General features: G+C 43.8%; 1 protein-coding gene across 2 annotated transcripts; it reads right to left on the bottom strand.

The window, feature by feature from the left end:
• Positions 1 to 23,265: 23,265 nt before the first annotated feature.
• On the bottom strand, positions 23,266 to 187,091 carry ARAF (A-Raf proto-oncogene, serine/threonine kinase). 2 transcript variants are annotated; one of them, XM_069209648.1, is made up of 16 exons: positions 186,970 to 187,091; positions 144,811 to 145,039; positions 108,289 to 108,395; positions 106,745 to 106,847; positions 104,262 to 104,419; positions 103,742 to 103,822; positions 100,733 to 100,868; positions 97,777 to 97,804; positions 97,567 to 97,691; positions 97,217 to 97,419; positions 69,610 to 69,786; positions 58,508 to 58,554; positions 55,490 to 55,608; positions 48,763 to 48,894; positions 39,275 to 39,409; positions 23,266 to 26,018 (listed from the first exon to the last, which is right to left on the bottom strand). In XM_069209648.1, exons 2-16 carry the CDS (start codon positions 145,030 to 145,032, stop codon positions 25,878 to 25,880), a joined length of 1,914 nt encoding a protein of 637 aa, XP_069065749.1. In that variant the 5' UTR covers positions 145,033 to 145,039; positions 186,970 to 187,091; the 3' UTR covers positions 23,266 to 25,877. The 2 variants fall into 2 exon arrangements, with proteins under 2 accessions (XP_069065749.1, XP_069065748.1); XM_069209647.1 differs by having other exon boundaries at positions 97,567 to 97,688; positions 186,970 to 187,075.
• Between the last annotated feature and the right edge of the window lie 56,702 nt (positions 187,092 to 243,793).

The following is a 243,793-nucleotide window of genomic DNA, read 5'->3' as shown; positions in this document are numbered from 1 at the left end:
CACGTTATTACCAGTTGTTTTTCGTTCCATCTCCTTCACACATTGCTCTGACTGTTCAACCACCTTTGCAATTTCTATAGCATCTTGTAGCGAAGGATTTTTAGCGGCCCAGTCTCTCTTGCATCCTCTTATTTTTGCACTGAATTATCAGCTGGTCACGTATCATTTCATCCCTCATATTCCCAAATTGACATTTTAATGAAAATTCTCGTAGTCTCGTTACAAGTTGATCAATAGTTTCTTAACTCCTCTGCGGTTGGGTATAACATTTATATCTACACATCACTACATTCTTGTCCTTCACAAAATGCTTCTCCAATCGTGTTTTAGCTTCCATGTATACGTCAGTCAGTGGCTGACCATCCTCACCCAACTCTGTAGGTAACTATTTAAATATGTGTTGGCCTTCCTTGCCTAACGTATTCAATAGTAATGCTTTCTTCCTCGCTGATCGAAACTCTCTTCCATCTAGAGCTTTAATATAATTTAAAAAAATATCCAACCACCCCTCCCATTCGATCTGTGGAGTTCCTGGTTTCACACAGAAGATCAAGCTGTTTGACGCTCACTCACACGATTAGTAATCTTATAACAACTGTCGATTTGTGTGATCAAGCAGGACTTGCCTGAGAGATGTGCACCCCAATCTTAACTTGTGCAATCACGTCACCTGTATTCTTCGCTCCTCCTTCGTTCTCAACACTGACTGTGTCGATGCTTGCGTCTGGGGCCAGAGCTCGTCGCTAGTGTTTCGAACAGAAGACACTCCTCGCTGGTTAAATGATGAAAAGCCATGTTTATTGAAAGTACACGTCGACGCAGTCAGTGCTCCCACTCCAGCCACCAGCCAATGGCCTGCTGATTGGGGAGAGAGAGAACGCTCACAGCATCTTGGAATGCTAAGCACGGCTCCGCATTCCACATTACAATTCTACATTATAAAACATTGCATGCATTATGGAAAATATACAAGAGAGCAGTGTGTCTTGTGAGAAGAAATATCAAGAAAAGGAGTGGATTGAGCTTCATAATGCTTATGGCAATAACAAACTTTGGAAATGTTGGAAGTTTGTTAAAAAAAAAAGAAGCTGAAGGGATGTATCTAGTAGGAATCAATAACATTTTTTTTTTTTTAAATAGGAAGAACATATTACCATCACCGCCTCCTCTACCAGTTTAAAAACCCCTGTGGTATCCCCAGTCTTTGTTTTGATACTGATTGCGATTTACTTGCCATAAAATAAGTCATCCTAGGGAGCTATTTAGACATTGCACTGGCCATGTGATCTTCCATCTGCTTATTTTAAGTTGGACCCTGGCTTTTGAGCTGGCACTGTCAACTCTTTTTCCCTTTACTCTTTGCAGAACACTATGATTTCAAATTCTTCGGTACTTTACTTATGAAGGGTTCCTTTACTAACCAGAAAAGTTTAACTGCCCTTTTGGACAATTTAGACAGAATTTGTGGAATACATTGGATAAGTGGATTTTAAGTAAGACTTTGATTTCATTCAACCAGACCGGTTTTCAAGCAAAGAGAGGGACCTCTTAATATTTTGATCTAGTCCGTATTAACTGAATAAGTCTTTCATCAGAAAGTAGCTTTCTACTCTAGTTTTGTCGATTATAGCTCTGATCTCGACAGAGTTAAATGAGGGCTTCTGTGGTCAGCCTAGGGCATCCCTGTAAAATCGTTATGAGCCATACAATTCTTCTATTGAAATATCTGTTTAGAGTTGAAGTTGGATTCCAGGTCATATGTATCCCAAAACATTGTAGCAGCTAACTGATTTAAACAGTATTGTGTACTGACCATTATTATTTAATCTTTTTATTGTTGTTTTCAAATTGTTTTTAAAAGTCACCATTTCACATTCACCTAAATTAGCCTTACAATCCATCTTATCAATACAGTACACTCAAGATATTGTACTGTTAAGTAAAACTGGCCAAGCACTCCAAAAAACGCCTTACTGCCTGGGTTGCGTATTGCAGTATCAACAAAATGACAGTCAATTTATGTAAAACAAAGGTGATTGTTAGAAAGGGGGTTCCTGGGGTTGGGTAGGCACATCAGCCAGGGAGGGACCACCACTCTAGTCAGGGCAACAGAGCTACACTCCCAAGATAACCCTTGCTCACCCCCTTGGTAGCTTGGCACAAGCAGTCAGGCCTATCCCAGAGGCAATGTGTTAGGTGGTTGCACAATACACACAACACCAGTGATACACTGAATACATCACAAAGGAAACGCTCAACAAGTTCTATAAAAATAAACTGTATTGCACATAAATCACTAGACCAAACACAACATGTATCAGTAATACCCTGCTACACAAGCAGTTGGCAGAACATCACACATATTACTAGTACTTTGCGAAAGCAGGCAGTAATCAGGTGAACACATAGGTTACTACTATTCTGCAACACAAGCAGTAGTCCGGCATTCATTATAATAAGAACGCACATGTTATAGTGAACACATCACCATGAATGCACATAAAAGAGAAACATTCCGAAATGGCAGATTATTATTCCCAAAATAAAGGCACATATCATGGAAACATGTCCATAAGGCACCATCCGTAGCCAAACCCCCACTGTATCCCAGACCGGTCCGTCAGATTGGCACATTACCCCCACATTGCAGCACAACCTATACCCTAAGTCAGGCTTGAGGAGGACAGTGAAAACACTGAGGGTACAACGGGAACACAGGGGAGGAAATATTGGTCACATCGCACAGTAATCACGGCAAAGGCTGGTCATAAGAAGGCGATCGTGCGCCTGCGTGCCTTTTAATCAGTTTACTGTAGTAACACCTACATCCACCAAGCCTGGTGCAGGAGCTCCTGCGCTCCTACCCCAGTGAATGCGGTGAAGCCAAAATAGCACTGGCGGGATCGGGAACCTCCATCGAGGTTCGCCACCCTGTCCTCCAGTACCCACACAGGTATGACAAGGCTCGCGGTGGCACACCCGGTTGCCACACAAGTGGGGAGACCTCTTTGGGTCCCCTGCGTAGGACAGCACTGCAGATAGCCACCCACCTCCATGCGGGACAGCTATCAGTAGCGGCTGCTCCTTTTCCAGCCACCCACGTCACAAGAGCCCATCTAGTGCACCTCAGGGATTCCGGGTCTGCTCCCTTTCTCTTCGTCAGCCCAGTACAGGGAAACCTCCTGGCGTCTTCGATGGAGCCTCCTGGCTGAAGTCTGTGGGTGACCTCGCCAGGGAGGGGGAAGGCGGGGGGAAATACCTCTGTGGAGGATGAGCAACTGCTTCCTCCTCCTTGCATCCCTCCCCAGGTCTTGGCTGCGGCCACAACATGGAGCAAAGCCTCCGTTGGACTTTACGCCAGCAGTTGTAGATCAGGTCATTCATCCTACCCCCACAGAGGAGTGCAAATCCTTAACCATTTGGCAAAACTTTGACCCCATCTCTGACGATGCTCTCCTTAAATGCATCCTCGATACAAAGCCCTCTAACCATTCTCTTGACCCCATCCCTAGTGCCATTGCCATTGACTTCTATACTAATTCTCTTTCCTACTGGACCACTCTGGTCAACCTCTCCCTCAGTCAAGGCTCCCTTCCTGTGTCCTTCAAAACTGGGCAGGTCACCCCTCTGCTAAAAAAACCCACTGCTGATGCGAACGACCTCAACAACTACCGTCCCATCACTAACCTACCCTTTCTTGCGAAAATCACAGAAAAATGTGTAGCGAAACAACTCTCTCGCCATATCAAGGAAAATGATCTTCTTGACAATTTCCAGTCTGGCTTCATTCAAAACTGCAGCACTGAAACAGCCCTGCTGCTAGTGATTGATGACGCGCTGCGGATACTCGATTCAGGGGAGTCTTGTCTTCTAATTCTTCTTGACCTTTCTGCAGCCTTTGACACTGTCAATCACAACACTCTCCTTAACACTCTTCAACAGAGAATGGGCATGGAGGGCACTGTGCTAAAATGGTTTGCCTCCTTCCTCTCTGATAGATCCCAAATGATCAAAATAGCGAACAGTCTTTCAGCTCCTGTAGCAGTCAGTCAAGGTGTTCCTCAAGGCTCCATACTTGCACCCACACTGTTCAATCTCTATTTAGAACCATTGGGAAATCTGCTGAGTAAATCCGGGATCCACTATCATCTATATGCGGATGACACTCAGATTTACCTTAAGGTGGCCTCCAATCACGATCTCTCCTTCCTTAGCTCTACTCTCGCCTCCATTCATAACTGGATGGTAACTCATCAACTGATCCTGAATCCCTCCAAAACAGAATTCCTCCTCCTTTCCTCCTCCCTTTCTCATCCCCCAGTGCAAACATGGATGGATCAGATCAATCTAATGAACAATAAGCCCATCATTGTCGAGAGCGCAAAATCCCTTGGTGTCATTCTCGACAAAAAACTTAATCTACTCTCCCACATTAACTCCATTGCAAAGTCTGCTCGACACCAACTGCGCCTTCTTTGGGGGATTCGTCGCTTCTTCCCGGAGCACGACCTTAAAACCCTGGTCCAAGCGCTGGTTCTCTCCAGATTGGACTACTGCAACTCTCTTCTTACTGGCCTTCCCAAATCCCACCTTTCCCCCCTGAAGTCTATTCTCCATTCGGCAGCTCGTTTCATATATGGGGCCAAAAGAAGCGACCACATCACACCCATTTTATCCACCCTCCGTTGGCTTCCCATAGAGGCAAGATCTATCTACAAAACTGCATGTATCACCCACAAAGCCTTGCACTCCTCCTCCCCTCGCTACCTGGTGAATAAACTGAAACTCTCTGGAGGCTCCAGACCATCACGTAATGCAGAAAAGTTATTGCTTGAACCTCCCATTTTCAAGAAGGAAAGATTGATGGCCCAATCCTTTTCAGGCAACGCGGTGAGAATCTGGAACTCACTTCCGCCTCAGCTTCGGACCACCACCTCTTCCCAGGCCTTCAAAGCTGACCTCAAAGCTCTCCTCCTTCAAAGACACTTCCAAAGTTAATTCAAGCCCTCTGTTTTCAGAAGGAAGTCCTTCCATTATAGGATATTCTGTTCTCCATGCCTATAGAAGTGCCTTCCCAGGGTGTTTTTGTGTTTTGAGTGTCTGCCATGTAGTGCAGTATTTTACCTCTACCTGTATCTTGTACTCGTTTGTAACATGCACAAGGCACCTTTCCTTTTCAACGTATCATTTGCTACCTCTTATATCTTGCTTGCTTTTGATACATGCACAACGGCCACCACTGCCTCATGTAACGTAACTATTGTTTTAGTGTTTTGAGTGTCTACCATTGATTGCAACTTTTTTACCTCTATTCGTACTTTATTTGCTCTTGTAACCTGCACACGTCACTTTTTCCTCTCATAACGTATCGTTTGCTACCTCGTTTATTTTTTGCTCTTGATACGTGCACAATTATCACGATTGCCTCTTGTAATGTAACGCTTGTTTTTGTAACAGGCTCACCTGTAATTCTTCTCCTCTTGTATCTTTACTTTGCCTATTGTGAAGCGCTCTGACACCTTCGGGTAAAGTCCGCGCTATATAAAAACGCATTAAATAAAATAAAATAAAGTCCAGGGTCTCTCCAGGGACCTCATCGGGTCCTCCCCTCCTGATGGTGAAAGCACGAGGCAGCCTCCCACATCCGCACGGGCCGCTGCTGGCCTCGGAACTCTATCCTCTGGACTTGCGGTGCCCGCAGGGGGAGGCGTCTCCCCCCCCCCCAATCTCCTGAGGTGGGATCGGTGCAGCACTGCTCACACAAAGCAACCCGCATGTCCTCTCGTTTCCCGGGCCTGGTGGTGAATGCCCTTCAGAGTAGGGGCCTGCCTGCGTCCCCCTGGGCACCACAGAGCACGCACCTCGTCTGCGCTGGCAAATAATTAAAAATACAAAGCGCTCTCCTCGTGCTGCCACAGGAGAACATGAAGCACTCTTTACACGCTGAAGTAATAAAACGGGGGAAGAAGGGCACACCACCCATCCCCTGGAGAGAAATGGGAAAGTAGAGCAAGCAGAGGGCCAGTACATCAGGGTCCGTGGGGCAAAGCAACAGTCCTCCTTGTGACCAAGCAAGCCGCAGGTCATTGCCACAGCAGTTCAGGTCTGATGGCTGTTCCTCATAGCAGCATAACAGTATCCTCTGGTAGGTCCATGCAGTATCTAAAAATTGGGGACAACCCCCTGTACTTCTACTCATTCTTCTCAGCTTCCACAAAGGTGGGGAGGGGTGTTCCAATCAGCACTAACCGACTCCAGGAATGTCCCATTCCCCACCAGCACTGGCTGCAGACATCAGTAGGGGTTAGACAAGCCCTTTGCGTGAGGGCGAGACACAGCCTACATAAATGTAAGTGCAAGTGTGAAATGTCCCTCCTTTGTTTGCTGAGTTCTTTCCCTGGCAAGTTCACTAAGTGAACATTTTTGATGGCCATCACACTTCCTCCTGTTACGGTGTGCCATGACCCCATCCTCCAGGTTCGGTTTGCCTTTCATCCCAGCAGCAATCCTTTCTAGACATTCGCGCAAGGAGCCAATAACTCTTACGCTCATGGTGGCCGCAGCACTTTAAAATTGACTTGCTTCTGTCAACTGTTTTGCTTTTCATTTCCAATTTATGTGGCAAGAAAAGTCCAGTTAGGAATTTACAACCTAATAGCTCTAACTGGAGCAAACGTGAGACCCATTGCATGCAAATTCTTGTTTTCAGTGTTGGTGACTCCAATTGGTAAACAGACATCCATTTCTTTACATTCTCAGAAGCCGAATTAAAAGCTTTTATAATTGCAAACCTGCAAGGCATTGGACAGTAAAGTGTAGATTATAACTTTATATTTTAGTAGCTCTTGTAATTTTGAGGGCAACTAAGGCAATTTATTTTTGATTTTATTAAGGTCTGGGTGGTCAGGATTTGTAGTGTTAAAACTGCATTAATATCATATATGTTAAGATTGTTGTGGAAAGCATGGGTTACTCACATTTGTTTGCAGTTGACATTTGATTGTTTTTATTAACCATCCAGTAAACTTTATAACAATGATACAATTTGATGCATTTGAGATTTAGGTGCAGTTTAACTGCCCTCCAATATGCTTGTAAATTAAATAATTCCTACTGACCTGCAAATATAAGTTGCATGCTGTCCTCATTCCATTAATATGTTCAGATGACCATCTGTACAACGTTTCTCATTTTTAAACAGTTCATTTTCCAGTGACCTACTGTGTCCTGGGGCATTTTGTAATTTTTAGTCCTGACCATCTACTAATTAAAAATGCCCTCCACCATACAATGAAATTTGAAGTGCAGGTTGCTACATCTTGATTAATGCAATTCTCATTTAATTTACACGACTGGCATGATCTGGCTGAGTCTTCCAATACTAAACATATAGTAATAGAGACCTTTCACAAAGGTTAAGAAGGTCATTCACATTGAAGTTACACATACAATCTTTATTCATCATGTAACTTTTACTCACATAGGTTATTGTTTTTGCACTGCAACAATCATGGCTCACAAGCCACAGTACCCATCAAAGCCGACCAGATGCCTGGGGGTAATGAATATTTCACTTCTAGAAATGTCAATAGATTAAAATATACTTCTAACATTGACTTGCAATGCACCCTTCCTGTAGCTGCCCCATTCATGAATTAACTATATGTGCAAGCAGCTTCAGCCATACTTTGAGGAGAGCGGTGAGACAGGGGGGCTTGGGTGGTGAGTCTTTCGATAAGGGAGGAGGTCTACTCAACATTATCAATGTAATGCATATATTTTAAGCACTGTGGCCCATGGGCATGTAGAAGTCTTTACCACCACACTCTCACTGTTGTTTCAGCATGCAGTGTTCATTTCATGTCAAAGTAGTATAGGCATTTCTTCTTATAGTAGTACATCTCATAAATATGTAAGCTCTGCCTCTATTTGTATTATCTTGGGTGTAGGGGTTTTACTCCCTCTTATCCCCGTTTGAATTTGTGAACCATCCTGGATAAGATGGAGTTATTTTAGCCTCAGGAAAGGCCATGCTCGATATTGCAGCCGCCCCCCCCCCCCCACACACACACACTCACACACAAAACTATGCCCTGCAGTACTGTGCCATTGCTTTTTCTTAGCACCAGGTAGAGCACTATCAAGTCTCTTCTTCCCTGTCACCCTACACAATTTCAGGTAAGATGGAGACAGGGGCCCTATTCATAACCTGCCTTGTGTAGTATATTTAGCAATACTACGCACGTTATACAAAAGGCTATTCACAAACCTACAGGCAGAGGCCTCTGCCTTTCCCTCTCTTGTATTTTATGTGCAGAGATCTACCTACATATATGTTTTGTGCAAAATGTGGGCGGGACAATTGGAGTAGCTAATGAGGAGTACTTACTACTTAACATAATTTTAATGTAATTATCATATTATTTTAATTTGTTTAAAGTAATTACATTTTTACTTCAAAATAAAGTTAATAGTGCTGTTCCATTTTTTTCTATTTTGGTCTAAATGTAGAATAAAAATATAAAATTAATTTACATTATTTAACAAAAATATTTTGCACTTTTTTTTTTAAATGTGTAAGCAACTTTTTAAAGTTTACGTTACCATAGGGAAATTTACGCCCTGATGGTAGGTTTCTCCTCACACCAGGAATATGCTGGGCTTCTCCGCGAGGACAGTCTCTCCCCAGCACGTCCAAGCTCACTCCTTTCCTCTATTTGCAAATAGGCAGGCGTCTAGGCTCTTTACACAGACCCTCAGCTCATCCAGCAAAAAGGGGTGACAACCTGTCATTGGTGACACAGCAGCTCTTGGAGTACTCCAAGGAGCACTCACTTCCTTGGTCAAGAAGAACGTAGGACTGGAACCAAGAGGATGGTTTGGATTCAACTTATATAAACAATTTTAGACAGAGTGTGGATTCACTGTCTAAACTTTTACAACCAACTACGAAGTACTCAGTGTATTCGTGTTAACATGCGACATGTATGTGGTTTATAGTTGCTTCTGACATTCAAAACAATCGTACCCATTACCCTTTTTACTGTTCCTTTCCAAAGTGCTGGACACTGTATTGCATATTTACTGATCGACAATGATTGCAGAAAAATGTTGTGTATTGTTGATTATGGCCTTTATACCAGAAATAAATATGTTAATGGTCAAACCTGCAAAGCTATCTGTTATTGTTAAAGTTTTATAGCTACAAGACCAGCATCACTGTAATTGAAAAAATAAGCTTTAAACGTTACTGTGCAACTGACTAATGATTGGTTTATTGCAATTACATAGAAGCAAGAAATCCTTAACTTTTAACATGTAACAATGTTAGGTCCCTAGTTGGTCCCTCTGTATTCCACTGAAAGCTGTTTATTAGATATATATATAAAAAAATTCAGTAGAAGTTAGGCCACTCTGATGGCACAAACCGGAGTCATGCTTATACTCCAAACATCACAAGCAGACCTCGTGAGGGTCTAGAATGGACATCTGTCCACTGCTGGAGTGACTGCTTAAACTGACTTTTCGGTGGTGACACCCTGCCTAACAATGCAAGATATTTTTACTGAAAAAATACTCCCTGTATATCAATTCCACATCTGTGTCAAAGAGCACAGAAAAAAGAGAACTATTGCCAGAGCATTGGTGTGGTGCTCTATGGGTCAGGTGGTATCTTGTCCAGGGTGATGCCATGTGCCGAGACAGAGCTGAATGCCGCACACCGGTGAAGGAGACTTATTGTAAAACTTCCAGATCTAGTTTGGGACTAGGGATGTTCGAAAGGAGAGGAATATGCAGTTAGAAGTATCCATTAGAAAAGTTTTTTTCCCCAGCAATGAATCTCCTGCGCAGCCAGGTGGCAGAACTTTATTCAGCCTCTGGACGTGACGTCATTGAAGAACACAAGAAGTCTGAGTGCGAGACAGCAGAGGTTGGCAAAAGTATTTAAGGACGACAGCAGATGTGGGCAAACGGGGCACTTCTGGAAAAAGCTGTAGCAACTGCCATGACCCTGATGCAATAAGAACGAAGGCCCTCCGGAAGGTCTTTTTTTTTTTATAACTTTTTTTTTGTAAAACATCATTAAACATCAACATCATAAATACACACAAACAGGTTGTTTTAATTACATTATGCCAGGGCATAGCAGATCTTGATGCAAAGTATGGCCCAAACAAATAGTGCATTTTTTCACCACCCTGTTCTTTTTGTACCTCCAACGAAGTAGACAAAGAGCTGATCTGTCCTATTGCATGCAGCCCGGGTACTATGACAGCCCATTCCGTGTATCCATTCAATGCACCATCTCCTCCTCTTTTGGATGCAAAGGAGGGAATAAAGAGATGGAAGGGTGTCAGACATCCTATATGAGCTGGAGAAACCACCTTGGGTAAGTAGGGTCAGGTACAAAGCACTAAAGGGCCCATTTATCAAAGAAAGGGCAGGAATGCGCGGTATCCAACACTGCACAGCACATTCTGTCTTTTCCCAGCGATGGTGCACAATGTGCTGCCTAGTGCCAATGCAGGCGCTTTTGCATCATGGTGCAAGGGTGCCTGTGTTTTAAGCAGGCTGTTTTGTGCAGGAAGAGGCACCTTTCTGCATAAAAATCTCGAGGCATTTTCCTCTGTCTATGTGCTGTATAATGCAGCACACAGAGAAAAAAGATAAACGAGGAGGAAAAAAAAAAAAAAAAACTATTCCGCCCTCAAAACCCCTTACCAGGGGAGGTGACGCAGTTTTGGTTCATTCCCTAGTCTACCACTTATGGTAAATCTGGGAATGCGTAAAATTCCATGGGTGCTGTGTGGAAACAGCCACGCACCACCTATGAAATGGCTCCCTGGGGCAAAGTTACGCAATGCTGCGATTTGTGCAGTTCCATTACTCAGGATTTTTAAAGCCACTCAGGGCCAAGCAAGGTCTAAGGGTTGCACGCTTTTGCACCCCGTTGCATGGTGCAAAGGTGACACAACCCTTGTATAAATCTACCCTAAATTATCAAGATGCAAAACAGTGAGGAGTGGACAAACTGAGAGGGCTTGAAGTTGTTCAGCCCCCATAGCAGAGACAACTACCACTAACAAAACTGTTTTTAGTGTAGTCGGACCACACTGTAGCGCTAAATGGCGAAAAGGTGAAATAAAAGGGAACACAAAATTGATTTTTTAGGAGGGTGATCTAAGGAAAAACCCTATATATTCTCTATCCAGTTTAATAGACCTCATTCAAAATACTGACGCCTGATGCCTACTCCTTTATGCTATTGGTTTAATCTACCTTTTTTGCACTTGAGCACTGCACCATATCACCATGCACTTTCTGCAGCACTGGTGATCTAAGTATATTTTGCCGACTCTGAACCAGTTACTATATAAAAACACTGTTTACAATTAAATAAAAAATAAGATTTTGATCACTACATCCATTATTGATATTAGAAAGACACCTTAATATGGCTACTGAGGTTGATTTATATTCCTCCATTTTTCTATTTCTAAAATAACCCAAGATAAACCTCTTAAATTTCTTTGCTCATGCCCAGTGATGTTCGGTAGCCCCTTTGTAGTTATACAGTTGGCTTAACGGCATTTTGTAAGTCCAAGTAGATGCTGGCATCAGTATTGTAAGGTGGCATGCTGTTTGGAGCATGTCATGCAAGTCACATCTAATTTCCTCCACTATTCCCCTTTCATACACCGCGTGACTTTATATCTAACTGAATTGTGTGACTCCTAAATGTGACGTTTCCTATCCAGCAACTACATACTGACACAACTATTACATGCACTGTATTACATCTGTTACTCTGTACTACTACAAAAAGGTCATTTAAAAATAAACATTATCCTCTGAGAAACTGATTTTCTTCATTCGAGTATCGTTTCAATGATATTTCTGATCGGGTAATAGAGAGGCAAAGTGATGGTGGGAGAAGCTTCTCCGATTTTTTTAGTAGAATTTTATTTTTCTCATGTCACCTGTACACTTTTAATATACATATATATAGTTATTTCATTTCTAATAGAACTCTTCAACATAAAACTGACATCATTTTGAAGATATAGAATGGGGGTAAAAGAAAAAACTGTCCTTTTTTACAAACATTTCAGATTAAATTTGAAAGTAGTGCAATAGAGTACCACCATGTTTCTATACTTTTATAACATGAACTGCTGTGTTTACTTTTAAAATATTTTTTCTGTAAATTATTTTTAGCTCATGATCCTCTGAAAGCAGGTGCCAAGGGAGTCTGCTCTGTGCTATCTCAAATAGCCGTGTGGTTCAATGTGAGCATTTAATAAAGTATTGCCAGTAGAAACAGTATTAATGTAGTCAGTTGGGATCAAAGCTCTAACTTCAGTGACATCACAGAATAGACATCATGTGCTTGGATTATTCTCCTTAACTTTGCCCCCTACAGCACTCCACATCAACACCCTATGCCTTTCCCATTAGGCTGGGAGTCTCCTACGCATTAACACACCAGCATCAAGTCAGATTTAATAAAGGAGCCCATGTAACTCATTAAAGCATCTAAGTGCAACCTATTACTGGAAGGTGATGAAGTTTGACGCCCAAAAGCCATCTTCTATTTTATAGCTGTGATACTGCTTCTGTCTGACCAATGGATGAGGACCAATTGTGTGACAAACTATGACGATCTCAAAAATGGGGAATGCTAGCACTAGGGTCATATTTATGAGCAGTTTGCACCATGCTTGCACCACACAACATAGTAACTGTGTGGTGCAGACCACCGAGTCATATTTACGAAGCCAGGCAAAGCCACTTTGCATGGCTGTGAAGGGCTTCAAAAATATGGAGTCAGGCAAGGCAGTACAAATTGTGCGTTACCTTACTCTGCGCCAAGGAGGTGTTTCATGGGCATTGAATGGGTGCTCACACGAAACTCCATGGTTTTTTACGCATTTCCAGATTCACCAAACCTGGGAGTGTGATAACAAGATACGCCTCCCAAGAAGGAGAAATATTTTGATTTCTCGTTACTTCCTCTTTTTATGTGATCTGCATTCTGCAGCACACACAGATAGAGGAATATGCCTCTAAAGAGTGCCCCTTCCTGCACAAAAACAATCATGCATGCAACTTTGGCCCCGTTGCACCTTGGTGCAAGGGTGCCTGAAAGGGTGCGAGGCAGCCCACTGTGTGACAGCGCAGGGGGAAAGGACAAAAATGTACCGTATGCCTTAAATACAGCGCATTTCTGCCCTTCCCAGTGCAGCACAGAAGGTGACTTGCTGCACCGCACCATTTCCCCATAAATATGGGCCTAGATCTTTTATACACTCTCAAAATTTGACCAGATTAAGCAACAAACAAAACCGAGTGGAGTATATAGTGGGGTTGTTCTGCTTGAAAAAAATAAAAAGGTCCTTCAGAGGAGCTTGACCCACTTGTGATTCAGCTATGGGACAGTGGTGAAGGATAGAATGGGCAGGGGCACATTGGCATGTGATGCTGCTGCTGCTGCTGCTGCTGCTGCTGCTCCTCTCCTCGCCGTGTGAATGGCCACTTGTTAGGGTAATGGTGTGTTTGGTCTATTGTATCATGCTTGATGCGGTTCCGCAGGCGACACCGTTGCAAAAGAAGATGGACTTTGAGAATGGATTTTTATCATTCACAGTTTTGAAAACTGTTATAAGTACAGTTAAAATGCAATTATAAAATGAAAAAGGTACATATTTCACCAACATGTTTAAAAAACAAAATCAATTTTCCATGATAAAAAAACTGATGTTGCATTTTTTTGCATTAGTTTGATTGGCTGCACCATAAGATGTCTTAATATAATATTAATGTCTTGTTCCTTAGTAGGCAGAGGAGTGCTGTAAGTCTGCCTCTGGTCAGGTAACAGATAATGGTAAAACCTACCTTCTTTTTACCATCAGAGGCTGAGGTGTCCTTTAACCTTGATGATAACCTGGGATGAAATTTGAATGATTTGTGTGCACATTCTCAAACAGAGCCAAGTAATATCGTTGTACAGCTGACTGACTTGTTACTTCTTCCGGAAACTAGCTCCGGAGTCCAACATATTGATGGAAAATCATAGCAAAAACGTTCTAACCGTATAAGCAAAACACTCCTCTGTGGGAATGCTGTTCTGTACCAATTTGGGAAGCATGGGCATTTTCGCTCTCCTCTTTGGCAAGAACACATCTGGCCTTGTTTACTGTTTCAGTGTTTATTTGAATGACCTTCTAAATGAGCTGACAATCCTCATGTGGACACAAACGGTAGTTTGCACCAAATCATTAAGGAATTAACTACACCCCCCCCCAGTTTTTTCTCCACACAAGTTTCACCAGGTAAAATCGGCAGAACTAAAGTTGGGAAAATCCACAACATTGTCAGATCTGCATCTCGGAGCAGAAGGAAACAGGTGGAAATACGGTCTCTCCTGTTACTTGAAGGCGTAGAACTCAGAATGATGCAGTCATACAGCACTCCGCAAATATTCTACCCTAATGAGAGCCCAAATACATTGTGGATGCTTTGACCTGATTTTTTTTGTCATTTTCATCGTCAGAGAATACAATGTCTACAAAAGGGGAAGCAACACCTGAAACGCCACTGGCGAATAAGGCTTTGCCTATCGCTGTATTGATTATAACTCTCAGGATCAGTTGTCTGTTGGGGACAGTGGTGGGATTTTTTGGGCGTCGACAGCGAACCCTTGATTTGCTGCAGTGTGCGATAACTCAAGTGTGAGCATGGTTCTTTGCTTGAATACTGTACTTTACCAGTCAGTCATCCAGCTATGGAAAAGCATAAATGTTGTTGTGAAGATGTGCTCACACTACTTCCAGTCATTTGGTAAACACTGTGGGGATGTTGTGATCCTGAATGGTAGAATTTAGGTATGGCCATGAGCTGGGTTGCTGTGGATCTGGAAGTAGACGACCTTGACAGTCGGGACCACCTTGAAGTCCCCGACGAAGTGCAGTTGAATACCATCTTGCAGATTACTCATTCTGAAGTGCTCTGGCATGATAAAATTGATTCAGCAGTTGTAGTTTGAACATCTGCCACAAAGTCCTGACTTCAGGATGAGTAAGTACAGGGAATAGAAAAATAGAGAAAATGAAGGAATACCTACACTTCTTTTTGTTGCAGCCGTGGGGGGGTCTAGGCTGATATTGTGCCTGCGTGGTGAATTATTTGGAGGTGTGTGTGAAATTCCAGCCAGCATCCATTGGTGACTAGGGAAAGCACCCACTGGTTTCTGGCTTTTCCTTAGTTATTTCCATGGCATGAACCTCTTGAGTATGAACTGGTGGTTACAAGAAAGAACTGCTGTGACTGGGTTAGTACAGCTCCAACAGACTTCACAAAGTACTTGATGAACTCCTCTATCTCCTCCCACTGGTATCTATCATAACTGGAAACCAGGCCGACAGAGCTGATGTGCCATGGAGTGCCAGCTACCACTGCTGCTTGCATACCCGTGGCATCAACTTTCTTGCTCTCCTTATTGGCCTGAAACAATGTTCTTTTACGAGACAAATGTGTATCGGAGCCTAGCAGAACGTGCCCACAAATAGAATTGCTTTTGCAGGGCCACCTTGTATTTCTTTGCTATCTGAGGCGGGACAATACATGTTTTCACTGAAGAACACAGAATTAAAAAATCCCTCTTTCCATTACATCAATTTGAAATTATTGGCCTTCAATAGGATGCCAGCCACTTGCAGTAGGGCTTTACGCTGGCTTTGAGGTCTATCTCGACTCTGAGATGGGCTGAGTGGACTTTTTTTTTTGCCAACGAATATGTGGATTCAAGAGGATTCTCTGGTGCCTCAGGTGTCTTTTGGGGTCAGGTGCCTCGGAAACAGGGCGTGGTGCAGACAATAGAGGCAGCTCAGGCTAAAAGGTATGTCCCTCTCATATGGCCCTCACATTAACACTGCTTGCCCAGGAAGTGAGGCTCAGAACCCCTGAGGGAAGATCCTGTATGTGAGAGGCATGCAAAACGCTGGGGGTCATATTTACAAGACCCTTGCACTGGCAGTGCATCACTTTTTTTGACTCTCTGGCACAGTGCAGACCCTTATCTACGAGGCCACACAAAACTACGTGTGCGGCTATCCATGGCCTCATATATATATGGTGGAAGTCAACGCAGCACAAGTCGCTGCGTTACCTTACACTGTGTTAGGGGGGTGTTCCATAGGCATTGAGGTGGGTTTGCCCAAGCAACACCCATGGATTTGGCACATTCCCAGATTTACAAGGCAATGTATGGGAATGCGTTAAAATCTTATGCCTCATCAGGACTGGCGCCACAAGAAATATCTCCTCGCTTTTTCCTACATGCACACATAGAAAGAGGAAACCGTCTCCATGGATTGTTTTTATGCAGGAAGGTGCCCCTTCCTGTACAAGAACAATCCTGCATGGAACCCTGGCACTCTTGCACCATGCTGCAGGGGTGACTGTGTTGGCGCTAGGCAGCAAACTGTGTGCCAGTGCAGGGGGAAAGGACAGAAATGCACCGTACCTTGTAAATACACTACATTTCTGCCCTTTCAAATTGGTGTAGGGCAGCGCAGCATAACTACTTGCAGCGCTGCTTTACGCCAATTCATTGTAAATATACCCACTAAGTGTTGTCTTTATCCTAGGAGTAGGTTTCATCAGGTGCACTGGAGAAGACTAGTCTCCAAAGTTAGAGTTGTCAGAGGGCACACATTCTGGACTCTGCTGCCCATGGGTGCCCAGACTACCAGAGGCCCTAGCCCTTTCTCAATGCCTAGCCAGGATCGTGGCTCAGGTAGTCTGTGTGCTACATCCAATAATGCACCCACCGTATATTACTTAAATGCCTGATGGTCTTCTTGCAGTGAAAATGTTTACAAGCCAATCAGACTTCTGTGTTGTGGCCCCAAAACAGGTGACAATCGTACGATGCTCTAGTAAAGCAGTAAACAGGTTGCACGAAGGCCTCTCAACTGGAAGTTGTTTTCAGATTGTTGAAATTCTCATAGTTCTCAGCTTCTACATAATGACATTTTTCTAAGATAGATCAGAAGCTTATCGTGGGGGGGGGGAGGGAATAACAATCTGAGGTGGTTTTTATGTCCTAGTGCATTGTGTGTTTCAGGTAGAGGTATCAAGAATGATGCCTTATCACCAAAACCTACTGTTCGAAGAAAAACAACGTGCACCCAACACTAAACAGCACAGCATGTAATCTACAGCAGCACATGCTGCCAATTTAACTTTATACGCTGCCTTTTCTTGTACACATGAGCTTGGCATATCAATCAGACACGTAGTGTAATCATGAACACTGGGCAATGAAGGGATGAAGATGCTACAATAGCATTTGAAGGGGTAGAGGAGTTATTTGAGGAGGGATCTTGAATAAGGTATTTTCGAAAGATATTATGCTCCAACTTCTGACCAGTCCAAATCATCCTCAAACCCCCTGGTTACAGGAGAGTTGATCACGTAGAAACAGTTCCTGGTAATGTAGGGTGCTGCCTGTTTCTATAATCATATTTGAAAAACAAAATAAAACTGAATAGAAAGGGAATATTTTCCAGACCACTACACTGAATGTTTGGGTGCAACTTTTCGATAGATTAATGAGCTGTATACATCTATATAATATTATGTACACAATTAATGGTTGTTCAGAAAATTTGGCATGAATGAGGCCCTTTAGGATATATGTTGGATAGCCCTGTGTTAGGGAATTCTCAAAGTAACAATAAGGCAAACAAAATACCTATTTCTAGAACATCAGATTACAAACATTTTGTGGAACAGAACCTTTTCCTCTGCCCTGGGCACGAATACAACTAGAATCATCAGTTTAAGCAACAGTGTAGTCAATCTCACAACAATGACTCAGAGTTTCAAACCATCTTAAATAATGTCATCAACAGTAAGACAGATCTTTCTAGGTTTACTTGGAGGGGCAACCCACAAAATAACCCTAGTGCAACAGTAGCACCAACAATATACTGATCTCACTAAAAGAAAGTGTCCTGCTTGCCTTCTCGCAAAAAAAATAAAAAAGGCAAGGAAGCTGTAGTAAACAAATATGGCATCTCTTGCAATGACTGATCAAGATACAACTCTGAGAATACTTCCACCATGAACTGAAAACAACCAGACTCTGTAAATTGGGCTTCTCTCACTAGAGCAGGTTTTGCAACAGCTTTGAGCGTGTATTACACAGCTGTAGAAGTACATTGAAAGATGTGTTTAAATAGGAGTGCACTACACAGACAAGGAGCACAAAGCTTATACTCCACCTTATTAAACAAAATGGTTACTAACCTATCAGTATAGTTTTGCAGCTCAAATAATTTTCTGGATTCACATGCGGTGCATTATTCCAGCATTGGTGGTTAGGTCCGTCCACCGTGATGTCAGATGTGCACCCCGGAAACCCTTGTGCTTGGTTTCCATCTTTAGATTATTTTGTATTCACCTTTGTGACCTTTTTTGTTCATGTCCTTTTGCAGCTTGCATCTTGCATCTTAAATAACCCTCACTACCAGGGGTGGTAGGATGGTTGCTTGTAAATCCAGAAATGTTTTCAATCTGCAAACTATACCTGCAGGTAAATAGCATGAATTGTTTTTGGATTGAATGCTGTGCACTGATGTTGTAGCAGTGTCCTTCCTTATTTTTAAAGGGTACAATTAAATTAGCTTGTGTCTGCAAATAGATGCTTTAGTACACTTTGACCCATGTGTGCTTTCATGTGAACTAGGATGTCCACACATAGCTTTGTGAATGTGTGTATAGAAGACCAAACAGCTGCCACATATATTGTTGTTATATACATTTGTTAAGAAATATAGTGGCTCTTTTTTTCCATGTTGAGTGACCTTTAGGTTTCATTCTAACACAATGCCAGTCTTTGCATAACATATTTGAATTGTTTGGACTATCTATCGTGCAATAGTGGCTTTTGTCACTTGTGAGCCCAAGTATGCTTCTGAAAACAAGAGACAAAGAATTGGCTGCTTTTCTGATTTCTTTTGTGCTCACAAGAAAATACATGACTGTCCTATGGATGTCCAGAGTATGAAGGGCCTTTTCTGATTGTCTCTTTCTTTACTGTGAATCCCCCCAGCACTTGGATGATCTGATTCATATGAACGTCTGATGAGATTTTTGGTGGGAAATGTGGGTTAGTTTGCAGGGACATTCTGTCCTTGTCAATTTCCAAGTATGGTTCTTGTGTGGTTAGTGCTTGCAGTTCATTTAGCTTGCATAGTGATGTAATAGCAATTAGGAATGCAGTTTAAAGATTCAGGAAGTTTGGTTCTGCTTTACATAGTGGTGCAAAAGGTTCCTTCATTATTTGTGTGATCACCAGATTAAGGTTCCACATAAGTGCTGGTACAGATTTGGGTGGAACTATTCTCTTTGCTCCTTCCAGGAATCTTTTGATGACTGATGTGCTGAAAAAGCATCTATGTGTCCTCTTGTCTAGGCAACTACGGCTTATAAGATGAGTTTGAGTGAAATGCAAGTTAATTTCTCGTCTAGCAGATTTGGTAGGTACCAGTGTTATGGGTGCCCAGGTGTGAAGTTTTGGCATTTTGCAATTTCTGGCTTTGCAAACAGATCAACCTCTGGTGCTCCTCATTCTTGGAACACCCTTACCAACACCAGTTGCATTAACGTTTGTGAGAGACGGTTGCTTCTCTGCTTAGCCTGTCTGCCTCTACGCTTTATACATTTAGAAGGTGTAATGTCATCAATGTTATCTGTTTTTTCAAATGACTGGGTCTGGTTTTGACAAGTAAATGACCTAATCCTTCTTGCTTGTTGAAGTAAAACACTGTGGTTGGGTTTTCCGTTTGTATTTGTAATATCCTTCCTCCAAATGTGTTTCTGGAAGGCAATTTGAGGCTAAGAAGGCTGTTGTGTTAATTTGCTGATTTGCTTTCTTTGGTGTCCACAAACCAATGATGTGGGTCGCCACGCTGTGTGGATTTCATGTGTCGTAATGGTCATTGCTGGAGCTGGTTTAGAAATGGCCGGTCTACGGCTTATTATTCAAGTTCCACCACACCATTTCCTCCTGCACCCTCTCAATGACTAGTTCTTTCCAACTCCCCATTGCAACAATTCTTAGACTGATCTCATATGTAACCTGACATACGGGATCAGGGGAGGCAGGAGGCCAACATTCCCATCACTTTCACACCGTCCTCACTGTCGGAACTTCAGGAGGAGCTTGCTCCATAATATCAGCATCCTCAAGGTTGTGGGGAATGTTTTGTCTCCACTGCATAGAGGCTCGCTCCTAGAAAGATCTTTTTGCTCTCTGGTGTTGGTGAGGAATTTTGCAGATTTACAGAGAAGCCTAGTTTGTGCATGATTGTTTCTATGATCCTTTGTCACTTAGTGGACCATCTCACTTTTATTAGCCTATCAACTCTGTAAGCGTGCACATGTATCCCTGATCTTTTTACGTGCACTGCTACAGCAGCAAAATATTTTAAAAACACCCTAGTTGCGGACTTTACACCAAATGGGAGTACCTTGAATTGACAGAGTATCTGGTGCAAACAAAGTGGAGAAATGGTTTGTGCTTATTATTCATGTGCACATGCAGGCAGGCATCCCTGTGGTCTATCGTCTCCGTGGAATCCTTTTCCCGCAGCCACAGGATAACCTCTTGAAGCGTAGCCACCTTCAATTTTAGTGTTTATATGAACTGCTTAGAAGATGAAGTTCAAACTAGATCTCATTGTCATGTTCAGTTCTGGTAACAGGAAATCTACCAGGTTGATTGCCTGACTGATATCTGACTTTGGAACCCATTCTACTGCTTTTTTTGCAGGAGTTCCTCCAGCTCCCGCAGTAGATGCAGTCGCTCTTGAATTAGCCTTTTTCTTCCCTTTTGCGCTTTTAGGAAATTTTAAGAGCTCAATGCAGTAGCCGTGCTGGATGATGATCAGTACCCATAAGTCAGAGGTGATATTACCACCACCCCTGGAGGAAAATCCCTATTCTGATCCTCAGTGGTGGGGCTGGGCTTGTAGAAAGTCACTTGCTCGAGAGTCCTCTCCCTCAGTGAGGCTAGCTCCCTCCACTTGCTCTGCCTTGAAAGGGCTATTGCGGAGTTGTGGTGAACTGCCACTGCTGTGATGTTTGTTGCTGTGGCCCTGTTTGCTGGTATGATTTGGAGTTGATCTTTGAAAACCTCCCCTTACAGATGGACTCCTTGTTGACATCAAAGAAAATACAAATTTTGCTGTGTCATTTTCTTGTTTTATCTGTTGGAGTGTCTTGTTGAAAGCTGAGGCAAACAGATGGTCTACAGTGAACGTTGTGCTGATAATGTTCACCAGCTCTTCATGGTTAAAGCCTGAGATCTGTAACCAGGTGTTCCTTCTAAGGGCCATACCAGTGCACATGTGCATACCTGTGTATCTGAGGGGAGTAGGGCTGATTTAAGTCATGCATTGGTAATTATTATCTTTCCTTATAACAAGAGGTTGCCCTTTTTTGATATTGTTCAGGGAGATTAATCATCAACTCTACAATTTCCTCCCACTGCTGGTGTATGTAGTGGTTTAGAAGAACATTTGATTTTGCAATTCTCCATTCCATGTCAGCCTCACATCCCTGTTCATAGTGAGGTACTAACTTCTCTGTGAATCGAAGAGGGTTTCTAGTTATAAAAAAAAAAAAAGTTAAAAAAAAAAGTTAAAAGAAAAAAAAGTAAAAAAATAAGTACAAAAAAACAAGCTTGTGATTTCAGATGTTCTAGTTGGCTAGTTCGGTGTTGTGGTCCTGCCATTGTTATTCAGTGCTTTCCAAGTCCTGAAAGAGCCTCTGCTTATGCATGCCCTCCTCTCCAAAGAATACCTCTTGCTCTTCTTCCTGAGGTTCAGGAGTGGTGGAGCCTGTACTCCCCACCTCTTCTTTTTTTACCCAGGTGGCTTGGAAGAGATCCAAAATTCCCTGGTCAATGTGTTGAAGTATTCCTTTTTTCTGGCAGATCACTGCCATTCAGCTTTGAAGCATCTCTTCTTTTTTTTGACCTAGAGCATCCTTTGTTCGGCATCGAGGACGGGCAGTGACTTTCTCTTCGGGGTCAGATTGTCCAACTTTGCTTCCTTTCCCTGCCCTCCATCCTGATTGCTTATCTTCCAAAGGACATCCTCCACTAATGTCCTTTTGTCAGGACCTGGGTATCTTTTTGCTTTGACTTTTCTTCACTCGTCGATGGTTTCAGCGTCAAGGGTGTCCTTTGGGACTTCAAGTCTCAATGCTTCAGTTCAGCCCCACTGTTTTGTTGCACATTTTTTTGTGTTCTCCACCTTTCATCTTTTTTTTTTGCAGTGGTTGTTCCTTTTCAATCTCAACATCCACCTCGAAGTCAGATCCTTCTCCTTGTGTCAACTCTGTATCCTTGACAATAGCATTATTGTTGCTTGCCAAACCAAGATCTCTCAGGGAAAGGTATTCTTTCTTCTGTGACAGCATTGGGGCTTTTACCTGGTTCTATGTGTCTTTGGTTGAAATTGCAAACACACCTCACAGCCTTCGGTGCTGCCATCCCAAAACAAGCAGATTATAGAGCAAATTTATGGTCGTACTTGGGACAGAACCGAAAGAGTGTCTTCTACATCTTCCTCAAACATTCTGATCCCACAGGTGTTCATTCTTCGACTGTGTAATCGATTACTCATGCAGCACACCTACTTTTATTCGATGTTCTTCAGTGCTTCTTCAATGCCTTCCATGGTTATTCCTCTATGGTTGCATTTGGACTGTTTCGCCAATGTTAGGCTCAATAATCCATCAAATTTTCACAACAGTTTTTTCAGAATCTGTGATATCTGCTTCCAGCCCCAAAGATGGACAAAAGAATCTGAAAACGGTGACCACACGCTTCTGGGGCACACACCTGATGTCACAGGGGAGGAATATACTACCAAATGGGGACCAATGACGTCCAAAAAACAAAAATAGAATAAGGACAAAACGGAAAGTATTCCGGACACAACTAGATGGCAGAATAACGCACAACATGTGAATCCAGAAAAGATTAATTATGCAGAAAAAAAATGTGTACACTTAAAGAATAAAACTTTGACTTTTTTTTGCTTGTGACATTTTCTCTTTCGGGCACCTGCTTTAAAGGTATTTGTTGGGGGGCAAACAATTGTGGAAGCAGCAATGCACAGAACCATCAGGGAGCACATATGCACACTAGGAAAATGCAAGAGAAATACAATACACTTTCAATTTGAATTTGTACTTACTTGAGACGTGATCAACAGTATTAAGCTCAGTGAGATTTGAAACAGGTACGTTAATAATACATACAGACACTTGATTGCAATCGGAGGATCAAAGAATTGTTAGTAAGTACAGAAAGCAAAATCTATATAGATCAAGGAGACTATGATTGCGTCTGTATGCCAAGAGGATGGAGACAGTGATGAAAACTTAAAATATGCAAAGACGTTCAAAGTTGAAAATTCATTAAAAAATTAAAAGGAACCAAACAATACCAATCCCAAATGCACCTGACTTATGTAGTTTCCAATATTCACCTGGACAGCACAATCACGTTTATCCTTTGTAGAGTTTGCACTTTTCTTCTCCCTATTACTTCTTTCTGTTCTGCTGAAAACCCATTAAATAAAACCATTTACATCCTTTATGCAACAACAAACATCTTTTAAGACAGTGTAAAAATCTCCAAGAGGGTTATATCTTTACATCTCTGGAGGAATGCACATTTTCTTCCAAATTTCCTCCATTTTGCCACAAGATAGAAGTCCACTTCGACATTACCCCGGCATCTCAGTTTCATACAATAATGTGACAAGGCCCTGTGACTTTTTTGTAACATTACTAAATGTAGAAGTTGTAAGTGGATTATATATCGTGACATAAAATGAGTGAAACAAAACTTCCAATCGGACCGGAGACCATATTTTGGAGGCCCCAGCAAGATCGGGCCAGTTGTTCAGGTACAGGCATCTTCTGGAAGGCCCCAACGGAGGTGTAAGGCCACTTCAGATGGCTTATAGGGACTACTCGTGTCACTCCTGGAAACTTCTGCAAGCATTACAACTCAAAAAGCTCAGAGTGTTCAGGAGAGCAGGACTTGAATTTTCCAAAAGGTCACTGCAAATTTGGAGCCCAGATCTGGAGTCTTCACGTGTTCTAAAAGGCCACAAGTACTAAGATCAGTTCCGAAGGCTTGCATGTTTCCGAAGGCCACACACAATTATGAGGCTTATTTTGGAGGCAAGAATGAGCTTCAAGGCCAGTTATGCAAGATTGATGTCTACATGAAGCCAAGTAAGCATGAGGCTTAAATGTTCCAAGTCCAGTTCTGAAGGTCCGGATTTTCCCTGAAACTCACAAGAAGCTCTAAAACGTCCTGCAGACAGGTTTGCTAAGGATGATCAAAACAAACCACAAGCTCAGTCCAAGCTGCCTGATGTTTCTGAATGCCATAATGAAAAACCTGAGATCCGGTTTCGTGATGCTTGATGTTTAAGTGGTGCCAATGCAACCAGTTCATGTCTAGATGCCTGGATTGTTCTAATTCACTCACAGATGATTTAAGGTTCTGCTCTTGAGACTGTGCACTCTGGATCGAAATGTTTCGCAAGGCAAATTCTTTAAGCTTATCGTGTTTAGGTTAACGGCCACTATACATTGAGCCTGGCTCGTGAGGAACGGGGTTTTAGATGCCTTAATAAGTTCTGAGGTAAGCTACGAAGGCCCAGTAAATGTTGATGACATTCCCATAGCCTGGGGTAGATCTCAAGACATTGTTAAATGGCAGTGCCCTGCCGAGTTTCAACATGATGCTTAAGCCACTTTTGGAGACCTGCTTTCGTCTTGCTCTTTCTGTCCCAAGTAAATTAGCTCAAACTGCTTATTTAATGTGAGATACAAGGCGAGAGAAAGAAAGTATGCAAGAGAGAAACACAAGAGCAATAAAAAAAGAGGGTGAAAGAGAGATGAGAGAAAAGGAAAGATGAAGGTAGAGTTACAAAGACAGAGAAAAGGGAAGTCAGACGCGAAAGTCCAGGTAGAAAATTGAAATGAAAAGGCAACCTTCAAAAATAATTTACACTACCCACAAAAATGAGCAAACTACTCAACCTCATGTATGAGACCAGCTCCACATACCTCACATAAAAATGCAAATGTAGAATAAGATGCCGAGAGTCTGGCAGACTTTCTTCACCTTATGTTTCTTGTTACAGATTTGCTCTATAGACCTACTGAAGTCTTTGCTGCAAGTAAGGAACGTCTTGAGCACAAGCAAGGAAAAAAGACCCGTGATGTTGCACAATATTGGGACAAGAGAGTATCAGCATCCTCTCTTGATCCGCTGACATTCAATAGCAGTTTCAAACAAGAGGGAAGAGTGCCAATGGGTATCCATTACAAAACAGACGAGTTTGCTTTTGACTGTAGGCAGCCCATTTTAAAAGTCCATTGTTTCCCTTTTTTCCACTCCAGAGGATGGCACAAAAGAAAGCAGCAAGCAAAAAAGGCATCCTCATCAGCAGCAGACCAGGCTGCCAACTGCAATTAAGCCCTGTTGACAACAGATGATGTTATCAATATTCTAGAGCAATGGCGAACAGCTCCATGGCTGGAGAGGTCCCCAGCCTAGAGTCCCTGAACCAAGGAGTGGAAAGCAGCAGGAAAAAGTAAAACGAAAAACACCATCCTGCACCCCAAAAACACTTCTGATTCCAGTTCCCAAGTCCCATCTGACATTCGTCCACCACTACCCATCCCCAGGTTCCTCCTCCAAACAGGGGTTGAGGGCCTATCCCTGAGGTCGCTTCTCTGGCTTGGCAGCCAGTGCTTGGACAAACACCAGGTCACTGAGGTACGAGGCGCAGAGTGTTGACCAAGAAGGGGTTCAGGTCTTCAGGGTTGACTGCTCGGTGTAGAGAAGGCTCAGACGCACTGCGCTCCAGCTTTGGCAGGGCACGCTGAAGTATTTCGATGGACACGAGGATCTGGAAAGGAAACAAAGTAAAAAAAAAATAGGGTCAAGATGTAAAAAGAGTGAGTGAGTGAAGGGACAAGTGAAATATACAGCACATCTTCCTCATGGGACAGAAGATATGCGGGGGCGGCAGAGAGTGGAGTAGATGAGCAAGTTGTGCCAGACAGACTCGCAACGTCACAACTAGATGAAAAGTATGGCATGACACCAGCAGATTCTAGTGTTGAGGGGAGCAGTTCACAGCACTGTTGAGAAGATGGGTTGTGGGATGGTGACGACAGCCAATGTACCATTCTGTGACCCAAGTGATCTCTTACTTATTTTAGTAACTACATTAACACAGACACAAAGGTGGCTGCAGCAGTTTACATAGAGTAGAACAAGAATAGAGTAGCAGAAGCATATGGAGACTGAACCTTAAAATAATATATCGGAGCCTTTCTGTAACTTCGGACCAAATATACTAAGACACGTCAGAAAAAGTGGTCGGAAACTGGGTGCCAAATTTTTGTGACCCATCTCCGATTTTGGATGCGACTGATATATGCAAAGTTTGCACAAAGAAAATCTCGTCACTTGAGTTGCAGAACAACCTAACTAGTGAACATTAGAAAGGCATATCACTATTGAATTCCCAACCTCCTGCGATTGTCTATAAACGGAGGAATTGTGGCACGCAAGGAAAAGCAGCAGACCACCCATCCTGTGTTTGCATTCCACGCAGGATTTTTTAAATTTTTTATTTAAAAAAATGTAATTAAAAAAACACCCTTTAAAGGACCCAGGCACAGGTGATCACTGTGCCTCCCGACCATCACCTCCACATTTATATGCTGCAGACACAACTCTTCTTTGTGAATCAGTTGTGATGGGGGGAGCCTCTCTCAGTCCCTCCTAACTGCAATTCAGAATGGATTGGGAAACACATTCTGCTAGTGTGTGGAAAAAGCCCTTTTGCAAATGCAAACCCTGTGATTTTGCAAATCACAAGCTTATCCGCCAGAAAAGTATATATCTGGCTCTTAATGGCAGCTACAAAGGAGTTGGATGAGAGGGGATTACATCTGAGGAGCAACAGTAGTGAAGAACAGAGCCAGAAGTTGGTAGATAGGTGAATTTTAATCAGGTGAGTTTGCAGGCATTTCCTGAAGGATATGAAATTCTGGAAAAGTATTATGGATTCATATAACTGGTTCCACAGTCTGGGACTAGATAAGAGACAGCCTAGTTTAATGTCTTTCATATATTTGATTTTGCAATTTCTAGTAAAGAGGATGAATTTCCTTCCGTCATTCTTCCTCTCCAGAGGTTTTCAAATTATCCTTTAGGTAGGGAAAACATTGGAAGTGCAGAGGTTTCTAGGCCGTAAAGGCTATTTTCAAGTTGATTCATGCCTCTGACAGTAGCCAGTGGAGATATTTACAATAGGTTTGATGTGCTGTGATTTTTTTTCTACTATGTGGAGGGTGGCTTCTAAAGGCACTACTGTGATTTTGATAGGCCACATAACATGCATTCCCTCTATACACATGGAAAAGTATCACAGGCTTTTCAGCTGCCCTGGAAGATGTATGGCAATACAACACATGCCTTTTCCACAAAGCATTCACTGTGCATGTTGAGTATAATTCTATACATCTGTTTGTGGCATGTAGTGCTGCTGATTCACATGCTATGCATAGCTCTTCTGACATCTAGTGTTGGCCTCGGAGTGTTACAATTAGTTTTTCTATGAAGAAGTCTTTTTCGGAGTCACGGGATCGAGTGACTCCTCCTCTCGGTTTCAGTGCGCATGGGCATAGAGTCCATTGTTAGATTGTTTTCCCGCAAAGGGTAAAGGAAGGAGTGATAGAGTATAGGAATACAAAGATGTCTATGCAAATATAAATGTATATACATATGTACAAATGTAAAACTTAAACGACTACAGGCTTCCGGGGAGGAGGGAGGGTGCATGTGAACCTGCAGCACTACATGCCACGAACAGATGTACACCGGGTAAGTGACATTTTCCGTTCGATGGCATGTGTAGCTGCAGATAAACATGCTATGCATAGACTAGAAAGCAGTTAGTGCTCCCAAAAAGTGGTGCTAGCCTGTAGGAGTTGAAGTTGTTTGAAATAATGTCCTGGAGACAGCTTGGCTACAGTGGCTTGTTGCTGTGAGAAAACATCAACACAGTAGTGTTTTGTAAATGTATGGGGAGGGAGTTGACTATGTGGCTGCTTTACATATCTCAACCATTGGTATGATCCCTAAAAATGCCATTGACGCACCCTTCTTTCTTGTAGAATGTGCTTTAGGAGTGATCAGAAGGTGTCTTTTTGCTTTTATGTAGCATGTTTGTATGCATCTAACAATCCATCTTGCTAAACCTTGTTTTGATATAGGATTGCCTTTATGTGGTTTTTGGAAAGCCACAAAAAGTTGTTTTGTTTTTCTAAAATCTTTAGTTCTATCTATATAGTACATAAGAGCTCTTTTGAGATCTAGGGTATGAAGAGCACTTTCTGCCACAGAGTCTGGCTGTGGAAAGAAGACTGGCAATTCCACTGTTTGGTGGATGTGAAAGGAGATACTACTTTTGGTAGAAATTTTGGATTTGTTCTAAGGACAACTTTATGTTTGTGTACTTGGAAAAAAGGTTCCTCAAGAGTGAACATTTGTACCTCACGAACTCTTCTTAAATAATAATAGCTACAAGGAAGGAGACTTTCCATGTTAGAAATTGTATTTGACAAGAATGCATGGGTTCAAAAGGTGGTCCCATGAGTCTGGTAAGTACTATATTTAAATTCCACGATGGAACAGGTGGTGTTCTAGGTGGAATAATGCGTCTTAATCCTTCCACGAAAGCTTTAATCACAGGAACTCTGAATAGAGAAGTGTGCTGAATATTCTGTAAGTATGCAGATTTTGCAGTTAGGTGTATTTTGATGGATGAAAAAGCCAAATCTGATTTCTGCAAATGAAGTAAATCGCATACAATATGTTGTATAGATGCTGTAAGTGGATCGATGTTTTTAGATTGGCAATAGAAAACAAATCTTTTCAACTTGTTTGCGTAGCACTGTCTAGTAGTAGGTTTACATGCTTGTTTAATTAATTCCATACATTTCTGGTGGAAGCTTTAGATAACCAAAGGGCGGAGTTGACCGTGTGCCTGTGACCATTGTTGTGAGAGGCACTGTTGTAAGGGCCTCATGTTTTGTTGTGCATGTGGGACTATAGCTATGCAAGATGCCATCATTCCTAGAATCTTTATGATAAATCTCACAGTGTATTATTGATTTGGCTGTATGAGTGGTATGAGATTTTGGATCCTTTGTATATTTGGATAAAGTAGGGCTTGTTGAGTATTTAGGATAGCACCTAGGTAAGGTTATACCTGTGCTAGTTGATGGTGTGACTTTTGGTAATTCAGAGTAAACCCTAGGGTGTGCAAGGTTTCTATCACGTATGAGTGTGTTGTTGGCATTGTGTAAAATTGCTTGATTTTATTAGCCAATCGTCTAGATATGGAAAGACATGGGTGTGTGGTCTTCTTAAGGAGGCTGCTACTACTGCTAGACACTTTGTGAACACTCTTGGAGCTGTTGTTATGCCAAATGGCAACACCTTGAACTGGTAGTGTTTTCCTGAGATGACAAACCTGAGGTATTTTCTGTGAGCTGGATGGATGGGTATGTGGAAATACTCATCTTTGAGGTCTAAAGCAGTCACGTAATCTTGTTTTCGTAGTATTGGAATAACATCTTGCAGTTACCATGTGAAAATGTTCTGACAGGATGTATAGGTTGAGGGGCCTTAGGTCCAAGATGGGCCTGAGGGTGACGTCTTTTTTGGGAATGAGGAAGTATAGTGAGTATACTCCTGTTCCTGGTTGAGAATGTGGAACCAATTCTATTGCTTGTTTTAATAGTAGAGCTTGTACATCTTGTTGTAACAGATCGGTGTGTTCTGGGGACAACTTGTGATATCGTGGTGGAATGTTTGGAGGGGTGGAGATTAATTCTAGGATGTAGCCATTGCGGATAATTGATAATACCCAATTGTCTGTGGTGATATTTTGCCAATGAGAGTGGAATTACTGTAGTCTTCCCCCACAGGAGATGTGTGGAGTGGAAGGGAGGGAAGGAAGTCACTGTTTAGGTTGTGTTGTGGTCTGCTTAGAGGTTTGGAATTTACCTCTGTTCCTGAAATATCGTCCTCTATAGGATCCTCTAAACCCACCTCGTTGATATTGGGTTTGTTGTCCTTGCTTTGTTTGGAAGGTGAAAGCATCTGAGGATTGTCGCTTAAAACCTCCCCTAAACTGTGGTCTGCGAAAGGAGCCTCTATATGGGGTGGTGTATAAAGCGCCCATTGCTTTTGCAGTATCTGAGTCCTTCCTCGGTTTCTCAATAGTGGGCCAAAAAGGTGCTTCTTGTCAAAAGGCATATTAAGTACTGCCTGTTGAATTTCTGGTTTAAAACCAGTGAAGCCTAGCCATGCATGTCTTCTAATTGTGATGGCAGTAGTTCCACTCCTTGCAGCTGTATCAGCAGCATCGAGGGAAGATCTTATTTGATTATTGCTGATAGCTTGTCCCTCTTCCACCACTTGTTGGGCTCTTTTTTTATGCTCCTTTGGGAGATGCTATATAAGATCTTGCATTTCATCCCAATGGGCCCGGTCATACCTGGCTAGAAGTGCCTGAGAATTTGCAATTCTCCACTGATTTGCTGCTTGTGTGGCAACTCTTTTCCCAGCTGCATCACATTTTGTACTCTCCTTATCAGGAGGCGATGAGTCTCCTGATGACCTGCTGTTTGCCCTTTTCCTTGCCGCACTGACTACTACTGAGTCTGGAGGGACCTGATGAGTGATGTAATCTGGGGCAGGCTTATACTTTTTATCAATTCTAGGGGTGATGATCTAGCTTTGACAGGTTCATTGTCTGCATGTTAAACCATTCCTGGTAACGTTGAGAGACACTGGTATCTGGAAGGAGTAGAAGACAGAGTATTAAATAAAAAGTCTTCTTCTAATGGCTCAGAATGCATGGCTACTCCATAAGCTGCTGCCCTAGATATTACTAGGGTGTATGCAGTGGTGTCTTCTGGAGAAGGTTTTGATGGATAAGTGTCTGGGTCGTTTGTCCAGGATGGGATCAGGGTCATAGAGGTCCCAGGGGTCTGCTGTATGTCCATGTGAGTATAAATAATTTGTTGGAGAAGGCAGTGATGTTTAATGGATCACCCTGTGAATGAGGGGGAGAGGATGCCGGAGGTGGGGGAGGTGGTGTTCGAGGTGGAGGAGAAGACGGTGTAGAGTAGAAGGATGCAAAACACTGGTGGCCTTGTCCATCTTCCTTTTCTTAGTCTCCATCGGCAGAACAATGGCCTCTCCGAAGGAAAGTTAGCGTTTGGATTGAGGTGGTGCGGAAACCAGTCTTAGCCAGAATTCACCCAGTGTGAGGCTGGATTTGGATTTGAATCTGATGGGCAACAAACTTCTCCTGCATCTTGTGGAGAATTCCATTGGAGTACCAGAGTCATATCTTGGTGCTGATTTTGAAATCTGAGTCAAGATGGATTTATGTTTCGGTGCCAAAGTGGTCAGTGTCAAAGGTGGAGCTGGTCGGCTGGGCTCTGAAGTGGTCAGCTTTGGGGGATGTCTCTGTGCCGAGCCCCAGGACGGGCCATCCAAATTGGATTTTCAGTGCCTTCCAAGGTTGTTTGGCAGTGGTAGCTTGGGAGCCTTATGTTCGGTAGGACCAGAATATTTTTTAGGTGGCAGGAAAATGGATATCAGTACTCACGGTTCGCTGACCTAGTGGAAGATGCTGAATCTCAAGGTTGATTTTTAATTCAGAGTCAGAGCCCTCGACGGAAAAAGCATCTTCCTCGGCCACAGAGGCCTCGTTGATTTCCTCCTCCTCCTTTTGTTTGACATTCTGGTGATTGAAGATGTTGGGAGTGTCGTCGACCTCTTTCTGCTGCATCTCCCTGTGACGTGCCCTTTTGCCTCGTAGAGTCTTTTTAGAACAAAATGATTGGCAGGCTTTGCAGTCCTCTTTTCATGGTCTGAAGACAAACAGATGAAGGTCGAGCCATGGGTACTTCAAGTGGGACCTCAGGCAGAAACAGAAAGTTGTCCATTCCATCAGCAGGGCAATCTCTGGGGAAGCCAAAAGGGATAGAAAGATGTGCCCAAAAGGGCTTTGAGTGCATCGATTCGACAGGCAACAGTTTTTTTTTATTTGAATCGCAAAGGTGGGAACGCGTTAAATAGCAATACCGACGAGCGTAAGGAAGGATCTCAAAGAAAGTCTGGAACGGTCTTGCCCTGGAGCATGATGATACACATCTGAACCCGCTGGCAGAAAGAAAACAATCTACCATTGGAGTCAACGCCATGTGCATTATCACCAAGAGGAGGAGTCATTCTACTTTGTGACTCGAAAGACTTCTTTGAAGAAAATAACTTGCACACTTCCAGACACAACATTAGAAGGCAGGAGTATGCAAAGCACGTGTATGTACAGTAACACATGCCATCAAGCATATATATATATATATATATATATATATATATACTTATTACTTACCATGTGTGCTAAAGGCATCTAAATGGTAAAGACAAGCGTGGCACAGGATGCTTTTTGTCCTGAAATTCAAAGACATATTCCTAGATGTTACTTAAGACTACGAGTTGCCAGGATGCTGCTTTCGATAGCTCTGCACATGTTCACTCCAATTGATATCTGCATCGCCTACAAATCTCAGAGTTTTGGCAGATTGTACAAGTGATGGTAAGGCCAAAAAGGCCACTGGTGGAGAGCACTCGTTGGAAATCAGGAGTAGAAATTCCATCATGATCGAATGCAGAATTAGAAAGAAAGCATTTATTCAGGATATTTGTTTCTCTGGAAAGTTTCTGAAGGCTTATATGAAGGAAGTGTTGGAAATGTTGAGGTAGTCAGTGTACTGATTAAAGGTGTGAAAAGAGTGTACTGTCTTGTGGTATGCCACATTTACAGGGAGAGAGGAAGATCGTTGGTAGTTCAGTTTCACAAAGTATGTTCTTATTGCATATGTAATTATTGGTGTCAAACTCACCTGATGCTTCGTACAGGACCACAAGGCAGGTGTCTCCTTTACAAATTATGCTAAGTGCATAGTTGATTTCATGAACTATTTCAGTACTGAATTTCAGCCCGAATCTGGACTTCGATTGGTTCAGTAGGTTGTTGGTGTATAGGGGATCAGTTGACTGTATAGCAACTGCTTCTTCATTGTTCTTCCTTATGAATATCGTTTAGTGACTTGTACGATGCCCTGGAGGTAGTTTAGGTTGGTGTGTGTGGTTTTTTGGGATGTTTTCATGCAGGAAGCAATGGTAATTTAGCGGTCATTGAAGCACTTCTTAATGCTCATTTCTCACACATTTGGGCTTGTGGATCACGCTATTCTTTCTCTTCTCGGTATCTTGCTATCTTTTTCATATTCAGTCAGTGAATGCCCTAGGGAGTACCTCGTTAGTAATGACTATCCTGGAATAAAGCTGAAATCACGGGGTCAATGGCTGTTACTCGAGTAGCTGTTTGCCTTGGAACATGGTTTCAGTTGAAACCGGCCAAATTCATACCCCTACTTATTAACAGGTCTTAACATAGGTATATGAAGGTTTTACCTAATGAGCAGCGGTGTAATTTTGCTGGTTTGAATTAAATCCATGTTTGAAGGCTGACCTCTACTCAGGCATCAGCTTAAGTAGGATGCATTGGTAGTCAGGTCCCTCAGACGTGAAATTCCAGTCACAGCCAGCAGTTTGGGAAAGCTATTATGATTTCTCAGAAGACTTCCTTTGCATGTTGGGTGTCAACAGATTGACAAAGGGAACCTTTGAGTTGTAATGCTTAACCAAATCCTTAATCAATTTTATTATCAAATTATGGAGGATATTATCAATAAGATTGTTTTAAAGCATGACTAAGGGAAATAATCTCCCTCATTATATGCTAGGCTCAGGGCATATGTTGTGATTCAGTTTAATGAAAGTGACAGGGACAAGAAAAGTAGGGTTTTATCACTTCTGGCTCCGGATGGTGACATCAGGCCTAGATGATCTGCATATTGCAGAAACAGAGAGATACATTGCCCTTAGATCAACCCCTTATTTATGGTTTCTCCATGAGAGAAGCACAAACTCACCCAGCTTACGATCTAGGCAATCCGAGGATGCCCTGTATTTGAGCACAAATGGTTTTGCTTATGTCCATTAAAGTGTGCTCTGCTTCGCATACTTATGGCCCTCCAACCCATTCTTAGAAAGATGACGCACCAAGGGGACGAAGGAGGACAATTGTATCTACCACAAATGAACATAAAATCTTTCATACATGTGAAAGTTCCCACTCCACACGCGGAGGCATAATTTCAACTTGCTCCATCCTAACACAATCATCCAGGATCACTGCAAATGGAGACCTAGCAGGGAAAGATAAACCTTTGAGACTTCTGATGTTGGGCCACCAGAAGCTTTGTCTCTCACTTCTGAATAGTTTTCAGATTAATAGTGTGGCAGCGTATTAAAGGTGCGGCAGTTGAAACAGTTCCTGTTCTGGCTCCAGACACCACAGACAAACCAGATGGGGGTCCGTCGCAGACATTCGTGCAACAGGCTCCATAGGGTTTAAAACTCCCTGGCTTTTTAGGGGACATCCCTAGCACACCGTGAGCAGGATGCTTAAAAGAAATTGATCAAAAATCTTGAAAAAGTGGTAAAAAATTGACTGGGGTAGCACTTACAGATCTGCGCTGTTGGCACAGTAAGAAAGGAACTGAAATGAGAGCACTGGGGTGTCACCTATATAGGCACCACACACTGAACAACGGCCGTCAATGTGGAGCTGTTCAATGGCACCCAACTGCGGGCAGGGGTACTGCTCAAGATTTTCCAGATCCAGTCTGACACCTGGGGGATATTGTGAGGTAAGCAATATGCAGCTAAGTCTCTATCAGATACACAAATTACAATTTCACCATATCATCCTGCAATGTCAGGTAAGGCTTTACTGAAGCTTTGCTACTTTCAACTTGCTGATATGAGACATGTTTACCGCTGTGTTTCATTAATCCTTTATGTGCCCCACATGCGCAGCTGAAAACACATTAGTCTAGTAGTAGTGATTCAAAAACCAGTAGAAATTAAACCACTAACCCCATGAAACAGGTAAAACCTATACTGCCTATCCTAGTAAGTAAGAATTTTAGCACACCTTGCGGGTCACAGTTTGAACCCAGGAAGGCAGACTCAGCATTTCAGAAAGGCAAACTCAGCATTGTTGCAGCACATGCCTTAAGAATGGAAGTTGTGCACAATTCAATATTTATTGCTTTAAAATGCACTCCCCTTTTTCATATATATAAATTCCTCATCCCAAACTAGATGGATTGTCACAGTGACAGTTGACTCTGCAGCTGCACCTGTATATTTTCTGCTTTCCCCAGAGCTGAACACAGACCTGGTACAGAGCTATCTTTTTAAATATTTCTTCCAGGCCCATGTGTGTATGAATTGATGTGGCCCAAATAAAGAGCTGTTTGGATGATGGAAGGGATGCTGACAAAGGTATTGGCTCAATTCACTCAATCACTGATTTCTGCCTGGTCGAGATCAACAGTAGCGCAAGACTGTCACTGCCTATAGGGTCCTCCAATTCAAGGGATTTCCAAGGAGGGATCAGCTCTAACGTTGAGAGCTTGATTCACTCTCCAGATTCTTCAATACTTGGGATCTCCCTGGACATTTCACCACTAAGCACAAGAGAGGAATCCAGTCTCAAAGTACATTCAACACTGGAGATCATAATGGGGACGCTGCCTCTGGGAAGAATCCAATTTCTACATCCTCTCTGTTGTAATAGCGACTGAGTACCGTCTCCGCCAAACACAAAGTCTGCCCGCCGGATTCTGGGGTGTGAGGACTCATAGCATGTCCACGACGTAGTCTACCTTGGCTCCATCACTAACTGTTGGACTTAGCCCTTTCCGCAAGGCAATCCCCAGAACTTTAGCTTTAAATCCCCTAATTTTTACTGAATTTATTTTGCTGGCCTTAGGACTCTGTGCACTTTACCTGTGCTAACAAGTGCTAAAATGCTTGGACTCATCTTAAAACATGTTAGATTGGATTATACCCAATTGATATATTTAATTTACTTTTAAGTTCCTTGTAAAGTAGCAAAATGAGTCTAGGGCCTGTGAATTAAATATTACTAGTAGGTCTGCAGCAATGATGTTTCACCCACTTAAGTAGCTCTTTAAACACGTCTCAGGTGTGCCATTAAAAAGCCTTTGTGTTCAAATTAAGTTGTCATTTTGATCTGGCTATGTAAACTTTTGCCAGGCCCAAACCTTCCTTTTTAGTACATGTAAGTCACCCCCAGGGTAAGCCCTGGACAGCATAGAGGGCAGGGTGCAACATATATAAAAAGCAGGACTTGTAATTTGAAGTTTTACATGTACAGGAGCTCTGCTGTGTTAGGCCCAAGAGTCTGGGGCTCAGTTCCCTCAAGGGCTGACAAGACTTCTTCCTGAGGAAAGGGGACCCGAGTTTGTGGCTGATCAGAAGCTGCCAGACTTCCTGCCTTTTCTCTTGGGGGGCTGGAACATTATTCCAGGCTCCAGCACCTCTATTTCACCCTGGGCTTTCCGTTGTGCTCTTGTTTTTACACACACCCAGTCAGGTATACCAAGCATCTCTGCATTGGTCCTTCTTTCGACACCAGCCGAAGCTGAGCACTCCAAATCATTTCCTAGCAGACAGGCTACAGGAATTGCAGAGAATACCACCACCTTCCATTGTCCAGTAACCCCTCCCCATTCTAAGGACACCATTGCCATGGGATGGACTTAGCTTGGTTGTCAGCTTTGATTACTGTGAAGGACTCCCCAGTCAGATACTATTCTGGGGATATCCTTTTTTCAGTCGTTATGGATACACTTGCACCTGTATACCTCAGTGCTTCAACTCTGATCCCATTTATATGAGGCTGTTGACTGTATTTCTCCAGGTTACTGGGCCAGCCAGCCAAGGCAGCTACAGCCACCGCACCCTCAGAGTTTAAAGTTCCTTCTGTGTGCTCTGACATGTTCAAGGACACACCTGGGATCCCATCTGGAGACTTATCATTGCAGCAGGAGCTGCAAGAGCACTAGGGGATCATCTTTGGGACACACAGGGTCTCCAGTTTGGTGCCCATTGGCTTTGCAATTAAAGCAACAAGGCTTATTTGGATCCCAATTCGTACCCTGGTACCCACCCTTGGTCTGTGTCTTGCCTGCCTTGGGGCCCACCCTCCTGAACAGGATTTTGGGGCCTTTAGAAGACTCTTTGTTTTTTATCCTTGACTGGCCACCATCTTTCCCTTGGGGGGCTTAGCAACCCCTTTCCTTTGGTCAGCCCCACCATGAGTTGTCTTGGATACTCTAGTCTTGACCCAGTGGTCTCCCTTCTTTCTCAATTCTTGAGGAGAACCTGGACCTAGGTCACCAGGTACTGATGCATTGTTTCCGAAACACAGTTACTTAAAATATGCTCTTTAATGTTATTACATTATAAAGACTATCATAGTCTTGCACCTGTGTCCCTTTTAACCAGCCACCTAGTGTCTTGACTGAGAAGTCAACAAAATCTACCCAGGATTTCCTCATTAAGTGTCTGGAGCCTATCCCGCTCTTTCCTGAAAACAGCTTCCAGATTGAAGAACCCCTATAATTTTGGCTGAGTTTCCTCATTTTACAAACCCTCTCGAAGGCTGTAAACCACTTGGTAAAATAATCACCTTCTGTATAATTGGGGATAATACCTTTGGAGCTCATAGGGTCAAAATCTTCTTCTGTCTCCCTATTTAAAATTCCGCTGCCACCAGAGATGGGTCCTAGGTACATCTCATCTCTTTCTTTTTCTATAGCTAAGAGAGTGTAGCCTCTAATTCTATCCTCTAAGCTAATTTCTGCAGATCAGCATGTCACTGTCTACCTCATTTGGGGTACTGTCAGACGTGCTCCCAGGAGTGTTACTGTCAGTAGGGGATGTTGATGGAATCATCCTCCTCCTCAACATCTGGCAGTCTGCATGAGGTAGTTGAGGGGTCCCTGAGGGTGGCACAATACATGCTGCAGCCCTTGGGGATCCTCTTTGGTACCTATGTCTAGCTACATGGGGTACCATTTACTAGGGACCTACAGGGGTGCCAAAGATTTTGTTAATTGGGGAACAATTGTACAGTTTTAGGGAAAGAGATCTGGCACTGGGGACCTGGTTGGCAGGAACACAGTGCACCTTGTCAAAATTGCATCGAATACCAGGCAAAAAGTAGGGGTTATCTTGTCAAAAAGGGGCACTTTCCTACAAGGAGACAATGGTATCAAAGAGGAATCCACTCAGTATTTACATGCACTCCTCTGAACATACTCAGACAATTTGTGTAATTTATTAGGTACTTCATTCCTTAAACGTAACAAATGCTAAACCTAAAGAGGTCAACATCACACATTGATGAACAGAATAAAACACCATGTCTGAAATCAAAAAGCAGTCATCTGATCTAAGAAGCAAAACTTGTCAAGGGTTCTTGTAAAGTGCAAAACTATGTTTACTGTGTGCTACCAACAACTTTGCAGTTTGTGATTCTTTAAATAGCAGGTGTTACGTATTACAAAACCAATGTTTCAACTTTGGAAGGATTAAACTGTGAGTGGGCCCGTCTTATTTGCAAACCTCTTATTTGCAAACTACTAATAGATCTTGGAAGTGAGTGCATCACAAGTTAAAAAAATCATTCTACACGAGATTCCACATGATATTTTTTATCTGGGGTGAGGTTGGCAGAACATTTTGCTATCCTATTCTATCTTGTATTTTTAATTTCTTAAAAAGGTTATCTTTTTGCCATTTTTTGCTACAAATAACATAATACTGGCTAATGTTTCAAAGCATCAATGATTCATAAGCAATGCCTTTTAACTATGATGGCATACAGCTTTACTGCAACGTGTATCTAAGACCAGGAGTGGAACTCACTGCCACTGCTCCTCTATCCTGAACCATCACACCTTTGGACTATGGACCCCAAACAGACTATAATGCGATGGAAATAGTTTCAGTTGTGCACACCAACGCGGTCAGTGAAAGACAATTCTGAAACAGCTTAATTACGCTACGACTGCTCTCTCCACAACTTGGATGGCAAGGCGCTACACTATTTGTACTGACCTGTGGAAAGAGTGGCCGCTCCTCTCTCTTGAACTTAAGGCAGTTCACCAGTAGTCTCTTCATTGCCTTGGGGCAGTTGTTTGATACCTTTGTAAGGTCTGGTGTCAGGTACCCACGCCCCACCATGAATATGATCTGCAGGACAGAAGAGTTAAGATTGTAAACATTACACGATCAGCAAAGCCGCCTTTCAACTTACACAGAAATCTAATGTAAACAAGGTTGATGAATATATAAAAAAAATTAACATATTTATTACTTAATTATTAAATGTTATATAATTAAATTGTTTAAAATTAAGGCTCCCCGTTTTCCGTTTTTACAGTTTTTTTTATAGATAAATACAGACACAAAATGATTTATTTTCCTGTTTGTATTTATTTTTAAATTTAGTTAAAAACTGAAATTTGTTTGTTGTTTTGAGTGATTCTAAATGCTATCAGTCATGACTACCAGGCCAATAGCTGTGCAGACTGATTGGTAAGAAGTCTGCACAAGGTTGATACTAAAATGTGCATGTTTTCGTATAAGTGCAGTGATTTATCATTTATAGGTGTTCATTTCATTGAAATCTGGCAGGCATCCAAGTGCAGCTTTATCAGTTAAAGAAATGTATGTGTAAACATGCTAGTTTCAGCTTTATTATTTCACAACTTCCAAAGTAAATATAGATAAATACTGCTAACATAGACAAAAAATAAGTATTCAAAAATGCAAATGGAAATGTAAAAAAGTATATATATATATATATATATATATATATATATATATATATATCATAAAACCGGGAGCCTTATTTGTAATTAAATGAGAAATATGTACTATTTTTACATATTTAAATTTAATTATTTAATATAGTTACGCATATATAAATATACATTAATGTTTAAAAATAGATAGCAACAGTACATATTTAATAAAAAATTACCATTCAATATTTTAGCATTAAATAATAAAGATTCTTCTAATTTCTAATAGATACCAAAGCAATACCTCCCACAAGGTGGGAGAATAAAAAGGAAGTCACACAGAGCTGAACGAGCAAAATGGCCTTCTCTACGGTCTTGATAATTGAGACAGTAATGCTCAGTGAAGAACACACCTTCACGTAGCGGCTTGGCTGATGACCAGCACTAGAACACACCTAGCCAACACCATAGTGGCAGCTTTGCCTCAGGTGAAATGAACAAATTTTTGAACATGTTTGGACTGAAGCTTTGCCATCTGCCTGAGTCTTATATGTTTTCTAGGTGCCAAAATGTTCAAGGAGTAATACCCATAGTATCTCTTTCTCTCTAAGACACCTTTGGCTATCAGCGACAGAACTTCCTGATGAAATCATGATCTGTGGAAGTTGAAACAAAAACAGGTAGTACATGAGGGGGAAAAGATGTAAAAGAGAGTAACTGCACTGGCTACCCTGCAGCACCAACTGGATTGAGGTAACTGCAGACCAGACGAGCATGTAAAAAACGAATTCGGCTCCCTACTGGCCGAGCATGACCATGAGAGGGGATATCACAGATGCCTGGCAGCAGGGAGAGGAGTGCTGTCCTTGCTAGTAACCATGACAACTGACACCAACAGTCGAGACAAAGACTATCCTCTGCAATTTTGGGGTTGGTGGAACTGAGGATTGGGATGTGGAGCTGAAGATAGAGTAGTAAGCCAACAGACAGGGCTGTAGCAAAGCTATCTTTGAAGTATTCCAGTGCAGAATCAAAAAGCATGAAGTCATGACATGGCATGTCCGTAAGCAGTGCATGTATATCACTGAAAAATCAAATGGTACACATCCAGACAGAACACCTGACTACCACTCCTGCGTATATGATGAGCTCTGCACAGTTTCTTCTATCCAGACCAGCTCTCAATACATACTTAGCAGCAAGACATTGCTGGCCATGTCCCACCAGCAAACGTATAAAACCCCAGGTGGCAAACAGCATTCAGGGACCTCAAAGCCAAACTTGCAGATGAGAAGATCCACTTCCATGAAACATCTAGGTTCTTCAACTCCCTATCTGACAGAGCAGTGCAGAATTCATTGTGGTTGACCTTGCTAGTAGAAGCCTAAACCGCCAAGCTCTCAGGAGTTGTGCACTGGTTGAGAAAGGTATTGTCACCAAGGGTACGCGTAGCACATAACCACAGTGCAAATTACTGAAGAAGCCAAGCATAGCTAGGACGAAGTCACTTTAATGTCTATTGTCAAGGCTTCATTAAAAAGCTGCAAGATCTAAATAAATATGCTTGCCTTGGTTTCCACTGTGGGTAGCTGAAGTTTCAACACTTCACCAGCTCCGGGGACTACTACTGTAAAAGAAGCACTCTCCTCTGTAGGGGGCCGCCCCATTGGAGAGTACAACTCTGAGGGAAGTATCTAAGCCACTTGCGTTCTGAAAATCTAAATAAAGCTCAGCATCAGCTTAGCGATAAGTGGAGTAAATTATCCACCTTCTCGTTATCACTGTTGACGTCAAGAGGAATGCTTTGGATGCCCTGTCCAGTGTCTGAAACGGATCCAAAATTGGTTTCCAATCTTCGGTAGTACCGGTAGAGTGTAAATACCAGGGAATTCTCCAAGTCAGAGGTTGCACCTTGGCTATCTCATAAACGCTCAGTTAGATCAAGAGAATAAGTCACTGGAGCCCAGGAGACAGCCAGTGTGCCCTTTGGCACATGTGTGAAGGATTGGACCAGTACAGGCTGGGAGCCGGCCGAGGGCCCAATGAAGCCAGTCATCGCTGAGGCTGGCCACACCCGCTTGGGGCCACTGTGGTTCCATAGGGCCTGAAACCATTCCAACGTCCAGAGGGCAACAGCATTGTCCAGAAACGTTGCAGCATGGTCTACTTGATGTACTCTACTTGCTGCAGGGGGTTCACAATAGCCACACTTTGAAGAGATGTTTTACCGCTTAAGGCGGTTGTGCGGTGGGGTCCTGCAAGAGCTTTCATTTTGTTTTGTTTCTCCTTTATTTCAGATACGGGGTCTAATGGTTTGCCTTGACACTTGGGGAAGCCAGCTCTCAAGTAATTCTTCTTGCACTGAGCCTATCCTCTCCATGACCACGTGGAGGTCTTATTAAGTGCCACTTGCACAATATCAGTGTTAGATCTGAGCTCATCTGCTATCACCTCAATGCCTAGACAATGAGCGTGGTTTATCTTTGTGAGGCAGCCTCCAGACCACGCGTAGGGTTTTGTTCTTTAAGGCCCCCAAGCCTCACTGCCCTTCCCTGAACTGTGTAAATACAGTCTGGGTACAACACATTATCCGATTCCTCATACTGCTCATGTAGGACCTGTGATGGTAACCTCCATATGAGACAAAACAAGGAAACGGGGGAGGTAATTACAGTGCCTCATGGACTCTATGTAGCAATGCACCCGCAGGTTGAGTATTGTTAAGCTTTAAACAGTGCATAATTTGCTAGTGTTTGGTACCAGCACTTATTTGTAAACACCGGCACTTGTTTATTAGCGTCAACCACATGGTGGCGCTCTCAACATTTAAAGAAAACCACAAATATTTGCCAATTCAATTTATTAAGAAAAACATGAATCTATCATTTTCAGGTCATCCCTGCAACTTAGGGTGACATGCACTATGTCACACTTCTTTAGGTGTGATGGGTAACAGATAGCATTCTGCACCAGGGGCAAAAGCGCTGGATGTTGTTGGCTGCAGTAAAATACCTTGGGTCTTGACACTTTTATCTGTGTCATCTTAAGGATTTTTGGTGCCCCAGGCAATAAATATTTTGAGTGTCCCTGTTCAGAACAACTTTGAATTTCAATATCCATTTTCCGATAATTCAAGCCCCATGATACCAAACAGTACTGAATACTATGTCAAAGGGTCATATCGAGAATTAGATAGAATCAAGCTAGAGAAAAAAAATAAGTTTTACAGGGGCCCTTTGAAAGATGGGGGCCCTGGGCAACTGCCCTCTTTGCGCATGCCTTAAATCATCTGACTTATATGTTTACACCTAAGCACTGGAGCTCAGCCATAAAGGTAATATTGACAGCAAAGTGGAGGCTACATCCGAAGCATATCAAAACCCCAGAGAGAGGGTGGTTTGTGCTTTTAAGAATGTTCAGTTCTGATGAAGCCATCGGGACATGACTATGCCACGTAGTCCCACTGATCTTTTACAACTCATTCATCTTATACAACTTACCCACTAACACCTAATCATCTCTTTCAACTTTATATGCTACAAATACTCGATGACACCTCGATCATGATGGACTTCAAAAATAGATGCCTGATACAAGCAACAATCTCGTACTGGCTCCAACAACCATCAACTGATTGAGTGAAAACCACCTTACACAGACATCCTGATATGTTCATCAAAAACAAATCCAACTAATGGTCTTAGGAAATTGATTAATGCAACACCACATAGCATGGTCAAAAACTTGCGAATGGTCGCTAACATATTTCTTAACAGCGCCAGCAGAAGCAGTGGTCAATTTCTCTCTTCACATGTTGAGACCTCTAAGAACGTTCTTCCCTTTCATTGATCCCCGCAAAACGTACATGAAACCAATGCTCTACAGAATAGAATATGCTAACTTTGCACACATCTATAGATTCCAAAGGACTGACAACTAAGTTGCAAGATCCCACCTACACTTAACACAAGATCAACATATTTTAGCAATTTACAAAATAAATATGGATGTCCTTCGAAGCTTTATTTCGTCTCTATCTGGGTCATCCATGGCATAGGATCTCACAACTAGCAAAAAAGAATCCAAACAGACACACCCAGAAGGAGTCTGCTATCCACATCAGAAGTGCAAAATTATTTCCCAAATAACCAGAAACTACGCATGTAAGGATCCTCATATTTGGCACAATCAGATGAACTTCGGAACTCAGTACTGATAGACATTAGGAATCCAGGTGAAAAACTGGCCTTCAGAAAAGACACCTGGTTAACGTTACTGCAACTATTGCACAGCAATAGGTATCTTTTACTGCCAAGGGCACACAGAATTAGAATGCTGCCAGATGGCGACCCTTGGGAAATAAAGGCTCACAGTGGTCTTGAAACCCTCAATATAAAATATAAACATATATAGTACTTTTCAACACATAAACATTGTTTAATAATACTGAAAACATCTGTTATAAATGTATGGGTTTATGACTTCTACATCGTTATTCAGATTTCCACTGACAGTTTTGTTGTAAGCAGAACAGGAATGTCTGCCTATTTTTGGAACATTAACTAAATGTTGTTAAAAGTTAATCTATCACCCATATTCACTGACTGTGTGATGTGATGTTTACTCAGTACTGCACACTGAAGCACAAAACAGTACCATGCAATTAAGTGAAAAGGTCAATTATTCAAGTGAATGACTTTTTTAATAAGTTAAATCCTTCATTTGGAACTTAGTCAATAGAAAGGAATCTTTTCAACACGAATTGTAAAAAGTAATTTCAAATGTTTATTAATAGACATGTAATAATAATAATACATAGTTCTCGCAGTTCTTTCAATCGTAGCCAATTTAGTTGTCATGTGCTGGTGACAGAATGCTCAGGTACTCTGCTTTCATCTCAGTCATTCATATGGGATGTAGGGCACAAGTGATTTGGTAATGGGATAAGCCAAGAATTGTATATGAAACTTCAGCTTAATGAGATTTAAGTGCTTCCTCGTAAAAACAAAAGTGCCGCCTGCTATGAGGTAGAGCTACACAAGTTCTATTCTGACCTCTGTTTGGAGTGACAATCCATTAAAACTAAGGAGTACAGAAAGGCCTACCTTACTTCTATTACAAGCCAGAATGATCCAGTGCTAGTCTACAAATGGGCACATTAAACACTAAATTATTCAAAGGCAGCATCCACACCACATGTACCATGCCAATCCTTACACATTGAATTATTTCACCACAACTTTGATTAACAAATTCCCTAGTCAGAACCTCCCATGTGGCATCTAAATGGTTATCAATTTCTTACAAAGGTCTTGCTTTCTTTAATGAGCTACCTATTTCTTTGGTATACTTCACATTCAGCACCAAAAGGAAAGCCAAGAAAGGGTTAAAACTATTGCTTCCTCTCATAGAGCTTAAAATATCAATGCTTGCTACAAAGGTGAATCAAAGAATTAAGAACATCACAATCCTTTTAATCTTCCCATGGTTTCTGTATTTGACCCAACTAAATAATATATATCTCTATTACCGACAACCTCATCTCCTTGAGAGAGACCTCTTTCCCTGCACAGACACTTAAAATCTAGCTATAAAAGGTCCTCCTTAAGTATCCCAAATTGACAAAAGTCCCTACAACCAGAACCCAAAGGAAATTGAAATGCACAGAGGGTAGTACCTACTCAATTGTGCGTTTAAACTCATGATCTCAGCAGCACCAGATTTATTTGCAAATACTGATGTATTTTTTTTCATCAGCCTGATGCACACCGACCAAGAATATACAGCTGTGCAAACATTAAACAGGTTAAGTGTCTTGTGTACCTTCGGATCCAAATGAGGTGTCTGTAAGCATTCTCTCTGCATCACTGTTCCTTAGGCGCTGGTATGCCTAAGTAAAATATCAGTGTATAGCACCCCCAAGTAGTTAGGAGTCTCAACAAGACACCAGACACGCCTGAACTAAACACTCTCACTATCACGACCTGTTCAATAATCAAATCGGCATGGTAACCAGGAGTACTGCAAAGATACATCGGTGGTATAAGTATCCTATAGAACAAATAATATGGAGAAAGCAAATAATGGCAAGATATTTAATAGAGACAAATTAATCTGATAATCTTAACTATACTGGTGATGAAGACGACCATCAGCTAACCAGTATGAAGACAATGTCACAGAAGGATTTCAGACAGTAGCATAGAAGATCAAACTTCTGGCTTGATGAAGTACCTCAAGTTATCGGATTCTTTTGATCTTCAGCAAGCTCATAGAGGGGTAAAATCAGTTTTTGTTGCTGCCTTGTAAGAAGTCTGATTTACGCAACACAAAGGTGATGTTGAGGTTGGGTACTATTATACCTTTCCTGTGTGATATACTGTCCACCATGGGAATCTCTCTAAACTCCCTGAGTCAGACGTAATTATGGGCACTGAACTCTAAGGGATTTGCTCTTTGTTTCTAGTCATAGTCAAGCCTTTTCTCTCCACCCGTTCTTCGCATCCTTATCCTATAATAATAACCTGTGGGATCTTTTGGGGCTCTGAAATCCATCCTGCATTATTCAATTTGCAGGTCCAGCTTCTGGCTCTCATCGTCTGCATCTCTGAGTTTCAATGACATGTTGACAATACCCAGTTTCTACTCTGTCTGGATCACTGGCATCACTACATTTCTAAACAATGTCTTTAAAATTCATGCTTTTAATATAGACAAGTTCTTAATGTGGGATGTATGCAGGGCTAGAATCCCTCATTCAAGGCTGCTTGATTAGAGTAGGTAAGCACAAATTCCAGCTCTTTGAGCTAGAGTTAGACCTTTGACATTCATGCATAAATTCTGGCTATGTAGTCCTCTAGATCATTGTTGTGCCAAGGAAAGACTTTCACTTAGGGAAATCTCATCAGCAAACTGATGAAAGAAGAAGTTCCTGTCAGCCTCTGGAACTCCATAGTGCTCCTCATTGACAAAAGAAAGGAGGTTCTTCTCTGGAAAAAGTCACTTTAGAAAGGGGCTCAGTGTTTCATATAGGCTGTGAACCACTGCAGGACAGTTCAGATGAAATATATTCTTGACAGTAATGAGCAGTACACACTGAATCATCTCTTAACACTGCACATAGCCTAAGGGTCACATGGACCTAATTCCTGCTGCGGAACGTGACTTGGGTCCAATCAACAAGGTTATAGAAGGTGGCATAGACCAAGTCCTGAGATAAGTGTTTGCACATGCCTCAAACTCTCACCCAGAAAATCTACGCAATCTTTTTGTACACACAATTATTTCTTCTGTAACACGAATCCTGCCATGAGCTGAATGTCCTAAAGTTTCAGACGATGTTGTTCTGAAATTGAGTAGCTTCCATCTGCAACAACCCCAAGTGTGTGTGTTTTGGTAGTAAATATGACTCCTAAAAGTGATGTAAGCAACGCATATGAAACTTAGGCTTGAAATTTATTTTACAAAAATGTACAATTTGCGCTTCTATCTTTAGGTGAATTTCATTAATGTAATTTCTTTTTAGTTTTAATAAAGTTGATGATCTTATGTTCGGATTCCGAAATAATTTTGTAAAATTGGATTATATTAATTGCCTATTGGTAAACAGAAAATCATTTTACCAGTGACTAAAGATTTATTTTGGAAGTTACTTGTCCCCTCTAGCCAGGTGCTACTAGTGGGCTCTTGATTCTAATTAAAGAGTAAACTTGGAGTGGCAGCTCTGCACTGGTACTCCAGAACAGCACATTTGCGTTTTGCTAACCCTTGATGCAATACTCTGGTTTCCAAAGACCATTTTGGAAAAGGTAGGTATCCACCCTCACTTAGAACAAGTAAACTTTCCAGAGTAAGAAATACAAGTTTGAGTTTTTCCTGCTCCAACTCTTCATCAATCATTAAGTTGGTAGTATGTGATTTTTGTTTCTGTGAAACAGAATATCTGCATGTATTGTGTAGTTCTGGCTCTAAGCTAAGAGGGATTACATGTATAAAGCTCAGACCAATGCCCCCTGTGTAAGAGGGAGTTTTGAAAGGAATCAGCTCCAAGAACTTGGGAGAATATAGTGTGTGGATTTGGAGCTCCTGGCAAGTGACAGATATTGGGGAATAAAGTTATTTTGAGAAAGCCAAGCTTATCAAACTACTCAGTAATGGGCAAACACCTTAGGAGTTAGTAACACTAGGTCAAATCAATATCATTACCAGGAAGAATGCCAATGTCATGCCAACAGTGAACTTGAATGAAGACTTGATCCACAAAATAGTCAACTGCATTCATATATGAGGGGAATAAAAAAGACTTTGTACATACAAGACAATTTAAAAATGCATGCATTTAAGGCACCGTAGTAGGATCCACAAATCAATGACTACTGGCTCAGTGGGCCCAGCTGAGTTCACATGACCTGACAGAGAGAGATTAGAATAATAGAGAAGAGAGAAAGAGAAAGTGGGTGAGAAGAGTGGATTAAGTAGAGTAGTGGGGAAGTGAAGAAGGAGAGATGAAAGAGAGAAAAATTGTGATGGCGAGCAAAAGAATGAAATATATAGAGGGACTTAAACCCAGCTACACTTTAAACCAGTGATATTCATGTGTAATCCCAGAGCACTGTAACAGAGTCTTCATTCAGAGGGATTACGGAGCAACTCATGTTTTAGATCATAATTACTTGGTAGTGAGGTATTCAGATGGCATTTCAAAACTTACAATCCTTCAGGCACAAGAACCTAATAATAATAAGAGTGAAGATACATTACTGCCACAAGAAGATCTCTGTAGCACTCTTCTGCTCCTACCTGGTCTCTGTTGTTAATGCTGGAGTAAGGCAGGGTCCCCGTCATGAGCTCGTAGAGAACCACTCCATAGGCATAGCAGTCAGACTGAAAGCTGTAAGGATTACTGTCTTGCATTCTTATCACCTCAGGCGCCTAGAGAGGAAAGTAGGAAACAGGCATAATCAAATCAAGATGGAGGTTTGAAGGAAAAACATTAATCAACAATATAGGCTCAGAGATGATCCCATAAAAATTACTTTCCAATCCAGTACATCTAATTTCATACCTCATCGCTACCCATAATCTGGGTTTGTACTAGACATCTTGCATTGTCATTTATTTAATAAGGGCATAGAGTTTTCCAAAGCAAAGTAGTCGTTCTTCACTGGTCTGAGGTCCCAGCAGTGGAACCTCTTTCTCTGCAGGCAAAGGACGGAAATCATTATCTATTAACATTTAATGTACCAACTATTCGTACACAAACTCAGCAGTGTCCATGTTCTGAGGTATTCTTGTAAATGCTAATGATTAGTAGCAGAGTATCAGTGCACTCAATGGGTATATAAAATGTATCGGCTGAGGACAGTTCATGTAGGATGTGCTACCCTGTCAGACTACTTCCATATCAGACATCCTGAACATCCAATAGGTATTACAGACACTATACCATAATGAGCGACACAAGGTGCTCAACCCAGGAAGGTATGCTAATTCACTTATTTCCATTCATCAACTTGTGGATCAAAAATACTCAATTTAGCTCCTCATTAAATACAAAACTTAAAAAATGTTTCTATGATGACAATTTTAAATGAACGCTATCCAAAGATTCAGTTAATGCTCCAATGCATTTTGGTGCACCTTTCGTCATGGAACAGAATTATACAGGTTAAAAAAGAATGTGGAAAGAACAATGTTGGTTAAGAAATATATCAAACACAAATACAAGGTGGCGGGAGGAATGCTTGCACACACTCCTACATTTTCAAAATGCAAAGTGGGAGACTAAAATTGGTGGAACTTATTTCCTCTGCCCAGTGAGCTGGGCTTGAGTGCATGGCTATGTGCATACATACAAGTCCTCTATATATGAACTTAAATCTCATGGCAAGGCAGCGCAGCCTTGACAGAATTTGAAAAACACATTTATTTTGTTCTCACATATTGACTACTGAGAACTTTACCCAGTACACCCTGACAAACGCCACTAAAGTAATTAATGCGATCACAATATCAAGAATACAACCTAATGTTGCTTATCAACAAAAGGGTGTACACTTACCAGACCTTAAATCCCGGATTCTTCATCTTCTTAACAATTTGAGTTTTCAGCTCAAGACTTGAAAGAAGAGCAACCTTGGACCAGCTTTGTAAGTAAGTAGGGAAATCCACCAGCATCAGCTATGCTTACTGGCATTTAAGGCCAACTAGTTCCCTGCTATCCAAGTCTAGCTCACTTCCATCCTTTTGCTTAATTGCTCACAATACCTGTATATCACATTCTTCAGGGTACACTCTAGTGTCCAGAAAAACAGAGTATTGTACTTCTCCGTTATCCTTTCCAAGAGTATGTTTCACTTTATTCTCTTCTGAGTGGCCTGAAGAAAGCCCTTTCTTTTGACTGCTTCTGATAGGTACAATATAGGTTCTGAATACAGAGGAGGACCACAGAACAAAAACAGATTTGCACCAAATTAACTTCTCTTGTATTTGCTGTGACACTCACCCTTGTTTATTATCATAATGTTGTCTGGGGGTCTCTCTGCAATAATGATGTGGAAAAGTAATGGTGCAAAAATGGCTGGAAACACCAATCTTCACCACAGAAGATATGGCATTTTTGCTGCTTTGGTTGACAATCACACAAAGAGTTGGCTTCTGAATAAGGCATGTTGCACAGGCCACACTTTGGAAAAGAAACCTCGGGAGGCCTTCTGAAAGCCACATCACTCTGCCCCTGCTAGATACAAACAGTTTATGGGATCATATCTTCATTTTCAAAGCTTCTCCCTTTGGAACACACTTCTTCTACCTCTTCCTCTTGTGGTGGACTTTGAAACGCCTAAAAGCCCACCCCATCTGGCAAACATTTGGCTCATCGTAACTACAGTTATCTTATTTGCTAACTCCAACTGTCTGCTGTCTCTTCTGTTCTTGTCCTATCAGTGCTCTGAAGCATTCTCTGGGTGCCCCACTAATTAAAAAAAAACAATAAATAAATAAATGAAAAACTATACACTGTTAATCATGATATGTTTTCGCTATATGCTTGCAATGCCTGGCTGGGCTTGGACACTTCTCATCACATATAGCGTTTTCTTGTTCAGTTGGTCTTTGACCCACTTATTCAATAATGACTGCCTTGGCATTAAGAACAAATTTTAATTCAGTCATTGTAGGATTATTAAGAGAGTAAACTGTAATTTGCTCTAGTTACTGATCAATGGGCTGAAGTAGGTAACTGGCATTGCCCCCAACAGCCCTGAATTTATTTAATGTTATCATATGCCTATTCTGAACAGTTTGTCTAAGAGATGCCTCATCTGCAAGTGACAGACACAAGCTTTATCTGAAAATGCACACCTCTTATCAGGAAAGTGAATAAGGCCCTGACTGGCAGTGATAATCCAAGGTCACATGGCCAGAGAAGGAAAGTTTGTTAAGGGATATGAGTAGGACAGAAGGAAAATAGATATTTTAAAGGGCATTGGAGGCAACACCTCACTAAAGGTTCATCACTGCATCTCTTGAATGGCATGAATTATTAACTCCGTTTTAGTGGAAATATGTAGGAGTCATCTGTCAGTGCTCCAATATTTATGGGTGTGTTTGAATAAATGCGTGAGACACTGACTTTTGTAGATCTGCTGTGCAAAAAACAAATACAAAGCACATATTTCATCCCCCTCCTTTGATACAGGATGTTTGGATTTGTACATAAACATGGAACCTTAAGAACAAGTTACTTACCTTTGGTAATACTCTTTCTGGCGGATACCCTATCTAATTGCATATTTCTAGATCATGTGATTATCCCCAGGTGCGAGACTGGATATGGAAAATTCAAAACAGTGCTCATGTGCACCATAAGTGGTGCTGCGTGGCTCCGTAGAACGGCTCAGGATAAAGTCCTGCAGGACAGAGTAAGCAAAATGTGCATCTATACAGACCAGTATGTTGGAGCAGTAGTGCTGAGTGAAAGTGTACACTGATGCACGCGTAGTTCATTGCCATATATCTAGGACAGACATTTCCCACGCCAACCCAGCGGTAGCAAATTTGGCTCTAGAGTGAGCCTTCAGGCCATTTGGAGGTTTCTTCTCAGCTAAGGTTTCACAGGTCTGAATGCAGAGAATGATCGATAAAGATATGGTATGTTTCTGGACTGCGTTGCCCTTCTTTACTCCAGAGAATCCCACAAAGAGATGATTGTCCACGCAATATTGCTTGGCACAATCAGTGTAAAATCTGAGTGCTCTCTTGGGGTCCAAATGATGGTGCCTCTCTTCCGAGGTAGAAGGCGGAGCAAAGAATGTTGGAAGAGTGATGGCTTGTCTGATATGAAATGGCATCACCACCTGTAGAAAGAATGCCACTCGAGCCCTGAGCACCAGTTCGATAAAAAAAAAAAAAAAGGCAGTATAAGGAGGCTGGACTGGCAGGACTGGACATTTTAAAGAGACTTTGTGGTTGGTGCCTGAGGGCAGAAGATTGAGAGGAGCTCTGCTCCTGATGGCCAGGCCTCTGTATGCCGGACTCAAAAGGGCTGGGAAACCTGTTGAGCAGATAGAGGATGCTTGCATTCTTCATACGCCAGTCCCCAGCCAAATACCCTAAAAGGGGTAAATTACTGCAGAGATTGCCAGTGTCGAGCTGAAGGATGCAGATAATGTACACCTTGGCCTAGCTTCTCGAAATAGTTCTAGGGCACACTGCACTTCACCAAATAGGCAAAACCTGTCAAAAGGAATGTCCAATAAAGACGTATAGATGTCCCAGAATCAGCCTGTGGTCGTCAACCATGAGTGGCATCTAAGCACCATGCAAGCTTCCATAACCATCCTTACACAATCTGTGGTGTCAAAGCCCGAGCGGATGACGTATCTGGTCACTTCTTGAATTGGCAGTGCCGAAGAAGCCTGCAGGTCTTCTGGGACTACAAGTAAGATCTCAAAATGTCCCAAAGTGCACATGTTTAACATTCAAGAAGGCAGCTCACATTAACTGACCTTAAGGCCAGGCTGAAGAGAATATACCGGTGTTGGGTAAGTAGCCAAGCCTACTGGCCTCCTGTAACTCCATGCACCAGTTCTCTTCGTAACAAGGTGGAGCAAATTTGTCCCCGTCTTCACCACTGTAATTTCCATAAGGCTGGCTCTAATTAGAGTCTGAGACAAAAAGCTGGAGTAATGGGTGTGCACGGCAGCACAGCAGTGCAATAATGTCTATGTCCAATGGGTTCTACATAGTTTGAAGCACAGTAAGATCTGGACATGGCCATGGCCGAGCTACAACCAGCTTGGAGTCAGACAACACAATAGGCTGCAGGTTACCGTCCATTGCTGGTGGTATCCTGATGCTTAACTTGAAGAGGCCTCAGATATTATGGATCATTATAAATTGGACACCACCCCCTGAATCAGCTCCAGATGGACTTGGTTAGCTCGTTAAAAAACTTCCAGCACTTCTCATTGAGTAAGTTGCTGCTTGTACGAATGCCCACTTCTACCCATTCTGTCCAGATTAAATGACTTTGGCAAGTTTGGGACAGGATCAACTGTGCAATCTTACACAAATGATACACAGTGCACAAGCACATATAAGTTCCTAGTTTAAGTACGTTATGGAACATACATTTTCCCCCAAAGTGTTCTCAGATGCAGAAGTTATGACTACTACAGGGTTGCATCCAGTTACAGAAACAACTGCTGCCAGTCTAAGTGAAAGGAAGGGCAACACCGGGAGAAACCAAATAGCGTGAAATACCAGCTCCCTGGAAAGAAGGGGCAGATGCATTATGAGACAGGCTAATGGGGACAACAGTGTAACTGGGTCTTGCCAATGATCGGAATACCATGTAATGTGTATTAATCTACTGCAAGAAAGCAAGGAGGATTAACAAGAGGTTCTCGCAGGGATTAGAGAATCTCTAGTAATCAACATGCTCCAAGCATCAAAGGAATAGTTAATCTGTAAGACAAATTGCCTCTGATGGCTCAAACTGCACAATAGCTACTGCTTCCTGCACAAAAGATCACTCAACTTGCTGGGACTGCCCCATTAGGGTCTTCACATGAGAGGTCTACTCCTACAGGGATGCAGGAAACAGGCATAGAAAAACAGGGTCTGAGTGAAAAAGCATAACTTGAGGGGCAAGGAGCTGAACTTTAGTGATGCTCAAGGTCCTTGGCCGCTCCTATCTCAATTAGGGCTGTTCGGGATCAATACTAGAACAGAAAGCTAGCCATTTTTTGGTTCTCATTGTAGAGGTTGGTGGCCACTCCTCAAAGTGTGCATGGAGGACAAGTGGGCATACAGCGGTCCTCTGTCAGAAGACAAAACGTATGGCGCTAGCTGACCCCACTTTAGAGAACATTAACCAAGTCAGGACCAACCTCAGAGGCACTGGTCTAGGCAGAAAATAGCCTACGCCTCAGGCAGTTGTTATCCAAAAAGAGAGAGCAGGCTCTGGAACTGTGGTGCCTCTGGGGCCAATTGGGATACTCAAACCAGTTTAAGCAGGAGGGGGCAAGTCAGTGCGGCATCCCAGGCTTTTCTAAAACCAAGGCAAGGCGGCAAAGAGTTGCTATGGCCATCCAATTATTATATCGTCACCCAGGGATCAGTGTGGGAAGAGGTGGGCAGCACAGCAGTTATTCTAAATAGGGTCCTGCTAGAGATCAGCCTGACTTCCCAAGACTAACTGTAGCTTCATAACAAGGAAACAAAGCTGTGTGCTTATCAATATATCATTTAGAACCAGGCCCATTCTGAAAAGAGGTATTTGCTGGTTTAATACAGTAATACATCTAGAACCAGGCATGGTGTGGAGGAGGTCCAATTCCTGATATTTAATCAACATTCAGGACTAGGTAGGAGAGGGCATGGTGTCTTACAACTCCTTTAATAGAGAGTTGTAAGCAACAAAGCAACTTGGTCAGTGGTTCTTAACCGGGGGTCCGAGAACCCGTTGGGATACGCGAGGCCTACTCAGGGGGTCTGCAACTGTGTTACAAATTTAAATTATATTAAAATTATTAAGTTAAAATTATAAAAGTATATACAAATAACGAAGCAAAGTTAAAAAGTTTGAAAACTTTATTATTTGATTGTGAATTAAAATGTTCAATATTTGAGCATTTATTTGGTGTATACTCCTTTTTGTATTATTGTGTATTGTTTTTTGGTTCAAATCATACAAATTGCTTAGGCAGGGCGTCCCCGGCTTCTAATAAGGAATCAGTGGGGGTCCCCAGGTTTCGGTAATGGTTCAGTGGGGATACACAAAAGTCAAAAGGTTAAGTATCGCTGAACTAGGCGATTCCAAATGGTATGTTGCACAATGATACTTCTTGAGCAGAACCATGACACTGACAGTAGTATGAATGGCCAGAAAAGTGCATTCAGTAAAGAGGGAATTATCCTCAACAGAGCAAAGCCATTTATACACTAACAAGAATGTCTGTATTGTGCTAGCAGCCAGTAAGCTCTGCTAGTTACTAACATTTACATCTTTTCCTAAACTCACCATCCAGAGGATTGATCCACTAGGCTGTTCCACCTGCTGAGACCCACTCCACCGTGTTTTCACTGTGGCTAGACCAAAGTCACCAATCTTCACCGTTAGGCCTTCATGCAGGAAGATATCTGCTTGAGAGTGAAGGATCGTGAAAAAAACAGGACACAGCAACAATAAAGTAGGAGATGACTTTAGACGCCAGACGTGACAATATTCTTTAGCAGTCACAAACCCTCCAACTGGCAAAATCTAAGGTTATGCAACTTCTTAAAAATGATTTGGCACATTCTAAACCCATGTAAAGAGTCAATAAGGTTGTACCGGTTCCTAAAATTGGCTTAGAAATGTGTACCGAATCGCAGGAAGAGGCATATTGTGGGTGTCCCTTCCAAACTGCAATAGAAAAATATTTGGTTTGTGACAACAACAAAAAAAACAAAAAAAGTTTGCAAACCACTGATTAGTTACCGACTTCCAAGTTGGGCTGGCAACTGATTATTAAAGAGTAATGAGCTCCTTTAGCATCACTTCCCCTTTGATGAAGGAGTGGCCGATCCGGGGGAAGTAGGCAGGAGTCTAGGGGATTCTTTTTCACTGATGTTTTTTTTTTTTTCTTTTTTTTAAGCAACCTGAATTCCTTTAAGGGAAGGGGCTGCGTTTAAACAATTTCTTTAAAAAAAAAGGAAAAAAAGCTTTCAATTCTGAAAAGCAATCACAGAGATGCATGCCATCATCTTTGAGACTAGCTCTGGGTAGAGATTTGAAAATTGAATCTCGCCAGATTACTATTCATTAGAGAGGTCAATCTTTGACCAACTACGATTTCTTATTTTGCAAACTGTCCTAATAAGTACAAAGGTCGGTTTGCCTAAAAAGCTCGCAACAGCTTCTTGCAATCAGGTATTTAGAAGTACTTCTGGCCCTTGATCTTCAACTAAAACGGCTCAAAAAGCCCAAACATAAATTTGCTCTGCTGTCTTACGATTAAAATGTATACTAAGAATAATGAAGAATACAGGTGATTCATCTTGCAAAAGAATTTGTAGAACACTTATCTTTAGTACATTTGCAATGACGTCAGGCTACAGTGAAACGTCTGTGAGTATGGGCACTTGATAGTTAACTCTAAAAACCTTCAAACTACAGTAGACTATGTTCTAAGTGTGTATTGCATCTGTTATCTCTTAAGGAACACTGCAATGCTAGACACCGGTGCCAAACATTACTTAACATTCAGCCTTTTGGGTATCATAATAGTTTTCAGTATTTGTAAAAAATCTTGACGGGCCTGTTAAGTGCAACTAAATTTGAGACTAGTAGAACAACAGATATGGCACTCACATGCACCAAATCTAGGATATTATCGACATCCAATCATGTAGCAGGAGGTTTGTGGCCAAAACAAGCTAGGAAAATTCAGACTTCATCAATCTCAGCAGCAGCTGTGCTTTAATGAATGTAAATTGCTACTTTACAGAAAGAGGGAGAATCTCTGCAGTGTGACCATCAAAGGACGGCAGACATAAGCCACCCACTGTGCAGCTCTTTGCCAAGGCCTGGTACTGGATTCACAGGGAGTTGGTGCAGAAGTCCTAGCAAGTGAGGGGGGGACATGAAGCACGACTCAGGGAGAGTGGCCTTCTAATACCGAAGGAGGAGGAACTGATCAGGTGGGTGAAAGGGGGTGCAGTGGGAACAAGAGGAACAACTTCAGTGTAAACCAAGATAGGACAAGTATGCCAAATGTGCCAGGCATATTAGGGACAAAACTGCCATAAGATAGTTTGACCCCTCATTGATTTTGGCCACTTAACGAGTATATAATGGAACCCGAGCCTCAACTCCCACCTGGTTCCCTAGATGCCACAGGAAAGGAATTGGAGACTCTGCAGAGTCGAGGACAAGGGCCACCATCTGAAAAAGAAAGGCAAGCAGTACATCCAAATTATGAAAGAATCCGTGTCACACTAATCGTGCAAGACTGACACAGAAGAAAGCGAACAGGAGAAAGAATCCGAGTGTGTGCGAGACTGTGAAAGAAAAACAGAGTGAGGAAAGGAGAGAAAATGCGAGGGAAACGACATGTGAAAGAAAAAAAAAATAAAAAAAAAAAGAGACCCTCGGGAAAGAATTTTGTTGTTTCATGATATTTACATGGAAACTCTGAGTATGAGCAGAGTGTTTCAGGAACCGAGGAAGCCATTGTCACATCCTGGGGTAAAGGCATCTGTGTGGTACCTCACAAAGCTAAACACCCCGCAGAGAGAGAAGCCACTGTCTGAGTTGGAAAACAAGATTCATTACTCAACCAGAATTGTTACTTTGGTGGGGGGGAAAAGGTCTATTGGACAAGCAGATGTGGGAGTGCTACATTTCAAGACAAGTTTGGAGGGTGGTGATGTCTTCTAGGATATCATTCAGAAAAGTATAGTTCTTACAACGACTAGTTTCGTATAGTAGCAATAAAAAAAAAAAATATTAGAGGAGGAATGTTTCTCTCACACTCAAACAATATTCATTTGACTGAAATAGTGATATAACATTTTTTTTTTTTTTTTAAACAGAATTATACCTAATGCAAACATTGAGCAAGTGATTGAAATGGTAATTGCTTACGTTTGTGAAGAACTGCATATAAAAATAGTACTAGTAACATAAAAGATAGTCACCAAAAACAAATAGAAATAGAGCCTTAGAAACAGAGCTTTATTGTGATGTTGGTCCAGTGCAGCGTGATCTTCAAAGGCTGGCCTCCAAGAGTATGAAACCATCATCATCACAAAAGGAGAAATCACAGGCCTCTGGAGGCAACATAGCTAGCCTACATAGAGTTGCTTACACATTCACATTTGCGCTGCAAACATAATCAAAATCTGTCTAGCAATCCAAGCAAATTAGCCACATCTCCCAACCACGGCCTTTTATAGCAGTGACACACACACATTAAACAATGTACAGAAGTGAAGGGACACACCCCTTCCCTGCGCTCCTCATCGGAACTTAATAAGCGACATCAGCAAAGGATACTATTGGATTTCAGGTCCCGATGGATTATGTTCTTGGCGTGAAGATAACTGAGGACGAGAATGATACGCAATTACGTAATCATGGTCAAGAGCAGCATCCTTACATTTTTTGCTGGATTGTGTCATGACTGAACCACATCACAACACTTAATAAGTAGAGGGTTTGTACTAACAAAGCATAGGAAGAACATATTGCCTGGATGAATTTTCATGGGTTGGCTGCAGAGTACAAAGAAAGGTGTTTCAGCACCAGGGGAGAAAGGGCACAGACAAAAGGGATATTAGACTCACTGTAAACAGAAAAAAGTATTAGCTATGTGTACTCCTAGCTCCCACTCATACCAATCTCTGGAGCATAAAGGAGAAGTCATGGCGGCCTGTACATCAAGGTGCTCTCCCACATCAGCAGTGGGGACAGACAAGCTGCTGAGAACAGAGCAGCTGGGGGCTCTCTGGTTCCTGGTAGAATCCCTGCTGCTGTGCCTACCTAGCAGAGGAGCCGCCTTCCCAGTGTGCAGCCAACACTAGAGGACAAGGAAGACCTGCACATGCTGCAAATGAGTTCGGCTCTGTACGAAGATCCCAGAATCGGCTGAGACTCCAATGAGCCACGTGATTCGTACCCCCAAGCCTGTCCTCTACTTTTTGTGGTTCCAGTATTCGACCATACACCCCCCTTCCCTCCCCCCCAACTGTTTCCTAAACACCGGCATTGTTTTAGCCGCAAATGTACACTTAGATTCCGGACTCTGACCCATTTCTCCAGTTATCACAGCTCCGGAGAAACTGTAGTTTGAGTCCCAAGTTGTGTTAGGGCCATTAACCTATTACCAAGGTTTCAATGGGTACCAGTTTAGTCCCGTGGAGGTGTCCCGACCTTCCAACCAAGGAAAGGTTGGACAGGAAACAGCCCGCCTTGAACTACGAGCAAATAAAAGTCATCACCCCAGCTGAAACACTGCTGCCTCTGTTGCTACTAAAATAGCCTGCACAGACTGGGAAATCACTTGGGTAAGTAGCTGCTCCCAGGAGAGCTGTGTTCTACTGGACACACACTACTTTACTTCTGATTGCCCACTGACAAGGAGATGGCAACTCATAAAATTCACATATAGTTAATTCTTTTTTTAAAAACTTTTAGTTGAGTGTCAGTCTTGTTATTTTGCTTGTCAAAAAATGTTTTGAACATGTTACTTACCCTGTAAGCATCTGTTTGTGGCATGTAGTGCTGTAGAGTTACATGCTCTACATACTTCTGCTATATGGTTTTGGGTCTGGATGTGTGCAAGTTGTTTTTCTTCTAAGTAAGTCTTTTGAGTCACGAGGTAGAGTGACTCCTCCTCCTCCTCAGTGATACTGCGCATGGACATCAACTCCATTGTTAAATGATTTTCCCGCACGTGTGTGAGAATGCAGTGTAGAGTAAGTGTAAGTAATGAGATGTCCATGTTAGAAACAGTAGAAAACTAACAGTCACAGGGGTCCTGGGAGGAAGGTGGGAGCCTGTTGAAGGAGTGGAATGACATCCAGTAAAGTGATCATGTGAAAGTACTCGGATGGGAGGTATTCGTTTAGTGGCCTTAGATCTAGGACTGGCCATAAAGAACCATCCTTTTTGGGTATGAGGAAGTATAGGGAGAACACTCCTAAACCTTGATGTTGAAGAGGGACGGTTTCGATAGCTCCTTTGAGTAGGAGGGCTTGGACTTTCTGTTTGAGTAATGTTTGATGTTCTAGTGAGAGCAGATGAGCGAGACATGCAATGTTGGGAGGTGAGGTAATGAGCTCCAGACAATAACCATTTTGGATAATATCCAGTACCCACTGATCTGTAATGTTAATTGTCAGCCAGGTGGGTCGAAAATCAAGTAAGCGACCCCCATGAGGTGTTAGATGATCGTGGGGAAGTACAAGGAAGTCACTGCTTAGTGGTAAAAAGCACATTTGCTTCTATCCTTAGCACTGTTGCCCCGGTAGGAGCCTCTGTAGTAGGTTTTGGAGGGGAAGTATCGACTGTGGCTACACTGGTAGGATGTGGAGGCTTCTGGAGTAGTGGTCTTGGAACTGCCACGACAGCTGAAATGGTGAAAGGAGCCCCAAAGGGCAGGTGTTTGGAGGACCCCCCAAGGACTTAGCAAAATATATATTTTTATTTTTTCAAGGGCCTCATCAACTTGGGGTCCAAAGAGATGTTCTTTATCAAAGGGTGCATTCAAGATGCTTTGTTGCACATCAGGCTTGTAGCCTGAAATACATGGCTAAGCATATCGTTGAAGCAGGATACTGTTGTTGATGGTCCTTGCTCAAATATCTGCAGAATGAATGGCACAATGTATTAATGTATTTGATATTAGTTTGACTGCAACAAGTTCTTGTCCCCTTTTTTGTGCTCATCTGGGAGATGCTGGAGAAGCTCCTATATTACATCCCAGTGAGCATAGTGAGCATGGTTGCATTTGGCAAGCAAACCCACTGAATTGGCAATACGCAATTGGTTTGCAGCTTGGGCTGCAACGCTTTTCCCCGCCGCGTCAATGCGCTTACTTTCTTTGTCGGGTGGTGGGGCTTCACCCGATAATTGTGAATTGGCCCTTTTTCGCACACTGGTAATTACCAGTAAGTCTGTTGGTACCTACCCTCTAATATATACGGAGTCTGAAGTAGAGGGTTTATTTTCTTGTCAACCCTGGGCATGGGTATTCTAGCCCTAACTGGGTCTTTGAAGATGTCATCTGTGTGTCGTAGCATCCCGTTGAGCATTGGCAGATATTGTTTGCCACCCCTGTGCAGAATCAGCGTTTTGAAAAGGAAATTACCTTCTAGAGGTTCGCTATGAAGCTGGTCGCCATGGAAAGTAGCAGTTCTATCTATGACTTCCTGATATGTGGTGAAATCATCAAGTGGTGATAAGCATGCAGGGTATAGATTTCTACCCGTGCCCCTGTAGGATCGACATCATAAGAATCCTGGGAGTCAGTGTTTGGTGGTATATGAAAATAGCCATTCCCAGGATCAGCGAGACCTGTACAGTCACCGGGGGATACTTGAGGGGAGGTATCTATGGGGTCTGCAACAGACTGAGTTGCAGCTGGAAAGTGGAAGAAGAGGTGGCAGTAGAAGTGGTGGAAGTGGCAAAGTACTGGCGTCTTTGTCCATTTTCTCCTGTTTTGCTGGAGCAGGGGCATCCAAAGCCTCTTGAAATGATAATTGTCTTTTGGAAGGTGGTGGTAGTGCAGGGGGAGGCTTAGCTGGAATATGTCCAGTATTTAGCTTGATCTTTATTTTTTGCTGCTGAGAGTCCAATTTCTCCTGTAGTTTCTGGAAAATAGGCACCACTGGTTTGTCAATAGCCTTTTTGGATGTCGACCTTGAAGGTTTCGGATCACAGCCGGGGATGTCGTCGGTCAGGTCAGCACCAACGGGTGGGTAGATGCTGAGGTTATTGCCGCAGAAGTTTTTGGCTTCGGGTGGTATTTCGGCACCAAGCCAGAGGGCAGGACATCTAAACATGTCTCTCTGTTTGACTACAGTCTACAGGCAGAGGTGGTCCAATGGCCTCTTGTTCCGGAGGCGTTAGTTTTTTTAAATGTTCAACCCGAGGCTGAGGGGCAGAGGTTACGGTACTCACTGCACGAGTCTCCAGAGTGACTCAGTGATTTTGAACTCTCAAGTCTGGGTCAGATTCTCAACTGGCCTTGACAGAGAACGCCTTTTCTTCCACTACTGAAGCCTGTGAATGTTTTTCCTCATTTACATCTTGAAGTTTGCAGAGGTCAGAAGTGTCCTTGATGGTCTTCTGCTGCATTTCAAGTCGGCATGCCCGACGATCTCCAAGAGTCTTCCCTAAAAGGAAAAAGGGACAGCAACAGGCCTCTCAATCCACCTCCCTGTGGTCCGGCGACAAACAGGTTACACACCTGATGGGAGTCGGTTCATGGATATTTGGTGTGACAATGCAAGCAGAAATGGAAAGGCATCCATTCCATTACAAGGAGGACTTTCTAAGGGAACCCTGCTGGAGACTGAGCATGAAGGCCCTGAAGGATGAGGCCCTGTGGGGACCGCAACAGAAGCACCTCAACTCCACAACGGATTATACCTTGGTCGCAAATGGAAGAAACATAATCAAAAACAATATGGACAGTGGTGGGTTAGAAAGCAAAGAGTGATCCGACAACGGTGTCAACCAGGAGTGCAAGCCCACATGCCCGAGCCCGACGGCAGAGAGAAAACAATGTAACAATGGAGTCAATGCCCATGCGCAGTATTACCGGCAGGGAGAAGTCACTCTACCTCGTGACTTGAAAGACTTTCTTTGAAAAAAAATAACTTGCACACATTTGGCCCGAACACTAGATGGCAGGAGTATGCAGAGCATGTGTTTCTACGCCACACATACCTCGAACATAACTCAGAAAAACCGATTGAGTTGTCGAGTTTGTGCCAAGAGCCAGACACACTAAATCAGAGAGTGAATAGCCTTTCGTGTGCCTGCCACTTCCATTTGAGTCACTCAATTGTTTTTACAAAATAAATAAAAGCTGACGATTGATGAAGGTTTATAAGAGCATCTGAACATTGCCTCTTTGAATAACATTGGCAAACAGGCTCACTTTTACATAAACATTGAGAAGTTGGTGTGTGAACTTAAAAAGAAAATGAGATGCAGGCAAGCCTGGCTTTGAGATGCTAGAACCTTTCGGCCTTGGACGCTAGAAACTCTGGCTTTGGGATGCTAGGACCTCTGGCTTTGGGATGCTAGAACCTCTGGCTTTGGGATACACAAATGTTGGGCTTTGGGATGCACACATGTCTGAGTTGCAAGCATGTCTGTCTTTGGAATGCTGGGACCTCTGGCTTTGGGAAGCTGTGATCTCTGATTTTGGGATGCTGGAAACTCTGCGATGCTGGGGCCTCTGGCTGTGGATTGCACGCATGTCTGGTTTTGGGATTCTGGGACCTCTGGCTTTCAGTCGCATGCTTGTCTGGCTTTGGGACGCTGGGACCTCTGTCTCTCGGATGCTGGGACCTCTGGCTTTCGGATGCTAGGACCTCTGGCTTTCGGATGCTAGGACCTCTGGCTTATAATAAAGATTGTAATTTATGTATACCAATTCTTCTTTAAAGCAGGGTTTGGTGCTCCATTGCCATAGCACAAGCAGAGACAAAAAAAAGATGCAAAAAATAACTTGCATTTTACTAGTCATCTTTGCTACCTAATGGCCCTTTAAACACCTACAAAAGGACATAGAAAATGGCTGAAATAAGGTACAGAAAAAATATTATTTCTATTTTTGGCAAAAAAAAATAAGTTTTTTGTGAGGATAGCTAGTATTTCTAGAACATACTTACAAATGTGCAAAATAATTGTGCAGTGTTTTTTGCTGTCAAATCAGAATTAATAAAGCACAGGAAATGGTAAAAGAAGTTTAGTTATTCATTGAAATCTTTATATCATCAGTTCTGATTGAATATGAGATCTCTGCCTACAAACTTTTAGTCTGCATGCCTTTACCGTACAGACTTTACTCTCCATGCTTTTATTCCATAGTTTAGTTTACAATACTGATAACTACTTTTACAATGCTTTTTAAAATCTTAATAGTTTTGTGTACATATTTGGTGGAGGGAGGAGGGGTTGTCCCCCAAACACTCCCTTTTTTCTTTTGGGGGAGGGGAGGTGAGATTGCCCCCAACCCACTGTTTTATAGTGTTTTTATTTCTGGGGGAGGGAGGATGGGGAGAATAAAACCGTCACCAACCACTTTAAAAAACATTTATTAAAAATAAAAATAAATACTAACCTCTCTGTCCCTCTACCCACACCTAATCCTAAGCAGCGCCCTTTCCCCTTTAGCTCAACACACTCTTAACCCTAAAATCACCCTTACCCTCCTTTATCTCTACCCGCACTTTAACCCTAAAATCACTCCTACCCCCTTTAGCACTACCCACTCCCTGACCCTAAAATCACTTACCGTTTTACCTCTACCTACCCCTTAACCTGAAAATAATCCTTTATTTCGTTTACCCCCCTTTATCCCTACAAACCCATAAAATTAAGTTAACCCCTACCCCCTATTTACCTCCACCCACCCCTTAACCCTAAAATCGCCTCCTCCCCCTTCACTTCTACCCACCCCTTAACCCTAAAATCAATCTTATCTCTTTTAGATCTACTCACCCCATAACCCTAAAACACCATTACAATCCTTTACCAATACCACCCCATATCCTAAAATAATCCCAAGTGTAATAATACACATATGGCCATGTGTGACCACTGTAAAGACAGCAAAGCAGGCAAGCCATCATCCTCTCAAAGGATAAACCCTGTGCCTCACCTACCCTCGCAAACCAGCTCATGCACCTGCCTCAATGCTCTCAATCACTGTGCTTCATTCAAACCACATAGTGCTCAATGCTGGCCTACAGAAACTTCTTGGTGGCTTCTCTGGGAAGCCTACCTTACTCCCTCTTAGTTCCCATTTCTTCTCACTGGAGTGCCTGGAAGCCCAGAGCGTTGTCTAGGTTCCCCTGAAGGTTAAGTCACCACTAATGAATGAAGGATAGACATGAACATTTTATACCGGTCACTCCCGAGTCACTCTAGGTTTATAAACACTACGGAGTCACAAGCTTGTCTGAGACCAGCTCTTTTAGCATAAGTGACTTCAAAGTATATGTTTTTGGTAAGTATGCGACCTGTGGAACCTAGGAAGGATTCTTAACTACAAATAACTTTAGACTCCTCACTTTATAAGATTGGACAGAAGACTGTTTAAAAGCTGTGACTAACAGCACCTGATGAATTGAATCTGGTCAGGAAGAACTTGGTAACTGAAATAAACTCTGCTTTTTAGGCAGTTAAATGCAATGAAGCAATTTTGCCACAAAGGTATGCACTAAATTTCTGAGACTCGCAGTTTATGTCATTGACTTTTAACATATTGTTTGTTTCAGCTCCACAGTACAAGAAATAGAAATAAGAGGGTGTGATGAACAAGTTATTTACATTCCGTAATGCTCTTTTGAGATGATAGTTTATGTAACTGCAGGTTCCTCATGTTGTGAATATCCGCAAGTGCCAGAGTGAATAAGAAAAACTCAAAATGTAGTGCTCCTGTGCACCATTAGGTGGCGCAGTGCGACTGGGCACGGACTTCATTCTGCTCCAGAAAACATACTTTTGCCAAACCTTTCAACATGTTTGGACTCTCCCTCAGGAGGAGAATCAGAAAGGCGATAGGGTGGACTATCGTGATGGACACTGCACCATCAAACTCTCTGGACTTGGATGGTGGGCTAAGAATTTAGGGTCACCTACAGATGATCTATGGCAATGGGTGACTTGTCAAGTGTCTGAAGGGCCACCTGATGCCTGCCCAGGCTCCGAGCCAGTAAGCACATTTGTTTTGACCTCCATAGTAGGGTGTTGGAGGTCAAGGACAGCAGCCCTCCTTATAACAGTAATGAAGCACACACTTCTTCTGTCCATTGTTCGTTCACGATGGGTGGTGGTGGTGTGGGGGGGGGGGGAGAAGGTATGGGAGTACCAACTCAGTATAGGGTGAAGTACCCAAACCCACTGTCCATATACCAACTGTTTTCATCATAAGGTGGGACAAACCTTTCCACAACCCACCGGTTATAGTCTCCATAAGATGGCTCTGCTCCAAGTCAGAGCCAAATAGTTGGTGCAGTATCGGTGTGCGACTGCGCGACAATGCAATGGCGGCTTAACATGAGGGACTGAGTATTGGCTGAGCAACATCAGGATCCGGGTGTGGGCTACATCTCTGTTCACATTTGGCTCAGGGTTAAACAATCATTTGTGGCTCCTCCTCTGGCACCAGTGGTGTCTGCCGGCATCGACGTTCAAGGTACTAGCACATACTTCAGTGCCGGACTCCATGTCAGAACTGGCGCTGGTATGGAACCCAAAGTGGGTTCACAGGGGGCAGAAATGCCTCAGAGGATGGATCCGCTGGCAGTAACCTGACTGCAGGCTCCTGCAGACCATTGGGGCGTGAAGGCAAGACAGAGGGAACCATAAGCTTGCCAAAGATGTGCATCATGACAACTCAAGCGGATTCAACCAGATGAGATGTCACATTAGCTCCACAGTTGTAGCCCCAGCCAGTAATTAAACATTAATAGGTGTAAACAAAAAGGTGTGAAATGCCTACAAAAAAAGCAAAGAATAGGCTGACCTGAATGGGTAGAGAAAACTCCTCAGCATATGCAGGGTCTGGGTTGTCCTTGACAGGTCTGTTGAGCAACAAGAGATTAAGTGATTTGTCCAGAATCGTAGGATGTTGAGACCTCATAGGGACTTAAATCAAGGTCCACAGTTCCAAGGTCGGCAGCTTTAACATTAAGCCACATCTCCTCTCGTTAACCTGCCATCATGGTTTGATCGCTCATTGTTTTCTTAAGCTGTTGAACGTGCTGTACTGACCAAACCCTGTAATTAACTGAAGAGCAGACTAGGTTTTCACTTTGGTTTAGACTTGTTCCTTTCTCACACGCCAGATCCAATGAGTCGGAATAGGGTTAGTGGGATCATCACTTCTGAGTCTGTCCTGTAAAGTTCCATCAACAGTCATCTTCTTTGTGTCTGCACTTCAAAATGACATGTGGACACTGGCACTGCCTCTAAAGAAGTAATCGGCAAGCCTCAAGATGTACCCTGACTGCACTCAAACCCGCTAACAACTAAAAAAAAGCAGCTGAATGAGGTCATCATCGCAACCTGCCTGAACTCTGTATTTGTATGGCTGCAAGAGTTTTCTTCGACTTAAAAGAAGAAAAGCAGACATCTTACTATAACTGGAAGAGAACAGTCTACAACTCGCTGCGGGTATCGATCTCTAGGTCAGTGCAGTGACCAAGAGCATCAATGTGGAGCTTTCACTAAGCCGAGGATCCTTCCACTGCTGCATAGCGACCACAGGGGAGTTAACCAGAGTCCTTTTGATGATACACATAGACTTTTATAGCACCGCCTACACTGTGCTCGCAGAAAGCTGATCGAAAGACCCAACAGAATCAAGATGCCAAGACGAACTCAACCTGTGGTGGTGCAACCACTTAAAACCCACCAGGAAAGCACTTTACTGGCTCTAATAGAAGCAAGAATACAGGTCAAAGTTAATTTGTGGCATGCACAAGGATTACCATGGCAGAGTTCCAGGGTCCCTGTAGCAACTGGACATCTAATACATACCCAACAGCAAACTGCACAACCTTACAGCTTTATGTGGCTTGATACTGAATAAAGATGTCAAGGAATCCCGGGACCCCAACAGTGGAACTCCCATGACCCAGGAACAGAGTTGAACCAAACTAAATACTTTTCAAGGCAGGCCTCAGAAGTGATCTGTTCTAGCACGCTTTAAACTTATATCCACACATTGTGCTGCACAAAATATGGGAATGCAACCTTCCCTTCACTGACAGCACTAGACTGAGTTTGGACCTCTTGGGTATTCCACCTAAAACACTGAAGTAACAAGAAGGACGCATGCAGCGACCTGTTAAAACCTAAATAAATAAGACGATTCTATTTAGAAAATCTTAAAGCATCCTAGTATGACAGAAAATAATTTGGAAGGCTTTCCTAAACATTTCCTGTTTCTCGGAACCGTTGAGGGACAGTAAAATCTTTTATGCCTTTATTCGCTCTTTGCAGAGATTGGTGAAGTAGTTGATTTGAGAATTAAAATCCAGACTGTATTTAAATACACTCTATGTCATCAAATATATTATTAAAACACGACAAGAGGTATTTAATCTTTAAATAAACTGAGATAGGTGCCATCCTAAAATTTGTTTGTTTTTTTAACCTCATTTTATACTTTTGTCTATTATGGACTTCTTTCTCTGCTGTTTACCATCTATGACTAACATTCTGAACTGTCTGAAGTGGCCTACAAATAAAATTCATTACATAAACAATTCATATAAATTTGAACATAAAAGGACGATGGATGGATCGTTTTGCATATGACTGGGTCCAAACTGGGATGACGCGGTGACCAAACCAACAATGGATTAAACCCAGATCTGTGACTGAGGGTGAGTGTTGAACAGTTTCAACACTTCGTCCATCATTTTATTTTGTGATGTTGCCTTGTGCGCCCTTAGTGGCCAGGGAGGACCCAGCCTGGCAGCTCGGGCTGGACTGTTCCTATTTGGAACAGAGTCAAGACTGATTTGCTTATGGCTGGGTCCAAACCAGGGTGACGTGGAGAGCAAAATAACGATGGATTAAACCCAGATCTGTGACTGGGGGCGAGTGAAAAGTTTTAGCACTCAGTCCATCATTTTATTTTGTGGTGTTGCCATACACATTTGAAAACAACATTTTGCATGATAACTTTATTTGTCATAGACACAGAACAGTGATATGTTTTAATGAAGAATTGTTAGAGAAAAAAAGGAATAAGTACATAAAAACCTGATGAGCTGATTACTCGGGGGCAGGGTGAGAATGTTCTCTGCACAAAAACGTCTATTATTAAGGTGGGGAAGTGAGAGCTGCAATTGTTTCAAATACACCTTTTCATAAGGAGGAAAGTGAAAGTGTGCTGTGAATTTTTAAGGAGGTTTGATACAGGAAGGGGATGAAGAATACTTTACATGAATATTTTATTAAGCATGATGATCAGGGGAAGAATTGCCATTGCATACAAGGCACAATGGTTAGAAGGAGGTCATGCGACATGCTTTACTGTAAGGTGAGAATAGGTAGAGACACATCTGTGCCCAAAATGGGACACTGGACAAAGGCATGAAGAATAACACTGTGAACTCAATATTGTAAAACAGACAGTGTGAAGGAAGTGGGCAACCTTCCCCAGGGAAACCTTTCTTTAGAATCAAGCACAGAGTTAAGAGTTTGAACAACACAGAGTTGGGCAGGAAATTCAGAATCCTCCAACTGATCATGTAAGGTGAATATGGGAAGGAGGCCTCATTGGCTGCTGCCATTTGCTGTCTCACTGCTGGAACTTCTCAGAGCGGCTGATACACAGCAGGTAGGTTTTAGGTTGGTTATACAAACATAAAGGCACAAGATATAAAAAGGCTGCTACTTACTCCATTCCCTGAGCTGTTTGCCGCGCAACGTCGATGAGTTGAAACATGTCAAAGCGTGTCTCATTCACATGTAGGTGGTGGTACAGGCTGCTTCCTTCACACCACTGTGTGATGATGGCAAAGTTGGGCTTTGTCATAAAGCCCATGAAAAGCAGGATGTTCACATGACGCGTCTTCCTGCCAGAAAGCAAGAAAAGAAAAGTAACTCATACAGGAAATAAAATGACAGTATGTTTGTCAGGCTAAATCCAAGGAGTCCATGGAAAACAAAAGTGGCTGTTCTGCTGCATCTACTTAAAGAAAGAGAGAAGATGACAGAAAGATGAACAAGACTAATTCTTAGCAAGTGATCCAGACAGAACAAGTAACTCACCTTGATATCTTCCTTATTACGTCACTGGCATGTTTAGCACATAGCACATAATGCAAGTACATGTTCTCTGTCCCCCACAGCATGTTCTTACACTTTGGCTTTCTCTTCCCTCCATGGGACGTTAATACACTCAAACAGCAGGGATTCCAAGTGGCTTGTATGAAAGAACAGACACCTGGACCAAATCTTGCAAACATTACCATGTTGAGTAAAATGTTCTTACTCTTGTCCTTATCCCTATGATCCACTGTTTGTCAAGAGTGTAGCACGATTTTCAAGCACATGAAACTATGAAAGGCTGGCAGTAAAAAGAGGTTATATTATCTTAAGCATGGTTTAGTCTAACTGAGCACTTGATTTTGAGCATGCTGTCACACTTTAAAACCCAAGTAGCAGAATATGTAGAGCCTACAGAAACTGCAGAGCATAGTTAAGGTGACCGCTTAGCAACCAGGGTAAGCTTTTGGGAGGCATGTGGTGCAAACCTCATTAAAAACTAATGGAGCACTGAGAATATACCTACTCAGTGAGCCTCATTCTCAGCCTGAAACAACCTCACTAAGTCAGTCCTGGATAGAAGATCCTACTTGGCCCCTGCTACTAATGAGCCAAGTTCTAAACACTGTTTCGGACATTACGTCAAGCATTTTGCAAAGCAGTTGCTCCCGATGAGACAAGCAAAGCAACTTCCAAGATAACCCATTTCTCTGCATGTCAACATACAAACATTGTGGAATAAAAACCTCTGGTACAAGGTCCTTCTTATGAAATCCCTTCCACTGCATCTACGCTAGCAAATACTCCCACAAGACGAAGTAGAGAGGAAGAATTTAATCTACAAACATATTCACTGTGGACATCAACAAAAAAAAAATACACATCTGAATGCTAATTGGAAAGACCGAAATCTGTTACATAAAATCCTCATTTGATCAAAAGTGTAAAGATGTGTAAAGTTACTTCAGTGTGGAATAAAGTAAAATGGGAAAGTTTCTTGTTTGAGCTACAAAGACTAACATTTACTTTTAACAGTTTCCTAGCTTGTTTGAGTTTTAAGTAGATTAAACTTGCAGAGTAGTTGTTGACTGGAAGACAGGACTGGACCCTAAGAGGAAAAAAGGTTTTCCTGTGACAAGCTAAATAGCAGCACATCATTTTCAGAAAACATGTTTCAACATCCGCAAAAGTAAATGTTAATGTCAGGAACAGAATTCAAACCAATTTCAGAAGGGCTGTTATCCGAGCTGGCAAAAAAACAAACTTTTTTTCCATTACATTCCTCAGTGTTATACATTTTCCTTGAGGTTTCAAAATAGTTTTGCCAGAAGGTGCAGAATCTATTAAATCAGGTTTTGGAACCAAGGTCAACCAGTTTAGGTGAAAAAGCCTGATCTTGAAGCCTTTAAAATGTGTACTCTGCAAGTTAAGGGAAGGTAAGAGTGCTTCAAGATATTACTTAAAATCAAGGGCACTGAAGTACAAGTATTAGTGGGAGGTTTTTCATCCATAGAACGTAAACCTCACAACCTCTTTGGAAAACTTTTCTCTGGCAGCCGGACTGACCCCCAGGATGCTTAGAGCCTCAAGAAACCCCAGATGCTTACTGCCTCTCTGCTCTAGTTCGATGCAAATGGTCCTGTTATTAGTACATTTGGGAGGGGGCGGAGAGTAGAAAAGTCAACTCTACTGCAGCATCCTCAAATCTTTTGAGTGACATCCCCAATTCTGTGTTGACGGTCCACAATAAGGGGAAGTGACGCATTTACAGTCCGGGATGTTAGTTAGAATAGCACCTGCCTCCACAGGCGTGTCCTTTGGTAGACACTGAACTGCTAGTGCTACCTTTGGCCTCATCAGTCATGAAGGCAGAACCTGGAGCAAAAAATGAACATGGATCTGAAAGCTCTATTCAGTTTTTATAGTATACTTACTTTCTATAGTTTCAGATCCAAACAAAGGAATGAGGAATCTTGGACAAGTGTGAATTATGTATAGCTCAAAAATTCCAAAATAGAGTACATTATTTTTTGGGACACAAAGGAGAACTAAATCATTGTTTCCTATTTCTACCATTTTCAATCAACATCTCTTGCAACCGTCCCCAAGACATGGAAAGGCACAGCAGGAAGATCCTTCTCCTACCATGCAGCCAGGACTTGCAACACGCTACCTCTCAAACTCAGAGAGACCGCATCACTGAAGCACTTCAGGAGGGACCTCAAGACCTGGATCTCTGATTGAGTAGCAGGCCCGCAAACAGCGCCTTGAGACCCTACGGGTGATTAGACGCACATTAGAAATTATCGATTGAACAATATTTGGTAGGTCAGAAGGTAAAAAGACCTATGTCTCACCTTTGAAGACAATCTTTTGCTGCATGCCCAGGTCTGCATGGTGGTAAGGAACTGTTATATTGAACAGCAAATGCTCTACCCTTTAATGACACTACTAACGCTGGAGCGCAGGGTCTCGGCTGTAAAGGAGGCAGTCAATTCTAGAAATTATTTGTACAATGCCTTTTATGCAGGTTTTACAGCTTATTAAATTGATGTGTCAAACAAAAAAACAAACAAAGGAATCTTCAATAGCTTCCCATTAAGCAGAGAATTTATTTCAAAACGAGATGCCTTATGCAGAACTATCTCCACAAGATGCCCCCTTTCTAATCAAACTTAGATTTTTCCAGTCTTGGCCCAACCTTCTCAACCTCCTGGAATTCCCTTACCTTCACTCTACAACAGTGCTTAAGGCTTAGATAGTTTAAAAATAAAAATAAAATAATAATTCAAAAAAAACATTGAAAGTGCATTCTAGATAAGTGAGAAGAGAATGGGAGCATAATTAAACGTAATTTTTTAATGTTCCATTACCCCCTCAGATGCAAACAGCAGTGTAGAGAGGGGGATGTTGGGTAGAAGAAGGACCCCCGATAATGTAACCAAAGGGCAAAGAGTATTAGATGCCACGTCTGCTATCACTGCCATTTTGGTGTGTTGAAGTCCAGGCTTATCGGTATGAATAAGCAAAACTAGGTCAGCTAGTAAATTAATTATTAAATCCATTTTGTCCAGATATGGCACCGTTATTAATGAACAGCTAGAACTTCCTTTAGTAGACCATTCCTTGCACATCTAAAGCAGCACCTCTATTACCCTGGATGTACTATCTTTCAAACATAAGGTGAACGCAGTAACAAAAGTTGCCCACAACTACCTGTATTTGCCTTCAGTAGCTTTCGCATTGAGCATATGGGGCTTCTTAATAAATACAGTGCTCAACTCCCATTTGTGACATTGACAATCTTTTTGTTTAATCATCTCTATGCTGGTTAGCAAACTATAGCTGGCCCAGAAAAAGACATTCAACTAAACGTCTCATGAAATAAGCCTACAGTCTCATCCTCTAGTAGGAAAAACTGAGCTGGCTTACAGGAGCCCGGCAAACACAGAGAGACAGCAAGCACTTGGATATGCAAGCCCAGAATATTTTGCTAAAATGTTCCCTACTAGAGTCCACAACTGAAGTCTGTGGTCTGGCCTGGATTCCAAATTTACACTAATGAAACATTTCAAATCTCACAAGAGAAGCAAAGCCTCAAGAAGCCTATAGCTGAACCCCTGGAACTTCCAACCAGTCAGAAGGAGGGAAACAAAGGGAACAGAGTAATAAACGATGGTCCTACAATTTAGAGTGTCCTTTGCATTCTCGGAGTCTGGAAAAAGTGACCATAATCAAAAGCATGAGAAAAAACACGTACCAGCTCACCTTCTGCTACCCGGTTACTAAATCTTGGACTTCAAAAGTGGGAGACGGACCCCAACGTGCGCTATCAATAGTTTTTAACTATGCTACCCTAACTGTAAGGCTCGACGTTACAAGTAAACCCTGGATGACTACCTCCCAAACCAAGGGTCTGATTTAGAGTGTGGCAGACCGGGTTACTCCATCACAAATGTGACAAATATCTTGCAGGCAATATTAAAAGCGCATTATATCCAATGGGACTTGTAATACGGCAGACGGGAAATTCGTCACGTTTGTTACGGAGTAACCCATCCACCGAACTCCAAATCAGGCACTAAGTCCGACAGCAGCCACATTACTCTATACAGTACATTACTCTGTGAAAGGAAGCAGCATCCAGGAGTAAAATGCTGTGTTAAAACTGGAGGCTAAAGAAATAACTGCCCACTCTTTCTAGGCTCTCAGGAAAATTACCAACATTGTGCCTCTGGTTTAACATGGAAAAAGGTGGAGGTTGAATACTGCTTTCCCCAGGCAGTGGACGTGTACGGCCTGCATTTCTATGTCTGGAGGCTGAAGACTGATTTATGGATTCAGACATTTGTAGATATCGTAGTTACCCAAAAATGGGCATCCAAGCAATAAGCAGACAAAAGCAGTAGGAAAGCAAGTATATTAATAGAGGGGATTAACTTAAAATATATGGGTTTTGTGAAGTTTTCTGAAACTACTTAGGGCAGTGGTAGAGCATGGCTGGGAGATAAGGGGCAAATTGTTAGATGCTCTGAAAGTTAACAGAATGACCTACTGTTTTGCCTCGCTTTCAAAATGTGAGGAATGTGAAGACAATTAAGAGTGCCTTAAACAAATGTTTGTTAATGGAAGCCAAGGCTTACAGTGTGGATGTGTGTGGGGGGAAAGGCAGGGGTGGGGAAAGTCTTGGGTTGTGGGTGGCCTTAAGGATGAGACACAGCAGAATTTATAGATGCTCAAAGTAAAGACGAGCACCTGCATTTTGAATAATCTGAAGGCGATTGAGAAGATAGTAAGGTAGGCAGAGGAATACAAAGTTGGAGTACTCCAGTGTGGATGCCACAGTGGCCAAGACCGGGCCTCCCAACCGTACCTTTGCCAATCGGGCAATGAGAATGGAATGGGATAGTGTCAAAAGCAGCAGAAAGATACAGTAGGAGGGCAGCGTCGTAACCAGCATGTAGTTGCATGTGGATTCCATTAAGCGATATAAAAAAGGACTGTCTTATCTCTGAGAGAAGGGGAAAACCTGACTGCCGAGCATATAAACAATGAGAGGACTCAAAATATGCAGAAAGATTAGAGTTAGCTAAGGATTAAAAGATCTTAAATGAGGCAGAAAGAACGGAAATAGGTCTGTAATGAGTTAACATACTAGAATCTGCTATGCACTTCTTTTAAAAGAGGCATGACTAGGGCTTTCAACCAACGTTTAGAAATGCACCTTCATTCAGCTGACCGGGATCAAACAAGCAAACCAAAAGATAGGGAGATAGTTTTACGGTGTCCTCCACAGTAGGAGAGAAGTTGATGAATTGCGTTTTAGCAGAGGAGCAAGCTAGAGTAAAGGGTATAAGGGCACACAATGGTTTAGGATTTTTGACAACATGAGCAATTTTGACTTTTTAAAAAAAATTGAAAGATTGTTGCATAGAGTTTGAGAGGACAGACATATTGACGTGCCGATGTCTGAGAATGGTAAACTGTTAAAATTATTGAATTTAGTTCGTTTTATTAGTGGCCTGTTGGATGCAGTTACCATAATAGTTAATTTACCAACATCAGATAATCTTTTATAGTCCCACAGAGCCCTATATAACGAAATAGTTACTTATCATTAGTAGGTTCACAGCTTTAAGAACTTTCTAGACTCACATGCTGTGCATTATTCTGCCATCTAGTGGTTGGGTTCGGAAATATACTTGTTTCTGTTTTACCTTTTTTTTGTGAGCATTGTCGACCACCATTTGTTGGTAAGTCCATCACTTGTATGACATCAGACGGCGCCAAAAGTTCAAGTGTGTGATTGCTATCTTCAGATTCTTTTTTCTTTTCCTCTGTTCTTTTCACCATCCATTTTTTATATTGTTCTTCCCACCTCTTTGCTTCATCTCCCATTTCTGGTGAATCTAGAAAATTCTGCAAGCTGCAAAACTACAACTACTGGTAAGTAACCATTTCGTGTTGCGCCCTTCTTCCTGGTTAAGTTCGCTCTGGGGCGCACAGGTAATGTCTTTCTCGCTCTGGTGTGCAAGTTTGTTTATTCTCCACTATCCATTGTGCAATAGTTTCCTTGGTCACTGGTGATCCCTTGCTTGCTCTGGCAAAGGACAAATATTTGTTTTTACTTAAAAAAACCTTCTGTTTTCTGTAGGTAGTATATTAGTGCCCTCCACATGTCCAGTGTATGAAGAGCTCTTTCGGCCTGTCTTTGGCTCTTGAAAGAAATCTGGTAGTTGTATGCTTTGGTTTACGTGGAACTGTGTTACTACATTTGGTAGGAACTTTGGATTTGTTTCTAGGACCACCTTGTACTTGTGGATTTGCAGGTGTGGCTCCTGTATTGCCAGTCCTTGTAGCTCGCTGACTCTGTGCAGGGATGTGATTGCTATTAGAAAGATTGATTTCAGGGTTAGAATTTAAATCAGTGCTGTGCATAGGTTCAAAACGCTCTGCTATCAATTGTGTTTGTACGGTGTTTAGGTTCCCCAATGGAGTTGGTATCATTCTTAGCAGTGCAGCTCTCTAAGAACCCTCAAATAATCTTTTCACCAGTGGAAGTGGGAAGAGACTGCATTTTGATGTACCTTTAGCGATGCGTAGGTTATCCCACAGTCTAATGCAAATTTCCCTGACCAGTTCATTGAGAGGGCATTCCCTTGCGATTGGTGGTGTGGGAAACTGAAAAAAAAGACTTGGCATTTTTTGGGCTTGCAAAGAGATCTATGTTTGGTGTGAGCTAAATATTCAAACTGATTTCCAGTAACTCCTGTTTCATCTCCCATTCATGGGAGGTGCTGTCCTGCTTGCTTAGTCTGTCTGCCTTCGTGTTTTGTTTCCCTGGTAGGTGAACAGCCTGTAGTGTGATTTGTCTTTGAATTGTCCTCCATATCTCCTGAGCTAGTTTGGACAGAGTAAAGGACCATGTTCCCCCCTGCTTGCTGAGGTAGAACATGGTTGCTGTGTTCTCAGTTTGGATTAGTACATACTGCTTGTAATCATCCACTGCAGATCCATTCCTGAATGGTGCCCATATGCAATCTTGCATGCAGTATGAGTAGTATACATGATGTCATCATGCCCATCAGCTTCATGACAGTCCTTACTGTCAGAGACTGACCCCTCTGGTAAAGGCAAATGTGTTCTGTAATTGCCTCAGCTCTCTGGACTGGATATGCTTGTGTTGTCCTTGAGTTTATGGTTGCAAAAAATAACATTTTCAGATGTTCTGGTTGTGCTTTATTGTGAATCCAAGGTGTTGCATTGTTGCAATCAGTACTTGCATGTCCTTATGGAATTTTTCTTTTGATTGTGATTTTACTAGCTAATCGTTTAGGTACAGGTAGACATGGATTCCTGGTCTTCTTAGTTGGGCTGCTACTGCTGCTAGACACTCTGAATACTCTTGGTGCCGATTTAATTCCAAAGGGCAACATCCTGAACGGGTACTTCACCATCTAGAATGAATTTGAGTTACTTTTTGTGTCTTTGGTTCCTAGGTACGTGCAGGTAGGCATCCTGTGGATCTAAGTCGGCCATATAATCGCATTGCAGTCTTGTCAAGTGTTGAGTTTGTGTGAACTGGTTTAGAAATCGGCGGTCTAGAGTTGGTCTTAGTGTTAAGGGCCTGATTTAGATCTTGGTTGGAGGGATTATTCAGTCAAAAATGTGATGGTATCCCGTCCGCCATATTACGATCCCATTCTACCCTATGGGGATCGTAATACAGCAGACGGGATATCTTTCACATTTGTGACACAGTATTTCCCTCCGCCAAGATCTAAATCAGGCGCTGAGTCTTAGGCAGCAGAAAGTATGTGTAGTAGAGCCTACTGCCTGCTTCCCATGGGGGAACCTTTTCTATGGCCCTCTTTTGAAAGAGCTCTTTGACCTCCTTTCTGAGTGATTTCCTGTCCCTTGAAGCTTTTTGTCTTTGGGGTATGTATGAAGGTGTCTTGATAAGTTCTTTACGAGATCCATCACGTATTTTGTTTAAAATCCAGTTGTCTGATGTAATTGTCCTCCACTCCTTTTGGAATCCCCTATCCACATGGGGAGGACTGGGTGATGAACGAGTCACTTGCCTGTTGATCCTCCCCCTCTGGGAGGTTGGCCACTTCCTCTTGTTTTTGCCCCTCCAAAAGGACTGCCTCGCCGCTGTTGCCATTGATGACGTTTCATTTGTTGCGAGTTTTGGTGCATGATGCCTTTGAAGCTGCTGCACTGGTGTGAATGCTGCGCTGCCTGTGGGCCTTCTATTCGCGCCCCTCCTCTCCTGAAGGATCCTCCAATCTGGACTGCCCCCATGGCCTTTGCAGTGTCACTGTCCTTTATCTGTTGTAGGGTATCATCTATGCATGCCCAAATAGAGTGTCGCTTGTAAAGGACATGTTGATAATTGAGGCTGTACCTCTGTTTTGAATCCTAATACCCTGAGCCAGGAACGTCTCCTGCGTGTTGTCCCAGTACACATCTGCCTACTGGCTGTCTCCTGTGTCCAGGGCAGAATTAAGACAGGTTTTGGCAATATTTTTGCCTTACTGGATCACTGTCTTAGCCATTGCAATACTCCTCCTCAGGCAGGTTCTGCATTAGGACCTCTATCTCGTCCCATTGCTGGTGTCCGTAGCAGTTAAGAAGCGTGTTGGAGTTCGCTATCCTCCACTGTGTGGCTGCTTCTCTCTCTCCATTTTCCTTCCCACCAAGTCAAGCCTCTAGCTTTCTCTCTCTAGTGGAGGCACTGTTCATGTAGGGGCATTGTTTCTTTTCCTTATGGTGGAAACAATTATTGAATCTGCAGGGACGTTGCTCTTAATATATTTGGTGTCCAGAGTGGAATGTTTGTATTTTTACTCCACTAAAGGCATTATAATTCTTCCAGTGTCCGGTTCAAGAAAGGCCGCTTTTCCCTGGTCGAGGATGCTAGAGTGCATCAGTAGGTAGAGATTCGCCTTTTGTAAAGGCATCAATGTCTCCAGTAGGAAGCATGCTTCCTCCTTCTCCTCTTCTACCTGCACCCCACAGGTGTCTACAGCCCTTTCAATGAGGCTGTTGTAAAAGGATGGATCATAGGGTGGTGAGGTCCTCAAGGGATAGCTGTCTACCCCTTCTTCTGAAGACTCAGCATCACATTATTGCTTTGTGTCCTCAAACTGACTTTGTTTGTCGAACACTGCCACTTCTTCGACTTCCTCAAGCTCGTAGAACTCCTCCTGTTCCTTTTTAATCCTGGCCCTCCATAAAAAATGTTGTCCAGAGATTATAATTTTTGATTTGTATTTTTGGATCATTAGCTTGGGCAGACACTGCTGATCCAGGCCAATTTTTCTGGACATCATTTTTAACAAGAATTTGCAATGCAATAGGTCTTGCATTTGCCTGAGTTAGAGCTATTGTTATTGTAAATTCATAACTGGACTTTTCTTGCCACATAAATTGGTCAACCCGGCCTCAAAATTTCATCTTTTCCTGGCACATAATTCCAGTAGCCCTGCAAATAACTAAAGTACTTGCATTTACCTTCTTCCTCTATCTGCAGCAAAAATGAAAATATTGCCATTTAGCATCCTAATTTAAATCTGCCATGATAATTGCAATAGTATACCACATTCACCACCCCACTATCAACGTTGCTGGCTGGCTAACACAATTCCTCAAAAAAGACACAAGACAGCCACAGAGGAATAATAAACTAGAAGGGTCACCCAAAAATATCAAAAGTGTTCAAACAGTCATGGTGTAATAAGAATGTTAGGAAGTAAGTTGGCCTGAATTATGGACATAATAGTGATAAGGAGAGATTAAAACATATACAATTATCATATAAACCTTTATCAGAAAAAAACTTTTGGCATTAGACTGTAATGCTCAAAATAGCCCCTAGAGGGCACCATAATATTATGGGGCAAGTTCTGTGCCACAAATATTTTAGTATGCTGACATGACTGTAATGCTTAGAACAACTCCTAGAGAACAACAATATGAAAATAACATTTGTAAGAAACATGGTCATGTAACTATATAGTTAGCCACTAGAGGGAATAACCACACAAAAAGAAAATGGTAATAAATAATGCAATTTAACCATATATATTTAGCCCCTAGAGGGCATAGTGCATTACATATATTCAGAAGTAGCAGGCCTACAGCGATGATATTACAAAGAAGGGCCTTAAAACACAAACTATTTCCAGCTGTAAAACAAACGTTCCAGCCATGAGATAGTTTAAACAGACACTGAATGGTGGGAAGGGTTAATCTTTTTGGGTTCCCCACTAACTCTAGTGGGGGACCAAAGATGAGCCAGACAAAAAGAGCACGTTCTCATGCATGTTTTGGCGGTGGTTCCATTGTCTTAGGACCACCACAGGCTGAGTTATGAGCAAAAATGTTTTGTAAAAGTAATGCCCTGCAAAGCATTATGGGTTGAGTTTTCCCAAGGGCAATTAATATTGTAGTATTAGCTCTCCTGCTGAGCTAGGAGAGCTGCTTTCGCTTTGAGGATTTCTGTTTTACATAAAGCATTCACCAATTTCAAGGGGAGAGCCATAGGAAATTACTGATCAAGTAACTGAACAATGTGACCAGCACTCCAATACCACCTTGGAATTCGCACTGTTGTGCCTGTTCACGCTGTGAGCACCATGGCCGCCATGCAGCCCTAAAGGGAGAGAAAAAAGAAATAGTTTGCCCAGGCTGAAGTATATCAGCAATCGTGCAATAATCCATGTAAAAGGGGCAGTCTGCATGGCGTGACAAAAACAGCCTCAAGGCGGGACAAAAACAGCCTCATGGCAGGACAAACGTAAAGCAATTACCAATTACATCAAGTGATTTTTGAAAGGCAAGCCCATGAACAAGTGAAAGTGATAGGCGTGAGGTGGGTGTGGTTAAAAGCCCACAATTCTTACAAATGGTCAAAGTGCTTGCGCTCAACTTAAAAATGGTGGATGTGTTGCAGTGATGATGTAATATTTCAGGAACCATGAGACCTATATACTTCATCTTGGCGTCATAACAGGTTTTGGGGGCCAAGAGGTCTTATAGAGACAGAAAATAACTCCTCAGAGCAACCCTTCCGCCATTTTCCAAAATGGCGGCTACAATAGAGGAAGAAGAGACATATATAGAATTTAAAGAAATAATGGTTTTTAATCCTTTTATGTGTACACCAAACAATGTTTACGATTTTAATATGAAAAAAATTATGTTTAACACTCCTCTTTTAGACACATTTTCATAGTTCACTTTATTAAGTTCAGTGGGCAGAGGCTTTGGAAATTTCGTAGGTTTTAGCACCCATCAATATCTTCCAAACCAAATTCACATGGATCTTTCACTACATATGCATGATCCAAAACATTTACACATCTTCTCAAGAAGTATAACATTCTTTTAATATGCCCACATACAGAATATGATGTCGGTTGAAGGTCACTTAGCAGGGCTGACCTCTTGAACTCACTGTAACGAATATCGTCAATTGTGTGACAGTCAGAACTCGTTTTCCACAAACGCGCAAGGTATTATTCTACGTCTTTAAAGTCACATTCTTCTTCTGTCACAGCAAATGCTTTTAGAAACTTCACAGGTTCATCAGTTAAAGCTCCAAGCTTTGTTTCAATGTTGCTCATAGTGTCATCCCCGTAAGAAAATGTGCCTTGATAAGAACACTGGGCATCTCTGGGTCACGTTGCTTGTACAGAATATGAAGCAGGATTAAGTGTATTTTCTCACTTGTTCTATAACATATCCATAACACGGACAATCCTTGACTTATGAACACTGCTACATATCTAAGTAGCACAATAATAACATCTGTTTCATCTGACAGTACAATGACTCAATTGGAACCATTTCGAACAGCCCACTCAACATGTGGCACAACACGAAGGTCAACTTCTTCCAGTTTGCTGTTAAGTTCTTGAACAATACAGCCCGTAGCCTTTGAATATCGCTCTGGAGGCATAAACTACTCAATGACAATCATTCCACTTGCAATAACTGGAAATTCAGTGTTCACTGAAGCAAAGCAATGTTTTGGCGAGTTAACATCTCCAAGTTCATCTTGTTCAATGTTGATGACCAGAATTTATCAAGTTACACAGGTATGGGTGTCGAATTTTTTATGCAGGCAAGGTCAATTTTTCAACTTGTAGACATTCGTCTGATTCTCTCACAGTTCAAGATAACTGTCAAAGATAATGTACAGTTCTTGCAAAGTGCACACTGACTTTGATATCTGCAGAACAGTCTGAACAACCTCTCCGAAGTTTTGCATGGATGAAACCATGACCATTTGCAACTGTCACATATAGTCAACAACAACCTGAGATTGGACAGGTTTGGGTGGAGAACCGTCCACTTCTGCTGCAACAGAAGATCTTTCCGAAGGGGCAGTCTGAGTGGAAGATCGGTGGCAATGCTCAATAGCTCTGGATACCACACTCTCTGTGCCCAGTCCGGAGCCACCAAGATGACTTGGGCCCGGTTGCTCCTGATCTTCTTGAGAACTCTGGGCAGAAGTGGTATAGGTGGAAAGACGTAAAGGAGGCTAGAGTTCCACTCAAGACTAAAAGGGTCTCCGAGCGAGTGCCGCCTTGAAACTCCAACATGCAAAACAGCTGACATTGTGCATTCTCTGCGGAGGCGAACAGATCTAACCAAGGCTCTCCCCACTGCTGAAAGACCTTGCGCCACCACATGAAGGTGACGCTATTCGTGATCGGCTATGCATCAACAGCTGAGTTTGTCTGCTCTGGTGTTCAGGGAGCAAGCCATGTCCAGAGGCGTAGCGCCTCCTGACAAAGGGTCCAGGACCCTACTCCACCCTGTTTTTTTGCAGTACCACATGGTGGTAGTGTTGTCCGTGAACACTTGCACTACTTTCCCTTTGAGAGAGAGAAGGAATGCTTTCAAGGCCGAAGCTCCAGAAGACTGATATGGAGCCCAGACTCCGCCGGAGACCAGAGGCCTCTGATCTCCACCTCTCCCAAGTCACACGTCTGCCACTATGGATAGATTTGGTTGGGGAAGGGAAAATGATCTGCCGTTGACCGAATGTGGATTTGAAAGCCACCACGGCAGGCCTTTCGCAGTCTCTTCCGAGATGTGGACCATGTCGCAAAGATTTCCCCGATGCTGCGCCCACTGGAACTTCAAGTCCCACTGCAGAACCCGCATATGCCACCTGGCACGTGTCACTAGCAGGATACAGGAGGATACAGGAGGCCACGAGGCAGTCTAAACGAAACCCAAGATAGAGGCTGAAAGATCGGAATCATAGCCTGAATGTCCTGGACTCACTTTTCAGGAGGATAGGCCCGAAACGGCACTGTGTCCAGAGCGGCTCTGATGAAAGGAAGCATCTGAGAGGGAGTCAGGTGTGACTTCAGCACGTTGATAAGTGAACTCAAGTGTGTGTAGGAGGTTCGCAGTAGTCTGATCATGGAAGACTACTTTCTAGGGGGAGTTCGCCTTCAACAGACAGTCGTCGAGGTAGGGGAAGACTGAAGGCCCCAACCTGTGCAGATGACCTGCAACCACGCCATCACTTTTGTGAACACTGGTAAGGCCGAAGGGAAGCACAGTAAATTGAAAGTGCTTGTGACCTACCACGAATCGTAGGTAACGTCTGTGGGCAGGCAGGATGGGAATATGGAAATAATCATCTTGCAAGTCTAACGCTACCATCCAGTCTTCTGGGTCCAAAGCAGACAGGACTTTTGACTTTCTCATTCCTGAGGAAGAGATTGATGTCCCGGAGGTCTAGGATAGGATGTAAGCCCTTGTCTTTTTTGGACACCAGAAAGTAGCGGGAATAACAACCACGACCTACTTCTTGCGCAGGGACCCTCTCTATGGCTCCCCTGGCCGAGAGAGCTGCAACTTCCTGGCGGAGAAGTGCCAAATGATCCTCCAGTATACGGCTGACTGATGGAGGCATTGGGGCAGATTTGAAGGGGAGGGAGTAGCCCCTTCGAACGATCTGCAAAACCCACCTCTCTGTAGTGATGGATTACCAGTGGGGCAGGTGATGGTAAATCCTGCCGCCAACTTGACCAGAGTGAGGGGACTGACTAGGAGGGTTTGGAGGCCGAATCAGGGGCAGGGGTGGACTGGGCAGACCTCTGGTTCCCTGTCCCACGACCACATGGGATTCCGCGTCCCCAGCCAAGCAGCGGCTGAACATCGTGGGTGGCACAGAGGCTGGGAAAGGGACACGACAGGGAGCCCCTTCTGTGGCCACGAAATGGGTGAAAGGCGGACTGTTGGGGATGAAGGGCAGTGGAAAGGCCGAGGGACCGAGCCGTAGCCCGGGAGTCCTTGAACCGCTCCATAGCAGAGTCCCCCTTGTCTCCAAAGAGACGGGAGCCATCAAAGGGCATGTCCATAAGAGTCTGATGGACATCCCCTGAGAAACCAGATGTACGTAACAAGGTGTGGTCCATCAAGGCCACAGTCGTTGCAACTGATGTACCTAGAGAGTCTGTTGTGTCCAGCCCACATCTGATAGTGAACTTTGCCATGTCTCTCCCATCGGTGACAGCTTGGGAGACAATAGCATGGGCCTCCTCTGGTATCTGCTGCAGAACTTGCGCGACCGTATCCCACAGAGAGTGGGTATAGCGGCACAAAAGGCAAGCAGTGTACACTGACTGCAGCTTGAGACTGGAGAAAGAAAACATCTTCTTACCAAATTGTTCCAGCCTTTTTGATTCCCTATCCGGAGGTGTGGAAGGGAATGCTCCAGAGGATGAGGATGCCTGGATGACAAGGCTCGCAGGCACTGGGTGTTGGGACAGAAATTTAGGGTCATTTAGGGCGGGTCGATGGAGGCATGCAATAGCCCTGTTCACAGGAGCCCCTGTGTTGGGTTTGGACCAAGTACCCAAAAGGACATTAGTGAGGGCTTCATTGAATAGAAGAAGAGGCTCAGATGTGGAAGACCCTGGTTGAAGCACCTCCATGAGTAGACTGGACCGGACCTGAACAGTAAGCAGCTCAAGGCTGAGGACGGACCTCAGCCGTCCTACTGACCACCATGGAATAAGTTGCTCTCTGCCGTACCTACGGTAGGAGGAGACAGCATACCAGCGTCTGGAGAGGTATCCAGGCCACTGGTCTCATCCAACTCATGTGCCCCCGTCCAAGTTAGGGTCATCCTGGTATTCCATAAGGGTCCAGGGACCCCCCCAATCCTTCACAGAATTTTAACCCCTTAAGAATAAGGGTCAGAATCCAACCTGGGGTGAATAGGCCCCATCGAAGGAGGCGGAGTTGGCTGACGCCGGTCTGACTCCAAGTTGTCAGGGATCACGACTGGGTCGACGTCGATGGTGGGCACCACTGAAGTCGGGAGCGTTGACAATCGAACCAGCACCGGAGAAGGTCTCAATGGTATGACCGGCGCGGATCCGAGAGCAGATCCGGAGGGGACTTCCATGACCGGAGCCACCCGTGTGGAACCTGAAGGCCCCTCTGACTGAACCCCTTGGGCCCGAAGGTGCGTAGCAGGGTCGGACTGCCCAAAAATCAGGCACATGGCCTCATAAAATGCCTTTTATTGGACATGGGTTGCCCCGGTTCCCAGAAACTCAGGGCGGTGTGGAGCAGACCCAGAAGCAAACTCTGAAGATGGAGGCCTCGAGCATTGACGCTCCTGAGGCGTCGCATCAGCTGAGTGACTGGGCAAAGTCAAAGGATGACGGGATCTCTGACTTCTTCTTCTTCTTACCATGACCCGAAGATTTAGAGGAAGATGAGTGGTGGTGGCTCCGCGACCGGTCTCGAGACCTTCCCCTCGAGCTAGACCGCGATGTACGCGGAGTCAAGCGCTAGGCTGCCATAAGCTTGAGGGGCAGCTCCCTCAAAGCCTTCAGGTGCATGGTCTGGCACTCAGAGCATGACTCGGGGTCGTGGTGGCAGTCCAGGCACCACAAACAGACCCGATGCGGATCCATCCCTGACATCATGCAGTGACAGTCCTCGCACGGTTTGAAGCCGGTCTTCGGGGTCATCCCTCGATACACCATAAACCTACAAAAAGTTGATATAAGAGTCAAAGTCGGTCAAAAATTGACCAAGGGTAGCTCTCTCCGGATCAGCGCGTGTGCGGAAAGAAAAGAACTGATGTCACTGCGCGGAAGAGGCGCCTATGTACTACTCCCGACGTCATCACGGCAACTACGATGCCAACGACGCCCGCAAAGTCGACCGACGCCACCTACCAACGCACAAGGGTATTGCTCAAAGAAAAAATCTCTAGATCCAGTCTGCACGTGGGGGAAAATTCCAAGGTAAGGAATCTGCAACTAGAAGTCTCTATCAGATATAGATGGCATGGGCAGTCATCATGTGTAGCCGAGTTTTCTTTTTGTGGTGATGTAATTCATAAAACATGAATTGGAAAAGACATAAGCCTTTCGGTTCATGGGATTGTCTTCCACTTCTTCGCTTATATCTTAAAAGCAATCATCAATGTTGTCTGCTTCTGTTCCGAACTGAAGAACTTTATTTTTTAAGTTTTGCTTTGCTGATGTTAAACAATTATGTAAAAAATGATGTAAATGTTAAGACAACATCAGGCATTCTTGCTGACTCAGAGGTAAATCAAGGGCCTAGGATTGTTTCCTGTGACCCGGGGATTACCGGGGTCTCCATGCTTGAATGCTCACCCTCAAAGTCTGTAGATGGTCTTGGTGGGATGTAAAACTCCCTCAAGGGGTTGTCAAACTCCTTTCTCTGAACTAGGGCTGCCCTTTCGACCTCAAGTCTAGTTTCTTTCACTCGAACCTGAGCATTCTTTGTCGCCATCGAGCATTTACTGTATTCTCTTTTTTGACGTCGAGGGCTCTCACAGCCAGAGACCTTTGCCTTTCTTTTTGTTCCCTCTCGAGAAGATGTTTGTGTCAAAGGTCTTTTCAACGATTGGCCCATCAGTATCCTTTGGTCGAGCCCCGTGTGGCTCTTTCCTGCTTGTGCTGGTCTTCGGGTGCTTAGATGTCAAGGTCACCTTGGAGTACTGAGGTCTGACGACTTAATGACTTAATGTCTGTGCCTTCCGGCAGTTTGGTTACCTATAGCAGAGTCCTTCGTCACCTTCCTTGAGGATTACCTTTGGTCAGCTGGTTCAACCTCCTCGACATTCTCCTCATCGCTGATGGACAAGCTGAGGTGTTTAAGAGATCCCTGCATCTTCTCAGTGCTCGCAAATAGTGTAGTGTTCCAGTCACTGTTGAAGTTGTATCTTGAGTGTCTTTGGTACAAACGTGGTGCAGGCCTCACAGTCCTTGTGGTCTTTTGGCAAACAAAGGTGGCTTTGTGGGGACCTCTTTTTGACAATCTGTGGTGGCAGTTTGGGCAGAACTTTAAAGGGGTATTTTCTATGACCTTCATCTGCGTCCAAACTCTCTGGCCACGTGATTCTTACCAGCGGGGTGCCCTGTCGGGAATGAGAAGGCTCCCCTTCTCTGCTCTTTCAATCTTCTTGTGGTCTTCAGAGTTTTTGGATGATTTTCAGACTTCTAGTCTCTTCTCTCCAAGATTCTTCGGAGCTCCTCAGCAATGCTTACAGACCCAAAAGCGGGGAAAAAAAGAATCTGAAAATGGCAAGCACGCACAGGAATTTCTGGAGTGCTGTCTGCAGTCACACAAGGGATGAGTCCCCCCCAAAAAAAGAGAAAACAGAAACAAGGATGTTTATGGACCCAAACACTAGAAGGAGGAATAATGCACAGCATGTGAATCCAGAAAAGGATTCATGCTGCAAAACATTATGATGTTGCTAGAATGGTAGTACAGGTGCCATTTCCTGTCAATTTGTTTTCAGTGCTGTGTGCCATTTGAGGTCAACATATTTGCAGTGCTGTTTAGCCTCATTTAATGAGGACATGAAACAAGAAGTTTATGGGTGTGCACCATGCTGCATAATGGAGTTAATAGCTATGGAGCAGTCCAAAGGGCTTACAAATTCATTCATCAAGAGCAGTAACACTATAATTAAGATCTACAGTGAAAATGGACCATGACACATAAAGTGGCTCAGTGACCTTACCAGCTGACAAACATGACCAGATTATCCCACAAAGATAAGCAGTAGAGACCACAGGAGGAGTGACATGAGTCTAGTTAAGAGAAAAATATAGCTGTGTAGTCAGACTGTGTCTGGCTTGTCTTTGTGCTTAAATATTTTTGCCGGTGAAGGGCCAGTATCCAAACTTTCTTTAAATGACAGTTTCCTGTTGGTTATAGGAGGAGGACAAGCAATAATTTTCCCCGTATCCTTTTGGATCTGTATTTTCCTCTGCTTATGGTATATGACCTCAAGAATGGGCCTAATGTCTATTAACTCTTCTGAGTATGGAACCTGTTTACTTCCCACAAATGGATGCTCCGAAAGCTTGGTAATAGACTGCTTTAAATGGGCCAAAAATGTGGTTTGTGAAGTAGAGATGAAAGGTTTTTTCAGCTCCAAAGAGGAGCTTGGCTGTTTTGGCTCTGAGGTGGTATGTAGCCGTTTCGGTTCCAACGTGCAAGCTTCCATCTTACGACCCAATCCCAAAACAGGCGTGGCAGTCTGTTCGACGGTTTTGATGCCGAACCAGAGAGTCGGTCGACGACATGTAGCTTTGGGGTCCTACCATGGCCGGCAAGCAGTGGTGGACCCAAGGCCTTTTGTGACTTTTTAAACTGTTTTTGGTGATGGGAAGGGGCTGGTGTACTCATGTACTGCACCGCAGGAATAACTTTGCTTTGAGTCTTTGATGGAGACTGTAGTTTGCACCTGTTCCTCGCCGAAAATGTCAGGGGTTTGATCTGTCAACTTCAATGCCATCTCTAGCCGTCTTGCTCTTCGATCCCGTAAAGTCTTTTTAGATCGGAAGGATTGGCACGCCTCGTAGGTTTCTTCCTTATGATCTGGAGAGAGGCAGAGGTTACACGCAGAGTGTTGGTCAGTGCAGGGGAACTTGGCGTGGCACTGAGAGCAGAATCGAAATGGAGTCCGATCCATGAGAATATGACGGAGTAGGCCCGAGAGGGCCCGAAAAGGGCATTTAATTGATCCTGACGCTACAATCGGATCGAGTGTAGTCAGAAACCACGTTCGAAAACAATACCAATGTTGAAGGAAAAGACAGAGAAGTTCAGATAGTACCGGAGTGAGAGGGAGCACGTCCGAACCTGACAGCGGAAAGAAAACAGTGTAACAAAGGACTCAATGCCCATGCGCTCTATCATCGAGATGAGTCACTGGATCTTGTGACTCGAAAAAGCTTCTTCGAACAAAAAATACTTGTAACACTCCGAGCCCAACACTAGATGGCGGACTATGCAAAGAATGTGTATCTGCAGCTACACATGCCATCAAACATACAGATTTAGTAGGGAGCACATACGCGAGGATATTTTCAATTCATCATCACATTTATTACCAAGAAACCAAAAGATACACATATTAGCAACAGAAACACTATTTCCTTAGAAGTGGATTTCCCAGTTCTTTCTATGAGGAGTGAGGATCCATAGAAGTCTCTATTTCAATGCCAGATCCTACATAAACATTCTTTGGAAATATGGGAGCTTTTGAAGTCTTGCATCCCTGATATCGATTTTATCACTGAAACTTGCCTTCACTCTGATGCCTTCCCTGATGTGTCCATTGCCATTTCGGATCACTATAAAGGGATTAAGACAATTAAATGGGACAGAGAAGGCAGGGCTGGTGGCGGAGTAGCAATTATTTTTCCCAATATCCTAAGTGTTTCTATTATTGGTTCCCAGCTTTCCAAACAGTTAGAGATGCTGCTGTTCAATTAGAGTCCCCCATGCATAACACATGGACAGGGTTTGATTTATCGTCCTCCCGGTTCGAAGAAAGATTTCAGTTTATTGTTGTCAGATTTGCTTTCCTCCTACATTATTTTTTTTAAATATATTTTTATTAAGATTAGTAAACGGATACACACCAGAACAAAACGTTCCCAACTGTAAGAGGCTTGTATTCAAGTGTACATTCACAAATAACTGTTTCCCCTGTATTTGTCCCAGGTTCGGCTGATACAGTGGCTGTACGGTACCTAGCATTTCCTGACCCCATGCAACCTCATCTCGTTGATAGCCTCTCGTGCTCCTATGTCTTGCTATATTCATCCTCTCCTGCATCCTCATCCTGTCATATCTCTTGAGGATATCTATGGACTCCATATTTTGTGAAATTTACATGGACAACCAATTCCTAGATACACCAACTTCTCTGTCCTCATACACCAGTCCATACCTTGGTCCCACTCCTGCCGGTCAGCACCCCTGCGCTACCATCAGGGCCATATTGCTGAATAGCAAGGCATAGTGATCTGGTGCCTTCACTGAAAACTATAGGTGTTTAGTATCAAACACCTCGTCTTCATTAATCTACACGGATGCCAGTATTGGATTTATTATGACAGGCACCTAGAGGACACCTTAATGGTGTCCCTTGAACCCTATTAGTCCTCTAGTGTGCTGGCTGGTATCGACTAGCCTGCCACCATAGACATGTTTCTGACCCCCTGGAGGTGAGAGCCCGCGCTCTCCAAGGCCAGAAACAATGCCTGCTATGGAGGATGGTGTTATCACCTCCTCCAGCAGGATGGCTAGTGAATCTGCATGTCAAGATCAGGACTTCAAAGACCCTGCTGCCTTTGATATGCGACCCCGGTTTCCACCAGACCTGGGAGATGCCACATCCTACCCTAAGGCCCATTTGGCACCAGGACAGGAGGGAAATTAGGGAGTAAGCATGTTGCACCACCAGGTTAGTCACACCCCTAAGGTGGGTTTGCCAGATTTGCTCCATGAAGAAACAGTTCCACCATCTTGTTTTTGGTGGAATTAGGAGTTCTAGGATAGTGTTAATGCCAGTCCCACATGGGGGGTATAGTCACTCCAAGGGTAAGTAGCCCATTGGCTACTACTGTACACTCCCCTTAACACAGCATTTAGGTGGCCCCCCACACCAGAAGAAAAGATTTGACTGACTGAAGAAAGAAGAGGACAAAGAACAGTGAGAACTGCAGACTGGTGGTGGACTTTAGTCACCAAATCCAGCCTCCCTATCTGTACCGGTCCCGACAATCGTGACACCCTGACTCATCCTGCAGCTATGCATCCTCCAAAAGCCCTGGAGGGCCTCCGGCACTTCACCAAGCCATCAGCATCTCTCTTAGAGTGGAGGAGCCAACTGCAACGTCCAGCTCACCGTTCTGCTGAGCACCGGATCCACCGACAACAGCTGCCCATGTGGAGATCACAGTGCTCCAGGAGGATAGATCTATGTCCCCACCAAGTGAGAAAACATTAAGACCCACCGGAGCCGTCATGTGCCAATGCCCGGGGTACCAGACCTCTTGCAGCAACCAAAGCTTGTTTGAGCTGAATCCTGACTCCAACGCTGCAAAGACTGACCAGCTGTAGAGGGTAGTCAGCAAAGCAGAGGCCAGCACCGAGAGTGGCCCACCTGTTCTGTATTGTCCCCCTCCTGCAGGCCTAACCAAAAACCTTGGGTGCCTTTGACCCAGCAACACCTGCTGAAAAAAACCTGCTGCACCCGAGCTCCCCACCCCGGGTCTGACAACCAATGGTGCTCCTCTGCTCACTGGACCCCTACCAACTGAGCCTCCCACTGGGAGCTCCCAGACTTATCCCCAAGTCCACCTCTGCAGCCTTTTTCCAGGTGCTCCCCCCCTTCGCCAACCATACAGTGCGAAAGGCACCCAACCCATCCAGCACCTCTGCAATCAAACTCCCCAGGGTAAAACTGAACTGCTGGTGTTTTCTGTGACCTTGCCCCCCCCAGCACACTATGACCTAAAGGGGACCCCCAAGATACATTTTACTGCATACAGGTAGTTGCAGGAGTAAGTCATTATTGAGTAAAAGTGCATTGGTGTATTTTACTTACCCCACTGTGAATTATAACTCTGGAACAGTACTTACCTACTTTGAACATTATCTGGTGTTGATACATAATATAAAAGCATTGTATTTTTCTAAAGTTGGTCCTGAGGTTCTTATTGAGTGTGTCTCATTTATTGACTCTGTGTTCAACAAATGCTTAGCACCACCCTCTTTTAAGCCTAAACTGCTCGCTCCACACTACCACAAAAGAGAGCATTTAGGGTTATTCCTTAAAACCTCTATCTACCATAAGGGTCACCTGAACTATCTGCCTAGTGTACCCCTACATTAGTACACTCAATAGATAACCGGCTTCCTACAATGAAGAGCTGGTTGTGAAACCGGATCTCTTTGGGGCGGTCGATATAATAGCCTATCACACTCCTGTGGTCAATTGTGTGTAACAACTTCTTCTCTTTGATTTAATGGGTGTGGCAGGTAAAAGGTTTGAAGGATAATGGATTGCCCCAGATTGAAATGGGTCACCACCTTGCAGAGGAAAGATGCTTTAGTTAGGAGGATAGACACAAAATGCCTACAACTCACTGGCATGTCTCGCTGAAGTAAAGGCAACCAGAGAACCATTCTGAAGAGCATATAAAAGCAACCAGTAGTTGCAGAGGGGCTCAAGCAGTATCACCCAAAAAAGAAAAAAAAAAAAAAAAAAAAAAATTCCCGAAAAAAGCCACCTAATTCAGATCCCATTGGGGCACGACAAAAACTTTGGAAGAAACATATTGATTGGTCCCTTCTGGATTCTAATCACTGGAGGTGACTTAATGAGGGGTGGCTGATTTGGGAGGAACAGAAACAAGGACAACGCTGCAATGTACCCCTTGACGACTCTCACCATTCAACCCTGCTGTGCCAGCAGTAGCACAAACTGGAGGATCTCACGGACAATCCTTCAAGGGATCTACATGCTGTTCAGCATACCAAGTGACAAATATATTCTATGTCCTGGAATGGACCGATTTCCTTGAGAGGGGACAAGCAGAAAGGATTGTGTCAGCCACCTATGGTGGCAGCTGGAAAGAGCTCAGGCGTCGCTGCAGAATCTACAGACTTAAAGGTGTAGGCTCTTAAGGTTGGAGTGCAGAACCTGCATCTCCGACAGGAAGGAGTCTGCCATGCTAGTCACCATGCACGCCCCATCAAAAGGTAGTGGCAGAAGTGAATCTGTGTGTGGACCGTCAGGGCACAAACATGTTTTGTCCTCACATACACATTAGCAACCCTTGTTTGTTGTGCTGCAGGCACCATACCGAATTCATGCATACAGCCATAGCACACTGTCACTGTTTGCCACTGTAGTAGGGGACATAGGGAGAGCTGCAGGAGGTCTGCACACCACAGCCTTCTCTGATATTCTCAAGTGATGAGAATGACTTGACCCAGGCTTGGTGGATCTTTATCAGAACCTGGGGAATCCGGATATGGAGAAAATGTGTAGTGAGGTGGAAAATGTAACTTAAACTACTATGTGCCCCCATGGCTCCTGGCAACGGTTACTGAAGGACACAGAACATTTGGCAATGGGCATTGTAGAGAGCAACAAAGAGGTTCACCTGAAGCATCCCCCTAAGATTTAACTCTGGATGGAGAACCTGCACAAGGTCAGCAAGATTACACTAAATGGGGTTGACAGCCCTGGTGTAAGGAGAGCCAGCTGGATGGTTGGTAACTATGCACATTCCAGGCTGATGAAGGCAGGTCCAGAGTCTCCATGCTTCCATATACAGAAGATGAGACCACAGTTCTTTCTGTTTGTTGTCTGTCAATATCTGGATGGATGGCTGTGAAGGGAGGGAAAGGAGGAATGCCTTGTGCATCAGTCAAATTGCCCTCAGTTGGAGCAGGTTGATGTGAAGCAACTGCTCCTCCGGAGACCAAAAGTGTCTTGTCTGCAGTTGCCCCCGATGAGCCCACCAGCCAAGGGTTTATGTATCTGTCACTACAGTGGTCACGGCTGGAAGGGAATAGAATGACATTCTTTGAATCAGGTTCTCCTCTGTCCACTGCAGTGTCCTTGGTGATCCAAATAGTGTCCACCAAATCACCCACATACGAGAATCGCAGCATATGGAGGAACATCTAGCGAGCCCTCATTGGCCAAAGTGCATACATGCATGTGCTTGACCTAGACGATACAGACAGCAGCAGACTAGCAGGAGTAAAACCGTTGGGAGTAGAACTCAAATTCTAGTCTAAACATCAGAAATAGCTCTTCAATGTCATAGAACCTCTTTGGAGGAGGGAAGGCTCTGAGCTATGTCGTATTCAACATTGCCCTGATGAACTGGATGGGGCCGACAGGCGGCTAGGTAAGACTTTTGCACGCTGACGGAATATCACAAATCAAACAGCAGGGATACTGTTGCCTGCAAGTCCTGTGACACCAACAGTGGTGAATCAGCCTTGATCAGACAGTTGTAGAGATACAGGAATTCAGGGATCCCTGAACCCCTGAGATGGACATCAACGAGTACCATCAGTTTTATAAAGACTCGAGATGACTAGGTCAACGGAAGGACAGCACACTGGGTGTGTGTAGACCCTACTCACTACTAGCGCATGTACTTCCAGGGTAACTGTAGGATCGGAATGTGGATACACATGTCCTTCAAATTGAGGGACCCAACCCACTCTGAGCCTGGGACAGCGTTTTGAACTTCTCCTTGCACAAGTAAAGGATCAGAAGGCTTTGGTCTAGGTCGGAATAAAATCACTGTCCTTCTTGGGAACCAGGAAGTATCAAGGGTAGCACTGTTGCTCCATATCCTGCTCAGGCACCAGCTTCACAACTCATTTTGAAGTTAAGCTGCCACCTCCACATGTAGTATCCACATATGGTTCTCCGACAGAAGGGACAGTTGGGGTTGAAAATTAGGAGTGGGGCAGGGCTACAGGAAGGGTAGAATGTACTTCAATTCTACAATTTAACAGATGCAGTGGTCTAGTAGTATGGCTCCTGAATTCTGCGACACCAGTCCTCCAATAGGCCTCACATATAAGGGAGGTGGCGGTGGGGAGGAGGAGGATGGCTGAGTCTGGCGGCTCATTCCCTTGCCTCTACCCCTACACTGATGTATTCAAAGATTCTATTGTTGTTCGGTGGTCTGTGCAGGCCGGTGCAGCCTGATCTGGAACACCTTAGAGAAGCCCCAAAACCTCAAACTGGCAGAAGTTCTTCGCGGGGGATTGAAGCCACAAGACCCATTGTGATTGCCTTCCCCGCCCTAAAGTGCTTGAAGGCTGCATCTGCCGTGACTCCAAACAGAGTAGCCTGGACATCCACAAGGAAACTGTAGACCGCAGCTAGGTGCGATAGTGAAGGGATCATAGCCCTGGCCATAGAATATAATGTGGCAAGACCCACTTTCACATCATAACCATTGTAGATGACTTGGCAAAATGATACTTTTAAAAGAAGTTTGGGAACATTCTTTGCCGCCATATTCCACACGGCTTTGGAACAGAAGGTAAGAATGCAGGTGGTGATGAGTGAACGCAATGCTAAGCTTCTCCCTGAGAATACTTTCTTACCCACCACTTTCACTTTTTTTGGCAGGTGGGTAGGAAAGGGCACCGGACTGAGTTTTGTAGAGGAAGAAGGTAAGACCGAGCAGCACATGATGGAATAAAAGAAAAGATGGGTCCTCCGATGCTGGCCTATAACATCTAGTGCCACTGTTCTGTTCAACGCCAAGGCTGTGGTTAATTTCCCCATGCATCCTTCCGCTGCCTTCTTAAAGATCACATGGAAGCAGGTCTATCAATATCTAGTAATGAATCTAGCCCACTAGCATTCTAAAATTCTAGATAGTAGTGGCTGAGTCAAGAGGTTGTGAGTGGTGGAAAGGGTAGGGTCATGTTGTTATCTGTGACCTGATGCTCTTCAAAAAAGCAGGGGATCTGAGTCTGTAACAAATATTTATTGCATGGTGTGCTAGTAACATTGATAGGCATTGGCACAATCATCCTTACATTTCTCCTCCTCTATTCATTCCTGAGCCTCCCTCCTGGACAGAAGTGCCTTGACTATGGACAGCAGAAAATTGTGAGGAGGCGTAGGTGGTGGTGGGAGTGACACTGGGGGTCAGTCTCTAGATCAGCAAAGGAGCAAGAAGATCCAGCAAAGGTCATGGCAATGATGCACAACTGGATGGTGCCAAGGAACATCCCAATAAAATAAAAGGGACACAGGAGGAGGAAGAATTTTCACCAGTTCTGTCTAAGGCGAAGATGGAGTGAGGAATAGAGGAGCATGGTGGTGACTTATGCTTCAACCACAATTGCCTCATTGATTCTGCTGTTGCCCATAGAGGTGCCCAACAATGAGGAGCTGCTGCATCGCCACAGAAGCCACAACTACTGAAAAGGAGCATTTTTTTAAACAGCCTCAGAGACTGCATCTGAAGAAGATAAATGCACACATACATCAGCCTGGAGGCAATGGATTCTGGAAAGCCAGCCAAGAGCACTGTTCAAACTCAGCAGTCCAGGGATGCACAATAAACAGTCCTCTCTCACAGACAGTTTAGTCTGGGGGTGATAATTTACAGACTGCCCTGGCCCATATGGGGGGCAGAGGGGGAGAGAAAAAGGAGCGAGAGGGAGCGAGAGAAACGGGGAGAGTGAGAGAAAGGGAGAGAAGGAGAGAAAGAGAGAGGGACCGACTTCAAAGGGAGAACACAACCCTGTACCTGAACCAACTTTGGCATAGTGTGTACTGTCTTGTTTTACTGTATGAGTAAAATACTTTCTTTTAACTACACAATAAGCACTGGGCTGGGGACTGTGCGTGTTGGTTTATGGTTGAATTCTGAGCTCTTGCCCCTTACACAACCTCTCTGAAAAGGCATTAGCGGCTTACCATTGCTGTGCAGGGAGTCAAGTGTAGAAAAGGTGAACGTGTCCCAGGTATGGAGCTTTAGTACCAAGGACCCCAGGACACTAATGGCAAATAACCTCAACTTCCAGAGTTGAGCCCAGTAGGCCCGATCTTAATTCTGCCCCCTTCATGGGGTCTGACACTCATGCTTCTCTTTTTGCTGCTTGGCTGGAATGGCTGTCACTTTCGCTTCCAGAAAGGGCTTTCCTGGCGTTTAAAAGAATTGGTGTGGGAGGAACAGAGAATAAGGTTTGAGAGTTATGTAAGATTTTTGGTTGACAGTAAAGCTTTTTTAAAGGGAATCAATGAGACTCATAATACACACTTGTAAATGGACATAGGTATACGCTGATGGTCAAGGGCTGGACTGTGTGGTGGTTCATTCTGAAAGTCAGTCCCAGAATTACCTCAAAACTTGCATCTCATTTTTGAAGGCTTGGATCTGCTCTGCTGTGGGATTGGTGACCTTCAGAATCTTCACTGCCACGTCCCCATGCCACTTTCCTTTGAAGACTGTGCCAAAGGAGCCAGTGCCGATTCTCTTTTTCACTTCAACTTCATTGCTATTCACCTCCCAGTAGTAACCTGAATCCCGATATCCAAGTGGTTTCTGTGTGGGGGGTTGCAGACAAAAATTAACTTGACAAACTGATCCCAATAACACAGGGTGAAATAGCAGGCATGTGCACAGGCTCACATGTGTATCTGACACTCTTGCGCAAAACAATGTGCTTAGAGTGTTGAACACCACACTTACCACTTTTTTGTCGGCTGAGGAAGAAGGTTTGCGATCCGAAGGAGATTTGGGATGTGGTGACTTCCTCCCGGGGGAGACTACGTTAGAGCTGCCCGGGGACACTCTTGGCGCACTGTCACCTTCTGCTATTGGAAAGATAGACAAAATTCTAATCAACTAGTGTGGCAGAGAGAGAATGACCTGCTAGTAGAGGAAGAAGGGTCTACTTACGGGAAGCTGCTTGGGCACTCAATGCCAGCTGCAAAAGAGAGCAAATCGTACAGGAGTTAGCTCAATAAACAACAAGGGTACAGTTTTCACCAATGTTTATGTCGTAGACTAATAAAATATCACTGTGCAGTTCCTACTAGGCTATACTTTGCACAAAAAGAAACTGTAACCATTTGAAATACCTTTTAAAATGGTGGTAATAAGGTCAATGCACCCTAAAAAAACTGGACAAGAATTGAAAACTTAGTTAATTATACAGAAGTAGAGTCCTTAGTTAATGTGATCTGTCTGGGCATTCATAATTGACAGGATTACAGAGATGCTGATTCTTATTGCCTTTTTAACTGCAAACTAAGGCAGCAATATCAGAGTGCTTTACAAAAAGCTTAGAAGAGATTCAAGCATGCAACATGAAATACCACCAAGAAGGGTTGGGGGTAAATCAACCTTGGGAAACAAAGACAAACGTACTGAGTTTACTTCTTGGAAATAATAGTCTCAAAAGATGCACTAGGGCCATCCACTTTAACATCAGGAAGCTCTGTTTAAATTTAGCAGAGTTCCAGGGTCTCGGCAATTGTCCGGCGAATGCTTGATTTTCATGTTTTCGGTATCGTTTATCTTGGGGATATCAAAAAAGAGGGAGGTATTGCCCCTGCCAAAGAGAGAGTATTTCACAATCATCGAGCTAACCTGGAGGTTATGACAGCAGGTCCAATACAACCATACTATATGCGCTACAGTTAATAATGAATTACATTTTAGCTTCCAGCAGGAGCCAAGATACATTTAACAATAACGGAGTTGATGGCATTCTCTATAAGATTGGAGCTGCTTCAGGCACAATCCATTTCATTGTAGCTAGGTACGTTTCAGGTACACCAGTCTGAATCGTGTTGCCTTCTTTGAATGTCACGAGCAGTGTGCCAGCTATGGGTAGAATACAAGTTACAGTATTCCTATCTCAACATAGCTGGACCTACCCATGATTTGGATATTAATAGAATTCCTGGGCAGGTGCAAGAGAAGGGAGGATCATTCATATTTAAGAGGAAGCCTCACATACACAATAGTGTCATGCTTCATCATTGACAACCTCTCCCCACCCTAGTAGGACAATGCCAGCAGAGTCATGGCTATAGTTATATAGTCTTTGTCTCAATGTGACAGAGTTAAAATGATCCTTGCTAGGCCTCTTTGAAAGGATGAGCTGTAGTGCATTTGTGTGGGACTCGCAAAGGTCAGGCTAAAGCAAGATCTACAGGTCTGATGCACCTTCAACACAGAGGTGTCGACTGGAGTTATTTCATCTGCAAACTAATGGAATTCATAGCTCGTAGTAGTTAAAGGTAGCCATTTTAGATTAATCTAGAGGAAGCCTAAAGTGTTTGGTTGGAAGCAGGAAGGGTTGAAAATAGAGGGTACACAATTTGAAGACATTAATTTTAGGCAAACAGACAAAGGAAGATGGGAGGTTTTCCAAACGACATTGTAACAAAAGCTGTTCAATCGCAGGTGTATAAAAGGAACAAGCACTGGAAGCAATATATAAATACGGCAGAGAAGCTGTGACACCAAAGTGTTCAGATCAATTCTGCAGGCATCAATAAAGCTACATCCAACCCACTGCAATTTGCAAGCTATGAATGCCTGTGTAGTGTGGCTAATTATTTTAAATAGGTGTGGTTGATAACTCACCATAGATGCCTGTTCATAGAGAAATAACTGGTTTCTCTTGAAAGGCATCTCATGCACTTACAAAACACAGAGTCCTGGGTAGAAATATGAAAGCCTCAACAAAAGAAAAGAATAAAAAGCAAGGCCAAGCTTTCAAAATCAATTGTATATCATTTATACTTGTCAGTTGATTAGATGCCTTCTGCTTTCTGATATCACAATCCAAGTTTCCAGACTGCCCGGGTGCTCAAAATGTCCAAAATGGGGTCTTCACAACTTCCAGTTCTAGCGCGTTTTCCTTTCTTCTTATACGCGTTACAAAATGATTTTGCAACTGTGTGTACCAGAGTCAATTTACATTTCTGATACTCATTTGGGGTCAATAGAAACTCATGAAACGCAGCTGCTTTAGACTGTGGTCATGGGGCATACCAATAACATGGCAACAGTACAAAGCCTTTAGTGCAAGTGGCTCAATTTAGGATCAATCAGACTCCCTGGGACTGAAACTGAAAGTTATTAATGGGACTCTTATATTTATAATTACAGTGGATTGGGCCTCTGTTCGGATATTAAATAGATATGTGTCATAAATGCACACCTCAGACATCAGATACAAAGTGTAAGGTGTGAGTAACATAAACTACACATTTTGAGGGAGCAACTTTCATGCAAAGCTCATGGCAAATGACATTAGGTAGGAGATCTCAGAGTCGTTTTAGGCCAAGCAGTTTTAGTGAAACTTTTTAAAATCAAGTTAGCCCCCAAGAAAGATGTTTTTTACAATGACAAAGGAGTGGGAAAGCATACTGATCAGAAATATTAGTTACGTGTCAACAATAATACTCTAGTTCTCTTACAATCAGAGTGTCACAATGAAGGAAAGTATTCAGAGTTCATGAACTAAAACAGACTTCTCACTAGAACAGATATAGAAAAGAAAATGCATTCCTTTATCTATTTAATTCACCAGCATATGGAAAGCATTTACTCAAAGATGATGATTTACACTTAAAATCTACCCAGGCCTATGTATGTCTTCCTGTTTTAGTACTTTTCATAACAGCACAAAATCTACTTACTGTTGGAAGGAGGGGATGTTCATCTAGAAGCTAAGACATTTTCTACTATCACCCTGAATTTAAACTATTATTGCTGATTAACGACCAAGCTATACATTCCAAGAAAGTTATTAAAGCGTTTAATGACAGCTTCAAGCAGACAGGAGAGGGTGGATTTCTTCAAACCAAGATGAGCGCATGAGACACATTATATTTACCTCTATCATGCTATTATCCACTGGTGTTGTAGTGCTAATCATATGCACATTGGGGGTGGAGGTGGAGCGGTGTCGCTGCAGGGGTTGGCCCTCACTGGGAAAGGTGAAAGCAGCTGCGTTCCTATGCAAGCGGGGACTGAAAAGCAAAAGGAGAGAAGTCGGTGAGCAGGTAGCAGCGCTGCCACCAAAGTCCAGATCACAGAATACAACCAAATGATGCTTCTGTCAAAGGTATACGATGAAGCACCATGAAGCTTTTAATCGTCCTGGTCATTTAATTGTATGTTATTGACATGGGTTGGACTGCATATTATTCTAAATAGTTTGCCAATACTACACATCACATTTTGTCTCAGCAAAAAATGTACACTGTCACCATGCATCTGTGCCTGTAGTAAGGATGCTGCAATACTGGGCTTGCCCTCTCAAAGTTGGCACCAGTGACTGTGCATGAATGCAAATGCCACCACTGGCAGAAGGTAGACAGATGAAGATCTGTTTTACAAGATGCAATCGAAGAATTGTATTCATATATATTTAGAGCAGGCTCAGGCTGACATATTTCGTAGTTCTAGCTTTAGCAACAATATATATATATATATATAAGAAAGGTGATGACATAAAACACAACTGACTTTCTGAAAACAGGGTGAGTAAGTATATTCAAAGTTACCAGATGCAAGACAGTAGTTTAAATATTGATTCACACAAACACCAGCCATGGTAAAAGTAACAGCCGACAAATTCAGAAGTCCACAGTGGTAGATACACATTATTAATGTAGGTATGCTGTTGTGGAAATATTACCACAAAGAGGATCATCAATGGAGTCAGATCTATGAGAAAGGATGGAGGTGGCAGAATGGGGAGACCTACTGTTAAAGCTGCGATATTTCTGGAAAGCTGCAACCTAATCAGCTTTTCCTGACAGTGCTTTCGACCTATATGATCAGATGTAACTGTAAAAATGAGTAAGTATTACTTTATTTGTTTCAATTCATTAATAAAATGTTACAAAGATGATATGGCACATAATATACAGGTAAAAAACCTGTCACTCTTAAAAGATTATGGGCAATATATTATGGATCATAAAATATATAATTATCACTATGACACATGGTCAATAAAATGCAATTCATATATGTAGTGTAGCTTGTCGGCCAAACTCGGGCTCTATCAGATGGAACTTGTGCTTGTGGATCTTTCCAGCAGCCAACAGGAAGCACAAAGTCAGTAAAGAGCAGAGTGCTGATGGTAAATCATAGTCTGTGCTTGTGGCTGCCGACAAGGGGCACAGGGATACTAAAGGACAAAAGTGTTGGCAGTGTCAAACAAGATCATAAGTAACCAACGGGACCTAACATACAGGACCTCTGCGTGTGACACTTACAGCCAGCGGGCAGGGAGGGAAGAGTCACAAAGGTGCAAAGTGCCATTTGTAGAAGCGTAGAATGTGCTTTTGGGTCTTACAGGCTGCCAGCAGGGGGCACAGGGCCACTAAAGTGCAAAGTGCTACTTGTAAAAACATGGTTGTTACTTTATGTTTGCTTACACAGGCAAAGTCCTAGGTTCAACTATTACTTTACTGAGTAGTAAAGCCCTTCAGGTTTGCACCATATGCTAAAGTGTAAGGTGCTGACTGTTCCTCAGAATGTGAATTTGCTGGGTCCCCCTGGGCACACAGAGTTGCGAAGTGCCAGTTGTAGAAGCGTAGACTGTGCTTTTGCGTTTTACAGACAGCTAGCAGAGGGCACTGGGCCACTAAATTACAATGGGCTAGTTGTCGCAACATGTTAACTTTAAAAAAAAAAAAAATGATATTCGGTTGATGGACAAGATCTCGGTTTCAATTATGATATGGATGCGTAATAAGCCCTTCTGGTTTGAACCATATGCTGAAGTGTAAGGTGCTGATAGTGTTTATAATGTCAGTTTGCTGAGACCAACTGGATTCAAAGGTGTATTAGCTGGGCTGTTGACGTTTATCCGTGCCCAAGTGATTCAGCAGCTTTTGAGGCAAGTCAATAAATTGGGCAAATCTTGCCAGCTTAGCTGTGAACGTGTTGCAGTAAATGAAAGCAGATATCTATATGGCAGTGTAATATAACATCTGATCATGTATCACTCTGAAAATGCCTGCATTTTTTGACCAGAGGTTGCTTTCAGTCTTAGCTTGAACTAAAACTCTACCAATCACAAGTTAGATATTACCGTGACAGTGATAAATCCGAGCAATGATACGAAACCTGATGAGACATTGCCAGGACAGTGTTTTACAATATCTGAGTAGGCTAGAGAGACTGAGTAATGTAAATAATATGCATTTTCATTACTGTGTGTAGTGATGAACCTGAGCTGATGCTTCTCCTTTGCAAGGACTGTGAAGCAATATTTTGCTCCCCAGCTTCTAACAAATAGAATATTTCTCACATACTGAAACAGTTAAGTAGCCAATCTATGTCATCCTGAAAAGTTAAACTTCATTTATAGGCATACTGTTTTTCCAAAAACAAAAATCTCTTTTTGGCATTGTGGCAAAATTGAGCTTTTTCTTGCTTCAGATTGTGGAAGCAGATTGTGAAACTGATCTGCAATTTTTTGGATCCACAGGTTAAGACTGTAAATAGTGGTCTGAATTTCAGAAGTGCTATGGGATTCCATTAACTACCAAGATCAGATAGCAGCCCTAACAAAAAAAAAAAATCCTCTGACCACATCTTTATATACCCTTTGGGGAAAAAAAGGCTTACAAGCTAGGGAACAAAAAAAAAAGAATAGTATCTGCAAAAAGCACTTCTAGAAGTCAGATTTCACCATTTTAGCAGTGAGATCTACACTGTATGGGAGACCAATATAAAAAAGGCAGATTTTACTTGTCTTCTGTCTTGGCCGGGAATAAAAATCAGCTTCCATGGCAAGTCAAAAATCTTTGATTCAAACTCTACACCTGGCCATACTTTTTTTCATAAGGAAAATCTGTATTTCCCCCTGTTCGCCATTACTCACCTATCAGGCTGTGGGGTGTAGGGCCCAGAAAGCGGGTGGTCTGGAAAACCTGAAATTTCTGTGACAGCAGAGGAGTAGGATCTGAAATGCAGGAAATAAAAATATTGTGGTTATGACCTGTGTAAGTATATCAGAAGTTATCAATTTCAAAGGAGGGTGTGTAAGTATTTTATGAGCAGCGTGATATACAGTGCTAGTGTGTGGCTAAAATATATTCTAGGGACAAGGCTGGAAACACTCACTTTTCTACATAAATATAAAAATGATAAATTCCACAGTGGTTGAGGTGAAAATCCTCTAGAAAGTATGGTTAGTTAGTGACCTACATGCTCAAACTGCAGACCTAACTAAGCATCACTGCATAATGTTTTTCTGCTAGGTCTGCTTCAAAGACAGTATGGTCTTCAATAAACTGCACTCCTGGGAAAGGAAACTATTTACGATGAAGGGACTCTGGCATAGGAGAAGATTTTGGGCAATGTCATATGTATGCAAGGGAGGCTGTGGGTGTCTAACTCACGGCGGTTTGTGTAGCTTGGTTGTGTCTACACAGGCAGTCGGCACCTTGCTGCTGCAGTGCTGGTGGAATTTGTAGCCGCAGGTCTGGCAACGAAAGCCGTGAAAGAGGAACTTGAGGCAGAAATCGCAGAAGGCCATGTTGAAGTATGTTTTGCGCACCTGTAGAGGGTTGAGAAAGAGGCACAATGTAGAGTGAAGTGAGGGGATTCACGAGGACAAAAGAGAAGCTGTAGTGGAAAATTTAAGACTACTGTAAAAAAGACATGTAGACTAATTTTGATGGATGGAAATCACATGAAAGACAAAGGGCATCAATTAGCGGTTGGCAGGCTGGTAGATAAGCCACTGGGCTAACAAGGAACCCATCCGACCTGATCTGAATATGACTGAATATATATATATATTGTTTTCAGTAAAAAAAAAAAAAAAAAAAAAAAAAAAGGTTACAGGGATGTTATAGTTAGGTTTAGATTTTACGCATCCGAAACCATAGTAATTCAGCAGATATAGATATCTCAAGTAACCATAACTCGTGCCCTAAGGTAACTAAAACTTGTGCCCCACCATGCACGGTTTTCTCATCAATAATTTAACAACAAATTATGCAGTGATATTATCAATGATGTCAGAGAAGATGTCATGTGTGATGTAATATGTAGGGTAATCAGCAGTGCATGGTGACGGCATAAGTTACTTCAAATAACTACAACGATAACTGCTGAATTTTTTGGTTTTGTGTTTGTAAAAACCTGAACCTAACTATAATGTCCCTGCAAACTTTGATTTTTTTTTTTGTGAATTCCTATTTTTTAAAATTCTATTTCCTTAATATCAATGTCACTGTAATCTTTGTTTTTTCAGTGAATTTCTACGGATTTTTGACGCTATGTCCTAACTATAAAGGCCCTGTAACCTTTGTTTTTTTTCCATGAATATCTATGGTTTTTAAAAACGTAAAGTAATAATTACCATTTGTTAATCCAACCCCCCTTCACGCACGGCTGGCCAATGACCTCCATGCAGCCAACCACATGTTGTGCAAAGCTTTGGCTGTGCGCGGAGAGTGGGGTGGTCACAGGTCCTGGCCAACCCCATGCTGTGGGTGTGTGAGTGAGTGAGTGAGTGAGTGAGTGAGAGAGAGAGAGAGAGAGAGAGAGAGTGTGCGTGCACACGTGTGTAAAAGAGAGTGATTGTGTGGTCTGTGCGTGGTTGTGTGGGTGTATAAGTGTGTGTGTGTGAGTGAGTGTGAATGGGTGCGTGAGTGGCTGTTTCGATCTTTGAGTGGGTGTTTTTGTAGGTCTGTGAGTGAACAGAAAAGCAATGTCTCTGAAAAACTGGGAGCTTTCTCACAGCACATTGGGGACCACCCATTCTTTGGTTGCTGTCTTTAAACTGTAGAAATGTAATCAATCCTTTTGAGTCACAGCAATTGTGGGCCCTGTGGTGGAAGGTTCACAGGTCAAGGATTTCCCATGGCAGATACAGCCGAGCCTCTGCTCTCAAAATGAAGCTGCTTCCCCACATTGAGATTCGGAAATTGGGAATCCTACCAATTTTTGGTGAGAATATGGTCACCGCCATATTCTAAATGTCTCCCTGCATCTTTGCGGAACAGCATGACATTGCGTCGAGTATAGTCTAATCTAGTTCTTAGGTAAGAATGTGCACTTTCTAAAGGATTCGCTTTCATTGTTTTAGTAGTGTGTTGTATGGTTTCTTTTTTGCCTGTAGCTATGTTTAATATTCTTAACATTAAAAACGATTTTCTATTTCAGATCAACATTCACTTGGAGAACTATGATTTCTACAGGTACCTTTCCTGAGACGCCAAATGTTTCCATGTATGGCAAGGTGGGACATGAAACGTTCTAATCCTAACAATGTAACGCTACAAAAAGTAACAGTCACTGGCATACATGAAATAAAAGTTACAGAAATGAGAGAAGTTAGAAATAGCCATCCATTAATCTGGATGTAACTAGCATGGTCTTTTATTAGAGTCTGAGTGAATCATCCACAATCAGTTTTGTCATGATAAAACAGACAAAGAGAGGTCCCCGAACATTCCACTAGAAAGACTGTTAATTGGAAGACTTGTCATATCCTTGATGTCATGATGCTGTAGGGCCATGCAGACAGCAAAGGGCAGTATAGGAAACGCTTAGCGTCAAAAAACAGGTGCTGCATAATATAGCATTTGGGCAAGGTTAACATTCATTCAGCCCTGTCATGGTACAAAACCTGCACAGAGTAGTGGTGGAAAGGATGAGAAAGGGATTATAGCAGATGATTAAATACCTGAAGAAAATGTATCACATGTAAGAGACTTTCATTTCTTCCACTCAGCTATGTAGTTGTGTACAGACAGAATTTAGCTTTAAGCTATAAAATGAGGAAAGAGTTACTGGGGATAAATTGACAAGCTAACAACAGTGATGACTTAGACTATGTTTCACCAATAATCTGAGACTGCCTGGGACTTACAAAGTTGTGCATTGAAAGTGGTACATCGTCCAACACCTCCACAAGAAGCTCCTCCCCTGCAAGTGGGCTGATGTCCGTCTCCCAATCCGTTAGAGCCTTGCGCCTACAAAAGAGATCAGAAGTGAAAATGACTGTGAAACAATAGTGGAAACTACTGGGACACGATTTAAAAAATATCCACCAGCCCGACTAGATGTACTATAGAGTACTGCAGGACTGGTATCCAAACTGAGATATACCAACGCACCCTCAGCCCTGACCTTCTCTGCACTTACAAAACAGTACTGAGAAAAGAAAAGTGAGCACGGCTAACACACACAATCCATGACAAGATTTTCAAAGACAGAGGGTCACATTTACTGTTGCATGGATTTGCAACGTCCTAATTGCAACTTTTTGCAACACGCAATTAGGAAGTCGCAAAATGAGATATACAACAGAGTCTGAGACACTATTTGTGATTCCCAAATGTGTTGCAAGGGATCTGCCTAATTAATATTCATGAGGTAGGAGGCAATTTGCGACCCATTGGGAATGGCCGGCACTCGCAGAGATGGTGGCCTGTTGGGATCAGCAGACAAGCATGCATGTGACTGCTTTTTAATAAAGTTTTTTTTTTTTTTTTTTTTTTTTTTTTTAAGGCAGCCCAATTTCTTTAAAGGAGAACGAGATGCATTTCAAACAAAATGATAACCTTTTGTTTTTATTTTTAACAGTAGGCAGTGGTCCTTGGGGCCACTGCCTGCTCTGAAACAATGTTGGCACCCCCATCGAAAAAGAGGGTCCCTTAGGGACCTCTTCCTGTTTGCGAATGTCTTACCACCAATTTGAAATTGGTAGTAATCTGCGAATGTTTTGTGACTACATTCCGGTCGCAAAACATTCATACATGGATCTGTGAGTTGCTATGAGGAAGAGATGCGGTTTACACGCCCCTTCCTAATACCGGATCAGAAACTGTATTTTGCGAGCCAGTAATAAGTTACTGACTTGCAAAATAGGGTTAGTACATGTCAGAAGGCCATTTAGCGGTTGCAAATGACCCAATTCACCGTTTGCAACTGCTAAATCCTTTCGTACATGTGGCCCCGGGACCCACACAGAACTCTACCAATGGACATCAATCGATATTTCAAGTCTCCTTTTGTTCAAAAAGCAAAACCCAGATATAGAATGCTTATGTATGTGAATTTTGACACGCAGGAACCTCTGATATTCTAAGTTAGGATCCGACTCATCTTTCAGAATTTCTGATATTGTGGTACTTTTATTCCACACATAGCTTAGGAAACACATCTAATTGATGAACTGATTCTTACTTGTATGATAGCTATAAACAATGTTTCCAGAAAAGGTGAATTTGTACCATCAGAAGCCATTCCCCTTCCAGGACTAAGGATAAGACCAAGGTGTGAATGTGTCTAGTGTGACCGATACATATATATATACACACAAGACACAGCTGCCCCTCTTTGTGACAGCGACTGATAAAACCGCTGTGCTTTGCAAGTCTTTTCCTTTAGCGGCCAAGTTGGACTACTCACCCTTCAATGAGCCTGTAGACCGCACAGCAACCCTGGTTCAATCCTCTGACCTTCAGTGCCTTGTCCAGCGCCTCGTAAACACTCATCCCTGGTCGGACGATATTCACCTGGTATAAAACAGAGAACAGGAGTTAGAACGTACTCGTAATTGCACTTGGCAACAATGATTAACAACGATGAAAATGGGAAAGAGCAGCAAATCCAGCTTCGCAGATAAGGGTCCTAAGGAACCTACAGTCCCTGCGAAAGAAGACCAAATTAAACAGGAAAACAGGTTCAACATATAAACTAGGACAAAATAAATGAATTGAATACATTAACTAGACAGACAAACATACAGGGAAGGAGATTAACTAAGGAAAACAGTGAAACACACAGAATAGAATTGTGCAAAGTGCTCTTAGATAAAGGACAATTTTAGACAGATACCAACAGTCACAGTAACTCTAGTGTCCAGGGACAGATGATTGAAACCGACAGGCAAAGGCTCACCAAAAACAAGGAAACAAGAAGCTTTGGACACAGCGCTAGAGCGCTTTACATTCTGCCACTGTACCCATACACACCAGTGTTAAAACTTTTATTTGGAAAACACCAACATCACTCATGGGATGTTAAAAGTTTGCCTCATCGACTACCTTCTTACCTTTCTTCAAGGGAATACAAACTAAAATCCTTAATGCAGGCTACAACATACTTGAATATAATGCCCAGATGCTTAAAACCATGAAAAGGGTAGAATAAACACTTATATACAGACTATGCGTAATGCACATATTAAACTGATTGGGAAACAGTGCTCTAAATGCTGCCAAGTCCTACTTACTGACTAAGAAAACCCTGAAGTTACCCTCTTATGAATGGCCATCATCCATGTGCCCCTACCTTCACTCAAAGAGGCTACTGCCAAGCTGGGAGTCCTGTGTGGTTCTAGGACCGCTCAATGCAGGAGATTCCCCTTCACAAGCCCTGAGCCAGTGAGTTTCACCCAGTGAGCTTTCCCTTGCAGTTCTTTTCCTCCTCCTTATGCCGCCTACCTTTTTCTATTTGCCTCGCTTCCGCCAGAACTATTCTGGTATTGGCAGTTTCATCAGTGGGGTAATTGGGAATGGTCATGAACCAGAAAGGAGGATGTAATAAGCTTCTGTGGTCTCCAATGTCTTTGGATGTGTTTTTATTTATTTTTTACAAGGGGGTGGATAATGTGGGACCCTGTGCTCCCGTTCCTTTCTAGGTCTTGTTGTACCCAAGACCTTTTTTTGTTTTTGATAAAAATATATATACTGTACATACTCACATACAGGGGTGTTTTAAGCCTTTCCACTCCATCCATTAACCCACTGTAGAATCACTCACATTTTGATTGCACTCACCACAGCATACATCAATGGACACAACACGCAGACCACACAGCTATTCTCTCACTGCCAGGTTGGGTAATGCAGCAAAACAATTCAGACAGACACAGTAGAGAAGAGTGTAGGAGTCTTTCAAATTTGTACATACATTATATGGGGGTATATGAGAGTGTTTGAATGTTTTCACTCACACAGTCGAAGCAAAGAACTTACAGTACAACCTTACAATTTGCCAGTTATATAGACTATAATCAGTCTCTTCATGTGTTCTGGCAAAAGCTTAACCCTTCGTCCCTTATTGCTCAGCAAACGAAAGGGGTGAGGTAGGGACCAAAATAAAATGTTGACGTGTGGCAGACATTGCCGTCTTTGTCTGTCTAACCTTTGCTACTGTTTTGTGTGTGCAGCACCTGAAGGCCCAGGCTTGTCACCCAAATCTCTACTAGGCCCTGCCTACTAGGGTTCTTGGCAAGATTTCCCCTGGGCTCAAGTAGGAGTTCTCTGCCTTCTCCAACTACGAGAAGTCTACTGGGCCGCAGCAGAAGACGGCACTGGGAAGATGCCAGTGTCCAGACTTCATCATTACAAGTAATTGGCAACAGGGAGAGAGAAAGAGAGACACAATGGGCATGGTCTGACCACCACTGCCATATGACCACATTATAAGGTGTGGTTATAAATGAAAATAGGAATTGAAAAAAACAAATGGGTCCGACTTTGTCAATCATGGAATGTGTTTTTATTCATTTGTTTATTTTTTGAAAATGAACACAATATGGAAAGACAGCAATAGGGCATGCCGATCGGCTTTGCTGATTGTAAAGAAATGGCTCCCAGTTGCAGTTACCCCCCACTTTTTGCCTGATACTGATGCTGACTTGACTGAGAAGTGTGCTGGGACCCTGCTAACCAGGCCCCAGCACCAGTGTTCTTTCACCTAAAAGGTACCATTATATCCACAATTGGCACAACCCTGGCACCCAGGTAAGTCCCTTGTAACTGGTACCCCTGGTACCAAGGGCCCAGATGCCAGGGAAGGTCTCTAAGGGCTGCAGCATGTCTTATGCCACCCTAGGGACCCCTCACTCAGCACAGATACACTGCTTGCCAGCTTGTGTGTGCTGGTGGGGAGAAAATGACTAAATCGACATGGAACTCCCCTCAGGGTGCCATGCCAACCTCCCACTGCCTGTGGCATAGGTAAGTCACCCCTCTAGTAGGCCTTACAGCCCTAAGGCAGGGTGCACTATACCACAGGTGAGGGCATAGGTGCATGAGCACTATGCCCCTACGGTGTCTAAGCAAAACCTTAAACATTGTAAGTGCAGGGTAGCCATAAGAGTATATGGGCTGGGTGTCTGTCAAAAACGAACTCCACAGCTCCATAATGGCTACACTGAATACTGGGAAGTTTGGTATCAAACTTCTCAGAATAATAAACCCACACTGATGCCAGTGTTGGATTTATTAAAAAATGCACACAGAGTGCATCTTAGAGATGCACCCTGTATTTTAACCAATTGTTCAGTGCAGGACTGACTGGTCTGTGCCAGCCTGCTGCTGAGAGACGAGTTTCTGACCCCATGCGGCGAGAGCCTTTGTGCTCTCTGAGGACAGAAACAAAGCCTGCTCTGGGTGGAGGTGCTTCACACCTCCCTCCTGCAGGAACTGTAACACCTAGCAGTGAGCTTCAAAGGCTCAAGCTTCGTGTTACAATGCCCCAGGGCACTCCAGCTAGTGGAGATGCCCGCCCCCTGGACACAGCCCCCACTTTTGGCAGCAAGTCCAGGAGAGATAATGAGAAAAACAAGGAGGAGTCACTGGCCAGTCAGGACAGCCCCTAAGGTGTCCTGAGCTGAGGTGACTCTGACTTTTAGAAATCCTCCATCTTGTAGAAAGAGGATTCCCCCAATAGGAATAGGGATGTGCCCCCCTCCCCTCAGGGAGGAGGCACAAAGAGGGTGTACCCACCCTCAAGGACAGTAGCCATTGGCTACTGCCCTGCCAGACCTAAACACACCCCTAAATTCAGTATTTAAGGGCTCCCCAGAACCTAGGAAATCAGATTCCTGCAACTTAAAGAAGAAGAGGACTGCTGAGCTGAAAAACCCTGCAGAGAAGAAGAAGACACCAACTGCTTTGGCCCCAGCCCTACCGGCCTGTCTCCCTCCTTCAGAAGAAAACTGCTCCAGCGACGCTTTCCCTGGGACCAGCGACCTCTGAATCCTCAGAGGACTGCCCTGCTTCCAAAAGACCAAGAAACTCCCGAGAACAGCGGCCCTGTTCAACAAAGACTGCAACTTTGTTTCCAGAGGAGCAGATTTAAAGACCCCTGCAATCCCCGCAAGAAGCGTGAGACTTGCAACACTGCACCCGGCGACCCCGACTCAACTGGTGGAGAACCAACACTTCAGGGAGGACCCTCCGGCGACTCCGAGACTGTGAGTAACCAAAGTTGTCCCCCCTGAGCCCCCACAGCGACGCCTGCAGAGGGAATCCCGAGGCTCCCCCTGACCGCGACTGTCTGACTCTAAAATCCCGACGGCTGGAAAAGACCCTGCACCCGCAGCCCCCAGCACCTGAAGGATCGGAACTCCAGTGCAGGAGTGACCCCCAGGAGGCCCTCTCCCTTGCCCAGGTGGTGGCTACCCCGAGGTGCCCCCCCCTTGCCTGTCTGTATCGCTGAAGAGACCCCTTGGTCTCTCATTGACTCCTATTGAAAACCAGACGCGTGTTTGCACACTGCACCCGGCCGCCCCAGTGCCGCGGAGGGTGTACTTTTTGTGTGAGCTTGTGTCCCCCCCCCCCCCCCCGGTGCCCTACAAAACCCCCCTGGTCTGCCCTCCAAAGACGCGGGTACTTACCTGCTGGCAGACTGGAACCGGGGCACCCCCTTCTCCATTGAAGCCTATGTGTTTTGGGCACCACTTTGAACTCTGCATCTGACCGGCCCTGAGCTGCTGGTGTGGTGACTTTGGGGTGGCTCTGAACCCCCAACGGTGGGCTACCTTGGACCCCAATTTGAACCCCGTAGGTGGTTTACTTACCTGCAAGAACTAACAATAACTTACCTCCCCTAGGAACTGTGAAAATTGCACTGTGTCCACTTTTGAAATAGCTATATGTGTTTTATGTAAAAAGTATATATGCTATTGTGATTATTCAAAGTTCCTAAAGTACTTACCTGCAATACCTTTCAAATGAGATATTACATGTAGAATTTGAACCTGTGGTTCTTAAAATAAACTAAGAAAATATATTTTTCAATACAAAAACCTATTGGCCTTGAATTGTCTCAGAGTGTGTGTTCCTCATTTATTGCCTGTGTGTATGTACAACAAATGCTTAACACTACTCCTTTGAAAAGCCTACTGCTCGACAACACTACCACAAAATAGAGCATTAGTATTATCTCTTTTTGCCACTATCTTACCTCTAAGGGGAACCCTTGGACTCTGTGCATACTATTCCTTACTTTGAAATAGTGCATACAGAGCCAACTTCCTACATTGGTGGATCAGCGGTGGGTTACAAGACTTTGCATTTGCTGGACTACTCAGCCAATACCTGATCACACGACAAATTCCAAAAATTGTCATTAGAAATTGATTTTTGCAATTTGAACTATTTTTCTAAATTCTTAAACGTCCTGCTAGGGCCTTGTGTTAGTCCCTGTTTAGCATTTCTTTTAGAGTTTAAAAGTTTTGTGAAAGTTTGAATTAGATTCTAGAACTAGTTTTAGATTCTTAAAAAGTATTCCAACTTTTAGAAGCATAGGGCCAGATGTAGGAAACAGTTTGCGACTCGCAAACGGCAAAAATGGCCGTTTGCGAGTCGCAAACCGGAGTTTCCTATGCAGAAATGCATTTTGCGAGTCGGAACCGACTCGCAAAATGCATTTCCGACTCGCAAATAGGAAGGGGTGTTCCCTTCCTATTTGCGAGTCTGAGTGGTATGCAATACCATTTGCGACCGCGTACGCAGTCGCAAATCGTATCGCAGTTACCATCCACTTCAAGTGGATGGTAACCCACTCGCAAATTGGAAGGGGTCCCCATGGGACCCCTTCCACTTTGTGAATGGACCCAAAAATATTTTTTCAGGGAAAAAATACCGAAACTAAAGGTTTCGTTTTTTTTTTTAAGTGCAGCTCGTTTTCCTTTGAGGAAAACGGGCTACACTTAAAAAAAAAAAAAAACTGCTTTATTGAAAGCAGTCACGAACATGGAGGTCTGCTGACTACAGCAGGCCTCCATGTTTGCGAGTGCCTATACTCGCTATGGGGCCGCAATTTGCGACCCACCTCTTGAATATTCATGAGGTGGGTCATTGCGACCCCATAGCGAGTCGCAGTCGGTGTCTGAGACACCGTACTGCATTGCAAATTGAGACTTGCAATTTGCGAGTCGGATGGACTCGCAAATTGCAAGTCGCAATTTGCAATATTGCTACATCTGGCCCATAATGTCTAGTGCAGAGATGAATGTGGAGGAACTCGACCTCACACCTTACCTCCATCTTAAGATGAGGGAGCTAAGGTCACTCTGCAAAATAAAGAAAATTACAATGGGCTCCAGACCTTCCAAACTACAGCTCCAGGAGCTTTTGGCAGACTTTGAAAAAGCCAACCCCTCTGAGGATGGCAACACAGAGGATGAAGATAGTGACTTGGAGGAGAATTCCCCCCCTCCAGTCCTACTTAGGGAGAACAGGGCCACTCAAGCCCTGTCTCCAAATATACTAGTCAGAGATGCTGTTTCCCTCACAGGAGGGACCAGCACCTCTGAAATCACTGAGGATAACTCCAGTGAAGAGGACATCCAGTTAGCCAGGATGGCCAAAAGATTGGCTTTGGAAAAACAGATCCTAGCCATAGAAAAGGAAAGACAAGAGATGGGCCTAGGTCCCATCAATGGTGGCAGCAACATAAATAGGGTCAGAGATTCTCCTGACATGTTGAAAATCCCTAAAGGGATTGTAACTAAATATGAAGATGGTGATGACATCACCAAATGGTTCACAGCTTTTGAGAGGGCTTGTGTAACCAGAAAAGTAAACAGATCTCACTGGGGTGCTCTCCTTTGGGAAATGTTCACAGGAAAGTGTAGGGACAGACTCCTCACACTCTCTGGAAAAGATGCAGAATCTTATGACCTCATGAAGGGTACCCTGATTGAGGGCTTTGGATTCTCCACTGAGGAGTATAGAATTAGATTCAGGGGGGCTCAAAAATCCTCGAGCCAGACCTGGGTTGATTTTGTAGACTACTCAGTGAAAACACTGGATGGTTGGGTAACTGGAAATGAAGTGCATGACTATGTTGGGCTTTATAATTTGTTTATGAAAGAACACATTTTAAGTAACTGCTTCAATGAAAAGTTGGATCAGTATCTGGTAGACCTAGGTCCAATTTCTCCCCAAGAATTGGGAAAGAAGGCAGACCACTGGGTCAAGACTAGGGTAACCAAAACTTCCACTGTGGGTGACCAAAAGAAAGGGGTTACAAAGCCTCCCCAGGAGAAAGTGGGTGACACTAGAAACAAAGAAAAAGAGTCCTCTGTAGGCCCCCAAAAACCAGAACAGGTGAGTGGGCCCCAAGACACAACCCAAAACAAAGGTGGGTACCAGGGTAAGAACTGGGATGCCACTAAGGCATGGTGCCATAACTGTAGACAGACAGGGCACCACACCAAGGAAACTTCCTGTCCCAAAAACAAACCCCCTAGCAAAATCCCAGGGGTAACCAGTGTAGCCATTGGGGATGACTCCTCAGATGAGGAGGTCTTCATAGCCTTCAACTGGAAAAGGGGCCCAACAGGTGAGTTGGAAATTCCAGAGGGAAGTAGACACTTCCACCACCTACTGGTGAATGGAATCCCAGCCACTGCCCTGAGAGACACTTGTGCCAGTCACACTATTGTGCATGACAGGCTGGTGTTCTCAAACCAGTACATCCCAGGTGAGACTGCCAGAGTAAGAGTTAGCCCAGACAGGGTCACTGATAGGCCTGTGGCTTTTGTGCCCATAGAAGCGGGTGGGACATTTAGCTGGAGAAGGGTGGTAGTCAGTACAGACCTCCCCCTTGATTGTCTCCTTGGAAATGACTACCCAGAGGTTAGTCAGAGCCCAAGAGAGGAACTGGTCCAGTGCCAGTCCTCTCCCAAGGATTCTGGAGGTGCTACCCCTGCAGTAACTGCAAGTAGGCCCCAGAAGAAAAACAAAAGAAAACAGAGTAGGAAAGGTGGACAACCTTTAGCCAAGGTTCCAGCAAGCCAGGGAGATTCTGCTCCAGTAGGGGAGAACTCCAAAAGTGGCTCTGATAAAGTCCCACCTGACCCACAAGAAGTCCTGGCTAGTCAGGCAACTGTTAAACCTGAGTGGGTGGCTCCTCAGCTAACAGAAGAAAGAGTGGAAGAAGGGTGTTTACTACAAGATGTGGTAACCCCCCACTCTAATACAGCAGACAGGCACCCTGAACCCAAAGAAGCCTGTAACTTAGCCCCTTCCCTTGTAGGTAAAGAGCTAAAGGTGTGGTTATGAGCACTGACAGCTGTCAGTGGCCTCTGCTGGGTGTTAGCCTTTATGGCTGCACTATCCTTGGCATGGTGGTCTGAACCCTTGCCAAATAGCAAGTTAGGCCCCCTGACCCTGTTGGTCATGGTGGGGTTACTCCAACTCTGGGTAACCTCTTTGGGTAAGGTAGGGGTGACCCTGGCTAAGATAAGATTAGCAGAGGTGGATACCTCTAACCCCAAAATAGAGAGAATGGGTGAAGACCCTAAAAGCACAGACAAGAGGCAGTTCAGATTAGGTCCTATTACTGTGGAAGTGAGTCAGTTCCCCAGAGGGAATGACCTGAACAGGAGGATGTAAGGCAGAGTAGGCCCTGCAACAAACCAGCCTATTTCCTCTACTCTTCCTCGCCTGACAGACTAGTAAGACTCTCCCAGCTTTGGCAGAGTCTCCTGGCCTGTGGGCTGGGGGGGCTTGTTTAAACAAATGGCTCCCTGTTGCAGTTACCCCCCACTTTTTGCCTGATACTGATGCTGACTTGACTGAGAAGTGTGCTGGGACCCTGCTAACCAGGCCCCAGCACCAGTGTTCTTTCACCTAAAATGTACCATTATCTCCACAATTGGCACAACCCTGGCACCCAGGTAAGTCCCTTGAAACTGGTACCGCTGGTACCAAGGGCCCTGATGCCAGGGGAGGTCTCCAAGGGCTGCAGCATGTCTTATTCCTCCCTAGGGACCCCTCACTCAGCACAGACACACTGCTTGCCAGCTTGTGTGTGCTGGTGGGGAGAAAATGACTAAATCGACATGGCACTCCCCTCAGGGTGCCATGCCAACCTCCCACTGCCTGTGGCATAGGTAAGTCACCCCTCTAGTAGGCCTTACAGCCCTAAGGCAGGGTGCACTATACCACAGGTGAGGGCATAGGTGCATGAGCACTATGCCCCTACAGTGTCTAAGCAAAACCTTAAACATTGTAAGTGCAGGGTAGCCATAAGAGTATATGGGCTGGGTGTCTGTCAAAAACGAACTCCACAGCTCCATAATGGCTACACTGAATACTGGGAAGTTTGGTATCAAACTTCTCAGAATAATAAACCCACACTGATACCAGTGTTGGATTTATTAAAAAAATGCACACAGAGTGCATCTTAGAGATGCACCCTGTATTTTACCCAATTGTTCAGTGCAGGACTGACTGGTCTGTGCCAGCCTGCTGCTGAGAGACGAGTTTCTGACCCCATGCGGTGAGAGCCTTTGTGCTCTCTGAGGACAGAAACAAAGCCTGCTCTGGGTGGAGGTGCTTCACACCTCCCCCCTGCAGGAACTGTAACACCTAGCAGTGAGCTTCAAAGGCTCAAGCTTCGTGTTACAATGCCCCAGGGCACTCCAGCTAGTGGATATGCCCGCCCCCTGGACACAGCCCCCACTTTTGGCGGCAAGTCCAGGAGAGATAATGAGAAAAACAAGGAGGAGTCACTGGCCAGTCAGGACAGCCCCTAAGGTGTCCTGAGCTGAGGTGACTCTGACTTTTAGAAATCCTCCATCTTGTAGAAAGAGGATTCCCCCAATAGGAATAGGGATGTGCCCCCCTCCCCTCAGGGAGGAGGCACAAAGAGGGTGTACTCACCCTCAAGGACAGTAGCCATTGGCTACTGCCCTCTCAGACCTAAACACACCCCTAAATTCAGTATTTAGGGGCTCCCCAGAACCTAGGACATCAGATTCCTGCAACTTAAAGAAGAAGAGGACTGCTGAGCTGAAAAACCCTGCAGAGAAGAAGAAGACACCAACTGCTTTGGCCCCAGCCCTACCGGCCTGTCTCCCTCCTTCAGAAGAAAACTGCTCCAGCAACGCTTTCTCTGGGACCAGCGACCTCTGAATCCTCAGAGGATTGCCCTGCTTCCAAAAGACCAAGAAACTCCAGAGAACAGCGGCCCCCCGGCCAGATGTGGGGGGTGCAGGGAAAGGGCTGGGAGCATTGGAAGAGCTGGTGATGGGCATTTAAAAAAAGACACAGAAAGATGACATTAGGGTTGTGGAGCGCGAGGGAAGCAACGGACAAGCTTTGGAGGGGCATACGGGGTGGCGTGGATGTGAGAAGGAATGCTCATAAGCAAGAGAGAACAAGAAAACTGAAAGTCATTCCTTGATGTGAAGTGTGGAAGGATACCAGTCATCCAGTCGTAACAACTGTAAAGAAACTATGGTTCGAAGGAAATAACTAGAACAAGACACAAGGAAACACTGCAAAAGAAGCAAGCTAATGCTGGAAAGAAAGCAAGAACACCACTCAATGGTGGGCAATGGGCTGACCCAAAGCAGACTGGAAGAAGTAGTATTGTACACAATAGGTTTTAGACAACAGAGAGCTAAAAACTGTAAGTATGCCCTAAAAAGGAACTTTTGATCAGCACTTTAATTCTAAAAGTCAAATCCCATAATAAACCTTAATAACATTGTCAAAACTAGAGCTTAAATTGATATGAAAAAGTAATCATGTACATCATTCATTGATGCGGCCTGAGTGATTGCCAATGGCCGAGATTAATTCAAGCATTCCATTCATCACCTTCTTGTTTGTGTATTTCTATAAGTTACATTTTCAATGCAAAGTGCATTGTTAGGAAAATAAATATTTATTCTAACGTGTTTTTGTTTTGCAGTATATTGACTCCTTAGAATAGGTTTTACAATGCGTGTATAAAGCAAAAGAAAACGTGCAATGTCGGACAGTGTAACTTTTTGTTGACACGGTTCTGTGTTTACAATCTTTACTTTCACTCATTGATGAGGATTCATAGGTAGATGCTTGCAACAAAGATGGGCCCACGAGGGTGAGGAGTGCACAATAATGCTCTGAAATTGTAAAAGTATCTTTTAACAATGCTGAAAAAAATGCTGTGTAAAGCATCCATTTAACTTTGTATTTATTTACGGAGCTTATTATCCTGAGAAATAAGTCAGCACTGTGCGTTATGGGAAATACTTGAAAGTTAATACATCTTTTCTGTGACATACGGTCTTTGAAACCACTTGTGAACATTCAATAAAAAAGCTTAACAATGTAAAATAAACATAAAAATATAAATAAATATATACATACAGGGCAGTACCACGTACATCAACTCCAAACTGACATCTTACAATGTTTTTATTTTCAACTTTTGAGTGCATTTCAAGCAGATATGTTACTTGAAATACCCAATAGAATTAGGAAAATACTGTAAAGGTCTCATGGAGAATGGTTCCAGGTATATTTGTTGGGGGAATTGTGCATTGTTGTGGGATGCTAAATGTCCCAAAAAGCAAAACAAAAAACCCCTCGGGCTGCAAGGTAAGATATTCCATGGCAGCTCAAGATTTCACCTAAAACATAACATCTCAGACAAGATACATCGTCCATAATGAGGATGTAGTGTGGAGGCCATGAATGTCCTGTCCCATGCAAAGAAGGGGTGAAATAGATGGTGCATAGCCCTCTGGAATACAGAAGTCGAAGATAACCCAAAGACCTTCATTTTGCCCCTGCAGTATTACGATATAATAAACATGCATGGCGATGATACAGTGTCAGCAGGTTAATGGTGGAGAAAATAGTGGGACCCTTGAGGATCTATAGTATCTCACCATAGTTGGGCAATGGATCAGGCCTCGAAAAATTATAAAAATGTTACTAGACCTACAGGTCGAGTAACTTGAATAATCTACTCGACCTAACTGTAATGTACTTGACCCATAAACAGGTCACAAATTGTAAGATCCTAGGAAATCAGTTTACATACTTGACCTATAAATGGGTCTCAAATTGTGCGATCCTAGGTAATTAGTTTACAGAGTCGCCTTTATCTTCATTCTCACAAACAAGTGCACCTTCAAATATGTGAGCTCAGCATTTTTTGTGCACAAAAAAACTCTTACCAAATAGACAAAATGTTTGCTCCATGTATAATAAGAACCTATCCTACATATATAGGTAACAAATGATCCATGACTTGCCTCTTAGTTTACTAATGGCACTGCCATCAAGGCAGTACATTTTCAAGAAATTTCCAAAAACATTCCCCCCCCAAAAAAAAAAATTGGGTTTCAGAAAACATATTTATCTTTTGTACATCAATAAGTAAAGAGTTCTGATAATCCTTTTAAATAATTTCTTTCATCACACAAGTACAAAAAAAATGGGGTTTCACAACAACTGAAATATTTTGAAATGTTTCTACAGTTGACTTACTGTGAAATTAAAGACTATGGCCCTCATTACGAGGCTTGCGGTCATGAGACCGCCAGCCTTGCCGTGGGAGTCCTTCCGCTGCAGATCCGGCGATAAGGACTGCAACATTAGGAGTTGTAAGGCTTGGCTAATGCCAAGCCTCCACAACCCTGCCTGGCATGCCGGCGCGGTCGCACCGCTGCGGCCAGCGGGGAGCACCTCCAACCCGACAGCAGGCCTCAGACTGCCATAAGGATTACGAGGTTACACACTGCCAGGTTTTCCATGGTGGTCACCCCACCACGCAAACCCTGGCAGTCATGCACCCAGCTACAGGAATTTTCATTCCTGTTGCCGGCACACACAAACACATGTACCCACCCGTCCACACATCCCCCCCACCTGTCCACACACTCAAACCCCTCAACCCCTTCATGCTTGCATGCATTGAAATCGGCACATGCATACATGCACTTAGACACCCCCACTCACTCGCATTCATCTACACAGACACCCCCACAGACGTGCACATACACGCACACATTCACTAGCAGACACGCACGCACACATTCAACACCTCCTCCACTCTTTGCCAACACTCAGACAGACCCCCCCCTTTCGGATGCCCAGTTACTTTCTCAGTCGAGGGGGACGCCTGGGAGGGTATGGTTCCTGGCAGTATTACAGCTTGTAATACGGCAGGCAGAGTCCTGCTGACGAGGGAACCGCCTCTGCAGCGCCGACCTCCAGCACGACTGTTGGCTGCTTTCAGTCTCAATAATGGTGAAAAGCAGCCAGCACTTGAAATATGGAGGTCTGCTGACCGCCAGCACTGGTGGTCGTCTGGAGGGTTGGGCTTTGGCGGTCAGCGAAATTGACCGCCAAAGTCCAAATGAGGGCCTATATGGTGTCAGGTTTTTCCTAATAAACAACATTTAAATACATTTTTACAGCAGGTCAGAGAAGTTCACCTTACCAAACCATGGAACTCTGCAGAGAGAAGGGAAATTAACTTTAAGACAAACTGACTTTTGACCTCCGTCTCTCAACACAGAGCAAATGTGACAACATAACAAGATTTAAAGGGGTCTTTATTGCTCATTTACTTTTTGACTGAACAGAACACCTGTTCATTGTCAACTCGCTAGAAGGGGAGATGAGGTCCTAAAAATAGCTCGACCTGATAAAAAATGAGTCGCCATAGCAAGTGGCTGAGTACATTTTTCGAGGCCTGTGGATGCAAAGCCATCCAAACTTTGTTCAGATCGCATTAGTCCATACACATTCTTAATATTTTCACTGTTTTTTAAAGCTCATACCACTGGCACTAATAATCGGATGACTTAACTCACTATGTGATTCCTTTGCTACATAATCTGCGTAATTCTTGGAGTATTTCTCATATCAATTACTTGGATTACCCACCCAAAACTCTGATACCTTGCAAAGCTATTTTAATACAGCATGCTACCTTAATAGCTTTAGCCCACATTTACATCATTTGCCAAAACTAGCTTTTCCTTTACTTTTTTATTGCTTGTTTTTGAACAAGCTGGTACTTAGTAACACTGAAACAATCCTATGTGGATGCAAATGTTACAAGAGCAGCTATGCAACTATCGAATGGCTTACCCACATACTATCCCTACCTTAATTAGCTATGTCTTACTACAAATCCATTTATGTTTCTTCCATAACTGTTTCTGATTGCTATAGAACCATCTCATATTCAGTGGCTGTAAATGCTTTTACACACGTCTGACTTCAGCTTCAGAGCAACCTCTTAACATTAACATGGCTAACTTCCTCTTGACTGTGAAAATGTATTTTTCATCCTCCTCCAAACAGGCCTAAAAATTTGCCCTTGATAGATGCATATATTTATTGAATAAAATCATAATCAAAAATGCGTACAACAATCACAGCATAAGAATGCCCGTGACCAACATTCTGCCTTCAACTAAGAGGCTATAGGAATTTTCATAAAAACTAAGGCCCTCATAATAACCCTGGCAGCCGGTGACCGCCAGGGCTATAGTGGCGTTCATACCGCCAACAGGCTGGCAGTACTGGACACCAAATTTGGACCGTGGCAGTACCGCCGCGTTAACACCGCCGGGACTGGCGGTATACCGCCATGGCGGTCATAATCCACCAGGGCAGCGCTGCCCTGTGGATTTCGACTCCCCTTACCGCCAGCCTGTCCATGGCGGACAGGCTGGCGGTAAGGGGACTCTGGGTGCCCTGCACTGCCCATGCACTTGGCATGGGCAGTGCAAGCGCCCCTAGGCATTGCCCGAATTTCGGGCAGTGAAATGCGCAACAGGTGCTACTGCACCCGATGTACATCAGTATTGCCGCCAGCTCTATTACGAGCTGGCAGCAATGTTGATGTGAGTTTTCCGCTGTGCCAGGGGACGGTAACACTGTTACCCAGCGGAAAAGTCGAAATAGGGAGCCAGACATACCGCCAGCAATGGCGGTATCCTGACGCCCGCAGCCTCGGCGGCCTTCTGGGAAGACCGCCGAGGTTGTAATGAGGGCCTAAATTTGGTGCAAGCAACTGACAAAATCCTAGTGGCTGTACATTGGACACATGAAGAACAATTCATGCAAAACTAAGCTGCATCAGTGTCCTTTGCCATATACTGAAAAGAGCAGTCAGAATAAAATTATTTCCTCCTACAGGACTAAGCACACACAAGGAATGTGTGAATAAGTTTCTTATTTTAAGTCACACAGTCTACAACAACAGAGTTTAATTTGGATAGGACTGTGTCTAAACTCTGCAATAGAAACCAAACAAAACCTTAGTCTTAAGATCATATATGTAGCCAAATCAGAAAATAGTTCAGAGAGCTAACTTTCACTGTTCAACATCAAATATGAATGAAGCGCATAGTTAGAGCGCTTTATACAAGAAAACCGCTCTACTTCACTTCCCCGAATGCACAACCTAATTCTTAACTATTGTCTTTCTAAACAAATTAAATGATACGCCCTGGGACCAAACATATTTTAATTAATGTAAATGAGAAATAGTTTTATTAACTTTGGCCCTATGGCTATCTTTCCTAACTCTGTACTCAACATCCACCAGCTAGATTTCATCCAAAATAAATAATCGGAGAGAGCCAAGGTTTGATGTTCTACAATAAACTGAACACCTATTTACTGTGTATAGCCTCAGCTGTGCATGTCAAGAGAAATTATGTAGACAAAAAAAGTTTCCTCTATGCTTGAAATTTAACCTTAATTTGGCACCATGAATTGATCCTAAACAGACCACTACTCCATATGAAAGGGCACCAATTTGCTTAGATGTCATCAACTATAGCAATGGTTCCATCCAGGAACCAGGACACTTCCTAACTGGGCAAACAACATGAAAATTTGAAAATGAAAGTATGGAATCCATTGTTATACAACCAAACTCTTTTAATTACTTTGACATTATCTTTTTGCCTGAGCAAGAGTTAGTTCTGCACCTCCCTAGTATCCCTATCATGGTTTTTGAACGATTAACCAGCAATAACTTTCTCTGTTGTCATCTGATTTTGTTAGTGACTTAGAAAAACCAGCCCTGAGCTGATGAAATATAACCAGGTAATCAGCATATTTAATAAGTGTTAGAAATGGGGTCTTTGGTTGGCAATCAGGTTACCCCCTGTCCAAACAAGGACCCTCACTCTAGTCAGGGTAAAAGAGAATCACCCTCAGCTAACCCCTGCTTACCCCCTTGGTAGATAGGCTCGAGCAGTAGGCATAACTTCAGAGTGCTAGGTGTAAAGTATTTGTACCAACACACACAGTAGCTCAATGAAAACACTACAAAATGACAAAACCCAGGTTTAGAAAAATAGAAAATATTTAGCTCAACAAAACAAGACCAAAACGACAAAAATACACAAGTCAAGTTATCACTAAAAAATTAAAAAGAGTCTTCATGGAATTTTAAACACAACGCTAACGCTGTTAGCATGAAAATGTACCTTTGGTGTGTCAAACATAACCCCGGACGGGCAAGTGTGCATCAAAAAGGGCTTTCGATGCGTCTATTTCACTCAAGAGCAAGACCTTGCGTCGTTTCCCTTTAGTCGTTTCTTCTCTCCGCAAGACAGCGATGCGTCGATCCAGTCAGCACTCTCGGGTCCGGGCAGGCTTTGCGTTGTTTTGACACGCCCAGCAGTGTTTGCGTCAGAAATTCAGCCGCACGATGGTCTGAAAAACACGCAGCGCGGGTTGAGATCTCACCAGCCTCCGTCAGCGATGCTGCACGTCGTTTCCCCAGCTTCGGGTGTCGATCTTCCAGTCGCATTGCAGGTGAGCGTTGATTTTCAGCCGCGAAGCCAGATGCACATCCCAGGAACTGGATGAGCACCACGTGGCAGAATAGGAGCCTCTCCAGCGACTCCAGGTGCTGGCAGAGAGAAGTCTTTGCCGTCCCTGAGACTTCAAACAGGAGGCAAGCTCTAAATCAAGCCCTTCACAAGAAGGAAGGCAACACAAAGTCCAGTCTTTGTCCTCTAGCACAGGCAGAAGCAGCAACTGCAGGATAGCTCCACAAAGCACAGTCAGAGGCAGGGCAGGGCAGCTCTTCTTCCTCAGCTCTTCAGCTCTTCTCCAGGCAGAGGTTCCTCTTGGTTTACAGAAGTGTTCTAAAGTCTGTGGTTTTGGGTGTCCTTCTTATACCCATTTTTCCCTTTGAAGTAGGCCTACTTCAAAGGAAAGTCTCTCTTGATTATGAAATCCTTCCTTGCCCAGGCCAGGCCCCATACGCACACCAGGGGGTTGGAGACTGCATTGTGTGACGGCAGGCACAACCCTTTCAGGTGTGAGTGACCACTCCTCCCCTCCCTCCTAGCACAGATGCTTCATCCGGAAATAAAGACTGCACCCCAGCTCCCTTTGTGCCACTGTCTAGTGAGAGGTGCAACCAGCCTGACTGTCAAACTGACCCAGACAGGGAATCCACAAACCGGCAGAGACACAGAAATGGTTTAAGCAAGAAAATGCTCACTTTCTAAAAGTGGTATTTTCAAACACACAATCTTAAAATCAACTTTACTAAAAGATGTATTTTTAAATTGTAAGCTCAGAGACCCAAACTCCACATGTCTATCCGTTCCCAAAGGGAATCTACACTGAATCATATTTAATGGTAGCCCCCATGTTAACCTATGAGAGGGACAGGCCTTACAACAGTGAAAAACGAATTTAGCAGTATTTCACTGTCAGGACATATAAAGCACATTACTATATGTCCTACCTTAACCATACACTGCATCCTGCTCTTGGGGCCTACCTTAGGGGTGTCTTACAGGTAAGAAAAGGGAAGGTTTAGGCCTGGCAAGTGGGTACACCTGCCAAGTCGAATTTACAGCGGCAGGTCTGAGACCGGATTACACAGCTACTTTTGTGGGTGGCACAACCAGGGCTGCAGGCCCACTGGAAGCATTTGATTTACAGGCCCTGGCACCTCTAGTGCACTTTACTAGGGACTTACTAGTAAATCAAATATGCCAATCATGGAGGAACCAATTACATACACATTTTGTATAGGAGCACTTGCACTTTAGCACTGCTTTGCAGTGGTACAGTGCCCAGAGTAACAAAAACAGCAAAAGCAGAGTCCAGCACACATCAACAACCTGGGAAACAGAGGCAAAATGTTACGGGAGACCATGCCAAGGATGAAAAGTCTAACAATAAGTATGTATAAGCACTACCCAACATGGGGGTATGGAGGCAATGCAAAAGCTTGACAAAGGTGTACTGAGATCACCAGTTTATAAACAAAATATAAGTACAGTTAAAAAAACATTCCTAGTTTAGTCCCTTATTGCTGTTTATTTTCTCCAAAAGAAATGAGGAGTGGCCCAGTTTCACTCGTATTCAGGTGTCTGACCAGTAGCTGGATGGTTTTCAACAGCTGGTCCGCTCTTGTCTAGCTGGCGAGTTTATTCCACAGGAAGGCTACAGTAAAGGCAACAAAACATTGTGATCCCACCGGTCTGTTAAAACAGCAGCAGTTAAAATGTCATCAAGTGCACTACACTTATCCACGAATCCTTCAGGATAAAGGGGAAACAAAGCAAAATAACCTGCACAAGCACCTGATTGCCAAGTAACAGCAGGCTCACATTCAATTTGATTAAATTCTATGGATATTTTGTTTTAATATGTTATCCCTTAAAAAGCATCAGTCAAGTGCAGTAAAAGTAATATGCTCCCTCACGATAAATGTTCAGGAATGAGTACAATTCTGACCAATCTGTTTTTGTTGAAAAGGAAGGTATTTTATCAAGCAAACTCTCATGAAGCTTCTAATGTTGGGGTTTTAAACAGAAAAAAAACCCTGTCCTTCAAATGTTAGCACTGGAGATAGCCAGAAATGCCTAATGTAAGGACTGTCATCAGTTTTCCTGTTTAAATTATTCACCCCTTTGGAAGAAACAACAATGGGCTCAGTGTCATTACCTTTCCATGCATGTTAGCAGGTCTTTGTTACATTATGTGGTACTGACAGAAGATAATGATGAGCAAGGGGTCTCTAGACCGGGACTAAACAGCCATTCGTAAACTCTTTCCCACTGTTGCTTAACTGAACTGTGGAAATAGGACAACATTGAGTCACTATTTTTTCCTGTCCCTTAGTATAGCTGCTCATATCCACGTCAATATCATCCACAATGTGTTCTTCTATGACATGCCTAACCATATTGAAAGCATTGCACAGGAGACTGCAGGCCCAGATTCACTAATGGCACACATCAGATTTGATTGCTTATATTGCTTTCAAAGAAAAAGTATCCTCCTTGTTGATTGACTTGATAATATGTACTAAAGGAGATTGGAAAAAAATAGGAAAGTGCTTTTTATCCTTTTTCTCTGGGTTAACTGGATAAAATGCACTTTGTGCAAACAATGTTTTCTTTTTAACCTTAATTTTTTTTCTAGGTGATTTTTCATCTGTCTAGACAACATTGGTTTAAAAACCCTTTCAATAATATTACTTTAAGGGAAAGAAACACGACCTCCTTATTAGTTTCAGCTTGTACTTTGCACAATGAATTGGTTAAGTGGTATTTCCCAACAGTTTGACTGGGTGGACAAGGATATTACACTTCTCCTATAGGTCAGTCCACATGTGTCCACCCAAGCCCGCCTTACATCAAGTTTACAATCAGAGTTTAAAGCATTGGGTGAAGTTGTAGCAGGGAGGAAAACATTCACAACTTCTCTCAAATGAGTTTAGAAGAAGAGGATCCAGGTTGGCGGGCTTTAAAACTGTTATTCAACATCAACTGGAAGGATCCCACCATAGCATCCGAGGCTGCGACAAAAGCTGCTAGAGAGTGCAGCATGTCCAACTGCAGTTCACACTTCACGACCACCTATTCTAGGACTCAACAGTCGCATCAAATGAAGGAACAGCAGTATCACAGCACGATTATTATAGGGGTGACTCACTACTGATCATGGTTACAGCTTTAGACTCTGAAGAATTGCTCATATTCACTGTGGGGGCTGATTTGTCTATTTTTACTAATAACAAATCTGTGCTGACTATCTTTTAGTGCGTCTGTTAATAAAATATTAGAAGAGAATTAAGTTATTACACTACCTTTACAATATGGAGTTTTTTTTTTATTTATTTTTTAGAAGAGCCTATATGGTACTAGTGAAGTTGGATAATCATTATGGATTTAGCCAAAACAGCTTCAGTGTTTGTTGCAACAGTTAGGAACCTTTGAAGGATCTTTAGTAACTAGACCAATTACTCTTCCTTGACTTTCATTAAAAGAGGCATCAATGGGAATATCACTTATCTGTGTGGAGGCAGTAACTGGCGGGTCAAAATAAAAAAGAAACACATAAATTAAAAATAAAAAAATAAAAACTTTGCAACCAATTGGTCTTCCAACTTGTCACATCATTTAACTAGTTGGCGTCCTCCTCCCATAGCCCCTTACTTGTTCCAATGTGTCGACAACCAAATAGGGACACTGATCTGCCACACCTGCAGATTTATCATTGGGAATGAAAACTAAAGTAACAATAGAAATTACAAGTGGGAAACTGTCTTCCAGGCAAAATGAGCAGTCCCTGGCCTTCTTTCATGACAGCAATGCACTAGGCTGTCTTCATGGTCAATACCATCAATGTGTAGTTTTCGTATTAGAATAGTCTTGAAATCAGATTGGGGAGTCTGTCCTGTGCACCTCTCGTTCTGATGGTTCGCTGCTCCGGACGGTTCAAACTCCTCACTGCTGCAGGTGCGGATACAGTGTCCACAGTTTAAAACAAATGTGGACCTAATCTCTTTCTATCGCTTCCATTCTAACATATGTTGTCGTGGCCTTGCAAAAATGTTGGAACAGCTGCCATAACACTCAGGGCTGTTCTTGTGGTAAGCACCTTCACTTAGATCTGGCTTCTCCAACGAGTAGCTCGTAAGCTAATGGGAGCTCTACAGCTAGCCAGAAGTAGGTTTGCTGTGAACATCCCAACCTACTAAATTGGAATTTTTTTACTCGATTGAATTATTAATATTTATACAAGCCACAATTGTATATTCAAGACGAAAATCTGTGTGTTTTCAGAACTCATAAAGTACTGTTTGGAGGCAACATGGTTGAATTTCCCAAAAATATTTAAAGCTGATTTATGAGTGATAAATCATGTTGGGAGACGTATTACTAATATTATTACTTTCATGCCAGGGGCACTGCAGTTGTAATTGGCATGTATTACCCACGTAGATGCATTCAAAATTGGCAAAGCCTTTTTTTGTTACAATACTGCTGGCAACCCTTCATGATGCACGGAGATGATCACTGCAGGTAATCTTGCATATGATGACCACTAATGTGATCCTGTCTGACGTGGTCACTGTTACAAAAACAATAATATTAGTAGCTTGCAATTATTTTAATTGGCCATAAGTAGCACTTATTACACTAAAGGTTTGGGACCCTTGACCTAGATTTTAAGGTCATGCACCAAAAAACATAGGAATAATTAACTGTAAAAAACATATACATGTTTCGATGGCTGTCAAATAACTGTTGATTTAACAACCACACTTTATATACAACACCCAACAGGTGATGAGTTAATCTGAGAAGGGCTCAAACATGCCACAGTTACCTGCAACACAGTGACACAGACCTCATTTCTATTATGATCATTGCACTTCTTTGTGCCCTACGAACCTTGTATTCAGGGTAACCGACAAGCGTGTGTGTGTGTGTATATATATATATATATAGGCGCGTAACAAACCGGCGTGGCTGGCGGCAACAAAATGCTTCTAAAAATTTCTTCCAACAGTGGACGCGCACACAGTAAATGTTCGATCAGAATTATACTTTATTCAGTGAGAAAAGAGTGCCAGTCACCACCATGAATAGTTAGGACCGGGTTCTATAGGAAACTGATAAACTGATGTTTTGGTTTGCGCACAACATTGCCAGGGTTTCACAAATCGGATTGAAACTTTAAAAAAATTCTTCCACCTCAACTTCCTGGAAGGTTTTGTGTTGCTTCATTAAGTGAGAGCTGTTAAAAAGCGAGGAGTGGCAAAAGAGGAACTGGGGAGTTGCTCTGAACCTTGTTCCTTTTTTGGACCCCTATTCACCAAAATAGATCCCCATCACCAGTGAACTGAACATGTATGCTAGGAGAGTTAAAAGGAGTCTGGTGGCCCAAGCAATAAAACTAGTGAGGAGGGTAACTACAGGCTAATTGCCATCCTTAGTACCAGGAATCATGATCTACCATTTTCCTTCTGTAAAGTCTTTAAGTAAACATTCTACATAACCCTAAATACAGGAGATTCTCGGAAAGACCAGAAATCTTGTGTGGAGAGATCAGTCAGATGAGCATCACCCACAGAGGTTTTGCCATTTATCAGTCAGAACCTTCAACATGTAGTAACCCAATTTTCAATACACTGGAAGACTGTAAATGAGCTGCTACCACTGTTGGGATTTGGTCAACATTCTTGGCACAGTTTTTAAGCCCCGAGAAAAAAAAATGAACTTTTAGTGGAAGCACAGCAATATAAAGCAAAATATAAAGCAAAGTAATCAATTGTGATGCATGGAGATACATAAAAGGGGTCTTGAAAATAACTTGAACATTAAATCCTCTTGATTGAGGAATGGGGTGATGGCATGTATATTTAGTATCTTCAACGTCATTCAGAAAACATTCATTATTAGTGACTGAGGGTTTTTAAATCTAAGTTAGGTCTCCTTTTGTCACAGTCCTTCTAAAGAAGTCAAGGATGCAAAGTTTGTTTAACCATTTATGAATTAAACGGCCATACAAATGGGAGCAGCAGCCATGAAGAGGCATTCACTAACTGCCGTCCCCACGGGTTAAATGCAGAGGTAAAACCAAGGAAGTTCTTGAGCACACATCATGAATGCAATGTGGGAGAAAGAACATTCAAGTAAAACACATTATACTTCTTCCTTCTTACAAAATAATGGAAGAATATCAACACCAGCAAGTAAGCAAATGTAAAAAATAAAATAAACTACAAGTATGCAAACACTGATAGAAACAGTACAGTGTGATGGAACCAATGAATGCAGAATAAAAGGAAGTCAGATTAATCTAATATATGATCAATTGGGATACCCAAATCTACCAGAAGCATAATAGTCAACCCATACCTCATTCATGTATATGTACTTGTCACATGTCCACCCCGTCATTAATTGACACAACTTATGCTCCCTGAATCACTTACTCTTCTCCCATACTAGTGGGCTCATGACCCAAAGATATACACAAACAAGCCTTACAATGCCTATTCTTCTTTGGTATAACACCATTTCGACCTTCATTTCAGACCTATTCATAGGGATTCTTCCTACTTCTTCCAAACACATTTTCTGGCAATTTCCACACACAATTAAAATTCTACCACTTGAGCTCCCTCCTTGGTCTGGTTGATAGGATTCTTAATCCTGACCCATTCTCTGGCTTTTAACCTAATGAAACAACTTTACGACTAAAAGCATGGTACTTATTTGTACATGCCCTGGCTTTTACGAATAATTTTCCTATCTTGTCACTATCATTTCTACACAGCATAGGAACTGTTAAAATATTTGTGTGAAGCAAAAACCCATCCAGGACATAGACCACTTGCTGCCAGACAACTTCTAAGCAAGACAAATGGGGTTTAATTAGTTACAGAATGTGGTATAGCCCTATGAGTGCAAGTTAAGGACGGCCGAACATTGATGACTTTACAAATGGATGCCCCCAGCCAATGGGTGCGAACTTTGATAGTTTGATTAACTCCCTCTAGTCCGTTAGCTTTAGGATGGTACAAATTGCCCACTCTTTTGCTCAGTCTCGCTGCTCTAAGAAAGCTGGTCCCTTCACCAAGTACAGTGCACAATTTTTTTGTTAATGATAACCTTCCTGGAGAAAACATCTTTCAAGAAACCTCAGAACAAATTTAGTTCTAGTATCCTGAACAAACCACAACTCAAGCTACTTAAAATAATAGTCAGCACTACAATATACCATTATTCTAGTTTGAAATTGAAAAAAGGCCTTATGAAGACAATTCCTAATGTATTCCATGACCAGCGTAACTACTGGTTGAAGAGGTGCATCATGGGTACACATGGACCTGGCAGCCACACATCATACTACACAGACCTTCATTAGAATGTCAACATCAACATCCAAGCCCAGCCACCAAAACAACAGTCTCAACTGCTTTTTGTGAGCATTCTACCAATGAGCCAGTCACAAGCAAGAATGACCAACTGCTGCCTAATCTTTGCCGATACAACCAATTTGTCACTCCTGAACAACAAACTTTCATCTCATAACTAATCTTTGAGTTTCCAAAATAACTACATTTCCTTCTGCAACATGTGCCCTCATGGCCAAGCCCAAGTGAACATACTTCATGTCCTCACCTGAACCTCGAACATATTACACTGAGCTTGGTTCAATCTTTCACATCTACACTAGAGATAATGTAGTCATCAAGCTCACCCTGCAATTCCACATCTTCACTAGACTCAATTGGCAAATATTATGGGCATTCAGTACAGACATTCTTCTGCAATCAATGTGACAAATGCCAAACTGACATTCATTGATGAGAGCAGCTAACCACATCAACTAAGCCATATATTCGCCTACACGCTCCCACCCCCTCACCCCCAATAAAATCTTACAGGCTGATTTTTCTGCATTGTGAATCTATTTGCCTTATGAACTGTTTCAATGGTTTCATAGTCCAGTGTCTCTTTTTCTGTCAGTGAAAAATGAAGCTCATCCAGTTCCTACGTTTATGTCACAAACGAACGAGTTACTTACCTTCGGTAGCGACTTTTCTGGTGGATACATTAGCTACCTGTGGATTCCTCACCTAATGAATACTCCCATGGCGCCAGCATTCGACGGAAATCTTCTTACTAGTCTCTGCACGTCGACGAGGACGTCACTCTAGCCCACGCGACGCCGTCTGACGTCATACAGGCAATAAGAGGTCCTCGACGACGTGCGGACGTCAGTACCAATCATTTTTTACGTGCATGAGAACAACCAGGCAATGCAATGAAAGAGCAAGGCAACATCCCATTATATTGTAAAAATACACAACATTGCATGAATAACTGTAAATCTTTTATATATATATATATATATTACTCTCTCTTTTTAAAATATATACACACATCAAGTATATACACAAAGATATATACATATATACATATATATAAATATATTATATACAACATCTATTGCACCCTCAAAGACCAAGAGGAGCGCACTCAAGGATTACTTGGTAAGACCAGAAAGGCAACGGGGAGGCGGGTGGGACCGTGAGGAATCCACAGGTAGCTAATGTATCCACCAGAAAAGTCGCTACCGAAGGTAAGTAACTCGTTCTTCTGATGGATACAACTACCTGTGGATTCCTCACCTAATGAATAGAGTCCCAAATCAGTACCACGCCCGGCGGTGGGTGCCTAAATGGTCAAACCAAGAAATCCTGCAGCACTGACCGTGCAAAATGGCCGTCTCTTCTAACCTCAGAATCCAAACAGTAATGTTTTGCAAAAGTGTGAAGGGACGACCAAGTTGCGGCCTTGCAGATGTTGCCCACAGGAACACCCCTGGCCAAGGCCGAAGTGGCCGACTTAGCTCTGGTGGAATGAGCTCTAATGCCGTCAGGAGGATCCTTCTTTGCCAAAGAGTAACAGATTTTAATGCAAAGAACAACCCACCTGGATAGTGTTCTCTTGTGGACTGCCTTTCCTCTCCTCTTGCCCACGTATCCAATAAACAGCTGATCCTCCAGCCTGAAATCCTTTGTTCTATCAATAAAGAAGCTCAACGCTCTCTTTGGGTCCAGACGGTGCAGTCTTTCTTCCTCTTTGGAAGGATGAGGCGGAGGATAGAACGTGGACAAAGTAATTGCCTGAGCCAAATGGAAGGGTGAAACAACCTTCGGGAGGAAAGCAGCCTTAGTCCTCAACACCACCTTATCCCCATAAAAAGTTGTATAAGGGGGCTTTACTGATAAGGCCTGCAACTCACTCACTCTCCTTGCTGATGTTATAGCTACCAGGAAGACTGTTTTTAAAACCAAATACCTTAAGGGGCAAGAATGCATAGGTTCAAAAGGGGACCCCATAAGAAAAGTCAGGACCAAGGACAAATCCCATTGCGGCATAACGAATGGCTTTGGAGGATATTTATTTAGAAGACCTTTCAGGAATCTGATAACAATAGGGGATTTAAATAAAGATGGTTGGTCTGGAAGACATATGAAGGCTGACAAGGCCGATAAATAACCCTTAATGGTAGCCACTGCACAACCTTTCTGCGCTAGAGACAGAGCAAAAGACAAAACGTCCGATAGATGAGCATGCAAAGGATCAATCTGCCTCTCTCCACACCACGCAACAAATTTAGACCATCTATTAGCGTAGATAGATTTAGTGGAGTGTCGCCTGGCCGCTAATATAACATCCACTACCTCAGGCGGGAGAGAGAAGGAACTCAGGTTGCCCCGTTCAATCTCCAGGCATGTAGGTGCAGACTCTGGAGGTTGGGGTGTAGAACCTGCCCCTGCGACTGCGAGAGGAGGTCTGCCCTGAAAGGAAGACGGAGCGGAGGGCACATTGAGAGTTGGAGAAGGTCGGAGTACCATACCCTCCTTGGCCAATCCGGAGCTATTAGGATGACTAGAGCCCGGTCCTGGCGAATCTTCCTCAATACTCGAGGAATCAAGGGTATGGGAGGAAACGCGTAAAGCAACTGGCCGCACCAGGTTATTTGAAACGCGTCCCCCAACGCTCCCTGCATCGGATACTGGAGGCTGCAGAATAACGGACAATGCGCGTTCTCTCGAGTGGCAAACAGATCTACCCGAGGAAACCCCCACCTCTGGAAGATTAAACGGACTTGATCTGGATGGAGACGCCACTCGTGGTCTGCCGAGAATTGACGACTGAGACTGTCCGCACGCACGTTCAAGACTCCGGCCAGATGGTTTGCTATCAAGCAAATCTGATGGTCCTTTGCCCAGGACCATAGTCGAAGAGCTTCTCTGCAGAGAAGGTACGACCCCACTCCTCCCTGCTTGTTTATGTACCACATCGTGGTAGTATTGTCCGTTAGGACCTGTACCGACTGACCACGAAGGGAAGGGAGGAAGGCCTTGAGAGCCAGACGTACAGCCCGTAACTCTAACAGATTGATGTGAAACATCTGTTCCTCTGGAGACCAAAGACCTTTGATCTCCAGATCCCCCAGATGAGCTCCCCACCCTAGAGTGGAAGCATCCGTTATGACTGTGGCCACTGGTGGCGACTGCTGGAACGGCTTTCCTTGTGAAAGATTGTTGCTTGCAATCCACCACTTCAAATCCACAGCAGCATCTCTGGAGATCTTGACAGTACTCTCTAGATCCCCTTTGTGTTGAGACCACTGCCTTCGGAGGCACCACTGAAGAGCCCTCATGTGCCAGCGAGCATGCGTGACCAACAGAATGCAGGAGGCAAACAGACCGAGCAGACGAAGGACCTTGAGGACTGGAACTACCGCTCCATTTCGAAACATTGGAACCAAATCCTGAATATCTTGAATCCGCTGAGGCGGAGGAAAGGCCCGACCCAATGTTGTATCCAGTACTGCCCCTATGAACAGGAGGCGCTGAGAGGGCTCTAGGTGAGATTTGGGCTCGTTCACCGAAAAACCCAGATCGAACAACAACTGGGTTGTTGACTGCAGATGATGCGACACAAGCTCCGGGGACTTGGCTTTGATCAACCAGTCGTCCAAGTAAGGGAATACTGCTATCCCCTTCCTTCTGAGTTCTGCCGCAACCACCGACATCACCCTCGTGAAGACTCGAGGTGCTGAAGTAAGACCAAACGGAAGGACCGCAAACGGATAGTGTTGCGATCCCACCACAAACCGGAGATACTTCCTGTGTGACTTGAGTATCGGGATATGAAAATAAGCATCCTGCAAGTCGACAGACACCATCCAGTCTTCCTTGTTCAACGCCAAAAGCACCTGTGCTAGGGTCAGCATCTTGAATTTTTCCTGCTTGAGGAACCAATTCAAGATCCTCAGGTCCAGAATTGGTCTCAAACGACCATCCTTCTTGGGAATCAGGAAATACCTTGAGTAACATCCTCGACCCCTTTCCTGCTCTGGGACCAACTCCACCGCGCCCTTGGAAAGGAGGGCTTGTACCTCCTGTTCTAGCAACAGGAGGTGTTCTTCTGAACAATAAGAAGGGCGGGGCGGGATGAGGGGCAGGAACTCTCGAAAGGGAAGGGTGTAGCCTTTTCCCACAATACTGAGAACCCAAGTGTCCGTTGTAACAGTCTTCCATTTGGTGAGAAAATGCTGTAATCTTCCCCCTACAGGAGAGGAGTGAGTGGGAAATGGTGGAAGCCTAAGGCTGCTTCCCCTGCTGCACCCCGCCAGAGGATGAGGAAGAGGCAGAGTGCTGCTGAGAGGCTCCTCTGGTGCGGACCCTACCTCTCCCCCTGAAAGATCTATAGGGATGGGAAGAGGCAGGTTGCTGATATCTTCCCCGAAAGGAAGAGGAGGAAGAGCCACGCCCAAATCCACGAAACCTCCTGAAAAATCTGGAAGAGGCCGTGGAAGAAGGAGCTTGGAGCCCTAACGACTTAGCCGTGGCCCTGCTTTCCTTAAAACGTTCCAAGGCCGAATCAGCCTTGGCTCCAAACAGTTTGTCCCCATCAAACGGGAGATCCAACAATGTGGACTGTACATCTGCAGAAAAGCCCGAGTTACGGAGCCAGGCCTGTCTCCTTGCCACCACAGTTGTGCCCATTGCTCTGGCTACCGAGTCGGTGGTATCCAGTCCCGTCTGGATAATCTGGGTCGCAGCAGCCTGGGCATTTGAGACAAGATCCAAAAGACCCTGGGGAAGCTCTGTAAACGATGAGGAAATGTCATACATCAGAGCATGAATATACCTCCCAGGATACAGGTTGCATTGGTGGCTTTTAACGCCAGACTGCAGGGCGAAAAAATCTTCTTCGACTGCGCCTCTAGCTTCTTTGAATCTCTGTCCCCAGGCACCGTCGGGAAAGAACCAGGCGCTGACTTGGATGAACAGGAGGCCTGCACCACCAAGCTCTCCGGCGTAGGGTGCCTAGATAGAAACCCAGGGTCAGTCGGAGCCGCCCGATACCTCCTGGCCACGGCTCTGTGAACTGCTGGGGAAGATGCCGGCCTCTTCCACACCTCTATCACCGGATCCAGCAGAGCGTCATTAAATGGCAACAGAGGCTCCGCCGCAGCTGAGGCCGGATGTAGCACCTCTGTTAAAAGGTTTTGTTTAGCCTCCACCACCGGCAAAGGCAGGTCCAAAAAACTAGCTGCCTTCCGTACCACTGCATGAAAGGAAGCAGCCTCCTCAGTATATTCCCCCGGGGACGAAAGATCCCACTCAAGGGAAGTGTCCAGCCCACTGGCCGACTCCAGTCCACGCAGCCCATCACCCGAGTCCTCTAGCTCTCCTTCCTCCAGGGCTCGTTGGTACTCCTGCTCTTCTAATACACGGAGAGCACGTCTCCTGGAATGAAGTCGCTGTTCAATACGCGGAGTCGACAATGCCTCCGCCGAAGTCGAAGATCGGCGCCGATCTTCAGAAGCCACCGACGCCGCGTCCGGCGCCACAGGTAACTTCGGCGCCGACAAAAGAGCAGCTGAAGCAGATGGACCCACCGGAGTCACAGGCCGAAATCCCGACTTCGACGTTGACGGGATGGAAATCCCCTGGGCCAATCCTTCTGAAGCCACCGGAGCGGCCACCGGCGCCGACACTGGCGCCGAGCCCACGTTCCCAAAAGGGAGAAAGGGCATAAAGGGTGCCGGCCGAAGAGGCGCAGGATCACCCAAAGAAAAGGCCAAAGGCCCAGCCGGAGCACCCCCTGGAGCCATCTGTTGGAAGATGGCATACATCGCATTCAAGAATGCGGAACTATCGGCTCCAGGGGTGGGAAAAGCCGGATACTGAGGTGCCTGTCTCGGAGGCGACCCCGACGCCGGCCTCGGCGTCTGCGCCGGAGAAAACACCTAAGGCTCCAATACCTCAATCACCGACGCCTGTCCAGGTGAAGTTGGAGACGCCGGAGAGGGCAACGGCGTCGAAGGATGCGGCGTAACCGTGGGACTGATCTCCCATGTCCTTCGGCGCCGATCCGAAGACCTGGAACGAGTCTCCTTCGACTGACGCCGAGATTCTCTACGGCGCCGGGAGTCTCGATGACGCCGATGTCTTGGAGAAGAAGACTTCTTGTGATGCTTCTCCTTCGATTTAGCCATAAACAGCTTCGCCTCACGTTCCTTGAGGGCCTTTGGATTCATGTGCTGGCATGAATCACAAGTCGAGACGTCGTGGTCGGAGCTCAAACACCAAAGGCAATCGGAATGAGGATCCGTCACCGACATCTTGCCTCCACACTCACGACAAGGCTTAAATCCAGACTTTCTCTGCGACATTATTACCACAGCGAAAGACTACGCAGCAAAAATACACTGTAACCAAAAAAGTAACAGTTGCTCCCTCGAAGATAACCGTTTCGAATGCACGGAAAAAAGGGAACTGACATCCGCACGTCGTCGAGGACCTCTTATTGCCTGTATGACGTCAGACGGCGTCGCGTGGGCTAGAGTGACGTCCTCGTCGACGTGCAGAGACTAGTAAGAAGATTTCCGTCGAATGCTGGCGCCATGGGAGTATTCATTAGGTGAGGAATCCACAGGTAGTTGTATCCATCAGAAATGATGGTACATTCCTCTTGATCACCATATTGGCTTAACATTGTTCTAATACTGTACTCACTGATGTCTGCTGTGATGGTACAATTCAAACTGTAATTTAATGCTTTAGCTGAGAGAATTTAATTTTTGACAATATCAAAACATCTTTGACAGGAATCGTCCCACACAAATAGTGTGTTTTTAACGATCTGTGCAATTGTTCAGTTTTGCCTGTAAAATTCTTTAAAACCTTGGAATAATATTAACATAATGGCATAAAAACATGAGCAAGGGGCCCTCCTAGCATGCTCAATTTGCCATTTGTGGGGGTCCTGCAGAGAACATTCGTGTTGGTGGTCCACAGATTTCAGGTTTCACTGCCTGGGGTCCCAGCTGCCACGGACTCGCTCCTACACCTCTTCTGGAAGTAGCGCAGACCTGGGCTTACTCAGTAGAGTAAGCTCAGGGGCCCGGTGGGGAATGAATTCAAAACTCTGGGAGCCATGATACTACTCTGAACTATGCTGGTGGTTGTTCTTCCCTGACATGAGGACTGCATCCTAAAAGACACTCTCAGGGATGACACGCAGATGGGTGGCTGGAAGCTTCATTACAACAGTCGGCCTGCCCCCTGGGGTCTGTGTTGGCAGTGGACCCTTCTCCCCTGTGTTGCACCTACATCATTATCGACCTTTACAGAACCTGGGCCCAAGAGGCTAACCACCCACACAGCTAATATCAGTGCGGGACACCCGCCTGGGGGCAGGATGAAAGGATTACCCTGGGCTAGGCTTGCCTGGCAACGTCTTGAATTACAACATGTTGCGCCGCAAACTCGTCAAGGACAATCTGGTAACCTCCCTCTGGAGTAAAACCCCACTAGTAGACATGGGGTAAGCAGATAACACTCTAGCAGTCGTGTCTGGAGGCTAAGCAACAATGGCACATTTGCAGGATTATATGGATCACTTCCTTCAGGACATCTGTCCCGAAATAGGAAACATTAGGACACCCTCTCACACGATATTCCCAAGACCTACAGGAGCCTCGTCCAGCAGGAAACATCTTATAAGCTGATGTCCCAGCGATATTACACTCTGGTACACCTCACCACCATATACCCTACCGCATCTCCCCTCTGTTAGGGTTGTGGAGCGGCACCTGGGGACTTCTGCCTTATTTGGTGATCCTTAACACACTTATCGCCATTTCCTGGAAGGAAATTCCGGGACACATCAAGGGCACAGTGGGGTACCTGCTCCCTGCCTCCTACATCATAGCTATAATAAGCATTTGACCCCTCAGTTTAAGAGCAATGACATACATTAACTGGAATTTCATCAGCCATATGCTGAGTGCTGAACGGCAGTAGTAGCATTGGCCTTGAAAAAGGTGATAACGCCTCCCGTTGCCGAGTAGTTCACATGTCTTTGGGCCGTGGTGGCGATGGAGCCGCTTTCCCACACCTTGGCCCAACCGGACACTGAGTTCCTGTGCACAGGGCACCCATTAGTTCACTATCTGAATTGCCTGGAGTTCATCTGCTTTAACCCTCCAAAGCATAGAACGCTGACGCTCTTAAATAAACTGCTGCCTCCCACACCGACTCCCCGCCCCCCATGGTCAGCAGGGACCCCTCACACACTGCTGCACAGTGCTATCCATGTTCTGGAGCTCACTGAGTAGTATTTTGACCTGAACGTAATCTACATTGTTGTTTCCATGTTTTTACTGGTTTGCAGCACGTCCTACTGCAGGGGATTACCTTGCATGGCTTCTTTACGCCTCTTTTGCCTATTACTGTGAGGCGTTATTTGTGCCATATTTTGCCTAACTGCTGTGCAGTGCCTTGCTTAATGTCCTATTGCGATATTTCACTGAAGATATGTTGTATAATGCTTTGATATAAACTTTAAATAAAAAAATGACAATCATTAAAAATACATGAGCTGTTGCCTGTTGATAATGCATCAATTTGTCTGCACTAAGCTGGGCTTGGCTAAGACTTCTTTTGTCTTAAGCACTCATTGTCTTTTTTGCCAAACTTAAATTTTTCTATTTTCAAAGTTGAAGCAATTCGACTAAACACACTCAAACTCTTTCTAATGACTTATGTTCTAATTCATTATCAGTAAACGGAAGGATATCATCTTGAAAGGCTACAATTATTTTGATCCGTTAACAAATTATGCATGAATCTTCAAAATATGGACAAAGTCGAGGCAAGGCCAATAGGGCACCCTTCAAAATCTGAATGCAACTTCTGGTGAATTGAGCTCTCTAAAATTTCCCCTAGCTTAATTTGGTAATACGTCTCATATTTTCTTAAGTTAGAGCAACTGGCATTGTAAATTCATAACTGGCCTTCTCTTGCCACATAAACTGGTCAATCCTACCCTATAATTTCATCTTTTGCTGCCATATAATTCCTGTGGCCCTGCATATAATTAAAGCACTTCCATTTACCTTCTTCCTTTACCTGAAGCAAAAAATGAAAATGTTGCTATTTAGCATCCTAATTTAAATCTGCCATGCTAATTCCAATAGAATACCACTTTCACCAGCCCCCCATCAGAGTTGCTGGCAGGCTAACACAAGTCCCAAAAAAAGACACAAGACAGCCACAGAGGAGAATTAAACTAAAATGATCACCCACACATTATCAAAAGTGTTCAAACAGTCATATTGTAACAAGGATGTTAAGCTGGCCTGAATCATGGTCAGAATTGTAATAAGGAAAGATTATTAAAACATACAATTATAGCATAAACCTGTATTAGAAATAAACTTTTAACGTTAGACTGCAATGCTCAAAACACTATAACAAAAATATCATTTGTAAGAAACATGTTGTTAAGTCCCAAAGGGCATAACCCCATGAACAAAACAGGGGAAAGTAATGCAGTGTAACCATATATACAGCCCCTAGAGGACACAGTGCATTACACATTCTCAAGGCTAGCAGTTGTTACCTCGCGAGTGATGCCATTTAAAATCTTCCTGTAGATATGAGTGCTGGCACAACTTAGCATGTGTCATGCTAACAGAATGGACGCACCACTGCTTCAGTCGTGTGCTCAGACAGTTCAACAGAGTGTGCCTAGAATGAGCCAGTAAGAACCTACACCGCACCAAGGCACTCCACGAGAATGAAAGCTGTGCTAAACAAATATCCCAAAAATACATAATTTAGCAATAACATTTCTTAAGATACTAGAGCAGAAAGGCAGCTCTGTTGCGGTGATGAATATCAGCAGCAAAGGTTGGCTCAACTTAGTGGCAATAGGAAAGGATGAAAGCATCAGTCAGACCCTTCCTTTGAGGTTTCAAGCTGAGCTCTGCCACCTGTGCATTAACCCAGCTAATATGTGTTGCCAGCTTCAGATGAAATGAAGTTTCAGGCAGCCCACATAGTGATCCAGCACCTGAGATTCAGTGTCCATTAACCCATTGATCTATGGGACAGGCATGAGAAAGATGAGAGGCGGAGGCTGACGACCATGCATTTCCCTGCCAGCAATCCGATCACAAAACAGAAAGAGATAACTCCGCAATAAGAACTCAACCCACCAGCTATATGAATGGATGTTTATTTGTGGCAAAAAAATCACTTTCTGAAATCTGCCTCTGGTGAATGTCATGTTCTCCCTTGTACAAGCTTACTACCTCCTGCCATGTGCGGACATATTTGACATTGCAGTTTTTATCCTAAGAGGGCACAAAGAGCGGCAAGGGTTATCTATAGCACCGCTTCGGAGGATCCCCTGCACAAATTGCCACTTTCGCACTGGTGATGATCCGGCGGAAAGTTTGCTGATCTCTACTCAAGTGTCAGGGCACACAAACAGCAGCTGGTACACACAACCGTCCCTCGCAGGGTGCGGACACTGCGGCCAGCCCCACTCAGGAGATATCACCTCAGCACTGAGCACGTCCGCTGGTAAGAACTCTGTGTATCTGCCGGAAAAGTTGTGTTTTCACAGGCACGTGATGGCCCCCACTTGTGATCATTTAATGAAAACACCAATGGTGAGACTTCGCTAGCGAGCCAATGACGGTCTTGATGGATATACCAATTAAAACAAGTAATTAAGTAAACAAATCGATCCTCTGCCCTTGCACTGGGATCACAGGCAGGCACACTCGGTAAAGAAAATTCAAGCCAAGGAAGTGCGGGAGTCAGGCAGCTGAGAGATGCCGCAGACAGCCCACAAAGATCAAATGTGACCAAGACAACAGCCTGATTTACAGCCTTGTTTACAGCTAAGCTAAACTCCGAGCAAGAATGCTCTGCAAATGAAAAGGGAAGCTTCCCTGGACACGAGCAGGAAACAAAGTAAAAAGAAAAAAAGAAACAAAAAAAAAGTCCCCTACATACCAGATAAACAGGACAAACAGTAATTATACAGTAGTTGATCCCTGCTCCCACACAGCAGAAAGAGGGACAAAGAGGCACAACTGACCACTAGCAAGCAAGGATTTTTAAATGGCACTTAAATAAATGAAATAGTTGGAAGCCCACAGAAGAAACATACTTAAAAGTATGCAAGAGGCTGTACGCTTATGCTCGACCTGAAAATGTCAAAATTACTAGAACCATTTAAAGAGGTAGCCACAAGCAAGTTCCCCATAATCTCTCTGGCGGGGGCAAATGTTTTGCCTTTTTCTTCTTGCGTTGGTGTGTTTTATTTGTCAAATGAAAATGAAACATTTTAAACAAAGAAGCAGTTACAAACATTTTCTCTGGGGTTTCTGGTTCCGAACCAAAAACAAAATGGTTATCTGCGCAAAGGTAAACAATTTCACCAAAGACATCCAAGACTTAAAATTCTCTGATCTCACCAACACGTGAAGCAGAACCAAATGTTTCTCTCAAATACCTTACCCACACAATCCTCTTAAAGCCTTCTTTGAAAGGGCTTGCAGCAGGATCATGACAACATAAATATAGAAAAAAGCAAATAATATGCACAGTTAAAAAGTAGGAGGTCCTAAAAGATAAACCCCAGGCCAATAGGCAACCTGGAAACTGAGCAAGCTAAACAACATGTACTCCGATAGCTACTTAAGTTTAAATTTACAAATCCAACAGAAAAGCCCAACTTCTCTAAAAAGGTAAAACAAAGGAAAGGTGGGTAGGTAAGACAAGGAAGAAAGTCTCATGAAAGCTTCGTAATGATAAATAACATTATTACATGTGCTAAATACCATTACACTAGGGTGGGGTGTCGTAAATGCCTCCTATTCTAAGATTTCAACTAGAAAATGAGGCACAACATGCTCCGAATTCCACAGGTTGCATTTTTTTCTGAGCCTTTTCTCCGTCAATAAAGTTTAGCAAGTTTAGCCTGCTGGAATCTAACAGTGGAATACTACGAGGCTGTCAGGATTACGGCACAACTTGCAATTCTCATCCCTGTGCAAACTCTTGCTTACAATTGGAACTTGTTTTCAATTGGAACTTAGCTCTTATAACAAGGGTCAAAGTCCTAGTTAGATAGGGGAACATCAGCTTTTCGCCACTGACTGGGCCTGACAATTGGTACAACTCTAAATCCCTGTATTTACAACACCTGTCTCTGAGCAATCTTGCTTGCAAAAGCTTTTAATGTGCAGATAGCCAATCTTACTCAACAGATCGCTAGATCTCCTTTGCACGGATACAAGTATGTCATCTCTGAATGATTTGGAGTGTTTCCAGAAATCTACCCTTTACTCACTTACACAGGTCAATTTAGCCCTCACCTACATAGTTTCCTTGAAACTGTTCAAACCACTGCAGATTTTTGCACACGACATCGAATAGAACACAGAATTATTGCACCCAAATGTACTAAATTTGCCACTTTTTGACTGTTCATGTATGTATGTTGAGTATGAATAATACACTGTGTCAGAGATGTGGCGAGGTTAGCCCAGTGTAACCTTCAAAAGAAAATAATAAGTTATGATCTTCAGGGATCTGCATGAAAATTCTAAGACAAGCTTAGAGCCTTTCCCTTTTTAAACGTAGCATAGAAATCACAGCTTATAATAAAGCCATAGCCTCCAAAGGCGAATCTGGTTCCCCAAACTTGATCTTGACTTGCAGGTGGGATGTACCCACTCTATATCCTGAACTCTCCTCACTCACCACAGTGCGCTGCTGATTCGGTAGGTAGACCTTGATGGTGCCCCCTGACTTGGGCACATCCTCTGGGGAGGCACGATGCGGGCGCGGAGTTGGGGTTGGAGTAGGAAGCTCCATAATGGGTGCAGAGAGCATCACCACACTGCCCTTACCGAGTTCACATGTAAGGGGGGAAGGGCTAAATCCATTGGAGAGAAAGCCTGAGGAATCATGGGAGCGCTTCATTGGCGGCCTAGGAGAAGTGGAGAGAGAGGAAGAAATTATTAAAAAGTCATCAAAGCAAAACTTTTTCTTAACGCTATGTGTCAAAGATTAATATCTGAAAGGTAGCAATCACCCTTCAACCTCTTTCCCTGGAAAACACCAAGACACATCGTTCGAGTAGAAAAGTCCGAAGTGTGACTAAGATCACACATAACTCACAGGAACAGAGCATGGACAGCAGAACTAATCCTCTGGTTCCACACCTCAAGCATGTTTATGAGCACAATCATCTCAGTTACCCACATCTTACAGACTGAAATAAGAGACCTCTAGAACATGCTAAGCACATCATACAGGATAAGAAATTACTACACAGCTATCGTTCATGCTATAGACAAATTGCAAGCTCAGGCCTCAGGCAGGAGGATATCTACCTGCAGGAAATATACATCTCACACAATCAGTTATTTAAGAGCAGAGCTGTCCGTTCACAAGGTTATGGCGACTTGAGTGGATTAAAGCTTCGCGGCTTGAACCAGCAAGGATACACAGGTTCGAAATGTATATACATAGTAGAACAAATACACTGCTAGTTACACAGGCTTTAGTGCTACTAATCCAGACCTGTGAGAGTTAAGGGTTAACCCCAGGCTACACTGATCGACGTGCACTGCTAGGGTTACTCTGATTGTACAGGGTGTCACAGATTAGAAATTGAATGGTGGCAAGTGCTCTGAAGCAGCCTCGGGAAGACCCGCAAAGCACAAGCAGTGAATAAACACCAGAGCTAGCAGACAGACTATTCTGATAAGTGAACTGTATCTTAAGAGGGCCACAGCTTTCATAAAGCTTAGACCACAAAATAGCGTTCTCAGCAGTCCCTCAGCCCCGGAAAACCCTCATCGAGCTCTTGTTTCATCTGCTTCTCTCCCTGCCCTCTGTGATATTGATTTGCTATTAGTAAGTCAGGGACACTTACAGGGTTCTATTTTTGGCTGCTTAGCCGTTTATCTATCGTTCATCCCAATGATGCTCCGAGACAGGCATGATTATTCTGAAAAACCGACATGCTTTTTCGGTATGTTAAGGTTACAGAAAATAGAGTGCAAAATGGTACTTTGAGGTTACAACAAACAATGCAAGAAGGCATCTTTACTAGACACTGGGGTAATGCAGTTTGCTTTCGTGGGTCTGCGGGATCTGTAGATTGAATGTATGGATGGTAAAAGCATTTGTATACAGCACTTCATACTTCAGTTTTGCCATTTGTTTTGAACTGTTACCATCAGGCGTTGAATTATTACTAACACAGCAGTACTCCTTTTTATCACCTAATGAAAGGTGAAAGGGTGAAGTGCTATGCTCAGAACACCAACCAGCGTTGCGCTGGTTTCACAAAGATTCATGCCATGAGTACTTAACTCAAGGAGAGAATTGTGGCTTGCACGGATAACAGTGTCCACTATTTCATATGCTACAAATGAGTGAATGGGTTTGATTTTTTGTTGAATGTAGAAATCGTAAATAAAAAAATCATGCAAATATGTCATTGTAGGTTAACAGAAGACAAGCTCAGAAAACTTGCCCAAATGTCATATGGTTCAAGAAGCACCTTCTCGCTAGAAGATCTAGCTAGCCTTTTGGACCCCCTGCCTCATTGATTGCATCCAACCGTCTCTCAGAAAGGCCCAAATCCTTGCCCAAAACAGTCAGTTACCTGGTCCTAGATTGTCTTTTTCTGAGATGCATAGTTGCTAAAGACAACTAAAGACTGCAGGAGCTGCCAAGCCTAGTCATTTCTTTAGCGTTATACCAGTTCCTTGTCGTCATTTGCTTGAGCTTTCAGACAGTGGTACCAACATTTTTTCTTACTGTACAACATCTTCAGATTTAGATGTGCAGGTAATTTACAATTCTTATACTTATGCAATACAATTGTTAAACACAAAGCAGCCAACCAGATAATATACATATGTATGGTTACCCCGAAAAGATGCATAGCGTAAGACCATGCAAATATACACTACAAAAGAAATGCTTTAAAGATGATCACACATATATGGCATCTCACTAATAATGCAAAACATCACGTTGATCAATCTTGGGGTTATTGAAGATAGAATTAGAGGATATGGCATCTGGTGGAGTCAGGGGAGCCACTAAACAGAGCGGACAGATTTGTAAGACAGAAGGATCTACGACATATGGAGTAACATTAGTCAGGCACCGAGGAGGAGAAGTAGACCGGAGGACACAAATTTACAGGGGAGATAAACACCACACTATGCACTAGAATGCTTGCATCAACAGAAAATGGATGGCGAACTGTGCAGACACTCATGGCAGATGATCAGGACCTTAGATGGACTCTGCACCTACACAGACCAGGTGGGATGCTCCGATTCCCGACCCTACAAGCCTTTTTCCTTCTCCAAAGCATTATCACTATGAGTTACAGAACACTCTTACAACAAGCACATTATCATTAGGATATACAGAGCACTCTTACAAGAACAGAAAAGCCTCTCAGCGGATGTTGCCCAAAGGTAAGAGTGATAGGGTCATTATGCTTTTTATTAGAAAGGATGATTGGTCTAGGATTGTGATACTAGCCCTTTGAAAGCCAGAAAGTCAAAATAAACATGTATATATCATCCTCTAGTCTTCATGTATCAATGTTGCTACTGCGGGTCTCTCCCAGCCATCAAGTGGCAATGGATTTCCAGAAAGGAGACAGTTGTACTTCAGCTCCCATCTCCTCTAACCCTCTCCGAAAACTGCCAACCCTAGTCGGAGGCTAATAGTGTTAAAGCTAATTCAAGACTTCATAGCGAAAATAGAGCAAGAAACTGTCTGAAAGCAGAAGACAATTTTTAACGAGGGTCAGGGGCCTCGATACTGCAGCCAGCTTCACTGTGCTACATGCAAAGAGAAACGAAAATGCTTTCGTACCCAGAAGTGGCAAGATCTTTTCTTGGAGGTGTGAAGAAGGGTGAAACATGAAAGTAAGCAGTGATAAATTATTAGCGCTGCAGTGACGAGGAGAATGATATATTTCTTTGTATGGTATGAAGGAACTATCAGAAGGCTGGGCCGGACTCCAAGCTAGTTGTAATCAAAGAGCTAATGACATCTAAGCCAAACACATTTTTGGTTTGTTTTCCTCCCCAAATCACCTTTGAAATTCAAGCTTTAGCTCCTTAGTGTGCGGGGGCAGTAAAAGGGAAACAAGCAATATAATTGAAGAGAAAATACAAAGAGAAGTAAAAATACTAATTTGTATTTGTCTGCGTCTAGAGATAATATTCTATGGAATAACTGTTGACCTTGTTTTACTTCCCTCTGCCTGTGCCTTGTTCAATGCTAAACAAGCAATTAAAGAAATAGGATGGCACGTGACAGACATGTGAAAGTTACAAGACTTCTTGCTCACACAACACCTAAGTCCCACTGGGAACACCCTCTCAGCACAACTCTTCCCTTGACCACCAGTGCTTCAACGCCCTAATCACCACCACAAACAGCACCTCTAAAAACACCTCTGCTGGAAAGGTTTTTCATCTCTGAATAAGAAAAATGCACCTTCTACTAAATCAAGAGCCTACCTGCTTCTTCAAGGGGAGGGGTGGCCAGATGCCAAAATTCTTGTGGCAGCAGAGACAGACGAGACGGTCAACAAGTACCAAACGTGCCGAGTAGGAGACTGAGACTGTAGAGCGCTTCACGCGGTTTTCCCACTACCTATCTTGGGAAGAGCAGACAGGGAGGGAGGAAGAGATCCGCGCACAACACGCAGCATGCATGAAGGAGGGGTTAGCACACAAAATGGAGGCCAGGTTTTTTTTTTTTCTTTAAAATGTTAAACTGTTTTTGAGCACTGCTGGGAAGACAGATGGCAATTCCTCTTCCAGCAGAGCTCCTGTGAAAAATCCTCTAATTAATTTACAAACTGTTCCATCTCCGCGAGAGGCAGCATGTATTGATGCAAGAGGAAAATGTGTCCTTACAGGCTCTCGGAAATGAAGGTGAACTATGCTATTTCATTGAGAGACCATGAGATGCTGATCTGGATTAGTTTAATGGCAGGAAAAAAATGCTTTAACTGGAGGAGTATTAGCTTTGTGTTATTATTGGAAAGTCGACAGGGATTTGACGGTGCTGGATGGGAATTTCCAGTCTTGAAAATCAGTATTCCTATCTTTGGCTGGTAAAGATTTACTCAACACACACTTCCAGAGGCTCCACATCTATCTCACTAAGACAGTAACTTCAAATTTTCCAAAGTGTCACTTTCCTAAATCCCTAAAATCCCCTTCTATAAAATTAGCCATTGCCAGTGCCCAGATGGACAGCTGCATGCCAAACTGTAATCTGCCCTATCTGGCCAAATCTATCTATGGTGCTCTACTAGCCCACTTGGTTGCAATTATAATAAAATGTCTTCAGTGTGTCTCTTCCTTCTATATCCACAAAGGCCAAGAGAGGGCCTAGAGGAGAAGCCTTTTTCATTTCCCAATGAACTTAACGACTACATTTCAGTTTATTAAACTGAGTGTGGATCATTTAAAACGGACCATGTGCTTCCCAGATAAACACCTGTGCTCCATCTGCCTAAAAAGGGCCTCAGGTCTGTGAGCCACTTTACGACCAAAGCAGTTGACACACTTAAACCCTCACACACAGTACACCCTTAGTGTCTACCTTCATATAGCAATATCATTCAACTTCAACAGCCTGTTTTCAAGTAACAGCACCCCCATAACAATGGAGATAGGCAGCTGCTGCCTGTCTTTCAAGAGGTCCGAGAGTCAGGGAGAACAAAAGAAGCGTTCACTTAGTGAAAGGTGTTGCATCCACTCCTATGCCTTAAACTTAGCAACATTAGCAGAGCAGCGAAAGCGTGAAAGTCGAAGTGGTGGCGAGCAATGTATGTTTGTGGAAGTAGCCTCGCCTACGACACATAGATCCACCTAACCCAGACAATCCAGACCAGTGTGAAATGCTCTGGGGGTTTCCCCGGTTACTCCCATAGCAGAACTGGTTAGGGAAAGAGCTCTGAGGGCTTCCCCAGTTACGTCCATAGAATGACTGATGAGGGCAAGAGCTGCAGGCACAACTCATGCAGGCAGCTCAAAAAAACACGCAGGAAATCCAGACACTGCTGCATGGCCTAGTAGAGACTTACCACGAAGGAGGTGAGCAGATCCAGGGAAGCGGACATCTGGGGAAGGGGCAGAGACCCCAGCTCTGGGGGAAAAAACTAGCACCTTGGCAGCTATAGAGTAAAGAAGAATACAGGAGAAGGTCTTTCGTTTGCTTTCTGATTTACGTAAGTTAGAAGAAGAGGTTTGTTTCGGAGAGTGGGCAAGAGTACTTAAGCAACCACCTTGGGAGGAAAACTTGACAACCTAGGAAAATAAGTTGAACTCCCCGTTTTCCTCTTTGGTCCCCAAATGTGGTGGGTATTTTAAAAAGGAGGCTAAAAGAATAAGCTACAGATGGAATTAAATAACAGGAGTTGTAGGCCTATCCAGCTTCATTTTAGAATATTTATTTTCACCTGCAACACTGCTGTTATTCCTCAATTGCTTTTGGCACTTGAAGGTTTGATAAAGTCTGGTAAGTGTATTTTTTTATTTGTTTTTATTTTTTTAAAGGTAAACCTGTTTTTAGGTTCAGTTTACAACACAAAAAACTCTTGTTGAAAATAGAGAAGTGCATCCCCGGACCATACTCACCCATTCACCCCACGCCCCATTCTACTTTGTCTAGTCACATTCAAGAGGATCGACTAGCATTCCCCGCTCAATACTACAAACGCATACCTGATTGAAAAATATCTTTAATCCACATGTTAGTCAAGTGCCACCTGCCAATTACTGGCGAGATGCATGCTTCGGATTAAGTTTCCATCAGTGTTGCATAGAAAAAAGAGAAGAATTTGATGAATTTAGGTGATGGCTTAGTGAGATAAAACAAAGAAAGCTTTCCACTGCACCATTTGTAATGGTGGTATCCTCAGTTGATGTTATAGATCTTCCAGAGTTGCTTTGTTTCCAAAATCAAGTAGTGATGAGTTTCTGAAAAGGTGATCCTTATCACCTTAACAACAAAAGTATCTCACAAGTCTACCACTCTGTACACACCATTTTTACCTACCGAACTGTACCTAGATAAATGAGAAGGTATGGTAGCACTATTTTACTTTTAGATTGATTAAGGGTAGGTGTGCAGTGTTGGCAACCAGTTTAAATCAAATTCCCCTCAGCAAATGATCTGATTTTTAAGATCTTAACCCACAATGTACTTCACTCGCTAATTCCATTCAGTGGTCTTGCTTCTGCACTAGGTGCCGACCAAAGCTCTCTTTATTGGTGGCAGAACGTGTTTCACATGAAATGGGGGTTGAACAACAATAAGCCGTTCTTTTAGTACTTATTTTTGAATGCAACTCTTGCAGCTACATTACTGTGGTTGCAAAGGACGGCAAACATATGGTGGTAAACACTATTCAATGGCACTTACTTTATCGACCTCAGAAGGATAGATCAGTATTCCTGAAGGGCAGCAAAGCAGAGGATTGCAAGGTGCACACAAGGTGTACCACTACCAGATGCAGGGAGATAGTCTAAATCATTAGAAAATTGTGATGTGTTTTGAAACTTAATCACTTATTTGCAGGCAATATGGCTATTATGAACTATTGCATTATATAACGGATAATAATTACTGTTTGTAAAGAAATGGCTCCCTGTTGCAGTTACCCCCCACTTTTTGCCTGATACTGATGCTGACTTGACTGAGAAGTGTGCTGGGACCCTGCTAACCAGGCCCCAGCACCAGTGTTCTTTCACCTAAAATGTACCATTGATCCCACAATTGGCACACCCTGGCATCCAGATAAGTCCCTTGTAACTGGTACCTCTGGTACCAAGGGCCCTGATGCCAGGGAAGGTCTCTAAGGGCTGCAGCATGTATTATGCCACCCTAGAGACCCCTCACTCAGCACAGACCCACTGCTTACCAGCTTGTGTGTGCTAGTGAGAACAAAATGAGTAAGTCGACATGGCACTCCCCTCAGGGTGCCATGCCAGCCTCTCACTGCCTATGCAGTATAGGTAAGACACCCCTCTAGCAGGCCTTACAGCCCTAAGGCAGGGTGCACTATACCATAGGTGAGGGTACCAGTGCATGAGCACTGTGCCCCTACAGTGTCTAAGCAAAACCTTAGACATTGTAAGTGCAGGGTAGCCATAAGAGTATATGGTCTGGGAGTCTGTTTTACACGAACTCCACAGCACCATAATGGCTACACTGAAAACTGGGAAGTTTGGTATCAAACTTCTCAGCACAATAAATGCACACTGATGCCAGTGTACATTTTATTGCAAAATACACCCCAGAGGGCACCTTAGAGGTGCCCCCTGAAACTTAACCGACTGTCTGTGTAGGCTGACTAGTTCCAGCAGCCTGCCACACTAGAGACATGTTGCTGGCCCCATGGGGAGAGTGCCTTTGTCACTCTGAGGCCAGTAACAAAGCCTGCACTGGGTGGAGATGCTAACACCTCCCCCAGGCAGGAGCTGTAACACCTGGCGGTGAGCTTCAAAGGCTCACCCCTTTGTCACAGCACCGCAGGACACTCCAGCTAGTGGAGTTGCCCGCCCCCTCCGGCCCCGGCCCCCACTTTTGGCGGAAAGGCCGGAGAAAATAATGAGAATAACAAGGAGGAGTCACTGGCCAGTCAGGACAGCCCCTAAGGTGTCCTGAGCTGAGGTGACTAACTTTTAGAAATCCTCCATCTTGCAGATGGAGGATTCCCCCAATAGGGTTAGGATTGTGACCCCCTCCCCTTGGGAGGAGGCACAAAGAGGGTGTACCCACCCTCAGGGCTAGTAGCCATTGGCTACTAACCCCCCAGACCTAAACACGCCCTTAAATTTAGTATTTAAGGGCTACCCTGAACCCTAGAAAATTAGATTCCTGCAACAACAAGAAGAAGGACTGCTAGCTGAAAACCCCTGCAGAGGAAGACCAGAAGACAACAACTGCCTTGGCTCCAGAAACTCACCGGCCTGTCTCCTGCCTTCCAAAGAACTCTGCTCCAGCGACGCCTTGCAAAGGGACCAGCGACCTCTGAATCCTCTGAGGACTGCCCTGCTTCGACGACGACAAGAAACTCCCGAGGACAGCGGACCTGCTCCAAAAAGACTGCAACTTTATCCAAAGGAGCAGCTTTAAAGAACCCTGCAATCTCCCCGCAAGAAGCGTGAGACTTGCAACACTGCACCCTGCGACCCCGACTCGGCTGGTGGAGAACCAACACCTCAGGGAGGACCCCCGGACTACTCTACGACTGTGAGTACCAAAACCTGTCCCCCCTGAGCCCCCACAGCGCCGCCTGCAGAGGGAATCCCGAGGCTTCCCCTGACCGCGACTCTCTGAAACCTAAGTCCCGACGCCTGGAAAAGACCCTGCACCCGCAGCCCCCAGGACCTGAAGGACCGGACTTTCACTGCAGAAGTGACCCCCAGGAGTCCCTCTCCCTTGCCCAAGTGGAGGTTTCCCAGAGGAAGCCCCCCCTTGCCTGCCTGCAGCGCTGAAGAGATCCCTTGATCTCTCATTGACTTCCATTGCGAACCCGACGCTTGTTCTAACACTGCACCCGGCCGCCCCCGCGCCGCTGAGGGTGAAATTTCTGTGTGGGCTTGTGTCCCCCCCGGTGCCCTACAAAACCCCCCTGGTCTGCCCTCCGAAGACGCGGGTACTTACCTGCTGGCAGACTGGAACCGGGGCACCCCCTTCTCTCCATTGAAGCCTATGCGTTTTGGGCACCACTTTGAACTCTGCACCTGACCGGCCCTGAGCTGCTGGTGTGGTAACTTTGGGGTTGCTCTGAACCCCCAACGGTGGGCTACCTTGGACCAAGAACTGAACCCTGTAAGTGTCTTACTTACCTGGTAAAGCTAACAAAAACTTACCTCCCCCAGGAACTGTGAAAATTGCACTGTGTCCACTTTTAAAATAGCTATTTGTGAATAACTTGAAAAGTATACATGCAATTGAAATAATTCAAAGTTCCTAATGTACTTACCTGCAATACCTTTCAAACAAGATATTACATGTTAAATTTGAACCTGTGGTTCTTAAAATAAACTAAGAAAATATATTTTTCTATACAAAACCTATTGGCTGGATTTGTCTCTGAGTGTGTGTACCTCATTTATTGTCTATGTGTATGTACAACAAATGCTTAACACTACTCCTTGGATAAGCCTACTGCTCGACCACACTACCACAAAATAGAGCATTAGTATTATCTCTTTTTACCACTATTTTACCTCTAAGGGGAACCCTTGGACTCTGTGCATGCTATTCCTTACTTTGAAATAGCACATACAGAGCCAACTTCCTACACTGTTGGACTACAATTTCTATATTTTTGTAGACAGATTACCTAACAAAAATGGCCAAGAGGTGCTGGAAACTGGCTAGGAAAGTGATGCCTCAGATAGTGGAGCAGAGTGGGAAATCCCTGTGGAAAGGAGCCGGACCGCAGAAGCATCACTAGTTCGTGTACAATACCAGGATTCACGAGGAACAGTACTGCATTAAAGAGTAAGCTCCCTCCTTGGAACGCTCATTTTAATGGGTATACAACAAGCAGCACACCATTCCAATGTTCGTATTGTGATACATAACTGCATGGAAGACTGCAAGGGCAACAATACACCCAGAATGTCCCTTCAGTGCTGGGATCACAAAGAAACTTGCACGAGTGACGATCTAGGGGTCAAGCATTTTTACAGATGAGTAGTAAGGATACACGATAAGCTGCATGCTCCTCCGATGCTGGGATCACAAAGAAGCACTTGCACAGGAGACCGACATAGGATACATGAAGAGCAGGACGCCCCTCCGATGCACTTGCACAGGAGACCGACATAGGATACATGAGGAGCAGGGCGCTCCTCCGATGCTGGGATCACCAAGAAGCACTTGCACAGGAGACCGACATAGGATACATGAAGAGCAGGACGCTCCTCCTGTGCTGGGATCACAAAGAAGCACTTGCACAGGAGACCGACATAGGATACATGAAGAGCAGGACGCTCCTCCTGTGCTGGGATCACAAAGAAGCACTTGCACAGGAGACCGACATAGGATACATGAAGAGCATGACGCCCCTCCTGATGACCGACATAGGATAAATGAAGAGCAGGACGCTCCTCCTGTGCTGGGATCACAAAGAAGCAGTTGCACAGGAGACCGACATAGGATACATGAAGAGCAGGACGCCCCCCCTGTGCTGGGATCACAAAGATGCACTTGCACAGGAGACCGACATAGAGAAGCACTTGCATAGGAGACCATGTAGGGGGGTACATGACAAGCTGCACGCCCCTATATTGGATCATTAAATTAATTTTATTTTACTATACGCTAGACCAGGGATGTTCGTTGTTTGCTCCGGGGATTTCAGTATGCTACCAGACTGAGTGAATGATTTCCATTTAGATTAATTTTATGTAGATTTGAATGTGTATACGGAGACAATGTGGGATTAACCTGGCTCTCGTGAACCCATCTGGGACACAAGTATACAACACTCTCATGGGAAGCCTTAATAATAACAGTCTGTGACTGAAGCCCGCAATCACATTTGGGCTACAAACTGAAAGCAAACTGTATATCAACTAAATACTCTGTGTGCAGAGTTTGGAATTTGCTGGCTTTGCAATGTGATGCAGATTCGTTTTTTGCACTCCTTAGAATGGGGGATAATGCACAAACAGCAGAAGTGTGATAAGCCCACTATATTCGCCCCAAGGTTGAACATACCAAAAACCAGCCTGGCAGATCCCACTGGAATGTGCAATTAATGCCTGATATGTGCAAGTAAAGAGGAGTTTGCACCTCGATTGAATTGCCTCAGCATGGCCTAGATCGCATGTGGGACGCAAAATGCACACCTTGGAATGAGGAATAACTCACAAACTTGGCATCAGTACTATATGCCCAATAGATCTGCACCAGTTTTTACCAGTCGAAGATCGGCCAGGCAAAGATCCACGAGATATGAGCACCCAGCTTATACTGTCAGAAGCAAACATGAGTTTGCTCCCAACCAGAATTAGCTCAGCAACTGGGATTTGGTCCAAGAAGTAGAGCTGCTTGAGGGAGTTTACGAACGCTGTGATTTAATCTCTTTGTAAATTTTGTATTTAGCTTCTCCCCAGTCCACCAGGAGAACCCAATACTATTTATGTCCCAAAATACTTAACATGATTAATTTAACAATGGACACCGATGCAACATTAATTAGCAAGCTCATACTGACAACGTACACTCTTTTCCCAAAGGGCAATGCACCACTGTAAGAAGGAAGCATGATTATCCAATTGACATTTAATTAGATGCTCAAACGTGGTGACAGACTTGCTGCCAATCTGCCAACAAAAACCAGAGTCAGAGACAATCGCAGTAACAAGACCCCCTCGACTCACGTCTCTATTTAATTAAATTATTAAACCATACAAAGGAGTGAGAGAGATATTGACTGGACAACAAGACAATTTAAAAACGCGTATTTTTGTAGTTTTTACATGCCTATGCCAGACATGCCACTCCACTAGGGCAGAAAGAAGCCTTGACCAGCTTTTGGTTCAATGATGAGAGCTACATGTGCTCAGTAACAGCTGTGCCCTAGGAAGGAGACATGTACCGCTTAAGCAAAACGGCAATCTGCAGGCAGAAAATAATGGATAAATATAGCCACACCGTGAAACAGGTCCCCTAAGTAAACTAAAATGACTTAGTAGTACATATAGGGCCTGATTACAACTTTGGGGGAGGTGTTAATCCGTCCCAAAAGTGACGGTAAAGTGACGGATATACCACCAGCCGTATTACGAGTTCCATAGGATATAATGGACTCGTAATACGGCTGGTGGCATGTCCGTCACTTTACCGTCACTTTTGGGACGGATTAACACCTCCTCGAAAGTTGTAATAAGGCCCAGAGTGACTTCAGCTTTGGAGATGTTAAATCCCCGCTGAGTGTTTAGATGACGATCCAATGAGAAGAACTCCTGCTTTCATGATCACAACAAAGCTTGTAATCTAAAAAGGGCAATCCATACAGCAGTATGAAGTTGGCTGCCCCCAATAGACAGGTCTGTCTCAAGTAAGTGCCTGCAGCAGGCAGGCAGACATGTTAAAGCAGAAGGGAATACAGAATGCAAAGTGAAGCAGGGTGCAGAGAACAGAAAGTTAGCTAACAGTAACAGTGATTTCAAGCAGCAATCACAAGCAAGGGGCCACAGTGGGCAGGTACATCTACTAGAGTGACAGCCAATCCCAACAGAGTAGGCTGCCCAAAGCAAATCTCAGGTTACCTTTTTCAGGGGTGTGAAATTTAATAAAATATCTTCTCGTTCAGGGGACAGGTTGCTTCTTAAATCTACTTGTCCTATAAAAAAAAATCTACTTGTCCCTTTGCTGCCATGTAGTGTGGCAACAAATGTCAGCAATCTCATTATGTAAGAGGTCTGATAATGGCCTCTCTGGTTATGCATGGTTACTACTATAATAGGGCTTAAATACTTGCATTTTAAATAATCCCTACTGCAGCAATTTCCTTACTTTGCCACCTTTCAGCAGATCTACATACTGGGGCTTGAGGAAGCAGTTATCAATAGTTCCAGGGCTGGAATGTCTTTGAGTCTGCAAACCTACTAACTTGCATGTTTTAAGGATTTTCACCAGCTCTTCACTAATCTTTTCCAGTAATGAGAAAGGTTGGAAATGTACTCCTGACAACGGCAGAAGTAGAAGTTCTTCCAGGGTTGGGAAAAAAGTAGTTGGAGGGAAAGTGGACTTGTAAACACTCAATAGATTTTCACATGAGCAAATCTACACATGCAAATTTGCTCGGGCTAAAATACAGTTCACCAATATTTTCTAGGCATCCGACTTTCTGGTCTACTTCTGTAAGTTCTTGTAAATTAATGAAAGCCTCTAATTCAAAGACATATACCATGGGTGCACTTTTGCGGCTTTCTTTAAGAACTGGGTCCCTAGTTAGGTCTGGCATTAACAGAGGATTTTGTTTTTGTTAAACTTCTATTCTCTCGCTAGCTATCGGCTGGCTTTACCATGAGTGATTGCATTCTGCTCGTCCACAAGGAGCATATTGGCACATAAAGTAGTTTCCATCAGTGGCAGGAACTACTGTGGCGATCAGTGGTGTAACGAAACTGGAGAGGCCCCTGCAGTGAACATGGAGCCCCCCCCCCCCCCCCCCAACATACTCACTCAGGGCAGGTGCTGTGCTGATGGGGCCTCCTGGAGGGAGGCTGTGGGCCCTTTTGTTACACCACTGGTGGCAATGTGTGCTTTTTTTAGACCCATTTTTTTTTCTTTTTGCCAGTGTTTGTTACAATGGTAAGGGCCTGGCATATCTGACAACAATAACGTATTACAAAAGCTGTGTCAAAACAAGACACACACTGACGAAACCAAATGACTCAGAAAAAAAAAAAAAAAAGTCTGATTGGTTGGCTTTGCCAGTGCTTGTTTATTTTAATGCTTCCCATAATCTTGTTGAAAATGGTTATGCTGATTCTCCATTAGGAATATTTTTTGGAACTATTAGCATTCATCAACACATTTTACCAAATGACGCTTCAAAGCAACAACTCCTACATTTCTTAGTAGCGGAACATTTTTTTTCCTACTTGCATTTTTTTCTGAACAATTTATTTTGAAAGCAAAGAATCATCACTCTCGCTTACAACCTTCTGCAAACATTTGCATCAGATTAGAGTACATTCTGGGAGCATTATACTTAGCCTCATATTGTTTAACTTTTCAAACGTGTGTACATTGTTTTTTTTGTTTTTTATATATACTGGAACCACAGTCAGTAGTGCAGTGTGACCTTAAAACATTTATTTACAAAGCTCACCCTAATAATGTGGACTTTTCAATAATGAACCATAAATACAAGTTCGAACAGTATTCACACATGGACACTCATATTCTCAACAGCAGACAGACCCCTTCTCTGTTAAGTGGCAGCCAAAGAGTTTGTGCTGCAGGGGGCTTGGCCTACTTGTCCAAAGGACAAAACAAACATGAAAACCTGTTGCCCTTGACACCAAACAATATGTCCCGGGTCAATAGGAATTTCACATCCCTGAGAAACATGTAATTTCAAATGCAATCTATGGTAGGCAGACCACAACAAACATACGGAATCCTAAGAGGGAGGAAATCCAAACTCCAACCTAAAGTTGTGTGCTTACAACAGGTGGAAGAATCTCTCAAATGGAGAGGTTATTGAGAAACAATCTTGATCTGAAATAGAGTTCTAAATTCAGCGCTAGTCAAGCATCACCGGGAAAGTTAAAGCAATTAAGCAGAAGGATTCAGGTCATATACAAACCTACAGTAGGTACAGACCGAGAATATGATGATCTCTCCCAAAACTAGTTAAACTGCAAAGTGTTTGTCTACCAACTGCCATACCATTAACACAGGACATTGAACAACATGGTTGCAACATGTGTATCAGCAGGCCGGTAAGCAACATGGCTTTCAACAATTTGCAGCTGTGCCTGGGTGTGTGGTTGTATTTGTGTATATGTGTGAATGTTTGTGTGTGCACGCCTGTGGTGGTAGATGTGTGTGTCTGAGTGTGCAATGGTTGTGTGTGTCTGTGTGTGTGTGTCTGTCTGTCTGTCTGTGTGCGCGCTGGTGGACGTGTGCATCAGAGAATATCAAATTTCTTGAATTAAAAACAGAGTCTCCACTGGAGTATCACTAGAGAAATCCTGGAGGAAGGTTAAAGCAACAGACACCAGGAAATAATAAAATCTGAGAATTTGGCCATTCTGTCATAGACATGAGGAGAAAGTTGGCATTGATTAGGCCAGGTTTCAAATTGGAGTTCATTACATGGAATAGCTGATATTTCAGGACGACATTCAAACCACCAGCAGATTGCTCAGTCATTATTCAACACTGACGTAACAATGTCTAAATATTGAGAGAATTTTATGTGTAGTTAGGTGGAGCATAGTAAACTACAAGATTGTTCACAGGGATTCATCTACAAATAAAACTCACAACTCATCTCTAAAATAAGAAGCAGAATAAAGGCAAGATTTGGCCACAACAAAGCTGAGGGAAGGAGGGATGGCCTTTACCCTTCCAGGCCTAGTACACTGGTTCTGCCATTCAGAAAGGATCCCGAGTTTCATCAAATAAATCAAACAAAGAAAAAAATGCATGTTAAGTTTATTGATTTTACAGGTTACTGTGGTCTGTGGATTCATTTTAGAGTAATGCAAAGTAAACAGACTTTAGGGGCACAATGAGTGAATGGCTCAATTTCAATAGGGATTTAAATCATTTAGATTTAGGGTCACTGTGTCCTAGTAACTGATGCTACAATATCTGTATAAATTTGAGGAAGATGTATGGCAATTAGCAAGGGGCATTGGAAACTGGATTAGTTTCAGGCAGCTAAGAAGTAAATTAAGCCAGTTTGCAAGATGAGGTATGTTTGGATCACATCCAGAGACATATGGTGCAAACAGATTAATTTCAGAGGGAAATGTGTTAAGAAGATCCATTTATAGGAAAGCAAAACAAAATTGAAAAATACTATTGCACAGCAAATAAGGTCCAGATCCATCACTCTTTCTCTTTGGGGAAGAAAATGGTAGTGTATCTTTTTTGGGGAGCTGAGGTAACTCAAGATATTTTGCTGAATTGTGATTAACAAAGCTTTTTAGAAGGTTTTGGTATAATTGGACCAATTTCAGTAGAATAGTAACTAGACTGATATCAGGGTGGTACGGCAATTATAGTAAAGCAATTTTGAGGTACTCATGGGCCGTTGTGATGTAACTAGATCCCTTCCAGGAAGATGTGAAGAAATGGCATCCATTGGGGCGAAAAAAACAAAAGGTTGAGGGTAATTGCAGTAAATTCGGGAGAGATGTAGCAAGTGTAATCTGGATAAATAGATGGATTTCAGGGGGAGTACAAGATAAACTCCATCCTTTCTTTCCAAGCAGAACCAGGAGCTATATATGTTAAATTGAGAAATATAGTGTTTTGATACACCTCAGGAAGATCAGTCACACACATTCATAATAATAATACTGACAAAAGAAGGAAAAATGGAATAGGGCTGAACTGATGCACTTCCTGAAGATAGGGGGAGGGGGTTTAAAATTCAGTATGTACAGAGACAAAGAAGATTATTTCAGACTGATTTGGCAAACATAGCAAATTCAAAGAGATTATGCACCACAAGATATTCAACAGGAATGGCTAATGTATTTGACAGGCTGGTTTTTTATCAGTTTAAGCTTGCTGCAAATAAAGTAGGCTTATTGCACACATGTGCTGCTTGAGCGTTATCCCCCATTCTGAGGGCACTGGCTAATTTAATCAACTTCCAGGGAATGTATAGGTACCTATCCGCATGGCACAGCATAAATTGATGAATTTCAAAGGGAGGCTTTAGTGGGTGGGAGGCGGGGGGACCTGGATCAACCTTAACAACTGAGGATTCTCAAAAGACTCCTTGAACTAACACATCTGAGGAAAGAAACTCGATATGGGAACATCCCTTAAACACAACAACCTATGAAACTAAGCTGTTGCATAGCGAACCGACCGACTGGGCTAAGTTTTGTGCTGCAATTAGATCTAATTATCAAGAATTGAAGAAACTGACATTACTGAGCAGGTCTGCAGCGTGCACCAGAAGACAAATGAATGACCAAAGATCAACCCTTACCACATCAAAAACTATTTGTATGGATTTCTCAGTGTGGAATAACAACTAAATTGCAGTGTTTAAAGAACTACATTCATCAATCCTCACCCAGGTAACTACTTGGAACTACTTCTGTCTACATTCGGTGGTTTAGCAACATTCCTACAGGTGTGGTCAGAAGCTGTGCAAGGCCTGATTAGCTGGGCGGGTTTTTACTTAAATACTTTGCATTACAGTGTGCTGTGGTTGTCTTACTAGAGGTTCCTTTTATGACTTGGGTTACTTGGCTTATAGCCAAGAATTAAACTTTGTTGGCTAGATAAACTCCTCTACCCAGATACAAATTGGTATCTGCAGTTTACATTATTTCAATACCATTAAACACACTCCTGTAGGGGGATTCTAAAACACAACACATATTTACCATTTTTGCAAATGTATTCAATCCAGCTAAGGTTCATTTTCTTTTTCTATTCAGCAGGCATGTGTAAAGCTCTTCTATTTCTGGCAGATTGTGGGATTAGCTTCTTTGGACCTTTGTATTGATGATTTAATACAACAATGTTGCATTCCACCCACATACTACCATATACAGCTATGTGCTTCTTCTCATCAGCGGCATCAATTCCAAAGTCTTAGTATACTCGCTGGTCATGTGAAATAGGCTGGCATGACACTTTGGAGGAAGTTACGTGCCCTATCAGGGGAGCAGGATGACAACAGAAATCCTATAGGGTAATAGTTCATGTATTATACTAAAAACACTTCAAGAAAGCAACCAAGTGTTGGCAAAGCCAATAGGTCTAACTTTAACATACTACAGCATAGACACACATCTCACCCCATACTCAGACTTCCCTGCCTAGGCACATCCCTCTTGCAACAATCATGCAGCTATATCCTTGCACTTACACAAGTTCATCACTCACCCTTCATTCACAATGGAACACCTGTCAGCTTGCACTCACAAGGGTATACTACCCTAAACTCGCACGGGCACAACACTCCCCGTGCACTCACACAGACACACCACTAGCACAGGTGCAACTCTCATCTTGCCTACATACAAGGACACACCACTCACTCTGCATACACACTAGAATGCCACTTAACCTGAATGAACAGAGATACATTTTCCATTCACTCAGACCGGTATAGATAGGTCATCAAAATATTGGGAATGGTGGACGTTTTCATATTAAAAGCCTCGCCTGATAAGCACATGCCTTGGAGAGCTATCACCATTTGTCCTGCCAGTGCCCTAGCCATGCCCAATATCTGAATCACTATAATACAGGTGTGTGGCTCTGAACCGAGGCAGCAACTAGAAGGGCCTGCTGTAAAGCGGTCACTTGTGAATGGATCTAACCGTCACCCGACTGACTACTACAGGAATGATGTTGGCTAAAATAAGTTAGGGACCATTGTTGCTGCCGCTGGTAGAGATTACAGGAGTCTTGTGGAGCAGAAGGAGGGGCTGAATTCTTGTAGCGCTGTAAGGCGCTTGACTGTTGCCCACAGCGCAGGACCATCGTTGCTGCTGCTTGTGGGGAATGTAAGTACCAATAGTCTTGACGAGCAGGAGGCAGGGCCACATTCATGTCGCGCTTTATAGCACTTGAAAATTGCCAGCAGCGAGGGACGCGTCCAGGCGCATGCCTGGGCAAAGATCGGGCCCATCTTCGCTCATCATTGCCTGGAAGACACTGGGCTGGGCCACTCCTTTTTTCGTCGATCCTTGCAACTTTTGCGGCTCTAGGATGGCTAAGAGAAAAATCATAAGTTGTTCTGCACCTGTAGCCTCGGTCACCGTCATTGATTCTTTTTTGGAGCGAGCAGTAGGGGTGATTACAAAATAAATTGCTTTGATGGAAAGAAGAGTATCGACTGAAGAAACTGGTTTGTCTGCTTGCATTCAACATGATGCAGTGATGGGGTCTTGCGATCCACCAACAATGGTGCCACATGTTCGCCTACTCAGCTGGTAAAATCCAATAGTGTCTGTGTGGATCGTAATTACATTTTTTCAGCCCAATTAAACCCCTATTAAGAAGAAAAAAGGGGGCACTGTGAAGAGGAGGGAGACAGGGAGCTCTCAAGCGGGGCACTGGGGCCAATGAGATTCATTCTAAAACACTCAGATGACTGGATTGGCTGCTATGCGACTTGGACTGAAAGTAGGTACATATGTTATCCGTTGAAAGATCACTAAATGACACCAGGCCGAGTTTAAAGAGAGTTTGCTTTGTAAGTTTCAGACATGTGACCACATTAACCAGCACACACAGATGTACAAACTACTCTTCGGAGTGGTTCCTGTTAGGTGAAGGGCAATCCCTCAGTGAATATTAACGCATCAGGATTTATGCTTTTCCCCTTGTACAGAGCGGAGTAATTATTAAATGAGGAAATCCAGCTACCAGTCAAGTAGAGTACAATACATGCACTCTTTTGGGGGAAGCACATCAATTCTGCCAAATCAAATGCGGCATCTTGGGTATACACCATCTAGCAGAGCCACTGCCCCCTTTTATGGGGCATCTTGAAGCTCTTTTTCTTTTGATCACTTGAAGTAAGAAAACAAATGTGCTGTCAAGCCAGACCTAAAAAGGCTAGTAAGTTAGACCCTTCTTAACTGTTTCACATATAAAAGGTCACGTCAGAGGCATGAGCAATTTCAGTAGGAGGAATTTCAAATTACTGTGTCTGTGAGAAGTAAAAGAAGCACAAAATTAGAAAACATTGAAATTGGGCTTAAAAGTACCACTGGAATCATTCAGGCATTATCAGAGCGGTTATTATCATAAATAGCTCTAATATAATCAGAACTCTGACATATTTTTACACCTATTACACGGAACCCCATGAAAAGGGTCTTTTCTGGTACAAGGCAAGTAGATTTCTGAAGCATCAAGCTGGTTGGCAAACCGACATTTTATAAAAGTTCCAAAACCCTGAGTAGGAAAAAGTACTAAGGTCCATGCCAGGATGTGATGGGGTTTGTACCGAAAACGTACAAACAATACCAGATTTCCAGTATTTCAGTATCAAATAATTTTGTTTTAGTATACAGCAATGTAAAAGAACGCTGGAATCGAAAGCTGGGAGTGCTGCAGCTCTTTTTAGATTGGAGAAGGTCCAAATAAAAAATAAAAAGTTACAATATTTAGAGAGCAGTAACTCTGGGTTACATTTGGACATTTTCTTACTGGAAATAGCGAAGTGGAAACATTTTAGTAGCACATTTTGTTTGTTCTAACAGTCGTAACATTAGGAACATGTAGACGAGTGAACAACTATGGGAGTGGTTAACACTGAAGCAAACTAATTGGTTGTGGTGTGGACTACCTTCATCGACTATCTAGTCATCTTGGGCAAAGAGAGATATGTCTAAACGTCTATTTATGCTTAATTAGACTTATAGGCATACCATACATCTTTGCAATTTAGGAGGGCTGCGGTCATAGTCGTTTGGCTCCTTCTACCAAGTCATGACATTTGAATTACTCAATTACTGAACAGAGGGAGGGTAAAGATTTCTACTGTTATCAGGTATGTTTTTCTACATTTACACTGAGTAACTACTTCCCATCGGGTGTTACATCACAGGTAAGTACTAATGCTTAACAACAAATATATGTTATCATATATAAATGTTTCCACTGAAAATAAACCTGAGTAAAAAAGTGAGTTATGGTTTTGGGTCACATGCCCCAAATTACTGAAATTGGCCAGTGAAAGTAGCAATGACCACAACACACACCATACCTATTATCACCCGCCATGGTGCCATGTTGTTCTCTCGGTTGCGCTTTTGTTTGTTTTTCAACTATGAAAAACTAGTCATTTCAGAAAGGCAGGAGGCACAAAGTTTGGAGTTTATTTTGTGAGCTGCTAATCATAATGATCAAACTTCGGTGCTTTTACAGGTGTGATTGAGAACGATAACTTCGTAATTATCAACCCATTGTGGCAAAGGCCCTGATCTCAACCAGCCTTGGCTACCCAACTCACAATGTGAAGAACTTTGGCAGTAGGGCCCCGGCACCGTGCCCAACCCGTCGTGGCAGTGCGCCCCCACTGCAGGCAACCTACCATGTACCCCTTCTATTCCGTGCCTAGACTTTGGAGAGACCATGGGCCCAACTGCCTTCAGCTGTGCACGGGGAGGGGTTGCAGGGTTTGGCTGACTTTTTAATAGGCTTAATTTGCTAGCTCCCAACTTTCAAGCACGTTCATTGAATAGCATCGAAGGTATTAGCAAATGAAACTCTAATTATGTGCCAATCCATCAAGCAGTGCAAAAGGTATTAGTAAACCAACATTTTTTTTAACTCTCTTACCCCTAACTTTGCCAAAGTTTGGATTTTCATGAAACCACATATAGCTTCACTGGGCATCACCTGCTACTTGTTGACACAGATGGATTAAACAGCATCAATTAATTTTATAGGCTCACTTCTTTAAATATGCCCTACCTTAATGGATTGGCACAAAACATCAGAAAACTAACCCTCCCAAGCTTCTGCCAAATTTAGTGAAGATTAAAAACACAGTACCAAACGTATTAGCAAATGAACACTGCTGGCCATTTTTTAACAAGGTCCCCCTTTATGGATATATGCAAGTTTGAAAATACTAATAGTAACGTGAACGTACTTAATGTCTGCCAAATTTTTATTCCTCAAATGATGCACAAGTTATAAACACATTCACAAACGGCAATTCAAATAACAAAAATAAAAAAAGTGCTAACGCTTTGAAACTCACCCGAGCATTTTTTTTTTTTTAACACAATACCTCAAAAACTACTGAACAGATTTAAAACGAATAAAAAAGGTATGCTTTTTAAACAAAGTTGACTTTTTAATGTAAAGGTTGGTATAAATCCCTTCAGCTGTTTTTGCACAGTCTTTCGTCAAAATCCCCAAAGGAAACTAAAATGGGAAACGAGACACCTGTCTAACCCTCTTAACATTTTTTCCCGTGGGTGATCTTTACAGAACTTGTCATGATGAAACTTAGCTGACAACGGTAATTCAAATAAATTGTGTCATTTTCTCTGTATCTGCCTAGCCCTAAAAATAGACTGAATTACTTTTTAAAGACCGTACTGCTAAGACTGGGTGTGAGAACTTGAAAAGAAGCCAATGAAATATGTTTAACGGCAGTGACTGGTGTCTATTGTCAGGCTTCGTAAAGTTTTTGTTGGCAGCTTAAAACAAATTCTTGGCAGTATCAGCTTACCGTGATCGTTTGACATGTGCAGGGTTACCCTCAATCTGCCACTTTGCCTTATTGTCTTGAGAATAATATGCGTTTTATTAAACATTAATTTTAACTGACATTATATTTTGAGTTTTATCGTTCTCCTATTCTTTTTTTGATAAAGAATTTTTTATTGATTTTGCAGAGAAATAAGACGATAATACATACACTTAACAAGGCGCCAACGGGCACCTAAACAGTGGTCAAACCCATTGTCCCAGGCAACACATTGTAAATGAAAGTTATACGCCGCCTTGTTAAAATAATCCTGTGGATGCCCCACACCAATTAGGGGGAGGGGGGTTCACACCGGCCCTCTCCGATGTAGTGCCGTTCGATATTGTAGGAAGGGTACATGCTGTGGCCTCCCACTTCCCCCATACTTTGTTATATTTGTTCGGGCATCCTCTGGCCTCATATACAAGTTTTTCACGTTGCGCACACCAATCCACCCCTCGCCTCCATTTAGTCAATGCCGGTGCACCCCTGGCCTTCCAGTCAGCCATTATATCCCTCTTGGCCACCAGGCATGCCACCCCTAGGAAGGTTCGATCCGATCTTCTCAAACCTACGTCTCACATGATCCCCAGCAGGAGAGGCAGTGGCGCCACCCCTATATCATCCTGTAAGACTCCGGAGACTTCCTGCAAGACCGCCCTCCAGTAGGTCGCTATGACCGGGCATGCCCATACCATGTGGACGAAGTCAGCTGCGGGATTCATACATCGGGGGCAATGAGCTGTGGACCCGAGGCACGCTCTATGTAATTTGGTGGGAGTAAGATAAGCTGCGTGGAGGTAGTAGGTCTGTATTAATCGGAAGCGAGTTGCCATTGTTAAGGTACGTGGGGCCATCAGTGCCTCGTCCCAGTCCACCTCCTCCATAGGACCCACCAATCCCTCCCACCTCTGGCGGAGCCCCTCCAGGGAACAAGAAGTGCTGGTAACCAAGGTGCAGTATATCTGGGAAACACCTCCCTTGCCCAGGTTCCCCATCAGTGCCCTTGCCTCCATAGGGCTATATTCAGGTATGTTATCCCCTGCTTGAACGTGTACTAGTAGGGCGTGGCGGAGCTGGAGATATTTATGGAATTGTGTCTTGTTTAGTGAAAAGAGTTTCTGGAGGTCCTCAAAGGATCGCATGTGTGACCCGCCCCAAACGTCGCCCAGTGTGGAAATACCTATATTGTCCCATTTCTGAAATCCTTCCAGGCCAGCTACCTCCGTTAAGTGTTAACCGTGCCATAACTGGGTCTGCTGGGTGAGGCGTCCCCACCAACTCAACACCTTCTGGGCCGCCCGCCATCTCAGTAAAATCACCTTGGTCACATCTGGGATATCCCGGGAGATCGGGCCCCCGTACAGAGCATCAAAGATCAGCGGGTAGCTCAGCGTTTGGAGTTCCAGTCGGTATGACGGGTCTGTCCATCCACCCCCCACCCAGTCATTAATCACGAGTAGGTGCATCGCGAGGTGATAATAATGGATATTGGACATGCCCAATCCCCCATCGTAGACATCTCTCTGGCAGGTTTTGAGCGCCAGTCGTGGACGGGCGCCGTTCCATATGAATTGGCGCGCTAACGAGTCCATCTCCCTGAACCATCTCATGGGGATAGGATGCGGAAAATTTTGTAGTAGGTAAAGGAGTCTGGGGAGGATCATCATCTTATAGAGTGCTATTCTTCCGAGCAAGTTGAGGGGAAGAGTCCTCCAGCGCTGGAGGTCATTCTTGATTTTTCTAGTTAGTAGTGTAATGTTGAGTTCCCATGTTAACTCAGGGAGTAGCGAAACATGTATTCCCAAGTTTTTAAAACAGTTTCTTCACACTGGGATGTTTTGTTGCCAGTCCACACAGTCTCTGGAGCGATGGAGGGGGACCAATAGAGACTTGCTGGGGGTTAGAATCAGTCCTGAGGCCTCCGCGAAGAGGCCGAGAATTTGTAGAATGCGAGGACCGCTCTTGGCCGGGTTAGAAATGTACAATAGGACATCGTCCGCATATAGCGCCACACGGTGGGGACCCAGAATATCGGCGCATTTGCTGTATAGTTCTGCCGGGAATCCATCTGGCCCTGGGGTCTTGCCTGATGTCAGACTGGCAATCGCATTAGCGATTTCTGCGAGGCTAATAGCTTCGTATAACCTATTCCTTGTTGCCAGGGAAACTCTGGAAAGAGTTATATTGTTTAGAAGGGGGGGGGACTCCCTTTCGATGGTGGGCCGGGGGTGCTCTGCATATAAGCGAGCGTAGTAGGAGGCAAAGCTTTTTGCGATTTCGATGGGTGTTTTAGAAAGAGAACCAGAGTCCTCCATAAGTTCAGGTATGACTCTATTAGCTAGAGGGCGGGTGGCCAGCCAATGTAGAAGCTTCCCATTTTTGTCCCCCCAACCATACACTCGGGCGGCTGAGGCCCTCCAAATATGTTTTGCTGATTCTAGCACTAAGTGCTTAATTTCGTCTCTAACCATAGTGAGCTGCCTCAGGTTAGAGGCCGACGCTGAGGTCGCTTGTTGGCGCTCCAGGCTTAATGCCCTGGCCTCCAACTCAGACACCCATGAGTTTCGAGCACGTTCACGCGAACGAAGGAGATATTTGGCATGTCCTCTGAGAGTGACTTTACAGGCGGCCCATACTGTGCCTGGAGATCGGACCGATCCCAGGTTAAGTTTGAAATATTGAGCGAGATGGTCCCTGACCCCCAGGAGTATAATCGTTGTCTTGTAGGTACCATGCGTTCAGGCACCACACCGGGCGTCTGGCGGGGTCCGCTCCGCCCAGCCGGATACTCACCGGTGCGTGGTCCGAGACCCCATGAGGCAGTATCTCCGCTCCCGTGACGCTGGCGATGTCTAGAGCAGGCATAAATATGATTCTTGAGTGCGTCAGATGGGCGGCCGATGTGTGTGTGTGTATTGACGCTCCCTGGGATGCCAAGTTCTCCACACCTCACATAGGCTGAGGCTCCCAGCCCAGCCGCTAAGACTCAAAGCCCGGTTGGATCTACTAGCGGTAATATCGCCGGATACATCCAGACTGGGTGTCGAGAACGGCGTTAAAGTCCCCTCCCAACAGGGTGGTTCCCTGAGGGAGTCCCGCTGATACCCGGCGGAGCGAGAGTAAGAAGGCATCAAGTCCCGCTGGGGGGGGGGGGAGGGGGGGGGGAGGCATATGCACATACAAGGTTTAGCGGTGACCCATGAAGTAACCCCGTGACTGCTACAAATCTGCCCTGTGGGTCGGATTGCGGTGCTGTAATCACCATAGGTAATGAACGGTGGAGTAGAATAGCCACCCCTCTAGAGCCTCTGGAGAAGCCCGCGTGATAAACACTGTCATATCCCCCTCGCGCGAGCATGGGGCACCTAGACCCAAGGAGGTGGGTTTCTTGTAGTAGGACCACTGAGGGGGAATATCTGCGGAGAGTATTGAATACTGCGGATCTCTTGATCTTGTCTAACAGGCCATTTACATTCCATGAGATGATCGGAGTCAGTGAGGGCCAGGCGTGGGTGTTATATATTGTTGAGTGTCTGCCTGTGGACCTAGGGACGACTGTTTCAAGCGTAACAATGAAATATTAAGGCAACAAAGAAAACTTATCAACACATTACTATCTAAACCCAATTCAAACTCCTCACCCCCAACCGCCCCCCTCCCCATACTCCCACCAAGGAAGCATCTGTCGCCCAAATACCCAACCAGAACAGAACAGCCAGAAGGACTGTTGTTGGAGTGGAGTGGTGGACCCCTCCCTTTAGTCGGATCGTTTGCAATTAACAGTCAGAAGTCAAGCCATACGTGGCAGACATTAAAGAGGTACTGAACCACCAGTGGTGCCTCCTCCAGGGCCCGCAGGTGCGAACCGGGTGGCCCCGGCCACCCCTGCGCACCCCGATGGGGGCCATATACGTCTCATATCAGCCAAGCACCGGGGTCTGGCTCAGGCGGTTGTCATCTGCAGCTTGAGCCGAGTCCCGAACCTCTGGGGATTCGATGGGGGCCCCCTCCATTTGTGAACCAGAGTCTCGAGCCGCCTCACCGCTCGTAAGAATGTCTGAGTCTTTTCACCTCCCCTTTCGAGATCTAGTACGCCTCCGGCTCCTCTGGGGGTCCCCTCCGGGCTCCGACGCCCCTCTCCCCCCCCCCCCTCGGTCAGCCAGTCCCACGCCTCCTCCGGGGATTCAAAGAAATACGCTTTTCCAGCCATAAGGACTTTGAGCCGTGCAGGAAAGAGGAGCATGTATGAGAGTTGCATCGCTCTAAGTTTTTGTTTGACATGCTCATATGACCGGCGACAGGTCTGGACTTCACAGGTATAGTCTGGGAATATTAAGATCTTATGGTTCTCCCATTGAAGATCTTCAGAGCGTCTAGCTTCCTTAAGGATATTGTCGCAATCTTTGAAATTAAAGATGCGTGCAATCATCGGGCGCTTTGGGCCGCCCGGTGGGGGGCGCGGAGCAAGGGCCCTGTGGGCACGTTCAACCGCGAACCAGGGTGAAAGAGATTGATATGGCATCCAGAGGTCTTGATCCACCGCTCCAAAAATTCAGAAGCCTTGTCTTCCTTTACGCCTTCCGGGAATCCGATAAAGCGCAGGTTGTTGCTGCGTCTTGATCGATTTTCTGCGTCTTCCGCACGGCGGTGCAACTCACTGGTTTGAGTCTGCAACTGGGCCACTTTGGTTCTAAGGTCGGTTAATTCGTCTTCAGTCTGGGAGACCCAGCTTTCCACCTCAGTGATTCGGCTCACTGGGTTTCTGAGGTCTTGCCTAATAAGGCCCATGTCCTCTCGCACTTACCCGATTTTGGTCTCCACGGCTGACTGCGATGATTGGATTGCCTGGAGGATGGCCCTCACTCCATCCAGCGCCGGGCCCCCATTAGCCGCGTCTCGCTCTCCCCGTGGGCCCACCGGCGTCGTGAACTGGTCGATCTTTTGCTGGGAGGCCGGAGGTTGTTTGTTCGCTTTGTCTCTCCCCATCTCATCTCAGGGAGTTGGGGTCGGTTTATGTTGTCTCTTGTGGTAATTCAGTCTGAGCTTCAGCACTTGCAGCGCTCTCGCACTACCGGAGATTCAATGGGGGCATCCCAAAGGAGGTCCACTGGTGGGGCTCTGTCATTATAGACGGATTTGTGCGGTCTTAATTCTTTATTTGGAGCCCGATAGCCGCAGGTCCGCCCCACCCCTCGGCCGGGCCGCGCTGTCAAGCGGAGAGGGGAAGCCCCAGAAAGTCACTCGGTTCTGTGTAGGACCCCGTCGGACACCACCAGGTCAGGACCGTCAGGAGGCCACAAAGTCAGGAGCCTCCTGCGGACACATCCATGCTCCCCCACAACCGGTCCCATGCGGGGGGTGGGTGGGTGGGGGGGGGGTCAGCAAATCAGCTCTCTCCCGTCGCACCCCCAGCGCGGGGGGGGAGAAGGAGGAAAGGGCCCCCCCGCCGGCACTCCACTGGTTTGGGGAACCAACTCCTCACACCCCCGGGGCCCGGTGTTTCCCCGACAGGTCCACACTCACCCCGGCCAGGCCACTGGTCTCCACAGCTGAAGTCGGCAGGTTCGCACTGTCCGTGCTGCAGCTCCACGTTTTGATGGGAGCCCGGGGAAGCCCCTCTCCACCAGTCTGATTCGCGGCCGGCTCCAAGCCGCTGCGGTAATCAATGGTTGGCCCCACCGGGCTGGGGACCCGGGGGGCAGCCCGAGGCACAAGGCTCTCCTTTCACTTTCTCCTTTGAGGTTTTTCCTTTTAATTTCCGTTTCCCTTCCCCTCTCTTCCCCTCCTCCCCTGGGGGGGGTGTTTCTCCTTTTTGTGTGTGCCGCGGCCCGCGTCAGGGCCGCGCCGCAGCTCCCAGCGGGTCGGGTTGTCTCTTCGGGGGTCTCTGGCATGCCGCCCGCCCCGACCAGGGCGCCGAAGTTCAGCGGTCGCAGGCGCGCGTCCTCCACGCAGCAGCCTCGACGCTTCGAATTGATCTGAGGAGTCCTCTCCTCAGCGCGGTCCGCGGCCTGCCTCTCCCTCCCGGTCCAGCCGCCGCAGTCCTCCGCACCACACGGAGGCGGTCCGGGTTGCCAGGGGCTCCCCTGCACGAGTCGATGTTGCGCCGCTCCCCCAGTCCACGGGGGTCCGCGCTTCGGAGCACGGCTCCGGATCCTTTCACAGCGTCCCCGATCCGAGACGGCCACCCCAGGGGGTCAGTGGCTCAGCCTCAGCCCCGCCGAGGCGGTTCAATCTCGGCCGCCATTTTAATCCTCAGGCCGATCGGGTCGCAGCGTGCACCTGAGGCTTATTCTCCACCACCTCTCGTCATAGCAGGTTCCCCAAGGATCAGGGAACTCGCGGGGACAGTTGGTGGGACGCAACCAAGTCGACAGACAGCAGTATCATCGGGCGGATGACGGAGGGGTCCAGAGCAATCTCAGAGTGCGACCGCCATCTTGACGCCCGAAGCCACGCCTCCCGTTCTCCTAATCTTAATGATATGTATTACTGTTTTACTTTTTTATTGAATTCATATTATTGTCTTTCGTATTGTAAAGGTTTTACACAAAATCACTGTTATGACAAACTAGCTGACCTAGTTAGTAGAAATGCAAGTTTTGTTCAAATAAGGCAAAGGGTTAAAAAGTTATAAGTAAATAAAAATATGGTGTTTCAATGGAAGGTTGGTTGAACCACAAATACTGCTACATTCACAGCCATCTCTTTCACACTGGTTTCTGTTACATGTATGTACTCTCATCTGTAAGATTATTAAACAACTTGTGATTGCATCTGTCTCATTAAGGGCATGAGTACTGCATTTGGTATGGAAAGTATGTTTAACATTTCTTAATTAAAAAACAAGATTATACTCATGCCAAAAAATAATTCTGCAATCATAGTCCTCTACATCACAGTGTTAAAGTTTGTATGGTAAATACTTATCGGCCATATCTAGGGTGGTACTCCCAATGTAGTGGCTCTCAATTAAGAGAATGCAATGCATAGACCCCTGATGTTACCTGTGATGTAGTGACATATGACCTCACAGAGTGGCTTGTGTGTGACTAGGTGATTATCGTTAGCAGATGTTAGGTTCTAGGATGGTGTCTAGTGGGAAGGGATGTCAGAGAGGTACTTGGGACACTGCCATTTACTGCTTTGTTCATACCTGTGATTACCTTGTGTTTGCCCATGTTTCTGAAAAACTTCTGATGACATGATAAGTTAGGAGTATACTCATGAAAACTGTACAGAATCTAAAAGCATAGTTTAGCGCTTCTCAAGTGGGGAACTACACAGATACACTGCTGTTGTAGTCCAGTCCACTAAGTATAAGACAGTTGACAAGGTTTTTTTTTTATAGCTGTATCGAACAGGATGGGTCCTGCTTCAACACCCTCAAGAAAGATCTTCTAAAAAAAAAAATCTGCAAATTGCTCCTGCTCACCATATGTAGAACCGTTACCCAGGCTCTTATTACCAGCAAAATGCATTAAGGCAACAAAACACACCAAGCTGGTATCACCATTCAGCTCACCAGGAGGTTCCAGATCGTCCAAAGCACAGCAGCGTCTTCCCACTTGTACTATGCCAATGTCCTTTATCTATCGTCTTCAATTGTGCAGTGATGAGAGCACATATCCGAGTTCCTTGTCAAAGTTCACTAGCAGCAGGTTGGAAAAAATAATACTTTTTAAAAGCGTATGCCTTTCTCATTGTGCATACTATCATTCTGGAATGGTCAACTTTCAAGGAAAGTTTACCAAGCACTGCCCCTAACGCCACATTGACACAGGATCATGTGCTTTTAATGGGTCTTGGTATTAAGAAAGGGACCCGGGTTCACTGCTTCTGCTATTTAGCTACTTGATAATGGAATCTGCAATGGCTTAGACTCTGCATGATTCCCAATCATCTTTCTTTCAGAAAACAGTTTCTGTGACAGTTGGTGGTTCCTAGTGGGAAATCCGGATTACGTATAATGGGAGTGAGTGATGAAGAATACGTAATGGAGCTTTTCTTGTGTGTGATGTAATGCTAGTATTCCAGTTTAATTGGTGTCATGGGCAGCAAGTGCTGCCCCTTTAAGTGGGCCCTCCAGTGAGGCCAAAGCTGGACATGTAGTGGTATTTGAGAAACATGTTGCATTACTTGTACCCAACCCTTGCTGCCTGGACTGTCTGCAAAACTATATTGTTGGGAGATCAATAAAAAGAAAACAATCAATGAAAAGAAAACAAAAGTCTAAAAGAAAAGTAAAAGCAAAAAAACAAAATGCCTAAAAGCAAAAATATGGTTTTGGTCTCAGAAAGCACATATTGCCATGGTAGCCCCTGCCACTGAAGGTAACTTGCAGCAGAAGTGTTCCTTTTAGAAGTAGCACAATGTGATCACTCACAGTGAAGTTAACCAGTGGGTGAAGTAATCCGACCCCATGGACCATGTCCGTAGTAAAAATGGACAAAACTATACCATGTGGATTTAATCGCTTACACTAGTGTTCTCACACCAGGGACATTTTAAAATGTGGGAAGCTGTGAGAGAATGTAGAATACTAGCATAAAAAATACAGGATATTTAGCTTCCTTGCATCTTATCAAGTGGCTAAGTAAACATGAAGACCAATCAAATGTATTTTCTATTTCATAAATAGGTCCATATAAGGTCTGTACTGTGAAGAAATACAAGTATAACTGACCAATACTTGAAATATGTAGTTTGTTCCAATACAACTAGATCAGTTTTTGGCACTATCTCTCACATGGGAAAAGAATTAACAGCATGCCATCTGGTAATAAGAAAAGGTGTATCATCTTTCTTGCAAGTTAACTTTCTGTTCTATTTGTTAAACTTCCACTTGCTTTAGAAAACAGTGACTGGTTGTCACCCCTAACATCTACCATACCAAGAAATTCCTGAGTATATAGGAGGAAATATAATATTGCAGTCAACTTTATGAATCTTTGCTTGAAAGTCAAGGATTCCAAACATTTTATATAGAGTTGCCCTATGTTTTACTAGGGATGTGAAGGTCTTATAGAATATTTATTTTGGGAATGCATCTTGGTAAGCAGAAGAAACTAAAAAGCTCACATCTGAGGATTCTAGGCTTTTGTTTTAACTGATTTTTATAGATAAATACAGACATAAAAGGCATTTATTTTCCTGTGTTCATTTCTAAATATGGATAAAAGTGGAAATTAGGTTACTTATTGAGTGATTTTAAATGTTGACAGTCATGACTGCCAGGCCAAGAACTTTGTAGATCGGAGAGAAGGGAGTTAAAAAACTAAAAGGAGTCCTAATGTGGCATAAAAAGCTGTAGACATGCACAAGGCTAACACTAAAATAGGTGTGTTTTCATACCCAGGTACTGATGTATCATCTAGGCAATGAATACTTAAAGTACGGCCCGGGGACCGCATGACCTCCCCCCTCACCTTTACATGCAGCCCCCTAGGCAACAGGAGCAATGGGCTGCCGTTTACTCGACTCCGCTCTAACCATGAAAAGATATTAAATAGAGAGGCAATCATTTATTTCAAATTTAACTGGTGTTAAAGAAAGGAAGTAACAAGGGAGTACTGAGCTTCACTTTAGAAACATTCATTTTTAAAGACATCTTGCAGTCGCTGCAAAATTCAAAAAGTGTACTTAGTTAACATGCAGAACCTTTTTACCCAAGTACAATTTATTACATCAGGGCACTGAGAAGTATTTATTTAAAACTGATAATTTTCAAACATGAATTTAAAAATATTAATTCTTCCTCCTACCCTAACAAATACGCCAATAGTAAATTAAATAGGCAAGTCGGTTATTACATGCACTTTTTGGGTGACCTGGGTTCCTCTTATACATGAACAACATTATTGTTTATTAAATCAAAACACAGGAGCATGTTTCATACAGCGCACATGTTGAACTTAGTATTTCGAGGTCCTCATATGTGATAATGAAGTAAAAGGAGGGAAAGTGAAATTAAACAATTGCCTAGGATCACACAATTTGGAAAAGTGGGGAAGCCAGAATTAATCCCAGATTGTCTGGTTTCCCATTGTTCAATTCAGCCACTAGGTGCATATGCTTCGCTTCCCCTACCTTAACTTTAGTCCTCCCAACCCCCTTGTCCGACCAACAACCTGCTGGCATCGATGCCGCCCTCAGGCACAACACAGACCAAACTTCTTCGCCCCGGGGAAAATGTTTGGAAGTACCCATGAGCCAGGGGTATTCATCTCATTGAACCCTACTACGCATTAAAGCATAAGTGCACATTTATTTGTCCAAAAACGGTAAAAAATATTAGTGTCTGATTATTTTTTTATTGCAAAAACCTAAATAAATATGGATAAATATATAAAATTGTTAAAAATAAATAAGAATAAATACAGAGGATAATGTCAGAAGAGTGAATACCATAAAGCTGGTAGCCCTAGTTATATCAAACACTGATTACCATTGAAAAAGATGTAATTATCAAATTACTGATCTTGATTTAGAAGCGTTGAATCTGAAGTGGGGCTGTAGTCAATACTGAGTGTCATATTGAAATCACAGAGTAGGCAGATTTGAGGTATTGGTACCAGTGAGCCACGAACAATGGCAATTCTAAATGGTGACTTTCAACTAAAGGAAAGGTTAAAGTTAACACACTGACATTGAGAAATAACATATTTAGAACAGGAAGAAGTTTTCAAAGCAATTTTAAAATTAGCATCCCCCTGCTTTTATCCATGGACTATTTCTTCTTCATAAAGACACAGAAATAAACAAACACAGATGGTGCTAAAACCAGGAACTGACTGCTAGCTCTCCTAGGTCACAGGCCCACACAATTTCTAGAGGTTCCAATGGAAACTGTCACCGGCAAAGTAATTTACTCATCAGCAAATGTGGCACTCTATTACAAGTGAATCACATCTTCGTTAAACAAATACTGCAGTCATTGCTAGTACACAACCCCTCTCAATGAAACAAGTAAAGCAGTCATGAAAAACGAACTCCTCTCTAATCTCCGATCAACCAAAACATGTTGGCTACATAAGGACAAAGCAAGGGTGACACCAAATTGTGTCATCGTCAAATGTTTTCTAAGGAAACAATGCAATGAACCCTTGACTTTCTTGTGCACTTCCTTCAATGATAAATAGACTTGGTAAAACGCACTGTTCAAATCAATCTGGTACACAACTGACTAGTCAGACAAACTAAATTGTTTTATGCCCCACCAGGGCCTATGAACTGCAGAATATTTCCTGTGGGTCGAGAGGATCAGATGGGGTTTCAAGAGGACTACACATTCAGTAATAGCAAGGCTAGGTGAGAACACAGATTAAGGCATCAGAGGATGAAGAACTGGGCATGGCTGTCAGTGGCAATGAAACAAGCAAACAGTGGCTTATGCAACTGAACCTTCCATCTATTCGATATAAGTGTGGTTTGTTGGATAATGATGTAAATTGTGGGAATTTTAGCAAATCATTTCACGTTGCTTTACATTCAGAAAAAAATGGGCACCTCCAACTTGTGTTGACTTTCTTCAGGTTGTGCCCTAAAGATAAAGGGGGTCATTCCGACCCCGGCGGGCGGTGGGCGCCGCCCGCCGGGCGGAAACCGCCCAAACACCGCCTCGCGGTCAAATGACCGCGGGGAGCATTTTGACTTTCCCGCTGGGCCGGCGGGCGATCTTCAAAAGATCGCCCGCCGGCCCAGCGGGAAAGCCCCAGCAAAGATGAAGCCGGCTCCGAATGGAGCCGGCGGATTTGCTGGGGTGCGACGGGTGCAGTTGCACCCGTCGCGATTTTCAGTGTCTGCTATGCAGACACTGAAAATCTTGTTGGGCCCCTGTTAGGGGGCCCCACGACACCCGTTCCCGCCAGCCTGGTTCTGGCAGTGAAAACCGCCAGAACCAGGCTGGCGGGAAGGGGGTCGGAATCCCCATGGCGGCGCTGCATGCAGCGCCGCCATGGAGGATTCCCTGTGGCAGGGGAAAACCGGCGGGAAACCGCCAGTTCCCCTTTTCTGACCGCGGCTTTACCGCCGCGGTCAGAATGCCCCGGAAGCACCGCCAGCCTGTTGGCGGTGCTTCCTCTGCCCTCTGCCCTGGCGGTGAGACACCGCCAGGGTCAGAATGAGGGCCAAAGTGTCTGTGGATATCAGCACAGAGATTGTTTGTTCAATCAAAGAACGGGATGACTCTTTCTACCTGTTTTGTTTGTTTGTGTTAGGAGCTAAGGGCGACTGAATTAAATTACAACTGCCTTGTATAATTATGAATTTGCCTCCAACAGTGCTAACTGGTGTAAATGATACATGGCATAAATGAAAGTGCAACTGGGGGCAGACCTAGACTGTAATATTCAAGATCCTGATTTCGGTGGACTAAGCTGAACCATTAAGTATGTGCAACCTTCCATTGGTCCTTGAGAAACACTATTAGAAAGCGCATAATGTAAGAACTAAGTGGAATAGTTTAGCAGCTTCGAAGAGTTGGGCTTTTTACTGAAAAACCATACTCATTGTAAATTAAAATAACTGAAACAAAAGCAATATGCAAAGGATAATAGCTTATTTTTTATTAAGATAATAAACATCTCCAAATGGTTCTCCAATTCAACATACATGCTAGTGTACTTATGAATTAGATACTGCCATACTGTATGGACATTTCAAATCGATCAAGGAACATGCTCTGAGAAGTATCATGATGAGAATGGGCATTATTTGTATTGAATACTATAAATTTAGGTAGTTCTGTATGAATATTTAGCTGGGTATCAAATTCCCAGGACAATGTAGTAGTATTTAATGAAGTACTGCCTTGAGAACCCTTAGAAGGGATAAGGATACAATTATCAGGGATAACTACGGTTTGGTAATATCTAAACTGTATGAGTCAGTAGCCCGACTGATTTCCCTCTCTCAGTATATGGAGGGTACAGTAACCTTGATTTAGATAATTGCGTTTTCTGAGCTTCAGTATCTGATTTTTAGAACCTAATTCCACTGACCCTTTTTTTTTTTAAACCTTGATAACCCTGCTGACTAGAAAGATATGGGTGAAGAGACAACCCAGGAAGCGGAAGGACTGAATGATGTCATACAGCAGGAGGAGTTTTAGTCCCCAACATGGAGCAATACGTTTGGGGTAGCACAAGCGCAATTTGTACACCACTGGTTAAGTGCAGTGCACCTAAGCCCCTGCCTGATGTTACAGTTGGGAAGTAATCAGGATCCCTTTACCCGCTGGCCATAGTGTAGGGTTGTCCTGTCACCACGCTTACAGCTCAGGTGAACATAGTGGTGTGCATTGTGTGATCATGGAATCATCTTACCACAGGCTCTAATAACCTGTATTTGTTTCAAATTCTACTGGCAGACAATCCAATCCCTGTTTCCAGGGGGCTTCACAACACAATCCAGACTAAAAAGTGGGGAATGTACATCCAGATGGTCCTATCCTAACATCTTCCCTTGACACATGAAACCTTCTGGCTAGTTTCTTCTACCTCAGACTCGGACGTACACATCACAATGGTTACCCCTCTTTCTGAGGGAGGCAGGGAACACTTATGCTGATAATTCCAGCCCTGCCATACCATCGCACTCTCGCTCATATCCACTGTAGGACGGCTGATCCAAGTTGACGGGAGCACAGACTGCCAAGTGCCAATAGTAAGCAGAGTTAGTCATGTGGGGCAAGGACTATTGTGATACTCCAAACTAGAGACATTCCCTTCAATGGCAAACAGATAAACATATTGCTGCATCTCATACCTGCACAAGATATATTATACTGCTATTAGGTTGAACTTTTTGGCAGACAGGTACACATGGATTGTGCTTGTTGTCAACTACCGGAGATTGATTTCACACAGCTGTCCAGGAAATGTTCTTTGCTGCTACAGTAGTATCTGTAGGTTTCTAATATTGTCTGATACACAACTGACAAACCCATGACTGTCTCCAAAAGTAGCTTCTCTTGGTTTTATAAAGGATTTCCACGTCTCCACGTGTCGGTTTTCAGTTCTGGCACTGCTGCTAGAAAAGAAACTAGTGACTATATGTTAAGGAAAAAGTACAGTGCCCATGATGAAGGACTGGAATAAAGAACTAGTGTATTGTAACGTCATGGTTGATATAAATAATATTGTTACTTACACATATCAACCAGAGATAAATTTACTGAAAGGGGGATGTGACAGAACGAGAATATTACCTCACAGATTTCACCTATATGGTGCCATCAGTGGTACTTGATATTGATAACTAGACAGGGCGTACATTAGTCCAGGAATGCCAACTCATGTAAGAGCAGAAGTTAGTAGATTTTAAACGAGAACAGGGTGAGCGATCCATGGATACAGAGAGTAACACTGACAATGCTTCTATAGTTGTATTTCGCTTTCTTCTTGATAGCCGTTTCATGTGTTTAATAACATATACTGCAGTCTGATTATGTACTGTGGACCAGGAATTTGAAGACTGTTGCGTCAGAAAGCAAACTTGTAAGTGTAGTACATGATACTGCTAACCAATGACCTAGTGAAAGAAAACTTAAATAAAGTTAAAAATGAAAGTTCTGACACACAGGTCAGTTATAGTGATGGTGGAAAACGTTGTCCTTGTATGTAGCAGACTTTTTAGCCCAAAGGCCTTTACACTGGGAGGAGTTATTCTTCTATAAATGACATTAGTGCACTTACTCGTAGGTGATACAGCTAAAGCCAATAAGATAAAGAAAGCCATACAACAACAATTCTGAAATGTTCTCAAGTAGATGGAGAAAACAATGCAGTGAAAAAAAAAAATGAGAAAGCATAACCTCTTCCATAATTAGAAAAAATACGGAAGAGTCAGTAAGTTAGTTGCCTTCAAACGTTACCAAGGGTGTGGTGTGAATTGAGAAAAAGCTGTAAGAATTCTTCTGCCGCTTGTGTTCTTGACACCATGAGTACAATTATTTCCTCTGGAGTGACATGAAAAATAGTTTGCGTCTGTACAAACCGAATTGCTCTTGGCGCTTCCGCAATTTTGAAAGTCTATCTAGAAACATCAGCTATTAATATTTAGTACTGGTTATCTAATATTTGTGAATCTTTTAAAACTAAGAGCATGGTGGGTTGAAATGGGTCCATTATTCCTTGTGCGACTACTATATAGTGATAACTGGCATGAACTTTGAAAAGATTATATAAAAGTCTTAAGCAGACAATTTGCAAAATTTAAAAGGAATCCAAAATAAATTGTAAAACATCTTTTTGCTTACAGAGATATATTTTGGTACCCCTGTTCATATACAAAGCATGTATGCCACTAGGAATGATATATTCCATCCCGTTTAAGAAGAAGAATGGTCAGTGTGCTTCTAACTTAAGTGGATGACAAGTACCTTTGGACTTCCAGAGGGATTCAAAGAAGCTCATGGAAAGGGTACTCCTGAACAAATTGGCTACCCACCTGCAATAAACCCCACAAGTACATGTCAGTTATTGAAAGACAGGACTCGGCACTGAGGTGCGTCATAGTGATTTTAGTGTTCAGGGGTGGGTAGAGGTAAAGGAAGGAAAGGGTGATTTTAGGGTTCAGTGGTGCGTAGAGGTAAAGGAAAGTAAGAGTGATAGTAGGTTATAAGGGTGTAAAGAGGCAAAAGGAGGCAAGGGTAATTTTAGGGTGTAAACGCCAGTAGAGATGAAAGGAGGTAAGGGTGGAACATAAATCTTTGTAAAACACTGTGTGTTTGATGATGAAATAATCATCTAAATTCCATATGAGGTAACAATCAAATAAATAACTGTGCACCAGTGTAAATGTTAATTCAGAAAAACACATGCTGTATGACAACAGTCCTAAACGAAGGGAACATGTTTACAGCTTCCTCATCAATAAAAGCGACAGGCAGTCAAAATGTTTGTTTAGGAAACTAGTCATGTGTGGCAAAGTTTCAATATTGCTAGCTGTTTGCATTCAGGTCTTAGAAATACCGTGAAGTGCGAACACAGGCTACACGGAAGAACACTAATCAAGAAATCATTCAGTGCTTGGTCCATGCACCAGTGAAGAAAAACACAGGAAGACAGAGTGAAGCTGACATGTGCTGACACATGCTGACAATGAAAATGAAAAAAATAAGAGTGATAATAAAGTAACCAATAATGGGTGGGCTAAAAGAGTTGATTTTTATTTATTTAAAATACGCAACACCTCATGCGCTGCCTCGGGCGAGACCTGAAATTTATGGTTCTGTCACATTAACAGAGATGTTATGGGTGGCAAGGAAGGCAGCTATAAGAGGAGAATTAATGGTAGATGCAGACAAAATTAAAAGAAGTCTGGAAAAGCCAACAGGTCCCACCTTCAGGGACTACTAGCATTGCCCATGGTTTTTACAATGATGCTGTGCAGCCTGGCTAAAGTTTATATATATCTTAAGTAAAATAAGGAAAGAAAGAAGAATGAGAAATAAAGAAAGCTGAATAAAAAAAATAGAACACACATAGAAAGAAGGCAAATGAAAGACAAAAATAAAGGGAAAAAAGAGAAGGAAAGAGAAAGCAAGAATAAAAGAAAAAAGAGAAACTACAAAGAAAAGAAAAGAGAAGAGAAAGAAAAAGAAAAAAGAAAGAAATGGAGGGAAGGAAAAAAAGAATATAAGGAAAGAAAAAAGGAAAGAGAAAGAAGGAAAGCATGAAAGAAGCAAATAAGGAACTAAGAAAGAAGGAAAGAAAGAAAGGTGAGGAAGAAAAATGTAATCACAGGATAATAATACAGAAAAGTTTCAAGTGGAAACAATTGTATATGCTGTGAAACAGCAACATTCAGAAAAGCAAAACATTCCAAAAGGAATTTAATACAGCATTGTCAGGAGATGGGATCTGATAAAGATCAGTAGAGTTGTGTTGTCACATCAGACTCGAAACACAAAGGTAACATTGAAGTAGCTATAAAGTGAAAACAAAAACACTTGCACTGAAGGGAACTGGCTTGGGTGAGGATGTGCTCCTTGTGAGAACGCATAGTGCAGTCACTCAAAGTGAAATTAAACAGTGGCTGAAGTAGGCTGGCTCCCTGCCCCCTATATATGCTGCAGTGGGTGTTGGCAAAATGTGAATGACAATACCAGACCAAAGGATAGAGAGGTTTATTTACGAGGCTGCAAATGAAGAGTGACACTAAAGCCAAAATTTGGTAAGCAATGGGCAGGCTCTAAGCCCTTAAATGTAAACAATAGTGCCTTGCAAGCGGGAATACATGCACTGTCGCAGGCTCGACCTAAAAACTAGTGTTTGAAAAGCAAGCAGTGATGCCAATCAATTAATGGTATGGAAAAGGACAATTCTTCACGGAGAGTGACAAACACCAGATTGACAACCTGGGACACGAATACGAAGCAGGCCAGTAACAGAATAGCCAACCAATGGAAAACAGAAGGTGGGCTCCAAGACACTATTTTCTTGTAAAGTCACAAGATGTTTTGCAACAGACTAAACCCAAAGAAGCACAACACGGAAGTAAAATGCTTAAAAGTGTTGACATGACAACTTAAGCAGGACAATAATAACTACAGTATAAAAGATGCACATAGATCCCTACTCAAAAATAAATACGACTTGAATACTGTTTATACCACACAAGTTTAAATGGCCTTATTTCGACTGAATCAAACACACAATACGAAGGGAGACCAGATGAGCAAATTGCTAGCCTTACAGGTGTAAAAAGGTGGATCACATATAATAATTCCTGCAACTGTATATAACAGACATGCTACTGACAAATCCAACTGATATAACAAACACGTTTATCACTTTCTATAAATACTTATACCTATTCTCCATTCCCAACACATATGAGAAAGACATATTTATGCAAAAACATAGATCTCACAAGTCTCTCAAATGAACATCGTGTATCATTAGTTGAAGAAATCACAGAAGAAGAGATAGTTAAAACAATATGACAATAAACAAAGCACCAGAGGAAGGTGGATTGGTCGAGTTTTGTAAAATTACCAGGAAACTAATATCACTGTTGCGGTACAAATGTTTAAGGAAATAACAGCATGACCATATCTGAGGAGAAATCAATAGACTGTAGATATTTCTTATCCCAAAATCAAGCATGCCAATATCAGACCCATCTCTCTCATCAATTCAGACAAAGATATTAACGAAAATCTTGGCTAATAAAATAAACAAGGGTATTGTGTTTTTAGTATATCCACTGCAAGTTGGATCTGTCCCAATGCGATAGTCTACTAACCACTTAAGATTAATATCATGCCATCTGTCGCAGGAGAAAGACAATACAGATACATATTTGTGTCTCTGCTAACGCCGGAAATGCATTTGACATTGTTGAATGGCTCCTGTGTGTTTTGCATCATGGAAGGATGGAATTGGGTGCCGCCTTTCTTAGGAAGTCAAATGGTTCTACAATTGCTCAAAAGCCTCCATAAGGGACCATAAGGGACCATGAACTCTAGGAATGGTCTGCTGTGAAAAATGAAGATAAGGTAAAATACAAATCATAAAAATGAACACAATGCCTCCACTAAACTATCTCTTTGATACGCTTCCTTCCAAATTGTCATGCAATAGTAAATATAAATTCATTTTGTGGAGCAGAATCGACAGACTCAAACTGTTCAAATTTCATGTGGTCATTTCAAGAGCATGGGGGCTATGTGCTCCCCATCTAGTAACACATCAGCTAGACAACTAGTTCATACGATGTATATGTTCAAGTCACAGAAAAACTCAGAGTTGGGTGGAATTGGTAAGACATTCAGAATTCCCAAGAAAGATCAATGATATATTATACAAAACACCTACAGACTAGCCCACATGGTAATGCACGTTTTCCTTCGAAGTGTCCCTATGTTGTTGAAAACCAATAACTCACTTTTTAGTGGGTTTCTACAAAATACAAGGTATTCGATTAAGCCACTGTATATACAAACAAATGTGTTCTCCCACATGGTGTGCTAAGTAAATCATGAATTTGAGTACTGTTTTTTTTCTTTCTTTTTAATAGAGGGTTATTGGTCGAGCGTAGCACTCACTTCAACGGAGTTTCTTGTTGCAGACATTCGTGTGGCTTGTGGAAATATTTTCCTGAACTTGAGCAGATGGGCCCCAGTAAGTAAATGGGATAGTAGATGTTGCAAAGTAATGCTACTCGAGTACTAAAATGTTTTGGTGACCCCATTTATTGTACATTATGTTGGTGTTGTGGAAGAGAAACTGAGAGTTATCTCTCAAGCTTCGAGGAAGGGGCATGTTTGTGAAAATGCGGGGCCACTGCCATAGACGTTTTCATTCATCACACAAGTGGGTTTTAAAGTAACTATATTCTACATAAACAGCTATTGAAGTTGATGTAATCCGTTGGTAATGTGGTCAATAGTTTTCAAGTTCATAAGAATTCTAAGAAGCGGAACATTTCTAATGGGAAACGTAAAACCGCTTGCATCAAAACTGGACTGGGAGAGCTCCTAAAGCGAGTTCAATTCTCATGTGTACAGTAAAAATACAGAGTTAAGCTTTTGCTTGAAACAAAGTTTCACAATTCTAAAGAAACAAGCCTACAAACCACAAACTCCGTACAATGAGGAAACTTCAAAAGTCTAAACGTATCCTATGTCAAAACTCAGTGACCCAGCTATATTATGAGAAACCTTGAGCCCTGTGCAGTTTTGCTGTTAACTTCTTGCACGAAAACATCAAAAAAGTGTTACAAATTAGTAAAGTGTCACATAGAGGGACATATGAGATGCTAAAACTTTGGCAAATATTGAAGCTTCCACGCCAATCAGATACACAGAAAGTGCAAAATGCATACATGTAAATCCACGCACACAAGCATACAAAAACAAGAGGGTGGTTCCCAGACATTGGTCTTACCTGCCGCCTCCCCGTAATTGATCTTAAAAAAATCAACTACCTCTGCTTTCCTCCGTCTCTAAACCTGACTTCAATACATGAAGGGCACTAACCGACTTCAATAAGTGAAGGCAGGGAGAAGCAATCGGAAAGCTAAGTTACAAAGATTGGCATGTCCAGGAACGGGACAAGGAGGGGCTTACAGGCCGGCCTTCTCGATACAGCCTCTCATTGGTGAAACAATAATCAGTAGCCCGGAAAAGACAGCCCACCTGCCCCGGAAGAAACCGCCCCTGCTTCATCCCCGGAACAGACTATCCTCGTCTATCCGGATGCGAAGGCCCTATCGTCCCGGAAGTCACGGGCCAGCCGCACATGGGCCGGTGGAGCTGTCATGGATATGCTGCAGTATCGCAGGCGCTTGGGTGACTGTTAGCCCAGTGCCGCAAATTGACTACCAAAGTATAGAACGAGCGAGCAGCGGGGAGGAACTGGCGGATGAACTCCGTTGAACTCTGGCAACTGTGCATGGGCGGGGTCATCTAACTAGTCTTACTCTTGTGGAGAGTGACACCTAGTTCTTCGAGTTTACCTTCTTGAGAAATACTGCCAAAGAACGTAGATGTGGCTTGCACTTGCAGGTTTGCCTAGAGCAATGAACAATCATGCTGCAGTGAAACATTTTTCTTCTGGCTGCAGTGCATTAATAAAATGAATAATTTAGTCCGAGACGTTTCTCAATACCTTGAAATTTAAAAATGGTCCTCATGCATTGCAGTTCAGGCTTCACCAGAACGTCAAACAGCCAATAGATGAGCTATAAGCAGTGCTTGTGAGAAAGTAGCCTCTTTCTAGCATGGATACTCCCATTCTATAGCAGGACCGGAGGCGAGGATTATGCAGATCTTTCTTCACTTTTTATTAAATAGCAAGTTCAAAGTTAAACACAAAATGAACAAAAAAAACTGTGAGTCCGCCGCCATGGTAACCAGTATCCAATGAAGTTCCTTCCTTAACGTCGGTATAAATATCCCCAAATGCGTCACACATCCTCTTTCTTCACTGCTCCGAACGTCAGATAAGTGCCTTTCTGCCTCCGGTTACATTCTCTCACAGTGTTTCTGTTGCTTGGCGCGTTGCTGCATTTGAATTGTCTTGTGTGGCAACGAGCGTGTTTCAGCTCAGAACGGGCGTTCCGCTCGAGCGCTCTCGTTATTTTTCTAAACACACGTCGGGCCCGACAGAGGGCGCGCGTTGTGTTTTTTCAAAGCGCGTTTGAGCGCTCGTATGTTTAACCACTCGGCGCTCGTTTGTAATGTTACATTAATGTTATTTTAAGTGTCTTTTCAGTTTTTCAGTCACAGTATTGTGGTTTTTGCGTTCCCTACCCCGTGACACCTAATTTTGTTACGAATTATCCCCAAGGGGAAGAATTTTCTTGGCTTTCATTAAATACCTGCGTGACAGAGGGGGTAGGGAATTACCCTTTATATATATATTTTATAGGGTGTACTCTCTGTCGCTCTGTTGTGTCCTCAGCATGCAATCCTCTCAGGAACATGAGCCTTTTACCAACTTGTCCCCGGGTGAGGGTCCCTCTCACCGTACCCTTCCTCCTGGGGTGGACGCTTTGTTCTCGCAAGCGATTTCTCACGCCTTGGCCCTTCTTAGGGATACAGTAGCTAAACTAACGGAACAGGTCTCCAATGTTTGGTGTGACGGGAGCGGAGGGTGATACCTCTACCCTTTCGGCTCCCAGGAAAATGCGCAAGCGCGACGCGGGGCACCTGGAGGATAGCGAATTTTTATCAAACTCCAAGAGTGCGCGCGCGCATAAGCGCTTACCCTCCCGGGAGGGTCGGTTGCCCGGGGTAATGGGTGACATGCTTCACCACCTATGGAACCCTGATTTGGGGTCACCTAAAGGCATCATGGGAGGTTCAGACGAGGACTCCTCATCTTTGGATGATGACTCAGGTCGCCCTTGGCGTCCTTGTGCTACCCTACCGGATCCTTCTGACCAGGGGGATTCTGACTCCGATATGTTTGAACCGGAGGGTATCTACCATCCGCGTTCCTCGGAGTGGCGTCCAGACCACAAGGTGGCTGAATATGTCGCCAGTAAAATTAGACAACCTCTGGACAAAGAGGTGCATGCTCGTTTACGGGCGGAGTGCCCACGCCCGTCTTTATCAGATAAGGTCGCTTTCACACCTGATATAGACCCTAAAATGTGTACTTTTTTTGCCAAATACACCAAAGATCCCAAGAAGGGGATCGATCGATCCTGGAGGGCATGCCAGGATAAACTTCTCGATGTGTTGGGACCCCTCACACAGATAATTCAATTGGCGGAACGTGCCAAGCAAGCAAACACTCCCCTTCAGACAGACATTGTAGCAGGTTGGGCCCAGAGAGCTGTCTGTCTCCTGGGCAACGCGAACTGTGCCATTTCTGCAGAAAGGCGCAGGTCTTTATTAATAAAAATAGATCTCAAACTAGGGGAGCTGTCTAACTCGGAGGCAGGGGCTGTTGCCCAAGGCAATTTATTTGGTGACCCTTTTGTAAAGGAGTTGGGTAAATTCCTGGCTACTTTTTCGGCTCTCGATAAAGCCCAATCATCCATCAAAAAGATTTTCCCCAATAAGGTTTTTGGCGGGGCCGGACGAGGCAGGGGTCGCTCTTCTGACCGTCACTACCAGCAAGGCCCCGGTTCCCTCTGAAACAACGGTTGGAGAGATGGCAGACAGGGAACTTTCTTCCCCAAAAGAGGCAGGGGGAAAGGCAGGACTTCCAGGAATGCACGAGGAGCATCTAATGCCCCAGGAGGTCCTTCTGGTAAGGCTTATCCCTTTTTCCCCTCAAAATTTCGGAGGGAGGTTGCGTTTTTTCAGGACCAATTGGAGGCGCATCACCTCCGACGCATGGGTTCTACAAACAGTTTCAGGGTTTCAGATAGAATTCTGGGGTACCCCGCTTCAAGAAAATCTGCCACCGCCAATAGTGTTTTCGGCAGCAGACTACGAGCTCATAGACTTGGAAGTTCAGGCTCTTCTTCACAAAGGCGCCATATCCTTCACATCCCTTCATCCCACAGGTTTCGTAAGCAACATCTTCTTGGTGGAAAAGAAGGACAAGGGTTTTCGGCCTGTTATCAATCTTCGTGCATTCAACGAATGGGTTGTTTACAGGCATTTCAAAATGGAGGGTATTCATATGCTCCGCGACCTCCTCTTACAAGGGGACTGGATGGTTCGTCTGGATCTCAAGGACGCATACCTCACCGTCCCTATTTTTCGTCCCCATCGCAGATTCCTGCAATTCATATGGGACGACCAGGTATTCGAATTCACCACTCTCCCCTTCGGTCTCTCGTCGGCACTATGGTGCTTCACCAAACTCCTCAAACCTGTAGTGGAAGCACTGAGATTGCAAGGCATACGCCTCATCATTTACCTGGACGACATCCTTTTAATGGATCAATCCAGGTCTCAACTGTTATCCAATTTGAACACAACTATTGCTCTTTTCCAGGATCTGGGGTTCGTGATCAACCAACAGAAGTCGGAGCTTAATCCGACCCAATCGTTAATCTTCCTCGGTTTTCTCATAGATTCCCGATCGGCATCCCTCAGTCTTCCGACGACGAAGATATCCAAGATAAAGAAGGAACTGAGAAAAGTCCTTCGGCGCGACAAGATTTCACTACGTCAGTTAGCCAGAGTGGTCGGCCTGCTTTCCTCCTCAATTCAGGCCATCTTTCCAGGTCCCCTACATTACAGAGCCCTGCAGCGCCTGAAGGCTTTTCACCTTCGACGAGGGGTGACGTATTTCAAACTGATCTCCCTGTCTCAGGAGGCAAGGATGGAATTACTTTGTTGGCTGGACTACATGGAAGCATGGAATGGCAGGGCCATTTTCGGAGCCGCACCAGATCTGGTGATAGAGTCAGACGACAGTCGCCAGGGATGGGGGGCTCGATGCGGGGACATCTCGTTTGGGGGACGCTGGACACCGCAGGAGCTCACCATGCATATCAATTGTCTGGAACTCCTGGCGGGATCGTTTGCGATCAAGTCTCTAACGAGAGACAAAGTCTCTTGTGTAGTGCTACTACGGATGGACAATGTGTCGGCGGTACAATACATAAATCGTTTAGGGGGGACGCGATCGAGGGCCTTAGTGGAACTAGCAAAGGATTTTTGGCATTTTTGCCTCCAACACCAAATCTCGGTCACAGCAGAGTATCTTCCGGGAGCCCAGAATATCTGGGCGGACTGGAATTCCCGGTTTCTCAAGGATTCCAGCGATTGGCAACTACATCGATCGATTTTTCAGGCGATCATGGCTCGTTGAGGTCCCTGCTCAGTGGACCTTTTTGCGTCCAGATGGAATGCTCATCTTCCCCTATACTTCAGCTGGCGCCCGGATCCGGGAGCTGCGGCAGTGGATGCGTTTCTCCAGCACTGGGGGATGCTTCAAGGGTACGCTTTTCCCCCGTTCCTTCTTATCCTGAGGGTCGTAGCACAGGTTCGCCGTCAAGAGGCGACTGTTATTCTGATAACCCCCTGGTGGAGGTCTCAGGCGTGGTTCCCGACTCTGCTGGAACTCTCTTGCGAGTGTCCTCTTCGTCTCCCGGTCTTTCCCTCGATGCTCCGGGACCCGTCGGGATTTTATCACCCCCTGGTCCTTCAGGGTCATCTTTCTCTCATGGCTTGGAAGATTTCAGGCATCATTGGCAAGACGGCCGACTTTCGCAGGAAGCTAAAAAGTTCATTGCACAGGCCTGGGCCCCGGGTACATGCAAGCGATATAGATCAGCGTGGAATAGATGGTCTCGTTGGTGTGTGGGCAAACACTGCGATCCCATGGGGGCCAGTATTACCGACATCATCAATTTCCTTGCAGAATTAGCGGAATCCGGTCTGGCTTATTGTACGATCAATTCTTTTCGTTCAGCCATCTCCGCGGGTCACCCCCCTCTGAACAACCATCCGATCGGCGAACATGCAGTATGTGTGAGGGTGCCCTTGCACAAGCAGGGCCAGTTCCCCGGACTTCGTGAGTGCGGGGATACCATTACATGCATGCAGTACATATATGTCAATACATATATGTAGCTTCACAATGGTAACTCTGACTATGGCCATGTGAGGTGTCTAAGACCATGGAATTGTCCCCCCATTCCAAATCTGGTATTGGGGGGCCAGTCCCATGCGTCCTGGGGGCTCCACCATGGACCCCCAGTACTGTCAAACCAGTTCTCTGGAGTTTCCACTGCAGCCCCAGCTGCTGCTACCTCACAGACAGGTTTCTGTCGTCCTGGGGACTGAGCAGGTGAATCTCAGGAAGGCAGAAAAATGCATTTCCTTTGTGAGGAGGGTGTTACCCCCCTCTCCCTTTGGAAATAGGTGTTACAGGCTTGGGAGGGGTAGCCTCCCAGAGCCTCTGGAAATGCTTTGAAGGGCACAGATTGTGCCCTCCTTGCATAAGCCAGTCTACATCGGTTCAGGGACCCCCAGTCCCTGCTCTGGCATGAAACTGGACAAAGGAAAGGGGAGTGACCACTCCCCTGTCCATCACCACCCCCCAGGGGTGGTGCCCTGGGTTTCTCCATCGTGTTCCTGGCGTTAGCCATCTTGGATTCCAAGGTGTGGTGACACTCTGGAGACCTCTGAGTGGCCAGTGCCAGCAGGTGATGTCAGAGACCCTGCCTGATAGGTGCATGCCTGAGTAGGTAGCCAGTCCCCCTCTCTTTGCTTTTTAGGGTCTCTCCTCTGGATGTTTCCTTAGATTCAGCTTGCAAGTCTCCTCCAGGAATCCTCTGCATCCTCTGCTTCAGCTTCTTACCGTCAGATCAACCGCAGTCTGCTCCAGGAACCACTATAACTACAACAAAGTATCCCAGACTACTCTTGTGAACTGTAACTTCAGCTCCAGCCAGCATTTGCAACAGTTTCCAAGGGGTGCACACTGAGGACTGCCTTTCTTCATCCTGCACCAGAAAAACCGAAGGAATCTCCTGTGGAGTGACGGAGTCACTTCCCTGCTTTTGCAGGCACTCTTCTGCAACAACAACCGGTACTCTGGGACTCCTCTACTGATGACGAGAGTGCTCCCTGGAACATAGGTGGTGGACCAACGTGACCCAGACTGTCCTAAGGTCCAGCTGTCCATATTTGGTGGGGGTAAGAGCTTTCCTCCCTGTGCTGCAACAGTATGCCTGTACACTGCCTCTTTTCCAGCTCCTTGGGCTTCTGTGCACTTCCTCTAAGAATCATTCGTGCACAGCGTAGACCAAGTCCCCAGCACTCCATCCTGCGACGCACAACTCGCTGAGGTCCTGGCAGCTCCCTTTTGATGCAAACCGTGTACTTGCGTGAACCAAGGCTTGTTAGTGGAATCCAGCAATGCGAACAGCCTGCATCCAACAACTCGACTTGGGACATCTCCTGCACCACACAGGAACCCGCAGCCATCTTCTTTGGTGCTCTTCTGTACTCTTCTTCTTACCGGAGAATCCCCTTTTGCACCATCTTCTAAGTTGGCAGGGGCTGCTGTCCGTCCTGGACTCTTCTTCGACTTCTGGACTTGGTCTTCTCTCTCCACAGGTCTTCAGGTCCAGAAATCCACCGTTTGTTGATTGCAGTCTTGCTTGGTTCTTGCAGAATCTCTTAGCACGACTTGTAGTGTGTCCTGAAGAAACTTGCAGTACCTTACTCCTACTTTCCTAGGCTCTGGGGTGAGGTACCTTACTTACCTTTGGTGTTTTCTTACACTCCCAGCGCCCCTCTACACACTACACTTGCCTAGGGGGGAATTCGTGATTCACATTCCACTATTTTAGTATATGGTTTGTGTTGCCCCTAGACACATTGCATTCTATTGTATTTTCTACTGTTTGCACTATTCTATGACTGTTTACTTACCTGATTTTGGTTACTTAGTATATATTTTGTATAATACTTATCTCCAGAAGGAGTATTGCCGCTAAAATATTTTTGGCCTTGTGTCACTAAAATAAAGTACCTTTATTTTTGGTAAAACTGAGTATTGTTTTTTATTGTGTATAAGTACTGTGTAACTATAGTGGTATTGCAGGAGCTTTGCATGTCTCCTAGTTTGGCCTAAGCTACTCTGCTACAGCTACCTCTAGACAGCTTAAGCTGCTAGAACACTGCCTAAATTTCACTAATGAGGGATAACTGGACCTGGTATAAAGCTGGCCTGGTTTGTACCCACTACAAACCAGGCCAGCCTCCTACAGTGCTTTACATGGAAATGCAGAAGTCCAGGTACTCACTCTTTAGAGTACCTGTTTGTTCCTTAGAAGTGCCAGAACTTCCCCATTAAATGTATTATAGCAGAGCTGAAAAGATGCAGGTACTCACCTTTTCAAATTGAAGAAGTGCAGGTACTCATTACCGGAGAGTACCTGCCCATTTAAAGCACTGGCTAAAAGCGAGGAATAACCAGTTTAGCTGAGGCAGAGGACACAATTTTATTTATTTTACTTTAAAAGTTTAATGTAATGCAAACATGATCCATGGGTATCGTAGTGCTGTACATAATGAAAACAAGCAAACAGTGAAAATAAATTTGGTACTGGTTATAACAGCAGGTAATTGCAATTGTATTTATATAGCACTTACTACCCCTGACGAGGTGTCGGAGCGCTTTTGTATTTATATAACGCTTAGTACCCCTGACGAGGTGTTGAAGTGGTTTTTGGCAAGTGGCACGCTACTCCGGAATCCAAGAAGAATTAGTACAGGGGAATATCAGTATAGTGTTAGCATTTGTATGAGTTAATTTGAGCAGTGGGTATGTGGGTTTGTTAGTTGGATTGACTAGAGTAATGGAGGGATAGAGGAGGGAAGAATCCAGAAGTGTTAATTGGAAGTTTATAGTACTAGGATGAGGCTTGGGATGAGTAAGGGAGAGATGGCGGAGGGAAGAGTCTGTGGAAGGGGGTTAGGGAGATCATAGTTGCAGAAGGGGTTTTGGATGAGTCAAAGGTGAGATAAATGAGGACGAATTTAGTAGGGTTGTTTGGGAGATCATAGTAATTATTCATAGTAATTAACTGACGTTTGTGGTGAGCTAGATGTGGTAGAGGAGGGAAGAGCTTGGCCAGGGTTATTTTGGAGATCAAAGTAGTAGAATGGGTTTGGGATGAGTCAGATTGGGTATGGAGGCTAGATTGATAAAGTCATAGGGTGATGGGGAGACAGAGTAAAGCTTACAAGAGAGTAAAATGTATATTATTATTTAAAAAAAAATAATTATTTATTGTAGAATTTTAAATATAGATTCAATTGTATTTCTTTTTTCTCTAGTACAGTAGGACTAGAGTAATACATAAATAGATATGTAAATACCTACTAAAGGAATATATGTATAAGGAATATAATAATTGGTAAAATAACACAAGAAGTAAAGTTGTGTTGCTGAAACACAGACTTTTAAGTTTTGTAATATTTGATGTTAATAAATATGTCTACTTTTATAACATTCATTTATCTTCAATCAATTTTTCAATAGCAAAATACTTGCTGTTAAATAGTTAAGCTAACATTTGCTCATTGTGATATAAAAAAGAAAGCAGGGATTCATAAGTATATAACAACTTATCTAGGAGCTATGCAATGAGCTACGAACATGTATGGCACAAAATAAAAAACACCTATATATATACAAACACACACATCTATCTACCTATCAATCTATATATATATATATACACATGCACGTACACGCTTACACATACATATATATATATCTATATATATATATATATATATATATAGATATATATATATAACCATGAGTAAATACACATTTGTTAAACAGGCTTAAAGAGTATGTGTATAATTTATCATGAAATAGTAACTATACATATTTTCTAAAGAACTATACATAGCTACAATATACATATAAACAGATTATAAACATTTATCAACACCGGCATATGCAGTCTATTGCATTTTGAATATGGTGGTTATGAAGGAAAGAGCCAGCTCTTGAGTAGTCTTCTGAAGGCAAGATAGTTATCTGTGGATCTTGGGGGTAATGAATTCCATAGTTTGGCTGCTTGAACAGCGAAGGATGTACCACCTGTTGTGTTTTTCTTGTATGGTGGTGTTTTAAGGCTGGGTGCCAATCTTGGGCAGAGGTTTCTTTGTTAAATGTATTTGGTTATTTTGTTTCTGACGAAAAGTGGTCCTGTTCCATGTACTGTATAGCTTTGTGGGTGATACAAAGCAGTTTGAAGGTGGATCTTCTGGTAACCGACAACCAGGCAGGGGGGGTGTGGGCTTGTGGTTTTACATGTAATAGTAACCTGGCAGCTGAGTTCTGAATATGTGGTAGTTTTTTCATAATAGATAAAGATGATCCATGGTAGAGGCCTTTGAAATAATCTAGTTTAGATAGTACAAGAGAGATAGTAGCCTGCACCTTGTGTGGAAATCCGAGGTGGGGGAAGATGCGTTGCAGAGTCTTAAAGGTGATGAAGCCTGATCATGCTAATTTGTCCACTTGGGCATTCATTGTTAACTTGGAGTCCTTGATAATTCCAAGGTTTTTAACTTCCTTGGATACTTGAGGAGATGGTCCCAGATCGTTAGGCCAGGCACAGAGTGGGTCATCATTTTTCCAGTCGCCACATGTGAGTGATTTGGAAGCATTCAGTTTAAAATGGCTCCAAGTCATCCATTGATCAACGGCTCTGAGGCAACTGAAGATTTGTGAGTTTTCAGTGTCTTTTGGGCATTCCAATGTAAGTAGTAATTGTGTGTCATCTGCAAAGTTGTAGCATGTGAGTTGAAAATCATTGATCAATTCTGGTAATGACATCAGGAAGATATTGAAAGGCATAGGTGAGATGATTGTTCCTTTGGGGACCCCTGGTTTATTGAGGTAGGGTTTAGACGAGAAGGGGGAGAATAGATAATATTAATTCTGTTGTGAAGGTAGGATGTAATCCAGTGTAGAGCAGTCCCTTCTATGCCGGCTATGTGGAGTCTTTGAATTAGAGTGTCATGGTCAACAGCATCAAATGATCTGAGAGGTCCAAGAGAAGTAGTGCAGCAACTCCATTGCGGTCGACTGTGTTTTTAAGATTATCCCAGATTGCTATGAATGCTGATTCAGTGCCTTTTCCTGGGCGGAATCCAATTTGGTAGTCTGAAAGTATGGAGTTGTCTTCAATGAATTGTGACATCTCGGTGTATGCTGCTTTTTCTATCAGTTCGCCCAGGAAAGGTCCATTTGTAATTGTCTGTAGTTGTTGGGGTCATGAGGGGACAGGTTTGTTTTCTTTAATAACTGACATATGGATGCCTTTTTCTGGTCTTCAGGAAACGTTCCTGTAGTTAGGGAGTTATTGATGATACTTCTTACAAGTGTGGCAGCAGACATAGATGAAATAATGTTTTTGAAGATGTGTGGTGGACAAGGGTCAGAAGGACAGCCAGAAGGCATGCTTGTTTTGACAAAATCCATAAATTCACCTTGTGATATTTGTTTGAAGGAGTGCAGAGGCTGGGTTGGTTTACTCCTGGAGGGGATTTTAGGAAACGGGTTGGTGTTGATGGTTTGCTTCTGTTTTAAATAGGAGTCCAATGCGTCTGCCTTGGTTGTGTAATGACCTGCCAATTTGTTTGTGAAATGTTGAGTAGTGGGATGACTTCCTTCCATGCATTTAGGTTTTCGAAATTCATTGAGAATTTTATAAAATTCTTTAGTTGCAGATTTAGCATTTAGAATTCTCTCTGAGTAGTGCCTTTTATTTTAGCTTTTTTGATGGATGATTTGTATATTCTGTTAAGTTTGTGTAGGTGATGTTTGTCTTGAATGTTGTTTGTTTTGTGCAAGGTCCTTTGCAGCCTTCCGATTTGTTGCTTTATCTTGTTAAGTTCTGTGCTTCTCCAAGGTGTTGGTTTTCTTTTGTCCTGTTTAGTTTTTCTGAGTGGTATTAGGATATTGAAAGCTTCCTGTAGCCACTCATAAAGTTTTGGAACAGAATTAATTGGGTCTAGATCTCTGTTGGCTGTTAGTTGCATTTCTAAGTGTTCAAAATTGAGTTTCCTCCTTGGTCGATAGATGTATGCATGTAAGGTGCTATGGGGTGTGTTGATTTGTGGTGTTTTATGTTGGAATGTTACCAAATGGTGGTCTGACCATGTGATTGGCGTTATGCTTTGAACAGTAACTAGTTCGGGGTTTGCAAAAATGACATCTATGATGTGTCCAGCGATGTTTGTGGGTAGGTGTACAATCTGATGTAGGTTCAATGTGACTAGGCCAGTGGTAATAGTTTTTGGATGGGGTATCTTCGGTTTGTCAAACCAAATGTTTAGGTCCCCAAGTTTGAGATTGTATCTAGAAAAGTGTCTGGAAATGTTGAATTTGTTAGGTGGAGGTCTGTAAAGGAGGAGAAAGTTACAGGAGGAAAGCTCATAGTCTATTATCGTCTGCTGTCTGGACATGATCTTGGACTACCAGTTGTCATGTGAGTTGGCATAGATCTGTAAAGGAAATTATCCAAATGATCTAGGTCCTTTGGCATGGGAGGAGTGTCAAGTGATCCATCACAGGTGGCATGTGGAAAGAGATAAGGTTCCACTAAGGTGCAAGACCTTTTGTGGTCTGAGTTGGATGCTGTGAACTCGATTTCATAAGCTTCCACAAATAAGGGGGCAGTTCAGGAAAAAATAAAAGGTTTGGGTAACCAGATTTGTAATACCAAAAATGGGATGGATGTGGTACTAAGGTAGCCAACGTTTCTGAGTTTTGCAGGTTCGTTCTGCAACCGGATCTCAGACTCCACTACCTCTTTAGAGGCAGTGCAGGACAGCCATTGTCCTGCATTTTGGTTCCCCACCATTTTTAACCCTCTCAGAGGGCAACCACTTTTCACTCTTTCAGCTGTTTATGAGGTTTGAAAGAGATACCTTCTGGTGGCCAGGAAGGAGGAGCAGCAGCAGAGGAGTGCCTTGCACAATACTGGTTTGGGAGCACATTTATTGAGATGCAAATCCAGAGACCTGTTGATAAACAGTCATCAATGAGTGCCATGATTGTGGCTTGTCCTGGGAGTATGACATTGATGTGCATTTCTTGCATTAAGCCTGTTTCAACAAGACAATGTATTGCCATATTAGTGGACAGTTTGCATGGAGAGAATGATTTGTTCCAGATAAAACGATGAGGTAGTAGACCAGAAAATGCAGCACACTGCTACTTGCTGCAAAAGCTATACATTTATTACCATATTGTGTTTTAGTTATATACTATAATAATACCTTGCATGTCCCCCGTCCCACAGGTAAATACCCAGTGCATTTTGACCGACATGCTAACAGCTTTTATAGTGATTCTAAATACTCCTAATCTTTCCAAAACAGGAGCAGAGGAATATGTTCAGAAATTGACTGCACAAAAACACACAGTTTAGACCAATTGTTGGGAGTGGAGGCAGAATTAATAACTATGTCCTCTACTACTGTGTTTCTAACTAGTCTAGTAGACAGAAACTGCAGTGGCGATAATTCAGATGTCGAGGCTAATTGGCTGCCCTTCCCACTGAAATGTCACTATGTTGTGGGCCCTGCCTTGTTTAGAATACAGTATTTATTTCCATCATATTTAACTTAAGTGATAAAGCTGTAATTAGATTCCATGATATCCTACGTCCATTGCTGAAACATACCCACTGGACCAGGTCCTGTGAAAGTAGGTAGATTCTGGGCAATATTCATGGCATATAATTATAATTTACCATTGTTGTTTCCAAACTTAAAAGTGTCTCATTCTATTTGGACACCACATGTGTTCATTTTCTAAAGTTGTCTCTGAAAAGTTGCAATTGTGAAAAGTTTTTGTTTAGTCCAAGAAGTGGTAAAGAAATGAGAATTTAAATAGAATATGATTAAAAATTACAGTTTATAATCTAATTTTCTGGCCAAATTTGTGCACGTGACTCATAGCCCTCTGTGCCCCAACAAACATCATCTAGTGTCTCTGTGTGTGGATTGTGTTTCCACATATGAGTAAAGTATTCTACAAAGTGATAATGTAAAGTTGCCCTTCCCCCACTGCCCTTATGACAGTAAAAGAGACATAGGACAGCAGTTTTCAAGCAGCTGTGGGGTATATAATGCCTTAATTGACAGCACTCACCAACATAGAAAAGAGATCACTGCAAGGCAGTAAAAGTACCAAGATTGGTACAGTTATGGGAAACGCTCAGCAAAAATGAAGTGCAATGTTGACACTTGGCATTCATGTCACTTACGTACTTGCGATGGATGCTGCAGCCTAATCCTGCAGAGTTACACAGTAAAACTCATCTCCGTCGTGCTTAGTCGACCCTCCTTGAATAGTGGGACATGTGGTCAAGTTACAGGGATTTGCTTGGGCAGATATTGAAAAAAAGGACTGTCAAAGCACACCCTTGATGCTCAGCTACCTTATTAAAAATACTTTTTAACACTCAGTAGTGCCTTCTTTCTGCAAACCTGAATGAGATTACAGTTTCTGCATTAACAAAAGAACAGAGTGTAGGAAGCTGGCTCTCTACGTGATATACCAAAATGAGATATATCATGCAGAGTCCAGCGAAGCAGAGAGGAGTGTTAGGCAACTGCAAATACACACAGAGTTAATAAATGAGACACACAACTCAATAAGGGAATCCACAACAATTTACAAATATAACAAGTATCTTTATATATGTTTAGACACCAGAATCAATATGATCCGGTAAGTACGTTTTCCAAGAAAAATCTTTACAGTTTAGAAAAGCCGACACTCAGTACAGTTCTGGAAAGCTGCAATGTTATCCTACAGAGGAAAAACAAATATGGCAAACAGGTATAGAACAGCAATTTATGGGACTAATCTCCTGGACTTAGGGTAAGTATTGGGAAAGGGTCTGGACCTCACCAGCAGGTCATACTGGATGGCACTAGGCTGGCCAGGTGCAGAGGTGTAGTATGGCGTCGGGTGCTAATTTTTAATAGTTGGGGAAGGGTCTGGTTGAAACGAGGCTGCATATCTGGACAGGGAGTTAGTCGAAGGGAACCAACAGGTGGGTTCAAGTCTTCAGATGCTTTGGGGATGGAGGGGCACCTTTAGTCCTCTTCTCCATGGGCCAGGGTGCAGAGGTGTCCTGAGGTGTCTGGCTTTCTCTACCCTGAGCACTCATGGTTGAGGGGGCCTTCAGGGCAGAGGCTGCAGGCGGCGTTGGTGAGTCCACAATGGGCAAATCCAAGGTGGGCTTGGTCTCTGGAGCGCTGGGGGACCTCGTTGGCCCACTTCAGCTCATACTAAGTAGCACGGGTGCAGTGGTGCTTTCCAGTGTCAGGTTTTTGCGCTCTGAGTCCTCTCAGGTCTCCTGGGATGTCTACAAGATGCAGGGAAGCAGCTCCAATGCTCCACGGTAGTCATTGGGTCTTTGTTAAAGGCAGGCATCCCTCCCAGGCATTTGGAGGCACAGTAGCTTGCAGGATAAGTTGACTTTGGCGCAAATCAGCAGGAACAGCAGACAGGCTGTGCTCGGGCTTTGCTTTTACAGCTCTTGAGTTTCCTTCTTAGTAGGTCAGCAGGAAACTAATGTCCTGGTGCCAGGGGCTCCCCTAAACACTGCATTTAGGGGCATTAGGGGAGTGTAGAGTAGTAGCCGATAGGCTACTTATCCCTGGGGTCACTATGTCCCCTTTATGACCACTTCCCGTGGGAGGTGGACATAACCCTGTCCAAGAGTTCCTACTTCTGCCAACACCAAGATGATTCCTGAATGTGGTGTTCACATCAGGTAGGTCAATTTAAGGGTGAATACTGAATTTCCTGCCTGTCCAGGTGCCAAATGGGTCCTGGGGCAGATGAGGGGTCGGTATCCCTCCTGTGAGTGAAGCCAGATCTGCATACCAAGGGCAGTGGGCTTCTTTAAATCCCCCTGCCTTAGAATGCAGATTCACATTTCATGCTGTTTGGTGGGGTATGTAAACACCTCTCCCACCCAGAGCAGGCATTGTTTCTGGCTGTCTGAGAGCAAAGGCCCCTCGTCCTTGGGGGTCATAAGCGCATCTGGTGGTGGCATCTAGTGGTCATTCAGCACAAGAGTGGATGGTATGTTTTCAGGGGGGCATCTCTAAGGTGTCTTCTGGGAGCATTTATTTATAATTCCATCACTGGTGTGAGAGTGTGAATTTTCTAATATGTTTATTAATGATTTTTATACTAAAATGTGTAATGAATTAAAGTGCAAAACGAGTGACTTTTGAAAACGTTCGCTTTTCGGTTCTTAGCTGAGCGAAATTCTTACTAAAAGCTATGGGTATTTTTCATGATTCAAAAGCTTACATAAAAGTGTTTTTGAAGTTTTTGTCAATGTGTTCATTGCTACCCCTAGTGGGTTGCTGCGTTATGTCTTACAAGGTCATGTTTTAACCAAGCATTGCATAAGGTGAAATGTCCTATTGTTTGGGAATGTTACTAATATCTGGTCTTTCCTCGAGGATGGAAGTGAATCGAAACAGTAAAAGTTTCTTCCTGAGACCAGAGATTTGAGAGGCGGTGAAACAATGGAGCTACAGACAAGACGGAAGAGGAAATGTTATTCTTGAAGAAAATGTTATAGTTAGCGTAGATTTGCTGTGTTTTAGGTCATCAATTTAGTTGTTGATTGGCTGAAGTGAAACCACCCCATAGATTGACCAATCATAAGCTTATTAAGATTTAGTATAACAACTTGGGTAGAATTTCTTTAGAGAGAAGTTTTTGGAGTTGGAGTTGTAGAGCTTGGAGAGCAGACTTGAGCAGATGAAATTCGTATTGGCTGTATGGGTTAGCTGTCGTTGGACCGTAACTGATGGTGTCCCCTGGCTGAAGCAAGCTACTTGCTGTTTCTACTTTTATTACTGGTAATGTACGTCATTGTAATGTGATATGTGTCTCTTTTGCTTTCTAGGTACCAGCTGCACCTTATGACTTGATTGCTGCATATTAATAATATAGTTTTTATTATTAACTGAGTTAAAGAGTTTTTCTACATTTGTGTTACTAAATTCTTTTCACATGAAGCCCAAAGTGTTGATGCTAATTTGTGGTTAGCGAGAGAACTTGTTTTGAAATGCTCAGGACATATTTTGAAATCATTTGATGCTGCACTAATGTATACTCTGCCATTATTACCGATAATTATTACTATTACTAATAAGTGTGATTCTTTTGGAGATAATTTGGAGATAATTTGTGTAATTGTCTTGATCAGATTGAGATATATATGACACTTTAACCAACTGCTATTGACCTTATAAGCTTATCATTTTTGTTTGAGAGTTATTTTCGTGACATTAGCATTGTTAAAATGGGGAAATAAATCTATGAATTCTTCTTTATAAGCTGGTGTGGTTATTTATTTAAGTTTGATATATTGATTGTTATTAACCTTTGTTGATACTCAGGATGTTCATTGATGGCATCCCCTCAAACCTATTTGCTTCGATCCATCGTCCTCTAGTGCAGAATCCACAATTCACTGTAGAAACTAACTAGGATTCCTAGGCGCGTTATCACTGGCATCAGTGAGGGTTTATTAATACAAGATATTTGATACCAAACGTCCCTATTTTCAGTGAAGCCATCAAGTAGCTAGGGAACACATAATGACCAGTGTCCAGCAGATGTACTTTAAATGGCTTCCCTGTTCACTCACTATGTCTAAGAGGTGAAAAAGACATAGCGGGAGCATAGCTACTCCTTCAGATATGTCCTCATATTTAGTATAATGCACCCTGCCTTAGGACTGTAAGGTCTGCCGTAGGTGTGACTTACATATATTGCATGTACTGTGAGGGGACATGACACTATTAGCTGCACCAAGACACGAAGCCTGGAATGGCAGTCTGCGTGTGCTATGTGAGGGGTCCCTTAGGAAGGCCCAACACATGCTGCAGTCCTTGGAGACCCTCTTTTGTACCCAGGCCCTAGGTACCAGGGGTACCATTTACTAGGTGTTTACAGGGAGACCAAAGGTATTGGCATTTGGGGAACAATTGCACAGTTGATAGGGAAAGAGATCTGACACTGGGGTCCTGGTTAGGAGGAACACAGTTTACTTTCAGTGAAAATTACATCAATTACCAGGCAAACAAAAGTGGCGACCGTGACAAAATGGGGGACTTTCCGACACAGAGGGCACAGATTTTTCTAGACCCAGATGTTTTTATTTTTTTTAGAAAATATAGTTGCAAACACATTTCTTGGACACAGACTACTATTTGTCTATGAAATCACCCACAATAACTAGGAAAAAGGGCTAAACTAAAGGGGAACAAAACACTATTTATCAGCGTACTATTTTTAAAGGGCTGAAATATTAATAACCCAAATAATGATCTGTTGGCAGTAAAGACAGACTTAGTTGACTGTTCTTTAAGTGGTATGAAAGAGGTGAGTGCCTCTATGAGGGATGTGCCTATGAATCCTTTCCAAGAGGTGGGGCCTATATAATTAAGGGTGTGTCTTAAAGCGTGAGGTAAAACCCTGTGCATCACTGCGTGACCCCTGGCCAGTATTTGGGTGCCTCTCTAAGTTTTCTGTTACTGTATCCAGATATATCATGCAACAACAAACATATGCCTAAGTATGCTGTCCATTTAGGGCCCAGGGTGCACCTGGCCCGGATCTTTAGGCATTACATTATTACTCCTATATTGCGCTTCCCCGCTGCTTCTTGGATGTTTATTATGTGTGGTTGTGACCCCTTAGGCACTCACCCTCAACTCCCGTTATTTGCTGTATTTTTTGTAGGCGTTTGTGTGAGACTTGGGTGTGGCTTGTGGCCCATGGGCTTTGGGGCTGGGTTGTCGCTGCTTTCGGGGTAGATCAGCATTGCTCAACAATGTGTGTAGCACTTACTGGATTTTTCAGTGCCTGGAAGTGAAATAACTCCTGCCTTGCAGGCCGCAGCAAGCCTCAGGATCTTGCGCGATCACAGGAACCCAAGGTCTGGTGATACAGCTGTCACTGGTGATGCGGCGTATTTTGAGCGCACCTGCCAGCTTCCTCTGCTCTGTTGGCCTCATTCTGCCGAGACACAGAGGCCCAACGGAGTACCACGGTGGCCACGCCTGCATTTTCTACTCAAGGGTAATGTTCCGAATATGTTTTTGTCTTCATGTTTGGTTCTCCTGACTTCTCCTCAGCTTCAGGTGGGTGCACTGTACTACATACTTGGCAACTCCACAGAGAAGGTCTCTGCGGTACCCTTACCTTGGATTTCTTCGGTTTCTCCTAGATCAAGTCTACTTGTTTCTATTGTTCTTGATAAGATCATTTCCTCAATACTTTTGTTGTAGAAGGAGTTAGAGAGTCATTATCTCTCTACCTTCCTTGAGACTTCCTGTTGCAGTGCTACACTCTTGCATGGATAATAGGAGTCTTTGGGGATTTACAAGTATTCCTACGCTTTTAGTATGAGTAAAGGATAAACAAATTTATAGCTTTCGCGTCAAGAATTTTCAATTCTATAAAGGACACGGAGGCGAGGATTATGCTTATCTCTCTCTTTACTGACAAAATACAGACGCCAATAAAATTTAACAGTCTTAAAAAACTTCATTTCCCATGAAACCCTGTAGTTCAGATATCACCAATCATATGCAACCTCACTGTATATTAGACACCAACAACGTAGTCCTTCCTCTTTCTTTGCAATAAGTTTGAACAGTACTTGACTCCTTGGAACTGGAAATTTGAAACATCACTCTGGACAACCTCCGAAACTTCCTAACAGGAACCCGCTGTCGACCGGATAAACTTCCGACAGGAAACTAACAGACTCTTAGAATCCATGCTTAACTGGAGCCTCAATCTCCAACAACAATTAGGTTCCCTTGTTCTCTGCACCTAGGAAAGATAAATATGCCATAATAATGTTCCCAGAGAAAATCATTCAAATAAAAAACAAATGGGAGAACATGTCAACCTTAATAACATTGCTTTAATAAACTTTGTTATAAAAAAATCAACCTATATAACATATTCTCTAATGGGTGGGATAATCCTCGCCTCCGTGTCCTTAATAGAATTGAAAATTCTTGACGCGTAAGCTAGAATTTTTTTTATTCTATGTCAGGACCAGAGGCTTCGGATTATGCTAGTTCAAAGCTGATTTACAACAGTTGTCACTACATCAACAATTGGTTTATGATAATATATCTTAAATGTAGAATCCGATGACCAATCTGCTGCTCTTATAATATCCTCCAAACAAGAACCAACAGAGAACAATTTAGAAGCCATCGCTCCTCTGACTGAATGTGCGCCAGATATAGAAATATCTATACCAGCTTCCTGAAGGATCCAACAAACCCAACGTGCTAGAGTTGCAACAGAAACAGGACCAAAAGGCTTTTGCACCAATATCAACAATTGTCCCTGAAAATCTCTACATAATTCTCTAGTACATTCCTCATAAGCCTTCAAACATTTCACAATACTTAATTTTTGATGATGAGGAAAAGCTGGATATGAAACACATTTGGAAGATGACTTTATTCGGGTGGAAATAGTAAAAGAAACTCCGGAAGGAGTAATTACTCTACCTGCCAAATCCAGTGCCCGTACATCCGACACTCTGCGACAGGACAAAAGACACAATAAAATAGTTAACTTCGCCGAAAGCTGTTCATTGCAAGGCCATGATTTCAAAAACTTTAACACAATATCCACATCCCAAAGGGAAGTATGTTTAGGCTGAGGGGGTTTGATCATGCGGATACCCCTCAATAATTTACAGACCAAAGGGTGTTCCCATCTATATGGGGATGACCTGCTGAAATTGCTGACCTGAAATTGTTAATGGTTCTATAAGCTAGGCCTTGAGCTGCTAGACTCGAAAGAAAATTAACAATCATTACAATGGAGGACACCAAGGGATCGATACTTTGTTCACTACACCAACACAACCACCGTTTCCAAGCAAACTGATATCGTTTGTGAGTGGAAGGAGCCCAAGATTGGGACAAGGAAAACAATGCATTGTCCGAAACTCCCGGCATTTGCCAACGTCTCCGGAAATTCTCCACGCCATGAGGGATAACTGTCCCCCCCATATCAATGGATGCAGAGCCCCCACTGGGTTCAATAGCAGATGAGGGTCAGGCGGAATTGCAATCGGACAAGCGCATGACATGGACATGCGGAAACCAAGGCTGAGCTTTCCAAATTGGAGTCACTAACATTAGTTCTGCTCTCTGTCTCCTCGCCTGAGAGAGTACTCTCTGAATCATGATGAAGGGGGGAAAGGCATAGAGCATCTCCGACTCCCAAGACTGAAGAAATGCATCCGTCCCTGATGCTAAGGGATCTGGTCTCCAGCTGAAGAAGTGACATAGGTGGGCATTGAGTCTTGAGGCAAAAAGGTCCGTCTTGCAAGGACCCCAAAGCGAGTTCAATTTGTTGAAAATCTGAGGATCCAGCTTCCAATCGCTGCCATCCCTGAGGAATCAAGAATTCCAATCTTCAATCTGATTGGCTCACCCCGAAATATACTCTGCCTTTACTGATATGTGATGGCGAAGGCAAAACTGCCAAAAGTCTTTCACTATCTCCACTAACACTCGAGATCTGGTTCCCCCCAGGTGGTTGATATAATGAACCGCTGAAACATTGTCCATCCGAAGAAGGATACAACATTTCGCTTGCTGAGGAGATAGGGAGCGAATCGCAAAAGCTCCCGCCAACAATTCCAGACAGTTGATGTGAAGAGATAACTCCTCTTGGGACCAACGGCCCCCTGTCTGAACTGAGCCACAACGAGCTGCCCAGCCCCAACGGCTGGCATCCGATTCTATGATGACTTCCGGACTCGAGGTAAAGATGGCCCTGCCGTTCCAGGCGTCAATGTGAGCCAGCCACCAATTGATCTCCGCCCGGGCTTCGTCTGACAGAACAATCTGTTCTGCATACGATAAGCCTATGTGAAGATGAAGAATCTTCAGGCATTGTAAAGCTCGATAATGGAGGGGCCCTGGTAAAATCGCCTGGATCGAAGAAGCTAACAGACCCAGTAAACAAGCAAGGGTCTTCAATTATATAGTCTGCGAGGCAAGGGCTCTCCTCAACTCTTTCTTGATGGCCCGTCGCTTCGATAGAGGTAACAGCAATTGGGCTTTGATGGAATCCACCTGAAAACCTACGAATTCTATGACTTTGGAAGGGGTCAAAACCGATTTGTCTAGGTTGATCAGGAAACCCAGATCCTGTAAAAGCTGAATCGTCCATGAAAGATGAAGAAGGATTGCTTCTTCGGATTGTGCCATGATCAAAATTTTGTCTAGATAGAAGATGAGGCGTACTCCCCTTTCCCTGAGGAGTTGTACTGCTGGCCTTAATAGTTTGGTGAAACACCAGGGAGCGGAGGAAAGTCCAAAAGGAAGGACGGCGAACTCGTACCACATCCCTCTCCAACAGAACTGGAGAAAACGGCGATGAGGTGTGAAAATGGGAACTGTAAGGTAAGCGTCTTTGAGTTCTAACTGCACTAGGAAATCGCCTTATAACAGAAGGTCCCTCAATAGATGGATGCCCTCCATCTTGAAATGGCGGTAAACGACCCAGGAGTTGAATTCTTTTAGATTGAGCACCAACCTTGACCCGCCCCCTTTCCTCTGCACCAGAAAAATCAAGCTTACCAAACCTGTCTGATGGGGGTCGGTACGAAAAATAGTGCGCTTCTGCAGAAGACGTGCTATTTCTTCGTCCATGAAAGAACTTTCTGTCTGGGAAAAAAGGGTTGGGTGTGGTAGCGACACCTGACGAGGAGTGGAATAAAACTCTATCTTGTATCCTTTGACTGTCTGGAGAACCCAAGGATCTTGTGACACACGTTCCCAGGCTATAACATGATCTTTCAACCTCCCTCCTAGAAAAACCTCTGAAAATTGAATGATTCTTACCTGTGGAACCGCCTTCTGAGGAGGAGAGACCGCCTCTGTTATGGTAGCCACGTCCACTACCTTTGCGGGCTCTAGATGGATAGAATCCTGATCGGGAATAATAGCCTTGACCTTGCTGGTGGTATGATCCGGAGCCCTGATGGAATCCTCGGCCTGACGCACGGCCCCTGTAGCGCCCGACCCTGACAAAAAGGCCTCTGTTGAACATTTTCTTCATAGAAGACTGGGCTTTGTCTAAAGAGGAGAAGGTGGCAACATATTTTCCTAAATCCTTCACAAATTTGTCGCCGAACAACAAACCATTTGCGGAAGGACCTGCGTCATTGGGGGCTAGTTCCGCCAATTTGGGGTCAAGTCTCATCAAGAATGAACGTCTACGTTCTGTGGACATGGCACAGTTTGCGTTACCTAAGAGGCACATGGCCCGTTGAGCCCACTCCAGAACCGTCAGAGGTTCCAAAGAAGATTCAGGGGGTCATTCTAACCCTGGCGGTAAAAACCGCCAGGGCGAATGACCGCGGTAGCACCGCCAACAGGCTGGCGGTGCACCGCTGGGCATTCAGCCGCGGCCAGAAACGGAAAGTCGGCGGTGTACCGCCGACTTTCCGCTGCCCTTGAGAATCCTCCATGGCGGCGGAGCGCGCGCCATCCTGTTCCTGGCGGGTCTCCCGCCAGGAACAGGATGGCGGTAGGGGGTGCCGCAGGGCCCCTGGGGGCCCCTGCAGTGCCCATGCCAATGGCATGGGCACAGCAGGGGCCCCCGTAAGAGGGCCCCAAAAAGAATTTCAGTGTCTGCCTAGCAGACACTGAAATTCGCGACGGGTGCTACTGCACCCGTCGCACTCCAGCAACTCCGCCGGCTCCATTCGGAGCCGGCTTCATCGTTGCTGGGTCTTTCCCGCTGTGCTGGCGGGCGGCCTTTTGGCGGTCGCCCGCCAGCACAGCAGGAAAGCCAGAATGGCCGCTGCAGTCTTGTGACCGGGGTGCGGTCATTTGGCGGTAACCGCATGGCGGGCGGCGGTTAGAATCACCGCCTCAGTCTCTTTAGCCTGCACTGCCAGCTCCAGAATCTTTGTGATAGGCCCTGAAATGTCTAGCAACCTGTCCTGGCAGCACTTCCAAGATCTATCAAGCTCTTTCTTAGGGTCCTTGGCAAATTTTTTCATAAACGTCGCCATGTTCGGATCCAAATCCGGGGTCTCTGCTACCCAGCTAGGTAGTGAGGGACCGGGGCATTCGGAACGCAACGTGTTGCGAACCTCGCGGTCAAAACCCTTCCTTTTGCGTGATGCGATTACCCTGCTCGTCGGGAATCCCAGCCGAGTGAGGAGAACGCATGAATATAGAAAGAGGACTTGTCCTCCTGTCGCTATAGTGGTCTAGGAGTCAGAGAGACTCCAAAGCTGAAGCACGAGGCCCCGCCCCCCTGCCGCCTAGAAGACGGAATCTCCGAATAGAGAGTAAAAGGGGGCCAATATGAAAACGCGATCGGCGATTGAAAGAACGTGGCCAGCGCACAGCACTGTGACGCGTGTGAGCCCGCTCCCGCTCAACATTGTGAATTACAAAGGATTTCACAATATAGCTTTTGAACACCATACGGAAAAAACCTAGAGGGTGACTTATCTGTGGCTGCAGCAGCAAAGAAAGGAAGGACTACGTTGTTGGTGTCTAATAGACAGTGAGGTTGCATATGATTGGTGATATCTGAACTACAGGGTTTCATGGGAAATTAAGTTTTTTGCGATTGTTAAAGTTTATTGGCTGCTATATTTTGTCAGTAAAGAGAGAGATAAGCATAATCCGAAGCCTGCGGTCCTGACATAGAATTACTGTTACCCTTTCTGTGAGCAATGGCGAGTGAAAGCGTTAGGCACCCTTGATTTTGTTTGTGTATTGTTGTGGCATTCCGCGTGTCTTACCTTGTTTTCTGTGTTTGTGTTTTCAACAGTACTTGATGACAATGGGTGTCCTTGCCCAGTGTCAAGGAATCATAACACCAACCTAGGAACGTTTGGCCTCCCATCAGTGTGACAGCAGAGATGTCTGCATACATCTACCTTCTTTTTATTCCCCCCTTTTTCCCCCAAGGGCTATTCATCCCACACTCCATGCTCCCTTGAGATTTGGGGGCTCAGCGTGTGGGTGAGAATAAGAGCTGTCTTCGTTTCTGTAGTTTCTGGCTATCTAGTGGGCGGAGTCTTGACACAGACTGAGGAGGAATGGACATTGCCTGTGGCTGACACAGCGTCCCACGCGAAGGTGATTTACAAACTGAACGATCTGATGGATGTGTCAACCAGTTGTGGGTGCCTTTTTGATTTAAGATGCTCTGTAATTTCAGACTTCTTGATGAGGAACTCTACTTACTCTTTTCCTAATCCCCGGCCATGGCACCTCTTATCTTGTCTGAACGCTCTATGGCGCTTGACTCACTGGACATATTCTGGACGTGGTCCTTTCAGAGCCAAGTGGCCATGGAATGCTGAGCCCGCGGTAGGTAGTTTGCTGTTTAGGTTCCCCGTACCTAAAGAATGCTCAATTAATATCTGTTTACTGTCCAACTACTTGGATCCTGTTGCTTCCTGTTCTATGAGCAAAGTCTGATTTTGGTTTGTAGTGTCTTGTATTACAGTAGTCTCAGGGAATTGAGTTATAGTGCACCGAGACAAGAATAAAATACTGAGTTGGATCAGGTTTCAATCCCCAAGTGGACTATCTGTATGTGACTAGATCATTTTATTAAATGAGCTCACTTACATGCAAATGTGGATTTCAATGTCTACAGCTGATAGTTGAATTGCAACTTATTATTGTCTACTGAAAAATTCAATCAATAGTATAAATCAGTGTCTTAAATAATGGCAAAGAACTCCCCCACCTAAGTAACCCCTTCTGCTTGTCAATTGCAGGATCATAATGGAAAAGGGGTGAGTGCAATAGGTGGCTGCTCCCTCAACATAGGTTCACCTGTACGGTAGTATCTGCAGGTCTGTCAGATACTGGCTAGGAGGCTGGCACCTGCAGACACACCCAGAGCTGCTCGTCTGAGTCATCATGCAGGTGCCAGCATGAAACGTCACTGTCTTCTAGGGAATCCTTATGCACCCAGGAAAGAGTGTGTAGTTGATGAAGATGTGGCGTGATTGAGACGCTTGAAGTGCGCTTGGGGAGAGACAGGCATACAAAGGCACTTGAACAATGTTTACGTTAGAAAAGCAGTCAAAATAATAAACAAGAAGTAAAAAATCTAAGAAAATTAATAAGTATACATAGACCAGAAATTCTTCAGGACTCCTGCAAGTGTGTCAAGTTCTAAAATGCTCATGTTTTGCAAAATATAGAATAAGCATTAATCTATTAGAATGAAAATATCAGTATTTTGTTGAGACCTAGTCTGCTATTGCTTAATTTCTCTTGCCCTGAGCTATGTAAGGTTGCTGAAGCACCTTCTGTCCCCCTGGTTCAAGCGCTGCAGGGTGCGGGTGGTGCTGCAGCCCACTCCCCGTGATCTGGTGGGGGTCCTTTTTAAAAGCTTCTTTCTTTTACTATCAGCAGTGTTTTTAAATACAGTTTTAAAAATGTTCTCAAATTTTCTTAATTGTGAATCTCTGCTGGGAGCAGAGAGCTCCACAAACTGGTGTAAAGTTACTATCAGCAAATTTGCCCTTTTAAAGTTATCCTTAGGAGTCGCTGCGTCCTCATTTGAGATAGCATCTAGGTTAAGACTGTGCTCATGTACTCCAACATCTTAATAAAGTCACCTATTTAGCAATAGGAGTTGCTAGTGCATCGGTGGATCTCACCTCCAGATAAACAATTCTCGGAGAACCCACCTCACCCGCTAACCCTTTTAGAGACTAGTGAAAACACACACCTGTGCAATTAGCTGCCCTAATATTTTTCCCTTGGTAATCTTGGAGTCCTGACACTACTGTCAAGCACACCCACTCTGAAAATTGGTCCAGTACCACTAGAATGTGCACACATCCAATGGCCCTGCATCTAGATAATGCAAAATTATGCAATAACGCAGTGAAAACACCACAAATATACATCACAATCAAATGGGGCTGGACAAGGGCACCCGTCAGTCTGAGAAAATGATAGAGATTTACCTGCAGGAGCTCAAGGCGTGGAAAGAGACGCTGTTAATTCGGAACTAAACACTGAAGCCTATCCAGAAAATAAAGGAGACACAGCAAATGCTGGCAACTTGTCTGCTATGTCCTCCCAAGCTTTGAACACTGGCCTCTCAAGGAGAGCGAAGTAAAGGCTAAAAAAGCAAGCTAGGAAACAGATGCCAAAGTAGAAAGGCCATAAGATACAAAGGAAACAAGGCACCCGAAGCCCATGAAGGCATCAGTCCAGTTAAGTTCTTCCCAATTTTCTTACCTCGGATAACTCAAAGAGCCAGTTTCTAGAACATGCATCAGTGTTACTACAAGCTTTCTCAAGTGGGACAGTGGCAGCTGAACTTACCAGGCAAGCCCCACTATTTGAAATAGCTCAGATAACTCAAAAAGCTCAGTCTCAAGAACATGCAGCAGTGTCACTAAGGGAGACAGTGGCAGTTGAACTCTCTGAGCAAGCCTTACCATTTGAAACAGCTACCGCAGGAGCAGTAATGACACCTGGGAGCCCGGGTGAACAGAGTATCCTTCTGGATCAGGGCTCCCAAGCTAACGGGAACCGCTCAGAAGCAAATCCAGTGACTATGGTAGTAGCCTCATCAACGGGTGGGGGCTTAATGGAGTACTCTAGCCCAGGTAGCATCCAAGCACATCAGTCCGCACTGCAAGTTGGCTTAAGTACCGAGCAAATCCAACAGCCTGCAGAGACTGCAGGGCTATCTAACAACGTAAACAGCAGGGTGCCAGTCAATGGCCCAATGTCAAGTACAATCCATAACGACCCTCCCAAAATGGATGCCCCTTCACTGAGAATAGCTTCCAGCACCCTGCTAGAGGCTCAACAGGCCTTGCTGCCCACCAGACACGCTATACGTGAAACAGCAGGACAGGACCCCCTGGAATTATTTTTTATTCCACGCTATACTCTAAAAGGTATTAGAGACACCTTAAACAGAGGGAATTTACTATGGCTCTTTAGTCACGTTCCAGCACTCAAGCACATATCCTCGGAGGATATGGACTGGATCAGGTTTGAGCCTCCCTTTCTAAATGCAACTGGAAAAGTCACAAAAACAATTTGGGAAAGGGCAGCCCAGAGAGCCGCAGTATGGGCTAAAACAGCGTCTTTCGCAGAATGGGGGCATCAACCTATATATTTCCCCACCTATTAAATACCCGTTTATTTTATTAAATCCTGGCCCCAGGGAAATGCAAAAAAGTGTTTTACAGGGTTCAAGGGGGGACAAAAATGGCTGGCCCTCCATCCCAGAAGCCTTGTGGATCTTAACCATTGTTTGTGCACATAACCAAAGAGCGGTGTACCTGGACACGCATTCAGTCTCGCACTGCCTGCAGAGGGAGCAGGCACTTCAAGCGCTGGACGAACTGAGGCATAGGTCCTAGCACCAAGGGGCGCTCATCTTATTACTCCTCACAATCAACTAAATCTCTGTCAATTTTAACGTGGAATGTGGCAGGCCTCAGGACATTGCCAGGTCCAGGTAGCCATGGTCCTACCTAAACTCAAATGACATTACCCTTGTCCAGGAAACCTGGGAACATCCTGTTTGTCAGGCTATTATGAGATCTTCCAGCCAGCAACTCGACCAAGCATTTTCGGCCACACTTCTGGTGGTCTATCCATCTTTATTAAGCACTCAGCTAACCTGGTGGCCACTGATTAGAGGCCTGAACATCGATCTGGAAATATGGACTTGATACTGGTCAATCATTATATAAACACTACACAAAAACTACAGCCAGCAATAATTCAGTGACTTCTGGATAATTTGGAATCTGTCATCTATGAACACCCTGGTCATGAAATTGTTATGTTGGGAGACTTTAATGGTAGTGGCATAGGCAGCCCACCAGACGACATCCCTCAAGACAGAGGGCACCTTCTAATATAGAACTTCTTGGTATCCTTTCAATTAACATCGTCTCACCAGGAGTTCTTGATAAAACAGAAGATCTGTGCATTTCCCCCTACCTTTAAAGGAGGTTCAGTCATTGACTATGTGTTTCTGCCAGAACGGCTGACCCTGCAGCTCGCTCACGTTGAAGTATCTGAAAGTGTGGAGAGTGATCACAACCCATTAAAATGCATCATAGACCTACAGGTTCAACTCCCAGAAAAGATTACTTTGGTGGGGGCAACTACCGGTGCAGAGAAGGTCCATTTAGTGAGATGAATCAAATGGAGACCAGAATATTCATCTTGTATAACTTCCTGGTTAAATACCCAGTCCCTGGAAAGACACTTGATTTTCAAATGGTGGGAGAAGACAGTGGATGACCCCAAATCTCTTCTACAAGGGACCTGCCAAGCACACCCAATTAGATCTGGGTTGTCCAAAAGTACAGCGCCACAACTTGATAAAGCTGTTGTCAGGGCAAGACAGGCACTTTGTAGAGCTCAGCATGAGTATAAACAAAAGCCTACAAATGGCACAGCGGTTTGGATACAAAATAATAGAAGAACCCTTAAGAAAATAATATGGGAGAGTAAGGTGGCAAAAGATAAAAAAAGATTGGGAAACTTAATTTCAACTACTAAAGGATTCAAATCAATCCTGCTTCTGGGAACATGTAAATAAGTTAAAGAATCAAAATGTCACAAGGGAGAATGGCGTATCAGAGGATGCATGGGTCACCCACGTCACAAACTTATACACGGCCAGCTTGAAGGTTTCTGCCACAACCGGAAATAGGTCTGAGACGATCCTGAACTCACCTTCTCCCCACAATGAAATGTTCTCTACAGAGGTAGAAGAAGGTCGGGAGAACAATGTAGCCCCTGGGTTAGAGCAGTCAGTTGCATTAGACGAAGTAAAAAGTGTAGGTCCAGATCACATCTCCTCCAGAAAGATAGAAAACATAATTAAGTGTATAATTAAGTGTATAATTAAGTGTATAAGGAAGGATGGCACCCAGGTCCCAATGGTCTCCCAGCTTCTTTGTTCAAATGTTCCCCGGCAGACTGGCCAAAGAGGTAGTCCCTGTTCTTTAACAGTGAGTTCCAGCGGCTGCAGTCCCGGACTCCTGGAGGGATCGCACAGTTGCCTCAAATCATCATTTAATAGCTCTCTTGGACGTGGAGGCTAAAATATATGCCCACATATTTTTGGACCAACTGGAGGGTTGGGTCTAGGAGCGCCAAGTTATGCAGTTATTTTCAATCTGGCACTTTCATATATGAGACAGCAAGCTGCTAAAACCAATCTTCTTCTGTTATTCTGCTGCTTTGTGGATTGTAGTGTGGCTTTTGATAGGGTTGATCAAGCAACCCAATGGAGGAAACTGGTGGCATGGGGCACCCCTGCACAGCTCCTAAGTGTCATTATTTCATTGTACATGGCCACAGGAGTTTGAGTAACTACTGGTCCTGGTACAATGACTCAGAGAATAGAAACCAACAGAGGCCTAAAGCAGAGCTGTGTCCTGGCTCCACTGCTGTTTAACTTCTATACAGCAGACCTAGGGAAATGTTTGGAGGCTAGCAGACTAGCCCTGCCAAACATCGGTCCCATAAAGCTTCAAATTATTCAATATGCCATTAACATTGTGAAAATGGACTGTACAAAAACCAGCTGACAGTGGGCACTGAAATCTCTGAACACATTTAACTTAGCCAATCAGCTTTAAGTAAATCAAGAAAAAACAAAGGTTCTAATATTTGGATGGTACAAAAATGAAAAGATCATAACCTGGCAACTCGGAAGTCAAACCATTTGCACAGCCAAGAATTATTTATAACTACCTTGGCGTGTGGTTTAGTGAAAATAGTCTGTCAGGGATCCAGAAAAGCTCAATTGGAAACAAATGTGCTGCAGTTACATACAGCAGTGGTTCCCAACCTTTTGAATTCGGTGGACCCCCACTTTATCATTATTGGAATCCAGGGACCCCCACTGAATCATTATTAGAATCCGGGGACACCCCTCTGAGTCATTACTGAAAGCTGGGGACCTAATCTGTTAATATTATTTAATTTTCTCAATAGTCACGGACCCCCTGAGGAGGCTTCGCGGACCCCCAGGGGTCCCCGGACCACAGGTTGGGAACCACTGACATACAGGATTGCCCAAATAAATAATAATCAACTAAGAAGTGCATCGGCAGCTCCAATACTGAGGGTAACAAAGGTGACTCTCCTTCCTGCCCTGCAGTATGGCAACCTAGCTTATCCTGAATCTCTAGAAGCCACAGTGGAACAAGTACACTGTAGGGCATACATTTATTTTACAACAACCAAAACACGTCCGACCTCAGATTAGAGTTGGGTCTTGTGACCCAGAAACTAGATTGCCAAGCATCTATCTTGAAGTACTACATTAAGCTTAGGAAGGCAAACATGCAGTTATTAAAATACCCCCTGAGATGTATTTTTGAAACTCCTGGTAACCCCTGGTATACACATGTAAACAACACATTGAAGACTTTCAAAATGAGAGACTATTCAGATGGCAGAAACAGTTCCATTTAAAACTTGGAAAATAACAATTAATAGAAGACTAAAGGGAATCTCAAGGGAACAAAACGTATTGACCGTCAAATCTCCATCAGCAGTGCCAGTTTTAAATGACTCCTACCTGGTCGGGGCTCCACAGCCATATCTGTTAGAGACAATAAATGCACAAACCCGACAGCAGATTTTTTATATCCCCACATTAGCTCTGCCAATCAAGGATGTTAATCCTACTTGGCCCTCTCATAAAGATAAAAGAGCCTGTCAGCTCTGTTCTTACCAGCATGAAACCTGGCTACACCTTCTTTGTTGCTGCCCCTTTTTATTCTCTCAGAGTAGACAGCTAATTAAACCAGTAGCCTTGGCCTTGGGGGCGTGCACATGTTTGAAAGCATCCAATATCTGCTTCTCACATTTGCCAGCCAGGGCTTTGGCTAGATGTGCAAAATATGTTAAAGCATTAAGGAGGCTGTTCTCCCAGCCAGGGGCAGATGCTAGCATGGAGAATGGAGGGTCATTAGCTGATAAATTAGAAGGTAAGGCAGTATTGCCCAAATAATGGCAGAATGATTGATAAAGGAGCAGAGACACTGATAGGACTGCAACAATATGTCTTTTGTACTTGCACTTTAGTTTTCGTACAGAGGGTCTCTAGTGGACAACCCAGAAGGTGGGGCAAAGTATACAAGCAAGGAAGTGTATGAGAAAAAGTTAGAGGGACTGACAGACCTATGGTAGTATGTTGTATTAGCAAAAGCACTTTAGTTCCTTTTCTATAGAGGGATAACAGTAGATAATTTAGAAGGTGAAGCAGCCCAACTCATATAGTCGTAGAACGGGTGAGGACAGTGTAGGCAATTGCATAAGCGGTACAGCTTCTGTGCATGCACAATACATTATAGTGCCTTGCCCGCCTGGCAATACAGTTTTGACTGTTAACAGCAACCGGCTCAGTTAGGAAAATCAATGTATTACTGTAATAATGGTATTTGATGTGTTTGTATTTTAATTCATTGCTATTTAAGCTAATGTTTTATTGATGATCTTATTGAAATGGTTTTAAATAACTCAACAATAAAGTTGACAATGACACAGACATGGCTCCATTAGAGGCTGAGGTTATTGAAGTGGAAGTGATGGGCTTGTGGGTGGTGCAGGTTGCCATCATTGGGTGATATGGGCCTGACAGGGTGTTGTAGTGCCTCAACTGAACATGCGTTCACTCTGAAGACTGACTCGGGCACTTGCATGTTTTGAGGTTTATCATCTGCATGGACAAGGCATGTTGCCTTACACTCTCCTCCATCCATAAGTGTAGCTGTTTCCAGTACATCCTTGACATGTCATGGACGCAATTCTCAATGTTCTCAAAGACATGGGTCTGCCCTCAATCAAGTGATGGAGTTATTTCTACAGGGGGGGCATGCCTAGGCTATATCTTGATTATCCCTCTATACAGATCACTGCTGTTAGAAAAAGGTATACTGAATGAGGACAAGATTCAATCTAACCAAAGCCCTCACAACCTCCTGCGCATGTGTGGCTGTCTGACATGGGCAGCAGTTTGTTCATCACAGAGAGATTTGACTTCTGGAAAGTGTGCTGGGGGATCATTGAATGAAGGATATATTCTGTGCCTGAAAATTGAGAGAAGACTGAGGTTGCACCTGTGTAGAATGAGTCTGCACGGATGTCAACTGAGGTACTTGTTGGTTGAAGCTGTGTGGAAAGGAGTCCTGCATAGCTGGCACAAGCACCTGTGACTGCGTAACTGGTAGACGAGTGCTTGAAGGCATCAGGAGAGTCATTGAAGAAAGACTCCTGGCTGGCCATGAGGTGGTTAGTATAGAAGGAAGGATCCTGGGTTTGGGCAATAAGGTCAATCTCTTCCTCCTACTCCACCTCAGTGACAGCCACCAAAATCAGCTTAAATGAGGATTCCTCTTCATCCTGTGTTTGTGGACGGTGCAGAATCTTTCTCGGGCTCTTTGTCTCCAAGGCCTGCGTGAGGAACATGAAATAAATTGTAATCCAGGCAACAATGATTGTATAAAGGCCATCATCTGATGTGTTTCACATTAGCTGCCATCAAGAAGTCACACTTTAACATAGTCATGTGACAGAGTACTTAACCATATGAATTTATTATCCTATGTATTTCACCAGGCCTACAATTGATATATGATGGTATTGCACCTGCTAAAGTCAAGGATGTTCCCCTTTTGAATGGAGTCCTCGATATCAGCTGCTGAACCAGTGTGCTTGAAGACAGCGGTGGTAATCTCTCCCCTGAAACAGCATCTTTAGAGAAGATTAGTGGCAAAGTTGAATCATATGAGTATGGCACGGAGGAGAGCAATGTTAGCTGATACAAATGATATCAGTGCAGATGGATGGTCACAGACTTACCTCACTGGTGGATTTTGAAAGGGAGAATTGCAAATGGCAGGATATCCCCACATGTCATCTAAGGTGCGCGGCACAGTGTGGTTCTGTTGTATCACTGTTGCTGACAAGAGAGACCGATGCAGAGTAATGAAACATGCAAACCCAAACAGTAGGAAGGTACGGTCACTTATCTGATGCACAGTACTTCAACAATACATATCCTCTCGTTGATGGTGTCAACTGGTATACAGTTACCCTTATTGTGTTGGCATTGCAATGATGTGTCAGAGCATTAGGTACAGTGACAAGGGATAATGCAGTCAATGATCGAGTATGACAGGGTCATGGATGGATAGATGACTGGGTGACGTCAGAGAAAGGCACATCCTTGCACATGAAGTTGCAGAATGTACAGATGCATATTTTGACCTGAAGATGTATATATGCAGCTATCAGCTATCAGTTTTTCGATTGAACCTGTTAAAATTAGGACAAGTTGATGTCCAAGTAATGTTTTATTAACATGTAATATATATATTTTATGAGAAATATGGTTAAACAAAACACAAAAGCACAGGCGGTAAACCTACCAAACTCCAGTAAGACTACTGTTGGTGGACAGTCCTGGTGCTGATGCATCACTAGGAGAAGAAATATAGTTAGTGGTAAGTGATAGACGGGACGGCCACAGCAAACCTCCAAAGTGGACTAGGACATGGGGAGTATTAGCATACTTTAGACCCATTACCAAAAAATGTATGTTTAAAGTGGCTCATCAATGTAAATTCGCTCTTCAGATTGAAACAGAAAAGATCATTTGCACATATAATGCAACATACAAAAGTTAAAAAGTCCCTATATTACGATACTTACTTTGATAGCATTGTGACATACATGTGTGGGTTGTAAAGGCATGTTTGGAGACGTGCCCTATATGCTGTCCTACCACAGTTGGAAATATTCGTGCTCCATCTTTTCCAACTAAAGTACTCACAGTGGTGATTATTTGATACTAAAGAAGAGTAGATCAATATGATATATAAATAATGTATTCTCTAGAGAGGGTATGGTTTAGAGGCTGTGTTTGAGGGACATGTGTGTGATGTTTAAGTGTGTGGGGTGCCGGGGATACATAGAGGTAATAATGGTTATAGGAAAACTTACTGGGATGGAGAGGTATTCAGTACCTCTTCTAACAGCATGGTTCTCAGTGATGGAGAGGTGAAATAGCGTGTCAGGGTGCATTGTGGAAAAACACGCTCCTTGAGGCGGTGACACACAAACGGGATCCAGGTCTGCCTTCAAGAATAGCCTTTGCCATTTGAATTATCAAGACCTTCTCCTTCATCCACCTCCTTTCTTCCTTGTCTTTTTATGTCCCTCAGAGTGTATCCTTCCTCCCTCAAAGCATTTACGACCTTCCACTTCCTGCCACATGGTCGCTTTACCTGCCCCGTAGTGCTTGTATGAAGGCAAACTATGTAGTTCCCTTGAGTAATTTACCGCAGAGAAAACTACCAGACCCGTCTCCTCCGCAGTGAAGTTCCTCTTCCTGTTGAGCGAGGCTGGCTGAATCCAGGATCAATACGTGGTGTGTGGCATCTTGCAGTGAGTCAGTACTAGGGAAAGAGGGCAGACTATAGGGTGTGGGGTACAGTTCTGTCTGTTTGCTGTGTCAGTGTATGTCAGGTGTGTGTGATTTTGGTCTGGCGCCTATTGTTTCCCTATTTACTTCCATTCTCATCTCTCCGCCTGGAGCGAAAGATCTCCCCAAACATGCAGAACATAGAAATCTGACCATAAATTTACCAGGAGTAACTTTATGATCAAAAATCCAGTTATAGGGGCCTCCACCTACGCATGTGAGTGCTTAGAGACTTGCAAGTCTACTTTTAGACGATTGAGATTTCTACCTGGTATTGGTAAATCCCATCAACGCAGTTATGGTCCGCTTGAAGGTAGGCAGAAATCTCCACACACAGATGGCGTATGGAAATCTACCTCTCTGATTAGTAGCCAATGTATTCATATATGGGGATTTATGGAGTGCAAACCCTGATGAGGAGAAACATAGAGTGCTGCCTCATGCACACGATGTTCTTACTCAGCGTGTAGTAGCCACCGATCTCTCAAAGGGGCAGATTGAATGTGAGGAGGGACTCCTGGGAAAGCAAAGTGCAAGGCCAGAGAACTGAGGCAGGAGGGTCTTTGCTATAAGTGGTAAAGTAGCTGAATACTCATCTGGGGCCAGATGTATCAAGCGATTTTGCATTCGCAAACGGTGCGAATGGCTGTTGGCGAATGCAAAAATGCCTTTCTTTATGTATGAAAGGCATTTGCTATGCAATTTTAAGGAATCGCTAAAATAGCGATTCCTTAAAATTGCGAGGCCATTTAGAGAATCGCAAATTGCGATTCACTAAATAAGAAATCGCAAATAAGGAATCCTTATTTAAGATTTCTTAAGCACATATATTAAGCTTTTCCTTAATGCAAATTGTGCATTAAGGAATCGCAATTACCACCAAGTAAAACTTGGTGGTAACCATGTGCAAATTTAAAAAATGCATTAAAAATGCAATTTTAAAAATTGACATGTAACGGACACATGCCCCTTTGGCATGTGTGCGCCTTACATGTCCTCAAATATTTTCAGTGGGGGCAGCAGAGGGGGCCTTAGGCCCCCAGCACCCTGGGGTTTTGCATTTCCTAAATTGCAAATTCCAGTTAGGAATTAGCAATTTGGGAAATGCAAAAAATTTGCAAATTTGGGCCTACAGGCCCATAGGTGCGAATGGGCTCAGAATCGCTATTTGCACTCCCACCCGCCAGCTACGATCGACCAGCCACGCCCTCGCCGCCGTGCCACGCATTAGAAAAGCCACCATGGGAGGAAGATCCTTCTCCTACCTGACAGCCAAGACTTGGAACTCCCTCCCCATCCACCTCCGTCTGACCCAAGACCACCTCTCCTTCAGGAAGCAACTCAAGACCTGGCTGTTCGAGCAGTAGCGTTCCCCCCTCCCCCAGCGCCTTGAGACCCTCTGGGTGAGTAGCGCGCTATACAAATTTCTTGATTGATTGATTGAATAGCATTTGCAATTTTTAAGAAATCGCTATTACCGAATCCAACTATGATACATACCATTTTGCGAATCAGAAATAGCGATTTCTTAAAAATCGCTATTAGAGATTCGCAAAGTGGTTTCTTCATACATCTGGCCACTGGTTCAGACGTGAGAGAATCATTAGATGTGAGAGATGAGAACATTCCACGTATCTTGAGGGATGGGATTGGCTCTGATGCATTAGGCGGCAAGGAAGCTGAGAAATTGTAAGTGTCAGAGAGTTCTTTATTAAGACTGGAAGTGAGGAGCTCGGTCTGCAAGGTCTGACGAAGACACCAGCCAGTTAAGTATTAGGGCGGCATGAAAGGACTCGGTGATTTTCTTGTCATTAATTTTACACCAGTGTGACGAGGGACTCTAAATCAGGTGTTGGCCATAGGGAAGGTGAATGCCCTCTATTAACTGTTGGCGCACTGTGACAGTGCCATAAGGGGGGCACCCTTCAGAATGTGATGTGGAGCACTTGAGTCTCCCATGTCTCACAAGTATTCATTGACCTTTGGCTCTTTGGGGGCCTCCTTAAGGGTCGGGACCCCACTGTGCGGCAGGGACCTGCATTACATCCCTAGAGTTTGAGTGCTATGTTTATTTTTAATAGGGACTTCAACCCTACTATTAGACTGCTACCTTGTCATTCACACTCACTGTGTTGACAGTTCCACCTTTTATCGCTCTCTCTCACACCCATATTTGCTCTCTCAGAGTCACTCAGAAATCACTTCCCTTTTTCTAGGGCATGTGGAACTGCACACAGCACCTTGTACCGGTCGCAGCAAAAACAAGCATTTACAATGCTACGGGTCTCACGTTTGCTCATGTTAGAGCTGATAACGTTGTAAACTCCTAACCCGACTTTTCACCTATCGGCAAAAGTGCATTTATGTACGTAACTGAAAAAGTGCAATTAACTATGTAAAGCGCTTGACTTCTGCCAAGCGAAATCGCGCTAGTAAATTAGAGAAAAAGTAGTCCACGAGCCGGACAGAAAACAGCGAGCCTCGCATGTTTTCTGTACTTGGTTGCTGCGCTCGAGGAGGGCTAGCCACCGGAAAAGGCATGATGTATGCATGGCTTCGACTAATGAAAGCAAGCAAATTTTATTAGGCAAGCCCACGAACCAATGAAAAACACTGACGTGACGTCGACAGGGCTACGAGCCCTTTTCTAAACCCTAAAGCGTCTTGCTGCGATACGCATGCGCGAGCGCATGCAACGCAGGCTCGACCCTAAAAATGAAAGTTAAGTGTAACCCAGCACTGATAACATTCCAGCCTAACATATAATCACTTCATATTAAGTCTGAAATTCAAGAATGACAAATACAGAGCCAATTAGGCAAGCCACCTTTGTTTCAAAGAGATACAAGCACAAGAATAACAGCATCATTAACTATGTAGCACTATATGGGCACGTCACAAAATATCAAAAATGTGATTTCATTTTCAGTTCTCATCGATCGGATTTGCAAAATCAAACAAGCATTGGAAATGCCTGTGGGTCTCGGCTTTAAAAGGTCTAGCTGTTGACTTTGCCAATGCTTTTTGCCAATTGCACACATGCGCATGCATGGGAGTGGGTCTTGCAATGGGTTTTCTATGAAATAAAACCCTTTTGAATGGAGCCGCAATGTTCACACATTCATTGTGATGTGTGTGTCACGATGTGCATGTGCACACACACACCCCTCCACCCCCTTCCATTTGTGATACATTCATGCATATGCGTTGAGATACATAGCAGTCATTTTAAATTTAGTGTTCTAACACAAGGGAGGGCCATGTTAGAACAGTAAATTAAAATAAAGAAATATAAAAACTAGTGCGCACAAAGCACTAAAAAGCACCTAGCACTTTGCAGCTGCAGAGCCTCCATAATATAAAACATTCTTGGGAAACCTGACGGGGAGCACCCACGTGAGTGGGGAAGGGGAGATAACAGGCAGGGAGACAGAGGAAAAATAAGGGGGAGCACAAAGAAAAAACATTCACTTCCACAGAGTGCTGAATACTAAATATAGCAAGAGTACTGTTAGGTATGTAGGGAAAAGATATAACTCATCAGTCAAAAGGCTGTGAGACTGAAATGCTCCTGTGATGTCCAACACCAGAAGTTGAGGAATGCAACTGAATCAAGAGAAGAAAACTGATAGACAACAAAATCATCCAGTCATGTGCAAGGGGCTAACACGAAGTCCACTCTAACTAAATGTAAATATTGAAAACAATAGGCATGCACTACACAGCTGCAGTTGCGAAACCTAATGATGTATGAATGTATGTTGTATTTCTATAGTGCAAACCTAGCCAGGAGGCAGCAGAGAGCAGTACAGGTTCAAAGGCAAACAAAAAGCAAACGAGTGATACAGGAGGTAGCTGGTTTGTGAATTGTTAATGCATTGAAATGTAATGTACTTTAAAGAGATGGATCTTCAACGCTTCCCTAAACTGGAGCAACATTGGGGTGGTCCTGATGGAGACAAGGATGTTGTTCTAGATCCTAAGGGCATAAAATTAATGGGGCTTGACCCTTGTATAATTCTTTTTTGCACGTCCTAGACTGCACTCTGTTGGTGTCCAGGATGTTTTTTGTGATGAGTACCACCCGTGATGGTCAGCTTTTCTGCATGATAAGTGGTGTGCTGGTTGTGATGGCTTTATAAAAATGATGCAGATGGTTTTGAATATGGTGCAGCTGGAAAGTGGAGCCAATGGAGTTGCATCAAGATAGGTGTGATTTGATCATGTTTCTTCAGTCCCTTGATGAGACATGTTGTGACACGTAAGATGCACTTAGGGGACCCAGTGTGGAGTTTGGGAGGCCATCGATCTGGGCATTACCACCAATCCGATGCAAGAGCCTGAAGGCTTGAACAGCAATTCTGAAGTCGATTTCTGGAATAAACATTTTCAGTTTCTTTGTATTTCTGGCAGTGTTCCTTGAAGGTGATGTTGGTGTCCAGGGAGAATCCATGTGACTGTATTCAATGTAAGATAGTGTTTTAAGCTGTCAAGGTTCATGTCATCGAGGCAGGTTTGTACTGTTTCTTGCTTGTTGATTTTGACAAATAACATGAATACCTTGGTTGGATTAAGATTCAGGTAGGCACTGGACAGTCATGTCAGGATAAATGTGCAGGCAATGTTTGAGGTGCTGGATGTCTGCATAATGACACAGTTGCCTCTTTTACCCGTGTTCCTTATTAAAATATAACACATTGAATCTGTTAAGAATGGATTGTAAAGTTTCCATTTTATATCATGACAGCAGCAAATTAGTTGTGCTAAAGTGATTCTGACCATACTTTCTGAAATCTGTCTTTGGCCAAGGACACATGAAAGACAAATTGAAGATCATTGATTATATCAAATCTCTTGTGCATATGTCTCCTATACCTTTGGTGAGGACAGATATGAATACAAAATCACAGTTCTTAGGCGGGCCCCAGGAGCCGAAATGCCTTCTCTTAAAGTCACAATTCTAAGATTCTTTGTTCTACATTTGGCCTTGTCAATGAATTTCCAGGAGCGGAAAGTCCATGCCAGAATTTCTATTTATCCATTTTCCAGGTTTATTGGGGGTCTAGCCAAAGAAGTTAGTCACTCTTATAAAATACCTCAGTTGGCTTTCTCTCAGCAATTTTCTGCCTCCAGCATTTAAAACAAGCATTGCCCTTTATTGGCAATCACAGCATAAAATATTGGATGGCTCTCTGATTAATGCAAAACTAGACTATGCCGGTAACATTTGAGGTGAGTCCCAAAAAGCAGATTGAGTGGCTTCAAATGATTCGGAATGTGGCTGCTAGGCTCGTTCTTTAAGGGAAAAACTGTGATAGCATAAGAACAGGTCTTGCCACTCTCCATTTGCACTCTTTAGACCTATGGAAGTTGTTATTCCTACTCTGTCGGATTTAAATTACCTATGTGACCTGCCCCTGCATATCTGAGGGAAAAGCTTTCTCCTTATCATCCACTTTGAGAGCAGCCACCTAGCACACTCTCTATGAACTGAAGTGAAGTGAAAATCTTTTATTCTCTGTGTTTTGAATAAGCTGAGATGGAAAGCAGACCCAGATATATAGCTCCTTACCTGGTGAAATTAGACTTGTCTGTGTTACCAAGGTTGGGACAGGCTGTGATCACACTATCATTCAACTGTGCGGGCTGTTGCAAATATTAAATGAGGTGCTCCTGGCCACAGCTGGAGCTGGTCTCTAGGCCTGTCCTTTGGGTTCTGCATGGCCTTTAGCTGGTCCTTACACCGAACCGTCGGCAGGGGGCAATTCCCTGATGTGCATGGCTTCTGGATGACCAAGCAGATTCTGTTTTCTTAATTGTTCATGTTTTTTTTTTTTGAGGTGTGTGAGGGACTTGTGGACCACAGACTCTGAGACCTCTCAGGACCCCCTGTTGCTCTGTTGGCATGCACAATGTTTTTGCCACAAGGTCTGGTTTTTGGCCAGTCCCTGTGCCCAGCCCACTCCAGGCAACCAGCCCTTGCTTTGTATGCCATTTGGGTGGCCTTGCAGAGGCTGAAATTAATGATTTTCTTCTTTTTCTTATGGAGTCCCCAAAATACTATAATGGCAGCCATAAGACATTTTCTCTATTGTGTCCAGACAGTCAGAGAGCTAAGCGTCCACAGACCTGGCTTTGTGTTTGAGGACCTGAAATGGACAACAGGAAAAAAAGTTCCCTCATCCAATCAAATTCATTTTTTCAAATTACATTTAGGTCTGTAGATCTCTGTAGACTAAAAGTCAAGCTATATCTTACTTTCCAACTCTTTCAAGCCCACCTTGAAATGTTTTTGAACATTAATTTTTCAAAAACAACAGAACAGGTTTAAACCAAACCACGCAAAGGCACTTCATTGACATTCATATATTCACATCGAACAGTTTTGGAGAAATTCTATTCATTGTTTTATTCCTCATTAGAAAGCAAAAACCATGTGGCAGTGGCTCATAACATGTAGTCCGTGGTCTCTTAGGGGTCCATGATACCTGCTCAGGGGGTTTGCAGCTGCTCTTAAAATGAATTAATATTAGCAGATTGATAAAGCATGTATACATACAAAAGGAAAACTGAAAAGTTAACTTTTTAAAATGTTCTGTAAGTGTGAAGCCTATCTATAATTGGAGACTTTAAAGTAAGTTGTGATCCAAATCATGATTCGTGGGAGCAGGACAAGCAGAATCTAGTAGGAATGATTGGTGGCCTCACACGAAGCAGTGGTATGTGCCCACAAAAAGAGGGCATGCTTTAGGAGCAAAAAACATAAAGTAAAATGCTAGAGTTTAGTATATCACGTCAGCTGTCAGAATTAAAAGTACATTTTTCGCCTAAACGCATGGTACCTTCAAGACAAAGACTACACCCAGGAGATCAGAAATCAACTAACCCAATATTTTGATCTGAACCTGGGGTCGGTCCGGTCCCCGGGAACATTATGGGCCGCCTGTAAGGCTACCCTTAGAGGGCATGCCAAGCACCTTCTCCGCACCCGCGAGCGAGACAGGAACTCCCAGATCTCTGACCTGGAGGCTAGGGCCCTGAGACTGGAACGCCAACAAACGACCTCTTCGTCTGCCACTGCCCTGAGGCAGCTGACTATGGTCAGAGAAGAAATTAAACACATAATGCTAGACTCGGCTAGGTGCATGTGGAGAGCTTCGGTAGCCCGTATATATGGCTGGGGGGATAAAAATGGGAAGCTCCTGCACTGGCTGGCGGCTCGCCCTCTGGCCGGCAGGGTTATACCTGAGATTTTAGAACCCTCGGGCTCCCTCTCCAGGACACCTGCTGAAATTGCACAGAGCTTTGCCTCGTACTATGCCCGCCTCTATGCAATGCACCCCCGCCCTGCCATTGAGAAAGAGACCCCTCTTTTGAATGACGTCACTCTCCCCAGGATCTCCCTGGAGGCAAGAGATAGACTGGATGAAACTATTAGCCTCGCAGAGATAACCAGTGCAATTTCCGGCTTGGCATCGGGCAAAACTCCAGGCCCTGACGGACTCCCGGCAGAGCTATATAACAAATGCAGTGATATACTGGGTCCCCACTTACTCAATATGTATGGAGAAGCCGAGAAACTAGGCCGATTCCCCACCGAGATTGACCAAGCTACAATAGTTGTGATACCAAAAACCCAACCCCCATCGCGGCATTGTTCGGCATACCGACCCATCTCACTTCTGAATATTGAGATCAAAGTGCTTTCCTTGACCCTGGCCTCTAGATTGAAAGAGATAATGCCCACACTAGTGCACCCTGATCAATGTGGCTTTATGCCCACTCGTAGCACCAGGCACTGCATTAGGCGGCTGCATGTGGCTCTGGCACATCGCAGGACTCTGTCACACACACCCTTGGCATTACTCTTACTGGACTTTGAAAAAGCCTTTGATACAGTGGATTGGTCCTACCTTGAATTGGTCCTGCAGAAAAATGGACTCGGCCCCAAATTCCGAGGCCTAGTGAGACTCCTGTATTCCAAACCGACAGCTCGAGTCCGGGTGAATGGAGTGGTCTCTGACCTGTTCCCTATTGGCCGCGGAACCCGGCAGGGTTGCCCGCTATCCCCATTGCTCTTCGCATTAATGATAGAGCCTCTTGCGATACTGCTGCGAGGAGATCCCCTGATCGAAGGCTGGTCTTGGCCCGCTTGCGCAGAGGACCGTGTGGCGCTATACGCAGATGATGTCCTCCTATATCTCTCCAACCCGGCTAAAAGTGGCCCCCGCGTGCTAGAGATCCTGAGCCTTTTCGCAGAAGCCTCGGGGTTGATCCTGAATCCCGCCAAGTCCCTGTTGGTCCCCCTACACCGCTCCGGAGACTGTGTGGACTGGCAGCGGAATATTCCAGTGCGAAGAAACAGCTTTAAATACCTGGGAATATTTATTTCACTTGTCCCTGAGTTGACATGGGAACTTAATGTTACACCGTTAACCAGGAAAATTAGAAGCGATCTCCTACACTGGAGGACACTCCCTCTTAACCTGCTTGGTAGAATAGCGCTCTACAAGATGATGATCCTCCCTAGGCTCCTCTATCTCCTGCAAAATGTTCCCCATCCCATTCCTAGGAAATGGTTTGGGGAAATGGACTCATTGGCACGCCAATTTATATGGAGCGGAGCCCGCTCACGGTTAGCACTCAAAACCTGCCAGAGAGATGTGTATGATGGAGGTTTGGGCATGTCTAATATCCATTTCTACCACCTCGCGTCACAAATACTTGTAATTAATGACTGGATGGGGGGTGGGTGGACAGATCCGGCATACCGACTGGAGCTCCAAACGATGGGATACCCACGGATTTGGGACACCCTTTATGGAGGTCCGATCTCTCGAGACATCCCGGACGTGACCAAGGTGGTTCTACAGGGATGGCGGACGGCTCAAAAATCGACAGGGTGGTGGGGCCGTCTTACCCAACAGACCCCATTGTGGCAGGGGAGGCAATTGGTGGAGGTGGCGGGCCTGGAGGGGTTTCAGAATTGGGATAACATTGGCATCTCCACACTAGGCGATGTCTGGAATGGGTCACACATACAATCCTTCGAAGATCTCCAGAAAAACTTTTCATTAAATAAGACACAGTTCCACAGATACCTCCAGCTCCGACATGCCTTATCAGTACATATCCGAGTGGGAGAAACCATACCCGAGTGCAGCCCCATGGAGGCCAAGGCACTGATGGGGAGCTTGGGCAAGGGGGGTGTTTCCCAGATATATCGCACCCTGGTCTCCGGCACCTCGGGTTCCCTGGGGGTGCTTCGCCAGAGATGGGAGGGGTGGGTGGGCCCCATGGAAGAGGTGGAATGGAGTGAGGCGCTAATGGCCCCGCGTGCCCTGGCGATTGCTACCCGTCTTAGACTGATACAAACGTATTTTTTGCACACAGCATACCTCACACCGGACAAACTACACAGAGCGGGCCTCCGCCCCACTGCGGAGTGCCCCCGCTGCAGAAATCCCACAGCCGACTTCTTTCACATGGTATGGACCTGCCCGGCCATGGTAGCCTATTGGGGAGCTGTCTTGGGGGAGGTTTCTGAGGTGTTGCAGGAGAATATAGAAAGAGAGCCTTTGCCCCTCCTTCTTGGGAGCATGGGTGACACCGAACTAAGGAGACCGGATCGAATCTTCCTCGGGGTGGCGTGCTTAGTGGCTAAGAGGGATATAGTGGCAAACTGGAAGGCCAAGAGTGCCCCATCACTGGCTAAATGGAGACGGGGAGTGGATTGGTGCGCACAGAGTGAAAAACTTGTATATGAGGCTAGAGGATGTCCGGATAAATACAATAGGATATGGGGGAAATGGGAGACCGCAATAGGCACCTGAACAATATGTCATCTCTAATATTAGTGCTGTCTGGGATCACAGGTTCGACCAATGTTGGGTGCCCGTTGGCATCGTGTTTTGATGTTTGTATCATGGTTTTCTTTCTTTTGCAAAAATCAATAAAAGTTCTTTATAAAAAAAAAAAAGTACATTTTTAAAAGCTCCAACCTTCACTTAAAAAATTACATTTTTGATTTGTGCTCTTCTTTTGTTTTTGAGCTAAATAACATATTGTGTAATCTATGTACTGACTTGATGTATACTTTTCTGTAAGTTTGTGTATTGTTTGAGGGTGGTTCAAATCATACAAATTGTTAAGGCGGGAGTCACCAGCTTCCAGTAGTGGTTCAGTGGGAGTCCGCAGAGGTCAAAAGGTTCCACACCACTTCCCTATGAGAATTAAAACTGGAAACGTCACTTATTGGACACCTCCAATGTGCCCCCCACCACATTTAATGGATCTGTATGAAACTTGGCATGCCAAGCCCAAATCTGATGATCTGCACTATAGTTTTGCAGAACAACACCTACGAAATCTGGGTAGTTCCCTGTTTTCGGTGGAGAGCTAGTCCTTTTTAAGGCGCACAAGACCAGAAATCCTCTCAATTTTCCCACTTCCGTGTGTTTTTCTAGAAAACATTTTTAACATTGGATTGCCCAGTGCCATCCGTGTCAAACTAGAAAAGTTACAAAGCCTTTTTACCATTTTTGCCACAAATTCTTTAGTATAGAATTAACTATGACCGTCCTCGCAAAACTGAAAAATGACAGAAGGACTTTACCATACAAGGCACAGTGTTGCAGCTTTGAATTTGTGAAATACCATCGGAACCAGCCTAGAATAAGGAAAGGGAGGAACTGACATGTCTTTTACTTTAATTAGAGCTCATCAGAGATGTGGCACAAAGGGGCACATGCTCAAAACCAAGGGCATTCAAGATCTGAGTGGTTATTGTTATTCAGAGCACCAGCTGGGAATTCTAAGTAGTTCCAAGTATTTATATAGGAGCCAATCTTTTTTATGGAATGCATCTACTCCACCAGTGACTCTTTAAATCTGCCCACCTCAATGTCTTTTTTTCTAACTGAATTTTTGAGCGTTGGACTAACACAGTGTTGTCCATGCCAAGCTCGAAATGTGACTTTCATAATTGGAATCTGTGTCTGTAATGGCCAGATGAATTTGGTCATTATATTTGTAGCAGGGAACCACCTCCCGTGCATCCAACTGCAAGTTAAGCCCAATTCTTGTATTTCAGATTTCACACTAGTCCATCAGATGGTGCAAAAGGTATTACTAAGTCAAAGCAGTTGTTACCCTATCTTTAACTTTATCTCCCACAATGAGATCTACATGAAACCTGGACTGGCCATAACTTGATATAACAAGGGAAAATGAAACATGTAAATTCTAGGTGAATTTTATGTAGATTTGTCAAAGGCTCCCCCACCCCTTCCACCTCATGCCCTCTTTACCTTTCCAGCTCTTGTTGAAGCTTCCTGACACCAGATAAGCATTGGACTTATGTTACTTACATCTGCCAAATTTCATGCAGATTCATTAACAACTCTAAAGTTATGAAAATGTTCTTGTACCTCCTTTTAACTTTGTACCCCGATGAATCAGCATGAAACTTGTCATTTATACGTAAGAGTAAACAAGCTAACCATAAATATGTGAGTTTGTGAAAAGATGCCACAATTCTCTTCTAAATGTTTACAGGTCTACACAAATTGCATAAATTTAAAAATGACAAGTGAGCTCAATATGCTAATGGTCTGCCAACGTTCGTGAAAATCCATTAAATGGCTCTAAAGTTATAGGCAAATCAGAAAACACATTTTCAAATGTCTAGATAGCTCTATCATTTAACTCTTAAAGTTTGCCCAAACCACTTTGAAACACTAATATCTCAAGAACTACAGAATGGTTTTACAGAAAGGTTACTTCTCTTATAAAAAGTTGTAGTTTCATGCCACATTTGGTGTAATTCCACACAATTTGCCATGCCGAGGCTAATTAGTTTGTTTGGAAGGACACACACATGCACACACACACTCTCTCTCTCTCATATACTCACACACTCAAACAGCTACACACACAAGCAATCCTTGATCACAGGCACTGCTGTGTTTAGCAATTTAAATTTTCCAAATTCCAGGGAAACTGTCACTAGACGTGTTTCAGCTCTGCCCAGCCTCAGTGGCACGTGTTTCAGAATGTGTTTACCCTGTGCCCCTATGTGCCACTTTACTTTATCCTTCAGGTCTCGGGGACCGAGTCCTGTGTCTTGTAATGGTGAATGCAGCATTTTCACCAGTGTTGTGGACAGCCGATCAGATCATTCTGGCACCATATATCCTTCTATGGATTTGCAGTCCCAGAACAGCCAGCCAATCGGATTGTTTTTTTGATTTTATTTTTTCCTTATTACATTTTTTCTGTGAAGTTACATAGGATTCACAACTCTGTGTAATAACAGCTAATCAAGGCAATGAACAAGAGTATCAATTTCCTGCATGCAATTCTACAATAGTGTACGTATCTCGCATTCTGGCTAGTCGAGCCCCACCACTCCACCCCCACTGCACCCAATACGGATATCATGTCTGCATGTCTTCACACGAGGCGCTGGCCTCGGGGGACCCTAGTTCATCCCAGTACAACACTCAGTCGTCGTGGCTCAGCATCCACATCACTATGGCTGGCCTGACTCCAGCTTGAGGTTGATGCTTCGGGTAGGAGGGTGAACACGGCAGGTCGGTGACCGTCACATGCGAGCATTCTACCAGTATGGAAGGACCAATTGTTGTCTCTCATAGCATCTGGAGGATGGCTGAGTAAGTAAGCCTCTAATGGCCCCAGATGTCTCTGGGTCTGGAACTTGGTGGCAGTAGTTTGGCACATACAGCGAGCTGACCCTGGCAATATCTCAAATCATGCAACCATTCTTTAAATATCGGTGTGCGGCCTCTGCCCCATTTGCATCCACTCTTCCCTTAGCAAGTAGAAGGTTGAGTGAGACATATCTTCGAAACCCTGCCTCAATGTCCCCAGTATGTCCCATTAGTGCCACCAAGGGGTTGGGGGTAAGCACGAAGGAGATCATATGTGACATGCAGTCTCAACTTCTCGCCAGTATCTAAAAACCTAGGGGCATTCCCAGGCCAAGTCAAGGAAATCTGCCCCCTCTGCCCCACATTGTGTACATCTGTCATCAGAGAGCAGCTGGAATTTATGTAGAATCACCGGCGTGTAATACATTCTGTGAAGACATTTGTAATGGATAATACATAAACTGTTACTCAAGGCAATGCGCCCGTTTGCAGACAGCTGTAGAGCCACAGCGCGTCCAATTCTCTGTCCCAACCCTCCTGTGCCTTAACTACTTTGCATATTTGTCTCTCTAGTGCCGTCCGATAAAGGATTGACATCAATTGGCATGGCCCTTCTCAACTGACCAACGTGTGGAGTGTGTTAAGCATGGAGGGGCTCTCTTGGGACGTCAGGTGTAGCAGCCTTTACATCATGTTCTAATCTGATGTATAGAAAGACATTCAACAGTGTCTCTGACTTAGCGGCCATAAGTGTGTCACGGTCCGAAAACTGGCCGTCTCTGTAGAGGTTGCCCCATGTAAGAACCCGGCCCGTCAGCATATTGCGGCACGCTGTTTCACATGTGACAAGGATGGCGGCTTGGTGATGGAGTGGCATAGCAGGCGAGTATAATAGTTGTTTGCCTGCTTGTTGTGCCAGCCTTGACCACGCAGCGCGTGTATAGGCAACAGTGGAGTCCGGTGTGTGTCCCAGGTAAGCAGAGGATCGAATCTGGGCCACGTACTTTTGTTCAATGGTTAAATGTGGCATGTAAGGGATGGGGCTGGTACCATTATATTGCATAATGAGCCTGGGCACATGCACGATATAATTCCATGTCAGGATCTTTGAAGCCCCTCCGTTCAAAAGGTTGGGTAAGCATTTCCTATTTCAGCCTCGACTGGTTGCCCACCCAGGCTAGTCTTAAGCATGTTAAAGAAAATTACACAGTGACGAGTGTGGGATGTTAAGGAATAGATAGAGCAGTTTTGGCAATATGACCATCTTCGTGAAGGAGATGCAGCCCGCCAGCGACAGAGACAGCGATATCCAGCAAGAAACGCTGTCCGTGATGTTTGACAATGCATTACCATAATTCATATGCAACAGTTCCTCCCCATCTCTGGATATCTCTGTACCCAGATATCAGAGACCTGAGTCACACATTTCAAGGGAAAGTCAGGTTGAAATCTCTGCGTATCTGTGGTTAAGGGAAAAATGTTAGATTTCTCCCAGGTAATCTGAATGCCTGATAGACCTCCAGATCTGACAGTCTCTCGCAGTACTGCATTAAGACTGTCCTTAGGGTCTCTGAGATATAGGGGCTCATTACAAGTTCAGCCGACGTTTTTCACTGTCCGCCGTACTTCTGACGGGGAGGTTTCTGCCACACAGGCTACCTCCCCACCAGCCCCATTAAGAGTTTCCCGCTAGGCCTAGTGGGAAACAGGCTACAGCATTGTCACCGGCTCGTAATCGAGCCGGTGGCAATGCTGTGGCCTGCAGTGTGCACCAGCACCTTCGCAATGGGCAGTGTCTGCAAAGCAGACAGTGAACATTGCGATGGTGCTGGGCAGGGGGGCCCATGCCAAGTGCATGGGCAGTTCAGGGGCCCCCCTGTGGTCCAATGCACCTATTCTCCGCCAGCCTTTTCATGGTGGTGAAACTGCCATGATAAGGCTGGCAGAGAACGAGGTCGTAATCCCCAGGGCAGCGCTGCCCTGGCGGATTAGGATCTCTGCCACTGCCAGACCGCCGGGATCCAATATCCTGGCAGAGCTAGTGGTGCTACCACCAGGTTTAATATGTGGCGGTCGTACTGCTGCATCCGTGGCAGTCCAGGCTGCCACCGTGAGTGTGGTGGTCATAAGACCGCCACATTCGTATAATCAGGCCCATAGTGTGATGCCATCTACATAGAGCGATGTTAAGATGTGTCTGTTAGGTGTTCTGATCGTGTATTGTCTATGATGTTGACGCAGCTTAGCCCATGGCTCCATCGCAAGTGCGAACAGCAGGGGCGATAAGGGGCACTCCTGCCATGTGCACTGAGTGATAAGGAAAGGTGACGAGCACGTGCCATTCACTTGTACCCAAGCCATAGGGTTGGTAGAGAGCAGCGCAATCCATGACATAAATGCAGGTGGGAATCCCATCCGCTGAAGTAGGACCATCAAATAGTCCCACTCCAGTGAGTCAAAAGCCTTTGTGGCATCAAGGAAAACCGCTGTGGCCGATAGGTCTGAGTCAGTATTTTGTAGTAGTGCAAATAACATATGCAAATTATGAGAAGTGGCTCTCCCAGGGCTGAACACCGATTGACCCGGCCTCACCAATAAGGTCATAGAAAGGCTAAGGAGGTTAGCCAAAATCTTTGCTAGTATTTTGGCATCGCAGTTAATGATGAACAGAGGCTTATATGAATCACAGTTATTAGCGTGTTTATTGGGTTTAAGTAAGGTGATGATCATGGCCTCTCTCACAGAGGGCGGGAGGATGACATCTTGTTTTTCCTCAGAGTGGACAGCCCCCAACATCGGTATGATACTGACCATATATGTTTTATAAAACTCGGCTGGTAGGCTATCTGGCCCGATGCTTTTCTAGATTACAGCTGCATTATGGCCTCCCTTATCTTGTCTCCCTCAATATCTGCCGCTAAGAACTCCTGCTGTGCGTTGCTCAACCAAAATAATGCAACATCCTCTAAGTAAGCATCTACAGCTACCACCTGCTGTCTGGTCGAGGTGTAGAGGTGAGTATGAAATGTCTCAAATACCTGAAGTATGTCAGTAGTTTCCTGTAAGAGGATGCCGTTGGCATTCTTTATCTGAAGAAAAGTATTCCCAGAATAGGGCGTGCGCATAATGGTGGCTAGGGCATTCCCGGATGTTCTCCCTCTTCATACGTCCTAGCCCGCACACACTTGCTGCAGTAAAGAACTTCCTGTTCAGCCAATTCCTGATAATACATCAATGCTGTCCTAAGTTGCTGAGCTACTCCTGAGCTATAAAAGGTCGCTAGGGCAGTCTCTAAAGATTGAATATTATCATCCATCTTTTTAAGCATGTCCCTACGTGCTCGGGGGAACGCCTCCACTCTTAGCCAGGCCGAGGCCTTGTATCGTCACCTTAAAGGCCTCCACACCGTACATACCTTGGGCACTGTATCCTGATTTCTATCTAAGAATTCTGTGATGCCCTGATGTAGTTTGTCCGAAAGTAAGGATCCAAAAGAAGAGTTGGGGAGAGCCTCCATCCAAGAAGGAGCGAGATGGGGGTCGGTGGGCTCAGCAGCAAGAGAACCGGGGAATGATCAGAGTAGGTGTGTGCCAAATGTGTGATATTGCGTACCCATGGGATGAAGGTGAGGAAGAGTAGCCAATAGTCCAAACTGGAATAGCTACAATGGGCCCCTGAGTAAAATGTTACCTCGTTCTCTGAGGGTGCAGCCAGTGCCAACCATGGTCAGTCATTATACTGCAGAGATGGCGGGCAGCTGCGCCGTGTGAAATGAAGGAAGTGGTCATCCTATCTAGAGTGGCATTTAGAGTTAGATTGAGGTCACCCCCCCCAAGAGTGTGTGCATGGATCCAATATCTGCTATGTGACTCCATAATCTATCAAAGAAGGAGAGATCATCTGTGTTGGGAAAGTAGCAAATCTGGGTATATAGAAACCACATTACCCTCAAAGTGCAGTGTTCGCTTTTCACGAGCTAGGCCCACTGTGGCAACCCTGCCCTGATATTTCAGGAATCTGGTGAATATCGGACAGGGGGAGCACCTGGTGGTGGCTTAGTGGTCAGCGACCTATGAGCTTTTTTGACTATCAATAATTTGGAGAATGAGTCTGTACCAAATAGTGTGGTCAGAAGGCATTCCACGATCACCTCCATACAGCCACTATCGGTGGATTCAGGTAACCCCAATAAACGTAAATTACTCCTACAGGACCTGGCCTCAAGGTCTCCATTCTTAGGCGATATTAGCTTTAGAACTTTCTCCATATTTAAGAGCTTTTCACCTGTAGTATTCACTTCATAGGATGTCTGGTGGGTTCAGCGCAGTTTTAAAATCCCGCTGTCCACTGTGTTGAGGAGTCGGTTGCCCGGCCCTTTCTCTTTCCCAGCCACTATTTTGGGCCTAGTGCGCCATGAATGTCAACAGGGCCCACGCACTGGATTAGGGAACAGAGCATCTCTACGTGGTAATCCACCAGGGCAATATTCCCTTCTCAGTGCTGGCATGCCATGGAGATTAGGGCGGGGATATATTTCAGGTTGTGAGGCTAGGATATTGCTGAACTGGCACCCTGGATGGCAGGAGCCTCACGGCAGTGCGGCCACCTTGCTCGCCCGCTCTCTGGTGCCCCCCAGCCAATCAGATTTGAGTTTGTTTTGATTTGGCAAATCCAGAAGTACTGCATCACTAGATATCTCCAACCTTGAACCTCACCCACCCGATCACCTTTTTAAATGCTAATTTCTCAAAAACTACTGGAAGGATGTACACCAAATAAAGAAAGCACACTTTCTGAATAAAGTTCCAACTTGTGCAAAATTTGGTTTAAATCCGTTCAGTTATATTTTTCTACATACATGACCACACATTCGTATGGAAATTAATTTGTGAAATTTGAATTTTGGGAATGCCTTTGTTCCCCCTTTTCTTCCTCCTCACTTGACGGATCAGCACACAATTTTCCATAGAGAAGCCAAAGTGGATGAGCTTTTTGTTTGGAACGTTTTGTGTAGATTTGTGAAATGGTGCCAAAGTTCTTAAGAAAACAAAAAGTGCCTTTCTTACAGAAGTCTGACCTAACTATAACTGTACAGTAGCAATCTCCAGCGTAGTTTCACACGTCCTAGTGAAATATGTATTTCGTCATCATAACGGCAGCCCTCCAAACAATTCTACAGAGCTTTACCTTTATCAGCCACCGGGATTATGTGGCAATGAAGAGCCAAGTTGCCAGTTAATATAAATTCTTCGGGATGAAAAGGGAATGTATGCATGCCTATGGTGTACATCCTATGGCAGTACTATTTTATTCCATCTGATCTAGAAACAACTTTTTGGTTGAAATCTACCAGTTATAAGACAAAATATGCAGTAAATGCCACAAGCACAAAATGTCAAATGCCCTGGCCCTCGCCGTTGTCTATTGTGGGCAATTTATTCAGAAAAGGTGTAGTCATTCTTAGATATACTTTGAAGCAAAAAATCTAGGTAGTCCAATGTAAACATCTGATATATATTTGATGAAGAACCCCTGCCATATACTATAAGGATATTGCAATTCACCGAGAAACTCCACGACCATATAGAGGAATAAGGCCAAAGGTTATGGAACTGTGGGATGGGTTGTAATAGCCTTTTCATGTAAGGGGGTACCTTATTCCTTATAATATATAATCACACCATCACCTTTCTCACAAACCACTTAAATCCTTAGTGCGTAACTTTTTCATATAAAAAAGGGAGCATGTTTATAAATATGAAGAATGAAAATAGAATATTTAGTGCAAAAATAAATCAAAACAGTGTTTGGATAATTGTTGCAAAATGTATTAGAATGAGTACAAGTCTTTTTTTTTAAAAAAAAAGGCATAGTAGCTCAAAATGTGCAGAAATTAAACATGTTTCCATACAAATCTCCTTTCTGCTTGTTTCTATAAAGCTAGAAAAATAGAGCAGAAGAGAGAAAGCAATGTTTCGTTTTTTCTTTAAACTACTGCTTTAATTAGAGACAGATTTTTATACCAGGATTGAAGAATCCCATGTAATATGAAAAAATTACTTAGCAGTGGAACATGTAATGTTGTCCTTTATCGTCACTATTGAATGGTTCGCCTTTCATAGTACTTCGTTCATTTCTGGGTAAGATAGTGGGCGAAATGTGTATTTGCATTGCGTTGTATTCACCTTACTGGATTGTTTATGTAGAAAATTGTTAATTATTCTCCTTTCACCTGAATTCCATCGATTTCTCTGGGAGAAAATTCTCACAAATAGCTAGTGCTTGCTAAACGTTCAAATAAAAGGGGTCAAAATTCCAGTGTCTTACCGAATGCAGAGATCGAGTTTGTTGTATCAGACCAATATTGTGTAACAGCGACATCTAATGTTCAATTTGAAGAACAGTTTACATGTTTTCACTCTGAAATAGTTATGGTTTAAAAGGAATGGATGTGTTTTGATATAATCGCTTAATTAGGTTTTTTATCCATATAAGGATGTATTCCGTTTAAATAAAATTCTCCCTTTTCCTCACATTTGCAAGCACAAGAGAGTCCACGTTTTTAGTGTCTTAACAATGTTGATTACTATAAATATTGCTAGATTCAGGGGTGAAGGAAGGGCCTCAAATACTGGAGATATGGCACACAGCAAGTTACAGAGAAAGTTATATAGTAGTTGATACCCTATCCATGCTGTACAGATTCCGTGTCAGGACCGGATGCACAGATTATAATTTAATTATCCTGCCCTGTTATATTTTAGAGTAATTTATTTAAATTATATATGGAATAGAATTTCTGTGCTTCCTATCCACTTCCAGGAAGTGAGTAACGACAAACATATAAATGCGGTAGGGGGAACTGGACCTTTATCTCGTTCACGGGGTCTGCACCTTGATGACCAGGAGAGAGCAAACTCTGTTCTCAGTCTTTAATCTGCTTCCTCATTGGGAGGAGCCGTCTCCGGCAGGGTGACCACCTGTCCGTAATATTCGGGAACTGCCCGTAATTTAGCTCCACCATCAATTGTCCGTGATGAAAGGCTTAACGGACAGCATTTGTCCCTAATTTTGACCTTTCAGCTAAAGGACACATGTACAATTCAGTTTCCCCAGCTGAATTGAAAGGCAGGGAGTCCCCTGTGCTCAGAATCTGAGGGAGGGGCAGACAGATAGGAAACAGACCTTCTTGCTAGGGTGTCTCCTTCCCCAAAAAAATGCAAATGTACGTAACTGGTAAATCTGCAAATCCAAATGGGCTTGAAGGAGTCACTTGAAGCTTTCTGATGGCAAAGATATTTTCTTTTATGGAGGTACTGTTAGAGTGTTGCAAGCTGAGCTGTGGAGTGTGTGGTGTGGTTTTAATGGATAGTTATAAAAAAATGTTTGCACTAGGTATAATCTGTAGATTATTGAAATCTGTATTTTAGAAGGGCTTTTTTTTATTTGACCTAAATGTATTTGCACATTTTGTGGCAGGCAGCCATTATTATGCTGTGTGTAATGCATGTTTAAAATAGGGACTTACACATTCACAGTGCTTTCAGGGGCCTCAGCACTTCATAGTACTAACAAACATTGGCAAAGCTGATAGGTCTCATCTACGAATGAGTTATTGGGTTTGTCAATGTGTTTTAGCTATGTTATACACCAAAAAAGGCTGCTGTTCAGCATGGCTAAAAGTCAGTGGTATAGAGGAGAGTGGCGCGTGGTGTCACAGAATGGAATGGCAAAGAGTGGAGGAGAGTGTTGTTTAGTGGAGTGGCAGAGTGTGTTGTGTTTGGGAGTGGCATACTGTGAAGTTGCGTAGAGTGGCATATAGTGGGGTGGAATGCAGTAGAGTTGACTGATGTAGAGTGCATTGGCGTAGAGCAGAGGCCTTCAATCTGTGGGTCGCGACCCCCAGGGGGGCCGTGGAGTCCTGGAAAGGGGGTTGCGCATTCCCTCAGCCGATCGTAAAATGCTTCAGCTGAGCTTTTATTGATTGAGTCTCCTGTGCTGTGACATGAAGCTGGGCAGATAGCTAAAGAATCCTTTCTGCCAGGGCACCTGCTTCCTGAATGAAATGCAAATGTGAGCTACGAGTTGATCTGCAAATGGTAAAATATACAAAATGATTCAATCACTCAAAGTTTTCTGATGACAAAGATTTGTTCTTTTTGAGTGATAGTGCAAAGAGTTAACAACTGGACTATGAAGTGTGTGCTTTTAATTGTAATTGTTTATACATAGTGCTTAATACCCCTGAGGGGGTGTTGACGAGACAGCTATTAGAACATTTTATTTCATATGGTCTGGTATTACTTAATCTACATTTTGGAAACACCATTTTATCTTAAACCTTTTTTGTGCATTTTGTAGTGACCTGTCTTATACAATGTGTAATGCAAATATAAAATAATGACTTACATTTTCACATGCTTTCTGTCACAGGCTGTGATCTTGTGGCACTAAAAATGCACAATTTACTGTTCTCCACTGCACTAACCAAGATTTAATTCTGTGGCTGTTTGGTTACACACAGACCTCTGCAGTGCATTAATTAATAGAGGTTTCATAATGCACTACAGTGCATTTCCCAAAGAGTAACCACTTTCTTTTATTTATTTTTCTTTTAAGCTGCCTGTTATTTTATATGTAGGTGCCTGACAGTGAAAGACCTAAAAAAACACTTACAGAATATTTTGGGACATATTTATGAGAGACTTGCGACACCAGCGCATCACTTTTATTGGTGCTCCGTCAGAACAAGCCTCTCACTCACACCTATGAGGCGACGCACAGCCACCCTAAGTGGCTTTGCATGGCCTCATAGATATGGCGTAAGTCAAAGCACCGCAAGCCGCTGCGTTGCCTTACTCTGTGTCAAGGAGGCGTTCCATGAGCGTTGCATTGGGAGTTCCTATGCAAAACCCATGGATTTTGACGCTGTCCAGGTTTTGCAAAACAACGTAAACTGGAGCAGTGCCAAAACCTTACACAGACATAATGAGGAGAAATGTCTTCCTTTCTCCTACTTTTTTCCTCTTTCCATGTGTGTTGCACTCTGCTGCACACATGGAAAGAGGAAAACACCTCTCAGGATGTTTTTGTACAGGAAGGTGCCCCGTCCTGCACAAAAACAATCCTGCCTACATTGGCGCAAGGCCGCAATTTGTGCGCCAGCGCTAGGGGTACGGACAGGAATGCACTGTATTTTATAAATACAGTGCATTCTTACCCTTTTATATTTGGATAGGGCAGTGTAGCAAGAAGACTTGCGGCGCTGCCCCACGCCAATTCCTCATAAATGAGGGCCTTTGTTTTTAGCCACACCGTTGACCACGTCCCAATACTCACCGACCTTTGGTTTGCTAAACACTGTTTGGGGATGTTTATAATTGTCGATGATGAGGAGTACCAGGTTCTAGAACATTTTGTCATGAGGGGGGTCCTTAAGCCTGAAAAGTTTTGACAGCAGGTCCCGGCATCAAAAAGTTTGAAGACCTCTGGCGTAGAGTGTTGCAGAATATAGTGGTGTAAAGTGAAGTGGCATTGAATGCAGCAGCATAGAATTCAGCAGTGTA

Source organism: Pleurodeles waltl, chromosome 10, assembly GCF_031143425.1.
Source record: "Pleurodeles waltl isolate 20211129_DDA chromosome 10, aPleWal1.hap1.20221129, whole genome shotgun sequence".
In the NCBI taxonomy this organism is placed as follows: domain Eukaryota; kingdom Metazoa; phylum Chordata; class Amphibia; order Caudata; family Salamandridae; genus Pleurodeles; species Pleurodeles waltl.
The sequence above is the reverse complement of the archived record's forward strand: the minus strand, read 5'-3'. Positions and strand labels throughout refer to the sequence as shown.

Coding starts and splice junctions, on each gene's coding strand:
- ARAF (XM_069209648.1), bottom strand. CDS start 145,032: ATGAAGCGCTCCCATGATTCCTCAGGCTTTCTCTCCAATGGATTTAGC. Junction 97,805..100,732: donor TGGATAATAGCATGATAGAG/GTAAATATAATG, acceptor TCTCTTTTGCAG/CTGGCATTGAGTGCCCAAGC. Junction 97,692..97,776: donor GAGTGCCCAAGCAGCTTCCC/GTAAGTAGACCC, acceptor TCTTTCCAATAG/CAGAAGGTGACAGTGCGCCA.